Here is a 229,127-nt window from a genome sequence, read left to right as displayed (position 1 = left end):
CTGAGCGTATTTCTGTGGCTTCATCCAAATCACTGAGGCAGGCTGGGCAGGGGAAGTTAGATTTGGAGAGGCTCAGGGAGGAGGGGGCGGGGAAGAGTACTTATTGGGCTCACCTGCCAGCCCTCTCAGAGGCCAAGTTTATTTACACAGTTGTTCTCTTGCCTGCCCTGCCCCTCCTGTTTCAGGAAACTTTCCCTGGGAACCCCAGGGGCTGCCATGGTCTCACCAGCCCTGCTCCTCTGCCCACAGTTCATTGGCCCAGACACGGGCTCATGACCTGATTTTTGGCCTTGGCAAAGGGTCTAGGCAGCCTCTCACCAAAGTGAAGGATGTTAAATGTTCTTTGTTTTGATGATATTAAGCCGCATGAGCCGATTGTAAATTTTGGAGACTAATCCCTTGTCGGTCGCATCATTTGTGAATATTTTCTCCCATTCTGTGGGTTGTCTTTTCGTTTTGTTTATGGTTTCCCTTGCTGTGCAAAAGCTTTTCAGTTTCATTAGGTCCCATTTGTTTATTTTTGTTTTTATTTCCATTACTCTGGGAGATGGACTGAAAAAGATACTGCTGTGATTTATGTCAGAGAGTGTTCTGCCTATGTTTTCCTCTATGAGTTTTACAGTATCTGGCCTTACATTTAGGTCTTTAATCCATTTTGAGCTTGTTTTTGTGTATGGTGTTAAAGAATGTTCTAATTTCATTTAAATGTTCTTGATCTTGGGGAAATACTGGTTTGCAGGGAGAGAGGAATGAGGCCCACCAGCCACTGGGGCACAGACGCCCCAGTGCAGTGCCCAGCCCCGCGGGAAGGGCAAGCAGGCTGGGCTGTGATGTTGGCTGTTACGGTCTCGTGAAGCTAAGGCATGGGTCTAGCACACATCATGAGAGAGATGGGACAAACATAGAAAGATAGTACAAATAGGTGCATTCACTGATGGAATACAGTTGGGTATATCTGCACATATATTTAATAACAAAAACACTCAGAAAAAAAATCCTCTTCCCAGCCCTACACTGACTCAGCATGAAAGCGACACACCCTACCTCAGTGCCCTGAGACTGTGGCCCTGGCCTGACCACCTGCTGGCCTCCCTCCTGAGGGCCCGCACCGCTCCCTGTTCTCAGGGGCAGCTGAGGGTGCTACTAGCCAGTCCAGGACACGATCCCAGCCCTGGCTTAATAGCTCTGCGGGGAACCCAAGAGCTGTCTCTGCTGCCATCAAGCAACAGGAAGCAGCCAGCAGGTGCCAACAGGGTCCTGAAGCCCCGCGTACGCCCTTGGATTTGGCTGCATCCAAGGACCAGCGCTTCGGACAGAGGGTGTGTCCATGGCTCTCAGGTGCACTCCTGGTGCCCACTGGGCGGGGGTGGGGGTGGGGAGTGGGGGGATGGGATGCTGGTTGGCAGAGCACAGGGAGCCAGCCTCCACGCAGAGCCCCTGCTATGCCGTCCTGCGGCCGGTGGGCCCTCGGGGTCCTCCTGTGAGCAGCCCCTTCCTGGTGGTGCAAGAGAAAGCAGAGCCTCCTCTGATTTCACCAGAGCGGATGGGGTAAGAGAAGGTGAAAGCATGTTGGCAGGACCCTAAAATCCAACAGACTGGCTGCTGAGCTCATTCCTTGGCGTCTGGGCGGATGTCTTATGTGCTTCTGACACGCACAGGTCGTGGCTTTCCCGTAGCTGTGTTGGCTGAGTTACCTCCCTGGTGTTTTTCCCCTTGCGGATTTCCTGGTCCTATAACCTATTTTTACACCTGCCCCAAACCCTGCCTCATCAGGAGGCATGTCTGTCCCAACATGGCCACCTTCCTGGAATTCAGCCCAAATCAATACTTCGGGGGACTTCCTGCAGTGTTTCAAGGAAGCTTTGCCCACAGAAACGAAGGAGGATTCTCCGGCCCCCGGACCCTGCCACAAGCACCAGCAAGTAAACAAATACACCCCTCCCGTCCATCCTCCCACCTGCTAAGCCCATTGCTCCCGCTTCACCAGCCAGACTCCTGCCCAGGAAGACAGCCAAGAACGACCCCCTGGTCTGAGAGTGGTGGTCAAGTCTTTAAGAAGACGGAGCTGGCTTCCAAATCTAAAACTACTTTTATTTGAGGTTGGCTCAACATAAGGTGCCATTATCAATCAGCAGAATTATAAAACTGTACAGGAGGTACAAAAATAGGCCGTTTAACTTAGATACCCTCACATCATCAAGCTTTAAAATACACATAAAAATCGTACAATCTGGCAGTTTATAAAATATTAAGCTAAAAAGAGGATTTTAGGTTCCACAGAGGATTGTATCACACAATTAACACAGACCCATCAAACAATTAACTGTCCACAGAGAAGACACAATGGCACAGAATTCAAAAAAAAAAAAAAAAAATCACTTAAAAATTAACATTTTTACCCCAACCAAATTATTTATCCTTTAATGACAAAACTACTATAAGGCGTCCATCCTGTGGAAGGATACAGTATAACTTTTCCTTTTCCAGTTTTAAAATGGTCAGGGGTGTTGTCCAAAGCAAATCTGATGTGCTTTAAGCAAGTGCAATTGTCACTGGATACACTTCAGAGTAAAAATTAAATAAATATAAATAGGTTAAATAAATAGGCCATTGCAAAAAAGAACACTACATAAGGTTTGCATCTGCGAATGCTGCAGAGTTGACTGGTAATGCTTTCTAGGTAAAGCGGGGACTCCCCCGTCACAGCTTCTGGGACACTGAAAAGGACTACTGTACCCGCCAGACACTCAAGAGCACAGGGTGAGGCGAGCGGGGTGGGGACTTTGGCTGGAAGTGTTGGTTAAGGCTGCTCTAGGGGGGAGGCTCGTCGCAGATGCTGTCTTTGTGGTTTTCCAATGAATACAGAGAGGATTTAAGTGCCGATAAAAAAAATCGGGACCTGTTACTCGTGGAAATCACTGTTTCATAAAGAAAACCAAGTACAGGAAGAGTAGACACTTTGGTTTAAAGGATAACGGGTCCAACACTGGAAGGCGGAATTCTGGCTCATCTGTACAGGACACCTGGCGACTTTCTTCCAGGCAAGGCCAACGTGCCAGACCACAGTCAACTGAAACAACTACTCCAGGATGGTGAAGGGTGGCCAAGGAAAAGAAACACTGGAAAATACGAGGAAGAGGGATTTCAGAAGCTAAATGAGCAGAGAGAAAGCTAAAGAGAATTTAAAGAGGCTCCTTACGGGTGTACTGTGCTCTGTCTTCCCGCACAGAAGGCTGTGAAAACGGAACCAGCCCACCTTCCTGGAGGACTTCAAGGCTGCGGATCCGATGAACAGAGATGCACAGTGAGAACAGCCCTGGGAAATCCAAGCCTGGCCACAGTCCAACTTCAGAGAAGAAAGTGGCCAAGAGGACAAAGCCCTGCAACCCAAAGGCCCCCCACACCTTCGAGGTCAGATCAACCACCAGTTCATCTCTTTCACTGCGGTGATAAATGAATCGCGTTCACACAAAACTTCCCCCAAAGGATCAGGGCGAGCTCTGATAAGGACCTTTCTTCTCCAGTTGGTGGGAAGGAAACACTTTGCTGGACCCGCTAACCTGTGGCTCTTCCACTGAAATACATGTAATGGGTCGGAATAATGTCTCCCTGGGAAGAGCCTATGACGGCTCTTGCACTGAGTGAGGGGGAGATGGGAGGGGACCTTTGCATCTGGGATTTTATACATCAGCTACCAGGTGGTTTAGCGACTTATCATGTAACACCAATGATTCCCAAGAGTGCAGACGCTCTGGTGCCCAGTGACAGGTGGAGCTCTCTAAAAATTGAAGTTAAAAGGACTCAGTAAGCAACATGAGAATTCTGGCAGGTGTGCCAAAGACAGATTCAATACCAGGGTCAACACAAGATTTAAATAGATTATGGTGTCCTTGGGATCCCTAACAGACGCGAATAAATTCTGTCTTAAAGATGAAGATGGTGTACTTGTAAAAAGTCAAACAGCCTTCCAAGAATCGTACTAAAGATCAAACAGCTCAGCAGTGACAGGACACGTGGCAGGCTGCAGAACCCTCTTTTCGAGAAAGAAAGACACCTTCCCGCTGCGCTGAGCACAACAGGAAACCAGAATTCTAGAGACCAGGATGGGATAAACCAGATGGTGCCCACAAGAGACCTTTTCAAGCCACTTGGAGGACTGACGGGTGACTGGGTTCCCAAAGGTGACGGAGAGAAGGTGGACAGAAGGCAATCTGACCCTGGATCTGATGGGTGAAAACCCCAAATGCACGCCCTTCCCTACGCCCGCATCTTCTTCGCAGCACTGATATTTACTCACTGCCGTCTCCCTATCACTGGCTCGTATGAAAGCCGAGGTTTTGCCTATTTTGTTCACCTGTGTCCCTAGCAGGCGATAGCCTGTCCAGCTCATATAGTAAGTGCTCAAATAAAATACATTGAATAAATGAGTTTGAGAAAGTTGGGTGGTTAAAAACTAGTATTGCAAGCAGAAAAGGAATTTTTTAAAAAGCTGTCCTGGAGGCAAGCTGGGCCAAAACAGAGAGATGACATAAACCCTGGGCTGCTGAGAATGACCTGGCTACTCCCCAGAGAGAACATTCAGCAGCGACCACGAGGCAAGGCAGCTGCCTCGCCAACCCCCGCCCCGCCCACCACTGCCCCCAACACAGGAAGCTGACGGTCCTTTAAATCGCTCGTGGCACCTTCTCCACCTCGTACTGTCTCACCCTCAGGCCCGGCGGCAAAGCGACCTGCAGAGCCGCCATAGGAGAACAGTGCGGGAGGGGGCTGGCCCAGGAGCATCAGAGCGGGGAGAAGAAAACCGTCCGGCTGTGAAAAACGGGCAGCGTGGTACAAGACACCACGATGCTGACCAAGGATGCCGGGGCTCCCAGGTCTAAATGAGGTAACTGATGAGGTTTAAAGATGTAGGATAATATTAAAGGAGAAAAGGAAAAAAAAGTGACGTTAGGCATTAGGAAAGGAAGGGAACTGAACTCTCTGAAGGCAGAATGAGTGCTTTTGATGAGTGGCCCTCATTCAAATCCACCACCAGAAAACGTCTTACAAGGAGAAGAAACAGTGATTTCTCTGTCAGTTAGTAAAACGAGACAGTAACATTCTTCCTCCTGAGTGGAGTCTCTGGGTTCACTAGGACCGAACTGCAATGATCCACTCCCCTGGCTGGAGAAAGTACACGTAAAACGCTTCCTTACATGGTACCCTGATTGCATTTAACCTCTAAGGCTCTCGGTAGAGAAAAGACAGAGGAATTTTTGACTAAAACTAAAGTTAAAAATTATATTAATTTTAGGGGGGAAAAAACCCCACGGTATTGACATAATTTAGAGAATATTATTTTCATACATGTATACAGTGTTGCTATAACGTTTTACTCGTCAGCATTAGAGAATGTTCTACATATGAACACTGTTTCTGGAGGGGATGGGACTTTGGGTACCTTACAAAATAGAAGATGTATTCTATATCTTGCATTACTTCCTCACAAGCTTCAAGTTAAGTTTAGCTCACGCTAATGTAGCATTCTACAGTATGATCAAAATATAAAGTTATTAAAATCTGCCAAGAGAAACATAAAAGTCTGCCCACAAAGTGTGTGGTGACCCTGGCCTTGGCCCTCTAACCCCTGGCCCGTCCTGCCGGCCCCAGGGACAGAGCAGCCTCATTGCCTACCTGCTGGCCAGGGCTCTCCCCGGGGGGCCGTGAGTGTCCCACCTGGCCTGCTCCCCTCTGGTCCCAAAGGCCTGTCCCTGCCTGGGTCGGAGCTGCTTTCCTTCAAGGCCAGGGGACTTATCACCTCTTGCCCCCAAATGCTCCTACACATCCCCAAGCGCCCCAGGGCACGACTCCACCAAAGGCCACCATTCAGGCCACCCGTGCCCTGGGCCACAGCTGTCTCAGAACGCAGCAGCCTCTTTGTTTCTGAGAGACCCGCAGACACAGACTCACCTTCCAGAGTTCCAGGCTGGCCTCTCCCCACACCGTGTCCCCACCCTCAAGGCTCTCGCCACCCCCAAGGAAACACTGGTTACAGTGACCTGGGAACCTGTGGGCGCGTCTGTGATCAGTGAGGCATCTCCGATCCCTGGGGGTGACGCCCTCTGAAGGTCCTCCTCCTCCTGGGCACCCTCTCCTCCGGAGCCCTGCTTCTAGCAGAGGCTGCACTTAGTGCACCTCGGCCCGGCTGGTCCAAGAGAGAGATGCTCCCGGGCCCAGCACGTAGGCACCGCTGAGGGTTCCCTCAGCTCTCTTCCTTAAAGGCCCACAGACTGGCATCTCACAGGAAGTTTTAAAAGAAACGCGAGTCTGAAGCGAGTCCATCCAGGAGAAGGCAGAGGGTGTTCCTCTCTGCCTCTGGGAATGGCCCTCCTTCGCAGCCGTCCCCCGATGGTCAAGCTTTCACGGCCAATGTCTTCCCAGCTCCCTCGTGGGTCGGGAGGGGGGCGGGGTCACGTCGCCCACTTCCCGGGGTCAGCATCCTCCCCTGCTGGCTGCAGAGCAGGCAGCTCGAGGCACTTGGTTTTGGAGCCTGGTCTCCCTGCTCGGCAGGAGACGCCAGGCTGTGGCTTGTAGAGATCCGGCCCTCGGTCCCAGCGGGGCCACCGGCACGGAGGCCGCCTGGCTCAGAGGGCGTCTGGAGTCACTGGGGGCCGGGGCTCGGGGGGCTCGTGGTAGTAGGGCTGGAAGGGCCTCTCGTGGCGGCACAGCTCCATGGCCCGGTAGGTGTGGGAGAGGAGGTGGGGGAAGCGCGAGGTGAAGTAGCGCACGAAGCCGTCGGGGAGGGGGCCCAGCGTCTCCCGCACCTCCTCGGGCAGTTCCCGGTAGTGGTGCTTCTGTAGACGGGACGGGGCGGGGGACACAGACCCACGGTCAGCAGAGAGGAGCCCGCGGGACCCGGGCAAGACCCTCGCTCAAGGAAGACCGACCGTTAGGCGGGGTAAAGGAACCACCCTCCCGCTCCTGGTGCCGCTTCCCCGCCCTCGGGGGAGGCCTCGGAGCCCAGCGAGGCCGGCGCGGGGAGGACGGGGCCAGCCCCGGGCGGGAAGGGCCCCAGCAGAAGGAGTTTATCGGTGCAGATCCAGGCACCAAACAAGTCAGCAAAGGATGTAGCACCCGGGAGCCCGCTTCTAGCAGAGGCTGCACTGTGACCTGTGTCCCCGCCTCACCCTCCCCGGAGAGAAAGTTCATGCAGGGGAAGAAGCAGCCTCTAGTGTTTCCTGTGCAGCCAAGGCCTCCCAGCCTCTGTGAGGTCCTCATCCAGGGGGGCTGGAGGACCCCCAGAGAAGGGATATGAGCAGGGGGGCTGCGCCGCGGCCCCGCCCGGCCCCCCGTGTGCTCATAGCCCTCACCTTATTTCTCATGGCCCGGAGGAGATCTCGGACAGAGCCGCCTTTATAGGTTCTGAATTTACGCAGATCTAGGCAAAAAACAAGGAAGGCAATGTAACAGACAAACAGATTTCGAAAGAAAACAATTCCTGGGGCTCCTGGGGATCAAGCAATCAGACCAAATCATGACCTAACTCCATTCTTGTCGCTGACAGGAGCGTTTCCCCAGACTGAACCCCAGGGCGGCAGTGTTAGTCTGAATTCCACCTCCCTTTCTCACCTGCGATCAGAAATGACCGCCGAGAGCATGACACCTGTCACTAACCTGTCACTCTGAGAGACAACTGGGACACACGTCAGAGCAACGGTGCGACCTGTATCCAAACCACAGGAAGCCTCAATCCCAGAAGCGGTGTTTGGAGCCCCAAACGGCCTGGAGTTGCCGTTTCCAAGTCTGCTTCTCAGAAACAGCTGCTGCTTCTGAACCGCTTCCACCAACACTGACCCCAGGGGCGCCGCGAGGTCACCTGTCTGCAGGGGGACTGTGATATTCTCCCTCCAGTCCATCTTCACCACAGCCCGCCCGCCGCGCTCCAGCTGCTTCACGATCGGGCCGTCTAGGGACTCCTTCTCTATCCGGTCACTCACGTCCTGGGAGGGAGACAGGGCAACAGGGAAAAGTCAGTGCGCAGAGGCTCTGAGAGCCAGAGGACGGACACTCTGAGTGCCGGGACGGCCACCCCTGCCCGAGCCTCAGCCCAGAGCCGGGCAGCAAGCGTCCTGCCTTCTCCTCTGTCCATCATCTCTTCCCCGGGAGCAGCCCCGTCTGCCACTCACTGAGGAGAGGCCCACACGGACTATCTCCACCTCAGACCCGCAGTGCCTCGCCCGTGTTTCACGCATACATGCCACACAGGGCCACGTGTGCAATCCGAATTCATCAATGAACCAAAAAAAAAAAAGGTCCATTTTGATTCGCATCCTGTGACTTTTGTGTACCCACTGAAACAGGACATGCTCAGAGCCATGACTGATGCAGGGTTGTCACTCCTCATTCAAACAATTAGGAAAGACAGATGACGCCAAGACTTCTTTCAGAGGAGAAAAGCTGGTGACAAGAGTGTGGGCTCTGGAGGCCCCGGCCCTGGATCTAAATCCTGCGCGGGGTCCGAGGTATGCACCTGAGCACAGGCCTCTCTGAGCCCCCGCCAGTGAGACAGGTCCACCAAGCAGCCTCATGGGGCCCATAGTCTTTTCTTTCTTTGACGAAGATGAAGTCAGTCAGTCAGAAGATGACCGTCTAGCTTGCAGTTGCGGGAAGAAAGCCTTGTGGGGGGGATTGTCAACTCGGGTACACGGGGGGGCACACGGTGCTGAGCTGCAAAGTCGGTACAGCTAGTGACGCGGACGGAAGCCAGGGGTGTTCGCAAGACACGTGGCTTGGAGATGCTGAGAGTTTACATCCTAACCCTGGGGGGGTGAAGGTCCCTTTGTGTGAGCTTCATTCCTGCTCTACATCTTGTCATCATCAAAGTGACCTGGCTAGGGACTTCCCTGGTGGTCCAGTGGCTAAGGCTCTGCACTCCCAATGCAGGAGGCCTAGCTTCGATCCCTGGTCGGGGAACTAGATCCCACATGCATGCCACAACTAAGAGTTCACATGCCGCAACTAAAGAACCCACATGCTGAGACTAGGGAACCCGCGTGCCACAACTAAGACCTGGCGCAGCCAAATAAATAAATAAATAAATAAATAAATAAAAAGGACATTAATCAAAAAATGTTAATAATGTTTAAAAAAAAACACACACAACAAAGTGACCTGGCTAGTCTGAAGGTCCCTGGAAGACACCTGACCTCAGACGTAATGTTATCGCACACTTAGAGTACAGTATAGTGTAAACATGAACTTTTATATGTACCGGGAACCCAAAAAGTTCACGTGACTCACTTTATTGCGATATTTGCTTTATCAGGGTGGTCTGGAGCCAAACCCGGTCTGCCCGTATGAAGAAAATATATTAAAATGTCAACTGTGGTTATCTCTCGGTTATGGAATTATGGGGTCATTTGTTTTATTCTTTGGCCTTTGCTGTAGTTTCTGGGAAAAAAAACTGGAAAGGTTACATGAAGATTTTTGATAAAGAAAACAAATGTCTCCACCTGGAAGAACTGGAGCTGCTTTTCTAGGCTCCAGAAGAACGGGTGTTTCAGCACGTGCTTCGCTGACGGGCGCTTCTGAGGATCCATTGCAATCATCTTCTCTATTAACTCCCGGGCAGTAACGTCTTCTACAAAGGAGGAAAATAAACAGGCGACTCGTGATTACCAGCCTAAAGCCACAAGCAAATACCCAAAACCCTGACAGTCTGCATGCCCTGTGACTCAAGGTTCTACGGACAGGAACTCAATCCAATGACATAAGAGCTTGCACGAGACTTCAGCTAAGGAGAGCCCTCCCCGCGCGGTGAGTGAAAAAGAGTGATTGGAAATAGTCGATATCAGAGGCTCGGGTGACACCACTGTGCCTCCACGCGCTGGACTGTGGGCCACCAGGATGACGTGCTGGCTGAACGCGGACGGACGCAGAGAGAGTCAAGATGAAGTTCAAAAACGAGCGTGCTGCAAGATACTATGCACTGTTTAACCCCATTTTTATAAAAATATGCATACACGTCCAGATGGATGATCAGAATGATATATACCAAGGTATGAGCAGCTGTCATTCATCACTGTATAATGGGATTCTGGGCCTTTACGCTCATCTGTTTTGTCTCCAGGGAATAAGGAAAATTAATCCATGAGCAAAACAGCAAGACAGTTTAAATTTTTTCAAAAGGCAACAGTGGGGTGTCACAGGCCGATTATAATGCGGGAAACCCTGAAGTCAGGCAGAAAGACTTGTCACCTGCGTGCCTGGAGAGCGAGGGCCCGGCCCATCTGTCCTCAGCCCAGGCCGCACGCGCTGACCACTGGCCCACACGCGAGAGCCCAGTGTATGCAGCATGGCCTTTCCGTCTCCCCAGACGTCAGGGCAGGAAGGGACCTCAGATTATTTAACCCTCACGAGTCACAAGCTGGAAAACAGAGGTCCCCCAAGGGGGGCCTTACCCAGCTCACACAGGTCATCGTGTGACCTGAAGGAACCTGGGAGCTGCTTGGCTTTAGAAGGTGGCGCTTCGAGGACACCCTACCCAGCCCTCCACCGGCTCTGGACCCAGTCGTCAGTTCACTGAGGCCCACAGGGCGAGCAGCTGGAAAGAAGGGCCTCTGGGGAGTCAGAGCCGGTCCCACCGCCGCCCGCCTGCAGGGGCCGCTCCCGAGGGCCCCCCAGCCCTGCGGCCCGCTCACCGTGCTTCTCGGGGTGCAGACAGTCCAGGCTGCAGGCGCCCAGGAGGATGTTGGCCTGCCGCTGCAGGGACTTGCCGAAAGGGTGGCTGCCCTCAGAGATCACGTAGTAAAAGACGCAGCCCGCAGAGAAGATGTCCACCGTGCAGGTCTGGAAAGAAACGCGGGCCATCACAGGCCTTCAGGGGAGAATTCTCATCCCAACTCAGCAGCAGAGGAAGGGGGTGTTGCTGCTGATTCTTCCACCTAGAAGGTGCCTTGGGAGAACCGGCTGACGGTTCTGATGGCCTCAGAGCAGTGCTGGGCACCCTGCAGGTGCCACACGAGCGTTGGAGGTCCCAGTGGGGAACTGCGCTCTGGAGCCAGTGCCTGGGATGCCCGCTGGCTCTGCCACTGGCCCTCGGAAGCCCCTTGGTCACCCTGCGCCTCAGCATCCGTGACCGTGAAATGAGGATGACCCCGTGGGGCTGCTGTGAAGATTAGATGCACACATTAAGCGTGAAAACGGTGGCTCAAACCAGTGTTCGGCCCACAGGACGCTCTCTCCTTGCTGCTAGTTATTCTTCACGCAACCGGCACGGAACTCCTCGTGGGCAGGGATTTCTGTGCGTTCACTTCCCTGTTGTACCCCCAGGGACTTGCAAGGTGCCCACATATGACAGGTCTTAACACTGGGTTAATAAACGAAATAAAAACAGTTTTTGGTGGGAATACCCTGGTGGTCCAGTGGTTAGGACTCCGCACTTTCACTGCCGAGGGCGCGGGTTTGATCCCTGGTCAGGGAACTAAGATCCCGCAAGCCCCGTGCCATGGCCAAAAAAAAAAGAAAGAGTTTTTGGTTCCCAGAAAAAGATTATTTAACAAGTTTCCAGTGAGCTCACTTTGATGTTATCTAATAACACGTCTCAGCCATGAAACCACTGCATGCCGACAGATGAAATATGCGTGTATGATGTCTAGCTTGTCTGCATGGGGTGTAACACTGCGGTGGCTCCCGAGCACGGCTTGGGTCCCTCACGTCAGGCCCCACCACTCGGATTCTCCACCAGACAGCGAGAGAAAGCCAGGAGCTCGTCACCTTCCTCACTGGAGAAAACCCACCCTTCACAAGAGCCCTGTGAGGTGAGCAGAGCAAATGTCACCATCCCCAGATGAAGACACGGACAGAAAGGCTCAATGACAAGCCCAGGGTCACTGCTGGATAGCGACAAACCAGGACAAGATGCAGGTCTTATTCCCGAGCCCAGTCATCTTTGTTCTACTTCACCAGAATGTTCCTTAGGTGGGTGACAGATTCAGGACAGGAGGAACAAGTCCACCACCACGGAAGCGCTCACCTGGTGGCCACTTCTCACCTACTGACTGTGTCGTTAATGCTCCGCGTTTTCCGTTTTCCGCAGCCCATGCTGCCTGACTCCCCATCACCCTCACCACTCACGCTGCCCCCTGGGGGCTTGCGTCCCGCATGCTGGGCCCCTCTGCCCCCAACTCTATGGGCTCATCTCTAGGCTCAGTTATGTTCTTTCCCAAACTCATTTCTGCCACTTGTCCTTGCAGTTTAAATACTCCGTAAGCTGATAAAATACACGGGCCGCCACGTTTGAGGTAAGCTGAATCTTTGGAAAGACTCAATGCGAGGGAGTTGCTACAAAAACTGCTGTGGAATTAGATGTGGGAGACTCAACTGTAAGCGACGGGACATAAATAGCTGAAAGCTAGGATTCTGCTTTCAAATCGCTTAGGAGGTGTCTTAAATGTCTGTCTCGATCTAGAAGTCACAGAAGGCATGTGAGTGTGCTTCATGCAAGAGAGGAAACGAACAACTCCATTCAGTTGGACCCAAGTCAAAAAAAAAAATCTTGTCTTACATCAAAGACTTCCTTTAAGAGTCACATTACTTAAAGTTAAAATAAAATGTTTAAGGTGTGTATGTATTTCCTTATGATTAACTGACCAGCTGCGGTCCCCAGTGAGTAGGATAAGAGGCTCCACTGAATCTAATCTATTTTAGGATGGCTGATCCCATCCAGGTCTGATCGGGGAGCGCCAGATAATCCTCCAGTGTCTTGCTGGGCTAGAAAGCAAGGTGCTCAAACACGACTGGGTTCTCAGCAAAAGGATGCAGAAGCCAGCGTGAAGGGGCTCCTGTTGGCCAAACTGGAACAATTTGAGTACCAAAAGGAATAGGAACAAAACCAAAAACAAACAAAAATAAATAAGGACTGGGCTTCCCTGGTGGCGCGGTGGTTGAGAATCTGCCTGCCAATGCAGGGGACACGGGTTCAAGCCCTGGTCTGGGAAGATCCCACATGCCACGGAGCAACTAAGCCCGTGAGCCACAACTACTGAGCCTGCGCGTCTGGAGCCCGCGCTCCGCAACAAGAGAGGCCGCGATAGTGAGAGGCCTGCGCACTGCGATGAAGAGTGGCTCCCGCTTGCCGTAACTAGAGAAAGCCCTCGCACAGAAACGAAGACCCAACACAGCCAAAAATAAATAAATTAATTAATTAAAAAAAAAAAAGCAAAAGGATCCCCAACCTTTAAATAAATAAATAAATAAATAAATAAATAAATAAATAAGGACTATAATGGATTATACTGCTATTTTTTTAAAATCCATGAGTCCAGAGAGAGAGAGAAAAGGAATATAAATAAAGTTCTTCCTTACAGAAAAATGTCAGCTAATAAATGTAGAATTTCTACTGAATGAAGTGATTCAGGCAAGGATTGCCAATGGATGCTGAACCATCAGGTGAGTGACTGTTGATAATGGGATATTCACACTCTGCCACCACACAGTCCTAACAAAGGGGAGATGCCAGTGTCACCACCTGCACCAGCTGCTTCAACTCGGCATCACCATTAGGGATGCAGTGATGGTACAACCCGACTGGGACTGTTCTTACCAAAAACACTTAACTTGAATCTAGTCAAGCCCTTAGACCTATGTCAAGTTCACAGGAATACAAGGAACAGACAAGTTAAATACCACCAAGAGGAAATGAGTGAGTGAATCCCGAGTGAGGCATTCTACAGAGAAGTGCCCCGACTCTGCAAAGAGCCACCGTCGTGGGACAAGAAAGCTGGGAGAACTGTGTTGATGAAAGGAGACAGAATCAAGTGCAATGTAACAAACACACCTAATTGGGTCCTGGTTTACAGAAACCAGCTCTATAAGAGACATTTGGTGAACAACTGGGGAAACTTGAATATGGATTGAATACTAGGTATCAGTGGAAACAGTATTAATGGCTGAGGTGTGAGCACGGGGAGGTGGTTAGGAGGTAGAATGGACCTGTCCTTGGGAGACATGTGCTGAAGTATTTAAGGTAAAGGGCTGGGAGACCTGCCACTTATATTCGAATGGTTGCAGGAACAGACAGAAAGTGAAAAATACGGACGAATGTTGAATCTAGGTAGAGGAACAGAGGTATTCACTGCTCTCGATTTTCTGTATGTCTAAAAATTCTCAAAACAGAAAGCTGGAAAAACAAAAACAAATTTAAAAAAGAATGAAAACTGGAAGTTTGCTCACCTTACGCAAGTCCTGATTTTCCAGTTGCCCAAAATAGGGGGGGAAAGGATTGGAAGAGTAGGGGGGAAGAAAACAGACAACTGCCTACATTCACCCCTTTCATTCCTCTGGACAGGAGACAGTGTTAGAGTGCCAGCAGAGCGCTGCTGGCGGAGAAGCTCTTCGCTACAGAAACGTCCCCCTGCGGCAGTGAGCGCTCCAGCCCGCCCCCCTGGGCCTGGAGGCTCTGCCTCCCCAAGGAACAAGAGGCTGCTTCCGCAGTTTTCACAGAGCCACGCCTACACTCACGGGGTTCTCCTTGCAGTCTTCGCTCAGCATCTCCGGGGCGATCCAGCCTTCTGTGCCGGGCACCCCTGAGCGGCGGCTGAAGCTGTGCCTGCCCACTGCCAGCTTCTTACAGAGGCCGAAGTCGGAGATCATGGCCTTGATCCTGCCGTGTGCACTAGGCATGGAGAGCAGGATGTTGTGTGGCTTCAGGTCTCTGTGAACTAACACAGAACTCCAGGTTAGTCCCGCGCTTGGGCTCCTTCCGCGATGGGGACGCGCCCTCCTCAGATTCTCAGCAGACCCGCTGCTGCCTGTAAAGGTTCTGGCTCTCACATGTGTTAACGTCCTCTCTTTCTTCAACAACAGGGACCCCGTGAGGCAGCAAAGAGCTTCGACAGAGGCAAGGCCCACCTGAGCAAGCTGTCACCCCGCCTGGTAAGGGGAGGCTTCTCACCGATGTTGAGGGAGTGCAGGTGGGCCAGGCCCGAGGTGGTCTGCTGCAGCAGGGTGATGGGCTCCAGGCCGAGGTGGGCAAAGTCCTTCTGTTCAACGTACTGCAAGAGACATGAAGGCTGGGTCACGGCACAGGCAGGGCCCTCAGGACCTGGCTACTCAGCATACTTTCTCTCTCTCTTTTTTCAAGTGATTCAATTTTGTTTAGAAAAATTCGGCCCGAAGGTTTTTGCTTCAATTAACATTTGGTATTGGGTCAGCTCGTTTTCTTTGATCATATATATCTTAACAAAGAAATGGGAAGTTTTACTGACAATATTCTCCGTTCAAATCCGTATTTTCCAGCAGACTTTCTTTTCCCCTGAAAGACTGACTTAAACAAGCAAACAAACAAAGCTCCAGCTTACTAGTTCATAACGAGAGATGATGAGAGGGTAAGAAACCCAAGTTCATTGCCTCATACAGGTAAGCCTGCAATGAAGCCAAATGATACTGAAATAGTCGCACAGCCTGGAAACTGAGCAAAAGGGGTTCAACGGATGATCTTAATGACTCAAGTCATCAACTAGCATCCTCCTCGCCCACACCAGCCCTGACCGGCGATGGGAGGAAGGACCGACCAGGTTTCCTGGAGGCCAAGAGGGAGAGAGGTACCAAGTGCAACCACAGACTGCCCCAGGCAGCCGAGGGGACCACACAACGAAATCTGGGGAGAGGAAAGTGCTCTACATTTCCACTGTTGGTGGTTAAAATGGGTACTTACCCTTGTCAGCATGCATCAAACCGTACATTTAAAACGAATGCGTTGTATTGTAACCTCAATAAAGTTACTAAAAAGAAGTTTAAAAAATAAATAAACTGGCAGTCCCTAAAACTGCGCCCGAGCTGCCGGGGGAAGGGAGCCGTCGGCGGCCTGGGGCCACCCACCTCCTGCAGGGTGGCCGCGCACAGCTCGATGGCGATGTACTGGAACTGCCGGTCCCTCTCGGTGCAGAAGTAACGGATCACGTTTGGGTGCTCGTCCGACTCTCGCAGCAGCTGGACCTCACGGTCTGCGAAACTAAAACACTCGGGGAGGATCCTCTTGACGGCCACGTCGCGGTTGTCAAACATGCCACTGCGGGACGAGGAGCGAGCGGGGTTGGCTGTGGAAACGCCAGGAGAACCCTGGGCCTGCGGGACTCCTTCCACCTGACGCAGCGGCTGCCTCGAAGGCCTCACAGCCCGGGGGGCCCTGACCAACCACCCAGCGGCCCCGCGGCCGTCACTTCCCTCTGTGGGGAACTCTTCCATCTGGTCACTGCGATGACCCCACTGTGCCCCTGGAGCCGACGGGAGCTTGCACGTGAGGTGGTGAAGCCTCAGGGCTCTCCAGGCCACTCACCGGTACACAATTGTGCCCTCGGCTCCGTGGCCCAGGACGTCCTTCGGACAGAATGAGATTTTCCCAACCATCACCATGCTGGTTTCCTCATCTGGGACAGAACAGAAGAAAGGACAAGCATAACCTAAACAGCCTTGAGGCTAGAGTGGCTACAAGCTCCCTGAGCTCAGACTGACGGATGAGGACTCAGAGGTTTTACGCCCCTGGGGCCCTGGCGAGCAGGAGCTGTTGGGCCCACTCCCCAGTCCCGCCCAGGGCCGCCTCCTCGCCCGCCCCTGCCCTCTGTCCCGGCTTTTACTTTCATTACTGTGAGGACAGAAGCCTGAAGACAGGGCTTCTCTACAGATCCACCCAAAGGTCTGCACCGGAAACATGCAGGTAGTGCCGGGGGACGCGTGCAACGGAGAGACCAGTAGCAGAGGGTCCAGCCTGAGACTCAGGACTCTGGGGTCTCCTGCACTGGTTCTGCATTAATCCCCTCAGAATACCGGCCCTGACCGCCGGCCTGAGCCCACCTCCCGGATGAAAGCAGATCAACAGCTGCACCTTTACACGTGGCCACTGGCCGGCCTCAGGGATGCTCTCGAACCAGAGGGCCAGTGCACCTCTGGTCAGCAGCGACTCTCAGCCCTTTGTGCAGCAAGATGGAGGGAGGGCCACGGTGGCTCCCTCTGCGGGGGAGAGGCCTCGGGATGGGGCAGAAGCCCAGCTCCCGGAGTGGGAGGGACGGGGGGTGAGACCTCGGTGAACCCTTGGGGACAGCACTTCATAATCCCCTGGAGACCCCCAGGAAGGGCATGGGGCTTTACGGTCCTCGGGTCGTGCTCCAATGAAAGAGAAGGCGGCACCAAAACGGCAACTCGCTTTACCCTCGTCATCCTGCTCCGGGAAGGGGCTGGTGGCGGCCTTGGAGGTGGAGCCGCTGGAGTGGAGGGAGTGGTTGGAGACTCTGGGGGACGTGCTGGGGCTGCTGGTGGCCGAGCTCTCTGAGTACTGGCCGCACGAGTCCAGGAGCTCGGCGTCCTGAGCCGCCACGTCTCCAGGTGGGTGGAAGGGCAGCTGCTGCTGCTGCAGGAGCTGGATCTTCTCCAGTTCCTTCTGAAACTGCTGGTGCTGGAGCTGCCGCTGCTGACGTCTGCTCTGGGAAGAGAAACCCACACCCGGGCCAGTGCAGCTGCGCGCCCAGCGCGCAAGCGGGCAGGACGGGGCAGGCTCCTACGGCGGAGGAAGAGGGGACACTTGAGGTGACCCCACAGGGCAGGACGAGACCAGTGAGAAGGCCGCGGGGGGCGGAACGCGGTCAGCGATTGGAGCCTTTCCTGCCAGTCAGACGTCCCAGTACAGCCCATCCCCCAACTGGAGAGGCCCTGCAGGGGCAGCAGAGGAGGGATTCCACTGGAGGTGGAGGGCTGGGCCAGATGGAGGGGGTTCCAGTCAATTCTACAATTCCGGGACTTTTATGAAAGTCTGGGGGAATTCCCTGGCGGTCCAGTGGTTAGGACTCCATGCTCTCACTGCTGAGGGTGCAGGTTCAACCCCTGGTTGGGGAACTAAGACCCCGCATGTCCCATGGTGTGGCCAAAAAAAAATCCACAAAAGTCCGGGAATTGTTGCAAGAGTGAAACCAAACAGGAAGAATGGGTACCAGGTGGCTGAGAGCGTGGTGGATACAGGGAAGACCCGGGCTTGCTGTCTACCATGGCCGTGCACGTGACAGAGGCTGGTGCACAGATCACCAGCAGTGCAGAGGCGGGGACGCCACTGGGGCTCGGGGCCACCCGGCCATCTGCCCACAGCTGCACAGCCAGGATGTGGCAGAGCAGGGCTGAAACACAGGGAGCCTGGCCGAGGTCCCACTCCCGTTTCATCATGCTGCCTTCCCCACACCCCACACTCTGCTCATTTAGTCTGTACAATTCATTCCATCATAGTTTGAAGTGGCAGCGACCTGTGATTATTAATTACTACCCCATGCGTGGGAAGGTGACTGCAGGGATGGGTGTGTAGCCAACACCCCCCTGGGAGTTTTCTAGAGATCTCGCTCTCTTTCTTTCAACTTGGGTTGCAATCCTGGAAATTCCATCTACTAGCTGAGTTACCTTGGGAAAGTCATTTAACTTCCCAGAGTCAAGTTTCTTTATTTGTGGGTAGGGGATAGATAAGAACTGGGTGACGTTAAAAGAAAAAAAACAATGCAGGTGGATACATTTTGACAAATGGAAAGTGCCATAAAGGGCCTGTCATCTCATTCCTCCACGCGGATGTGAGCTTTTGGAGCACTTGTGTTCTAAGGTGGTAAGGTTTCAATGCTCCAAGCATCTTGATGAAAGAATATTTCTCCAGGGAATTCCCTGGTGGTGCAGTGGTTAGGACTCTGTGCTCTCACTGCCGAGGGCCCAGGTTCAATCCCTGGTCGGGAACTAAGATACTGTTAGCTGTGTGGTGAGGCCAAAAAAAAAAAGAAAGATATTCCTCCAGAATATTTTATCCAACTCACAACTTACTCAACTATGTAATTTTAGTCACTTATTTCCAACTAGAAAGTCAAAGGAATAACTGTGCAGCCTTTCTCACTCTATCTGATCTCTCTAACAGGCAGGTTTCTTTTTTTTTTTTAAGATTTTTTTTTTTTTAATGTGGACCATTTTTAAAGTCTTTATTGAATTTGTTACTATATTGCTTTTGTTTTATGTTTTGGTTTTTTGGCTGTGAGGCATGTGGGATTTTAGCTCCCTGACCAGGGATCAAACCCTCACCCCCTGCATTGGAAGGCAAAGTCTTAACCACTGGACCACCAGGGAAGTCCCTAAACAGACAGTTTTTAAGGGAGGAAAGTTTACCAGATTTTCATGTATTATGTGTAGTCTTAAAAAAAGAAAATACAGTTTTTAAAATGATTTGCAAGCAAGGTTTCCAAATCAGTTTTTACAGTCAAACTATAAGATGTAGGTACAAAATTGTCCTTTCCTGAGAAGTGAGTGTCTCTTTAATTACAATGTTTTTGAAGATAAGCCAATATTGACTTCTAAGTGGGAAAAGAAATGTATTTGCTTGTTTGCCGCCTTTGTCTGGACCTCACTAACATCGGGTGATGGGCAAAGGTTCAGAAGCACGTGGGAGGGGAAAGGGAAGGGGTGGAGCTTTACCAGGGGGTAGGTGATGATGAAGGCCACCCAGCCAATGAGCAGGAAGGTGCTGAGGATGATGGTGGCCATGTCCTTGAGCATGGAGTCCACGGGGGCCTCGGGCCTGGCGGGGGCATGAGCGAACTTCTCTTCCACGTCTGGAGAAACTGTGGTAGGTGCATTTTCTGAAGTCTGGTCAACTAGGTCGATGACCTTGCATGGGAGAGAGTGGCGACATCACTGCAAAATTTCTAGTCAGATATAAACGAGCCAAACAACAAAGAGAGGCAATGACTATTTACGAGGAATGACTATGCTGTGAAACGTGTTGGATTTTTTAAAAGCCCACCCAAAGACCACAAAACCAGAAAGTTGTTGCCTTTTTCAAAGCAACTGCCTTGAGAGGCTATGCACTCTTTCTTTTTTTTTTAATTAATTAATTAATTAATTTATTTATTTTTGGCTGTGTTGGGTCTTCGTTTCTGTGCGAGGGCTTTCTCTAGTTGCAGCAGCGGGGGCCACTCTTCATCGCGGTGCGCGGGCCTCTCACTCTCGCGGCCTCTCTTGTTGCGGAGCACAGGCTCCAGACGCGCAGGCTCAGTAGTCGTGGCTCACGGGCCTAGTTGCTCCACAGCATGTGGGATCTTCCCAGACCAGGGCTCGAATCTGTATCCCCTGCCCTGGCAGGCAGATTCTCAACCACTGCGCCACCAGGGAAGCCCAGGCTATGCACTCTTGCAGTGACAGTATCATTAATCAACAACAGTTTTTAGAGAAACACTTTTGAAAGTGCCTTCAGATCCTATATTCTTTTGAAAATCCTTATTAAAGGCAAAACATCCTTTCACGGTAGATTTGATGTTTGGGGGGACTCTGAAATCATAGGTAACAAGTCTGGCGGAAGGTTGGTAGTCAATTTGGTAACAGCATTTCACATTAAAAAGGAAAACCGCACACACACACACACACACACATGCGCACACACAGCTATAAAGTAATAAAGCCGCTTTCTTATGCTGCTTGTAAACTTTCAGTGCAACTCCAAACACAAAATCACGTATTCAAACAGTCCACTATTTTTCAAAGTTTTTAAAAAGCATCAGAACCCTCTGTTAGAGCCCAAAATTAACTCAGATAAAGTGGAGCTTCTGCCGAAGCGCCTCAGAATCTCTAGGATGTCAAGAAAAATGCATTGATTTGTTCTCAAACATCTACTGTCCCAGGTGTGCCATTATCATTTGCCTGGTGAAATGCACCCACAGCCTCCTTGGCATCCCACAGGCCCACAGTTCTCACCCCCCAGACTAACGCGGTGCCCTGCCTCCCCCTCCCGCAGACCCTCCCACGGTGCACGGGGGCCTGTGGCTGGTGGCAGCTGAGGAATGTTTGCTGAGCACGTCACCAGAGACAACACTCATTTAGTTATATTTGCTCACATGTGTTTGTTTTAAAAAGTTAGTCTTATTACCAGATAAACGCACCTCAGAGTATTTTCATGGACTTTTAAAGGACTCTGTTCAAAATTAAACGATTAAACAGGAAAATCTCAACTACAGCCATCTCTGGGTGTTAGGTTAAGGGTATTGTTTAATTTTCTTCTTTAAACTTTTATTTTCTAAGTGTTCAATAACAAATACGCTTGGCTTTAATCAGATCAAAATCAGATCAAGATTTTAGGGCGCCAACCTGGCTCCCTCCAGAGACGAGGGACAACTCAGAGCACTGGAATCTTAAACATCCATGTGATTTTCTTCTCCTTTCTCTCTGGATAAAATCTAAATCTCTAACGTGAGTCTGACGCCATCACAGCCCTCACATCAGCCAGCCGCTCCCCTCCTCCTCTGACCCTGCCCACGGCCCCTTCTCAGGCACGGGCCCCCCACGGCAGGGCTGCAGGAGCCGCCAAGCCCGAATGGTCGGACCCCCAGCCCGGCTCCCACTCCCACCCTCCTGCACAGCCACCCTCCAGCCTCCCCACCTGCTCCGTGCCCCAGAAGGCTGCCCACCTGGGCAAAGCGATGGGCTCCCTGCCCCCAGTTTCCGGCGAGGACACCAGCAGATGAGACAGAGCTGGAGTTCTGGGGGGCTGCCAAGCGTCTCATCTGAAGCTCCAGGCTCCCGGTCTGGGGCCCGATCCACTCCCTCCCCACCCGCTTCAGGCCCAAGTACGCTCAGAGAACCCCAGACCTGCCCACAGTGTGAACGAAAACTCCCCTCGAATCATGCTAGCCTGGCTGGCCGTCTGCCTCCAGCTGAGACCCTGACAGCAGGCTGCCTCCAGCTGAGACCTCCAGCTGAGGTCTGCCTCCAGCTGAGACCCTGACAGCAGGCTGTCTCCCCGGGCTCAGGAGGGCAGCCTGGGCCAGGGCCTCCCCGCTACTCCACACCCATTCTGTGGGTGCCCTGGGTCCCCGCCAGACCGAGCGGCCACAGCAGGCCGCTTTCAACAGGCCGTGCCTGGCTTCAGAGAACCTCAGTCTCCCCACCTGCTCTCTTTGTCAGCTCCTCGCTTGCTGCCCGGCTTGGAATACGGTTTCTCTGTAGCCGTGTGATCCCATCCCCTGCCCCCCGTTCCCCACTGGGCATCCTTGGATGCAGTCAGGCTGTCTCCTCAGCCCCAGAGCTGGACATGCAGGGTTAGCCCCCCGCCAGGCCTTTACCTCTGCACGCTCCCCTCCAGTGCCCCCTGCCTCTCCCACAGCCTCCCGGAAGCCCCCTTCCTCCCCGTCGGTCCTCAGCACTTTGTTTACTGTGGATTCCCGTGTACCACTCTCCCCTCCTGAGTGGACTGCAGGCTCTAAAGGCAGGACAGGGCTTCCCTGGTGGCGCAGTGGTTAAGAATCCGCCTGCCAATGCAGGGGACACGGGTTCAAGCCCTGGTCCGGGAAGATCCCACATGCCACGGAACAACGAAGCCCGTGCGCCACAGCTACTGAGCCTGCACTCTAGAGCCCGTGAGCCACAACTACTGAAGCCTGCGTGCCTAGAGCCCATGCTCCACAACAAGAGAAGCCACCGCAATGAGAAGCCCGCACACCGCAATGAAGAGTAGCCCCAGCTCGCCGCAGCTAGAGAAAGCCCGTGCACAGCAACGAAGACCCAAGGCAGCCAAAAATAAATAAATAAATAAATAAATTTATAAAGGCAGGATAAATGCCTTAACCCCCAGCACCTGACACGAGGGGCCACCAACTGACTGTCCACTTCCCCACTCACCTCCTCAAAGCTCTTTTTCTCTGAGTCAGCAGGAATCACATTTTCCCGGTGTTTGGGCAGATTGTTGGGGAATCGCTCCAGCATCTTGGTAGATGCAGACAGTGGGGTCTCGTGGTGTCCTGTGAGAGGAAGTACAACCTCTAATCAGAACAGTTTCTCCACACAGTGGTCGCACTCGACCCACTAAGCTTAAGCAACCGTCACTACCCAGTGAGGGGCCCACGATGCAGACGCTCACATTTGTAAAGTGAGAGAAAGCGGGAGGCAGTGACAAGAGAAATTCCATCAAGACAGAACTTTCATTCCTCGATGGCATTAGTGCAGTATTCTGAATCTCACAAGGAGCAAAGAAGTGTCCTTGTCACGAGAGGGATTGGGATGTCCAGGACACGTTCTGAGCAAGGCTCGTGTGGATAATCCCTAATCAAGGCCGTACACTGTGAGGCAATATGAAGCTTCATTAAAAGCTCAAGGAGGACTTCCCTGGTGGCACAGTGGTTAAGAATCCGCCTGCCAATGCAGGGGACACGAGTTCGAGCCCTGGTCCGGGAAGATCCCACATGCCGTGGGGAAACTAAGCCTGTGTGCCACAACTACTGAGCCCACATGCCACAACTACTGAAGCCTATGCGCCTAGAGCCCGTGCTCCACAAGAGAAGCCACCGCAGTGAGAAACCCGTGCACCGCAACGAAGAGTAGCCCCTGCTCACTGCAACTAGAGAAAGCCCGCGTGCAGCAACAAAGACCCAACACAGCCAAAAATAAATAAATGCAATAAATAAATAAATAAATAAATAAATATATCAAAAAAGATATTGTCCAAAAAAAAAAACGCTCAAGGAGTTCTCCCTTCAATGCTGACCCCTGTCACATCACTCCACTAAGGGTACCAAGTCCCCATCTTGGTTTAAATCGCACAGGTGGAGTTCTATTCCCACTACCTAAACACGAGCTTCCCTCCTGGGAAGTGGTGAATTATTCAGAAGGCAGCACGTTTGCTGGATGGATTGGGGATCCCGGGTCCCTGTTTGTTCCTTCACTGTTCCCCACACAACTATTTCAAGGCTGCCTAGCAGTCATTCATTACACGTTTATTGAGCATCTACTGTGTGCGAGGGACAGAGCTGAATAAAATAAAAGGAACGACATTTGATATGGCTGGACGATCTCTTCAGTTCTGAAGTTAAACGACTCCACACACCGCCTGGAAGAGCCAGTCACTCTCTCAAGCTGGGCTCTCAGCACCCTGACTGCTTTCTTCTCTGTTCTCTCACAGCAATCAGATCTCACCCCAATTCCAGTCTCACCCTATGATCTGTCCTCTATTCTCCCAAACCTATCAAAGATCGTATGGTATGTATTTCCAAGACAAAAACAAACAAGAACTAGTCCGAGCTACGTACATTTCTCATCTGGAGAAAGCCCCTTGAACTCTCTCTCTTTGGGTCAGTTCTCTACCTGTACCGTAAAGCTGTTCGCTAAGGGAAACCTAAGTTTGTTTTGAGCCACCACCAAGTTCCCCTTGTCTTCCAAGGAACGCTGAGACGGCGGGATATCCTGAACTGGTTGCCCGCTTCAGACCTCTGATTCGCACTTGTCGATGGGGCCCAGGGATCTGACCAGGAGTCTCTCCAGGTACCTCTGAGGCTCACTAACAGAGACCGTGTCGCTAAGAGCAATGAGGTGTCCCCTCCACACACCACCTTGTACTGCAGCGCCCGCTGCTCTAAGAGCTCCAAGTCCCGCCTCTCAGCAGGGCACCTCCCAACACACTGCGCCAGAAGGGGTTAGCCCGAATCCCCTCTTTGTCCTGCAGTCTTTGTAAACAGGCCTCCCCCATAGTGGGGCCGTTAGCAATATCTTGGAGCGCACCCTGAACCGGCTGTGCTACGAATGTAATCAGGAGCTCCTGAAACACTTCTGTACAAACAGAACCCGGTCTTAGTGATGTACCTATCACCATCCAATTATGTCCAGGCTCCAGAGCTGAAAGCACAGGCCCTGCCCTGAACCTCAGGAGCTCCAGGGGTCACGCGTGTCTATCTGACGTAGGTCGCAGGTGAAGCTGAGAGCACCCCAGGTTAGGGCCACTGCTCTGGGGCAACCCACAGACCACACCACTCAAGCCCGGAGAACTTGTCCTTGTCTCATTTTCAAGATTAAGGTGAATGTGAGGATATCCTCAATGTCGTCCACAATCACCAAATCAAAGGACATATTTGGACATAAATGAGCATATCCTTTTACCCGTGGCCCTCAATCTACACAAAATTATCACTCAGTCCCACTACCTTATTTAGAAATGACCAGCTTTGAAGTTTCTCAAAAGGGCTTTCCGAACTGTGGGGTGCATCCTTAATTACTTCTTTATACTTTGCTGGGTTTCTCAGTTTTCTTACTTGGAAAACCTTTCCATTTTAAAAGGATATCATTTCGGGACTTCCCTGGTGAACCAGTGGTTAAGACTCTGTGCTTCCACTGCAGGAGGCACAGGTTCAACTCCTGGCTGGGGAACGAAAGATCCTGCATTCCACAAGGTGCGGCCAAAAGAAATAAATAAGTAAAAATAAAAGGATATCATTTTGCAACTGAGCCGTGAAGACTTTTTCTGGATTTTTTTTGGTCTCACACATTTCCTTAGTTTCCAAAATTTTTTCACTTCTTAACCACTGGTAGACAACGTATCCCTTAACTGCTTCGTAAAACTAAGTGGCCCTGTGATTTTAATGGCCTCCGCACATCAGTTCTTTTTTCCCTCCACTTTGGGCCCATTCACCCACGCTTTCTGAACTAATGCTGTTCAAAAAAGGGTAGAATTATTTTGTTACCTCCTCTGCCCATTATTTGGTAAAAATAATAACCAGAAGAAAAACGGCTGTAAGGAGTCAGGATGAACAAAGGACAACAAGGCCTGGACGACTACAAAGCAACCGATCGGGGCTCCAGGACACCCAGTTTCCTTCCTCCCTGTGATGCCCAGTTACACACCCCCATCCAGATGCCACCGCCTGGCTGCCTCCTGGCCCTGCAGTCTCCCAGGCGGCTCCACACCCCTTTCCCAGCGCCCCCAGCCCTGACCTCTCTCTGCCCCGGTCCCAGTCGACAGGAGCGCCGAGCAACCACCGAGCACCACCACACCGGGAGAGAATGGAGAGGACAAAGCTCATTAGCGCCTGCGTGCTCCAGCACCTCCTCAGGGCTGCATCCCCACCTCTCCCCTCCTCTGGCGCTGGGAGGCAGCAGAATTGGGAAGGGGGCTGCCGCACTGGAAGGGCAAATCCGGTCAAGAAAACTCCGTCCTGCTCTAATTACTTGGGACACTTGCCAGACACACAGCTCCCGTCACCTCTGCCTGCATCGGTCACACTCGCTGCCTTCCGGTGTCATCTCAACTTCTTATCACTGATGGCGGCAGAAATGGAAGAGAAGGAAAAAGGGACCACCCCAGGGGACTTCCCTGGTGGTCCAGTGGCTAAGACTCCACACACCCAATGCAGGGGGCACAGGATCAATCCCTGGTCAGGGAACTAGATCCCACATGCATGCCGCAACTAAGAGTTCACATGCCACAACTAAGATACCACGTGCCGAAACTCAGACCCAGCACAGCCAAATGAATAAATAAATATTAAAAAAAAAAAAAGGGGGACCACCCCACACACCCGGGACTTCTGCACCCAAATCCAGCCTCCGACTCTTCACCACCCTCAATCCCTCCTGGGTCTTCAACACTTTCCTTCCCCAACCCCTCCTGCCCACGCCCACACCAACTCCCAAGTGACTTCCTCCACAGAAATTGCCTGTTTTCTTAACTCTGCGTGGATATAACGAGGGTGCTGACCTTGCATGGGGTCACTGTGAGAAATAAGGAAATATTCTAGAATGCTGACTGCCAGTGCCTGGCACATCCTAGACATTCAACATGTGTCATGTCACTGCACAAAGTTTACACTATTTAGTACTGGAGTTTTGGAACATTAGACAAATGATTTTTGAGAACTGACTTGGTAACACAGCTAGGCTGTTTATTTTCCTTGGGGGTGAAATATTCCAAGGTCTGAAAGACCAACTTGGACATGAACTGAGCACAGAGCTGAGGACTGTTAACTAGCAATGTCGGCTCCTGGCCACCAGGTGGCAGCACGGCGTCACCACGGCCACAAGGAACCAGCCCTTACCGATGAGCAGCCAGTAGTTGTGCAGGTAGTTGAGCTTGCTCTTCCCTTTGAGCCCAGGGTCGAACTTCAGGTCCGTGCTGGGCGTGATCACACACTCCCCTTTGTCCCCGATGGTGACACCGTCGGTCTGGGGTCCTTCCAGCAAAGGAAGGGTGCTGCCTCGGGGCTGGGAAGACAGACTGGAGTGAGGCTGGGGGTGCCCGTGTGGAAGCAGTGTGCCTGCAACTGTCCTCAGCACGTGGTCCTATCGTGGGGCTGGTCAGGAAGGCAGAGCGGGACTCCAAGGCCCCAGGATTGGGCGGGAGCAGCCCCTCCCTCAGGACGTGACAACGCTGCACTGAAAATTCGGGGGACGTCCCTGGTAGTCCAGTGGTTAAGACCCCGAGCTCCCAATGCAGGGGGCTTAGGTTCGATCCCTGGTCAGGGAAGTAGATCCCGCATGCTGCAACTAAGACCCGGCACAGCCAAATAAATAAATATTTTAAAAAATAAATACATAAATAAAATAAAATTCCGATGTCTTTTATTTATGTATTTATTTTGGCCACACCACGCAGCACGCAGGATCTTAGTTCCCCGACCAGGGATTGAACCCGTGCCCCTTGCAGTGGAACTGCGGAGTCCTAACCACTGGACCGCCAGGGAAATCCCTCGGACATCTTTTGAAACATGGACATCTCTTTAAATGTGGGAACTGGGAAACAGGAAGGATGTGTGTGGAATTCCAAGAGGCTACTGTGAGAAGCAGATATCAGTGAAGGAGTTACACATGATACAAGTGACCAGGGTGGGAAAGCTCCAGCCACGAGCCCGGTGCTGGCTCGGGCACCGCTGGACCCGGGCAGGCGCTGCCCTGACACGGGAGCAGAGGACTGGCTCACTGTGAAGACAGGAGATGCCAACCAAACGGTTCAAACGTCATAAGGACCAAAATGGCGGCCGGGACGGTGATGCCTCAGACACTCAGAGACTGAGCGCCTGCGGCGACCTGGCGAGGTCCGAGGAGGCTGGACCGCTCACGAAAGGATGCACAGGATTCGAGGAGGACAAAAGGAACACGGGAGAGCATCTGAGGTGCGAGGCGCAGCCTGAACAAGGGAACTCTTGGAACTCAGGGAGAAGATGGACAGTGCAGCCCCACAGAGACACTAGCCGTGTGGCAGTGGACGGGTGTCGCGGGGCTGGCCTGAGGGGAGCGTGAACCCCAGCTGGGGAGTCTAGACTTGAACCCGAAAGCCAAGGGGAGTAACCGGGGCTTCCTAGGCTTAGGAGGCTGCTTTAGTCACGTGCATCTCTTCTCATGAGGTACCGACAGAACGCAGTACACGTAGAAACCGTTTCTGAGGATGTTAAGATCTGTGTCCTGCATCCTTAACTAACAGGATGTTCATATATAATTCAGTCGTTCGTTGCTAAAATGGCACAGGAGTGTTTCGGAGGCTGCATCTATGAGCCCCCCCGCCCCGCACAGTGGACTCACCACAACGGCGACCCCCTCGTGTACCATTGAGGGGGAAGCGTAGAGGCTGGTAGAGTATTTCCCCACGTACAGGGTGGGCCTAGGAGACAAACAGATACATGCATTCCACTGTCATTTAATTTCTGGACCCCACAAAAGGGGGCTCTTTGGAGAGGAGAATCACAGCCCCGAATCCCACGCCTAGGAGGAAGCACATTAACCCCCGAGGCTCTCTGGGCCATGGGGGTGTGAAGACAGGGTGCTGCCCTGGGAACCAGGAAAGCGGGACTGCAGGCCCCGCTGTCACTGATGCCTTCGAAGTGTGCACAGGCCACCTGCCTGCCAGCCGGGGTTTCCTCATCTGCAAATGGCGGGGCTGCGCTATCTCACCCCCGCGACAGCCTGAGGAAAGGACCACGAGCAACGATCACCCGGGACAGACTGGAGGCTTGTAACCATGGCACAGACTCCACGACGGCCCGACCAGGGTGCTTTGACAACTGAGCTGCCACCAGAATCCCCACTGTAGTGTCTTGTGGTGCCTAAAGATTCTAGAGGTTTTACAGAAGCCCTGAGAGAGTCAACTGCTCTTATCCAGGGGATGCACAGGGAATCCCAAACCCGGCGAGACTTCCAGGGGGTCCCTGTTAGGGGCATCGAGGAGGGGAGGGGCTCTGGCTTTGTCCGTGGTTGTCATCAGCGTGACAACGCGAGGCTGCACATCCAGACCCTGCTGGTTACTATCAATAGCCAGTGTGGGGCGCGTCACCTGCTCAGTTCTCTAAACCTCTCTCAACAAACCACCTGACATTTGAACGGTGCCGTAAACTCAGAGAACATTTCACACTCACCCGATCTCCTCCACGGCTCGGCAAAATGGGAAACTGAGGCTCAGCAAGGCTAAGGGACCGAGTTGCAGGCTATTCACAGGTGGGGATGGAGGACACAAGCCTGCTGAGTCTTAGACACACACATCCTAACACTGTTGTCTTGATTTTTAAAGCAAATACAACTTACAATAAAATTTTAGAAAATAACAGAAAGTTAAAAAATAAATACATCTCTCGTATTCCCACCACCTGAGATAGATCCAGATTGTACTAGAGTTACACAAGGCAGTCTCTTTCCTATTCCCACCCGTAATTTTAATTTATTTAATATTTGAGAATCTGAAGCATCCCGGGGTGTCCAGTTCTTAGATTCTGAGGTTTCAGAACAAGCCGCTCTTGGCTCTTTATGTTCCTCACGGCTTCAGGGACGCCTGCCCCGAGCCCTGGTCCTCGGTTCACGGTGCAGCACCGCAACACCAGGGCCACAGCCGCCCCTTCTGCCCCGAGTCCCCGACTCACATCAGCTTGCTCTTGGCCTCCGTCTCCTTGGGGAACGGGTACTTCCACTTGGTGATGCGCCCCACCTCCCCCGACATGAAGGTCAGGTAGCGCAGGGTCTCCACAGCGACGTTGATGTGCATCACCTTCCGCAGACCCTCCCGCTGCCAGATGTAAAAAGCCACCACGGGGGAGGCATAGTTTTGGATCCACAGGACGTCCCCAGATTCACTGTCCACGGTCACCACCAGCCCATCGCCATTGGACACAAAGTGGGACATTTCTGTACAGATCAGATAAACATAGCGCGTCGAGTCTCACCCAGCTTGCGACCACATCCTCTACTCCCCTGGCAAGCTGCAGCCACTCAGCTAGAGGAAACAAGCCTTCTGGAGTGTCCTCAGATCGCCTCCAAACAGCTCCACTGGCCCTACGATAGCAAGACACTGAGAGCTGCCGGGTTTATAAATATGAGACAGGGTCACCCTCTCACTTGGTAATGTTCTTTCTTCACTTGGTAATAGCATTCAATTCAATTAGTGGGATTCAATTACTGAGAAGAAAGGAAGCAATGGAGAGCCTATGAATCTGGCATTTGACAGCAATCATTTCAAACTACCGAGCAAGCTGAAAGTCAGGGCTGACCACTGCCACTGCCCACATGTGACCGCAGAGGAGGTCTGTCAGACTTTCGGGTACCAGTGTTAAGATGGGAAAACAGGCTTTTATGTCACAAGCTGATGTTTAATTCTGCTTCTGCTTCCCATGGGCTTGTAGTTACTTCCTTCTGTGACACAGAGGGACTCAACAAAGTGTGTCCTCCCTCCTCTTGGGCTAAACTTGCCACCATTTTACCTGGGTTCCCTCCACACTTCTCGCCCAGGCCCCTGCCTTCAACACTGACTATTGAAGTATTTACTACGAGTCCATGGGAAGTCCAGAACCTGGTGACCAAGAGTGTCTTAAAAGGAAATGCAGCTTTCTGGAGCCCTCGTTTCCCCACAGGTCACAAGTACCCGCCCGACCTCACCAAGCCACCGAGGAGCGGGGGGAACTTACTATATTCCCCGTCATCCTCGGGCAGCGCAGCCGCGTAGTCGAAGTAGGTGGCGTTCCAGCGGAGCTCGCGGGTTTTGGTGTCGTACATGGTGATGGTGTACTCTGGGGAACACACACCAGCCTGTCACCTGGAGGGGCCACGGCACCTGCGGAGGTGCTGACCTCATCTAAATTATAACAGACGAATCCTCCCTAAATGGTACGTAAGAAAGCCCAGGCCATCCACGTGGAGAGAGGCCACGTGGAGGAAGACTGGAGTCCCAGACGCAGGAGCGAACCTGGCCGACAGCATGCGGAGCACAGACAGGCCGCCCATGCTGTGCCCTTGAACTCGAGACTCACAGGATCATGAGCGATGTCTCGGTGTTGTTTTAAGCCACTTAAGTTTTCGGGTGGTTTATTATACAGTATAGCAACAGATAGCTGAGATTAGAAATTGTTACCCAGATGTGGGATGGTGCCATAACAAAAACCTATAACATGTGGCATTGACTTTGGGACCGGGTGGCAGATGGAGGCTAGAAGAGCAGTAAGGAAACTGCTGCTGGAAGCTGAAAACGATGACCCAGGTTAGGTAGTGGTGACACAATGAGTAGGACTGCTTCTTGCAGTAACTTGGAAAACAGAAAGAAAGTACCTAATAAACTTGTGGATCTGCCTAAGGAGATTTCCAGGCGGAACGCAGAACATGCCAAATGGTTTCTCTTAACTGCGTATGGTATGACGCAAGGCAGATAAGCTAAAGAAGAAACCATTCAGTTTTCAAGCTGAATCTAGAGGAACTATAGAGGGTCCAGGACTGGTGCCCTAGCTGGAAAAGATTCTCAATGTAAAAAATGGCCTTAGGGCAAAGATCAGGTTCAGGTGCTACCAGTAAAAAACGGCTTCGGGGTCAAGATCAAATCAAAGATGAGGCTGTAAGACCCTCCTTTGAGGCCTCAGAAAGATTTAAGGTGGTCCTACATAGACCCTCTGCTAGGTAAGAGGGTTCTAAGAACCGTAAGAGTGCTGTCCCATACATCAAAGTAGAGAGGTTTGTGGGTATGGCTTTATATCTAATGGAGTAGACTATAATTTGACACATGGGAAGCCCACGAAGGTTTTTAAGGGAGTAATTCCAGCATGGACCACAAAAAACCGAGACAGTCAAAAATGGGGGGAAAAAAAAAGTCCTCTTTATCCCCAACTTTCAATGGACAAGGAACAGATTGAGAAAGCTACAAAACCCTGTTTCTTAAGGAAAAGAAAGGACTTCTCAGAGGGAAGGACCAGGCTGCTGAGAACAATATATTGGGGAACCAATTCCAGAGGGCAAGACTGGGCCCTAATCAAGGAATCTTCCCTGCCTTCAGAGTAGGGGGACCTGAAGACATGTGCCTGGCTGGATTCCAGAATCACTAAGGACCCGTGACTGCTGTGTGTCTATCTTTCCCTCCCTTTTTGAATGCGAGCGTCCAGTGCACCTCTCCTATCTGTGTCACCATTGTATGTTGGAGGGGAGATAATGTGTCTCCGTTAATTCACAGGTCTCCAGATCAGGAGGAGCCTCGCCCACTTCCAAACCAGATACAGATCACAAGCTGCTGGATTTTGAGTCCCATGCTGTGGCTGGACTTGGGGAGTCTTGGGAAGGGGTGAGTATATTCTGCATATAGGAGGGTTGTGAACTACTGCAGCCAGAGGGAAGACTGTGGTGGAAGGTCTGAAAAGATCACCACCATCAATGCTCCCCATCCCTGTACCTTACGTGACGGTCTTCCCACTATGAGGCTGGGTCTATTTCCCCACCCCTTGATTCCGGGCTGGCCCCGTGACTTGCTTTGACCAACAGACTGCAGTGGAAGTGAAATTCCAGGACTTCTGAGCCCAGACCTTAGAGGCATTGTAACGTCCACTTTTTTTTTTTTTTTTTTTTGGCCGTGCCTCACCGCTTATGGGATCTTAGTTCCCAGACCAGGGATTGAACCCAGGCCCTCAGCAGTGAAAGCGCGGAGTCCTAACCACTGGACTGCCAGGGAATTCCCGCAATGTCCACTTTTACTCAAGAGGAGAGCCCAGCCGCCACGTAAAGAAGTCCAGGCTATCTGCGTGGGGCTGAACCAAGGTCCCAGACATCTGAGTGAGCCCAGCCAATAGCCTGTGGAGTGGAGGCCATCCATCCCTGCTGAGCCCATGGAATTGTGAGCAGTAAAATGTTGGTGTTGGAAGCCGCTAAGTTAGGGTGGTCTGTTATGCAGAGACAGATACGGAAACAACAGATAGCGTTATACGCCCACACGCACACTCCACCGGACGCCAGAGCATAGCCCGATTCCCTCAGACACCGCAATTCTACCTGAGAACCAAACAATGTTTATTCCTGGGTGACGGTGGAACCACTGCAAGGCTTTACTTGATGGAAACAGTAAACAAACAAACAAACCCTAAGCGGTCACTACAGTTGGAATACTTGATATTTATGGGGGCTGGGGGTGGTGGAGAGTCCTGCAGTTTCACAGAGACCCTCCCCTGTGATTACAGGGGAGCTCAGCCAGCCTCTAGGGCCCAAGATTATTAGTCTCACTCATTTTTAGAAAAGCACTGTTTTCCACAGCACCTGAAGGAAGGTTCTGTCTCTCTTTTTTTTAAAGCCTTGGCTACCTGAATGCTTAGACCTAAATTTAGTGCTCAGTTGTAATGACTGCATCTTAGGTTTTGGGTATAATCTTTCCATTCTAAATGTTTTCTTGCTCGCTTCCCCTTTTAGCTCTATTTTAGCCGTCCATTCCACAGTTTTTATGGAGTAGCGGTATAGGTCAGGGGCTGCACACGTGAAACGAGTGAGGCAGATCCCTGGAGGAAAGGGCCCCCACCCATTCCCTCGCTGCAGCCTCTGAACACCTGCTACGTGTCAGCAGTGTGCCAGGTGTGGAGACCTGGCAGGCGAACAAAACCAAGTCCTAGGAAGCCGACAGTCTAGCAGGGGAAGCAGAAAATACGCACATATGATTTAGAAACACGTAGTGACGAGTGTTGAGAAGGAAGGGGCTCTAGAGGGAGGAGGTGGGAAACGGTGTGCCGAGGAGGGTGCTGCTGACGCCTGGAAGGGGCCACCGATGGGCGGTGTGGACGGCTGTGCGTGCCCAGCACGGAGAGCTGTGGTCCCCGGGCAGCGGGGGAGCTGCGAGGCGGGGGAAGGCTTCCCGGAGAGGGAGCCCCTTGAGCAGCGCTAGGAAGGAAGAACGGACGCCGGCCACACAGGCAAGAACGTGTGTACCCGGTAGAGACGGACCCACTACTCCAAGTTCAAAAAAATAGCACTGCTTATTCTGGGACCTGATTGGAAATGTTTAAGTGAGGGAAATGCAGCGGGGGAAGAGGCAAAAGAGGTAGCGGAGGCATCAAGGGGGCTTTGCGGGCTACGGTGCAGTTTAGACTGGAATCCTCAGGCACTGGAGAGCCACTGGGCTGGGGCGCGGCTCTTATAAAGGGGAACGACATGGTGAATCTGTGTGTGGACTAGACAGCTCTGGCCAGCTTCTAGAGAATGAAGCCCGGAGGCAGAGACCCACGGGGAGGCTACTTCAGGTCCTTTTTTGCAGACAGGCAGGTGGTACATGATAAAAGGTTCCTTCTTACCTGTTCGCCCAAGATACAGAAGAGAGGTTGATGGGCAGAGACTATCCGCAAAGGCCGATGACAAAGTCTGCTGTTTCTCCCCGGTCAGGAGGTCAATGACGTACCAGATGTCCTGCTTTTTACCTGCAAGGTCACAAGGACACGCTGTGGTTTACACTCGCCCAATATGGAAAAAAAACATCCCTGCCAAACTAGCAGCCCAAGATGTTCTCTGCACTGACAGACAGGCCTGAAATTCTTACGATGTCAAACACATTTCTCTGTTGCTCCAAGGGTGACAAGGTTAATGGTAATGTGGAGATAATAAAACTTCTTGGACCACTGGGTCTTATAACAACTTAATAACCTAGTCATGGTATAAAAATTTCTCCAAGCCTAATAATGTTAATAACGCACAGATTTTGTTGCTCTGATGAGTGGCTTTAAATATGAAAAATCTGGCCTGTAAAGGCAATCCTTTTCCCATAGACTAGGATCTATATAAATCCAGAAATGTACCCAGGGGTTTGTCTCCCTGGTAACCATCATTCATATATCTCAACGTCCCTACTAATGAGCCCTCATGTAAAGAGGATCTACAGTTACTGTTTATAACTCTTAATTAGCTGGTACCTGTGACCGGGCAGTAGAGTTGGTGGCAACCTGGTGCTAATGAGGCCAAAGTTACCTCGACCGTGACCCCAGCCAGTAAGTGACTGCCCAGCCACACGCTATACCCCTCCCCTCATTCAGCTGATTAAAAGGTATAAACAGGTGGAGAGCATAGCCAAACAACACGATTAGGAAAGCTCAAAGCATATGTATCAGTACCTATGGTTATATACACCAGAGCATCCTAGTAACGGCGAGTTCCTAAGAAAGCTGCTTTCTAAATACAGGATATTATTACCACTGCGATTTCAAGATAAATACAGCTCCCACCTGAAGGTCAACGCCTTCACCGTGACGCACATGTTTCTGTTTTGTAAGGCTTGCTTTGTAAGACAAGCCTTGTCTCTTGTCGCTTGTCTCTTCCTACCTTATTGGCCAAGTTTCCTATTTCAAGGGACTCTTGGAAGCACAGTACCAAGATGCCAGGAAGATCACAGGGCATTAGAATTTGCTAAAGCTACACTTAGTTCTAACAGAGGTAGCACACATCTGAAACTTGTCCGTGGATCCTGACTTTCCGTTCTCAAAGACAAATCTTAATATGAAAAAGATCTGAAGATAGAGAGAAAACATCACCAAACAGCTGTGACCAGGATCCCTTTCCATCTGGCTTGGCACCCTTCTGGTTACTTCAAGGACCATCACAGTCTGCATAACTCAGCTACCACTTTAATGGATGGATCGGCCAACTGCCACAACTTTAAATGCACCCTAAGTGATGAACTGCTGGTCAGAGCCGGAAGACCAGACAGAAAACAGTGACACAGATGGTGAGAAGATGTTCACAGGGGCCCGGGGCATGGCCCAGAAGACAGAGAAAGCCTGTGTTGATCGCTTCCGCTGAATCCCCAGGCTGGGGGCTTCCTCATTCTGAAGGTGTGCAAGGAAGCAAGAGCCCCAGTCTCCTTAGACAAAAACTTAAAATCCAGCTTGGGCCTGCGCTTGAGGCCCAGAAACACACATAAAGCTCCCGAGGCATGAATAGGCAATAAGCACTTTCAGTTCCTTAGAAAGAAAGCTGCTTTATAAATACAGGATATTATTACTACTACGCTTTCAAGACAAATACAGCTCTCATTTGTGTTACAAATGCATTTTTATTGACACTTTCGCAGCAACATGGTAAAAGAAAAGCAGCTGATCTGATGCTTTGAAGATGTGACCCCTGTAGGTATGAAGGCAGCTTATCTAAGCAAGCTGTTAAGTGCTGTTTTTATCCAATATTCTGATAGCAGGAAATACTAAGAAAGCCCTATAATTAATAGGCAGAGCCTGGCTTCCCTTTCTTGGCTCAGACGATGGTATTCACTTTAAATTTCATCCAGTTGCTTCTGGGTACGTTGCAAGTTGCAATCTGTAAATCGCAAGGGTAGGTCAACACAGCAGTTAAAAGCTTGTTAAATGAGTAACCTAATGGTGTCAAGTCTGCTCCCAAGTGGAGGGAACCCTTTCTTAATAGGTCAGCTGATCCTGGCGTGAACCAGCACAACCGAGGCAAGAAAGACCTTTCCCAGAAGGGCCAGTGGGGGAGTGACTCTACACCTCTCTCTCAGACACGCCACTTTCCCAGATTCTGGGGTTCATTTCCAAAAGGGATCAAAGTTTCAGGAACCCTTACCCATGTAGAGAATTCCATCCGAACTTCGGCACGGGGATGCCTGCACCAACTCTGGGATCGTAAAGGGAAGTTTCTTTAAAAAAAAAAAAAAAAAAAAGGGAAAAGAGAAAAAAACGTTGACCAAGCCTTGTGCAATTATTACATTTTCACTGCACAGTTTCTGTTACCCAATTCTGCTAAAAGGGGAGGAGCACTGTTGATGGTAGATGGGAGTTTTCCTAACGGGAAACCAGGGAGAAGGGGCACCCCAGGCTCCCCTATCCACTTTGGACAAGCCCTCAGCTCCCAGGTTCTGGGCATTATAAACAAGAATTCTTTTACTTGACAAGCCCCTCAAAGTCTCTTGTCCAGAGCGCTCCTGGGGATGACACAAACCTTCTCCGAAAAGACATACAAATATGGAGAGTTACACAATCTTTGAAATTCTAAGGGGGGCGGGCAGGAAGAATTGTCCTGTCTTGGAAAACTGTCCCAGAGCCGGCTTGACTGAATAGAAAATGCTCCTCAGACTGGGAGTGAGCCATGAGACTATTCTGAAGAGAAGCAGCCTCGGTGCCCAGCTGAAGCCTCAAGGGAAAGGAGAAGTCATCACCCATGGGTAACACAGGAGTTTGAGGCAGGAAAAGAAGTTTTGGTGTCTTCTCTAGCAAATAATTCTCTACTGAAAAACAGAAGAAAATTGGGTCTTTTGGTATTAAAAGGAAGTTATGGTAGGTGCCAGGAAAAGAAACTCAGAGCAATCCACATGTTTCAACTGCATTTCATCATAAAACCGATTCTTCTGAGTCTACAGCTGACATCTGACAAGCTCTTTTGGTTAATGTTTGTTTCAGAATACTTTATTTTTGGAACAATCTGTGTTCTTGAAACCGTTCCACAGATACCTGCTTCTACGACGCTGTCACCTTTCTCTCCAAGAAAGCAAACATTTCTCTTGAGCTTTAGTAAACAGAACTTTAAATAACCAATAATGTGGATTCCCCCATCATCCTGATGTTTAAACTAAGCCTTAGCAAAGGAAAAATGCCACGGAGAGGCGGTAACGACTGGGTTTCCCCCAGATGTTTCTGAGGATCAGAAAGTCGTTGCAAGGTTTCCAGTGTGGAGCCTGGCGGTGTCTGCTGAGCGCCTCCTGTGTGCTGGCTGAGCCATGAGAACCTGCTGGCCCAGATCCACGTTTCTGAACTCTGAGCTGTACATTTAAAAGCTCACTGAGGAAGCTGTGAAAAGATACTGATGCCCAGGCCCCAACCCAGACCATCTGATTCAGAATCCCCAGAAATTTTTTTTTAAGCTCTCAGGTGATCTCAACGCGAAGCTAAATTGAAGGTCAGTGGTCTAGAGCCTCCGGAGTACAAAGCAGCTAAATACACTCACCGTCAGGCCTTCATTATTCTTGCCCCCAAGCGTATACAGGCTGCCATCGTTGGGATCTGGGAGGAACGCAGGCCTAGAGGTTAAGCAATAAGTATCAGTGATAGATTATAGCCCAGGGCACACAGTAAAATACCAAAGCCATGCAAAGCCATGATTGGTGGGGTGGCGGGGAGTGGGGTGTGTGTATGTGTGTGTGTAAAACAATTCCATCCACTGCTCTTTCATTTTAGCCGCAGATAATAAAATATCCTTCTGGTGCTCTATACTAGAGTGAAAAAAAAGCAACCTACAAAGGAAAACCAGTACAAAATCACAGAAGACTAAATCATCATTCCGTCAAAGCGTCCTGGATGAAGGTAAAATAAGTGAAAAGGACCCAGCAAGTCTGCTTTTCAGTTTCCCAGTCAGTTGCATATAGAACTTCAACAATTAATATTTAATAGCATGGCATGGTATGTAAACAGGGAGAACAAATCTGCCTTTGGTGTTCCACAAACATTCATTTTTAGGAGGCAGTAAAAGCAGACTCTGAAAGCTTGACGTGAGAAAGAACCTGCCAAGGGGACGGGTCAAGGTCTCTTCAGTAGCTTCCCAGGAAGCAGGTTCGAGGTGCTCTTTTGTAAAGTTAACCTGCTAACGACTGAACTATGAGGCGTCACTCAGAAACCCCTTGTTGAATCTTTCCTCTAATGAGTTTATAGCATCATTTGAGGTGCTATCATCTTGGAGGTGCTATCCAACTTTTACTCCAAAACACACACTCTAGTAGCAGGTCACGTTCCTGTCTCCTCTCCACGGTTAAGCACAGTGAAGAGGGAGAGATCTAAAGACCCCTGGGCCCTCCTGAGGACTTGGGAAGCTTAAGTTCAAAACTCGACTTCTTAAGTTACATCTCAAATAAGCCTTTTTAATACCATTGCCTTCCCACCCTGCCCCCCAGGGAACTGACCACCCTCTCCCCAACACAGGCTTCTTTCTTTCAAAGCACCTGTAAGACTTCCTATGTCTCAGTCACTCTCATTCTACCTTAAGTTTATGCATACGTGTACTCCCACCAATTAGCTTCGTAAACACTGATTGAATAAAATAGAAAATGAATTAAAGGGAAGTGCTGCAGCAAATCAGAAAACTTACTCTTCCACGTGTGTTGGAACCTGCAGGACCGGATCTGTGCAAAAGAACGACAAGAAAGGCATCGTCAGACAGACTCTAAAATATCAAGATTCCTAGAGTTCCCAGGACTAGCTCACAAGATGGACCGATAAATTTACCTACATGAGATAACGTATGTGAAGGCACTTTAGAAAACTCACACACAGAAACACAAATGTAAGCTCTGACAACTGTCGCCGAGATTGGAGAGAGGCCTGAGAGCAGAAGGGCACTGCTGTCAGGAAACGTGCCTCTAACTTGGGGGACGGGCATAGAAGGAAACACCGGTGACAACCCGCAGTGGACAATGGGTCACAACGTCGCTATCTGACACGTCAAGGACTTCTGAAACCTAAACCATCCCTTGGTCAGATGCCTGTCCTGCTGCTAGATACTCCCATTGGGAAAAGCAAAACTGTGACTTAAGAAGCAATTTGGCTGTTGATGAGAATTTGACTGGATGGTAAGTGGTAAATACACGCCTTTGAGGCGGCAATATGACAATTTTAGAGCCCTGAGTGTTCATTCTTCTTGATTCCCTTCGATCCATTAATTCCATTTCTAGAAAATCTAGTTTAAAAACAACACAAAATGTGGAAAATGCTTTCAGTACAAAGATCCTTACAGCAGCATCACAAATGACCTAACTATTCAGTGATATGGTTAAATTATGGACTGTCCAATTGGTAGAAAATTAAGGCTTCTGAAAGGGCTTATAAAGTTTAAAAAAATGTATAAATCTTTATACTGTTATGTTCAGGAGAAAAGATAACATTGTACCTAGAGTCTTCATGCAGCTGAGGAGAAAAACCTTCAATATGCATTAAAAAAAAAACTAGATGGAAAGGCCAAAAAAAAAAAAGTGGGAACTGTACGTTATCTTTGTTGGAAATAGAAATGACTCCCCCACCTTTTCTATATTGCCCAAAATTTCTACAAAAGTAGGCATTACTTTTGAAATCAGAAAAAAAGTTTTTTCTCCAAGTCAGTTTTAATATCTGCAATAGTCTGAGTGGCAGAATTCCTCCCTAGGTTCTCCTGGGCACAAATCAAGAGGACGCGCCTGATTCCATGGGGTGGATGGAGGTGGGAGAGGCCACCGACACTGCTGTAACAGAGCTAAATCCCCAGGCACAAGACCACACAGCGATGAGGCATTTCCAGCCGTCAAGACCCCACAGGCTATAGGCCACGCTGCCCACAAAAGTTCAAAGCTGCGGGTGAGGACGGCAAATACTCTGATATGATTTTGGATACAGGCTCTGCTTATGGTGATAGACAGCTGTCTAATTCCCTGGGTCAGCCTGGATTCTCAGATGAAGGAAACTCTTTCAAGCCTTATCATCTGTTGACTTTGCTTTACACGCCCCCGGCTCCGACAAGAAGGCATATATGGGTGTTCACAACAACGCACCACATGTGGTCTGTGGGCAGCAAACAAACAATTCATTAAAACCAAAAGCATTTCAGGAAACAGGAGGAACTTTCAGTCAGAAAGCACATGTTTATTGTTCCCATTAATCACCTCTCGGTACACTCACACAAACAGACTGATGCAAGAGACAGGAAACGAGGGCACACAGCACTCACCCTACTGAAACAGTCAGGGAGCAATTATAACCCAGTTCCTCCAACGCAGCCCAGAAGCCGTGCACGCCAGGGACAGCAAGAAGGCATAGTCCAAAGAAAACACAGCAGTCAAGAGGGCGTCGGTTTTGTTCATTTCAGCCACTTAAAGGTATCGCAGATCAACACAGATGAAGAGGACATTACCAAATCCCAGCCATTCACCAGGAACAAGACGTGGAGACCAACGGGATTTCGCTTCCTGTTCCTGAGCTTATCTTTGCTGGACAGTGTTTGCTCACTCTCAGGGTCTCGTCCTCTGGAGCAGACTTTCCTGGTTTTCTAGAGCTTATTCGCTGCTCACCTGACACGGAGGCCTCAGGTCCCAAAGTGTGCCCTGCACCAGAAAGGTTCCAGTTAAGACACAGGCCACCGGCAGAAGCCAGAGAAGGATGGGTAGACACCTACGTGGGTGTTGAAGAGCCATGCTTTCTCCTAGGCTTAAGGGGACATGAACTCCAGCAGGGGTACCTTCTCATCCACGCATAATATAGGGCCCCTGGAATAAACATCTGCAGAGCCGCAGGCCATGTCACAGCACGACTGTTAACACGGCTCCGATACAGGCAAGCAAATGTGTAACTGTGACCTATTCCACACATTTTTTTCCCTTAAAGAATCATTTGAACCTGAGCTTTGCTTTAAAATACTACAGGAAAAAAAAAAAAAATCATATGGGAAGGGGGCAGATAAGACAAAAAATGGCAGCCTGTTGACAAATGTTTAAAGATAGAATTGACAACACTGGCCTGTCATTTTACTGTTCTCTCTACATATGCTTGAAATGTTCCATAACAGAAAAGGTTAAAAGATAAAAATATTTGAAAAGCCAGCAAAAGGCACCATCTGAAAACGTGCACTGAAAGCCTAACACGAAAAAGGAGTTGTTTTGGATTTAATAATGAGAACTGGTATCAGGCAAGATTCTCGCTCTTAAAAAAAAAAAAAAAAAAAAAATCACCCATGTGAAAAGAAACAGTGGCCTAACCCTAAGGCTATAAACAAACACTGGTACAAAATAAGCCTCTCTATCTATAGGGGACCGATAAGGATAAAAGCCATCTCACAAAGCTGCTTTACTTTCAGAAGGAAAAAAAAAAAAAAAAAGGGTTACTTTACAAGTATAAAAATGGGTGTTATTCAAGGTAAAGGTAAAGGTATCAGAAGACGGAAAAAAAAAAAAAGCTGAAATCAGTGTTTGGTCTCCAAGATTAAGACAGAAACAGATCTGCCCACTGCTTCCCTGGGAGCAGCCACTGTACTCGGTTCCCCTCCAGGGTCCATCCAACTCAGACCTGAAAGGGCACAACCTTTACCCTTGGAGAAACCTGGGTGAGGTCAGGTGACACTCACGGCTCCTGTTTTGTGCTGATCGAATCCTCCTTTTCAATCTGAGGCAGAAACGACTCAAAATAAATGTAAACATCTTATATCTACAAGAGAAGTGAGTTTTCGTCTCTCCAAGAATACCTTTCTCGCCTTCATCCTCGATCCCATCCTCTCTCAAACCTCACACCTTCTCCCTCTGCGCTGGACCCCAACCGCACACTTCACTCTGCTCCCTTCCTGAGCTCTCAGTCCATCAGCACCAACAGCTCTACCCTTCACCCCGCGGGCTATCCCACGTGCCTGCTGCCCCAGCCCACGGGCTTCATCCCTCCCCTCCTTGAGTCTCTCCACCTCCTGGCCTCTGTGGCCCTTGCACTGCACTGATTTCTCACTCACCTTTCCCTCTCTCTCTCCCACCCACTCCTCTCCCCTCTCCTCCCCACTCCCTACTCCAACAGGGAGGAACTTTTCCAGGTTCTCCCCTCAGTTCTCTCCGAGAGCACATCCACCTCTGTAGCTTCAACCATAACCACAGTGGGAAAATTCTAGGTCCCCATCTCTCGAGCTCTTCTTTCCAGACCGACTGGACATTTCCACTATCTCCTGCCAGCACCTCGACCGCCACTTGCCCAAATCACACCCTCCATCTTTCTCTCCAGACTTGTCTGACTACCCTATTTTGTTAACGCCATTCTCCCAGAAGGCGGGCAAGCCTCAAACCGTTCTGTTGACGCTCATTTCTCCGCCAGCACCTACCATCAGAAGCCAAACTCCGTGGTCTATTCCATCATTCTGTTTCCTACTCCCAGCATCCCTTCAACATCATTGGAACCCCTTGTCTTTCAAGCGCTCCCTTCTCTCCTAGTCTGTGTGCCCTCTGGGATCAGAAAGACCTACGCTTAAATCCTACTCTGCCAAATCTCTCTGAGCCTCAACTTCCTCATCAATGAAGAGAAAGAAAGAAATAGAGATAATAACACCAAACTCATGCAGCATCTCCATGTGGATTAAAGAAGGTTAAATATTTCTTAAGACTGTAACCAAGTGCCTTGATAGAGAAGAGTGATCCTTCTAAAGACGTAAATCAGGTTATGCTTCCCTGCCACTCACAATCCTTTGATGGGTCCCATCTCACTCAGCAGAGGCCAATGTTCACACAGTGGCCTACAAATCCCACGCAATCCCACCCTCCCACACCCACCCTGGAACTCTCCGATTATCTCCTCCTTGCTCTATTCTGGTGAGGAGGAATGCTGGAATGCTGGAATGCCATGCTGGAATACAGGGTATTCCTCGAATACTGCCAAGCCTGCCCCTGCCTCGGGGCCTCTGCATTTACTGTTCCCTGTGCCGAGGTCTTTGATCAAATGTCACCATCTCAGAGAGGTCTTCCACCACCATCTCCTACCCCCCAGGATTCCCTACCCCTCTTCCCTGCTTAATTTTTCTCCATGACACTTACCACCTCCAAAGTACCGTGTATTTTGCTTATTTTTTTAATGTCTGACTCTGGCCGCTGTAAGATCCAAGGGGGCTGGGATTTATCTTTTGCTGCCTGCTATACCCCCAACATCTAAAACAGTGCCTGGCACACAGGAGCTGCTCAATATATTTACTGAATGGGGCAATAGATAAATGTTAGTTTCCTTCCCCCTTCCACTCCTGCCCTGCGATATCCATCGCTGATCACTTCTACAATCCAGTAGTTATGCTCTATCAACCCTCAACCCAGAATCCACCTAGCAATCCCCTTTCCTCTGCCCAGGCTTCTGAGCACTGCCGAAGAAAACACTATAATCACTTGTGGAGATACCAAAATATATGTATGGCCAGCTGGGCCCCATGTCATAGGAGATATGTTTATCTACTTCCTGGTTGGCCTCTGTTCCCCGTTCCTCACAGCTGGTGTTTCAGACCTTCACTCCTTGCCTCGAGGTTCCTTCCTCTCCGCACATGACTCCCCTCTGTGGCACAGGGGAAGTGAGGGGGGCAGAGCGAGTTCTCAGAAACTTCCTACCCCTCACCCTCCCGGTTTGCCCAACCCCACCCTTCCCTTTACATCTCTATAAAAGGATGTTTTCACCTTCATGTTCACAGATATTTCACACTCACACATCTAAAGCCCCCAGACGGTATCCTGTCTCCAAGGATCTTCAAATCCTTCTGGCTAACTCCTTCCCCTCTGCCTACAAACACGTCAAACCTCTGGGGTCCCCTTGCCTCCTTTGTACATGCTCCCCGTTCTCTCCTAAATGTATCCACTTTAAGTGTACAGTTTGATGAGTCTTTTTTTTTTTTTTTTTTGGGCCATGCTGCGTGGCTTGTGGGATTTTAGTTCCCCGACCAGGAATCGAACCCGGGCCCTCGGCAGTGAGGGCACAGAGTCCTAACTACTGGACCACCAGGGAATTCCCTCGATGAGTCTTGAAAAACACGCACATCCACGTAGCTACCCTCACGATCAAGATACAGAATATTTCCATCACCCTGAAACATTTTCTCATATCCCCTTAGATTCAATACCCTAACCCCCACCCCAGACACCACTGACAGATCTGTTATGTTTGTTCTAAAATTTCACAAATGGAATTCATACAGGAGGTTCTCTTTTGTGTCTGGCTTCTTTCTCTCTGCATCATGTTTCTGAAATTCACCATAATGTTAAGTGTATCAGTTTGTTCTTTTTTGTTGCTGAATAGTACTCCACTGTATGGGCATACCACCAATTGTTTATTTATCTGTTGATGGATGTTTGGGTTATTTCCAATTTTTGGCTGGTAAAACGTGAATAAAGCTGCTAGGAACATTTGTGTCCATGTCTTTGGACCTATATTTTCATCTCTCTTGGGAAAATACCTGGGAGTAGAATGACTGAGCCATACTGTTTACATCTGACTTGACAAGAAACTGCCAAACAGTCCTCCAAAGGGGCTGTACAATTTTGCATTCCCACCAGCAATGTGTAAGTTGCCTAGAGTTTATCTTTTAAAAAAATTTTTTAACACACAAAAATCAACTGATAAACATGTTGACATCAAAATTAAAAACACAGTATCATGTACAGTTCTTAAAAAAATACTTAGGTGTAAATCAAACAAAAGAGGGACAAGACTTACATGTTGAAAACTTCAAAATGCTGATGAGAGAAATAAAAGATCTAAAATGCAGAGACATACCATGTTCATAGTATAGAAGATTCAACATAGAAAAGATACCAATTCTTCCCAAATTGATATACAAGTATAATGCAATTCCTATCAAAATTCCAGAAAGATTTTTTTTTAAACATCTTTATTGGAGTATGATTGCTTTACAATGGTGTGTTAGTTTCTGCTGTATAATAAAGTGAGTCAGCTATACATATACATATATCCCCATATCTCCTCCCTCTTGCGTCTCCCTCCCACCCTCCCTAACCCACCCCTCTAGGTGGTCACAAAGCACCGAGCTGATCTCCTTGTGCTATGCGGCTGCTTCCCACTAGCCATCTATTTTACATTTGGTAGTGTATATAAGTCCATGCCACTCTCTTCGTCCCAGCTTACCCTTCCCAGTCCCCGTGTCCTCAAGTCCATTCTCTACGTCTGCGTCTTTATTTCCGTCCTGCCCCTAGGTTCTTCAGAACCTTTTTTTTTTTTTTTGCCTATAGTTTTTTAAATGTTGATTCCTAGGTCTTTCCCCCAGGAAGTTGATTCTGTAGGTAGAGCCAGGAAATTTGAATTTTTAACAAGTGACGTAATTCTGACGCTGAGCCATACTGGGAAACCAATGCTCCGGATCCTCTGTTTCACCCTCTCACCTTCCATACCTTTCTCAAGGCACTGCTCTCTGGCCCCTACCCTCAGGATAAGGTCAAAACTGCCAGTGTCAAGCTCCAGAGTCTAATAAACACTGACAAATCCTTCTCGTTAGGTCTCCACGTGACATCTGACAACATTCTCCAGTGGAGCCCCTGACCCAGTCCCACTTCCAACTGCTTATGGAGCCTCTCAGCCCCCGAACCTGTCATCCATCCTGAACCTGCTCCGCCTTTTGCATCCCCCAGATCGGTTCGCTGACCCCACTTCCACCCGGGCACACAATCTGGAACCTCAGAGTTCTCCTGACTCCCCTCCCCTTCTCTTAATTCTAACCCTCTCCCATTCAGTTAGATACTGAGTTTTATAAGATTCGACCTACTAAACGTTTCTCAAAAATCTATGTCCTCCTTTTCCTCTCCTTCACCAAAATGTGGCAGTCACCACTTCCCACTGGCTCTAAGGCAGTCTCCTAACCAAGCTCCCTGTCTCGGATCTCTGCCCTTCAGACATGCACTCCACCCACCGCCCGAGGGCTGACAAAGGCAAATCTGCTCATCTTTCCTCCACGTAAAATCCTACAACGGCTCCCCTCTGCCGACTGAATACCTTCCATCTCTGTGGCTCAGGTCAGAGGTTCCCAAACTTTCTTGGTTCACAGCACCCTTAGGGTCTCGGTAATTTCTTCACAAGGCCCAAGGCCAAAAGAAATACCTAATGGTTCCATTTATTAATTGGTTAGGTCCAAACGATTTAAGTATTTAGGGCCTTGCAACTTAGAGGCCATGTGGAAAAAAATACTACTACACGTAAACTGAAAGAGAAATGTTTATTTCATTCTTAACCATAATTACTCACTAGCGGGATGTGTGTACCTGTTGGGCGCTGCACATATTCCAAATCTTACACTCTTGTTAGACACAGCCACTCTCATTACCATTCCATGTTGATTTTCATGTGGTATTTGAATTGTATCACAGCGACGGCCCAAAACTCAGCTGTGCAAAGACACATCCTTGAAAGGAAAGTAGCACAATCTAATGTTGAAAGTACCAACTACCTCAGGCCCACGTGGTGTTTGACACTTGTGGAGTACTGCTGAATTTCTCTTAAAAGTTTAAGACTAGCTGCAGTGCCTCGAGAGCTTGCTGTGGCTCCCAGGGCCCCCTCAGCACACAAAGGAACCACAGGCCTTAAGCATTCAAGGCTCTGTAAAACCTGGGCCCAATTCTTCATCACATCTCTTCCCCAAACTCAGCCCATGCTTTCATGTCAGCCTCTGTGCTCACCATTACCTGCCCCAACTCCATCTATCTACCTCCGCTTGTCCTTCAAATGCCCCTTTCTCCAGGAAATCAGAAACTGAACGCCTACTGCACTTGGTATGTTCTTTTTTTCTTTCGGCTGCCACGCAGCTTGTGGGATCTTAGTTCCCTGACCAGGGATCAAACCTGGGCCTCCTGCAGTGGAAGTGTGGAGTCCTAACTACTGGACCGCCAGGGAATTAATTCCCTTGGTAAGTTCTTATGATGCACTTACCACATTTCTCAGGGGACAGGCACTTAATTGCATGTGGCCTCTCTGGTTCTCAAAGATCTGGGGGCTGGATTGAATTTTAAGCACTTTGTAGGGCAGGGACTATCTATTTTGTTTCTTGTGAAATACACACAGGAAAGTGCCTGGGGCTTATGACAGTTCAATGAATAATCAGAGCGTGAACTCCTGTGTAACTGCTGCCCGGGTCTTTACTCCCCTCATACTTAGCAGGTAATGCTGTCTGCAGAATGAAAGGAAGTCGATAATTTAAGATATCCAATACTGCATGTGGGATATAATCATTCTGATAAGTTTATCCTAACGAGAAGGACTTTTCCACACGAAAACCTACATGATAAAAGCTAAAAAGAACTGCCCAGGTGTAGCTCCGTTTGTTGACTCACATTTAAAAATTACTTAAATTTATGGGAAAAAATGATATGGCATTTGCTTCAAAATGATGGAGGAGGGGGGAGGGGGACGTCACGTGTGGATCTTCACCGAAGCTGGGTGGCTGGGTGCATGTGGCTTTCTTACTATTCTCTTTACTTTTGTGTGTGTTGAAGTTTTTCTAAAATGAAAAAAAAATTTAAGAAGAGGAGCTAAAAAAAAAAAAAAAAAAAAAAAAAAAGCTATTTAAGGAATACCTTTCCAGGGGGTTAAAAAGAAAGGCCTGTTCTTCCTGCCTGCCCTCAGCTGTCATATAAATCTTGAGAGCCTGATCCTACAATATCACAGGGCTGGAAGAGAGAAGAGAAACCCAGGGGACGAGCAAGAAGGACCCTGTCAGCACTATTTCAGGCTTCCCCAAACACAGAAAAATGCCTCTGATGAAGTCAACCACAATTTAAATAATTGTCTCAAACCGCTGTTTGGGACCGACAGCCCCTCTTTGGAGGAGACTCTGGGCAGACTTACTTTCACGGAGGAAGGAATAAGATTGCTTTGATTACAGAAGCCGCCAGAACAGGCTGCCCATTTGACTGGAGCTCAAGGAGCCCTATGAGATCATTCTCTTCCCTTCCCTAGATGAGCATCGATATTTCTGGAACACACTGCTTCTCCGGAGGCATCTAGATGGGCACTGGCTTTACTGCCCTGCTCCTCCTCACCCCTTCTTTCTAAAGCACAACCGCCCAGCTGGCCCCAACACACCTGGCATTTAAAACCAGCTGCCTCTCTGACTGGGAGACCTCTCCAGGTACAGGTTAGATGTCGTCACACAGCTAGAAATTCTGCAAACCAGACCCTTCTAAGTGCACCTCCAGCAGCGACCAGAAATGTTTTGGGTTGGCCCTCCTGAAAGGTATTTAAGGACCAAAAGACCACAAATGAAGTCCCAACTGCTTTTGTGCTCCCTGTAAGCATGCCCGTACGCCAAATTTGAGAGCCTCGTTCCTTCTGCGAGCAAAACAAGAAAGGTGGTTGCACGGTAGGCGGTGAGACCTTGGAGAAGAAAAGGGTGGAAACTTTGGGAGGTGGTGTGGTGGGCACTAAGGAGGGAGCAGCTGGAGGCTTCCGAGAAGAAGAGAAACGTGGTACAAGCCTCTGAAGGAAGGTGAGACAGGCAGGCACCAGGGGACACAGTGGATGAGACAGAGGAGAAGAAGGAATCACAAAGGGTGGTGAGGAAGGCAATGCCATAACCCCAGTAAGAAGGTCTGAGCCAGTGGGGGCAGGGGAGGGTGGGCAGCGAGGGTGGTGGTCAGGAACCAAACAGGAGGGGGAGAAAAATATCAACAGGACTTTGTCCTGATCAGAAAAATGAAGTGCAGGAAAGGAATGAGTTAAAGAGGACATGGAGATTTTAATCCTAGCCGATGGTGAAACTAGATCGGTTAGTCTGAAGGCAAAAACTGCTATTTCCTCAAGAAAATGCTTAAGGGTCGAATACTGTTTTCTTATAAAACTTATTGGTAGAAACAAGTCATTCACACACACACACACACCCTTAACTCAAAACTTAAGTCTCCCCAATATGGTTCATGCACTCAAGTGAACCAATCAGGGAATCCTCATTTCCTCCCTCCAGAGGGAAGGAACTTTGGTTATCTGTGCCTTAAACTCCCCTTGAAGTTGTTAGGTCCAAGTTGTAAGGTGGCAAGTCTCAAATGTTCCTCGAAGTTCAGCTTTCTTGAGGACAGCATTTTAAAATAGACATCTAGCTCTCTGGGCTCGGACCTAGGTTATGGCGACATGGCTAAATGCACCAGGACGGTCAGAATCGTGGGTAAATATGGGACCCCTTATGGTGCCTCCCTCAGGAAAATGGTGAAGGAAATTGAAATCAGCCAGCACGCCAAGTACACTTGTTCCTTCCGTAGCAAAACCAAGATGAAGAGACGAGCTGTGGGCATTTGGCACTGTGGTTCCTGCATGAAAACGGTAGCTGGCGGTGCCTGGACCTACAATACCACCTGCGATCGCAGTAAGGTCTGTCATCAGAAGACTGAAGGAATTGAAGGACCAGTAGAAGCGCCACCCTTTGAAATGTTGCTAGCCTATGATTCATGGGTTAATTTATGTAACAAAAATAAAATAAAATAAAATAAAATGGACATCTAATCAGAAGCTCCTAAAATCCACAGTGAAATTCCAAATCTCATCAGAACTGGGGGAGGATGCCATGAGTTTTCTTGCAGGGGAATCTCTGTAAGTCACCACATGTCATGTGTGACAAAGACGACCCTGTAGAAATACCAACGTAATCGGAAAAACCACCCACACCAAAGGCTGTCGAACTCTATGGTCTTACTCATCCTCACCTCAGCAGAAGTAACTCAGACCCAAAAAAGCACACTGCATGCTATAACCAGCTGTGAAGGAGGATAAGGCAATTTAATGCGTGGAACTACGCCCCAGTGCCTCTCAGGATGTCACTAACTTCACAGAATTCATTCTTGAGCCGTGGAAGTGTTCATCCAAAGATGAGCAAGAAGACAGTAACACAAGTCACAGCCAAAACTGGCCTTTCATCGTGTGCTTCAACATTCACAACTGTATTCCGATACATTCCAAGCAATGCCGCAGAGAACACCCGCTGGAGGTGAAACCTATGCTACTGTGTGTGATGACTGCTATTTATAAGCCCCTCCGTACGGTGAGACGTATTATTCTGAAGCAAATCCCAGGTGTGTGGGAGGGACGTGAATGGGGGTACAGAGAAACGAGACTGGGTACCAGCTGGTGCTTACTGAAGCTGAGTAATGGGTACAAGAGGCTTCATTATATAATTATGTTTGTATATGTTTAGAGTCTTTCATGATAAAATATAAAACACAAAAAAGAGAAAATACTTTTTCAAGAGACTCAAAAGCAGAAACAGGCCTCTCACACAGCCCCTCTCAAAAACTTAATTTTCAGTCCTCCGAAACAATGGAGAACAAATAAACACCTTTTTCGTGCTTAAGCAATGAGGGAGAAAGGTAGTGATGCATACCTTAAGTCTAGAAAATTCCTTAAGAGGAAACAGATTAGTACTAACGAAAAGTCATCCCTTTCACAACCTCCCCTTCTCATGTTTCCCTCACACCTCTGAGGGCAAAGCTCTGACTCTTCAGGGGAACGTGCGCACTGCCTGAAGGACAGGACAGAAAACCAACTGCAGAAAGTCACAAAAAGCCATGTGCAACTCAAGATCAGAAACTGGAACTGGAAACTTCCATGACGGTACATCCTGAGGAGGCAAAGCCCAGCTTCACCTGTTTCTCCGGGTTCCCTGGGACCTGAGTCAGTGTTGGGTGTCTCAGAAGTTTACTAGAGCATCCCTCCCTGTCCAGAGACCCCACCCTCAAGGAGTTAGAAGTCCAGTAGGAAGACAAATGTAAAAAAAATTCACAGCAAGCAGGAAGCGTCACAAGAGAGGCTGCAACGAAGTGCCCCCGGAGCTCGATGAGGGAGGCTGTCACCCTGCAGGCAGAGTCCAGGAGGTGAGATGTGAAGGGGGCCTTAATGGATAAACAGGGGCCTGCCCAACATCGCAGGCTGCTGGCAGGGAAGGGACATAAGCAAAGGTCCGATGTCTCCGAGCCCTGGAGAGGATATCGTGGCGGCAGCAAGCAGCTGAGGCTGGAGAGGTGGGTGACAGCCCGACTGGGAAGGGCCTTGCACGTGTGCTAAGGAGCTTAGACTCCACCCCGGGGTCCGGTGCTTCGCAAACTAACTGTGGTGAAGGGCCGGCTGTTGAAAATTCCAACCCACCATGGATGAGGCTAACACTCCCTTTCTGTACTTCTCGCGGACAAGGAACAGGGGTGGGCAGACCGCACTTGGAGTAGCACTGCCACAGGCAACACCAAGCGCATTTCAGCAGGGAGTGCAGCACGGTCCAAGTCATCCTTCTAGAGGGTTATGTCCAGGGGCTGCGTGCTGGGTGAATGGGAGCGTGAGGCAGGCAGCAGGGATGGCGGTCGGGAAACTGATATGTGAATCCAGAGGTGGACGTCGAGAGCGGGGCTAAGACACTGGCAAGGGGTACAGGGAGGAGTAGTCAGATCTGGGAGACGCTTCACGGGTCCAGGGGACAGGACGTGGTGACCAAGGAGCAGAGCATCACTCTTTTCTAGCCTGGGTGCAGCGTGACTGTCGGCACAGGCAGGAATTATGAAAAGAGGCACATGGTCTTAGAAAGTCACGTGGGAAGATTTTCTTCAAGCTTCAAATAACTAATTTTGTTTCAATCCTTCCCTCGTAAGAAATCTCCAATATTAAGCATTCAGGGGACATCTCAGGAGTCTAGACCTGTCTGGCTGGGAGAGCAGCATATTTTTATAGTTAGTAAAGAATGGTTCTAAATTAGACCCAGTCTGGGACTTCCCTGGCCATCCAGTGGTTAAGACTCCGCGCTTCCAATGCAGGGGTCGCGGGTTTGATCCCTGGTCGGGGAACTAAGATCCCACACGCCACGGGATGCAGCCAAAAAAATAAGTAAGTAAATAACTAACTAAATAAATTAGGCCCAGTCCTCCATACCTACTATTACTGGAAAGGAGATTGAAGGGAATGGGAGTGGGGTTGCTACAGAATAAGCTGCAATTTGATGAAGATCTGAGAGTCAAACTTAGCATTAACTAGTATTCCAAGGGGAGTGTAAGAAGCCCTAAACCGGCCGAGGCAATACCGAAAAAAGTCCTTTAACTCCACCAAGCCAAGGAAGGCAAGCTTTGTAAAATGAATCTAACACAAAACATGACAGCAACATTCTCCGTTTGTATTTGGGCTGGGAGTGCGGCAATGAAACACACTCAGCCACGTTCACTGGTGACATTTCAGAGACAGCCAGTGGTGCTGCTACAGTTACAAAATCACAGCTTAGAAAGATCACACCTAAGGTAAAATGCCAGGACTCAAATTAGTTTCTGAAAACAAATAAAACTCGTTTTCTGTACTAAGTGTAGTTTGCTGCTGTGGTGTGAGAAATCTCCATTTCTGGGAACAGCGACACGTGTTTGGTTGAGGAACAAAAGCACCTGCCGAAACCACTCTGTAGAAAGAAAAAAAAAAACACTCCCAGTCTGTTGGCCCCTGAAAAAAGTAAACAGTTAGGAAACCATGAAGTGGAATAACAGGTATGTACTCTACAGAACCCCAGTTTGATGACTTAAAGGGGTCTGTTTGCATCGGCAAGTTTCTTCCATTTGAGTTTGACTCCCCACTGCCACTCAGGGCCAAGCCCACGTCCTCCTTTGCCTGGACCAGTGCAGTAGCCTCCACCTGGCCCCGTCAGTTCAGCCTCAACACAGCACCTGCTGGTCCTGTAAAGGAGAGGCCAGGTGTCTTAGCCCAGGCTGCCATAACAAAATACCATGGCCTGGGTGGCTTCAACAACAGACATTTATTTCTCACAGTTCTGGAGGCTACAAGTCCAAGATCAGGGTGTCGGCATGGCTGAGTTACGGTGAGAGCCCTCTTCCTGGCTTGCAGACAGCTGTCTTCTCACTGTGTACTCATGTGGTGGAGGGAGAGCGAGCTCTGGTCTCTTCTTCTTCTTATAAGGGCACTGATCTCATTCTGGGGGCACCACCCTCATGACCTCATCTAAACTCAATCACCTCCCAAAGGCCCCACCTCCAAATACCATCATATTGAGGGGGGTTATTCAACATATGAATCTGGGGAGGACACAAACATTCAGTCCATAACACGGGGTATATCACTCTTCTGCTCAGATTCCTCCAATGGCTTTGAAAAAAACAGCATCCTTAACACCAGCCACCAGGCCCTATACCTGTGGTCTCCTTGCGGAGGGCACTGCTCGACAGGCAGTGCTCAGGAAATCTGTGAAGGCATTTCTTGGTGGTCCCAGAGACTGGGCCCTCCTGGTGGGGGGCCAGGAATGCTAGGTAGCCCTGCAGAGCTGAAAACTGCCCTATATCTGTAGGCTGTTCTTATGTCCTGCCAGACACTCAACGTGGGCCAAAAACCTTTAATAATTATCTGGGTGTACAACCTACACTGCTTTATATAGAAGCACAAAAGCACTTTTTGCACAAGTTTACACAATGAATCTTCTCAAAATGTGACTACTGTATAAATCAAGTAAGGATGTACTTCTTTTGTTTGGAATATTATGAGAATTGTTCACCATCTTGGAAATCCGGCCACCATCCTAGTCTGCATTTTTATTAGTCGGTGTTAATAGGCACAGCATTCAATCACAGGTGGAGTGTCGGTATGTATCAGTATGTGTCTGAGCCTTTACATGTTAAATTACATACATGTAACTAAAAACTACTTTCTTATTATTTCAGATTACCAGTTGGGTAATATATTTCTTTTTAAAACTGTGTGCATATGTAGGTTACTGTCTATAAATTGTGTTCCAGGCAGTGGTGGGGACGATAAATATTCTGAGGGGACAGGAAGGCCGGGGGAGGGACAAATTAGGAGTATGGGATTAATAGATACAAACTACTATACATAAAATAGATAAGCAACAAGGAATTGCTTATACTGTATAGCACAGGGAATTATACCCAGTATCTTATAATAACCTATAGTGGAATATAATCTGCAAAAAAAACTGAATCACTATGTTGTACACCTGAAACTAACACAACACTGTAAGTCAACTGTACTTCATACACACACACACACACACATGCAGTAAGGGAGCACTGCATCCCTAACATGACTGGCCTCCCAGTTCCTCTCTTACTTCTCTCCTTCCTCCCCTCACCGTACTCCAGCCACTCCTACTTCTCTGCCCTTCTTCTCCCTGCCAAGCACACCCACCTTTGCCCCCCACCCCACCGCAACCCATGCCTTCTGCCTAAAGACTCCCCTGCCCCCTAGGGTTCTTGCTCAATGGCACCTTCTCAGTGGGGGTCCCAGTTTTAAATTGCAGCCCCGCCCACCTGACCTCAGCCCAGCTACCTGGCACTCCCTGTTCCACTTCCCTGCTTTCCTTTCCTCCACAGCTCTTATCACCACTATGTACTTTTGTTTTTAAACATCTTTATTGGAGTATGATTGCTTTACAGTGGTGTGTTAGCTTCTGCTGTGTAACAAAGTGACTCAGCTATACATATACATATATCCCCATATCTGCTCCCTCTTGCGTCTCCCTCCCACTCTCCCTATCCCACGCCTCTAGGTGGTCACAAAGCACCGAGCTGATCTCCCTGTGCTATGCGGCTGCTTCCCACTAGCTATCTGTTTTACATTTGGTAGTGTATACATGTCCATGCCACTCTCTCACTTCATCCCAGCTTACCCTTCCCCCTCCTCTTGTCCTCAAGTCCATTCTCTACGTCTGCGTCTTTATTCCTGTCCTGCCCCTAGGTTCTTCAGAACCATTTTTTTTTTTTAAGATTCCATATATATGTGTTAGTGTACAGTATTTGTTTTTCTCTTTCTGACTTACTTCGCTCTGTATGACAGACTCTAGTTCCATCCACCTTACTACAAATAACTCAATTTCGTTTCTTTTTACAGCTGAGTAATATTCCATTGTTTATATGTGCCACATCTTCTTTATCCATTCATCTGTCCATGGACACTTAGGTTGCTTCCATGTCCTGGCTATTGTAAATAGTGCTGCAATGAAAATTGTGGTACATGACTTTTTGAATTATGTTTTCTCGGGGTATATGCCGTAGTGGGATTGCTGGGTCATATGGTAGTTCTATTTTTAGTTTTTTAAGGAAACTCCATAATGTTCTCCATAGTGGCTGTATCAATTTACATTCCCATCAACAGTGCAAGAGGGTTCCCTTTTCTCCACACCCTCTCCAGCATTTATTGTTTGTAGATTTCTTGATGATGGCCATTCTGACTGGTGTGAGGTGATACCTCATTGTAGTTTTGATTTGCATTTCTCTAATGATTAGTGATGTTGAGCATCCTTTCATGTGTTTGTTGGCAATCTGTATACCTTCTTTGGAGAAATGTCTATTTAGGTCTTCTGCCCATTTTTGGATTGGGTCGTTTGTTTTTTTGATATTGAGCTGCATGAGCTACTTGTATATTTTGGAGATTAATCCTTTGTCAGTTACCACTATGTACTTTATCTCTGTATCTGTTCCCCCCATAGAATGAAGGCTCTATGAGGGCAAGTATTTTGCTGTATCCTCAGGGTCTAGAACAGTATCTGGATACCTTTATAATCTACTTACGTATTAATGGTTTAGAAATACCAATTTTGAAATCTTCAGTTATAATTGCAAGATTACAATTAAATTGAAAACTCAGGGTCTCTATATGTTACCATCTTTAATCTTTGTATAGAAATAGAGACAGAGAGGCTACCCAGGGCTGAATTTAGCTAAAATAAGCCAATTTATTCTCAGAAAAACAATGAGACTTAGAACATACTGAAATTTCATTGAATTGAATTTCATTACTTGAAATTACTAGGCCTTAATCGGCTTTCTCTAATTCTGCCTTTAAGTGTCTTTTATCTCCTCCTTGCTCTGCCTACCTAACCAGTTGTTGGATTCTCCTGATTCTATTTCTGGCACGCCTCTCATCCTTCCCACCTCTTCCCTTCCCGCTGCCCCTCTTTCTCAGGTCTGTCTCACGTCTCTAGTCATCCCATGCACTGCTGCTGGATTAATCTGGAAGCAGAGCACCTGTTGAGTCACTCACCTGCTCAACCGCGTCAATGGCTCCCAACTTCCCGTTCACTCAAGTACAAATGGCTCAGAGCTACCACAGGGCTCAATATCCCCCCTGCCTCCCTCCCTCCACCTCCATCCCTAAGCTCCTCCCGAACTGGACCAGTGCCCACACCCCAGACCTGGTGCCTCCTTTGCTCCTTTCCAGGGCTCACTCCTGACTGAAAGTCAGTGTACCCACCAAGGCTCAGCTCCAACGCGTGGAGCCTTTCCTGCCCCCGCAGCTGGACACGGGCTCACAGCAGTTCCTAGCACTCTCTTTGGCGGTTACAAGGCTGCTCCCGGTTGAAGTTCTATGTATTTGTCATTTCTCCCTCCCGACTGTGGGCTCCTTGAGGGCAGGGGCTGTCTTTTTCTTTTTTGTGCCCCATACAGTATCTTTCACAGACTAAGTTCTCTAAACATGTGTTAAATTTAAAAGGAGGCAAATTCTTTAAGCTCTAAGTTACAGGACAGAACAAATTGATTTAAAAAAAAATTTTTTTTATTTATTTGGTTGCATTGGGTCTTAGCTGCGGCAGGAGGGCTCCTTATTTGCAGCAGGCGAACTCTTAGTTGCGGCATGCATGTGGGATCTAGTTCCCAGAGCAGGGATCGAACCCGGGCTCCCTGCATTGGGAGCGAGGAGTCTTAACCACTGCGCCACCAGGGAAGTCCCCAGATTGATTCTTATGTTTGGCTAAGTAACAAACGAGGCGGGACATAGTTTTATTGGATACAGCTGAGGCTACTTGCAGAAATTAAGAAGACTTGGAGATCAATTTAAAACAATACATGTAGGGAAAAGCAAAGCAGAAGAATGAAGTGGCTTGGGGGCAAAAATGCCCTGCCTGGGAATACTGAAACTGAGGGACCAGCCCTAACACTTAACAGTGAAAATGTTTATCTCAATCCTTTTGTGACTTGTTGATTTTCATCTCTGGACAAAATCAGAAATTCTGAAATATAAAGAACTCTGCATAAACATGAGGAGGAAGAGCACAGATAATATTCTGGGAGACTGTAAGGCACTGCCAAAACCGGGCTCTCCCATCTTCCTGTGGCCCCTCACTCCTGAGAGACCTGGTCCTTTCTGTCACTTAAAGTCCTTGCTGATCCAAGCAGGCCCAGCAGGTGAGGCAGGGCAGTCTGTGGTACCCCAGCTGCCAGCATCTACGGATGGTAACTAGGTTTGCTGCTGAACTGACAAGATGATGTGTGACCTTCTGATATACGCCAATATTTTTCCATGTAAAATACTGTTTTGGAACATTTTATTAATGAAGGGAAAACACTCGTTGTGCTCAGGAGAATAATGAGTCACAGATTAGTGACGAAAGAGAACATACCGGTCAGACCCGAATTTAGGGACAAAGGAGAATTATGACAGGACTGCATAATAGAGATGACTCTGAAGCCCCCAGTCCTGGGATTTGCCTGGCTTTTATCCGGGAAGATTACTTTGGGAATTGAATACAATTTCCCAGCTGTTGGGACTCCACGCTGCCAACCATCACCAGGAAGACAAGATCATAAAATGGAAGCATGGTAGATTAAATGAGAGACAAGCTTAGTCTTCTACTTCCCTTGATGTAAAGAGCCAATAAAGTGACTAACTTGGATGAATGTCAAATCTTACAGCCCTCAGTTATTTCAGCCTCTATAAAAAGAAATCAGTAATTTGAGGTTAGAGGAGATACCTTCTTGTAATTATGATTACAAGATTCTAATCATTAGAACTCAAAAAAAATTTAAAGCAGCATGTCTTCCTAAAGACCAACCAGCCAGAACTATTAATAGAAAAGCCTAGAGCCATTTAGACATGAAATCCAGACAGAAGCAAAAAAAATAATAATAATAATAATAAAGATATAGCTTGTCTCAACTGATGCACTTAGCGGATAATCACAACTCAAGCTGTAAACATACCCTTTGAGTGCAACCCCTCTCTTATCCTTGACTCTATTATCCTTTTTAATTTTATTAAATAATGTATAACAGTTTTTCTCTTTTTCTGGAATGTTTCCTTGGAAGCAGTTGAGCAAATGGCCATGTTACCCAAGGACTAAATCCAAATTACCTTCTTTCAAAGTCCATTTGATTGAGCCTGTCCTCTTGCTGACGGCATGCAAACTTCCATCCAGGGTTGACACAAACAACAAGGTTTCAGGAAGTGTCACAGTGCTGGGACTTCCAAAAATCTGCAATGAGAGGTAGAAGAATCTACGTGGTCAATACGAGTCTTCACCTTGGGCATGTACAACCACAGACAGGCCCCTCCCTTACCCCAAAAGTTATCCTTCTAAAATCCACCACCTTACAGATGAAGAAACCGAGGCTGACGAACCTAAGTTCCCATCAAGGTTTGCTGCTGAAGTGACAAGATGGACAACATCTTGGACAACAGCTGGGTCAGGACTAGAACCAGGTTGCCTTATTCTATCTGAGCAGCAATCCTTCCTGCACACGGGCTTATGACCGAACATGTCAGGGACGGGGATTCCGAAATAATCCAAGGCCAGCCTTCACTGAAACAGAGAAAGTATGCTCAGCTTTCTAACCGACTTCCTTCTCTTGGTTATATTTTATCTTCTAAAACCTGGTTATCTTGCAAGACTCCATGATAAAGAAGAATGCCAACACACCTACACACACCCACACGCACTTACGAAACTTTAAAAGGCAGGGAATTTGGGGGAAGTATTTAAAGCAAAATAGGAAAAACAGTTCTCATAAACTCATAAAGAGTTTATATAATAATAAAACACCAAGATTTTGAGAGAGACATGTTATAAAAGAAAACGTATAAAAAACATAATCCAAATTATTCTTTACTTATAATTAAAATATAAGTTAAATCAAAATGTACTTCTTATGCTTAATGAATTAAAAAAAATATTTTACAGAAAATAGCCAAAGGTAGTGAAATTCACTTTCTCACCCATTGTTGATTGGCAATGAAAATTATAAGTTAGCGCAATCTTTCTGGAAAGCATAAAAGTACTCATATTTCTGATCCTGTAGTTCCACTTCTACATTCTAAAGAAATAACTCTGGATGTGGAAAAAGCTCTTTGCACAATGATACTCATTACAGCCCATTTACAAACACAAAAAACAGGAAAGACCTCAATTTTTTTTTTTTTAAGACCTGAACTTCTAAATGGCTGAAACAAACTATGACAAAGTCAATGGAATATTATGTAATTATTAAAATAGCACTTGAAAGAATCTACAATATAGAAAAATGCTTGTATATGTTATCATGCGAAAAATATAGAATCCAAAATTTAATGTGCACTGTGGTTATAATTATACTGGACAGATTCTTTCTTTTTTTTTTTGGCCTGCCCGTCCTCTAGCTTTGCTAGGAACTGTACACTCATCTACATGGTTTCCATGGGAGCAGCTGTGTGTGTGTGTGTGTGTGTGTGTGTGTGTGTGCGTGTACACACACATGAGCAGGTGATAGCTGGTACGGTATCCTAGGACAACACCCTTTTGAGGTCTGGGCCCACTCAGCAATGCCACCTTGTAATGAGATTTTCTCTTTCTTTGTCACTATACTGTCCCACCAGTCAGCTGGTTCCTGTAGGTCTTGAATTAAAAATAGGCCAATGCAACTTGCTTACACTGCGACAGTTTGAATTTTGGTACAAACGCTATTTTTAAAATATAGGAGTATGGCTGGCTTTTAGCAAGAAACATAGAGACTGGAGGGTTACTTGTGCATGGAAGCCTGATCCCAAAGTACCTGGTCACTCTTGGTAAAAGCCAGGATGACACTAATTAATCCTTCGAAAGGGCAAGTTCAATTAATGGCTCTCTCCAGGGCAGCCTGAGGTGGCAGGACACACACTCCAGTCCTTGCATTCCTTTTCCAAGGTGGAAACCCCCTGACAAAGGGGCGAAGCAGCTGAGAACTTCCTCTCACCTCTTGCATGTGTCTGGCCTAGAGGGGAAGAAGTTCCACCCTCCACTTTGCCCAGGGCCAGGGCTCCTCACCTGGAATGAGGGAAACAACGGCAAGCCTTACCCCTGCCCGCTGAGTCTACTCTCCATGCAAAGCCTCAAGGATGAAGAAGAAGAGTCTGCTTTTAACGCTACCTTTGCAACTAGGAAATCAGTCTCAGTACAACCTGGCTGGGAAAATGGAAGCCCCAAGGGTAGCATCTGCCCTAGGCAGAATCCAAAGGTCTTGTACACAAACTACTTCGGGGGTTTTAAAATTATTTTAGTTCACAGGGTATTGATGGTGACAAGCCTCATCTGGACCTGCTCACACCTGAACCAGAGGAACACACATCACCCGGAGCACCTGGCCTGGAGAACAGTGACCCTATGACGATCACTGAGGACTGGAGCCAAACGGGACTTGGAGGGGTGGGCGGGCTGCCTGTCACTGAGAAAGGGGAATTGAGTCTGCAGCTTGATGTGGGGTGGCTGGATTAAGTTAGGTGGGGGCAGTGGAAGACTGAATAAATGAAAAGGGAAGATGTATGCATATCTGGGGGCCAACAGGTGGAAATCCCCTCCATCTGTCAAATAGTTACCCTAGGAACAACCATTTTTAAGGTCTTGGGAATCACACCAGAATTGGGTTGAACAATCTGGGTGGCTGAAGTACTAAGCAATTAAACTTGGGAGATTTCTGTGGATATGTTTTCCGCCATGTGGAAAAAGCTGGATGAGCGGGAGGAAGGAAGGAAGGGAAAGAAAGAAAAAAAGAAAGAATGAAAGAAAGGGGGGGAGGGAGGGAAGAAAGAGAGAGAAAGAAAGAAAGAAAGGAAGAAAGAGAGAGAGAGAGAGAGAGAAGGAGGGAGGGAGGGAGGAAGGAAGGAAGAGGCCTGAGAAGAAACATGGCTGAAAGGCTGGGAGAGGGGCCCTGGCCTCCACTGCTCCTCAGGCCTGGCCAAGCTCCTGTCCTTGGGCCCATGGACACCTAATCCTTGCAATCAATTCCCCTCTTAAACTCATTGGAACTAGGTTTCTGTCCCTTGAGACTGAAACAGTCCTAAACACACACACACACAGAGCTATTTTTTAATATATCTATAGAAAAAAAAGATGAAGAAAATATTGTAAAATTAAAGCCATAGTTTTTCTCCTCTATTTTCTAAATTTTCTATAATATGATCATGGACTATGCAATGAAGTTTTCATAAAATATAAAGGAGATGGACAAGTTAGCAGGTAGAAGACAAGCTGGGATTTAAAGGAGCTTCAGCGAGCCCCTAAGTTCCAGAAGCACTTTCCACCTCAGGATATTAGGCAACCTGATCACCTTTGATCACTGATATGCACCAAACAAGGGACAAACGTTTAGAAACACAGAGGTCTCCCAGTCAGAGAGTGTGTGTCCAGAATAGAAAAGTTTTGCTGTTATTAAAGCCTACAGTACAACTATAATTAACTAAATGCCTCCAATACATCTTATCACAGTACTGATATTAATATTAATATTAAAAGGGGCCAATAGTTACTAAAACTTATCATTGCTGCTCCACTACTAGTGTGGAAACAAAAGCCACCTGCCTTGTTTGAGCATCTTGGAAACCACAGGAAGAGCAATTGTCTATGGTTGGTTGGTGACTCGAAATAAAACACTAATCACATAACTAATACAGTCTTCTAAAAATCTCAAAAAGACCAGGTTTGGCTAGGAGTTGAATTTAGCAACTGAAAGCGCTGAATTAATCACGATGTCCACAGTCACGTCACAAACCCTATCACACCTGACAGATTTTTCTCTTCTTTGAAGCTCTTGACATTTTCAAATTAGAACGAACCACTCTGAACAGCGTTATTCTCTCACAAGGCAAATTAATATTACAAAATTTCTGCCTTTTTCCCCCAGCGTTTTTTAAAGCATGAAAATGTTTGCTTTCAGATATAGTTGCTATAACTCACGTGACTTCAATAAGCTTCTAGATGCAATGTGCAATATTGAGCACAGCTGAGAACTATTTGTACCTAAACATCTAAAGACACTGCTTCACAATAATGACCTTGCATATCCCCTTCACCCTGTCGGTGCTCCCTCTTCCCTGCAATGGATGAATTAGCAGCAGGCCCTAGAGTTATGCAAACTAGTTTCCAGAGAGCCTGAAAGCAGAAAGAAAAGGCTGATCTTGCAGATCTGTTTCAAGTTGATTACCTGGAATCTGACTCATTTTTCAAACAAGTGGGTTATACACTCCCGGCTTCGACAGTGACTTCTAAAAAAGTAATTGCAGTGACATTGTAGAGGTAGTGGCAGGGAATCTAGTCCAGCCTAAAATGAGACATCCATTAGCTAATTGGTCCTCATGGAAGTCTGGCCACATACGTCCTCTCACACGAGGTGACCCTGACATAACAATTCTGGAAATGCCCCGTCTAAGGACCATGGAGCCTGGCAATTCGGACCAGATGATGCTAGGGAAGTGCGTGTCTGTAAAACCAGCTTCTTTCACTTATGTTGATTCCGTGGTAAAAACAGTCCTCACTGCCGCCCTGCTCAGCCAGAACTCCCTCCCGTGAAAACATAATTCCGGGGCTGGATCCTCATGTTCAATGTTCTGATTATGAAGCAAGATTTCCCAAAGTCCGGCAGCTACACCACTGCATAAAATGCACCACTTGCTTTGCATTTCCCACAAAGACATGAAAGCAGCTACCAGCTGCTCATACAGAGATGATTAAAAGGTAGCAGTCGCTGACGATTTCATTCTCTTAATATTCTAAACTCAGCGTCAGTTGCTCCTGCATTAATTACCTCAACTGCTTGTATTTCAGGTAAGAAAAAAAGTCTTCTAAAACAAGTTCTGAGATAACTTTGTTTAGAAAAAGTCTTCAGTAAAGAGCACTATGGACACAAGGGACAGATATGTGTTTAGGTAGCACAGGAACAAGTGAAACAAGCCTCTAACACAAACCCACCTATTTCTTGGGATGGGTCAGGCCAGAGGTAGCTCACCACCAGCAGCTGGAGGAGAAGAGTCAGCAAGGCCGGGGTTCGGCTCCAGCTGCCAGGCTATCACTGCAGTGGCTGCTCCCTTGCGCCCACCCTCTGGCACCTGAGGAGGAACAGCAGGAAGCAGGCTGCATGCTGCTCTAAGATTCACAACACAGGGCAGCTAGCTCTGTGCTCCCCATCACGGTTTTCCAAAAGGCTGCATTTTCCAAAGAAACACAATTCTTAAATTTCAGATACGTATTTCAAGAACCAGCCCACAGGTTAACGGACTACCTAATAACAAGGGTCAGAAGTAAGATTAATAAACTTGGCAGGGACCTTTCATCTCAGAGCCAGGGGGAAAAAGTGGGCCACGCACACACGTGTCTCATATCCAGCTTTCCAAAGTGATCTACACTTGATGAGTACCGCAGTATCGTTTCTATTTCCCAAACTAGTGTGTTCTACCCCCACAAAAATGTTGTGCACACACAGAGAAGACCCACAATGTGAACGAGAGAGCCATGCACTTCTCAGGTGGTGTGCAAAGTGATCGGGTCTAACCCAAGTGTCCGTCTCCAAAAGCTCAATTTATATGGCAGCACTAGCATAGTAGAAGTAAAAACAGTAAAAATGATTAGAATAAAAATCTTTCCCGGGAAACTTCTCCCCTTCTTACCTCCGCTCCAACAGACCAAAACATTTATAATAATATTAGAATACAATAATCTGGCTAATAACAAAATGACATATGTATTTTTTCTTTTAGGAGTACCACACTGATTTCCAGGATTAGCTGAGAGGCTGGGGTTTTTTGGGTTGTTGGTGTTTTGTTTTATTTTTTTTAACTAATCTTTCTTCAGTGTTCATTGGATTATGCAATGTTATATTGCATAAGCCTCACTTTACTGAAGGTTAAGAAAACCATTCCTCCAAACTATAAATACCATACTTGTGTAAGTCTAGCATGGATATTAGCATGTTTCCAATAGAATATCCTTACACAACGTAGCGTGCACCTAAATCCCTGGAACCTACAACCTGCCACCGACAACCAGTCTGCCTTGTGCAGTGTGGGGCTCCCTGCCACAGCTCAAAGCCACTGGACAGCGGGCCACAGAGGTAAAGCGAAAGTAAAGGGACTTTTGGTTGGTTGATGAATACACATGATGGTATCATAGGTTAAGACTTAAAGCAGGTACGCACGTAAGGGAAGGATTACATAAGAAAGATTTCCAAGCTATTTTGCTTTGCTACTTAGGACACGCAAAATTTTGAAAACAATTAAAATTGCATGTCACCAAATGTAGAGTAATAAATTGCAAATGGATTAGAATGTACTAGGGAATCAGAGCTTGTAATTATTAACCTTAGCAATAATGCTCAGAGGTGAGAAGGGCATTCTCTGCCGGGGGACGTACCAATGGCAAAGGACCTTAAAGGGGAGAGAAAGTAAGACTGCACGTGTGTGTGTGTGTGTGCACGTGGTGAGGGAGGTGGTTTCTGATGGACAAGAAAGCAGAGGTGAGGGCTGATGGCAAATAGACTGGATCCTTCTGCTGGCTATAATCAGCTGAAAGCCACAGGATGGGTGAGCTGATTTTGAGAGGTATGGGTAAGACACTTCCTGGCGTGCCATAACGGATACCAGTCCTAAAGGGCTTCTCTCCAAAAATAAAAAAAAGGAAACCTGTGCAATTTGGCATGAAGTTCCTCAAAATAGTATTATGTAACACAGTCCCTTGGTAGGCACGAAACGACATTCAGACAAAGGACATCTGTGTCTACAATTCTATTTGCAGCCATATTATCTATTTCAGGCTATAAACTCCAGCAGAGCCTGGCTACTGGCAATTCTGGTCGCTTCACAAAACTACCAAGCATTCTAATGCCATTTGAACACATGGTAGAAGACTGTGCTCAATGATGGCCAAAAAACTACCAAGAATTCACCAAAACAGCATAAGATTGAAATCCGTACCCAGTAAATGCCAGCACACACCCATTACATAATGGTCCCTTGTTGAAAAATAAAGCCTACATGAGTATACGCCTCATAATGACCAGGACAGCAGGCTAAACTAGCAGCTCCCAAAGGCCTTCCTTTGAAGGTATCTTAGGTAAAGGCCTGATTAGACAGATATGACAAAGATTTTTATTCTAATCAAACCTTGCTCCCCACTCCCCATCTCATTTACACACCTGATCCAAGAGTAAAGCACTCTGCTCCAAACGTGGAGACTTCTGTGTAGTCATCTGTACAGAGTGACACAGAAACCTCATTGGGTTTATCCCAATTCAGTAGACTAAAGATTAAGAACAGAATTAAAACACTGGTGATATTAAGAGACTTAATTGTGTCTATGTCTTAGCGAATTCAATCTATTACAAAATCATTCCAAATCCTGTTACGCTTTGTTTACCTGTGTGTAGGTCAGCAATAATCTATCAACCATAGAGTTCCTTCTAACCAGCCCATCGGCTGCTGTGTTTCCTGATACTAGGTCAATAAAGGTAACCATGACATTTGCTTTGGATTGGAGTCAGGTATCTGGTTGGGATGCAGTAAAGGTCAGGGCCTAACTGAACACCACTGTGTGGTTTCCAAACTAAGCAACTGAGAGAGTTAAACTTGTATTTGTGGCAATTCTTGCATGTGGTGTAATCCACCACCACCCAAGACAGTTAACAATTTTTCAGTGGTTCAGGCTACTCCTTGAATGGGTCTGATAAAAGGTTCCTCATACAGTCCACTTTATTCCTGAGAGCAAAGGTATGCTAATTTCACAACAGGTGAAGATACTTTCCCCAACTGGTTCTGGGGCCCCAGGCTAAGAGTCTAAGTTCAAGCAGCTGGCAGTTCCATTTGTCTTCACAGTGTCTCTGCCATCAACTTATACCGACACCAAGGGAGGAGGAAATACACTTGGGCATGAAAGGCGCTACAGGAGACCCTTCACCACAAGGAACCAAGTCCTTCTTCTTAGGGTGGCATCACATCCCTAAGGTCCTCAAGCATTTTATAATATTAAAACTAAAACCCAGGGACTTCCCTGGTGGCACAGTGGATAAGAATCCGCCTGCCAATGCAGGGGACACGGGTTCGAGCCCTGGTCCAGGAAGATCCCACATGCCGCGAAGCAGCTAAGCCCGTGAGCCACAACTACTGAGCCTGTGCTCTAGAACCCATGAGCCACAACTACTGAGCCTGAATGCCACAACTACCGAAGCCCACGGGTCTACAGCCCATGCTCCACAACAAGAGAAGCCACCGCAATGAGAAGCCTGTGCACAGCAACGAGAAGTAGCCCCCACTCGCCGCAACTAGAGAGAGCCTGTGTGCAGCAACGAAGATCCAACACAGCCAAAAATAAAATTAATTAATTAATTAATTAATTAATAATAAAAAAAACCCTAAAACCCAAGGTTTCACCATCATTTAGTGGTTGAGATTTTTTTTTTTTTTTGGCCATACCATGCAGCAAGTGGGATCTTAGTTCCCTGACCAGGGATCGAACCTGTGACCCCTGCAGTGGAGGCATGGAGTCTTAACCACTGGACCACCAGGGAAGTCCCGAGGTTGCGATTTAGAATGCACATCTTGCCACTATTATTTTGTTGTCTTCATTGTAGGGAAACAGCAGCAATTAAGGCCTTGTAAAAACTGAGAAAGCTATTAGGTTCACTTACCTCAGTGGAGTAACATCGTAAACAAGCTAAACTAATAAAGGTCTGACTTAGACGTAAATTCATAAAATGACTACCCGCCTTACAAAAAGCCAGAATTGATCCATTTGAGTATGTATATTCAACTACAGTTAAACCTATTATTAGGAAGTCTTCATACAAAAACCCCATGGTAAAAAAAAAAAAAAGACTCAATTAGATACCAAATTTTTCAGTCCTGAAAATAGCAACTAATCTGAAACTGTCAATTTTGCTCTTTACACTTGGTGAGAGATTTCTTTTGGGGGGAGGGGAATGGAAGGGGTTGAGTAGAAAGTGGATAAATGCTCTAGTTAAATAAAAATTATCTACAAACAACTGTATTTATGACATAATTGCCACCTATGCTTGCCAGATGTTGCCGAGCTTTATAATGAAAGTCAAACACTATGAAATATGCCTGAAGTTGAGCTACCTGGCCAGACTGACTTGCCCTAGCCAGAATCCCCATTGTCTGAAGTACATCTGAAGATTACCCACTGCCCTGCTGGCCCAGCCCACCACGCCACCTGCCCCTCTCCAATTAGCTGACGGTCACTGAAGTCCACATGTCTCCACACAACACAGATCAAACAGGAAGGGCTGTTTACAGCTTCTGGGATATGTAACTTCAGAGATGAGAATAACTGAAGATCACCTTACCCAAACCTCTCAGTTCACAGAGGAGGAAGTCAAGGTCCAGAGAGGTGAAGTGACTATCCCAAGGCACCACAGACAGCTAAACTGTAGACACAGGACTGGAGGCAAGGTCTCCGCTTCCCCTTCTGGACCTCTGCCCACTACACCACACTATAATTTCACTGCTTTAAATCATGGTTCTCTGAGAAACATAAGCTTCAATTACTTGAGGCCTGGAGCTCAACCCTGCTGAACTGTCCCGCTGGGGCAGATGGAGATCAGCACTTTCCTCTGACATGGGGGTAGGATCTTTTGCATGAGACACCAAATTGGTAATTTGTAGATTCTACATAGACACCCAATATGCCAAAAGGCACTGCGAATTATACAGGGTGGGGTCTTTAAAAAATGTTCTGGATAAAAATTCCTGAGATCTCACTGCAGATCTAAGTGGGCTGGGATAACATCACAGAAAGTCAAAGGTCACAGGCTTAGCCACCATAAAAAAAAAATTCCTGCAATACATTTATCCAGCCCAGTTCTAAAGGTTTAAAAAAAGTGTTCTTTGATGATAATGATGATACAGTGGCCACTGCCCATTCCTTTGATGAAGCGAGTCATTCTTTTCATGCCAGTGCCAAGGAAACGCACATTACTGATTAGCATGGGACAACTCCTTTGAACAGCAAGGACCATTTTAATGACATACATACACCAGTGAGCCTCACGCAGTGAGCCGTGACTGCTTCACTTAGCAGGAATAAGATGCTCGAAAAAAAAGAAGGAAATATGGGTCTGAATATTGACTTTTTCATGGGAAAGAAAATCTTATAAACAACAAGATCCTACTGTATAGCACAGGGAACTATATTCAATATCCTGTGATAAACCATAACGGAAAAGAATATGAAAAATATATATATATAACTGAATCACTCTGTTGTACAGTAGAAACTAACAGAACATCGTAAATCAACTATACTTCAATAAAACAAATTTCGAATAAATAAATAATAAAAAATAAAATCTCATGCCACGGGATTTCCATAATCCCAGCATAGGTTTCCTTATTTTTTAAAATAAATTTATTTATTTTATTTATTTATTTTTGGCTGCATTGGGTCTTCGTTGCTGCGCTCAGGCTTTCTCTAGTTGTGGCGAGCGGGGGCTACTCTTTGCTGCGGTGCGTGGTCTTCTCATTGCGGTGGCTTCTCTCGTTGTGGAACACGGGATCTAGGCACGTGGGCTTCAGCAGTTGTGACGCACGTGCTTAGTTGCTCCGCGGCAAGTGGGATCTTCCTGGACCAGGGCTCGAACCTGTGTCCCCCTCATTGGCAGGTGGATTCTTAACCACTGCACCACCAGGGAAGTCCTTCAGCATAGGTTTCTATTTTCTAGGCTCCTCTGAGAGGCAAATGTAAGCATCTCAATGCAACTTTCACACATTTGGACAGAGACAGGAAAGCGTCAGAAACTGCTTGGAAGACTGTTGGCACAACCAAACCTATGGAGTTGTGGTGTGAAAACTGAGGACTGAGAAACTGGCTGAGATGGAAGGATGCTGCCTCCTCCAGCTCATCAAGGGTAGGCGGGAAACAGGAGCAGGAAAGAATTACCAGCAAGGAGATACCACGCCTTTGGGTTCAAGGAAGAATCCCTTCCAGACACCGAGGAGGACAGAACTCCCTCCGGAGAAAGGAAAAACGGCTGTCCAGGGCCAGGAGAGGGGAGGAGACAGGCTTCAGCAGGACATGCCCTACCGCCAACAGGCTCCATTCTCTCAGGGACCTTTCTTCGTAAAGTCACCGTCCCCGTCAGTCTTCTGCCTCATCTGGAGGTCACCCAATCTCAAAGCCAACTTCTCCAGGTCAGAAGACTGGCTTCCGTGGGTATCTGAACTGTGGGGCAAGGTGGCTAAGCTTCCAAATCTTTGTTTTTTTTTGAAAATTAAGGAACAGCAATATCCCTTTGAATGCTTGGAAAGAAAAATAAATATTAAGAATGTCAAAGACAAGAGTTATGTAAATATTAGGGAAGATCATTTTATTAAAAAAATTGGTGTTGGCCAAAGATACCATCAGAAAGTAAACAAAACTCAAAACCTGATTATCCACTCTGCCCCAGACCTCAACTGTTCCCCATCTCTTACTCTGGTGGGCAGACAGCGATAGTGTAAGAGCTGGTGCTGACAATCTAGAATAATTAAGACAAGGTTAAAATAGGTTTGGCTTGTGGTGTTTAAGAAGGAAGAAAAGTATAACTGCTGAAAAGGTTTTCACCAAACGGTACTACGTTACAAGTTCTAGGACTGTATTTGAATTACCTGGAAACTCACTTATGTAGTAGCCCTCATTTTCTGAAGATGCTGAACAATTCAACATATATTTGTTAAGCTTCATTTTTAGTGCCTGGGCAATATAATGTGGCTGCTAGAAGGGCAGTCACTTACCTCCCTGTGCCTTGGTTTTCTCACCTGTAAAATGGGGGACAACAATAATACCGACTTCAAAGGAGTGTTGAGTTAATATGCGTAATGAGTTAATATATGTAAAGCTCTTAGTGTACAGTGAGCATCACATAAGTGTCAGTTCTTGTGATGCTGATTAATCAAGAGCTGTGTAAGACCCTAGGATCTAATCACAACAGTGATCTGATTCTTGCCTTCATGGAGCTTATAGTCTAATAAGGGACCACAGCAGTAAAAATATCACACAAACAGAATAGCAAATTGCAGTAAGTGCTATGAAAGAGACCATAAGAGAATAAAAGGAGAAGCCAATCTGGTCTCATGTGAGGGGGTGTGGATCACAGTATCAACGGTTTTTCTGAAGGAGTAATAACATCTGAGTTAAGATCTACAGGAACGGGGGAAGGAAGGGAAGAATTTCCTGGGCAGAGTAAACAGCCTATATGAAAGCCCTGAGACTGAAAATAATTTGCTGTGTTCGAGGACCTATCGGGCCAGTGCTGCTGGAGAGAGAAAGCAGAGCGGGGAATGGGACAAGGAGGGGCTGGGGAAGCAGACAGAAGGCCGAGTGTGTGTGGAATTCCCTGGCGTCCAGTGGTTAGGACTTTGCGCTTCCACTACAGGGGACACGGGTTCGATCCCCGGTCAGGGAACTAAGATACTGAAAGCCGCACGGTGTGGCAAAAAAAAAAGAAGAAGGCTGAGTGTGTACTTGTATGGAGTGGGCCACAAAATCCATGTTTTATTTGTTTCCTATGCAGCTCACAGAAAGAGCAGGAGGGCATGCTGTTCATTCAGGTGTAAAAGCAGATCCGGAGGGAAAAGCGCTCCTGGAAGCTTAAGCGTTAGGTATACCAGTCTGTGTTCACACCCCAGGTGAGTCTCTTCTGGTGTTTTCATTGATACTAACGTCAGACTAGTGTTGCTTAGCCGGTTTACAGCTGAACAGAAGCATAACACGCCGAAACTTCATGGGGGAGTTTAACAATGCTGGTTTTGTGGCGAAATGTGGCCTACAGAACAACCTCCAACGCGAGGTCTCTTGCTTTCGAGACCCCTCCTCTGAGGGACTTCTCTGTCCAGACCCCACGAACGGGATCACAAAGCCCCCTCGGAAGGAGTGAAGCAGGCCCCCTCCTCTCTTCTTCCTCTCCGGGGGGCTCCCTCTCTGCAGTACCCGCAGTCGCTTCCAGGGCTAGTTTTGCTACAGGCAGCAGAAATCCAGGGGGCACTAACCTCAGGGATCGACGTTTAGTCCCAGATCACGGGCTCACGTTCCTCAGGCAGGTTGGCAAGGACATGCAGTATTTATCAGTCTCTTCCAGGCACTCCCTGGTTCACACTTCTTCCTGTTGACCGACTCTTCTACGTCCAACTAACTTGCTGGTTCACCTATTTCAACCCCACCCCACACTGGACTCTTTTCTCCTACAGATACACAGAAAGAAGGGTCCTGTTTTGCACGAGGCCCTGGAGCCTCAAGGCCTATAAGACTCCTGCCTTCAAGGAGTTTACCATCTAGCAGAGAAACAGTGCAAAACCGGGGAAAAGATGGCAGGTTCCATGACTGTGCCTTCCAGAAGCTGACCTGGCAGCATGCCCAGGCCATGCCCAGAGCAGTTCCTTAAGATTCTGAGCCCACACTTCCCTGCTCAGGCCTCCTGCTCACTCCTTCGCCTGTCCTGTGTTCATGCAACCCCAAAACCTGCTAATCATCCTTTAAACTCCAAGTTAAGGGAATTCCCTGGAGGTCCAGTGGTTAGGACTCCACGCTTTCACCGTTGAGGGTGCGGGTTTGTTCCTTGGTTGGGGAACTAAGATCCCACATGCTGCGTGGCACAGCCAAAAGAAAAAAAGAAAAACTGAAAAAAAAAAAAATTAAACTCCAAGTAAAATACCCCAAGGTATCCCCACGAGCCTGGCTCATTCTCAACAGATGTTTTTTGGACCAAGGAAGCTGAAAGACAATGAGACAGGACACAGGAATATGTGTCCTGGTTTGGGCTCTGAGCAAGTCATTAAACTTCTCTGGGCATCAGTTTCTGATTCTATAAAGTAAGAAGACTGGGTTAGGGACCTCCCTGGTGGCGCAGTGGTTAAGAATCCGCCTGCCAATGCAGGGGACATGGGTTCGAGCCCTGGTTCGGGAAGATCCCATATGCCGTGGAGCACCTGTGCGCCACAACTACTGAGCCTGCGCTCTAGAACCCGTGAGCCACAACTACTGAGCCCACGTGCCACAACTACTGAAGCCCGCGTGCCTAGAAGCCCGTGCTCCACAAGAGAAGCCACCGCGATGAGAAGCCCGCGCACCATGATGAAGAGTAGCCCCCGCTCGCCGCAACTAGAGAACGCCGGCGCGTAGCAACGAAGACCCAATGCAGCCAAAAATAAATAAATAAATAAATTTATTAAAAAAAAAAAAAAAAAAGAAGACCGGGTTGGATGTGCCCTGTAGCTCAGAAGCATGACGACCCATGGCTTAGCAGGCCCTCACCTCTCCTCACGCTTTACCGTAGATTCTTCCGGCCCCCAACCAATCAAAACATGCTCAAAACCCACACGAGAATGAGGGTTTAGGAGTCTTGATGCCTTTGAACACAGTCATGCCCGATCCTGGTCTTTCAACATCCCATTGTCCCCACTTATCTTTAACTATTGCAACACTGGAAATTAGTAATGATCTGATTCACTTTAAGGTTCAGGGTGGGGAAAAAAAACACCATAGAAATCGACTGATGTTATGCAGGAGGAGGTGGGTGACTCTCAAGTACACGTACTTGCCAGAGACTCTAAAACCAACCACCTCCTGAACCGAAAGGGAGATCTCTGTGCTTCTCCAAACCACAAATCGGGTAAGTGACTGAACTCCCCCCACCCCGCCCCCCTCACCAAAAGCCCCAGAGACTTCCAAGTACTGAACCATCAGATAAGGATGACATAGGGTTGGTTTTAGAAGCGGCTGTGGTTTGGTCCCCAGTTCGAGTACCAAAACTACAGATAAACTTGTTCTTAATCTCTCTGTGTAAAGAAAACCATTTTCTTCTTTGCAAAACCAGACCAGAGCAAGTGGAAAACGAACTCTAACAGAATGACTGGATGAGGTCACTGGATTGTTCAGAGGGAGGCGGTGCCTTTGAGGTCAGATTCCCTAAACCTGGCTTTATGCCTTTCTTGCAGTATTTGAATTTATCTGGAGATCTTATAAATACTTCTACAATAGAAAAAAACTATTTAATTTTGTTTGTAAAAATTATATATATATATATATATATATATATATATATATATATATGTACTTCCCTGGTGGTCCAGTGGTTAAGAATCTGCCTTCCAATACAGGGGACGCGGGTTTGATCCCTGGTCGGGGAACTAAGGTCTCACATGCCGCGGGGCAACTAAGCCTGTGCACCACAACTACTGAGCATCCACGCGCTCTGTGCCACAACTAGAGAGCCCGCGTGCTGCAACGAAAGATCCCGCGTGCCGCAGCTAAGACCCGACGCAGCCATAAATAAATAAATAAATAAATATTAAAAAAATACACACACACACACACACACACACACAGACACACACACACATCACATGTGTATTTGGGAGCAGAACCATCAAAAAATCAAAGAATTGCTGGCTCTGTCCCGAGTCACAAGGTCTTCTGAGGTTTCCTTGACAGATTTTTAAACTTTCTCTTGTTATGTTACTGTTAAAAATTGACAACAGTTATACTCAATACCTCATTTTTGCTCAGGATTTGCAAACATACATCAGCAGTCAATTCCAGGCCGCCTGAAGATTAGATGAGAAACCAACTGGAGGACAAATGAGTATCGTGACCCCAACACTAATGATGGGACGGCACTCAGAGTGTGGGGAGGGCCCAGTGGTCAGGGAAGGCCCCACGCTTCTGCTGGGCCCTGCAGGACCAGTGAGCCATGCCTGGAGAAACCACAGCCCACTGCTGGGGCAACTTCCAGGCCCCCATCTCCCTTGCTCTGCCCTACGTTTTCTTTCTTTCCACAGGATTTTATCACCTTCCCACATTCTATATATTTAGTATTTATCATGCTATTGTTTCTTGTCTGTCTTCGCCAAGGAGATGGAAGTTTCACGAGGGCAGGAGTCTTTGTTTTGTTCGTTAATGTGTCCCAAGCCCCTCAAGCAGTGCTTGGCATATAATATGTACTCAATAAAACTGGGGGATGAACCAATGGATGAACAGCTGGCCTCCATTACATTCTGGAGCTGGGGAGCTGGGCGGCTCAAAGCAGAGCAGCCTCCCACCTTCCCCGACCCATCGAGGAGGGAGTGTGAAACAGTACAGCTGGGGGACTCGTCCCTTTAACCTAAATGGTTCCTAATTCGAAGACATTTAGAAATAGGCCCACTGAAGAGATTTTCTAGTTCCATGGCCCTGTTCTACAGATGAGGAAACAGAGGGGAAACGACGCGTTTGTCCAAAGTCTCCCAGCACCCAACCCCTCACCTCCCAACTCCCACTCACTGGAAGAATACATTTTTATCGTGCGGGTCAAAACACGTACAAAAACAGAAGACTGTGCCTATAAACGACATTTCGAAACAGCTAAAATGACAAACTATGCCAATCTACCTACTTAATGAGTGCAGAACTGGAGCTGCCGCTTGGGATTTCCTTTAGAATGGAGTTCGGTTGAGAAACACAGACCTCGGCCCGGAGTTCACCCAGGTGTTCGGTCAAATGCCGAGCTCCGTTCAGAGGCTGACCTCAGGCACTTCCCTGAAGGTCCAGTAGTTAAGACTCCGTGCTTCCACTGAGCGGGGGACCTGGGTTCGATCCCTGGTCGGGGAACTAAGATCCCACAAGCCGTGTGGGTCGGCCAAAAAAAGAGGCTGACTTCAAAGGGGGACCTTCCAGTTCTACTGACCTTTGTCCACATGGTTCCAGCAGAGTTTAGATTTGGTCCAGCCCAGTCCATGTGAGTTTTAGAAGTGAGTTTCCTCTTGTTCCTAAACCAGCTCTTAGGATTCTTTGAGTCATAACCGAGGTGCAGCGGCTGAGACGGGGACCGGCCATCTCCTGCAGGGCCTTCTGCGGTGCGGCCTTCCAACAGTGCACCTGCAGTAAAAACCCTTCAGGCTGCGAGGCCGGTGACCGTCCAGATACCCAGGTCTCACACAGAGAGCAGAAGGAGAGCATCACAAACTGGGCCCTCTGGCGATTTGCGTCCAACGTACATGTTCTCATCCTGATAAGAAATCCCCTTTTTGTTGATATGCTTCGTTCTTGTACTTTAACTGTCCAACTTACTCCTTCCGCAAATTTCTCCCATACCCGCTCCCCTTGGCTACTTCACTCTGGCTAGAGAAGGCTCCTTTCAAACTTGAAGGATGATTTTACCCACCAGGGTATGTGAAGGAACCTGGAAAACAGTATTGTTTGGATTCCTTAGGCCTCCTAATGTACGGAGAAGGCAAAAATAATAAATAAGCGTAAGTGGAACTTGAAATAATTCCAAACATCTTATAATTCAGTAACTAAGTGTATTTGAATTTAAGGTCAGTTAGCAGTTAAAGCTGATTCTTTAAAAAGCAAATTCAGTAGTTAGTACTCAAAAAAAAAAAAATATCCATCTGTCTGGAATTACTTGTTCTTTAAAAGTTGGGCAACATAGTATACTAGAAAACACATAATGCTAGGTTCTCTATTTCTAGTTCTGCCACTAACTAGAAGAATGTATCAGTCCTAACTTCTCCGTAAAAAAAGCCAAAGGCTGGCTCTGGTTTGGTCCAGGGCTCTGTGACACCACAGGGCACAGGTGGACACAATGGCTGTGTCCAGGACAAAGGAACAGGACTTACTTGATGGCCTCAACCTGGCTGCACGTTAGAATCACCTGGGGTTTAAAAAAACTTTTTTCTTTTTTAAAGAAAGGATGCCGACCTCCACCCCTGGAGATTCTGATTTCATTCATCTGAGGTGGGACCTTGGCACGGGGTATTTTAAAAGGTCCCCAGGTGACTCAGTCAGCCGGGGTAGAGAAGCACTGCCTCAAGTAACACATTCCCGGTTGCAGCTGTGGCCTCCCAGACAGGTGTTTCTCTCACTCCCGGAGGCCCCTCAGGAATCACGGGTCATTTGCTTTAAGAGGAAGGAGATCTGAGTTAGTTTGGTCAACAAAGTCCTCTGACCCAACTGGATATTAATGACAATGCCAGGTTCGAGGGATCTGACGGCACTATTTGTTCAGATAATGCATGAAAAAAATCCGGTTTCCATGACAAGCATTCCCGCAGCCTGGACAAACAAGGATTCCCTCATCTGAAACAGAGAGGGAAAATAATCCACTGAGGGAAGGGGTGGTTTTCAATGATAACTATAAATTAGTCTACGAACTAGGGAAATCATGTTTAATACAGAAGAGGACAACCCTGGATCGAGGTTCATTTTTTAAGAGTGAAACATCATGCTGAGTAAAAAATGAAACTGACTTGGAATAATCACAGACCATTTATCTCCTGGGGTTTGGCAGTGGGAAAATTAACCTCATGACTGATATGAGGGGCCTATCAAGAGAGCACCACACACTGGGGGTCACGTCCACCCAAGCAAGTATCCTGGAACCCCTCTCATTGTGTAGAAAGAAACGCTATTGATAAGATCTCACTAAAGAATACAGATTACAGCTAAAGCAACATTTTCCTTATCCCCCAGCAAATCCACAGCCCACTGTTGCCTGATGATAAAAGAGCTCCTTGTCTTATTGGTCTTCAAGAGCCTCAAAGAGAAATTCAATCAATACTTGCTGAGTGCCCACTACAGGGGGTATGGCCGACTCACCGTGCTAAATGCCAGAGAGGATGTAAAGATAAGCAAAACACAGTCCCTGCCCTCTAGGACAAACCAGCAAGAGAAGTGCACCACCCCCATGCAGGGCACTTTCCTGGCCTCCTCCTCTCTCCCTCCCTACCCTCTCCCGAGACCCACCTGAGCTAACTGAGGTCCCTCTATTGTGGCCCAAGGCTACTCTCTCTCCTGTCATTCTATACCCACTTCCTGGTGCCAGCACTTGGTGGGAGGTGGGGCCTCTGCAAAGGCGAACACCCCAGACCCGGCCTGATCGTTCAAGAGTTCTACCTTTTCAGGATCCCTTGCCGAAGGCTGTGACTGCAGGATGGAAAAGAAACTTTGGTTAAAGGCTTCGAAGACATGAACTTTCGGTTTTACTATTCCAGAAACATTTTGGGGCAAGATCTTACTGAAAAACATGCACCTGCTTGGATATTATTAGACCTCAAGCAAAGAAAAGAGCTTAAACTGAGAACTTGGTGTAAGGGCCTCTTAACCTGTATTTCTCCCCGTGATTGCAGGATTCGGTTGATATCCCTGATGGAGATGCTCAGGGTAAAGCAGTGTTTCCATCCCAAATCTGCATCTTTCTCTGACTGAAACAAAAGGTAAGAGGCTGCGACTCTCCTGGAAGGAACAAGAGCGTCGTCTGAGCACTTCCCCAAGCTTACAGGAAAGCCTACTTTCTTCTCTTCTGGTCCTTCTCTAGATCCCATCTCTCACTGCAACATGGCTTGGCCACCTCCTCAGGTGTGACTGGGGTATCTGGACTTATTTCTTCTAACAGATGTACCAGGACATAAGCACTGCAGGGGCTGCTCTTCAAAGGGAAGCAGGAGGATCAGACTCAGGGTTCAGTTCTGCCACTGGCGCCTGACCACGGACAGGTCACCGGTCTCGTCTGGCCTCAGCTTCCTCATCTGCGTGCTCTGGGAACACAGCAGAGCAGTGACTGTTCAACTTGGGAGGACAGGGCGATGCCTGAGTGAGGGTGGTACGTGCCCCAAAATACCACCCTTGAAGGTTCTAACCTGCTCGCACTGTGGTCATGCATCCCGTTCCTTACGTGGGGGTGGGGCGGGGAAAATATTAAGACTTATTGGTCTAAACCAGCAAGATCCCTTCTAGGAGTCTAACATACTCGGACGGGAAGCTAAACATTTATCCATACGTGCTACCTCTGCTCACAATACATCTGGAATTTTTTGGAAATTACCTTCAAAGAATATACTTTTGAATCCTCTAAGTGGTAGAAAGTCTCTCACTGGTTTTTAGAAACAACCAAGAATCCAAGTGTCCTCGATAAATTGTGCAATCAAGCTGGGTAATAACAGTATTGATCAAAACTTCAGTGTGGACCACGTCAAAGTTATATTCAAGCAGAGACTAGAAGGAATTGTGTAAGGATAATAGGCTTAATAATAAATATTTGCTTTTTTAGGGTTTTTTTCATTTTAAAGTTGAATTATTAAATGAAGTTTTAAAAAAAAGTTAAAAAAATAAAAAATAAAGACTAATTTGTTTGACATGAACATTGACCCTGAAGGGGTTATTACTTTGAAAGAGACAACACTCTTTTGGATGAGTAAGTCCAGGTATGTTTGTGGGAAAAACAAAACAAGACGCCAACAAATATTTCACTTTATTGTCAAGTGGTATGTTCATTTTGCTAGGAAAAACAGCTGTATGGACAAGCTATATGTTTTAAGAACTATGGCCTCCAAAAGAGACAAACAATGCATCAACTTCTGATTTACGAACAGTCTTGAGTCAAAATTTTAAATGGCCTCGTAACCAACTACCAAAAGAATCTTGGGAATTCCCTGGCAGTCCAGTGGTTAGGACTCAGTGCTTTCACTGCCGTGGTCCAGGTTCAGCCCCTGGTCAGGGAACTAAGATCCTGCAACCTGCGCGGCACGGCCAAAAAAAAATAATAATCATCATCTTTTCTGCAGGAGGTGGGCTACCCTTAAAACCAAACTCGCAGAATTATCCCGAGGTATTTCAGAGTGCTCATGGGAGCCACATCTGCTAGAAAGCTGATCTGAAACCACTGCAGACCAAAGGACCCTGCAAACAAGCTATTAACAAATCAGAATAAAACATTTTCTCAATAGCTTTTAGGTACATAGGGTGTCATAAAGAAACTGTTGTGGTTATTCAGGTCTTCAAAATATAAGCAAAATAAAACCTAAACATTCCATTTTCAGACTTAAAATCCACCCTGCTAAAAGAAAACAGCTTACTTTAAAATGGCTATCATGAAACCAATTTAAGGTTAGTTCTGTGCTTTTTAAAACATCTAATATTGCTTGGGGGCTGGAGGAGGGGACTGTAAAAGAGTACATATGACAAGCAAATTCCAGTTCTAGAAATTTATCCCAAGAAAATAATTAAGCAGTTAAGATGGGCTCAAGAGTTTAGCAGTAAGGTTTATCACAATTGTTTATAGTAATGAAAATTAAAAACAGCCTCAATATCTAAATGGTTGGACGGTCAAATTACGGTATACTCTTTCACAGAGGTATCACATAGCCAGTGAGAATAATGTTGTAGAATTAAATTTACTGACACAGAAAGATCCATGTTATATTCCAGTTTGGGGAAGAAAAACATTATCTCTGCAAATATGTGCACATAAAAATGTCTAGAAGGACATATATCAAGATATGAGGGCTTCCCTGGTGGCTCAGTGGTTAAGAATCCGCCTGCCAATCCAGGGGACACGAGATTGAGCCCTGGTCAGGGAAGATCCCACATGCCGTGGAGCAAATAAGCCCTTGTGCCACAACTACTGAGCCTGTGCTCTAGAGCCCATGCTCCGCAACAAGAGAAGCCACCGCAATGAGAAGCCCGCGCACCGCTATGAAGAGTAGCCCCCGCTTGCCGCAACTAGAGAAAGCCCGCGCACAGCAACGAAGACCCAACGCAGCCAAGAATAAAAAAAAAAAAAAAAAGATATGAGTAGACTAATCAGAGAAATGCAAACCAAAACTAAGGAGTTACAACTTCACCACCACTAGGATAACTATAATAAAAAAGACAGATAATATCAAGTGTTGGGCATCTTTATGTCAGAGCTAAGACTTACATGTTAGACTGTTACAAGACAATAAAACTAACTTGACTTTAAAAAAATATATATCAAGTGTTGGGGAGGATGTAGAGAAATTGGAACCCTCCTACACTGCAGGTGGGAATGTAAAATAGTGCAGCTGCTTTGGAAAACAGTTTGCTAGTTCCTCAGAAGGTTAGACAGAGGGTTACCGCATGACCCAGAAATCCCACTCTTGGGTAGATACCCAAGAAAAATGAAAATCCATGGCCATTCAAAAATCTGTACCCAAATGTTCACAGCAGCATTATTCATAACAGCCAAAAAGGGGAAACCCAAATGTCCATCAAATGAAGAACAGATGAACAAAATGTGGTATATCCACATAATGGAATATTTATTCATCAATAAAAAGGAACAAAGCACTGATACAGGCTACAACATGGATGAACCTTGAAAACATTACACTCAGTGAAAGAAGCCAGACACGGAAGACCACATGTAGCATGATTCCATTTATATGTAATGTCCAGAACAGGCAAATCTACAGAGACAAATGTAGATCAGTGGTTACCAGGCGCTGGGAGGTCTGTGGGAAATGGGGAGTGACAGCTAATGGGTATGGAGCTTCTTTTGGGGATGACGAAAATATCATAAAATTGGTAGTGGTGGTGGCTGCACAATTCTGTGAATATATTAAAAGTCATTGAACTGTATATGTTAAATGGGTGAATTGTATGCTATGTGAATTATAGCTCAATAAAGCTGTTAAAATGTTAATAGAGGTAATGTTTGGGTAATAGAATTATAGATATGTTGTGCTTTTTTTAAAATTTAGACTATCTATGCTTTCTTTTTTCTTTATTACCACAAATATGATAATACTTTGAGAGATTTTTTTTTCAAATCTTCCCATGTTATCATACAGAAAGCACCGAACACACAAAAGATTTCTTATAATAGTGGAAAAACTGGAAAGAACCCATATGACCCCAGTAGGGTGATCACCAGGCAGAGCATGGCTTATTACCACGTCAACCCTGCTCAGCTAGGACCCCAGTCCCTAACCTGAGGCTGGGCACAGAAGGCTCAAATGCTTTCTGAGTGGATGACGGTTTACTAAGGTGCTACTGAAAGTGACAAATACAATGGTGCACTCAGAACATTTCCAAACAGGTCACAGGAGACATTCTGTGAAAAAAAAAAAAAAAAAAAACTGAACAAAAATACAGAACACAGGGACTTCCCTTGTGGCGCAGTGGTTAAGCATCCGCCTGCCAATTCAGGGGACACGGGTTCGAGCCCTGGTCCGGGAAGATCCCACGTGCCGCGGGGCAACTAAGCCCTCATGCGCCACAACTACTGAGCCTGTGCTCTAGACCCCGCGAGCCACAGTTACTGAGCCCGCGTGCCACAACTACTGAAGCCTGCGCACCTAGAGCCCGTGCTCCGCAACAAGAGAAGCGACCGCAATGAGAAGCCCGCGTGCAGCAACGAAGAGTAGCCCCCGCTCCCCGCAACTAGAGAAAGCCCACGCGCAGCAACAAAGACCCAACACAGACAAAAAAATTTTTTAAATAAATAATTAATTAAATAAATAAAAATACAGAACACATTTTTACACTGTTTGACTTGCTGTGTCTTTGTACATGAACAAAGATCATAAGATAATCAGAAGTGATGCAGAGACTGTGTAAAAGAAACTTAAAATTTTAAAAAGTCATGTAAGCAAGGACCTTGGGATTTTTTGTTTGTTTTTGTATGGTATCTGGGGGGGGGGGGGGCGCATTTTAAGTTCTACTTTTCCCAGTCCGTATGTGGTCTGGTGCACTCACTCATTTACTCTGAGCATGTGTTGCTCTGAGGCAGCAAAGTCTGAAACCAAACATGGGGTATAGGTAAAGATAAAGATAGGAAAAAAAAAAATCCCCAGCCCCTGGGAAATACAGCCAACCAGCATGTTTATTATTCACAGACTACGATTCACTGTCCCTATTTTTTAAGCCAGCCTCATACTCTAATCATATTGCTAGGTTACAGGCCCCGAGTTATGCGTGCATAATAAAAACAGAATCCATCAAAATGATACATTAGGCTTTTCTCCCCTATATCATCTCTTTAGGGAGAACATTTGATCATTATAAAACACACACAATATTAAGCCTAAGGATTACTGTGGATTCCCCAAACCAAAGAGGTTTCCAATGAAAATGAAATAGTTATCCAATGATTCTTCAACCTGAAGAATGGAGAGGCCATCGGAGGCATGCAAATAACTATAACCCCCAGGCCCATGCACATGGCACTGTTCTGTTCAGACATGAAGAAATCTTTATATAGCTCGCTGGCTTTATATTCGGGAATATGGTCTACCGTCGAACTTTCTCAAGAATCACTCTCATACACATTTTTTCTTGTGCTCTTAGAAGCCATATGACTGCGGAGAGCCTCCTGGGCAGGCGAGTTAATGAAACAAAACAAACGCACGTGCACAACGACAGTCTAATTTCAGGGTCAGCAGTCCTGAGAACACGAGCTGCATGAAACACCCTCTTCACTCTCCTCGTGGCAGCAGTATTAATACGCGATACCTCCTATGAGGATAATTCATGCGGGTGATGACTATCAGGATAAATGATAAGCAAGGCCATTTCTAGTTAAGACTCATGTCTCCGTGTGTTTTTGTACACACGTGATCTGCAGTTCTCCATGAAGTTGTTTATCCCCCTCTAAAACCAAAACATCAGCTGAATAAAAGAAATTGCATATCCTCTAGCTGAAGAAAGTACCCTGCCTCACGTGCCACAGATCTCTTTGGTACTTGAGAGAAGTGACACCCAAACACTGTACAATGAGGACCACAGGGCAGCAATGATGCAACACAAACCAACATTAGGCACAAGATCCAGGTCTAGGAAGGAGGCGAAAAACTCACTGACTGAATAAGCACCTTCTGGATTAACAAAAGACAGCCCTGAGTGCTTAGTAACACCGATATAACTGCATTTTGGATCCGGTAGCCTGGAGTCTCAGCTTGCAGGTGAGTCAATGTCTGGCTCAGACACACACTGAAGGAAAATCACAATACTGCCTCCTCTGCACTAGTTACTTCATCAATCAAAAAGAAACAGCATCAAAAAATATTCCTTGCTCAGGCATAGTATAACACTGAAAAATGATGACTTAGAGTAAAAACACCTTTGGGGGGTGGCAAGGAGAATTTACATTATCTGTGATGTGCCAGGTCCCTTCACACCTGTTGGTGTGTTAGCTGTTCCCATTTCATAGATCAGGAAACAGAGTCTCTAAGACTCTGAGGACACAGCTACCAAGGGACCAGAAAGAACTCAGGTTTGACTGATTTTACAGCCAGTACATTCTGCACAACATCACTGCTGCCTGGTTTAACTGCAAACTCTGCAATGCGTTTCATTTAGAATTTTGAAATAATATGTCCCACTACGTTTGGGGATCGAAATTTTTACTGGTAGGTAATTCTGGGAGTGAAATTCTGACCTTTGCCCTAAAAAGCAGTTACACTAAAACATAACCTTTTGATAAGGGTTGGACTCTTTTACCATGAACTCTGAAAAGTTTGGATTTCTAAATACGATTTGGAAATATTTACATGAACCGAAACTATAGTCCCAACTAAGGCTAAATAGTTATTTTTGGTTCTTTAGCCAAAGTTGTTCAATAACTAAAACACTAGACTCCAGTGACAGAATAGCACACGAAAAGATGTGGCAAAGAAAACAACATACAGAAGGCTCTGATGATATGAAATGATTGATTTCCATGTCATACGTTTTGGTCACTCTCTTTACACTCTTATTTGTGGACAGATGCCAGGCAGCAGTTAACCAATCCAAGATGAAATGTTCAAGTTCAAAACCTGACCCCAGTTTTGAAAGTGGATTTTTAAAAAATTCAATCAGAAGGAAAACTTAACTGACACGAGTTTTACTGTGAAGCGTGTACAAATTTTCCTTTAAAAAAAACCCTGGGATTTCCCTGGTGGCACAGTGGTTAGGAATCTGCCTGCCAATGGAGGGGACACGGGTTCGAGCCCTGGTCCAGGAAAATCCCATGCCGTGGAGTAACTAAGCCCACGTGCCACAACTACTGAGCCTGCACTCTAGAGCCCACGAGCCAAAACTACTGAGCCCACGTGCCACAACTACTGAAGCCCGGGTGCCTAGAGTCCATGATCTGCAATAAAGAGAAGTCACCTCAATGAGAAGCCTGTGCACTGCAACGAGGAGTAGCCCCCGCTCGCTGCAACTAGAGAGAGCCCGGGCGCAGGAGCGAAGACCCAACGCAGTCAAAAATAAATTAATAAATTAATTTAAATAAATAAATAAATAACCCTGAATTTGAAAAAGGTGGCCTCGTATTACTTCAGCTGTTTCCAAATTCTTGTTACCCCAAGAGCACGGACTATTATTTACCTAAAATGCATAACCTCCAAAGAGTTCATGCTGTGGCACTCAGGTATACACATGTCAATTCTCCACCTGGACACCTGGTACCTGATACACCATATTAAAAAGTACACAGTGTAGGTCATTAAACAGAACCTGCTCCAATGCACCATACCCACATCCTGAACAATACGTTTTGTTTCTTTTTTTTTTTTTAAACCACTCACTAATTTAGGTTCTTCCAACCAGAAGGGGAAAAAAAGCCAAGTCTGTCCACAAAATGTCCTCCCAGCCACGATGCCCGAATCCACAGCCTGAGTGAAGGCCTGAAAGTTAAATAAATGTAAACCAGGCTCTTCTCTCCAGAAAAAGATGAAAAGACTTTTTGGACAGCCCCACGGTGCTCTCCCGTGAGGAGACAGTCTTTCGTTTAAAGTTTCGAAGCGGCTTCACTGCTGTCCCATATGGGGTCTTGAAAAAAAGAGTACCATTCCCACCGCTTAACCTGCTTAACGATGTCTTGCTGCCTGAAAGGAAGCCCGCTGCCTCCAATGCCAAGAAACCTGCAAGGCAGGTAAGCAGAATCAAGCTCTAGGGTAAGAACGCTTACCCACTTCCAGTGGCATTCGTTTCCCAAAGTTCTCGCATTTTGAAAAGTTCAAGCGAAGATTACAAACGCAAGACATTCCCTTTCCCTTGGTTACAGGGCCCTTTCTGCCCTTCCTCCGCGGCCACCGCCAGGCCGAGTTGGCGCCCACCGGCGGGAAGGGTCCGGCAGGTGGGGCGGCCTCCCAAGGGCCCGGGGCCTTCTGGAGACCCCGAGGTGCCGCTTGGATGACACAAAGTTGCGCTGGAGAGCACACGGCCCGGGAGGCGCTGCTCGTGACAGCCGCGCTGGCCCGCGAGGCCCCTGGGTGGCGGACGCCTCGGCGGGGCCGGCGTGGCCGCCACTCCGGCCGGTCAGGAGGCCGCCACTCCCCGCCCGGCGCCGTCTCCGCCCGGGCGCACGGAGCCTGGGGCCGCCGCCGCCGCCGCGCTCCCGACTCGGACCCCGGCCCGCCCTGCGCCGTTCCCCACCCCAACCTTCCCGGTCACTCACCCCGGGGCTGGGCAGTAGCAACGCCAGCAGCAGCAGCTGCAGTCGGGCAGGCATGGCGAGGACTCGGCCCTGGCTCCTGGCCGGTCCGGCCGGCTCCATGGGGGCGGTGCGGGCGGGCAGAGGACGGGGCGGGGGCGCCGCGACGACAGCGCGGCGGCAGCCGGGACTCGGCAGACGCAGAGCTAACTAGGCGGTGGTGGCACCCCCATTCCCGGCCCTATAAGTGCCGGGCGCCGGCGCTTCTTCCGGTCGGGGCGGGGAAGGAGGCGGGGCCGGCCTAGGGGCGGGCCGGGGATTGGGCGGGGCCCAGGCTTGGGGGCGGGCTGGGGCTGGCCTGGGCGGGGCTGTCGCTGGAGGGGCGGGGTTATAGGCGGGGCCAAAGGCGGCTTGGGCCTCCGGCTGGCCTTGACTGCCCCGGCCGCGGCGGCAGGAGAAGAGCACCAGGCTTCTGCGTCGGGCATCTAGGGACGCTGAGTGATCGAGGCAAAGAGCTTGCCTGAGGGCAAGGGGAGACCGGCAACCCCGCCACGCGGGCGCATTCCCTGCCCCAGGCGGTCCCAGTGATCCCGCTGAGAGATCCGCTGCGTCAGACTTGATCAGGAAAGGCCAGGAGACAGCCGGTGCCGAGTGTCCAGAGTCCCCGCTCCGTCTTCCCGCCGTGGTGGGATCGTCAGCGACCTCCGGAGTGAGGGTCGGCAGCTGGCAGGGGATTCCTGCAACCCGGCGCTTCTGCCCTGCGCGCGGCTATCGCCGAGTTCGCAGCCCTGGGGTCCTCCAGCTGCGCCTCAGTTAGTCCAAAGGACCCTTTCTTTGTCCTCAGGAATTCCCCTCAAATCATGTCCAACAGCCACCAGTTCCCTTTGGAATAACCACGGCCAAATCAAAAATTACAAGCAAAGAAGGAAACCATTTCAGCTGCTGGTGTCATGTGTGTTTATGTGGCATTTGTAGATGTGACCTCGTGAAGCTCACTGGAGGGAGTGGGTTTGTTGTGGGTTTGTCATACAAGGTCCGTTTGAAGGTTGTGGGCTATTAACCTGATGTAAAGAGCCCTGCTGTTTGGTCACTCTGTCCCATGCTGCCCTCCACTTTGATGGAAGCCTCTCTTCAGAGGACGTTTGTAACAAGACAGAATAAACTAAGGTTCAGAGCACAACATTTCCATATTCTAGGAGAAAAGGGAAAAAAGGATGGCAGCTTCTCTAATTTTTCTTTTTTGTTTTTTTAATTAATTTATTTTATTTTTGGCTGCCTTGGGTCTTTGTCGCTGCCTGCAGGCTTTCTCTAGTTGTGGCGAGCAGGGGCTACTCTTCGTTGCAGTGCGCGGGCTTCTCATTGCAGTGGCTTCTCTTGCTGCGGGAGCACGGACTCTAGGCGCGTGGGCTTCCGTAGTTGTGGCATGCAGGCTCAGTAGTTGTGGCTCGCAGGCTCTAGAACACAGGCTCAGTGGTTGTGGCCCACGGGCTTAGTTGCTCCGCAGCATGTAGGATCTTCCTGGCTCAGGGCTCCAACCCGGGTGCCCTGCATTGACAGGCGGATTCTTAACCACTGCACCACCAGGGAAGCCCTCTAATTTTTCTTGACTTGCTCGTATGACAGCCTAAGATTTTTCAGGGTTTGGGGGAAAGGAGTAAGCAATGCTAGAGAAATAAAGAAGTAGGGACTGTATTCAATATCTTGTAATCACCTATAATGGAAAAGAATCTGAAAAAGAATATATATATATATGAATCACTTTCTGTACACCTGAAACTAACACAACATTGTAAAATCAACGATACTTCAATAAAAAATAATATAATTTAAAAAAAAAAGAAGTAGTGGGGGACTGACCAGATATCTGACCTGGGTGCATGTGAATCAATCCTATCCCACTAGAGCAGACAGAAATGCTCATGGTAAACCAAAATCCCATCAACAAAGTTCCCCATTCCCAACTTCATATGCCTGAATCACAGTCAAGGGACTAAACCCTTGCTGGAGAATCCAACACACCAGTTTAAGAGTAGGACAAATCTTGGCAACTGTGAAAGCAGTAGACACATTTTGAAAAGTGTTATCTGCATGTCTAAATGCAAACGGAGAGGTTTGAGATTGGCAAGGGGTGTGCAGAAACACAAGCTCCATCACTCCTGACCAGTGTGGCCAGGTGTCCAGGGAGGAGCCCACAGAAAGTGGGAGGAGCTCTTTAATGATTATCCATCCGGCATGCAAGCTGACAACAGGATCTGTAAGACCACAGGGTTGAGTTAAAAGAGAAGCCTGATCACAAAATGCTGCTTTCACATGCCTTCTCTGGTGCTTTTTCTCCGACCGAGTGACTCTAGGAGGGGAACTTTCTGTGCTGGAACTCTGGCAGCCCTTTTACAATTCAAAATGTCACTGTGACCCTGTAAGCACAGCAGATAAAACACAGAGGGGAATGCTTACCTCAATCTGACTCATAAATCAGTATTAAAGATCCAGTAAAGAAAAAAAAATCCGTTCCAAGGAGACTGGACCAGGTAGGTATATTTATCTTGTACTCATCTGGACCAAATCTCCAGGCCATAACTGCACTGTTATAGGTTCTCAGAATTTCTTATGCACCAGTTAGGTTACTCTTATGCTTAATCATACAGGCACATGTCTTGTGCCTGTCTCCATTTGATTGGCAACTCACACTGATAAGTTCTGGTTTTATTTACGGCAGCCTTGCCCACAATCTTGTTCCATAGTCAAGTATTGTTTTAGACGGCTTTTTGCTTTTGATAAAGCAAAAGCTGGCATTGCTGATAAATACAGACAGAAATGGAAATATTTTTGCAGGGTGCCTTTGAAGTGGACCTGCCCATAGAAAAGGCCTGAAAATGACCTTTCTGGAAGTTGTTTTAAATAACATCCACTAAACAAGGCAAAGGTCATGGTTTTAGTGTAAGGATAAGCCCTCTTTTTCCACCAAGGTTAAAATATATGTTCAGCAAAGACTGGAGCAGGCAGGACCTGACTATGTCAGCAGAGGGGAGGGAGTGGTGGGAGAAAGTGAGCTAAAATCTTATTTTCACTTCTCTCTAAATCAGTGGCTCCCAAACTTGGAGAGTTTTTTAAAAAATAGATTCCCAACACCTTTTTCTGCCCTCTTCCCCCTACTGATTCCGAATCTCCTGGGGTGGAGCCCTGTGGGGTGGAGACTGTGTGTTTTCCAGTTCCTGCAGGTGATAGGGGCAGCCAAGGTCCTGGAATCCGGCTCACTCAGAATGTCCAGTGTTAATCCCTGTGGCCATTAATCCCTTTTCTTTATTTTAGCAAATGTCGCCCTCTAGTGGAAGTTATGATCCAGCCTTCAAATGTTTGTGCCTGTCTCAATTCTGTTTGAAACCCTTCAAAATTTCACTTAAAAATGATTACGAGGTTGGTTTGCAGATAGCTATTTAGTGAGATAGTAGTTCCCTTTGAAGGAGACTTGAAAGGAAAAGCTAGTAAAACCAGAAAGGGAGGTCATGGTTGAAAGCTTCAGTACCATCTCAAAGGAACCGTGTCTTTACCAGGCTAAATCCACTTTGACTATTTTGAGTGATCTCCACGCTGCCGCTGCTCCCAAACAGACTTGAACTTACAGCACATGTTGAGGGGTGGTTAAGGGATAAATAAAATGATGAAGCAAGAGTTTCTGGTAGCAAGCTAAATGTTTATCTCCTTCATGTCCTAATTTTTTAAGGGAAATTCTTTAAAAGCTGCTGTCACTGTGAGCAGTTTGGTTCTTAGGTAAATAGAACCTTGGTTCTTCCTGTTCCAGGATGACTGGATGTGAAGAGACTGTGCCACTCACTCCGGAGAACTTCTCTTTACCACAGAATCCAATCTGCTGTACACTTTTTTGCTACCGCAAAGATGATTCTTATCACAGTTAACATTGGTTGGCTGTGGGCTATTGTTTGGAAATGTGCAAACACACGTTTTATAGGACCAGCTCATGCTATCTGCATAGCAGTTCTATGAGGTAGTGTTCTTAGCCCCATTTTACAGATGATACATTGGAATCTTAAAAGATTAACGGCCAGGTGGGTAACACATAGCTAGTAAGCGGCACAACATGGATTTTTTTTTTTCTTTTTTTTTTTTGGCTGTACCGCACATCATGTGGGATCTTAGTTTCCCGACCAGGGACTGAACCTGGGTCCATGGCAGTGAAAGTGCTGAGTCCTAACCACTGGACCACCAGGGAATTCCCAGCACAACCTGGATTAGAACTCAGCTGTCAAAAAAAAAAAAAAAAGAACTCAGCTGTCTACATAACTTCGGAGTTCATTGAGGCAACCACAGATGCTGCAGCCTGTTCCACCATCGCTGGCTGTTATCCTTGCCCCTCCCCCAGCATAGTGACAAGGTACCATTCTGTGGCCTGTAAATGTGGTTAGGCAGGAGCCCAGACTGCCTTGTCCCTGGAATACTATTAACAAACAGAAGTTTGTACAAATATGTGGTGATAAGGGGCATTGCCTCAAATAACATGTAAGTCTCCTGATCTCACCTGGGGGTTGATTGTGCAAAAGCACAACTCACAAAAGGCACAGACCAGCCACCTGGGAGAGAAGAGTGAGCTTTCCCCTGGGGTTTCTGCCCTGGGAGGGAGCTCAGTCTAATCCTGATTATTTGTTCACTTCCCTCTGAGCTGTTGTATTTTACACCCATTTGTGCTGAGTCTATATGCCACCATGGTGAAGTGTCCATAGTGGTACCAGTGTATCGTATATTAAGATTCTCAAAGGGCCAGCTCAGTGCCAACGTGGAAACGGCCATCCTCTCAGAGTGCCTCTTCTTCCTCACTGGTCAGTCCCTCCTAATCCCCTGGGATCCAGCTTATTTCAACAGAACTCTCTGGAAACTTCTCTCAAGCAGCTCATATTCTTCCTCCTGCAAAATCCCAGTGGGCTTGCTTTATCTTTTTTACCCTGGGCCTCTCTTCAGTTCACGTATGTTTTTGTTTGGCTGGTTTTTGGGTTTTTTTGGCCGTGCCGCCTGACTTGTGGGATCTTAGTTCCCGGACCAGGAACTGAACCCGAGGCCTCGGCAGTGAGAGTGCAGAGTCCTAACCACTGGACTGCCAGGGAATTCCCTCAGGTATGTTAACAGTTCTTTTTTCTTGAACTTTTCCTCCTTGGATAGTACCACTTTCCGGTTTTCCTCCTGTCTCTCTGCTCTTTTTCCTCCTTGTAGACTGTGTTTCTTAAGGCTCAAGATATGTACCTTACCTCTTCTCTCTCTCTCCTTTCTCTCCAAGAGAGCTCATTCACAGACATAACCAAATTTTATTTTTTTAAATTTTTTAAAAAATATTTTTGAGTATTTTTTCTTTTTAAAAAAATTTTATTTATTTATTTTTTGGCTGTGTTGGGTCTTCGTTGCTGAGCGCCAGTTGCGGTGAGCAGGGGCTACTCTTCGTTGCGGTGCGTGGGCTTCTCATTGCGGTGGCTTCTCTTGTTGTGGAGCACAGGCTCTAGGCGTGCGCACTTCAGTAGTTGGGGCTCGCAGGCTCAGTATTTGTGGCGCACGGGCTTAGTTGCTCCACAGCATGTGGGATCTTCGCAGGGCTCGAACCCGTGTCCCATGCATTGCCAGGCAGATTCTTAACCACTGCGCCACCAGGGAAGTCCATAACCAAATTTTAGAGTAGAAAGAAACTTTAGCTATAATTTCGTCACCTTCATTTTTCAGATGACCTCATCTTTGACCTCGGATGGTTACCACTAATTCATTAATTTATTCATTCATTCTTTTAACAAATACCATCAAGGGCTTCTGAGTTCAAAGGATTGGTACCATGAAGGAATATCACAGTTCGCAAGCTGGTAAAGGTGACAGGACGTGCAGAGAGAGAACCAATGTACAAGGCCAACTGTGAAACGTGCAAGGAGGTGAGAATAAACTCAGAAACAGAACTATGGTGTTCAAGAGAGAGATGGGTCTGGTGAAAGGAAGGAGGTGGGATGGATAGAGCAGGGAGGGCTTCATGGAAGAAGTGGTATCTGGGCTAGGCCTTTTGTCAGATTTGATAGGGGAAAGGAATAGTCTAGGGGGAAAGGAGGACCAGAACAAAAGCCTGGAGAAGGGAAAGGACTGTGTGGCTTCATGGAAGCCCCAGCTGCCTCATTAGTGAGCTCGTGTGCTTACTTCGGCAGCACGTATACTAAAAACAAGTGAGCTCATTCTCGACTTCTACCCAGAGGAGCAGCAGGAAATGAGGCAGGGCAGGCAGGATGGGCCAGTGGGTGGGGGTGTTAATGTCAGGCTGGGCTTTCTTAGCAGGCAGCAGAGTGAGACGGGACTGAAGGTATGCTTCGGGGGGAGAGTTTGGGCAAAAGACAGGCATTTGAGAGACATCAGGAGCTGGTTAACAAGGGTTATTTGGGCCTTAATCTAGAGCAAGAAAAAGGAAGGGGGGACCAGGGCTGATACAAGAGACCTTACCAAAGCAGGATGGAAAATATTTGACTGGTGCAGTTAAACAAACAAGAAGATTCAGAAGAAGGAATTCAACAACAGTTATCAAGTGTTTACCATGTTCAAGGGACCGTATTACCGAACTGAACTTGGGTCCACTTGCCCGCCTCAAAGCAAAGCCAATTCACTGACACCAGGTTGTGATGAAGGAAAGCATAGTGTTTATTTGCAGCTCGCCAAACAAGGAGTATGGGAGTGGCTCATGCTCAAAACTCCCTGTTATTGGCTTTCAGGGATGGGTTTTTAAAGGCAACACTTGGGGTGAGGGCTGCAGGGTGCATGACTTTCTTGATTGGTTGGTGGTGAGGTAACAGGGTGATGTTTCAGGAATCTTAATCATCAACCTTCTGGTTTCAAGCAGTTTGGAGTCTACCTGCTTTTGCTCAGCTTATAGTCACCATCCTCCACTTGGGTGGGTGGTCTAATTTCCTGCAGAACTCAAAGATATGTGTGTCAGATCATTACGTACCTCCCCTGAGGAGGAACTAGGACTCTGTTTTATTGCTGAACTGTTGTCATTACTTTTCTTGTTTAACTGATTTTCCTTTGTTTCTGCATTCCTTCACTTCCCTAATTCCCAGGTCCTGCTCAGCTTCAGCTGTTCTCACCATGGAAGGAGCAAGTGAACAGGAATTAGGGTCCACCTTGGAAAAAGGGCAGATATGCTAGGTGGTACTGGCTCTGCCCTAGTGGGCACCTACCCTGGTGAGGCCAATCATTCTACTCTACTGTGGTAGCTAAGTTTCCAAAGACGGCCCCAAACAATACTTTCCCTCCTTATAAGCCATGCTGCTCTTCCCATCAAAAGTAAGAGCTATTTCCCTTCCCTTTGAATCTGGACTGTCCCCGTGACTGGTGTCCAGAAGTGACATTCTGAGACTTCCCAGCCCAAGTTTAAAGGGCATGGCAACTTCCATTTCCTTCCTCTTGGAATACCTGCTCTTGGATGCTCCCTCTTGGAATCTAGCTGCCATCTTGGGAGAAGCCCAAGCCACACTCAGGCCACATGGAGGAGAATGGAGTTGCTTTAATCAACAGCTCCCAGCTGCCAGCCATCTAGGTGAGCCATTTTGGATGTTTCAGCCCAATCAAGCCCCACGGTGACCACATGGAACAGAAGTCCCTCTCAGCTGAGACGGTAAGCAGAGAGGGTAGGGGGTCTCCAGAGAAAGAGAACCAGGCATGGCTTTCTTGACATAAGAGAAGCCATTATTGGCCTAAGCTATTTTGTGATCTAAGCCTGGCCACAATGCTTGCCCTTGAACAGGTCTCAGTAATTAAAGATCTTAAGGCAAGTGAGGGAATGCAGGAACAAAGGAAACACAGTCAAGAAAAAATAGCTCAGTGATAAAACAGAGTCCTAGTTCCTCCTCAATGGATATACATAATAATCTGGTACGGTCTTTTGAGTTGTTCTACAGGAATTTAGGCCCCCACCCAGGTGAAGGATGGCTAAGACCCCAGACTGGTCTGAACCTAAGGAATGATGTTAACTTATTCTGACCTTTGTGCCTTCAGTCAACTAAAGCTTGGACTCTGTCAAACTTTGCCCCAATTCTGTGCTGAATTCTCCTCTACTCAAGGCCCTTCATGAATATGCACACACTGCCCCAGCCTCTTCATGAATATGCATATACTTCCACTGCCTCTTCATGAATATGCATATACTGTACCAGCCTCTTCATGAATATGCATATACCCTTAGCTTAAAACTTCCCCAGTTTTGCTGCTTGGGGAGACACTGCTTTGCGAAATATCCCCGGCGTTCTCCTTACTTGCTGCAAGTAATAAATCCTTCCTTCTCCCAGTCTTTGGCTTGGTTGTGTCTTTTGGCTTGACACCTACCAAGAGGCAAACCCTGTTTTCAGTTAACAAGACTAGTTAACTCACAGATCTGTGAGAGATAATAAAATGGCTGTTGTTTTAAACCACTAAGTTATGTAGTGGTTTGTTGTGCAGTAATAGTTAACCAAAACAGCTACCCATCTGACCAACTTTACTCGACCCATGGGTAGGCTTGTATCCAACCTGGCCCCAACTAGAGCCACGAAAAGAGACTCGTTTCCTCTTTACCGGCAAGGCCGGGAGGTGTGAGGCCCAGGAGCTGCCTCCATCGTGTAAAGAAAGCCAACACAAAAGGAAAAAGTTGACAAGTAAAGAGAAGCACAGATGCAGTCAAGGAGCCCTGCACAAGCTTAAGTTCTGATTCTAGTTGGCTTGACATCAGCCTGCACAGCTCTTCTTCCCCTATTTAAACAAACCTTCCCCTATTTATCCCAGCTAGTTTGAGTTGGGTTTCCATCACTTACAACCAATAATCCCTGATTAAAATGCTAGCTCAACATTTCTAAGAGGACTAAATCAACAATATACGTGACTACACCTGGCCCATGACCTACACTAAAGACATCATTTTACACTCACCATACTGGCAAACATATAAAAAGTGTGATGATATCAAGAGTTGGTGAGGGTGGAGGCCAATGTGGGAGTGCAGATTAGAGCCTCCACTTTGGAAAATAATTTGCTATTATCTGGAAAGTTGGAAATGTGCTTACCTAGCAATTGTGCTTCTGTGTGCATACCCCAAAGGATCTTTTGCACACACACAAGAATATTCAGAGCAGCTTTGTTTGTCATACTAAAAACTGGAAGATATTTTAAACATCTAACCTAAAGAGGAGAGATGTATAAACTGCAGTATAATTGTGTACTGGGATGCTACACAGTAGTGAAACTGGTCGCATTACTACAAGTCCTGGTTGCATTACATACAACATGAATGTCGCCAATATCAAGCAATAAAAAGAGCAAGTCCAGAAGAATATATACAGTATACTCTATTTCTATAAAGCTCAAAGTCAGGCAAAACTAAATAATATACAAATATATGAAACGAAAATCTAAAAAAAAAGCAAAAACCAGACAAATTCAAAATTCAGGACAGTGGTTTTCTCTGAGAGTAAGGGAGGGAGAAGTAGTCAGAAGGGGCTGAAAGTGAGCTTCAAAGTTACTGATGATGTCATTTCTCTTAAACTAAGTGGTATCTGAATGTTCAATTTATTAATATCTCCAAATCACACATATACTTTTATGTACTCTCTGTATTCAGAGATACTTCAAAATCAAAATTTTAAATGAATTTTTAAAAATTGAAGTATAGTTGATTGATGATGTTGTGTTGGCTTCAGGTATACAGCATAATGATTTGGGATTTTTTTTGCAGATTATATTCCATTATGGGTTATTACAAGATACTGGGTATAATTCCTTGTGATAGGCAGTAAATTCTTTATTTTTTTTTAAGCACCCTTCTTTACATTCATGTATTCTTTTTTTTTTTTAATTTTGGATATAATTTTATAGCAGTAAACTCAGTAAAGACATTTTCATAGGTCAGTGAAAAAAGGTAAAATCTTTCGTATATGAGGCATAAAATCACGTGTTAATGTAAATTGACAGAATGTGTGGTACTGGAACAAGAATAGAGAGGACTGTGAAATAGAATAAAATTAAAAGTAGAGCCCGAATAATGTGGAACCCTAGTACATGATAAAAGTGACATCTCAAACCACTGCTTCAAAAATGGGCTTTTTAAAAAATTAATTAATTAATTAATTTTTGGATGCGCTGGGTCTTCGTTGCTGCACCCGGGCTTTCTTTAGTTGAGGCGAGCGGGTGCTGCTCTTCATTGCAGTGTGCTGGCTTCTCATTGCGGTGGCTTCTCTAGTTGCAGAGCACGGGCTGTAGGCGTGCAGGCTTCAGTATGTGGCATGCAGGCTCAGTAGTTGTGGCTCACTGGCTCTAGAGCACAGGCTCAATAGTTGTGGCGTGCAGGTTTAGTTGCTCCGCGGCATGTGGGATCTTCCCGGACCAGGGCTTGAACTCGTGTCCCTTGCATTGGCAGGCAGATTCTTAGCCACTCCAAACTCCGGAACTCCACACTCCGGAGGCCCTCCTTGCCACATGCTGCCTCTCCCCTTCCCTCATTCATTTATTTTTATTTATTTATTTATTTAATTTTTTGGTTGTGTTGGATCTTCATTGCTGCACACGGGCTCTTCTCTACTTGTGGTGAGCAGGGGCTACTCTGTTGTGGTTTGCGGGCTTCTCATTGTGGTGGCTTCTCTTGTCCCCGAGCATGGGTTCTAGGTGCACGGCCTTCAGTAGTTGCAGCACGCAGGCTCAGTAGTTGTGGCATAGGGGCTTGGTTGCTCCACAGTGTGTGGGATCTTCCCGGATCAGGGATCAAACCCGTGTCCCCTGCATTGGCAGGCGGATGCTTAACCACTGCGCCACCAGGGAAGTCCCTAGGCAGTAAATTCTTGTTGCTTTTCTATTTTATGTATACTAAGTTTGTATCTGTTAATCCCATACTCCTAATTTGTCTCTCTCCCCTTTGGTAACCATAAATTTATCTTCTGTGTCTGTGAGTCTGTTTCCGTTTGTATATACATTCATTTGTATTATTTTTTAGAGTCCACATATAAGTGATATCATATAGTCTTTGTCTTTCTCTGACATTTCACTAAGCACAATATTCTTTAGGTCCATCCACACTGCCACAAATGGCAATATTTCATTCTTTTTTATGGCTGAGTAATATTCCACTGTGTGTGTGTGTGTGTGTGTGTGTGTGTGTGTGTGTGTGTGTGTATATATATATATATATATATATATATATATATATATATGACACAGCTTCCTAAACCATTTGTCTGTTGATGGGCACTTGGGTTGTTTCCATGTCTTGGCTATTGTAAATTGTGCTGCTATGAACAATGGGGTGCATGTATCTTTAAATAAATTTTTTAAAGGCAAATACTGTCACATTGGGATAAACACTATAATCCAACCATATGCCTCATACAATGGACACAGTAAGAATAAAATAACATGGAAAGGTTAGAAATAAACGGATGGGCAAACTTGTATCAGACAAACACAAACAAAAAAAAGACATGAGTAATAATGCTAATGTGAGATAAATTAGAACTCAAGGCAAAAGACATAAATAACTTAGAGAGTTATTTTATACGCAGATATGTGTAATCCACAATGGAAATATCAGCCATAAACCATAATGAGAATAAATAGCATAGCCTCAAAATATACAAACAAATAACAATAGAAGTAATCATGGAAAATGACAGAAGCATATTTTTTAATTTTTTGTTTAAAATTTTTATACAATAAAATTAAATCTTTTGGGTGAACAGTTCTGAGTTTTGACAAATGCATAAAGTCCTGTAACCACCCACACAATCAAGATACAGAAAAAATCTATCACCCTCAAAAATGCCTTTGTGCTGCCTTTGTAGCCAAATGCTCCTCACATCCCCAATCTCTTGGGAGTTCTTTGATCTGTTCTCCATCCTTATAGTTTTGTCTTTTCTATAATGTCATATAAATGGAATTATACCATCTTTTGAGTCTGGCTCCTTTCCCACCGCATAACACCTCTGAGATTCTTCCAAGTGTGGCATGTGTTGATAGTTCATTCTATTTTTGGCAATATTTTATGGCCAAGTAGCATTTAGTTGTAAGGATGTACCTCAATTGCTTACCACTTACCCACTGAAGTGCTTTTGAGTGATTGCAGTTTTAGGGGATTATGAAAATGGTTGTACTATTTTGCATTCCCACACAGTAATGAAGGAAAGTTCTTGCTGTTTTGCATCCTTGCCTGCATTTGGTATTTGAAGCATGATCTTAACACTTCACTATTAATCAATGAGAGTACATACACTCCCAATCAAGTATAAAATACAGAGAGAGAGTACATACACTCCCAATCAAGTATAAAATACAGAGAGAGATTTGGACAACATAATTACAGCTAAGATTGAATTAATAAATTTTTTTAATTAATTAATTAATTAATTTTTGGCTGCGTTGGGTCTTTGTTGCTGTGCTTGGGCTTTCTTTTTTCTAGTTGCGGCAAGCGGGGGCTGCTCTTCCTTGCAGTGTGCAGGCCTCTCATTGTGGTGGCTTCTCTTGTTGTGGAGCACAGGCTCTAGGCGCACGGGCTTCATTAGTTGTGGCACGTGGGCTCAGTAGTTGTGGCTCACGGACTCTAGAGTGCAGGCTCAGTAGTTGTGGCGCACGGGCTTAGCTGCTCTGCGGCATGCGGGATCTTCCTGGACCAGGACTCGAACCCGTGTCCCCTACATTGGCAGGCGGATTCTTAACCACTGCGCCACCAGGGACGCCCCAAGTTAATCAATATTTCATGTCAATATCTGTACATGATAGTGAAAACATCTCCACTTCAAGAATCTGTGGAACATTTATAAAAGTAGATCATATTCTAGGCTACAAAGAAAACTTTAATTCATTTCCCAATGTAGAAACTGTATGACAGTGTAATAAATGTTGACTTAAAAACAAATGTTTGGGACTTCCCTGGTGGTCCAGTGGTTAAGAATCCACCTTCCAATGCAGGGAACACGGGTTCGATCCCTAGTCGGGGAAGTAAGATCTCACATGCCGTGGGGCAACTGAGCCCGCGTGCGCCACGACTAGAGAGAAGCCCTCGTGCCGCAACGAAGATCCAGCGTGCCGCAACTAAGACCCAACACAGCCAAATAAATAAATAAATACTTTAAGAAAATGTTTCAGCAGCAATAGAAATAATCATTGTAGGGACTTCACTAGTGGTCCAGTGGTTAAGACTCTGTGCTCCCAATGCAGGGGGCCCGGGTTCAATCCCTGGCCAGGGAACTAGATCCCACGTGCCACAACTAAAAGACCCCACAGGCTACAACTGAAAGATCCCACGTGCTGCAACTAAGACACGGCACAGCCAAATAAATAAATAAATATTTTTTAAAAAATCGTGAAGAAAAAAAATGTTGTCTGCCACTCCAGTTCTACAAGGAAATCAAGCCATTAGTCACTGAAGTCACCCACTGAGAGTGGGCCTGTGGGGATTTCAGGATGGAGAAAAACAGGAAGCATTCTGCACTTTGGATACTGCCCCTAGATAGTTAAGATACATATCTAAGGAAAAATTTCCACACCTCCTAGATTCTTGCATCTTCCCATACCTCCTAGATTCTTGCATCTTCCCATACGTAGAAAAGCACTAAAATCATTAACTTGAGATGTCTGTTCTTTGTGATTAGCAGTAATCTTTGATGTTCGACTACATGTTTTTTCCTCAGCAAAAAAATTCATATATAGCTTGGCTCCTCCCTTACCTCTTGAGAACACTTTCTCATAGCTCTCTGACTGTCTCCTGGGCTACAGTCCTCAGTAAGACACTGAATAAACTCAACTCACAGCTCTTACATTGTGTGTTTTGGTTTTTCTTAAAGTCAACATCATATAGATGTTACAAAACACTTGCCAAAATAACTACTGTTTTGGATCAAAGCGGAATTTTAAAATTTAACTAAAGACTATGTAGAAAATAATGAAAATAAGAGTCCTATTCAACTACAAACTCAGGCTGAAATGCTTTCATTATTACAAAAAAACAATAAACTTTCCTTATTAAGTTAGGAGGAAAAAAGGAAAAGAATTCCCAACGAAAACATAAATGAAGTAAAGCTAACCAGATATTGTGCCCGTGTGTCTTCTGTTCCCTCTCCCAGTAAATCAAACCCAGAGGGCAGGGACATATTATTGACCACTTGTGAATAATATGCCTGGCTCACAGTATGAGCTCAATACTTATAAGTACTTTCAGCTTTCCCAATGTTAGATCTTCTCTCCTTTGGGCTTCCAGAGTAGGCTGTTTATAGCTCTATTTTAGCATTTATTAAAGTATTGCAATCCATAAGTCTTCCACATCACACCAGTCCTTTAAAAACATATTTGTTTACCACTCAGAATGTGCCAGCTGACTGACATTAACTTATTTAAGCCTCGTACACTTTTTTTTTTTTTCCTATTTTTCAGATATTGAGGCTCAGAAAAGCTAAGTGATGAAGGTCACAGGGCGAATTCATCACAAAGTCAGGATTTGGTTGCACATCAGTCTACTTTCAAACACAAGGTCTTTCTGCCGGAACAGGTTACTTTAAATTCAGGGACAAGACTAGTTTGTCACCTCAGCTCCTAGTCTAGCTCCTGGCACAGAATATTAAACAGGTTAGGCATTACTTGCGCCCTGCCGTTTGTAACGTATCGTTTTGTGTAGTATGGAGAAACGCACTACTCACAGGCCGACGACCTACGTCGCGAAAAAAATCAGAAGAATTTAGGACATCGCGCGACTCTTAGTCTTTCCTTGACGCCCATCTTTACGGTTGGCGTGTAACCGCTCTATATTCTGGAGGACTCAGCGAGCAGGGCCAATCATTAGGCCACTTTACAGGCACGTGGCTGGAAGTTTGACTTGCTATTGGCTAATGGTGGTAAAGCCCGCCCAACCACCTCCGGTCTGCTTCTTTAAGTAGAAGCCCGGCGAGTTCCCCTTCCTTTCAGCGACTGTGAAGTGGCGAAGGTGAGGTGGAGTGTGTTCTGGGCCGGGGCAGGTCTGTCCCCTGTTTCGGGGCCTGGGAACCGGATGGAGGGTGGGCGGCTGGCGGTGATGACATCCGAATTAAAGCACGTGTTAGACTGCTGACGCGGGTGATGCGAACTGGAATCTGAGCCGGGCCGCCGAGGCGGTGGGTGGGAAACGGGCTTGCGGGTATACCACCTCCTCCTCACCCACCGCTCTCGTTCTTGCAGGTCCTGGCTGGGAGAAGGACGTCGGATCTCGTCCTCCCAGCTTTTCGACCCTTCCCCGAAGCCCCTCAATAAAATGGCTTGATCCCAGCGGTGGTGTCTCTGTTGTTTGTCGCGACGCGCTGCCTTTGAGCCCCCGCCGCGCCTGCGCGTGGCGCCGGGGGTCAGGCTGCAGCGCCAGAGCAGCACGCGCTTGCGCATAACTGGGGCCGTCTTGCCCCCGCGGCGGCGGCCCTTTTAACCGCGAGCTACATGGCATTGGGCTGCCGGGGTAGGGGGCTGGGGAAGACGTCGGGGGTCCTGCAGTCTCTGCTTATTCCTGTGCCTGTCCTGTGAGTCCGAGTGTTCTCTCCGTGGGAATCAGTGAGACGGTCAGGTTCATTTAACCGCGGCGGGGAGGGCGTCTGCAGGGAGGGGAGATGAGAATCCGGCTGTGGCCTAGAACAGCTTGAGTGAAGGCCGTAGTGCACTTGACACGAACTGGCTCCCGGTCGTGAGCTGCATGGGCTGAACTCGTCTGGCTGAGGTGTATTCGCGGACTACTTAGGAAAAACCGCCATTTAGGGTCAACTGCTTATTTGGATATGCCCCAGATAGCTTGAACAGCTCACAATGACAGGGTTTTGTGCATTGCTGGGCACAACATAGGCACCTAAATAAATGCACAATCACTCCTGCGTAATCCACATTCTAGGTGATGACGATCCCTCCTGCATTTAGGTGAAACGTGCATCATTTCTGAGCACAAGGCAGCACGTGTTGAAGGGCAGGTATGCACAAGTGCCAAGTCTAGCCGCTTTGGTACTTAATAATGGACGGGGCCCCAAGTTAGCAGGGTTAGGAGGCAGTTGGTGTAAACTAGCTCAGGAGCAGGATTTTTAAAAATACGAATCGAGGATAATAGCGCCTTCCTTATATCAGGGTGTGGTCTACTTTGGATCCTCAACAGAACCGGTCCAGTGACCACCCAAGAAGCTGAAGCTGCTACTGGCAGCTGAGGGCCCAGGTTTATTCTGTACCACAGTTTATTCTGGTCCTATTATCTAAGCAGGATCAAGTAGAAATAACTTAGATGCGTATCTAGTATTTGACATGAGATATTTATTTTGTGAAACAATGCAAGCGATTGTAAATCCCCACATACTATTTGATTAAGTGCAATAGGGTACAGTCATGTGTAATCTCTTTACACAATAGTGCATCTAGTCCTTTGCCTTTAATTATTGCACAAAAATTATAAGACCAGCGAACAAGACATGCGCACTGACAGGCAAATTGGCCTACACAATGAGAAATCAGAACAGTACACTGACTGGAATGGTCCAATAATTTAAGTCAAATGTTTTAATGGTGCAATTAAAGTAATCAAGGGTTCAAATATGTTTTTTTCAATATATTAATTTCTTTAAAGTCCCGTTCAGGCAAGGTGCTGTTGCTGTTTAAAAAACCACTATTAGCTTTGTCCACAGATGTAAGTTGTCAAAAGTTAACCCAAGGTAAGTTTGATGTTGAATGCAGCTTTAAACAATTAAAAAATTGTATTGAGTGTACTTCTCAAAGCAAATTACACAGTTTGAGAGAGCCCCGAAACCTGTAAACTAAATGTTCTGACACAAATGCACAAAATAAAGTTGGCAACGTTAAATGTCACGTTAATTTTGAGATCTGTAGTGTTTGATGCTGAACAAACAGCAAGTGTTTGATGCTGAGCAAACATCAGCATCGTCTTGACTCAAGATGATAGAGAGCAGTCTCCGGGTTTTGGCCATCAGAAAAGGAAACTGCCCACAAAACATCCCGAACCAATTAGGTTAACAAAGCATTTAAGATGCCTATTTAAAGCTTCCCAGAGCTCACAGCAAGTGCCAGGTGGAAGGACGGTGGCTCTGGCTTTCTGGCCCCACCCCAGTCCAGTCATTACGTTTGTTTGATATTTCCACATATGCTCACGTCTCAGGAAAACACTTGGGATTAGTCAGAAACCAGGTGATTGTACCTCCTTGGTAAAAGGTGTGGGATGGTTTGATCTCGTGGCTTTGCCTAATGGTCACGTAAATCCCACGGTTCCCGCCCCAGCTGGTAGTGTGTTAGAGTGTACGTTCTATGGCTACTTGCTTCCAAAACGCACAATTAAGAAGAAGAGTAAGTTGCTATGCATATCTTTTTATCACCAAAGAAATAGTTCACAAAATTCCACTCCCCACCCTCCACACGTGTAACCACACTGACATTCTCTTGGTGTGGAGGGCTGCATCACACGAACTGTAAAAGTGAGAAAACATTCCACTGCACTGGCTGCCTGAGAAAAAGCTTTGGAGGCATCGAGGAGGCAAGGGGAAGCCTTCCAGTTGTGCAGCTTCGCTCTCAATGTGCTCTTTTGCTGCCACAGAAACTGGTAGACTTAGAAAAGCCATGGTGGGAGTCACCTGTAATCTCTGGATCCACCGTGATGATCCTTCCAGTTTTCCTTTGCTGAGTCAAAGCTTTGCAGGAGGCAAGCTGGACCCCATTCACTGGACACCTCCCAGTGGGATGGGTGCCGGCAGGCAGAGGGCAGAAGCTGTGGCACGAGGAAAGGCCAGTGCTACAGCCCAGATGGCAGCCGAGAACCCCACACCTTGAGCTTCATCTCAATACTGGGAACACCAGGTCTGCACCCATCACAGCTGGTCAGCAGCCTCCAGCGGTGGGTCCTTCAGGAGGCTGGAAGTGGAGCGGGGATCCATGGCCGAGTGCATGATGGGGATATAAACGTCGTCCATGTTTGGCATGACAAAAACTTTCTGTAGAAAGAAGGAACAGGCATGTGGAAGAATGCTCTTTTCTCAGAGTTGCCCTAGTGAGTTCTGATAATAATTTTAGGCTTTAGACTAGTTTTTAAAATACATACGAAACAACTTTTCCTACACATTCCAAACTAATTCCTCTATGATATCTAGAAAGCGTTGAGGTATCACACCAGTGCACGAACACGAGAACCCAATAAGCTCTGAGGAAGAAGCAGCCTTTGATTTCATGTACATATAATAAAATTACTCATGAATTGATAAATAACATTAAGAGAATTAAGAGCGTAAGCTGCTCACAGTATTTCCAAATTACTATATCCAGAACACATATTCCAACACACATAAGCCAACTTACCCATTTAAATCCTAGCAACAAAGATGTAAGCTAATTTTTTTTTTTTCCAAACCAGAACCAGTTAAAGCTACGTATGAAAGAAATCCTACTATAGTGAACACCCAAAGGATGAGTGATTGACAGTAATGGTGCTTTGCCTATCCGTTTATAAACTAATTTTATGTAAGTGAATTTTGGCAATGTATTCAACTTCAGCAATGCTTTCTTCCAAAGCAAAAACAAAAACAGGTGGCCATGGGAGAATGCAAGCAGTTACCCTTCAACTTCCCAACTTGCCTCAAAAATACCATGCACCAAAGTTTGCCCCCTAAAAGAGATGACCTATATCCCAATACCCCTAAAAGAGATGACCCACCCAAATTCCTACTGCAGGATCTAGGGAGATAAGAAAAAGGAAACGAACTGAAGGCATGAGATTGTCTTTACCCTAATTAGGTTCAAAGTACTTTTCCTTTTGGAGATAAGATTAAGCTTTCCATAGACTGGTTTTTAGTTATATTTAACCTATAGCTTTTAAATAATAAAAAATATATAATTTTAAAGGCAATAACTCAAAATATACTACTGCAAAAATAATACCGGTCTTCTTCAAAAGCTGAAATTTACTACAAAGTAAATTGTTACTCCGTAAAACCTTAAAAGACAACTATGCCTCAAAAACCTGATAAAAATTTGATAGAAACAGCTCATTCCAGGGCCTCAGCTACACTGCTATTTCCCTTGGTGGCAGAATGCAGAAGACAGGCTTAGAGAATGAGCTCTGGCTTAGTCAACTCCAGAAGATCTCTAGACTACCCTAGAAGATCCACAGGGGAGGGACAGGCCTGATTCATCTTTGGACTTCCAGGGTAGGTGGTAGCTACACGCGGAATGTTTGTTGCAACAAACAATTTGTTTGTTGAAAACAAACCAAGCAAGGTGGGTACCACACAAGGGCAGGAACCACCACAGCCCGGGTGCTACTAGCTGGCCAATTCCAGGCCCCACCCGGGGAAAAAGTCCAAAGATAGCCCCAGCAGATGGACGGCTTAACCCTCGCCGGGCCTACTGGTACAAGACAGTCATTTTGCTCTTTGACCCCTACCTTTTGAGTTTCCTCTAAAGACTACTTCACGGGATTCTGTGGATGAGTTTCAGAGTTTTTGAAACTTTATGCCTATTTGATCATAATGTGTACTTTCCTGGGGTCCACAGCTTTCACCAGATTTTCCAAGGAGGATCCTGACCCACATGAAGGTCAGAACCTCTGTTCTACCCAGAGCTTTTAGAGCCTCAGCATGAAACACTAGATGACACTGCAGGTGTACCTGAAACTCTTGCTCCAGTTTCTTCTCTATCCAGTCTGTCACATGAACTAAAGTCACTTCTCTCTCTCCAAGTTTTGGCCGAGCTTTCAGCTCGATATGTGGTGGCTTCCGGAAACCATACCTTTTTAAAGAAGACAAGTAATAACCACATTTAGAAGCAAAGAAAAGAAGTGGACAATACCAAGAGCAAACATTCCTCATTTACACAAGGCTTTATCACTACTTAAATGTTCTCTTCTTCCGAAAATCCCTTCTAAAAAACACTTCAGTGCAGCAAGTATGAATTGTGAACTCCCTGTGTCCCTGGACCCAGGGCCGTGATGATCTGAGAACAGTTGTGACAAACTAAGAAAGCCAGGAAATGCCACTGGAAAAGTCCATGACCTGGGCATTGTTTCTGGTTTTTGTTTTTCCTAAAATGGCAAGGATCTTTTTTGTTTCTATTTTTATGAAAGTAGGATATGTCTGTTACAAAATCCAAACTATACAAGTGTATAAAGCAGAAAATAAAAGACACTCTCTCTCTGAGTCTCATAACCAAGATAGGACCACTGAGAGAAGTGGGATCAATTTTCCCCACACTCCTAATATGCATACGTAAATAGAAACGTTCTATAACCTGCTTTTTCATTCCACACTCCACACCATAATTATGGCTTCTCAATGGAGCAGACTGGCACTCAGAATTGTTGGTAAGGTATCCAGTCAAGAGACTGCGTGCTATCAAACTAAAAACTTCAACCCATCATGGACCAATGTTTTAAAAAATCCAGGCACACCTCGGAGATACCGTGGGCTCAGTTCCAGATTACCACAATAAAGCTAATTACTGCAATAAAGTGAGTCACGTGAATTTTTGGTTTCCCAGTGCATATAAAAGTTATATTTACACTATTCTGTAGTCAATTAAGTGTGCAAAACAATGTACGTATCTCAACTGAAAAACACTTTATTGCTAAAAAAATGCTAACCATCATCTGACAATGCAGGGTTGCCATGAACCTCCAATTTGTAAAAAACGCAATATCGGCAAGTACAAGAAAGCAAAGCATAGTAAGATGAGGTCTGCCTGTACAATAAAAATGGCAAATTGCTATAAATGTTTCTAAACACTCTCAGTATCTACACTTATCTTTGTGGATTAATAACAAACAGTTCAGCACCCGAGCATGCCCTGGGTGGCACTAGCCTAGAGGTCTCTAATTTGAACTCCCATTGAGCAGTGGCATTTGTAACTCCTAAGTCAAAGCTTGGAAGAGGGAGAAACGTATCAACTCTTACTATTTAAAAAAAAAATTGTTATTAGGCTTGGAAAAATGCACAGTAAGTTACTTATTAACTGGTTATTTTTGGATGGTAAGGTTACAGGCTTTTTTTTTTCTGTTTTCTTCATGTTCTTCCAGTGAAAACATTACTTGTTAAAAATAAAATCTAAAATGGTATTTTAAAGTTTTTACTGGGAAACACCAATATCATCATTAAATGATCAGCCAATTAAAAAATCTTTTTGTGATCATTCCTACAAGCCCTTCTGAACACTAAGGTTGTGTACCAGCATGCTGGTTTCACTCTATAACAGAACAGAGCTATCTTTTTCACACAACTGTAGCTTACGGTACAAAGAGGTCTTTTATGCAATCCCTGTATACCCTTATGCACATTTGAATGTCAATTTTTAAAAAAAAATATTAATTAATTAATTTATTTATTTTGGCTGTGTTGGGTCTTCGTTTCTGCGTGAGGGCTTTCTCTAGTTGCGGCAAGTGGGGGCCACTCTTCATCGCGGTGCGCGGGCCTCTCACTATCGCGGCCTCTCTTGTTGAGGAGCACAGGCTCCAGACGCGCAAGCTCAGTAATTGTGGCTCACGGGCCCAGCCGCTCCGCGGCATGTGGGATCTTCCCAGACCAGGGCTCGAACCCGCGTCCCCTGCATTAGCAGGCAGATTCTCAACCACGGCGCCACCAGGGAAGCCCTGAATGTCAATTTAAAATTGAGATTTATAGATAGTGATTTTCTTCTGCTGGGCTCATGAGAAATTTATTTCAGTGATTCTCAATCCTGGCTTAGTCCCCCAACCTCTGAATCCTGGGGGCTGGGCTGGGCATAGCTTTAACAAGTCACCCAGGTGACTGTGATATGCAGGTGGAGTTAAGACCCACTGGTTCAGTCAAATGACAAGACTTTCTACCACAGTTACCAAGCACACGTGCTCCTGCCTCAACATCCAGGTCTGACCTGGGGAAGTCTTCCCTAACCGCCCAGGACTCTGCTGGATGTGTGATCCCCATCTGTAAGGTGGGCATAATGATGGCCCTATCTCCGCAGGATGCTGTGAGGACTGGCCAGCTGAAGCAGTTACACCCCAGGCTGGCAGAGAATACGAGGTCTACAAAGGACATCTGTCCTCACTGGTGGAAAGGGTTGGCTTGAGAGAGGAGGAAGACCAAGAAGAGAAACAGCCCATCCCATAAACTTCACCAATAACCTCAACTCTCCCTAACGTGTGAAGATGAGTCTCTACATGTGAATTAACCACTCACAGTAGAAGGCAGAATCAGATTTACAACTAACGTTAAGGTTCCATGAAAAACGTTTGAAAGTGCTTCTTCCCAGGAGAAAGTACTTTCCATAATGTCAAGGATCAGCAAGCTGGGATTTTTATGGTCACGCAAGAAGGGGAATCACTGGCTGGCCCCGAGGGGCCCTCTACGCACCATATTCGGTCAGTCGGGGGAGGTGGAATGTTGACCGCCAAGGTTCCTCTGCATTCTTGTACTTCGACAGTTAGCAGCAGTGGTGTATTGGAGACTTCTTCAATCTTCTTTTTAATGAACTCTGTCTCCGTTGCTTTTTGGAAATATTTTGACTTGGTAATTTTATCAACAAACCTCATAATCTTACTTGTTCGGTGACCTCCAACATACCTTTAAATGAGGGACACAGACAGGTGTTATTATAGACTTTGTTCCTTCACAAACAACTTGGTGGCTCTGTGTTCACCTGACTTTAGACCTGAGTTTCTCAACCGCAGCACCACTGACACGGTGGACTGGGCGATTCTTTGTTGTGGATGTTGCCAGATGTTTAACAGCATCCCTGGCCTCAGCCTACTGGATGTCAATAGCACATTCCCCCACAGATATGACAATAAAAAATGTCTCTGGACATGGCTAAATGTCCCAGGGAGGGGGGGACAAAATAACCCCCAGGTGAGAACTACTACTTTATTTATTTTTTAATTTAATTTAATTTATTTATTTTTGGCTGCGCTGCACGGCATGCAGGATCTTAGTTCCCCGACCAGGGATCGAACCTGTGCCCCTGCAGTGGAAGCACGGAGTCTTAACCACTGCACCACCAGGGAAGTCCAGAGAACTACACCTTTAGACAAGGTGCAGACATCAGATAGAGCCTCAGTCTTGACAAAGGAGAGTCAGACCAAGTTCTCACAGTGCAAGCAGGGAAGGCATCTCACCTGCTCTCCTTTATAACCTTCAAATACTGAATATAAATCCAGTGTCCTCTGAGCGAAATCTCACCATCTCTACATACCAAATAAGAAATCGGGCTGCATTAACAGGGCCACAAAACACAGTAAAACACCTGCCTTTTAGATGGTGTCACACCAACTCTGAGCAGCAACTACTTGTCAAAGGGCTTAGGAGCATCTAAAGAAAAAAGCTACATCAAGCTGATATGCTAGCAGCCCAGGAAAGCAAGCTTTCCTGTATCAGGTCATATCTACCTAAGACTGCCCTAAGAAGAGAGGATATTTGCTCTTAAAATCCTCCACAGTTCCAGAGTGTCAGGAATAGTATGTGTATGTGTGTAGGCAAAAGCAATTTTTCTTAAGAAGGTCAGGTGGGGAGAGTTTACATAATGCACACAAACTTTAGTCCCAATTCCTCAAACATCTAGATTCTCTTTTCATCTTCTGTAGGATTTCAAAAGTGAATAGGTTGATATTTTCTTACAAATACTTCTGAATCACCTGGTTTCTTTATCATTTTAGTTTCTTCACTCACTTTAAATAATTAAAAGATCCTTACAGAGAGGCAGCCTAAGCACTTTGATCATTCAGCAGTCCAAGTAACAGGCAAAGGGAGCCACCAAAATGTAGTTCATGATCCAAAAGATCAGCTAAGTGATCCACGTTTTCAAAATTCACCGAAGAAATCACCTGAATGTTTCAACACTGTAGGAACTAAAAGCTCAACAGAAACAAGTGTGACCCGTCAGAAGGGAAGTAATGCTCCCTATTGGCACCAGGGGGAGCTGTTGTGTAATCTGTGCTCCTTGTGACAAACACGTCCTTCAATTCTCTGTTATTTATTCCAACGGCCCAAGAAAACCATTTTGGTCTGGACCCTCTTAATTAGGGAAAGCTATTCGGGTCTTTTGCTTTGGGGCATGAAATTTTATCCCACTGGCTTTTAGTTATTAATGCAAAAACCATTCACTCAAAGTGAAGGAGGAAGGAAGATCAGAGAGGAAAAGACCATAATAGCTCACTCCCAACTGGCAGCCCTGGCCCCTGAAGACCCCAGAAGCTGGATCCACTCACCCTTCAGCCCCTGGGAGAAGCGGTTTGTCTCCTGTGCCGGGCTCTGGTGCGTCGTCTTCGTCAGAGGAGCCAGCACTGGAGGACTCCTCGTCGCTGTCGGCCAGACAGAAGGCCCTGGGCCTGCAACTGATCAGGGCAGAGTCACCACGGCAGCTGGCCCAGCGCCAGGCTCCACCGCCACCACTGCTACCGCGTCATCACTCTCCCCCACCCAGCCCAGACAGAAGAGGCCCAATCCAAGCGTCCTCGGATTGGCCTGGTCCCCCGGGAGACCCTTCAGTGCCAAGTCCCCAGCAGGACCGCAGAGGACTTGGGCCTGACGGGCTGGATTCTGCGCATGCGTCAGAAAGACAGGTGGTGGGAGTGTGATGCAGTCCACACAAAATGCAGTGATCTCGTCGACAGTGCAGCGTAGCCAATGGGAAGGTGAGTGGAAAGAACGATGGTTGCACGGGGGAGGGGACAGCTCATGTTGGCGCCATGACCACCTCACAGATGACGGGGATGTTCAGGCAAGTCCCCTGACTCTGGCTGAGTTCAACAACTATGCTTTTTGGCTTAGTTTCCTCCTGTTAGTTTTGGCTCAAGACTCCTTCCTAGTGAAATTACGTATCCTAGCCCACACCTGCCCCAGCTCCTGAAGGTCACAGAAAAAGCCAACAACCAACAAATCTCAAGGGACTCTAGGAAGCAACGGACATGAGAACCCAGTAACTTTTCAAGAAAAGTACTAATTTAAAACCGTTTTTTAGGGCTTCCCTGGTGACGCAGTGGTTAAGAATCCGCCTGCCAATGCAGGGGACACAGGTTCGAGCCCTGGTCCGGGAAGATCCCACATGCCGCGGAGCAACTAAGCCCGTGTGCCACAACTACTGAGCCCATGTGCCACAACTACTGAAGCCCATGCGCCTAGAGCCTGTGTTCCACAAGAGAAGCCACCACAATGAGAAGCCCGCACACCACAACGAAGAGTAGCCCCTGCTCGCCACAACTAGAGAAAGCCCATGCACAGCAACAAAGACCCAATGCAGCCAAAAATAAATAAATAAATAAATTTATAAAAAAAACCCACACACAACGTTTTTTAAATGAAGTAAGAAAAAACTTCACCAGAGAGCAATGTCCCTCGTTAATCTTTCCAGGGTAGAGCCTCAGTTTCCACTGGATCACTGGCAGCAGCCAGTGATCAAGGTTCCCCTGTGAGGGCCCTGGGGGTTCCTGGCCAAGCTTGGGCCCCACAGAAGGCAGCTCCCTCCCTGGATGGTGGCTTTGCTTCAGAGAGGCAGAAAGCAGGGCCCATCTCTGAGGCTCAGAGACTTAATGGGGACAGAATGAACACAATTAAGCTACCAAATGGTCACTAAGCAGAGGGTGGGCCTTGTATTTTTTTTTTTTTTTTTTTGGTTGCATTGGGTCTTAGTTGTGGCTCACAGGCTTCTTAGTTGTGGCACGTGGGGGCCTTGTATTTTTGATAAGGACAAAAATCACCAGGACAGGGGAAGGCAGCGCAGCTTAGGTCCCATCTTCCTGCGGGCGTAACCCTTTGGGGTTTTCCTTGGGCCACCAGAAGCCCACGGGGGCAGTCATCTCCTGGCCAACAAGGGCCAAGGGCACCCAAGGGCAGAGCACACCTGCCAGTGTGGACTTGAAGGCCCAGCAGAGGCCCCAGCACTGGGAAGAGGGCACTGAAATCTCCGCCCTGAAACAGGAGCCCGGCTGTAAGAGGACCGAGCACAAATGTCCTCCCTGGCAGGACACCCGGATCCTCCTTGATCCTGGCCCTGAAACATTAGAGCCAGCGCTCTAGCCAACAGGCTTGAGTACAGCGTTAAAGGGAAACTCCCTCTGCAGACACAAAGGCCTCTTGTCCCTGGCCACGGGGACAGCACCCGACTCCTCCTCCTTCCATCAGAAGCCGGGCTAGTCCAGGAAATGCTCACGTGTGCCTGCTGGTCACAAAACCATCTCCGCACTTTCCAGGGTTAGGCAGCCCTCACAGAGCTCTTCTTCTATATAAAAAGTAAAATATGATTCCCAAGAAAGCCTACACTGGGTCTTGGGATGAAGAAAGTCAGGGAGGTAAGTCCCCAAAGATAACACAACCATCTCAGAAACCTCTCTTACTTCTCCATCAGTAAAACGACTGTGCCCCCTGGCTCAGACCTCATGCTGCCAGGTAAGGAAGGTACAGAGCACAAAAGGCTGCCTCAGTATCCTGGACCACAGTGAAACCTGCAGAACCACCGTTCCCTTCTGTCCCCACTGGTATTTGTCATCTGGCAGCCTCCAGACCTGGGGCAGAAGATGCCAAAGGCTGAGCACTGCAGTGAGCTCTCGGGTTCCTGAATTAATCCTCCACAGGACAGAGAACAGGACAAATTTTGTGGCTTGAAGTTAATCATTTAGACAATGCTCTGTCAGTTAAAACAGATCAGATGACATGAAATTCCGACTGTGACCAAATGGTACCTCTCCTCTCAGCATAGGGAGCTGTATTATGCGGCACCCAATACTTATTAATTAAAAGTGTAATTAAATATTTGGCTGATATTCAAGTTTTATGCATTTTGTGATCTCAACTTTATGATGAATTTCAGAGAAAGACACCCTGCACATTCTTATATAAGATGTGCTAGAACGCAATAAGCCTACTTTTTTAAACACACCTTAGAATCTGAGATAAGCGTAATATCCTTTCAAGAGTCACCTTAAAGGGCTTATTCCAGTTTTGCTGCCTCTGCTAAAAATCTTTTTGGAAATGCGCTTGCGGTCGGACACATAAGAAAAAGTGCGTTATTTTATCACTGATACTCTCTGTCTTGAACCAAACATTTAATTTCTTAGTCTCATAATCACCATCACCTCTGAACGACGTCTGGCAATTTCTCAAAGATCCAATCCGTCTAGAAAGTAGGAAGGTTTGCTGTCACTCAGAATACTTAAAGGAATGTCACAGACTCCGGAGGCAACTCTAAAAAGCAGCTCCAAAAAATGCTTTAAGTCAGGGCTGCATAATTAGATTAAACAGCCCAGTGAGGACTGCTTGGAGGGGGACCACGCTCACGAGAGTGCGTTCGTTTCCTTTAACAGAAGTCGGGCCCATACATCTGCCACACACACGTGCACGTACACCCACAGAGCTAGACTGAGTCACGGCGTGGGCGACAAGCACTGGGCTCCCAGAATATCAGGGCCTCGGGGCGGGGTGGTGGACCCGGGTACACCGGGGACTAGCGGCCCAATACAGAGGTCGGGGGGTGGGGTGGTGGTGGCCCATACAGGGACGTGCACACCAGCCCAGGCTGCCGTGGTAGAGCACGGACAGGCCAAGGGCCTTCCAGGAAATGCTCGCCCCGATGTGCATTTAAATAGCAGCCAACGGGCTTCCCTGGTGGCGCAGTGGTTGGGAGTCTGCCTGCCAATGCAGGGGACACGGGTTCGAGCCTTGGTCTGGGAGGATCCCGCATGCCGCGGAGCAACTAGGCCCGTGAGCCACAATTACTGAGCCTGCGCGTCTGGAGCCTGTGCTCCGCAACAAGAGAGGCCACGACAGTGAGAGGCCCGCGTACCGCGATGAAGAGTGGCCCCCACTTGCCGCAACTAGAGAAAGCCCTCGCACAGAAACGAAGACCCAACATAGCCATAAATAAATAAATAGCAGCCAACGAGCAGCACATTCCCCTTCCCGACTCGCTTGGGTCCCCTTCAGGCCCATTCCTAAAGTTCAGACTGCCCAGCTCACCACCTGAATTCCATTTTGAGTGCCTTATCACCCCAAAGTCACTGTAGCTACAGTGTGTAACAAGAAGACTGTTCGGGAAATACAAAGACTCAAGGAAAAATGTCTGAAATATAAAGGGTACCCACATTTCAAAGGGAAAGGCCTTCACTAGAGTGAAGCGACACAGACTTCAATTTCTTACCACCAGCCTCAGGGTCCTCATGAACTCTCTACAGTAAGCAGGACTTCCCACAGGCTGAGCAGCACCTCCTCAGGTACTCCCCACGGGCACAGTCATTTGCACACTTGAAGGGGGACAGACAAAAGCAGCGAGACAAAGCAGAGGCCCTGCCAGAGCGGGACGGCAGGGGACAAGCCCTTGCCCAGAAGTGAGGCCCTGGACAGGCGGCCACGGGCTGAAGGGAGGGCCTGGAGGAAAGGGCTGCTGCGGACCCACCATTCACACGTGCTGCTCTAGGAGAGGCTTCCTCAAGGAAACCAAAGATCCCACGCTCAGCAACAGCCACAGGTGCGGGGACTCTGCCTGTCCCCCGGCATTCAGCCTCAGGGCGATCCCATAGCTCCTGACTGAGGAGGAGGAGTGAGGCTAGGATCACTTCTGGGGTCAGGCTCTTAGCTATGGATGGGCTTCTGAGAGGCTCTCGAAGCTCCCAGAGATTGTGAGCCAAATGGTGCATGTGTAGGCATTCTCTGGGGGAAGGATCCAGAGCTCTCAGATTCCCAAGGGGGTCCTTTATGCAAAAATGGGTTAAGGGTTCATTTATCCAGGCGTTTTCCTCCCAAGTGCTTTTAAAATTAAATGACAGCCAATTACACATCAACATAAAATTTAACACCCTCACAGGAAGAAGCAAAACATTTTATACCAGACTCTACTGGAAAAAAAATGGTACTTTAGATATATATTATAAATTAAATATAATACCATTATATTCCTAACGCAGAGGACTTTTGTCATGCAGTCTAGAGAAGCACTGCTTGCTCAGAAACGTGTCTGTCCTCCGATCAGCTGAGTTTATGAACTTGAAATTGTGCCAAGAGAGCTGCATGAATAACAGTGAACATGGAACGCCTCAGTGGCAAGGATCTCAGGGACCTGGCTGTGGTGGGGCCCCACCTGCTCCCAAGACCCCTCTTTCCAATGGAGTCCCAGCAGCCCTGGGCCAGCACAGGGCTGTTTCCAGAAAGGGCTCCCTGCACAAATGCTCCTGACCGAAGTCTGCTCTGTCCCGCTCCCGGTTAGTTAGAGCTCATTTTCAAGACTGCTTCTGCCTAAGGTGCTTGGTTTTACTGGCAGCTGGTTCTGCAACTTTGCTGTCCCAAGGCTGGCCTGATGGCGCTCAGCTGGGCATGGCGCCGGAGTCGGGGCAGCTGGGGACAGAAGCTGAGTCTGCCTAGAGGGCTAGATCAGGACCCCGGCAATACGAATCAAGGAAGTCTGCACGACTCTCCCCCCAGGAAAGCCTCTTAAATGCTCCTGATCTCAATCCTCTCAGGTCTACAAACGGTGCCTTTATGTCGGGGAACATGATGAAAGGACAAGCTTCCTCGCAGTGTCACATGGGTCCGAACGAGACTCAGCACTGATGGGGTATGAAATGCTACATGGAGGGCTGATCAATACCACTCACCGGAAAACACAATCCACAGATTGCCGAATCCAAACACATTTTAACAAAACAGTAGAAAAGTGAAAGGAAAATAGCACAGATACAGGTTAGACTGCATACAGCAGGTGAAATTCTCCAAAAATTAAAATATGAACATTTTCATTAAGTCACCTGGATAACTCAGAATCACCTTAGTGAAAGACTGTTCTCAAATGTATGATCCAACTCCCCCATCTACTGTGCTTTCACCACAAGTATGAATACAAGCATCAGGTCAGCATCATAATGAAGCAAACATCTAAGAGCCTGTGTCTTATATTTATATTTAGATGCTGAGAAGGTGGCTCCTTGTGGCATTTTCCTATCATCGTACTGCCAATTCCATGCAAAGGGGCTAAAGATGTGAGAAGCAGACTCCAATCAGCATTTTTAGTTTGGTTAAAAACAATAATATAATTTAAATATGTAGTCTGAAGCAGTCATTTTTAAGGTGTGTGGGAATGTGAAAGTTCCGGCTTATCCTTTCCAGGCATCCAAGAAAAAAAATCAGCTTCATTAACTATCTCACAAATTGGGAATATTTACTAAATTAGACAAACTCGGCAACAGATGCAGTATCTTCTACAAAAAGAGGAATTTACTAAGAAAATAGATATTGTATTATTTAGGGGAAAGGTGTCTCAAAACACTTTAGGAGCACCATCTTGGCTACAAAATCAGTCGTCTAATTGTAAATAATTCTGACTCTGTGATTAAAGCAGGCAGCCCCCTGAAGCACCTCAGCCTGGCCCACATAGTGCTGTTTGTGGCTGCAACCTGAAGGAGGAAGCTTCTGGATGATGCTTCTCTTCACGAAGCATTTTATTGTGCAGCCTGCCCGGCTGGTCTGAGTCAGGGATGCTTTCCAGGTAATCGACACTGTATGCTCCACTGGCAGCACCGAGGCCTACGGCACTGAGCAGAGGCGGGGACTCACGGTCTGCAGGGGGTGAAACCAGGAAACTATTCCCTGAAATCCTCCGGGGCCAGGAAGCACTTACATGAAGCTCGCGCTCAACATTGGGGCTATACACATCAAAGCTGCTTCTCAAGGGCTAGAGGAAGAAAGTGGTTCCCCAGGGTTGGGTTAGTAAATTCATAGAGCCCCTTACCCTTCTTTGCCAATCTCTCCAACCTTCAGGGCTTCAACAAGAGGCTCTTTACCTAGTTTGGTCAAATTCATTTTGGTCTCAAGAGTCATCAGAAAGGACCCGTTGTAGGACATTTCCAAATCGATCCAGAGTCCTGGAGAAATGGTGAAAAAACAGAAGGTTTTTTCCCCCCCCCAGAAAAACATGACTATAAGTGACAGATTAAAATTTATATTTTAAAGTATCTAAGTAGGTATCACATTGAAAGTCTATATATATTGCCTGTACTACCAACGCATGCAAGAAGAGACTGTGAAAAGAAAAGTTTCTGGAAACAGTTCAAGCGTCTGGCAAATTGCCAGTATTTCAGCATCTGTTAAAATGGTCACAGTGAGCTCAGGGTCCTGTCCTCTGGGTTCTTCCCACTTTTGGTAAGACACACACTCCCAGCAGGAGGAGATGGCTTGCGCCAGGGCAAAGCCAGGAGGAGGTCTGCGTTGTCCCAGCTGGTTAGAGGCAGAAGAGAGGTGCAGAGACTTCACAGCAAGCTGGGCTCTTTAAAGACACAAGTGAGAACCACTGTCTTTCTTAAAATTATCTATTGTTTGGGGGTGGGGGAGGGGAGGGGCACAGAAAAATGGTTCAGGTTTAGCTTGGTATGATAAGCATGGTGACAAAACCTTTTAGAAACCTCTTCTTTCTGGAAATTGTGTAGGAATGGAATCAAAAGAATTCGTGTTCAAGCCCCAGGATTATCTAGATAAAGTTGGGTAACCACTTTGTACCTTAGTTGAAAAACCTGTTCCTTAATGACGCAGATGTAGAGAATGGACTTGAGGACACGGGGAGGGGGAAGGGTAAGCTGGGACGAAGTGAGAGAGTGGCATGGACATATATACACTACCAAATGTAAAACAGATAGCTAGTGGGAAGCAGCCGCACAGCACAGGGAGATCAGCTCGGTGCTCTGCGACCACCTAGAGGGGTGGGTTAGGGAGGGTGGGAGGGAGACGAAAGAGGGAGGAGATATGGGGATATATGTATATGTATAGCTGATTCACTTGGTTATAAAGCAGAAATTAACACACCATTGTAAAGCAATTATACTCCAATAAAGATGTTAAAAAACAAACAAAAAAAACCACCTGTTCCTTAGAAAAGACACTCATGTCAACGAGAGCATATCTTAGAGGCTTTTGGCTTTGCAGAATTTCACTGGGAAGGCCCACCAGCAGAAGTGGCCACTGCCCAGAAGTCTAAAATGCAAATGGGGTCAGTCATCTCACAACCTTTTCTACCCCAGGGTCCTATGATTCAGCAGGTGGGACAGACTATGCTGTGACTTTACAGAGTCCAAGCTCCGTAACACCTCATGGACTTCCCATCAAAACACAGTCCTCACATGCACCCCAATGTTCACTGCAGCACTATTTACAATAGCCAGGTCATGGAAGCAACCTAAATGCCCATCAACAGACGAATAGATAAAGAAGATGTGGTACATATACACAATGGAATATTACTCAGCCATAAAAAGGAACAAAATTGGGTCATTTGTTGAGACGTGGATGGATCTAGAGACTGTCATAGATTGAAGTAAGTCAGAAAGAGAAAAACAAATATCGTATATTAACGCATGTATGTGGAACCTAGAAAAATGGTAGAGATGAACCAGTTTGCAGGGCAGAAGTTGAGACACAAACGCAGAGAACAAACGTATGGACACCAAGGGGGAAAGCGCGGGGGGGTTGGGGGGGGTGATGAATTGGGAGATTGGGATTGACATGTATACACTGATGTGTATAAAACTGATGACTAATAAGAACCTGCTGTATAAAAAAAAATAAAATAAAATTCAAAAATTAAAAAAAAAAAAACCAAAACAGATCCGCTAGCTGGCTTGTGGGTACTAACAGTATATTCAACAAGTGTAACTTTTGTAAAATGCAAAAAGAATAAATCAATAATACAGTGAAAAAAAAAAAACAAACATGGTCCTTCAAGTGAGTGTTTAAATGTTAATAAAGTTTTATAGATCCTCATAAGACAAATGACAATATCTAGAAGGAAGCAGGAAATTAATCTAAAACCACTGTTCACACACAGCCGCATTTTCAAGCAATTACAGTAAATAACTTATCCCCTGTTTGGCCACCACCTCAGATAATAGCTTTCTTAACTTCAGTAAGCGCTAATGGTGTAACTCCTCACTAAAGGCAGAATAATTTCCATTTTGCTTTCACCAAATTCTTTTTATCATAATTGAAGATAATTATTTTCTGTGAATGACCTGGTTTAATTAAGTGATATGCAGATCAGTTGTGAATGTCTTCTTTGCAGCAACACACAAAACTGCTTTATTTCTTGCTTACGTTAAACATTTAAAAATCATTAATTAGCTTGCTCTTCAGAGGCAGTGTTACTGGAAATAAAGGGCACATCTGCTTTAATAAAGACATTTAGTCATTAATCACTTCCAGTAGAAAGGGAATTAGGGCAAAAAGCTTGATATTAGTAGATTTTAAAGTCAGTATAAATGGAACATCAATAAAGAAGATATTTCTTCTTGTATATCTCCAGCTTTATTTAACTTGAGAATCAATAGCCTCAAACTACCTGGTAGCGGTATGTATTCAGACATAATCATTTCCTCTGAAAGTCCCAGTCAGGTTTCCAATAAATATTACTAGTATGTAGTGCCTTCGAAGGTTGTCATATTAAAGGCACCAGAATTTTACTTGTTATAATAAAGTGGTAGGTTCTGTTTGTCTGTTTTTTAAATGAGGGGATATGGACACAGGTTTGGTAAACAGCTGGCCCACACCCCACTCATCGGGACATTCTACTCAGTGACGTGTGGTACGGCCCCGCTGCCGGGAGCTGAGGCTGGGAAGAGGGAAAAGCACATGGAGCCCAGTCACGTGGACCGGGGCTTGAGTTCCCCTGGAAGTTTCTCGATGTCTGGGCACCGGCCTCCTCGTCTGTACAGGGGAGGCTGCACGGCTTGTCCAGCCTGGCGCTTGGTGCATCCTGGCAGGGCGCTCCCCTTTCTCATCCATCACCAGCCACTTCCTTCTTCTTACCACTCTGGGCTACAGCCTAGCTTGCTGCTGTTGCCATAGCCGACGGGGACCAGACCAGAGGAGGACACAGGGCCAGAGGGAAGAGGCTGCACTGGGCAGCCAGAGAGCCCTGTCTAGGCTGGGGAGCGGGCAAGGCGAGGACATCTGACCAAGCTTCTGCATAGGGGATGAAGCCTGTTTTTTGTATCATTGTAGATGCTCCATGAGGCCCACCCACGGGGCCTTGCTCAGCCCCCATTCTCAGTGAAGATATGAAGGAGTCAAGAATGGTTTGAGAATCTTTAAATACAGATATAAACTGCAAACATTCAAACAGGTTATCTTAATATGACGTGCTTACATTCAGATGAGGGTAAGATGACAATTTTAGCATTAGGTGCAAAGAAAAACACGCTTCTGTGACAACGATTCAGTGGCAAAAAGCTCCCTGAAAATCTTGGAGTGCACGTAACCGGAGCCGAAACCACTTGGTTACATAAAGGGTGAGTCAGGAGCTCCCACCTTGCAGGACTGAAAGACGAAATCAGCAGTTACTAGAAAGGTGGTCTTTTCACTGAGGACACACGTAGCAACACTGTGAAGAGGGGACAGACACTGTGCTCTGAGTGGCACCCTAACCCTAACGAGCTGCATGCTCCTCACCTGGGTGAGTGCCGGAACAGAGCTTTTTCTTCTGGGCTCTTGACAACGGTTAAGACTTGCTTGTGAGGCATTTCATTTAAAATGTTGCTTCCTGTAACCATCTGGTCTTGGTAGTGCTCAAGGACAAAAACCAGAAGTTAAGGAGCAAGGCAATTTTTTAAATCTTTAAATAGGCGTAAGGCAGCCAGTCCTGAGAGGTTCTCTGGAAAGGGCATGAATACAGAGGGTCTTGTCTTAGTCTTCTTAGGCTGCTGTAACAAAATACCACAAACTGTGTGGCTGAAACAACGTTTATTTGGCACAGTTCTGGAGGTTGGAAGTCCAAGATCAAGGTGTTGGCTGATTCATTCTTGGTGAGGGCTCTGTTCCTGGCCTGCAGACAACCGCCTTCTCCCGTGTCCTCATGTGGCACAGCGAGCGAGCTATCTCTCTGGTCTCTCTTCTCATGAGGGCACTAATCCCACCGTGACCTCATCTAAACTTAATCACCCCAAAGGCCCCGTCTCTAAATACCATCACATTGCAGGTTAGTGTCTCAACATATGAGTTTGGGGGGAACACAGACATGCAGTCCATAACAATCTCCATCACATGAGGGGTCTTCACGTTGTGAGGCTGTCCAGTGGCGAAGGGTGGCACCTGATTACCAACAAGTCCCTATAAAACCGGCCCGTCACTGGCAACAAGGGAAACACAACTGACAATGAACATGACAAACTTCAGTCAGTCTTCACACAAGGACTTGAGGAGTTCGGAGGGCTGTTTTTCTGTTTCTCTTCAGCCTCGTGAGGGAAGGATCAGTTACCACCACCGCTACTCAGACTGTGGCAAAAGCTACTGCTCGCTCCACCTCAAAATGTTTATTTAGTTCTTAACGCAAGCTATCAGAGCTCAAGACGCTGAAGTGAATCCCTGTCCTCTGGAAGTTTATGCCTGAAGAAGAGTAACGATGGCCTGGGCCACCTGGTGCAGAGCAGACCTCGATGCCAGCAGAGACAGTACACATGCCCTGGTACGTGTCACCAGAGACAAGTAGAACAGAGGTTCTTCCGCCTTCTCCCTGGTAGTTGATTTAATAGACCCCATGGCCTCAGGAGCAGTCCTACCATGCTCGAATAAATCTAGTACTTTCACTCAGCAGTTCACTGTCGTATTTACTATTAAAATAACTAAAAGGCCTCAGTCTCACTGGAACAGGTTTAATGGGGCAGGGGTTGCTCAGGAGGAGGTAAGAGGCCCTGAAGCCTTGCTCACAGGGTCTGGCTCATGTTACCTGCTCCTCCACTTCCCTCTACCTGTAACTGATGGCTGATTTTCACTCTGAAAGCCAACATTTGGCATCCAAAAAACAAAAGCTCTTAAAATGGAAGATTTAATAATATACTGATTTTACCAAGAACAGATGTTTGAGTTATTCAGCTCTTAGACGACCACATTAGTGACCGTTTTGTTCCTGGCAAACAGACTGGTGCCATATTGCTCACTCAGATACTGCAGAAAACTAGTATTATTCCTTGTAATTGGATGTGTCCTTTAGGACAGATGTCATTTTTGGTTTTGTCTACCTGTAACTGTTCTCGGAAACAGCTCCACCTTTCAAGGTCAACACAGTCCCAAATCAGAGTCTCTCCTCCCCACCCCACCCAAGTTCCACAAATGAGTACTTTTTTCCCCTTCCCACAAAAGGTATTTTTTCCTTGTGCAACACAGATCTGGTCAGAGAGTATATGTGCCATTCTTCTCAGTGCTGAGCCCCACAGTCTGGCCCTGTCACCGTGACCGACCTCAGGCAGCTGCTCTCTTGATGAGGGTGTAGCCAGAGGAACAGGCAGTTCACAGACTGCCCCTGGTTCCACTTTTCTGCAATACTCCGCTGGCAGAGTAGCTTCAGCCCCAGCACTGAACAAAGGCACCAGGCGCCACAGATCAAGGTCTGGAAGGCAAATGTAGATGGTGGACGTGCCAGACACAACTACAGGCATCTCTGAAGACAGACCAGCTTCCTCTTCCTGGGGGACATGGTCATCTTTCCACAGAATCCAAGCCCTCTGGTGGAAACTCGGGTTGTTAATCGGGTATCTTGCAACAGGGCAAAAACGGTGCCACACGGCTCTCTGTCCACGTGGACGCTCGATGACCATCTGCAGACAAACTCCGTGTAGCAAAAGCCCTGAAGACTAAATTAATTAAACTGAACCTGAGGGGTCACGGTCCCCAGCCCTGGATCATTCTGACACTGCTGACACCCCTGCAGGCACCGCTCTGAGGTCACTGGTCCCAGGCATGGAAGAGAAAAACCTGGCTGACAGACGAGGGTCCCCACCAAACCCCTTCAGGAAGATTTTACTAATCAAGCTTTGCAGCAGCAGCAGCAGCAACGAAAACCGATGGCTTCCTGCGTGTCACGTGTGCTCTCTGAGTGCTGACATGAAGCGTTTAATCTCCTCCACAACCAACAGGCGAGAGGCTACTGCCGTCATCACGCTATGGATGAGGAGCCCAAGGTGTTGAGTGCCTAGTAACCTCCCCAAGGCCTCGCTGCTGGATGAGGAAGGAGCGGGGCCCAAACGCGGGTGGCCGGGCCCAGAGCTGGTGCGCACAGCAAGCCTCTGGCTCTGGCCTAGAAGCTGTGGAGCGGCAAGGAAAAGCGAGGCTGCTGAGTGATCTCTGGCACATCACGCCCTGTCTGGGCTTTGGCTTATGCATCTAAACACAGCAGGGTCCTGCTAGGGAACCTCTGATTGCCTTCTCAAGTCTAAACAGTCAATCTGCCCAACTCTTTAAGGGTTTGAAAAAGGAGCTATACATTTTTAATTAATTTTTATCCATAAGAAAAAAGATTAGGAGAGAATGCACCAAGAATGTACCAAATGTAGCAGAATGGTCATCCTGGCTATCTCTGAATGGTGGAACGATGGGTAATGTTTCCCTTTTCTAAATATTCCAGTTTTCCCCACAATGAGTATTTGTTGAAGGAACGAAGGAGCAAACATTACCCTAACAGAGTTAATAAAACAACTGGAAAGAGCTTGGCCTGGTGGCCTCCCGAGGACAGGCCCTGGGGACAGCAGCGTGGGGTGGGGATGAGGAGTGGTGGGGGGAGGCCTTGCTCTGTGGCCTGTAGGGAAGGAAGGAGACCACCCCCCACCCCATGGTGAGGTGTGTGTGGAGCGGGCAGGGCTCAAAGACAGGAGGTGCATGGCCAGTTTCCAAGGTTCAGATCCTCTCCACCTTCTGGCCACGGTTCCAGCCCCGTGAACGGTGGTCCTTTCCCCTTATCCGCTGCACTAGAACCTGGCTGTGTGTCTGGAACCAGGAATGGCCCTTTCCCTTCCATCTGTTCTGGGAGGACCTGCCGGCCTCAAGCTGTAGGATGGGTCAACCAAACACCTCAGCCGCTCACGTTCTAAACCCTCCAAGAGCAGCAGCAGTGAAGGCAGCGATAATGTCGGTAAAAATAACAATAGTTAACACTTAGAGCTTGTTTGGCACCTGATGTTTTCCGAGTGCCTTTCATGTATTAACTCATTTAAGCCACCAAGTAGGTGCCATCAGTCTCCCCACCTGAGAGAGGAGTTAGTTAGTGAGGAGGTTAAGGACTTGCCCAAGGACAAGGAGCTCAGAACCACCGCTCTGTGTTGCCTCAAGAAGAGCATCCTGGGGCTTCCCTGGTGGCGCAGTGGTTGAGAATCTGCCTGCCAATGCAGGGGACACGGGTTCGAGCCGTGGTCTGGGAGGATCCCACATGCCGCGGAGCAACTAAGCCCGTGAGCCACAGCTACTGAGCCTGCGCGTCTGGAGCCTGTGCTCCGCAACGGGAGAGGCCACGACAGTGAGAGGTCCGCGCACAGCGATGAAGAGTGGCCCCCGCTCGCCGCAACTGGAGAAAGCCCTCGCACAGAAACGAAGACCCAACACAGCCAAAAATGAAAGAAAGAAAAGAAAGAAAAGAAAGAAGAAAGAAAGGAAAGAAAAGAAAGAAAGAGAGAGAGAGGGAGGGAGGGAGGGAGGAAGGAAGGAAGGAAGGAAGGAAGGAAGGAAGGAAGGAAGGAAGGAAGGAAGGAAGGAAGAAGAGCATCCTGAGGATGGAGCGATCCAGCAGCTCTGGCCCCAATATCCCTCCCAAGCCATGTGCCTTCAACAAACAAGCACAAGCTAGGAAATATTACCGAAAATAAGGGTGTGGGGTGTGTAGGGGGGATTCCCTGGGAGGCGCCCCCTCCTGAGAGCGGTCGAAGCCCCCTTCACCCTGGGGGGCAGTTCCCTGAAAGCTGAACTCTGCTTTTCAGAGTCAGTTTTAACAAGTCACTCCTGATTTTCATTCCCCCCAAAGGAAAGGTTTCTCTTAGAGCAATGGAATCCAAGATGCATTGTCCCTTCATGTTCATTTCTGTTATACCATCACATGTAGCCTTTGCAGACTTGGAAAAACCTAATTTGATCAAACTTTTAAAACCCACAGGCTTCATGTCTTTATTATTCCTTTCTTTAGTAACATTTCTTCCCTTGTTACATAAAGCAGGCAGATCTCTAAAACTTGCCCTGAAAGGAGCTAAGTAAGCCTCAAATGGATTAAAAACTGGCAAAAGCTTTGATCTATATAATAAAATGTCTTGATGCAGCTCTGGCCCCAGAGGAACGGGAAAGAGACTTGAGACTTAGGCATTTAGTGAATTTCACTCAAAGCCTTACAAAGCTGCCGTGGGAGGCTGCAGAATTCACAGCCACAGGGACACTTCTTAGATGCTGCCAAGCCCAGCTATGGCCCTGCTCCCCTCTCACTGGAAATTTCTACTAGTTCAACAAAGGACAGTTCTGAGATAAGAGACTTCTAATGCATTAGAAAATAAAGCATGCACACGTATTATTTACCTTCGTTAAGCCTGACTCTCAGGAGGCTTATGTTACCTGATCATTCACCAGCTCGTTACAAGTCAGTTCCTAAAGAGGCAAAGAGCAAAGGGCAACCTAGAACCCCCCAGAGCCAGAGGGAGCCAGGCAGCCCAGCAGTGCCGTCGGGGCGAAGACCCTAGCTCTGCACCTGACACATGGATAATGCAGCTGTTTAAATTTCACATGTGGTTGAAAGAACTCTAGCTAGACCATTTGCAAAGCATCTTTTCTAGTTTTACTCTTAGTGAACCAGAAATTCACTAAACCTAGGAGCACTCAGATTCATCAAAGTGTAGACACAATTAAGTGGTCACAGGTGATTTCGACGTACTATTAGGTGGACTTCTGGATTTGCAAATAATTCTCTGGTCTATCTTTCTCTGATATCGATGGGATGCTAAAGACCTGGAAATATGGACTAAACTGTTAGCTGAAATAATGCTAGAGAGATTTGTTAGAGCTGCTAGCTGTAGTGCTAAAAAAGAACTCTCTGTATTTACATCAAATGTATACAACACAGAACTTGATTTCACTAAATATGTTCAAGAGCCACCTGATATAGCCATACAGAGACAAAAGTAGATGCTATAGTCTATCAATCTTACAAAATATTTACTTCAAGACAAATATCACTCTCTTGAAAAGTTGTAATTATTTTCTCCCTTACTTTGTTCCTGAGCCTTTTGAGGAAGAATGTAAATCCAGTTTAAGTGGAAAGAGGCTCACTTGGAGAGGGATATTCTAGAAAAAAAGTTGAATGCTTCCATGACAGGGAGATTTTTCCCTTTCTGCTCATGGACTATTCTTGCCTACCTAATTCATTCTTCTTTTCACCAGACTCCTGGGTACTAAACTTTCTGTCACGGTGCCACAAAATACACACATATCTTTACATCATAATTTTATTTAAACTCTCCACACATTTCAATCACCTTCTCACAGGCACACATACACAAGTAGGCACAAATAATGTGTCTGTAACATGTCTTAAAAACCAAATCAGAGAACTTCCCTCCAGCAGAGAGCCTTACTCTCAAAATACTGCCCAACAATATAAGTCTTCATTTTTCAAACACTTACTGAGTGCCTACTTGGAGTGGAAAGGAACAGAAAGAATAAAACATGAAGCTCAAAGAATCTGCATCCTAGAGGTTAAGGCAAGGCAAAGATGTCACTACTTATGAGGGGGGGCAGCTCCCGGTAAGAATCCAGGGCCGGGCACATGCAGACGAGAAGCCACGAGGGGTGAGTGGGCCTGAAATGCAGCCACTGCCTCTCACCCTGGCAAGGGCTGTGACCATGCGGGGCCGGGCCCCCATTAACTGGCATGTGGGCATCTTTGGGCTGGAGGAGGACCTGTAAGGATCCAGAAGACCAGAAGGGCTAGGAGCGGGAGTCCTGATCTACTCCCCACCGGTTTCAGGCTGTGACCGTTAAGAACAGAAGGCACGCAACATGAAATATGGTTAAAAACGCCCCCAACTCCCTCCAAACACAAAGCCTTGGTATTCAATCTGCAGCGACGGCAACATTCTAATGCTCATATAAATGCTCCACTCCTCTCTGGAGTCAGTTAAGAGTTACCTTGGTGATCAACGTAAGGCTTGAAGGCCTGAAGGATTTTTGGCACAGCTACTCCCATGTCGAGCTCCGTCAGAGTTAGCTCATTCATGAAGTAGGGGAGCTGGAGGACAGAAGGAAACAACCAAGGAGACTCGTTAGGAAACTGGTAAATGCTAGAAGTCAACATACTCTCAGAGGGAACAATGGTCAAGGTTTTGGGGACACATTTATTCAACCAAAATTTATTGAGCGCACACCAAGTACTAGGCAGCGTACTACAGACAGAGCTGCGGACGAGAGAGGCAAGGTCCTCGCTCTCGTGGGGCTTATGATGAAGAGGCAGGAACAGACAGATAAGCAGACAAATACCCTATAACTGCAGAGCGTGACCGGTGCTATAGAGCAGATAAGGTGGGAAACGGGGCAGAGGGAGGCTGGGCCGTCTTGGATAAGCAGGTCAGCGAAGGCTTCCCTGAGGGTGGCATGTGGCCGGAGACCAGACTGTGGAGAAGGAATGAGCCATGCTGGTCAGGTTAATAATGCCCAGAGTTGGCTGAAGGCTGGGAAAATGGACCTCTCTTAGACTACTAGTGGGGAGTTAGGAAATCACTACAACATTTTCTGTAGGCCAACTCACAACATGTATTAAAATCCTTGGGAAAAAAAAAAAATCACATCCCTTGACCCTGTGCTGGATATTTTCCCTTTGCCCCCCTGGGATCGAGTTCCTCACTACATCCCGAGAGGCTGGTCTGCGGGAACCGCATCGATGGACTCTTGCCCTCTGGTTTCTGGTCGGGCTTGGCCAGTGGGACACAGCCGTGGGCAGGGGGCGGGGAGGTACACGGAGAGGAGAACTGTCAGGCATCTGTCCCCTCCCTCTACTGAAGACCACAGCTCCTATCAGACGGGCAGCCCCCTCCACCTAGCCACTCTGCCCGAGGCTGGGTTAATCGCTCCCCACCGCTCCAGCCCTGGGGGGCTGCACGATGCCTTTCGGTTCCTCTGCATCGGCCCCCACCTTCATAAATCCTCCCCCAGCGTGCTGCACTGAATGTGCCATCTGTTTTCCGCTGGGACCCCAACTAACACAGCTGTCAGTAGGAATTTACTCTAAATGAACTAACGTGAGAGTGCTGGTATCATGCTTAGAAATTCCTACTTCACCTCAAGAGCAGAGAATTAATTGACCTATGTTTCCTTGACCCGGATTTATGTATATGTATGTACATTAAAAAAAATCTTTAGTTCAGTCCAAATTTTAATGTAAGATGTAAACTAGGAATCCACCTTAATTTTTTTTCCCAGTGGCTGGTCAGGTGTCTTAACCTATTTGTTTTGAACAACCAAATCTTTCCCTACTGACCTGCAAAGCCACCTTTCATTATGGGATTCCCATTGCACTGGAGTCTGTACTGAGCACTGTTTCCTACTGGTAGCAAAGTGGTTTTGTTACTGTAGCTTTAAAATACATTTTTAAATCTGGCAAGTCCCTCTCTTTTCTTTTCCCCCAGAATTTTCTTATTCTCATAAGGACTGCTCCAGTTGAACATTAGAATAATTTTGTAAAATTTAGAATATAAGTAAGAGTTAAAAAAAATTGAACATACGCTGAACATTTCCCATAAAATGAGGAGCATCTAGCCAGACATGAATTTAGTGCCTATTTTGGCTGGACCTCTTCAGCTGTCTCTCTGCAGAGAAACTTAAGACACTTATAGGATTCACCAGTCAGGGAATTTCATCTCTGATTTTCTGTGGGGATGGAGGTGTTAGTTTAAAGAGGTTATGATGTCTGAGATGGACAAAATGTGACTAGAGACAGTATTCAAATGTGCCTTTTGAAGTGGTGGTTGCTTTATTTGGAAAACCTTTTTCCAAAGCATTAATGTTATGTGGTGGCTGGCCTCCCAATCAGCCTACAGAATGACACTTGGCCAAAAATGTAGCCAAAATCTTGCACCCTTGCCCCAGTCCTTTTTGTCTATTATTGTCATCCCAATGCCCAGTGTTTCTGAGGCACGCCAGGTTTCTATGGGGACAGGAGTGGACACTGAGCCAGGGAAGTGCATGCAGAGAACATGGTGCCCCTCCTTGCGCCCCGTCCAGCCTCCCTCCCCACGCCATCCTGCTCCCTGGAGTCCCCGAGAGGGCAGAGGAAGGGCCTGAGGCAGGGCCTAAGATGGAGGAGGGAACTGAAGGAAGCGGGGACTGAGAAAGACTTGGCAGGGGTGGGATGGGCACTAATCACCAGTAAGCAGGATGGGGAGGGGAGGTCAGCAGGGCGTTTCCTACTTATTCACCTGAGCGCCCAACTCCAAGATTCTGCAACATTTCTAACCAACCCCCTCACTCCCTCTTTGCTCAGATCTCTGATCTGAATCAAAACTCAGGACCAGGCCCTAGAGCTGCTTCCTTCCTGCCCTGTCAGCAGCGGGGGTGGGGGAGGCAAGGAAAGGTCACTCCCCCTCCTGCTCTTTTCAACCAGAGACTCTCTTCTTTCCACCCTAAGGGCACCACAGTGAGACGGGAACCCACTGTGTGTTCTTTACCCTCCTGGGTAAAGCCAGCTGGGGACCGGGCGTTCTCCAGGGTGGTGGGGGGTGAGTTAGAAGCTGTTGCAATAAGAGCAGCATTTGCTGACATGGGCACAGAGGCCATAACTCCTGAGGGCTCCAAGGTGGTGCCAGAGAAGCCGGCCAAGGCCCAGGGCGTACTTGCCGTGGAGGCAGAAACTCAGCTTATTTTAAACCCATCACCGGGCACCAGATACACACACGGGGCTGCTCTTCCACAACGTGAGTTATTTATCACGGGTGAGGGTGACAATCACTGCAGCCAGCAAAGCGCCCTCCATACGTCAGGCCCTCAAGGAGACCAGGAGACAGGGGGGATCTTTGTCACAGGGGGCAGCTCAGGCTTCTCCAGCCACTCTGGTTCTTGACTGCCCATTAACCAATACTCACTACTGTATTTAAGGAACAGCCCTTCCCAGGGATACCTGGATATCTGGTGATAGTAAGAGTTCTCTTGGCAGGGGTGATGGCAGGTTCAGAATGGGGGTAATCTCCCGCTGCCTTCCCGTTTATTCCATCACCAGGGTCCCCTCTGGTCTGCAGGGCACTTCCCGGGACAGCAGCTCAGGTCGAGGTGGAGGGTGGGAGGCGCTGAGGCTGCCAGTGGGGGGAGTACGGCCCCCGCCTCTGAACTGCCGGCGCTGCTGGATCGGGACCACTTTCTCCACCCTAACCCCCTAGCACTTCTGACCTCAACACACAGACGAGAGTTTATCTCTGTACCCTGCAGAAGCCCACAGGGTCAGCAAAGGGAGAAGATGAAAATGAAAGCCCTTCGTCAACCTCCTCTGGCTTGAGGGAGCCCACGGTTCTCAATCTGGGGTGGAGGTTGGCCCCGAGGACTCCCAGCGCCAGAGAGAAGCCCTCCGACACCCGCTCCGAGTCTGTACTGGAACGTGTGTAGCGGCGAGAGCGGTGTCCCTCTGCAGCTCAGGCGTGCCCTGTTTTGTCGCCAGGACCCAGAGCCCTCCTGCTCAGGGAAGCACCCGTGACAGTCTCTGGGAAAAGAGCAGCACCAGCCCCGCCCGTGCGCCTCAACCAGGGAACTCAATCAAGCCCGCCGTCATTTCCCAAAAAGAGGAGGAGGCTGAGTGAGCTCCAGGGCGGCTGCTGGCCTCTCCTCTCCAAACTGCTTCCCGCTCCCCCTACGGACCTGGCTAGCGGAGCGCTCGACCCTCACTCGCCCGAAGAACATAAACGGGCTGAGCCTTGTCAACAGAGCCCTCCCAAACACCTGCCCCGAATGCTGCCTTGAAATCCGCTCTTCCAGCTGAGGAGGCCCCTCCTCTTCATCAGGGCCTGGGGAAGGGGTGACAGCGGCCGGAGTGGCAGAGAGCCTGACTGTGCCAGGAAAGGCTCTGTTCCTGACCCAAAGGCACGACAGGAATCAAATCGAAGCTCCTCCGTGCCCACATTTTCTTCCAACATAATTTTACCGTGACTCACAGTCTCCTAACCTGGAGTCCTTGAACTCTCGGAAATCATGGGCAAAATCATGGGCAAAATGTCACAGGGCATTTTTCTGGGGAAAGGTTCCATATGTTTCTGCTTCTCAAAGGTATCTATGACCCAAAGGATCCACTGACTTAAGCTGCTGACTGTGTAAGCTCTCCGTGAAGATCTGGGTACCGAAGTGACTCTTCCTTGGTTGGGTCTTCAATGGATCAAAAACTTACTTCTAAGTAACCTAAATAAGGTTTCTCAGTTGGCAAAGGTGGTACTAAATGAGTCATTTAGTGGCAATTGTGAAGAATACTTATGCAAGTTTAAACTCACTTCCAAGTGGGCCTACATCAGCACTGGGACTGTTTCTTCAGCAAAGAGAGAGCCCAAAATAAAATACCATCTGGCCAGAAGTAAAGGTCAAATGCAGACACATTTAGAGTGCAATGGTAGCTTTCCCAGCTTTGAGAGGGAGTTGGGAAAGAGGTCTTAAGTAGTCTGGCATTTTCCTCAGAGCACATGCTGTGTGGCCAAGATTGTGAGGCTGGGTGGGCTGTCCGGCCATATGATTTCAGTTCATTACTAACTTAAAGATAACACAATTCTATATAACAAACCAGCTGCAACAGCTCCCATTTTCCCAAACCAAATTCTGGATTCTCACCCAGAGTGAATAACAATGAGGGCAATAGAAGGGGAAAAAATAAACAGGAACATTCACTACATCCCCAGAGGCAGTTAGTCGTATGGTCAAGGTCACAGCCCAGATGTGTTATTTGATAAGAACTTACTACTCCCATTTGTTATACGTTTAAAACCAAATGATTTTTCACTTAGGATATAATGTACAAAACTTCTAGAAATTAAGACGTGATGACTCGGAAGCCTCTTGGGTGGAAAACAGTACCTTTATTTTGCTGAGTTTCATTTGGATTTTCTTAGACACCAGATCAGACCAGTACTTCTCTCCTAAGAAGTCCCAAAACATTCTTCCAAGCAAGGCATTCACCCAGGCTTCCTGTTCTTCCTCCTCAGAGGGTGGAGCCTCTGGCAACTGGTAAAAGAAAAAAAGGACCAGAATTAACTAGAAAGCAAATGGAGAGCAAGCCAGGGGCTTATTTTTATAAAGTCACCGAAGGTCCCTCCCTCTAGAGAAGGGGGACCGGCCACGTGAGTCGTATTTCTTCCCTATAAATTAAAAGTCCCACGTTGTATCAGTGAATAGAAAAAGAGAAACAAAAGCCACCATCACAGATAAAAACTCCTCTTTGTGTATTTTCTTCTTCTACCAGTCTTCTTGTGAACCAGCTAATATTTCATACAATTAGCTCAGCCATATTACCCTACCCTTCCCCTCCCGCCAAATTAGCTTGGTACCAACATTCTGAGTCAATGACACATCTGGTCAAACGTCTGCCTCTCTTTCTTCCAGCTAAGGCTCCCAGGACATGTAACTGTCGAGCTGGTCTCACCAGGCAGCCCCAGAGTTTCTCAATGCCCAGGACTCTCACATTCAGCCTGACTCTTGGGAGGTCATGATTCTCCTGGGAGAGGGGCAGAGAGTGCTTAGAAATACTGGTGTCTGGGTCTTGTATCCAGCGATACTGATTTAAGTGGGTGCGAGGATTTTTAGAAACTCTCTCACTGATGTAATGAACAGGTGAGGTTGAGACCCACAGCCCTGGATTAGAGAGAGGAGTTCTGTGACACTCCTACAGCTGTTCTCACCCATCTCGGCCCTGTGAAACACCCTGGGCTTCAGCTCCACTTGATACAATCCATCTGAAACATCTGTTGTGGCCAATGTGCAAGGTGGGAAAAGAGCAAACCCTGTTAGCCTCCAATTTCCAAGGCTAAGAATTAGACCATGGATTCTTGCCTGCAGACAGCCAGGGTCGGGGTGAAGCAGAAGGGAGAAGCGGCCGTGACACCCACGGACGGTGTGGTAGTGCAGGCAATGCTTGGTGGTGTCCAATGACCCCACGCCAGACCCTACGGTAAGATTCCTTCTCAGGTTCCCTCGGTTACATCTCACAATACCCCGGAAAGACAGCACTTTTACTTCTATTTTAGGCAGGAGCAAACAGACTCGGAAGTGTTCAGCACCCTGCCCGAGGCCCTGATTCATCAGCACAGCCTGACTCACGGCTTCCCGCCCCCCCCACCCCGTTCCTCCACCTGCTGTGTCCGGTGGGAGGAAGGGGGTGTGACCGGCCCGGGTGTGACAGACAGACATGTCCTTGTGCCCAGGTCTCTAATTAGGTGATAGCCTTATAGAAACAATTCGCCTGGGAAAGCAAAGACTAAAAGAACTAGAAATGCAGGAATCTGTGGATTGCTCACCCTTTCTCTTCCCTCTACGGTTTATACAAATGCATCTGCCCAGCCCTCACGGCTGCCTGCAGCCATCACCTATACCAGACGCCTCACGGTCTCTGTGCTCCACGCGTGTGGGCTCACACCGGTGACGTCTGTCCTGTGCAGCTGTGACCACGCGCCCGCACAGCTGTGTCCTAAGCCCCCGGGTGGCCTGGCGCTTGTGGATTTGACACTTAGAGATCTGATGACCTGTGAGTGTCCTAAAGGTCTATGGCAGGGACCTATGTGTGATTTTTCTGAAGCCTGGAGTCCTTAGGGTCTGACCCAGTTGAACTGGTCACTGAGCTTGTGCAGGGCCTGGCGGACTGCCCAGGACCCACCTGTCCTCCACTCTCATCAGGGCTTGTGCCGTCTCTCGCTTTGGGGGCCTGGGGGTTCACCTGCATTTCTCAGTCTAACGTTACTGCATATAAGCAGGGATATCCTATGTTCTAGGAGTCCTTCAAACTGGGGTATTTTCGAAGTTCTCCCTTATAAATGTCGGCGAGTCTCATTAAAAAAAAAAAAAATTAAACTCTGGTTTAAAAAATAATACATGTTGGTCACTGCATTTCAGAAGACATGGCTCTAGCTGCCTCGTGTGAATGGCTGTAGGGTACTCTCTCTGTGCTCTTCTGGAAAGGCTTCTTATATTAACCGAGGCATCTCTACCACCAGGTTCTGGATGGTCGAGTGGAAGCCTGTGCCCAGCGAGCACTTAGTCATGCCTCAAGCTGTACGTGGTGTTTGGAATCGCTTTTCTCTCTGCCGGAACATCTGCACCCCACCCCAAGGGGATCTGGTTTAGCTTTTCTGAGGTTACTGTCTTTGAGTCACATCAGATTATCTATGCAGACTTCTGAGTAAACACTCACCCAGGGACAATACCCTCTTCCCCCCAGGGATCCGGGCAGTGCCAAGAGGCTGCCCACGCAGGGCAGTGCACGTCTCACTCAGATTTGTAGGCTGCACTAGAGAAGAGGTTACTTTTTCCCTTCTCATGTGGGAGAGCTGACTCTTTACTAACCTTTCCTTACAACCCTAGTTATTCACAGGAAACAGGTTTAACACAAAATAGCATGAAACAAAGGCTATTTCACAACTTTTGTCCAAGCCAAAGGCATATGATGTGGAAACAAATTTCTGAAATAACTGACAAGGAGGTTGTTTTTTCTTTTCAACTGTTCCTTTTTCTAATGCAGGCTTCTCTCCACAGACTCACTGGGAACAAAGAAATATCCATGAGCGGCAGAACATTGACAATGCATCAAGGCAGCTTTATGAACAAAATCTGGATTCAACAGGCTGCCAGGAAGAACTCACTTCCAATGGAAGTCATACAAATTTAAGACCAAAAACAATAAATGTGCACACATTTCCTAATGCTGCTGTTTGGCTACAGGAAGGAATGTGAGAAGCAGATTCACTTTACCATTTCAACTAAAGATGTACATTTAGAAAGGGTACGTTTCTAAAATGGCTTCCAAAATAAAGTTTAGAGAGTTCAATGGCCCGAAGCTAAAGCAAGACTATTGTAACTGTCTGAGTAGCTCTTGGGAGATATTTTATTAAAAACCAACCTGTAAAGAGAAAATAGTACAGATTTACTTTTTGTGGTGTAACTTTTCGTATTACAAATAGCCAGGCGATCAGCCCAGCTTTTCAGGGGCAAAGACAGCTTGGTGGCTTTGCTGCTAAGGTCTGGTCACACACCATCTGATGTCATGAGGGCTTCACAAAGGGCTGCCTGGCCCAGGAGAAGGCACAGCGGAAGACCCTCCCCGTTAGCTGTTTCCCCAATTACAAAAACAAGTATATTTACTAGAGAAAACACTCATAATCCCATTATCCAGATATACTTATTTAAAACATTTTAACTATATTTCCTTTCAGTCTGTTTTCAATGTGTATATATATATATATATATATTTTAAGAATACATAACTTTAAAAAATAAGCATAACTAACATGGTTTTGTATCCTTTTTAAAAAACAGATTTATTGAGATATAATTCACATACCATACAATTCACCCATTTAAAAAGCATAATCAGTGGTATTGGTATATTCAGAGTGTGAAGGCATAACCACAATCAATTTTAGAATATCTTCATCACCCCCAAAGAAACCCTGTATCCACTAGTGGTCACTCCCCATGCCTCCCACCTCCATCTCCACCAGCCCAAGGCAACTAACCACATATCTGTCGCAGTGAATCTGCCTATTCTGGACATTTCATATAAATGGAATCACACAATATATGTTCCTTTGTGGCTGACTTCTTGCACAAAGCATAATGTTTTCAGGGTCATCCATGCTGTAGCATGTAACAGTACATCATTCCTTTTTACTATGGAATAATATTCTATTATGTGCATATACCACACTTTGTCCATTCTTCAACTGAGGGATATTTGAGTTGTTTTCCACTTCTTGCTATTGTGAATAACACTGCTACGAACAGTTGTGTCCAAGTTTTTGTGTGGACCTAGATTTTCATTCATTTCTCTTGGATATACACATAGGAGTGGAACTGCTGGATCATAGACCTCTATGTTTAACGTTCTGAGGAACCACCAACTGCTTTCCACAGCTGCTGCGTCATTTTACATTCCCACTGTACAAGGGTTCCAGTTTCTCCACATCCTCATGAATCATTGTTATTATCTGTCTTTTTTATTCTAGCCATCCTAGTGGTTTGGATGTAGCATTGCATTATGGTTTTGATTTGCATTTCCCTGACAGCTAATGACTCTGAATATCTTTTCATACACTTACTGGCCAGTTGTATATCTTCTTTGCAGAAATATCTATCCAGATCCTTTGCCCATTTCTTAATTGGGTTATTTACCTTTTATTATTGAGTTATAGGAGTCCTTTATATATTCTGGGTAAAAAACCCTTAGACATAAGATTTGCAAACTCTGTGGGTTGTCTTTCACGTTCTTGATAGTACTGTTTGCACACAAAAGTTTGTAATTTTGATGAAGTCCAATTTACCTATTTTTTCTTTGGTTGAGTGTACTTTTGGTATCTTATCTAAGAAGTCTTTACACCTAGCCCCAATTCACAGAGATTTACTCCTATATTTTATTTGAAGAGTTTCATAGTTTTAGCTCTTGCCTTAAGGTCCATGATCTACTTTGAGTTAATTTTTGTACACGGTGTGAGGGAGGGGTCTGACCTCATTCTTTTTCATGTGGATGTCCAGTTGCTCCAGCACTATTTGTTGAAAAGACTATTCTTTCCCCCACTGAACTGTCTTGGCACTCTTGTCTGTATCCTTCCTAAAATTTATTTTTAAATTGGATATATGGCTTTATATTTTTTACTTATTGTGTGATAAACACTTTGCAATTCCACTTTTAAATGTTTAAAAATCTGACTCTGAGCAGGGAAGGGGGAAGCCTTGGGAAACCATTCTGCCAATTAAGATTTCCTGGTTTCTGTTTGATTCCTATTTGCTTTGTAGAGTTCTTATCTCCTGATAACACCAAACAGGATGTAGTATCTTATGATCCAGTTTGTAGGTAACAAGATAATTAGTGGAACTAGCAATAATGAAGACAGGACTCTCCAAACCTGGGGCAGCCTGCATGACCTCTAAGTATTTCTGAAAACCTTGCATTGAAAAGGAGCGTGGCAGTGCCTGATGTGATCTGAACACCAGAGCCTCACACTTGGTGAACAAGCACAGCACTGCCTCACCAATGGTCCTCCCTCCCAGACAGGCTGCTTCAGGGCATGAAGAACTAGTAGCCTCCCTGGCCTCACACCTTTGAGCAAATCCACAGGCTGCCCGTGAGGTCTCCCTTCCTGAGGTACCAACACTAGGGGTAATACTATCCCACCTTTAGACATTTCTTAAAAGAGTTTCCTCGTTTTCTTAATTGCTGTTTATATCTTCTCCTCAAACCAAGCAGACTACCTCAACAAGATGATCAAGCTCTGGGTCTCCTCAGCCAGCCTCACGGTCTCACTATTCTAGAGGTTAAGCTGCCTGAGAAGAGAGAAAATGGCGCCAAGATCACAGGGGTTTGGAGACTTCAGAGGCTGGTACAGTCTGTGTTTGTGAGATAAAGCGGAGTCACAAGGGCAAGTCAGGGCTCAGCGATCACTAACTGCTAAACATCTGGAGAACCAGGCCCTTCCTCCAAAACAGCAGTATTTTATAATTCAAATTTTGAGCTCCAAAGTGATTTCAGAATCCCCCGAACTTGTTTTTAATTATTATGGGTAAGAATAACTACCAAAAGTGTTCTAGCATTGTTTAATACAAATCTAGTCTATATTTACTAATTATCACTGGCTGTTTTTAACATTGGTTTGGCTTCTGAGCACCAGTGGCCCTACTCACCTCCTGACCCAGTTTAGCACTGGGCCATGTGTGAGAAAGGAGGCTGAGTGTGTGGAAGGTGCCGTTAGACCTGGAGCCCTCAGGGTGAGAGATGCTTTGAACATGGCCTGTAAGAAGCAGCAGCAGGGTGGGGCAAAGGCCGGTGCTGTGTCCCAGGCTCCTTGTATAGAAGAGGAGGGGGCATGCTACCCGGGGTAAGCGTCTGGGTGGTGCTGACACTGATGAAGTGACAGTGTAACTTGAAGAGGTGTCAAAGGTTCCTTTGTGTCTCTGAGCCCTTTCAGTTCCTCTTGGACTCATGACAGCAGAGGCAATATGAACCCAAAGAAATAACCTGGCCGTCTTTGGCAGGAAGGATGAGCACTAATGACCATGTCCAAAAGGTCCACATTTGGCAAAATTGTGAGGAAACAGGCATTCTTATTACCAGTGGGAATGAACATTGGTACAACCCTTATGGAGAGGCATTTGGCAATATCTAACAAAACTACGTGTGAGTTTACATTCTGACATTCTCGTAAGATATCACCTTGAAGATATACTCCCCAACAACACAAAAATACACATATACAAGGTTGTTCATTGCAGCATTGTTTGTAGTTGCAAAATATTACAAACCACCCATACGCCCATATAAAAGAATGAATATACTATGGAACATTCACACAATGGAGTCAGTCTTTGCAGTTGTTGAAAAACAAGAGGAAGGGGAGATATCTAAGAACCGATGTGGAATGATTTCCAGAATGTACTGGTAAGCAAAAAAAGCGTGCAAAAGAGTATCCATGGCATGCCACCCTTTGAGTAAGACAGGAGGGGAAATGAACCCAGAGAGGATGAGCCAGAGACTAATGAGACTGGTTCACTACTGGGGTGGGGGTGGGGGGATGGCATGGATGAATAGAAGGAATAGGGCGGGGGAGACAGCACTTTTCTGAATATGTCTTTGTACAGTTTTGGTTTTTGGAACCATGTTAATGCTTCACAGGCACAGAAAAGAAAATTAAAGAGGAGGTGGGGGAAGATCCTCATTTGCTCAAATTACAGAATTAAAGAGAAATAAAACTAGTAAAGAACTATCTCCACTGAAAAGGAAAGCATGAAAAGTAATAAAAAGAGTATAGGAATAAATACTGTAGCAGACCTTATTTCTCAAAAATGGTGCAATGATACTTCCCATCCCAGATGCTCTTCTAAGAATTTGCTACTCCCTCAGCAAGAGGTGGAATCTATGCCCCTCTCCTTGAAGCTGGGAGGGCTTTTTGACTACTTTGACTAATGGAGCAGGAAGGAAATGACATTATTTTACTTCTGAGATTAGGTCATAAAAAGCCCACCTGGCTCTTTCTCTAGGGACGCTTGTGCTTGAAACCCAGTCACCACACTGAAGGAAGCCCAGGCCACATGGGGAAGAACCGAGGCCCGCAGCCCCCAGCCCTAGCTGAGCTCCCAGCCACCACCCAGCAACTACTTGCCAGCCATGCAAATGCCATCTTGGAAGCAGGTCATCCAGCCCCCCTAGCTGACACTGCGTGGAGCAGAGAGAAGGTTTCACTGCTAGGCCCGGTCCAATTACAAATTTGTGAGCAAAATAAATCATTGTTATTGTTTTAAGCCACCCCATTTGGGGCTATTTGTTACACAGCAATAGATAACTAAAACATACACCTATACCTTATTCATGACTGTCTCTACTACCAGACCACTCCTGAGAGCCAGGACGTGGTCCACACATGCTTCAGGCAGGCCAAGTGGACGTGGGAGCCCAGCACTAAAGCTCACACACTTGCTTCAAAAGCCCCTCTTTCAAAGACAGTTATCTGTGTTCACACAATTCTGGCTCTCTGGTTGCCAAGCCCATGCAGGTTAGAACCATTAAATTAGGGGTAGGGGTGGGAGATGAGGATAAGCACTCAAGAAAAGGCAACTAGAAGGACACACACTAACACCAGCCAACTGACAACTGAGAAAATGCTGCAGAGTCTGTGGTCTGGGATGGTTCAGACGGGGGTGAAAGGCCTGACCTCGGTAGCCCTGCAGGACAACAGGCCTGAATTTCCATGTGTTGTATTGAGTCTTTAAATCACCAGGAAAAGATTAAATCATCCCTGCCTGCTCTGCCTAAGGGGGGCAGGAAGTGCAATGTGGTTTTTAAAGACTTTCATCAGACTTAACTTAGAAGATGAAAAGAAGGTTCTGGTGTTTAAAGGGGTTAAGTGCTAAGTACCTGGAAAAAAGGTTTGTACCAGAGACACCCCCACCCCACCCCAGCAACGGCAGCGCAAGGTTGAGGGGCCAGGCTGTGTGCCAGTAGGACCTCCCAGGCCCTCCTGGGGCTTCCACAGACCCCAGTGATTACACGATACAACAGGCACATGTGACACATACTGAGGAAGCGATGTTCTAAAACTTTTGTTTTTTTAATTTACAGAACTCTTTTTTAAAAAGCAAGCATTTATTTATTAGATCCTTTTCTTACATCACACAATTCTCCTGATTTTCCTGAGTCTAATGAGAATCCAGACAGCTGACAGCCCAGGCAGAAAGGGAATTAGGGGGAGTGGGACTCACTGGTGGTAAACAGGACATTTCCAGAGCAGTTTTCTATTACCCCGCTCTAGCTTAGAGGGAAGTCTACTGCCCACTCTAGCTGGTAACTTAGGTCAGAGGGGGAGGCGGTGGGTCAGAGGCCAGCAAAGGCATATGGTCTTTTTTGGCCCTGACAAAGTAGGCTGGGTGAAGGTTCTGGGACCTCTTCCACACTGAAGAGGGTCAACAGAATGACTAAAGCCTGAAAGCACAAAGAGGAAGGCACCCAATGCTTCCCGTGAACAGAAATACAGTCACTATAAGAGGTCAAACACTTTAGTAACTGAACATGGAAGAAACAGGCTTCGTGCTCCACGGGCGGGAGGCTGTGCCTCAGAACCTGAGGGGGCGTAGCGGCTGGAGGCCTCAGGTCAAGCACAGTCTGAGAATGACCCGCCAAGACGGCAGTCCTGGCAGCCAAAGGGCCTCGGAGTCTCAGATCAGGTTTTGTGCACCTCATCACTTAGCAACTGTGACATTAAGCTACTTAACTTCTGCGAACTTTGGTTTTTCCATCTGTAAAATGGAGAGAATACCACCTGGTTTGCAAGACTGTTCAAGGGATCAGAGTAATTCTATTACAGTGTCTAACAGAGTCTGACATATGGCAGCTTATATTAGTTATCTTCTCACAAATGACCTTGAGTCAATGTCCAGCTTGTTACATTTTGCAAATAATGCATATGGTAAAGCTTCAAAAGTCCTGGACACAGCTGAGGAGTCTGAGAATTTGAGAATACAATGGTTATTAAGGAATTAGACCTCTATTGCTAATGATTCTGTGAATTTCCCTACTGATGGCCCAGTTGCTCAGGTCAAAAGCTAGGGGTAATCTCTGACTCCTTTGGTTCTCCCCATCCCACATGGAATTCATCTGCAAATCCAGCCAGCTCCCCTCCAACAGTATCCCCAAGGCCGCCACTTCTCACCACCTGCTATGACCACCTCAGTCTCAGCCCCATGCTCTGCTGCCACGATCACCTCCCACCGCCCCTTCCTCCTACTGCCCCTTCTCCAGTCTCCATGGAGAGCCACATGACTTTTTAAACTCAAGTCAGATCAACATTAGCCCCTGCTCAAAACCCTCCCAGGGCCTCCCATGATCTGATCGGACGAGGAATTGATCTGACGAGGCCCTGCCTCTGTCCCTTGCTCACTGTCACCCACGCTGACCTCACCACAGCTCCTTGAATACTCCAACCACAGGCCTGCTTCACGGCCTTTGTACTTTCTGGTCCCCGCACCTGGAATGCTCCTCTCACACAGATCGCCAGGGCTCACTTCCTCACTTCGGTCAGGTCTCTGCCCAAATGTCACGTCCTCAAAGAGGCTGTCCTCGACCACAGTCTAAAACAGCAGTTCTGGCCACTTTCCATCCTCCCTTATCTGTCTTTATTTTAGTGCTTATTGGCACCTGATGTTTGCTGCTTGCTGTCTCCCTGACTAGAGTCCAAGCTCCCTAAGGGCACAGCCCTCATCTGTCTGGTTCAGCACTGTGTCCCCAGTGCCTAGAACAGGGCCTGGTACAAAAGAGGCGCTCAAAGGGCTTATGTATGAGGAAATGAATCTAAGAGCAAAAAAGCTACCCCCAGGCAGCCAGCTTTACCTTCTTCCCAGCTGTGGGGCTGCTCTCCGCACTCTGCGCTGGGCTCCTTTGGGGGCTTCGGTTCTCTTGGGGGACACACCTGGCCATGTACACACTGTAGTCCAGAAGCATCTTCTGCCGTACACTGCCCGCTAGCTCCTTCTGCTTCGGCTGGGGCATGATCTCCTCCACGCTGCCTTTGCTGCTGCTGCGGCTGTGGGTCAGGTGCCCCGAGGGACTGTTGTGTCTGCTGTGTGAGGGCAAAACCCCTGGAGCAAAGAAGTGATGGCTGTTAACACAGATGAAGAAAACGAGGGCAAAGGAAATGGAACACAGAGCAAACTCCACTGGGTTCAGTTGAAAAGCAGCTAAAATGCTATAAATGACTATTTAAAAAAATACATATTTATAAGGTTATTTCCCACCCTGAAAGACACCTTCCATTGTAATGATAGATAACTTTTTAGAACAGTTTTTATTTTTCTTCAAGACAATTCAGAGGAATGGGAGCCATGATACATATCTGGTAGATACCTTTTTCTTTTTTTCTGGCGCTCTCTTGGGGTCAGATGAAGGACTGACACGCCCCAAGGGGCACACAGAAAGTGGGCAGAAGGCTAACTGGAACTGCCGTAAGCTGTGGAGGGACAAACACCTTTCATTCATCTTTCATTCATTCATTCAACACATTGTTCATCGAGCACTTTCTCTGGGCCAACTCCACATTAAAAAGAGTAATAAGACATACATAGTCCCTGCCCCTGAACTCGGGCACCTAGGCAAATAAATCACAATTTTCTGTAATAAGCACTGTAACTGAAGCACGACTAAAGGACTTTCAGGGCAGAAAGAACAGGGTGAGTCCCTCTGCCCAAGAGCCGAGAGGCGCTTCCTCCAGCAGCGACTTTCACAGGTAGTGACCTCTGGACTGCCCCTTGAAGAAATAGTTGGCATTTTCCCGGCCTAGGTGGGGGAAGAGCATTCCAGGTAGAGGGAACAGCGTATGCAAAAAGCAATGACAGGGCACAGTGTGTCTGGAGGACGGTGAGAGATTCAGTGCTGTTCCAAGCAAAGTACATGGGACAGAGGGATAGGAAATGAGCAGAGGCGCGGGGTAATCGATGCAAATGCAGTGAGTCAGGAGGCCAAGCATTCTGTGCTTCGATGGCGATCTCGGGCGTGGAGGCCATGTTGAAGGCCAGGAGCTTGAGAGCATAGGCTGCCTTCTCACTGGCCTTCTTACTATAACTAGGGTTCTCCTGCTGCTGCTTCTCTCAGAGGAGCCACAGTACATAAACATAAATATTGATATAATCCTTAAGGAACCAGCAAAGGCAAAAAAACATACATCTGCAAATGGTTCCATCACTGGTTAAATGATTCAGTACAAAGCATTGCAGTGAGCAGCCTAGAAGGCAAATAACCCATGAAGACACCTTAGGTGGCAGACAGTCATCAATTCAGGGTGGTCTTCCTCTCTTCCTACCTGGGACTCTCTCTTGATTCTCCCACAGGCCCTTTAAAAATACATAAGCACTTAGCACACATGTCATTACCTGGTTTACTTCCAGAGACACCAGGTGGCTTCTTGGTTTCCGACTTCAGCTTAGATGCCAGAATAAATCTCCTAAACCACTCCTCTTTTTCTCGGCCAGTTCTGCCAAAGAGATAGAGTATCTGATCTCGCGGGCCAGATCGTGTTCCCTCCCGAGGGGGGGGTGGCTTCTTAGGGTCCTCGCCTCCCAACTCCCTCTCAGCTGGTGGCTTTTCTTCAGAAGTCTCTTTATCGGTCTGGGCCTTAGACATAAAGTCATCTTGTCGACCAAGCTCGATACAAATGGGGTACTTTTTATTCCAGATTCGTTTTCGAGCCAAACTTTTAGGCACAAGATAAATCTACAGAGAAAGGGAAAGGATTTACACACTAAATTAAGAATTGGCTACGTTGTGCATTACTACTGTGCAGAGCACAAATGCAAACTTCATAGTATTTTTGACTAAAATGGTGAACGTGAATTACCACCTGTCCATAACATGACTACAGAAACTAGAATTTTTAGAAATGACTTATTCTTCAAAATAATTCCAGAAAGTAGATATTCAAGAATTTTGCAAGAGTTACAAATATCTACGACTTTCAGGTAACAGTATCAGAATAATTATTTAATGGATTATCATCAACTAAGTTTGGATATCAACTGAGTTTAATGACCCTGGGCCAAACCTAAGCTGGGGGGAAAAAAAAGAATTTATCAAATTTGATCTTGATGGGAAGCTCAAGTTTATCAACCACAAGTTAAGAATGAATTTGTCAAAAAACTATTTTAAATACTTCTGCCATTTTGGAGAAACTCAAAGATCACTCACAAGATTTATAAGAAAAGAGAACCTATAGCTTTTTGGAATAACAAATAATTTACATTTCTCAAAAGCAGAAGTATACTTTTATCAAAATGTGGTTATTTTGCATAATTTTCATATTTACAGAGCTTGCATTAGTTATTAGCCTAGCACCACCACACGTGGCTTTTGTTTGACCAAAAAAATTAACTCTCAAAGTCAGAAGAGTGTATGATGCCTTTGCTTCTCAGAGTGTGGTCTGTGGACCAGCAGCATGGATATCACCTAGGAGCTCATAAAAATGCAGACTCTCAGGCCCTACTCATGGTTGCTGAATCAGATTCTGTACTTTGAAAGATGCTCAGGTGATTCATATGCACATTAACGTTTGAGAGGCACTGCTCTTTAAACACGCAACCTTTTAAGGGGAAAAAATACAGTAAAGCGTCCAAGATTCCAAATGCTTTTCATTCATCTAAGCTTCCAAATTAGTTGAGCTCACCTTGCTGTCGGACAGGTCGTAGATTTTCTGGCTGATGTAGGTCACCTCTGGCTTTGTTTCATTGTAGCTTGCCCTCCTGGATATATTTTTATTGGGCTTTGAAAGCCTTAAGGTCCCACCCTCAAGTCGAACAAAGACTGAATGTGTCAAAGTCGCATGGTAAGTTTCTGGATCATAGTTGTAAATCTCATTCATCCATCCCTGATGGAGAAAAACTTCTTTTAGTAAAATCAGAATAAACAGACATCTGATTCAATATGAAAATGATGACCACTCTGGTATTCAGGGCACTGAAACCAAACTTGACTACGATGCAAGTATTAACTTACTGATGACAAGAGGTTGCTGAGACAAGTCGCTTAGCCTGAAGGATAATTGGTGCTGAGGAGTGATTTGGTATGTTTTTGATAACTAAAAACCTGGATTTACGGGGAGAATGATGATGTCTATTTTCCTAAATAATTAAAGGTTCTTTTCTTTCTTTTCTTTAAAGCTGACAAGCAAATCAGGAAACTCAAAAGTTTAGTTCATATAAACAGAAGAAGTCTCTCCGCCTGACCTCCTCTGGGGACAAGTAATCCCACCCAGTCTGGCCTTCTTAATTAAGCAGACACAGCCTCTTCTCAGCCCATCTGCAAACAATTTTTGAAATTTCACAGACCATATTAACTCATGTTACCATACTCCCCATTTCTATCTCAGTGAAATCACATAGTAAAGCAGATGATCGAGACTTAGGCATTAAATAAATCACAGATATGATCAATGGTATGTCAAATTCAAAGATATATAGTAACTTAAATGAATAAAGTCGTGTTCCAGGTTCCCCTCCACCCATTAACATAAGTTTAAAAATCAACATATGAGTACAGAGAGCAAACACGTTGCAGGTATGAACAACACACAAAACCCTTACACACAACAAAATTGTGCTAAAGCTAGTCTCATAGCTGTAATCAGTATTCATCATTTAACACTCTGCCAGCCCCACAGTACTTTTTCAGATGATACGGGTGGCCCAGATCTCTTTAAAAGAAATTCTCTAAGGAATTTTAATTACTATGTTCCCACTCCCCTCATTTTATGTCGTTGAAATGAGCAGAGAAGTGCTGAAGATCACTACAGTAGAGTTGGGATTGTCATTCTTTTCAAGGAATAGCCATTTCCATGGTGAGTATTTGAGTCTCACACTAAAATCTTGAATTGAGAACCTCGGCAAGTGAGGGATTCTCAAAATTCTCTTTTATTCATTCATCCATTCATCCAAACATGCAGCTAATCTCTCTATGTGCCAAGTAGTGTGTCAGAAGTTGATACAAAGATTTAAAAAAGAACGGCATTTTCTCCACACCCTCTCCAGCATTTATTGTTTGTAGATTTTTTGATGATGGCCATTCTGACCGGTGTGAGGTGATACCTCATTGTAGTTTTGATTTGCATTTCTCTAATGATTACTGATGTTGAGCATGGAGGTTCCTTAAAAAACTAAAAATAGAACTACCATATGACCCAGCAATCCCACTACTGGGCATATACCCTGAGAAAACCATAATTCAAAAAGAGTCATGTACCACAATGTTCACTGCAGCTCTATTTACAATAGCCAGGACATGGAAGCAACCTAAGTGTCCATTGACAGATGAATGGATAAGGAAGATGTGGCACATATATACAATGGAATATTACTCAGCCATAAAAAGAAACGAAATTGAGTTATTTGTAGTGAGGTGGATGGGCCTAGAGTCTGTCATACAGAGTGAAGTAAGTCAGAAAGAGAAAAACAAATACCGTATGCTAATACATATATATGGAATCTAAAAAAAAAAAAGGTTCTGATGAACCTAGGGGCAGGACAGGAATAAAGACGCAGACGTAGAGGATGGACTTGAGGACACTGGGAGGGGGAAGGGTAAGCTGGGACGAAGTGAGAGACTAGCACTGACATATAATAAACTACCAAATGTAAAATAGATAGCTAGTGGGAAGCAGCTGCATAGAACAGGGAGATCAGCTCGGTGCTCTGCGACCACCTAGAGGGGTGGGATAGGGACGGTGGGAGGAAGACGCAAGAGGGAGGGGATATGTATACATATAGCTGATGCACTTTGTTATGTAGCAGAAACTAACACAACATTGTAAAGCAATTATACTCCAGTAAAGATGTTTAAAAACAACAACAACATTCTTGACCCAAGGGCACTCCCAAAACAATAGAGAACTGGTCTTCATTTCACCATCCTATGACCCCACTAGAGTAAATTAAAAAAAAGTCCTCACAAAGAATATCCTGAGTGTGTTATTGGAAATAAAAATGGACAAACATACTTCTTTATCACTGGGGGTATGTGTGGGTGTGTGAAATTTATGAGCCAATTATATGGATTTATACACCTCAGTAGATCTTTTGCATGAGCTAGGAATATCTCACCCTCCTCCCAATGAGTCATTGCATCTATTAAAAAATGTTGGATGAGTAAGCAGTGGCCATGGGAAGAGGGTGTAATCTAGGTGTTTGTAAAGAAACAGCAATGATCAAAGCAATGAAGCAAAAAAGGGGACAAGCAATACAGAGCACAGTGAGGCCTGAAGTGGACTGAACTGTCGGAGCAGCATCAGTTTGGGTGGGCTTATTTTGCTAAGTATAGAACTAAGCACGATTTTTGGTTCACAGTTTTTTGTCTTTTTCTTTAGTCTGTTATTATGGTGAAGTACATTCATTGAGTTTTGAATGTTGAACAGTTCGCATTCTTGGGAAGATTATGCATGGGTCATGATGTGCTGAAGCTGGACTATACCAGCTCATAAGAGCTGATTCTACACATCTTTTCCCAACTCCACATTCAGTGACCTTGTGTTGGTAACTTGCAACTGGCGATGGTGGGAGATTTACACCATGGAAATCAGTACAAAGAGGGCTCCCCCTACCAACCGGAGAGCCAGTTTACCAGCACAACACTATTATTATCTTTTTTATACATTGCTGAATTTGGTTTGCTAGTGCTTTGTGCATTTGTCCAAGTGCAGGAGGGAAGTTGGTCTATAGTCTTTTTGCAATATCTTTTGGTATTATCTAGCCTCATAAAATGAGTTGGGAAGCGTTCCTTCTATTTTCTGGAGGAGTTTGTGTAGAATTAATATTTCTTCCTTAAAGGTTTGGTAAATTTGCCATGGAAGCCATGTGGGTCTGGAGTTTTCTTTGTAGAAAGGTTTTAAACTATGAATTCAATTTCTTTAGTTACTATTGGACTATTCAGGTTATCTATTTCTTCTTGAGTGGGCTTTGATAGTTTATCTTATAAGGAAATTTGTCTGTTTCATCTAAGTTATCCAGCTTCTGGGCATAATGTTGTTTGTAATATTTCCCTATTATTTTTTGAATGTCTGTAGAGTCTGTAGTGATGTCCTCTCTCTCAGTCCTGATATTGGTAACATTTCTTCTTTTCTAATATAATCATTTATTGCTATTAATTTCTCTCTAAGCACTGCATCAGCTGCAATTTTTGATTTGCTGTATTTTCAATTTCATTCAGTTGAAAATATTTTCTACTTTCCCTTGTGACTATCTTTGGACCCATGGCTAATCAGAAGTGTGTTTAATTTCCAAATATTTGCGAATTTTCCAGACATCTTCGGTTATTGTTTCCTAGTTTACTTCCATTATAGTCAGAGAACTTGCTTTGTATAATTTCAGTTCTTTTCAACTTGTTAAGGTATGTTTTATGGCCCAGAATATCGTCTATCCGGGGAATGTTCCACGTACACTAAAAAAAATATGCATTCTGCTGTTGTTGGGTAGAGTTTTCTATAAATGTATTTATTTGTCTTTTTAAACACAAACATTTTTCGCTAAAGATCTCCTGACATATAATCCACAGTTCTCTTTTTATCCAGTTTTGTTGCAGATAATACTTTCCTACGTATAACAGGTTTACTAGGCTTAAAGTTCTGAAGGCAACTAGATTAATAGAGAACTTGAAGCAGATCTGATTTTTCTGGGCTGCTTCAGAGCCATGCTCAAGGCCAGGCTGAGTTTACATGCAGTGCTACTAAAACCAAGAAGAATCCATGGAGGGAGGGAAGGAGGGACTGGTGCTTAAGAAGTTCTAACGGTCAAGGAACAACTATGAAATTAAAATAGCAACTTTCTATCAGTGTCCTTTATAAGCCATTTGGCCATATGGTCCCCACCTGGGATTGCTCTTTTGCGTCACTTCACTCTGAATGTACACTCCTGGCTAAAGTAGAGGCTACTTGAGGATACGGAATATGTGTGATACATTTGTGGGTCCATCACAACAGTAGCTGAGATGCTCAACCTTTATTCAATGACTTTTGAATTATGATAATTGTAATTTTATATGACAAACATTTCTGCAATAATATCTCCATATAAAATATTTTTCATTAGTTCCCAGCTATGTGAGAGTATAGTAGACATATAAAAAAGGCAATAGAACATGGTTCTGGAATTTTGGACAAAATTCCCAGCATTACAGTTATCATCCAGTCACCACCAGCCTAGAAAGGCTGAAGGGAAAAAAAGACAAGCATTATACTATGAAGTTACTCTTAAATAATAAGACAGCCTCGGACTTCCCTGGTGGCGCAGTGGTTAAGAATCCGCCTGCCAATGCAGGGGACACGGGGTTCGATCCCTGGCCCGGGAAGATCCCACATGCCTCGGAGCAACTAAGCCCGTGCGCCACAACTACTGAGCCTGCGTTCTAGAGCCCGGAAGCCACAACTACTGAGCCCGCGTGCCACAACTACTGAAGCCTGCGTGCCTAGAGCCTGTGCTCCACAACAAGAGAAGCCACTGCAGTGAGAAGCCCACGCACAGCAAGGAAGACTAGCCCCGGCTCGCCACAACTAGAGAAAACCTATGCGCAGCAACGAAGACCCAATGCAGCCAAAAATAAAAATAAATTTATTAAAAAAAAAAAAAAAAGACAGCCTCTGAGAAACAGAGTAATTTTTAGAGAATTTCCCCTTTTCGAAACTCCTGAGACTGGACAGATTAATTATTTGATTTATGAATAAGAGAAATTTAGGAATAAAAGATTGTTTCTCTCCAATTGCTTTCATTTTTTCTTTCCTAAGTCAGAAAATGCAGAATTATTCAGGGAAGCACTCACTATCCAATGGAAATACAACATGAGCCATAAATGTGCATCATGAAAATATGTAATTTTTAATTGTCTAGTAGCCACACTAAAAAAGAAAAAAGCAGGTGAAATTAATTTTAACAATGTATTTTATTTAACCCAATATATCCAAATTATCATTTCAACATGTAATAAATATTAAAAATTATTAATAAGATTTTATATTCTTTGTTTTGTACTGTCTTCAAAATCCAGTATGTATTTTACACTTAGAGCACATCTCAGTTCAAACTAGCTATACTTCACTGTTCAATGGCCAAATGTGGCTGGTGTCTACTCTACTAGACAGCCCACGCCCGATTCTTGGGTTCCAGCTTTTCAGACCTAGACATTGGGCTCAACCAGAACGGTCAAAACCCTCCTCTTTCCTCTTACTGACACTTCCATACATGCAGGTTTATGCAGTGTTAGTAGGTGCTTTACCTAATTAAATGAGAAGATAATCTAAACCTGTCTCCAGGTGAAACATTCTATTTTAGAAATTCAAAACCCCTTTAAAAAGCTAACATCAAACATTAAAAACTCAGGAATAAGAACAAAAGTAATCTAGGTAAAAGGCTAAAGTTTTTAAAACTCTTATAGTTTCTCTAAGACCATTAAAAGACACTCAACTTGTGAACAAACTTACATAACACTTTTAGCTTATTGCTCTGGTTTTTAGTAGAAAAGAGACAAGGCACAGGCACGCGTGTTGGGACACAAGCCCTGCATCAGCTCGTCCGTTTACAGGCTCGCTCAGGTCAACAGCCATCACTCCGCACTAGTCTAACAAACAGCTGCTCAGTTTTTGTTCCTCATCAAATTCTTACATCTGGTTAACAAGAGCAACTGTTTCCAAGTGCTTCAGGGACTGGTTTTGAGCCACAAAGCCAGGCTCTTGACCCAGCAGCCTGAGCTACCACCTGAGCCCTCTACGGAGTTCTCAGTGGGCCACAGCCTGTGTCCGCCCACGTGGCCACAGTTCCGAGATGAGATGGGGCTGTCCTTTGCTGACGGCTCTGACAGGGACAGGTCACCCTCCACCACGGGCCAAGCTGCAAGAACACTGGAACAGCCTGATTCCCAGGAATACGGAGGAGAGTTTCAAGTCCTCCACAGCTCAAAACCACAGGACCCTGCCTGCCCCACTAGAGGAGACAGTGGTGAGAGGCAGGGGTAGGCCTAGGAAGAGAATCCAGGAGCTGCTTTTCCTTGGGAGAGCCCGAGGGGCGGCAAACTCCCTTCTTCCAGTTGGGATTGGAGCTGGCTTGACCCTCCTCCTCCCAACCCCCATCCTTTCACAATCACCTGTGGCAGAGCTCCAAACACAAAGGCACCTGTGGGTTCTCCTTCCCTTTTATCTTCACATTTCCTCCTTCCTGCGGTACCATTTTCTTCGTGTTAAAAATCTATCAGAGGCTGGGCTTCCCTGGTGGCGCAGTGGTTGGGAATCCGCCTGCCAATGCAGGGGACGCGGGTTCGAGCCCTGGTCTGGGGGGATCCCACATGCCACAGAGCAACTAAGCCCGTGTGCCACAACTACTGAGGCCCATGCGCCTAGAGCCCAAGCTCCGCAACAAGAGGAGCCACTGCAATGAGAAGCCCCATCTCCACAACTAGAGAAAGACCGCGCGCAGCAACGAAGACCCAATGCAGCCAAAAATAAATAAATAAATAAATAATTAAAAAAAAAAAAAATCTATCAGAGGCTAAAGTCCACAGCTGCCAAAACCAAGTAAATACAACTCACAAATCAGGATTTGAACTGCACATCTATTGTGAACAGTCATTTGTTAGCTTCGGTGAGTCTGGATCCTTGATCTTACTTGATTACATGAAAGGCTGCTGGTCCAAACACAGGTACTGAAACCAACCCACATCCATTAGCAGAACTGCAAAGAGTCTGACACAATTGGGTTCCAATCCTGGCTTGACCACTCACCGCCTAGTTGGATGATGCTTAGCCTCAGACCCTTGGTTTTCTCACCTGTAAACGGGTCCTGCACACCTTACTTCCCAGCTTCATGCCTCCCTGGTCCCCACCTCCCACTCTGCTCAAGCCATAATGACTTTCTCCACACTAACAGTACTTTATTGAGGTACAGTCTGCATATAGAAAAGGAACAAATCTTATGCATATGATTTTTAAGATACTGACACTAATATTCATTATAATAGCTGGCATTTAAGCTCACATTATGATCCTGGCCCTCACATGCATTATCTCCTTCACTTCTGCCAATTCCTTAAGGATTTGCAGGTGAGGAAAGCGGTGAGCGAGGTTAAGAGATTTGCTTAGACAAGGGTTAAAAAAAAAAAAAAAAGTGGCCTGTGGAGCGGCAAATCTGGGACTTAAACCAAGTCTGCCTGACTACGAGGTCCAGTCTCCTACCCCACTTCCACAGCACAGCCCCACCTTTAGTCTGGCTAACTCCTGGTCATCCCTCAGGTCATGGCAAAGATGACGCTTCTCCTAGGAAGCTTCCCTGATTACCTAGGCTCAGTTCTCTGTTACCTTCCTCCTATCATTGTATTCATTAACTGCCTGGTTTACTTAACTACAAACTCCACAAGACAATCACAGTTGTAACAAATGTTTGTCAACTGAATACATAAATGTAGCCTAATTCAGAGGGTGGTTGTGAGGATTAAATAAAATCTGTAAAGCACAAGTACGTAGGACAGACTGGTGTGCTCATCACAGCCTGTAGGTATAGTTGTGGCTGCGCAGGTGGAGAGAAGCAAAGGAATGAGCTGAGATCCTACTAAGCGCAGGGAGCTGTACGGCTTATTTGAAATAGAAGACTTGGTCCCTGTTTCCGAAGAGAAAAAACAAATTATTATTGCACCAAAGAGCACAGAACAGGGACTGCCCTGGTGGTGCAGTGGTTAAGAATCTGCCTGCCAACGCAGGGGACACGGGTTCGAGCCCTGGTCCTGGAAGATCCCACATGCCACGGAGCAACTAAGCCCACGCGCCACAACTACTGAGTCTGCGCTCTAGAGCCCCCAAGCCACAACTACTGAGCCCGCGTGCTACAACTACTGAGCCCGTGCACCACAACTACTGAAGCCCGCACGCCTAGAGCCCGTGCTCTGCAACAAAGAGAAGCCACAGCAATGAGAAGCCCGCGCACCGCAATGAAGAGTAGCCCCCGCTCGCCGCAACTAGAGAAAGCCCCAACGCAGCCGAAAATAAATAAAATTTAAAAAAAAAAAAAAAAAGCACAGAACAAGAAAAGAAGTAACCTCAGAAAGACAATGAAGAGTAAAAATTGTTAAAGCTTTTCAGGACAGAAACTGAATTAGCCACTTCTTATCTACAGAGGAGAGGGCAGTGTTGTGACTAGAGCCCAGGTGTCCTGACTCCCACGTAGGGTTCTTTCTGGAACATTACAAGCTTTGATAGGAAACCCGGAGAGAATCACAAGAGCTGCTACTTAACCCACATTGTCAGGCATCCAGGATGCAGACTGGCCACTGGGAGACTCAGGCCAACAGGTGGCCAGGCACAACTGCTCTCCGAGTTCCCTGTTTTGCCCCCTAATGCACCCCTACTGACCCAAATCCAGGTTGCCCGTGCAGGAAGCAATTACCCAGTGCAAACCCTGACTGCTTTTTTTTTTTTTTTTTTTTTTTTGTGGCCGCGCCATGCAGCATGTGGGATCTTAGTCCCCCGACCAGGGATACAACCTGCAGCCCCTGCAGTGGAAGCATGGCGTCTTAACCACTGGACCACTAGGGAAGTCCCCTGACTGCCTCTGGGTACTACCAATCAGCTAAATTTTACCTGGGGCTTGACCTACTCCCTGGGTTAAGCTGCACATGGAATTTCCACACCTAAGCAGCCAAATATCCAATCTTATGAGCAGTGCAGCAACTCCAAGGCCTTCATCGTGTTCCCCAAATAGTGACCAACTGTCCACTGCGCAGCTGTTCTAAAAGTCTTCACCCTGAATTCCTTACCAAGTAAGATCTTTCTCCAACTTTGCTTTGTTATGTGGGTGGGTCTAAAGAGGTACAGATACAGTTAGCAACTCATTCCATTTCAACAACTCAACTAAAGAACTCAGAGATGCTCTCAACCCACACTAGAGCATCTCAGACAAGCCCTGTTTCTTTCTGACGCTGGAACTGTCAAAACAGAGACAGTGCCCGCCGCTGGGGGACAGTGACCTCAGTCAGCTGGGCTGCAGCTGTCTGGCCCACAGACTGGCCCTGTGATCCCAGCTGTAAAAGGTCAGGGGTTTCTCTTCAATTCTCTGCTGGATTTAGAAGCCATGTCTGGCTGAAAGTACAAACCACAATCTATAAAGGGACTCGTTTAATACTTGGAAAGATTAAAAGCTACAATTAACCTTTTGCAAAATAATAAAGTCTGGAAGAACTATTATTGTGCTCACTTTCAGTTACAGTGCCAATCAGGAGGTCAAGGCCAATGCTCTCTTCGTCAGCTTGATGCTGAGCTGACCAGAGAAACGCGCCAGCCCTCTGGCCTGAGGACGCAATGGGGATTTCTCTATCTTCAGTGCGTGGGGTGCCTGGGCTGACACCCTCCTGTCACGTGGCTGTGCTGGCCTCAAGACCCCTGCCACTCAGATCCCCTGCATCATTCCTTCATCTAGTCTATCAGGGAAGGAGCAAATCCTAAACGTAAGAACAGAGCCAGGACCCAAGGTCCCTTGCTGCTGAAAAACATCTCTGAAAAATCACACAAAAATGTGATTATTTTTCTTTTGTCTCCCAAACTAAAACATAAGCAGGGCTTTCTCTTTGCCAGGCTCAAACCCTTTTTGATGTGTTAATGGTTTAGAACCGGAGTCATCAGTCAAAACATAATATCACAGATCATGGACTTAGAGAATACGGCAGGAACAGTCTACTAAACTTTACAGAACTTTAGGTGCTAATTTGATTTTACCCATGAAAGATAGATAGACCTACAGACAGAACTCACACTATGAATGACAGCCTCAAGCAAAGAGTCAACATTCAAAATAAATGCTGCTTGAAGACAGTATCTTAAAAAAAAAAAAAGTCCATTAAAGGAGGGAAGCGCCAGCATCAATACTATCCACATCCTCCAACTGCCTGCTTGAAGGTCAACCCTTCACAGTAGTGTCACCAGACACACTGGAGTCAGGGCTTAAGCCATAGTCTCTGCCTGGGAAAATGGCCTTTATCCTAGTTTTTCCTATCCTTCAGGACAGCACCTTGTAAATTCAGGTATGTGCCTTGGCAGACAGTGGTAGAGGTAGGAGATAACAAGCATGTAATTAGACAGAAAAACAACATCATATCAGATGAACCAATAAAATAATCGAGGTCTGAGTTATGTGAATACACGATAAACATTAAATCACATTAACAAGTGTTGAAATTATAAAATAGATTAGCAAGCAAATAAATTAGTAGATCAGCTTTAGATCACATATCCTGTCAGTTAAATTTTTTTGAGTACTCAAAAAAATTCTACTCAGAATGTAGACATTTACTTATAAATTATATACATGTTCTAATATAATACAGCTTTTATAAAAATTAAAAAATAGAAATAAAGAGCAAAAAATGAAATAATTAGCCTTTTCACTAACTTTTAGTTATGGCTTTCTGACAGCTTTGTACTATCTTCAGCTGACACATCAAGGCTCAATATATATACTTAGGGCGAGGCTCACTGTTAATGATAATGGATGTAAAACCATATTTCAAATAGTCTTCTTGATAATTTCCAAGGATTTTGACCAAAGGTCAACATATGGTCATCTGTATGTTAAATATTAGCAAGGCTTATTTACGTTCTTATAAAAAGAGTAAAAATATATACAAAAAGAAACTTTAATATTTTCTTCTTGGATCGTGCCTTCAGCAACCCATTTTGGAGACCACTGAAAGGAGAAACAGAATGAATCAGAGAGTTCACAAGAGCCGCTGGGGCATCAACACGACAACATGCTCATGTCCTGGGGCCATCTTGCTTACAATCTCCTTGTCTTTGGGGGGATGGCAAACTAAAGGCTAATTATTGCACAATAAGAAAATCTTCGATGGATTTTGTATCCTCTTTATACGTTACATATAAAATTTAGAAGTGAAAAGGTATATAGCATTGGTATTTTTTCATGATTAATACCTTACTTTTCAAAAAAAACATGATTTGAGAAATCTCAGACCCACAATGCTCACAGCCTCTCTCTTCACTCCATAGATGACACCTGGAACAAAACCAGAAAGGATGGTCCTCCAATAGCTAGCTGGAATTCAGGGTGCATTTTCTCAAGGAAATGATGCTACAAACTGTAGTTACCTAGAGGTGGACCAGAATTACGGTTCAGCCATGCCATGAGTTAATAGGTTAAGAGGAAAACTGGCAAAATGTTGATAATTGTTGAAGCTGGGTATTGGATACATGGGGATTCATTATACTTTTCTCTCTACTTTTGTGTATACTTGAAATCTCCTACAATAAAACATTAAAAAATAAAAGATGAAAAAAATCATGCTGGGGCCGCCTGACATCCTTACCATTGTTCCTGTGTAATTCAGGAAGCATTTTCCCCACAGTTGCTTCTCCAACCAACTCAAAACACGGGGTACCTGCTTGCAAGTGAGAGTGTCTGCCCTGAAACACCTCACCCGACAAACTCCCCTAAGCAACAAGGGGCACTGGGAAATAGCCATGATTATAAATGCCAAACATAGAAACCTAAGTGACCCATTAGAGGGGCAGGATATTTTCAGTTAAGCACAACGTGGAAAGAAATATTTTTTTTTATTTCTTGTACTCATTGTATTAAAGATTATAAGAGACCAAAACAGAGCAACCTTTTTTGGCTGTATGCAGTGAGTCTCTCTTGGCTGTATGTAATGAGGCTGTTTTTGCCTTAAAATTTGCTCACTCTAATTTCTGAAAAGAAAGAATTGCATGAAATTGAGATTAAATTTACAAGTTAGAATTTCTTCTCAAAATTGATAATGTTCTCCCTAAAAAGTATTCTTTTATATGTCAAAACCACAGTCTGTATTTAGGGAATGCAATTATTATAAAAACCTATCCCTCTTATTAAATATCTAAATATGACATGACCTAAGGAAAAAAGGTTCTCCAAAATTAATGTTAGTTTCGCAATGGTGTAAATGTAATATTAGTCAACCTTCTAGGCCATATCTTTCAAAAAGAGACACATCATCACTTCTGAAACCAACACCCTACTGCTGTGTTCTGCAGGTGGTTTATAAGTCTGAGATAAAGAATTTACTCATGAATATAATTCACAATTACATGTCATACACTCAGACATAAACCCAAGAACCTTTTGAAATCTTCAGGAAGCTTCTCATTATACACATGTGGAAACTTAGTGTGCAAGAATGGCACTGAATTAAATACAATCGTGCCTCAGCATCCAAGGGGGCCTGGTTCCAAGACCCCCGCAGATACCAAAATCCACGGATGCTCAAGTCCCTCATATAAAATAGTGTAGTATTTGCATATAACCTATGCACACCCCTCCCCCATATACTTTATTATTTTTTAAATATTTATTTATTTATTTATTTATTTATTTTGGCTGCGCCGGGCCTTAGTTGTGGCACGTGGGATCTTCGTTGCAGCATGTGGGCTCTTAGTTGCAGCATGCACGCGGGATCTAGTTCCCCAACCAGGGAGCAAACCCGGGCCCCCTGCATTGAGAGCATGCAGTCTACCCACTGGACCAGCGAAGTGCCCCCACCCCATATACTTTAAATCATCTCTAGATTACTTATAACACCTAAGACAGTGTAAATGCTATGTAAATGGTTGTAAATACAATGTAAACGCTATGCAAATAGTTGCCAGCATGCAGCAAATTCAAGTTTTGCTTTTTGAAACTTTCTGGAATTTTTTTCCAAATATTTTTGATCCGCAGTTGGTTGAGTACGGGGACGGGGAACCTGAGGATATGCAGACTGACTGTATACTCCTGGTCATGTGACAAGTACATTCTTGGAAAAGAAAGAGCATCCAACTTGCTTAAGAACACTCAGCAAGGCAAACATCCCAAGTGCAATATGCTGACTCTAAATGCCTCATTCTCCCATTCTTTCCCAGGGCCCCTAGTTCAGGGTATCTAGCTAGTCGCCCAAAGTAAAACCCCCGGAAGGTTACCACCTAGGGGTGTTGCTCACAGTGCCGCCCTTGGACTCAGTGGCACACACAAGGCCCTGCCAGGAGCTCACTTACCCAGACCCCCATGCTGTAAGTCCAATTAGCTTCTCCTAACATTTTGGTCTTCCCCCGGCTTTCATGCGTTCACATGTCACTTTATTATGAATGCAGGTGGCAACATCTTTCTCCTAATTGCTGCTTCGTATTAGCTATGAATTCCCATCATTAAGAACAAGCAGGCTTTGGAGAAGGTTCTGAGAGTTATTCTGTGGACTTTGGGACAGCTCTTTGGCCTCACAGAGGCTTCGACAGCTTCTCTTCCAGACAGTAGAGCTGCTGATTGGTGGGGTTAGGGGGGAGGTGGTAGGGTACCATGAGGCCTAACCAACCCCACAGCCTAACCAACCCCACAGCAGTCTTTGAGAAGAGTTCCTACTTGGCTGCAAAGTAGTCTTTTTGGCTCACCAGCCCACACACTCATCACTGCTGCAGTGTCATTTGTAAACACAAATGTCTGCAGTATGGATGGAATAATAAAATCACCTTGATAAAGTACAGAAAAGCTTTACTTTTCTCCCCCCTTTCCTTGTCATGTGAAGGCACATCAAAAAAAAAAAAACAACTGCAACGCTCCTTGAATTGTTTATGAAGCCAATAAAGGAACCAGACTCTCAGTCTAGGCTGCAAGGACTGCCTGGGCCCATCGATGAGAACTTCTATGGTTCAGAGGTTTAAAACCACATGGTCTCCTAAAACAGTCCCGAGCACCAAGCTCCCCGCCTGACTGGTTCATGGGCTTCCAGATGTAGTCTACTTAGGGTAGGAAGTGTGCAGGATCAAGGGGCTAGGCCTCTGTACTAGAGAGTTTTATCACAGAGTGAGGTTTTATAGCCTCCTGTATCAGTGAATGTTTAAAATTTTTTTCCATACCTGCCCTCAAGAATTGCATCATATCCTTTATAAAAAACCAACTAAACCGCATCAGATGCACAGAAAATAACTCAAACCAGCTGACAAATCCCCAGAATCAAGCCATATTCAAAAAGTGACTCTTTCAACTCCCCCCAGAAACAGGTTCACAGAACCGTTTTATAAAGAAACCAAGGCCCGGGACTTCCCTGGTGGTGCAGTGGTTAAGAATCCGCCTGCCAATGCAGGAGACATGGGTTCGAGCCCTGGTCCGGGAAGATCCCACATGCCGTGGAGCAACTAAGCCCGTGTGCCACAACTACTGAACCTGCGCTCTAGAGCCCGTGAGCCACAACTACTGAGCCCGCATGCCACAACTACTGAAGCCCATGCACCTAGACCCCATGCTCCACAACAAGGGAAGCCACCGCAGTGAGAAGCCTGAGTACCATAATGAAGAGCAGTCCCCCACTCGCCGCGACTAGAGAAAAGCCCACGTGCAGCAACGAAGACCCAATGCAGCCAAAAATAAATAAATTTATTAAAAAAAGAAACAAAAAAAAATACATTTATCCCAGGCATCAAGGGCGAAACACTTTCCTTTAAAAAAAAAAAAAGAAAGGAAAAAGAGTCAGTCCTGCATGGCTCCCCTACTCACTAGCTACGTGACCTTGGGCAAGTAACTTACCCTCTCTGTGCCATCGTGTCCTCATGAGCACACAACTTAACTGAAAAGGGTTGTGATGAGGATTAAATGAGATAATATACCCAACACTCAGCCCTCTGTCGGTGTTCAGCATCGTAGTGCTGCCTTTACTGTTTCAATGATCAGATCAAAACAACCACACTGTGCTATATTATAACTTTGGCATCCTCTGTGTAGGCAGTAAGTTCCTGATTAATCAGTAGACTACTTAGTAAATTGGACTCAGCATTAAAGATTGACTGGATTAAAAGTAAAATCTTCCCAAGACAATTAAGAGCTCAAACCAGTTTAAACTGAATACTGCAGTCAGTCATTGGGCACTGGAGTTAACGTAAGTACCATTTTTCTTTGCTAAAGTTAGCACTAACTTCCTTAGAGGGCATGTAATTCAGATAGTCACGGCACCACCCTATCAAAAAAGCTTAGCAACCATGCATAATGAGTCACTTTTGCTCCACTTCTTATATTAATGCTAAGCTTAAGTGTGTCATAGCCTCAAGATTCAGCACCAGCTTCTCTTAAAAAAGAAACAGTCTCATAACATATTGCTATGTGAAAGGGGGGAAAAAAAAAAAAAGACTGAACTGTAAAACACAGGCATACCTCATTTTATTGTGTTTCGCTTTACTAGGCTTCACTGATGTTGTATTTCTTGCAAATTGAAGGTTTGTGGCAACCCGGCATTGTCAGGTGATGGTTAACATTTTTTAGCAATAACTTTTTAAAAAAATTTATTTTACTGAAGTATAGTTTACTTACAATATTGTGTAGCAATGAAGTATTTTTAAATTAAGATATATACATTGTTTTTTTAGACAGAATGCTATTGCACACTTAACAGAGGACAGTATAGTGTAAACAAAACTTTCATATGCACTGGGAAACCAAAAATTCGTGTGACTCCCTTACTGCAATATTTTGCTTTATTGTGGTGCTCTGGAACCAAACCTGCAATATCACTGAGATACGCCTGTGTATGATCCCATTAAATCAAAACAAAAAGAGTGCATGAGTGTGAATGTGTGTGACACATGTACTCATACATGCAGAAATGTAGGAAAAAACAAGGATATATACCAAATATATATGTACATATATGTATATATTATATATTAACTATAATTCCTTCCCACTAGTGTGATAAAGAATATCTTTTTCCTTTGGGTTTTCTGTGGTTTTTTAAACATTGATCGTGCATTTTTTTTAAATAAGGAAAAAAGGTTATGAAATTAAAAAACAAAACAAGACAAATAGTATTTTGGACCCTGAGAGTTCTTCCCCTTGTTTTGTTGTGGGGTTTTTGTTTTCGTTTTTGTGTTGTAATAAATAGAGATCATGGTGCCATTTTTTGAGCACTCATTTAAACAGAGAGGAGGACAAACCTATTAACAGAGAAACCAAACAAGCTTTGAATTATAAAAAAATTATCAGGGCTTCCCTGGTGGCGCAGTGGTTGAGAATCTGCCTGCCAATGCAGGGCACACGGGTTCGAGCCCTGGTCTGGGAAGATCCCACATGCCGCGGAGCAACTAGGCCCGTGAGCCACAGCTACTGAGCCTGCGCGTCTGGAGCCTTGCTCCGCAACAAGAGAGGCCGCGATAATGAGAGGCCTGCGCACCGCGGTGAAGAGTGGCCCCCGCTTGCCGCAGCTAGAGAAAGCCCTCGCACAGAAACGAAGGCCCAACACAGCCATAAATAAATAAATAAATAAAAATTAAACTTTAAAAAGAATATCACCAAACATTCCGAGAAGCAACAACAACAACAAAAAAATTATCAAAAAAAACAGAAAATAACAAATGTTGGCAAGGATGTGGAGAAACTGGAATCCTTGTGCACTATTGGTGGGAATGTAAAATGGTACAGCCACTGTGGAAAACAGTTATGGCAGTTCCTCAAAATATCAAAACTAGAATTACCATATGATCCAGCAATTTCACTTCTGGGTACATACCCCAAAGAATTGAAAGCAGGGTCTTGAAGACCTGTTTATACACCCACGTTCATAGCAGCATTACTCACAATAGCAAAAATGTGGAAACAACCCAGTGTCCACCAACAGATGAATGGATAAGTAAAATGTAGTAAGTATAGACATACAATGGAATATTATTCAGCCTTAAAAAGGAACAAAATTCTGCAATATGCTACAACAGGTAAGAACCTTGTGGACATTATTCCAAGTGAAACAGGCCAGTCAAAAAAATACAAATACTGTGTGATTCCACTAATATGACATACTTAGAGTATTCAAAATAAAAAAAAACAGAAAGTAAAACGGTGGTTACCAGGAGCCAAGCAGAGCGGAAAGTAGGGAGTTATTGTTTAATGGGTTTAGAGTTTCAGTTTTACAAGCTGGATGGTAGTGATGGTTGTACAACAATGTGAGTGAATATTAAATATAATACCGCTGAACTGTACACTTAAAAAAGGTTAAGATGGTAAATTCTGGTATGGGTATTTTACCAAAATTTAAAAATATATATACAAAGAAGTGTGTATGTGCCTATGACTTATGACCTATACAAGCTACAGCTGTACTTCTATATTGTGTATACTGTGAAACATACAACAAACAAAAACTTTTTAAATATGCAGAAATAAACACAAATGGAAGTTCTAGTAGTTTCTTCCTGCACCCTAGTGGTTTGCCTTGGGCGCCCCTCAGGAGGCCCAAATCCTGAGATCTGACACGCATGGGAAGGTGATGCCTCCTTCTCGAGCCCAGACCCCACTGTGCACAGAGCAAAGAGTACTGCCAGCAGTGGCCCACCCCTGATGTCAGTCTGCCTTCTCTTCCTCCGTCCTTTCTCTTGCATTCCAGGAGTATTTAACCCTGCTCCGAGGTCTCAAGAATATTTAATCCTAACAGACTCAGCTATAACGAATCCTCAGCAAGTAGCAAATCCCTGGCAAATTTAGAGAGAGACCGGAATGGAAACTGGATGGAAATGCTACTCTCCAGAGCCATGGAGAGCCTTGAAAAACCACATGGTGAACTGGCAAAACTTGAACTAGAATGAGGTTTACCAAACAAGTCTCTTGGGTGCCTGGAGAATGAACAGATCCCAAAGTCTTAAAAACACTGCTTGGGCAAAAACCTGTGACAATGAACTAAAAGAATAAAGTCAGATCTAAAATGAGGCTGGATGCCAGCCAGCTACTGCGGAGAGGCTTACCTTCAGTGTCTCAGGTTCTTTGATATCCAGAGACCTTGGGTTCCAGTGTTGTAGATTTTTATGTAATCTGTGATATTTATGAGCACTTGGTGGTGTAAAAAACCAAATCACGCAAACTGCAGTCATGAATCCAAGGCCAATGCCCAGAAAGAGTCCACTCACGTAATGGGGGAGGGGGAGGATGAGGTACGCATAGACACACACGACAAAGAAGCCCAGCGTCTTCACGGGCAACTCGGGGTGCTGCACGGCCGAGTCCGTCTCGTCACTGTCCAGAGCCGTGCCATCGTCCGCCAGCACCTCTGGCTTGAGAGGGACTTCTGGGAGCTTCTCAACTTTACTCTCTCCCTCCGTTTCCAAATCAAAGTCCTCAGTGTACAGCTCGCAAAACTCTTCATCCTCTTTGCTCACCAAGGCAGACAGAGAGCATCTCTCAAGAACCAGAGAGCCGGTCTTCAGGCCTGCCTCCTTCAGACTGCTCCCCTGAGAACCCTTCGGTTCTGCCTCCCTCGCAGGGTCCTCGGAGGACTGTGGGGGGTCCCTCCCGGGGACGCCAGGGTCGCTCCCCAAGCCCTCCCCCTCGGAGTCACACTCTTCCTCCTTGATGCTGTAGTTGTTATTGCTTTCCAAGTGACCGTTCAGGCTGGACAGATTGGAGAGCTCTGAAGCACTTGAAGATAAGGCTTTGGGCCTATGGCTGCCACTTTCTTCCCCTATAATTTTACTAAAAAGCTGAAAAGGGTCATATATGACTTCGGAAAGGCGTCGCTTAGTGTCTTCAATTTTCGCCTCCATTTCGGGCACTTTAAAAAAGGAGCGTGTATCGGAAGGCGACGTCAGAGGGGAAGAGGGTGCAGTTTTGGAATCTCCACCTGTGTTTCGTGGCTGCGTGAACTGCTTGAACAGGTGTAAATTCAGCTTGGAGTCGGGTGGCTTGTGCGACACGTTATCTGACTCCTGCCTGGAGGTGTCGGTGGACAGAGACTTGACTAACGTCTTCATCAAGTGCCGGTGCCGTGGGGCGTGGGGGGATTCTTTTGGCTCCACCTCGGTCGACAGGGACTTCACGAGGCTCATGAAGGGCTTTGCGCTGGAAAGGGTGGAGGACGAGGCACTGGATGGGAGGATGGGAGACCTGGAAGGCGAGGACAGCGGGGAGGAAGAACTGGTTTTCTGCTCAGAAAGGGACGACACGCTGGGAGAGCTAGCTAAGGGCCCCGACGAAGACGAGCCCGGGGACAGAGCCAATGGCACCGTACTTAATACTTGTGCTGCGGGAGGAGGGGGCTCCAGCAGCTTTGCAGTGTTCTCGGAGACGGGCAAGATGGCCGGGGACACGGACAGTCCGTCTGCCAGGATGAGCTGGGCGCCAGGGCCAGCGGGGTCATGGCCACCCTGGGGTTCAAGATAGAGGTCTTCCTTGGCTTCGAGCCCCGTTACAATGCTTTGGTCGTCCAGCCCCTCCTCCAGGTACTCCCTGAACTCCTCCTCCTCTTCCTCCTCCTCCTCCCCGGATGCCGAGAAGTGGATGGCGATAGTGTCTCGGGACACGGACCTCTGCACGTGCACTCTGGGGGCTGACGGTTTTGGCATGTCAATGGTTTTTCCGGCATGGCGACCATTCAGACTTGTCATCGCCGGCTTCACAAGGGCTCAGGCTCTGTGAAAACAGCGAGAAAACCAGAAGTCAGAAAGCGGTTTCTCCACGGGAGACGCTGTCGTGCGTGGACAGGAATGCAGATGAAGCCCACTTCTAAATGGTGATTATGCTTCTACTTGGCAGGTGGCCACTGTTTTTACTTGAGCAGGTTTAATGGCTTACTTTTCATCAGATAAATTCCAGTTAGGCATTCTCTTTTATGAGCAAACTACAAACTAGTGTTATAAACGCCATACAATCTGTTTTCCTTCACAAAATCTAACTCATCGTTTCCTCCCTCTTAACTGGCTCATTTCTATCAGTAATTCTATATTGCAAGGCCTGAAAGACCTGCACAACAGTTGCTACCAGTATTACTTCAGAAGCCCAACAGGATAAAATGCAGCATCCTGGCGATTTTGAGGATCTTGGAATAAAAATTTCACCAGTGGTTTTCCAGCTATAAAAAGCTAATCCTGGAGGGTTACTGCTTTCATTGCAATTTTCACAGCAATCCTAACAATTCTTTTGTGTGTCCCACCAACGCTCATATATCTTGCCACTACATATAAGGAGCAAAGTATCCAAGGGTGGTAAAGGAAATCTATCTGTCGGCTTCTTTATTCCCCAAGTGGTAGGTACCCTCAGGCCAGAGTATTTAGGCAGCCATGAAGACATGGCCATTTTCTGAGGCTTCAAGATAAAGCAAACTTGTATTTTAAACTGAATCCAAGAAACAAAGGGCAGGAAAATGAAGTCTCAATGCTGCAACCCACCATCAACTGAGAACTCTGCTAAGAGCTAGGGTGAGAGACATGGAGGCTATGCTTTCTGCCCTTCAGGAGCTTAGTTGCTGGAGAGAAAACAGACACCTGAAAAGCTGGGCAGAAAAACAGAAGAAGCCAAGCGCACCCTGTGACACCCAGTGCATTACATCTCCCCCCATTCACTTACGGCCCATTTATTGGGAACAAGGCATCATGACAGGTCCTACAAGAGGGAAATGAACACAATCTGGAAAGAAACCCTGTCAAAGGAGCTAAAACGCACTTGAGGACTGACCTTCAGGCGTTCTGAGGAAGGTGAGAGCAGCGTGGACGGTAGGACACCCGCTCGCTCTTTTAAACTGAGGGGTAGGTTGTGGCTAAATGGGTGTGATTAGAAAGAAGGGACAAAGGCATGAAGATGAGCACAGGCATGGTGTGTCCTGACACATGGGTCTATTCTCCATGTCCAGGATGGAGGGTGGGTGTTGGGGAGCCGGGGGAGACCACCAGTACGAGAGAAGCATCATGCGAGAGAGGAAAGAGCAGCCTTGGGACCAGGAAAGAGGGCTTCTGATACTTGCTCCTTTTCCAGCTGATTCTGTGGGACCTTGAACAAGCCAAGATCTCTATGGGCCTCAGAATCTTCATCTGATAAATGAGGCACCAAGAGTCCTTTCCAAATCTAAAACCCTACGTTTATATTTACAGGTGATAGTACACAACCCAATCTGATATACTCACACAAGTAATCTGCCATAGACAATCAACATGATGTTGCTTGCTTGTTTCTTTTTCTTTCTTTTTAAAAATACTTATTTGTTTATTTATTTATTTGGCTGTGCCGGGTCTTAGTTGCGGCACACAGGATCTTCGTAGCAGCATGCGGGATCTTTAGTTGAAGCATGTGGGACCTAGTTCCCTGACCAGGGCTCGAACCCAGGCCCCCTGCACTGGGAGTGAAGAGTCTTAGCCACTGGACCACCAGGGAAGTCCCTTGGTTATTTCTTTAATTTGAAAAACTCCTATAGGTAAGTCTTCCACCAAATACTCATGTTCAAAATGCTAGGAACTGATACTACCAACAAGAGAAAAGGTAAACCTGTGTGTGTGTTGAGGGGATGAGGTGGCGGGAACCTGGGGCGGGTGGGCAAGAAAAACGATTTCCTAGAAACAGGAAATAACCCAGCGATGACAAGAATTACAGTTCAAGGGCCCAGTCACAACAAGGACACATCTGAAACAACACATTTTCAGTATCAACACTTGAGAGAAATTACTTTCATAACAATTTTTCAACAGAGTTTTGCCCAAGCTCATTCATGACCCTCAGGCTCTCCTATCCCCATTGGATCCAAGAAAAGGGAATGATCTCTATCAATCAGACAAAGCAATTTAAATCCAGGAGCTGGCGGCAAGCTAGAAAGACACAGCCTCGGGTCCAGGACAATCCTTCCCTGTTATCTAAAAGCCAACAGGTTTGTTGGCTTAGTGAGAAGAAAAATACCAAGCGCAACACACATTTTTCATTTAACTGTCACCTCCTTTTATAAGGGTAATTTTAAAAGAAAATTACAGAGCTAATTTAAAAAGTTTGGTACTTGATAATTCTCAATAGGCTGAAAAATCAGCTTTATTTAAATTGCTTTAATAACATAAAGGATGATCTGAAAGGCTCTGCTGCTCTGAGGCTGCTTCACTGGTAGTAAAAGTGACTGTGGGCACAGGTGCACATACAGAGAGCATGACTGGGGGGCTGAACAGTGTCAGTCGGTCCTCTGAGGAGCAAGGCAAGAGTGGAGAGGCTCTTTTGCAGTTGAGGGTGGGATGGCCTGGGAATCCACAGGCAAAGTCAGGCCCAGTCCAGGGTCACAGGGCCAAACAGCAGTGTGTCCAGGAGCCTGCAGTCTCAGCAGCCAGGGTCCTGGAGAACAGTGAGCTGGCACCTGCCCAGGAAGGGCCATCAGGGGCCGATCTGCCCAAACCTCCAACACATAGTCAGGCCCCCTGACTTGCCGGTTAAAGGGACCTCTGCTGATCTCTGACTAGACTGTCTTAAGGTCTTGTTGGGCTGCATCCTGCAGGCCTACAGCCCTGTGCTCGCCCAGCTTCAAGACAGAAGAAAGACCCTGGAGGCAGCTACGGAGACATCAACGGTTTAACGGATGGGGAAGCTTAAACATCTGAAGCAAGGTTCTGGAGCGACACCCCACCTGGGTGGTGGACGGTGGGCAGGACATGGCAGCAGTCTTCACTCGCAGGGGGGAACGGGAGACGGCCAGTTAGAGGGGGAACTTACGTCAGGTTTGCTCATTGGTTACCAGGGAAACTAGCAGTGGGGCGTGCCCCTCACCGCCCTTTTCATAAGTACAATCACTAACTGGGGCCTGGGGCAAGCATGCAGGAAGGTCAGTCATGTGAGTAGAGTGTGGGTGAAGCAGGCGCAGGTCGGGCTGGGGATGTACAGAGAGCAAGAGAACAGCCATCTTGAGTGGCCTGACCGCAGAGGTCTGTGTCAGCCAACTGGGCCTGAGCTGGGCCCCATAGAGAGCTAGGTGCCAGGCAGCCAGCCGGAGTAGGTAGTCTGGCTCACCATGGCTAATGTCTTTCACCAGGGCTCAGGCAGTGGCTTCAGAGGTTTACAGTAACCTCCCCCAAATCCACGCTGAACAAAGTCTAGCTCCACCTCACTAGTTTTGTACTAAAACATGCCACGTGAGGCTAGAGCAGCACTACTACTTTTTAAATATACGAAAATCTTAGGGCCCTGTTTGCTTATCCGCAAATGAGGGGGTTAGACCAGATAAACAAAGACTGCTTCTAGGACTCAAACTGCTGGATAACTGTGTGTCCTGGAACTCGGGTCCCTGGTTTGGGTTCTAGACAAACCATCAAGTGGCCACTCCTTCCTCCTCCTGGGGAGTCCTCCAAGCCTGCTCCTCTCCATCCTTCAATGGCTGGCGGCTGGGGCCAGTAAAACCGACCCTCCCACAGTCACAGCACTGCAGGACAGCCAAGGTCAAGAGGAAGAGCACCTGACTGTTGTCCAGGAACTTTACGTGGTTGGTCCAAGGACACAGCACTGAATGAGGAGGGAACGGGGAGATGGTTAGACACGTGCTTTTGACACTCATGTCCTGATGCCTTTGCCACCACAGCAATCTGCCTCCTCAAGCATGTCATGGACACTCATTATGATTGCTTGTCCTGGCCTTGGTACCCGCCCTCCGTGCTCTGGCATGAACAGCTCTACCAGGAACTAAGAGCTCAGTTCTCAACAGCTAGCATGTGATTAGCAGGATTGGGAAATAAGAATTCGTTATCCATCTGTCAAGCTAGCATCATAAAAAAGTAGCCTCCTGTCCTCTACTATCTCAATTCAATTATAACCAGTCTCAAAAAAAAAAAAGGGACAACCTTATCTCAAGCCCTCAGGAACTGAAATGTCAAAAAAGGTCATTTCTCACCCAACAGGTCTCCTTCTTCCAAAGCCACCAGCACAAGACCGTGGGTTTTAACACTGATTTTGAGTCTTGTGAGGGGAGGGCCTATAGCTCACATTGTCATATAGGATGATTTTCTGTCAGAGATATGTTTAAACAAAAGTCTGATTTGGTCATGAGCAAAGTGGTGCTAAAGATTAACCCCGTCCAGCCCCAGAATGGATGGGGGTGGCAGAGGCAACGTTGACAAACTGAAGCCAGAGGTCTGGTGTCTGGGAAAACAGTCTCCATCATCAGGTCCACCACTCTGCTGAAAACAACTAACAATGAAATCCATATTTTTTTAAAAATCTGAAAAGCACTGAAGCTTCAACAACTGAGTAAGGAACCACCAGGCCAAAAGGAAGTAAGAACCCCAGAGGGATGAGCCCTACAGAAGCCGCTCTTGCCCTCAAAACATTGGATGATTCTGGCACATTGGAACCTTCATTTTATTGATCTCCTGAGCAGAAATCAAAGCTCAGGGTTGGCTGAGGGGGAGCCATAACTGGAGACTGTTCCACAATGAGCTGGAATGCCAAAGGGCTACATCTATCTACCTGGTAGTAGATGAACCAGAAGCAAAACAGCCCTCACTTAGTTCTGAGAGCTTCGAGGACATTAAGCTAAGTGAAGTAAGCCAGTCACAAAAAAAAATGAATACTGTATGATTCCACTTATGTGAGCTAGCTAAAGTAGTCAAATTCAAATAAACAGAAAGTAGGATGGCAGTTACCAGGGGCTGGGGGTAGTAGGAAATAGGGAGTTGTTTTTTAACAGAGATAGAGTTTTGTATGATGAAAAAGGTCTGTAGATCGGTTGCAGAACAATGTGAATATACTTAACACTACTGAGTTGCACACTTAAAAACAGGATAGTAAATTTTATGTTATGTACACTTTACCTTAATTAAAAATAAAATTTAAAAAAAATGTCACCATTCAGAACTTTAGAATGAAATAATGTAATATTTTGAACTACTTATCATGCTGACTAAAACAATTCTATTCAAAAAGCTCACACTGTTCTTTAGTGTTTATAGCACCATGTGGTTATGTTCTAAGGCAATACTGTAAATGCAAATGTACTCATTTATGCTCCCATACTTTTGGGGGGTGCGGGGAAGCTATTTAGAGCCAAACGCTCTCCAAACCTTAGCCTTAGTCAGGTATGTTTCAAGGAAGCAGCATATCTCAAACAGTTCTGGAGATGAGTCTTGATGAAAGTCTTCACTATAACTCTCCATTAAAGTTACTATGCCTTATAAAGATGTTCATAGCTCTCATTAAGTTTGAGAAAGCCTCTAATAAGGAAGAGGAAATCAAAAAATAGCTAGAAACAAATGACAATGAAAACACAACAACCCAAAACCTATGGGATGCAGCAAAAGCAGCTCTAAGAGGGAAGTTTATAGCAATTCAATCTCACCTCAAGAAACAAGAAAAATCTCAAATAAACAATCTAACCTTACACCTAAAGCAACCAGAGAAAGAAGAACAAAGAAAACCCAAAGTCAGTAGAAGGGAAAAAAATCATAAAGATCAGAGCAGAAATAAATGAAATAGAAATGAAGAAAACAGTAGCAAAGATCGATAAAATTAAAAGTTGGTTCTTTGAGAAGATAAACAAAATTGATAAACTTTTAGCCAGACTCATCAAGAAAAAAAGGGAGAGGATGCAAATCAATAAAATTAGAAATGAAAAAGGAGGAATCACAACTGACACCACGGAAATACAAAGGATTATAAGAGATTACTACAAATAACAATATGCCAATAAAATGGACAACCACGAAGAAATGGACAAATTCTTGGAAAGGTACAATTTTCCAAGACTCAACCAGGAAGAATTAGAAAATATAAACAGACCTATCACAAGTAATGAAATTGAAACTGTAATTAAAAATCTTCCAGCAAACAAAAGTCCGAGACCAGATGGCTTCACAGGTGAATTCTATCAAACATTTAGAAAAGAGTTAACACCTATCCTTCTCAAACTCTTCCAAAAAAATTGCAGAGGGAGGAACACTCCCAAATTCGTTCTACGAGGCCACCACCATCACTCTGATACCAAAACCAGACAAAGATATCACAAAAAAAGAAAATTACAGACCAACATCACTGATGAACATAGATGCAAAAATCCTCAACAAAATACTAGCAAACAGAATCCAACAACACATTAAAAACATCATACACGATGATCAAGTGGGATTTATCCCAGGAATGCAAGGATTCTTCAATATACACAAATCAATCAACGTGATACACCATATTAACAAATTGAGGAATGAAAACCATATGATCATCTCAGTAGACGCAGAAAAAGCTTTTGACAAAACTCAACACCCATTTATGATAAAAACTCTCCAGTAAATGGGTATAGAGTGAACCTACCTCAACATAATAAAGGCCATATATGACAAACCCACAGCAAACATCACTCTCAATGGTGAAAAACTGAAAGCACTTCCACTAAGATCAGGAACAAGACACGGATGTCCACTCTCACCACTATTGTTCAACATAGTTTTGGAAGTCCTAGCCACGGCAGTCAGAGAAGAAAAAGAAACAAAAGGAATACAAATTGGAAAAGAAGAAGTAAAACTGTCACTGTTTGCAGAAAATCCTAAAGATGCCACCAGAAAACTACTAGAACTAATCAATGAATTTGGTAAGGTTGCAGGATACAAAATTAATGCACAGAAATCTCTGGCATTTCTATGCACTAACAACGAAAAATCAGAAAGAGAAATTAAGGAAACAATCAGATTTACCGTCACAACAAAAAGAATAAAATATCTAGGAATAAACCTACCTAAGGAGGCAAAAGACTTGTACTTGGAAAACTATAAAACACCGATGAAAGAAATCAAAGATGACATAAACAGATGGAGAAATATACCATGTTCTTGGATTAGAAGAATCAATATTGTGAAAATGACTATACTACCCAAAGCAATCTACAGATTCAATGCAATCCCTATCAAACTACCAATGGCGTTCTTCACAGAATTAGAACAAAAAATTTTACAATTTGTATGGAAACACAAAAGACCCCGAATAGCCAAAGAAATCTTGAGAAAGAAAAATGGAGCTGGAGGAATCAGGTTCCCCAACCTCAAACTATACTACAAAGCTACAGTAATCAAGACAGTATGGTACTGGCACAAAAACAGAAATATAGATCAATGGTACAGGATAGAAAGCCCAGAGATAAACCCACACACATATGGTCACCTAATTTATGACAAAGGAGGCAAGGATATACAATGGAGAAAGACAGCCTCTTCAATAAGTTGCCTGCTGGGAAAACTGGACAGCTACACGTAAAAGAATGAAATTAGAACACTCCCTAACACCATACACAAAAATAAACTCCAAATGGATTAAAGACCTAAATGTAAGACCAGACACTATAAAACTCTTAGAGGAAAACATAGGAAAAACACTCTTTGACATAAACCACAGCAAGATCTTTTTTGACCCACCTCCTAGAGTAATGAAAATAAAAACAAAAATAAACAACTGGGACCTAATTAAACTTAAAAGCTTTTGCACAGCAAAGGAAACCATAAAGACGAAAAGACAACCCTCAGAATGGGAGAAAATATTTGTAAACAAAGCAACAGACAAAGGATTAATCTCCAAAATATATGAACAGCTCATGGAGCTCAACATCAAAAAAACAAACAACCCAATTAAAAAATAGGCAGAAGACCTAAACAGACATTTCACCAACGAAGACATACAGATGGCCAAGAGGCACATGAAAAGATGCTCAACATCACTAACTATTACAGAAATGCAAATCAAAACTACAGTGAGGTATCACCTCACACCAGTCAGAATGGCCATCATCAATAATAATAAATGCGGGCTTCCCTGGTGGCGCAGTGGTTGAGAATCTGCCTCCTAGTGCAGGGGACACGGGTTCGAGCCCTGGTCTGGGAAGATCCCACATGCCGCGGAGCAACTGGGCCCGTGAGCCACAACTACTGAGCCTGCACGTCTGGAGCCTGTGCTCTGCAACAAGAGAGGCCGCGATAGTGAGAGGCCCGCGCACCGCGATGAAGAGTGGCCCCCACCTGCCGCAGCTAGAGGAAGCCCTCGCACAGAAACGAAGACCCAACGCAGCCAAAAAATATATATAAATAAATAAATAATAATTAAAGGTGCTAATAATTTTTTAAAAAATAATAATAATAATAAATGCTGGAGAGGGTGTGGAGAAAAGGGAACCCTCTTGCACTGTTGGTAGGAATATAAACTGATACAGACACTATGGAGAACAGTATGGAGGTTCCTTAAAAAATTAAAAATAGAGCTACCATACAACCCAGCAATCCCACTACTGGGCATATATCCTGAGAAAACCATAATTCAAAAAGAGTCATGTACCACAATGTTCATTGCAGCACTATTTACAACAGCCAGGACATGGACTAAGTATCCATCGACAGATGAATGGATAAAGAAGATGTGGCACATATATACAATGGAATATTACTCAGCCATAAAAAGAAATGAAACTGAGTTATTTGTAGTGAGGTGGATGGACCTAGAGTCTGTCATACAGAGTGAAGTAAGTCAGAAAGAGAAAAACAAATATTGTATATTAACGCATATATGTATAATCTAGAAAAATGGTACAGAAGAACCTATTTGCAGTGCAGGAATAGAGACACAGACATAGAGAACGGACATGTGGACACAGGAGGGGAAGGTGGGACGAACTGGGAGATTAGGTTTGAGATAAATACACTACCATGTGTAAAACAGATAGCTAGTGGGAACCTGCTGTATAGCACAGGGAGCTCAGCTCGGTGCTCTGTGATGACCTAGATGGGTGGGATGGGGGGGGTCCAAGAGGGAGGGGATATATGTATACATATAGCTGATTCACTTCATTGTACAGCAGAAACTAACACAACATTAAAGCAATGCAATTATACTGCATTAAAGTAAAGCAATTATACTCCAATTAAAAAAAATTTTAAGTAAGAAAATAAATAAACAAAACTCAGTCACAGAATATTCCAATGGAAAGGGAAGCTCAGATATCGCCTAGTCCTAAGTGAATAAATCCAATAATTTGAAAGTGGGAAAAAAAAAAAAAGAGAGAGAAAGCCTCTAATAAGGGTTTCTCTCCCCAGCATTGATGCAGGATTCTATTCTATCCAGTCTAAAAATAAGGAACAAATCAATGGCTCCCATCTAATCTGAACTCATAAAAAACAAAAGGCCTCAACAGGAAGCCAGTAGCCAACTTCCCTCCCTATCATGAACTCCACGAACCTATCAACCTCAGTGGAGTCAGGGTTAGAATACCAAACATCCATGAAATTTATTTTATTTCTAGTCACTCAAAAAGGTTATCATTAATTAGTCCATGAAAAACCAATCAACAATAAATCAGACTGTACAGTGAAAAATGAAGAGCTATCCATACTCGTGCTTCTCTTCATAATCGAATGAATATTTTGCCTTTTACTAAAGATTCATGTGGGGAGGGAAAAAAAAATGAAGAGCTATTTCAAGACTCAATGTTGGCATTTATTAGCTCAGATATAATAACCTCTCTGAATCTGATAGGTTTGTTTTTTGTGAGTTTTTTGGACTAATTTTCTAATAATAACTGCCCTTCCTACCTCTAGCTGTATCTGAAACAATTCAATCTCGGGGTCCTACAGAGACATAAAAAGAGAAAACAGCTCCTTTCAGGCCACTCACTTATCAGCAACTCCTCCTCTTGGTCCTCCCACATTAGAACAAATAGTAATGTGGCCATTATCATTATTATTATCAACATTATTATTATTAATTTCTAACTCATATACTAGATTAGAGGAAGTGCTGAAGGAAGGAAAAAGAGGAGGGAAGCAAGCAACTTTGACTGAAAATTAAACGTGTCTCCAGATGTAGAAAGCACAGTAATACTGCGTCTTAAGAGGCAAGCCTGGTTTGGAACATGCCTCATTTCTCAGCAGCATCCCTACTCCTTCAAAATCACTGTTAAAATTCTTCATCTTTGTAAAATTTGGCCCGTTAGATATTTGCTGTCTCTGAACAAGCTTGCACTTGGACATATGATGTATGGGCACCATCTGCTAGCATGGGCTGTGTCGGTCAATAGTCTTAATTCAAAAACATCTCTTGGCGTCGGAAAAGATTCAAGCTGCATTGTATTGCAGAGGATGTCTTAACATCTCTTATCTGTGCAGTTTTTAACAGCATTTGGTTTTACAAAAAGTAGAGAAGAGCCTCAAGGCTCATTTTTTTCCACTTTGATGCTGCAGAGGAAACGGTGAATCTGGTCGAAAACAAGCATAGTAGGAAGTTCTGATTTAGCCTAAAAATCTCAAGTGCATCTTAATAGCCATCCCTTGATTCATCTAAAGTCAATGAAGCATATGAGAATTGCCAGCAGCCATTCTAATCTGTTAATACTCCACCTCACAAACAAAAATCAATATTGACATTGTAGATAATGAGCTAGTGCTAGGCTTAGTTTCATTTAAAAAGAGAAAAGAAAAAGAAAAGAAAGTACTCTACTACCAGCACAGGCAAGCCTCCCAAGGCACTTAGACCTTGACTGGTAGAAACTCGGAACTCCTTTCCCATTAGTTATTAGGTTCCCAGACCCCCAACTCAAAGTCTCTTCCAGCTCAGCAAAACAACACAAGGTTTATACTGCTAGTACACAACAGCTTCACCCTCTGCAGCCACTGCATGGACTTTTACCTGCCATGAGGAAGGCCCACCTGGGAAGAGGGCCACACCCCTGAAGGAAAAAGGTGTTCAAAAGCATCAACATGATTAGAATTTTGCTTTATAGATTGCTATAATAATAGATGGTTCCAGTAATGAATCCAAATACAGTTCACAGTAACTCATTCAAAACCAGGTCATACCTTCAGCACAACCACACGAGGCCTATGGAGGTTTATAAAAGATAATGCTGATGCCATTCACGGGGGAGGGGGGGCCAGGGTGGGGGGTCTCAAGGAGACAACAGATGGATGTCGTATGATGACATCTATATGAAAGTTCAAAACAAAACAAAACAACCCTAAAGTAATGAAAACTCAGGATAGGTATGCCCAAATCAGATGGTGCTAATAGAGTAAAGAAGTCTGGGAAATTGTTTTTTTAAGCAGAAAAGTCATGTATGTGACTTAGGAGGAAGAAACGTGAACAAAATAATATGGCGGACATGAAATACCAGCGCGAGGAAAGGCACCGAGATGGGAACAAGTCAATCAAGACAGAACAAGAGTCGCTAAAGATTAGGTTAGCTACAGCTGAAGGGCTGTACTGGGGGGGCACGGGAGGAAGATTAATATTGGAGTTTAGAGGCAGGGAATCAATTGTTCAAAGACTCTGAAGGCTAAGTGTCTGGATTTATATTTAAATCTTAGGAAACAGAACCACTGTAGGTTCTTGAGAAGTTTGAAACCTGGGTGTAAACAGTTTTGTTCAGGTGAGTGAGTACCTGGAACCTGGGAGACTGTCGTGCTGAAAATCCGGAAGGAGGATGAGCAGAGGGTAGTGGCTGGGGTCACAAAATAGCACATTTCAAAAGCTCGTGTGGTCAAAGTTAACAAGGGGTGAATCTGAGAAAGAGTAAATGGTGTTCCTTTTCATTTTTGCAACCATTGATTGATTGATTGATTGATTGATGGCCATGCTGCTCGGCTTGCGGGATTTTACTTCCCTAACCAGGCACTGAACTGAAGCCCTTGCTAGTGAAAGCGTGGAGTCCTAACCACTGGACTGCCAGGGAATTCCCACAACCATTTTAAAGTTTGAGATTATTTCCAAATTAAAAACAACATCAACAACAAAGCAGTTTCCTAACCACTGTTTGGCTTTGGGTCTGTTGTCATATATTGCCCTCTCCCACCTCCCACCAGCCCTTCCAAGTCAGAGTTGTCAAACTCAGTTACAGGAGGAAGCCACAGTTTTACTACTCCTTGAATTTTTTAAACTTTAGTTTGAAATAATTATAGACTCTCAGGAAGTTGCATAAGAGAGGTCCTGTGTACATTTCACCAATCACTCCTTAAATTTTAAAGTCAAACTGCCTTTTTTTTTTTTTTTTTCATGTTTTTTTGGCCATGCCGTGAGGCATTCAGGATGTTAGCTCTCCGACTAGGGATCGAACCCAAGCCCCTTGCAGTGGAAGTGCGGAGTCTTAACCACTGGACTGCCAGGAAAGTCCCTTAAAGTCAAACTTTAAAGTCACATTCCAAATGGTTAGGAAGTCAAGTTTTAATCACAGACCACCAATTCATCCCTGTAAGAAAAACATATTCCAATAGGCAGAGTGAAACTTCCACTTATAAGGGCTTTCTAATAGTCTTGCTTAAGGTCTTCAATGGTCAACTTTAGGAAGACATCTTCCATAGATACTTCCCAAGTACATGAACAGGCAATTCACCCAAAAGTTCAAATGGCCAATAACAAACGAAAGAGCTCAACTGACTAAATACAACAAAGAATTAGGAAACAAATCAATGAGACAATATTGGTCATCAAATTCCATCTTTAAAATATAACATGTGATGCTGTCAAGGGCATATGGAGACAAACCCTCTATTGCAGACAAACCCTCTATTATGTTGGCACATAATTAGCAAAAACTTTTCTGAAACCCATTCTGCAGTAACTATTAAGCACCTCAATAATGTTCATACCTATACACACACCAGGCAAAAAGGGCTGGGGGGCATGAATGCTAGTTTTTCTCCATATAACAGGCTTATCAGTCATTTTTATTTTCTACTTTTTAGGTATTTCCAAATTCTACTAATTAGGTATTTCCAAATACTTCTGTAATCTGGGGGAAATAATTACATGTAAATGTATGTCAATTTAAAAAATAAAATAATTATCTTCAGAATATCAAATTGTACCCACACCTTACCCATGAGAAAACTAAGACGAAGAAAGATTCGTTTTTATAAAATGAGTCACACTGTATGTATGTATGTAATCTGTTTTTACACTCAAGATAACACAGTGAAGTAATCCAGCATCTGAGTATCAGCAAGGCCTTTGGCTTCAGTTCTACCAACTTGGTAGAAGTCTGACCCTCAGGCAAATTATTTACCCTAACCAAGCCTCCCTTTCTCCATCTGTCAAATGGGAATGGCAAAAGACGGTTCAGAAGATTAAATAAAACAATTTAGGTAAAGCACTGAGCATGGTCCCTGGTACAGAGCAAGCATTTCCTAAATGTTAACTGTACTTTTAAGTATTTCCTCAAGCCAGTAAAGATTCTTTCATACATGACTTTAAATAGCTTTATAAAATGAATATTCTATAATGTAACCATTTCAACACAGGATACTAGGAATTTTTTGCTATTACAAACAATGCTGCAATATATTATGATGCTATACATAACTTTTGACTGCCTCTCTGATTATTTCCTTAGTAATTATTTTTAGAAGTGGAATTACAGGGTTGAATAAGCATATATAAATTTTCACTTCAATTAAAAAAACACACACAATTTCAAGCTCATTGTAAAAAACTTCAAAAATAGATGTATGGAGAGGAAAAGTGAAAATTTCTCCTGCTCTGCCCAAAATCAACTGTTTAGGATGTGTCCTCTGTCCTTCTGTATGCATTTATAAATCCACACAAACACGCAAAACTGTTTTTGTTTTTAGTCTTAAATGTAATCATACTATGCATATTGCTTTGCTGTTTGTTTTTCACTTATTGTTTCCTGGACCCCTTCCTATGTCAATACATACAAATCTACAGGCATACACACTTTTCCTACCTAGTACAGATATACCATCATCCACTTAATCATTCTTTTATTGATAGACATTTGAGTTTTTTCCAGTTTTCACACTAGAAAAACTGCTGCCTTGAAAAGCTTTCTATATAGATCTTGTGTACAGAGCAAGTCTTTCATAAAGTGCCCACCCTGAACCCTTGTCAAGAATGAACATTATTTTTAATTATTGTCCATCTGATGGATGGGGAAAAGGCATCTCAATGCTTTGATATCATTTCATGTTTTTTCCCCCATCTGTTTCTCTTCTATTAACTGGCCATTCATGTTTCTTGCCCAAGGGTTTTTCTTATTCACTTTATGTATCATGGATAATGAACACTCTGTCTATCGTATGTGCTGAAAATATTTTTCCCCATCTCTGACTTTTTACCATTTTGGGGTTTTTTTTTTTAAACATACAAAGTTTTATATTTTTAGGTATTGAATCTCTCAATCTTTTTCTTTATAGTTGCTGTGTTTTTACTTCCTGAGGAAGCCTTCCTCATTCTATCAACCTAAAAGCATTACTCTCTGGAATCATTTTAGAAAACACTGACAATAACATATGTAACACACATAATGTTCTCTGTCCCCTATACAAGAATCAAACTTTTAACTTTGGAAAAACTGACTTGATATGGACAATCATATTTTCTAGCTATAATAAACGGTAAAGTATTTGAACTTTTCCCCCTCCAAATCATACTAGTAAACTAGAAAACCTAGTTTACATTATCTGAATCCATTCGTATCTATTAACCATTCAGCTTCTCCATGTGCAAAAAGTATTTTGGATTAATTCTTCATAAATTGAAAAAAGTCTCTGAGAACTTAAAGAAAAAATTAGCCTTTCTTTTTCAGTGAGAAACAATACTTTTCATACATGCATCAGTAGACTTAACCTTGATATAGGGCAGTAAGATCTGATTAAATGTATACTTAATGTCAGAATTTTATTTACAGGTAAGGAATCTGAGGCCCGAAGAAGACAATTTTTAAAAAATCAAGTTTGAGAAGTTTATGTGTGTAAGTGTGTGTAGGGCAGAACAGTGGGAGTGAGAGAAAGGAAGTGACGGGGAGGAGGTGAGAGAAGGGGCATGAAGGAGGGCTTCCCAGAGGCGGTGTGTGCGCTGGCCCTTGAGATTTGACAAGCTGACTGCAGAGACCCAGGGTGGAGAGTACATTCCAAGTGAAGGACAGAGCATGAGTAAAGGGAAGGAGGCAAGAAACCCAAGGCCACGTTCAACACCTGCAAGAAGGCCTAGAGATACCGAGTTCCTGGCAGAGGTCCCAGATGGCCATCTGTCCACACTGTGGTTCCCTCTGAAGAGAACCACTTGCCCACAGGTCCCATGGGTGAGATTTCCCCCATCCCACTCTACCACCACTGAGGATTGTGACAGGGGAGGACCTGGAGAGCAGCCCCGTGATATGACCCGGCCCCAAAGTCCCACCCAAGTGTAGGATTTTGACAACTCTTCAGTTGGTAGTGGAATCAGTCACTGAAAACACAAACCGAGGGAAGCCATGAGGCAGCAGGGGCAGCAGCTCCGAGGAGGACCAAGACCCTCAAATGACAGTGACAGGGCTCACCCCCTTCACCTCTCCTAACCTTGGGTTCTTTCATTGTAAAGGGGGAGGGGGTCCTCCATTGTCTTCAAGGAATTTTCCAGAAAGCTCTAAATTCTATAATTCTGTGAGTCCTACTTAGAGTCCTACTTTTCCATTCTGCACCAGAGATATTCTTGGCAAGTGCTCAAGTCAAGCAAAGGAAACAGAGTACACTTGAACTAATGTGCCTAAGGCAATTAAGTCAAAATATTTTTCTAATAATATTGTAACAGTTCATCCCACATTAACAAACACTTCTAGACCTTCTGGACTTGTCTTGCTTAGCCCAGCTGTAGAAACATCCTTTACCTCTGGTTAAAGGTGGAGAGTGGGCTGAGTCAGCTAAGAATGAGATGCAAATTATCAGCACTTGCAGGTGCCATGGCAACAGATGACATTCGTCCATCTTCCGCCAGACTCTACAAGAGGGCTGCCTCTGCCCTGGCTGTGATAAGGACAGGCTCTCTACCCCAACGCTTCCTTCGTTCTTATTCTGCACAAACATCCCTCCAAGCACAACCTCTTGGCTTCACCCTCTAGTGGATTCACACCACACCAGCTCCACATTCCCACCGCCCTCACTTCTACAGCGCCCTGCAGAGCCCCCCAGGGACACAACTCCCTGCCCTCTCACAAAAAACCATCTGCCTCCTACTCTGCCTGGGTTTTTTTTTTTAATGGAGAGGAGATCATGGTAAGAGAAGGGCTGGCCTCGTTTTCAAGACCAAACCATCATCTGTACCACCCTCTCTAAGTCATTAGCACTGCTATCTACTGCCTGCGAGACGTGTATGCGGGCCTGAGCCACTCCCACTGCCAGGGATCTTCATCCCAGCCAGGGAGGGTATGGGGGGAGAGGGTTGGGTGCAGGTTGCTGCAGACCCCAGCCAGGAGGTGGCTGTAGCATGCGGACCTGGTCCATGTCCTTGCTGTTTCCAGGAAATTCCTGAATTAGCATACTGACTTCCTAGTCAGATCCCCCACTGGTGTGATTCTAGGCCTTGTCTCTCATCTAGGCCTCCAATTTTGTCTCCCTCCTTTCTCCCTCTAAGCACATGACCTTGCCTCTATTCACCAGGAAGGTGGTAAGAGTTGCTATCTTGCCTCCCATATCCATCTATATACACCAATCACTATTCCCATTCTTTGGCTAGAAATTCTTCTGCCCATTCCTCTCTATTCTCCACCCACACACAGACTCTATCCAGGTCCGAAGAGGTCTACTTCTAAACCCAATAGACTCATCTCATTCCTGTCCACCCCATCCTGACCCCACTCACTCCCTCTCATCCATCAAGGGACCTCTGCTCTTCCAACCACCAAGGCCCCAACCAAAAGAGTCTTCTGACACTCTCTTCTTGATCCTCCAAACCTCTTTAGCTCTCCAAGCCCTGTTGACTCACACCTCACACCTCAGCATTTCTTTCTGACTTTACCCCTTGCCCTCGTCTCCAGCCCACATGGCATTCTGCTGCCAGACTAGCCTTCTTTAAATACTACTCTCATCATGTCACCATTTTGCTCAAAAACCTATCATGTTCTTGTGTCTCATCTAATCTCCTTGGCCTTCAGGGCCCAATACAACCCAGCCCCTCTATCTACTCACCCTCATTTTCAATTACGCTAAAGTGTTCCCAATATTCTGGCTGGGTGTGATGAGCGCCTGGCTCATGTGAAAACCATCCTCCTTCCCACCTCCCTGTACTGAAAATGCTTTCCCCGCTCTCCTCTGTCTTGTCAAATCCTAGCGTCCTCCATGAAGGCAGTGACGCTTGAACTGAACCCCAGGCCTTCCTTCTAGACAACTCCAGCCCCTCGGGTGACCTACAATATTTACACCACACAAATAACCAAAGGAAGTAAATCCTCAACCAGGAGTAGACTGAGTTCCCAAAGTTCATCAGTAAGTCAACTGTCTGAAATTCAAACTCCATTTATCCTGAAGGAAAATAAATGGGAAATAGGTTCCTAGGCTCACAAAACTTATGCAATCCACAATGTAACAGCTATGGTACAAGTGTACTTTTCCAACTACACAGACCACTCTTTATAACACACTCAAAAGAAAAACACACTCTGATTTCAGATAACGTCAGGACCCTAGAATGAGGGCCACACTCCAGAAAAAGACAATTCTAGAGACTAGGAAGCCAAAGGCCCAGGGGGTAAATCCAGACACTTTTCACCCATCTGCCCCAACCAGACTTCTAGAGTCTGAACTCCAGTTTCCAATCCAGCCCATGGACGTGAGTCTGCTTTAATTCACGTGTAAAATTTTCTCATTCAACAGAAGCAAGCCCCTGGAAAAGTGCAGAGGAATTGGGTCTGCCTGCTCCCAGACACACACGAGCCCAGGTAGCAGTCACAGGAAACACCCCTTCCCGGGACGGTTCCAGGCTGCAGAGAGACTGCTGCAATGACTTCCAAGCATTGCCACAGAGAAAGGCATCAGGGAGAACATGGGAAATTCTTTATTGTGTCCAGAGAATGGAGCAGGGCACACAGGTCTAATTTTAGCACACATAGGAATTTGGTGCCCACTCTCCCGTGGGGACTAGGCTCTAGGGTCAGGGAAAAAGCTATCTATAGCCAAAATCACCCTTGAGAATCTCCTGAGTCTCCCACAAAGTACTGTACACGTGCTTCAGGCGACCTCATGTAGTCATTATTGTACCCATTCAAGTTTCAGAAACTTCAAGGCTGACTAAAGGACGGAACTAAAGGAAAGGCTGAACGTGGGCTGGCCTTTCACATCACTCTGCCCCTAGGAAGACTAGCAAATCCCTAATGTGGATGGGAGCTTCTCCGGGGCTCCTGCCTGCTTGCAGCATTTGCTTTATCTTGTTTTAATATTAAGCCTCTGTGACTCTAGTACACATTAACAAATGTATTTGTTGTGAGGATTAAGGTAGAAGGTGGTTAGTTTTCTGAAGTGAGCTGAGAACTGGACGGGCCCCATGGTGCACAGAAAAACCTGGTTGAGAACTCTGGCACTGAAGAGATCCAGCTTCAGATCACAGGTCCACTGCTTACCGGCGTGTGACTGTGGACAAGTCACTGCAAAAAGCCTCTTTTTTCCTCATATATAAGTAAAATGGAGATAATAGTGCCTACACCTCACAGGGGCTGCTGGGAAAATTAAGAAAGAACATTCAGCATATGTAAGCTATTATTCTCAGCATCCACAGCAGGCATGAGCACATCTTTTGTACCCATGCAAACTTGGCCAGAGTCGACCCCACCAGCCATGTTACCAAGGATGAAACAGATAGCTTGTCTCTACCTTCTCGAATCGCTTGAACTAGACTGTCCCATTTGATCTCAGGTTTAGTTTAGGCAGCTGTGACCATTAAGAATGACAAACACAGGGGCAAAGTAGAAAAATGGGAAGGTCTATACGTTATAATACAAAATGAGAAAGCAGACTTTGGGATTATGTGCATACATCAAACACAACTACGCAAAAAGTACATACAATCAACAGGATCCCAGGAGGCTACAGAGACTAATAGTTGGTGCTTCACTGTAAATTATCTTCACTTTTAGTGCAAAGCTTTTAAAAGGATCATTTTTAAAATGAGGGCACTGAATGAGATCTGCAGTTTTACTAACCTTTTTTTCTTTCTCTTCCCCAGGCTGGCAAGAGTCTAACAAACGATGTTTAACAGTAATTGATTGATTCTGTGTACTATTTTTCCATTTCAATGCTAATCCAAATTTTAGCCAACAATCCACATTTACAAAGGGTTCATAATAACATTATGAAAACAAATCACTGCCACAGGTGTGATAATGATAAGCACAGCTAAGTAAACAAGAAACAATTAGTTGCTCTATCAAAACTATGAGGCACTCATATTCAAGGTCAATCTCATTCTAAAGGAATTAGCATGCTCAGCTTGGGGAGTGAGACCTGATACCAGCTCTAGTAACAATGTCTAGAGTTAGACCAATCCTGTCTCAGAAATTCCTATTATGTCATCCACAGCCAATCAGAACTTGGAATCCGCACGAAACCATACAGACTTGCGATTCCCAACGAAAGCAAGGAAACTTGATGTTTTGGGTAGCTTTGGTGTCCTTATCCTGGGTTAAGGTATAATTTCTGTTAAGCCTTTTGAAACGCCGGAAACAGTCCCCTGGCTCCCGTGGGTTCCTTTGCAGATGCGGTTGGAACCATCAGGCTCAGTCAGCTCCACGCAGCAGACCGTGGTGGGACAACTGATCGGCCGCCCTAAGCGCCTGCTTAATCCTAGCTCTCAAAGGGCAGATGCACCTTGGGATTGGGCAGAGGGGAGCTGTGCCAGAAAACCCTAAGAAACATCTGCACACGGATGACTCAGCCACCCCTTCCCATCTCATGACTGAGGAGGAGGGACTGGAAGACATATACTGATAATTTGAAAACACTGCCCTATGTATGTGCACGCACACGCCCCACCCCCCCAATGCCTACCACAGAATTGAGACTCACGGGTCTAAATCAACTTGCAATATCAGGAATGCATTACACTTACTTAAATACACACACACACTCACACACACACACACACAGAAAAAGGTGATGGATTCACCAGGAGCTCAGTTGGAGACACAGTACCAGCTATTCCCGGGCACCAGTAACTAGTTAATCCAGCCTACACAGAAGGCATCACCTGAGAGGCAAATTGCTTTGTAAGAGGCTACTGCTCTGTACCTACAGGGAAAAAAAGGCCTATCTCCATCAAGGCTAATCAATCAACGACTTCAGATATTTTAAATGAGGAATCAGAGGTGGGCCACTGCTGCCACAGGCACAGGACACAGTCGGACTGAGTCCTGCTCCTGATCTTTGATACGCCTGCCTCACTGTTTGCCCCTTGAGTTGTGGCCTCACCTCCTGCGGCTGGTCCTAACCACCCCACTCCCACCGCTCTGCCAGCCCAGACCCTGCAGCCAGGGCCTCCAGAGCTGCCCATTCCCGAAAGTCTGTTTCATTGCTGTCTCAAGGCCCAAAACAGAACAGAAGGCAGAAATGAAAGGCAAATAGAATAAAAAAGAAACTTGGATGCACAAAGTAACAAGAGAAAAGGCTGTTTCTCGGACAATCAAGGAAAATAAGCACAAGTAGCATTTCATAACCGGAAATACGTACAATTGCACAGCATGAAACCAAACTGTCTAATCTAATTCTGGAGGCACTATAAACTTGATGGCCGTACGGGGGCTCCATTTGACGTTTCAAAGAATCAAAAGTTGTAAAGTTGTGATCCTGATATTTTTCTATTCACAGGTCCAGTAATTGCCTAACAGCAGTGCCCTGCCCTTTCGCAGATGATTAGTGCTGAGTTTGTTGTTGGCTTTTCTTCTTCCAGCTTATGTGGGTCCTCAGAGAGTACCCTCTGCTAAAGCAAAATGCCAAAACAGGAGCAGAACTTTCTGGCCATCCGCGTGCAATTAGGATCCCATAAAAATCCCACTCAGATAACTCAGCACCTAAAAGTGCACTGCCTGGGCCAGCTGAGGCTCACCGGAAAGAGCGCCAGTTCAGGAGAAGCCTCGCTGGGTCTGGATTTTCTGATCTGTCAAATGAGGGTCATGATGGTGAAACCCCAGCCCTCAGATTGTTAGGAGAAAGAATAAATAGCATAGCACTTCATAAACTGTAAAGTTTGGGCACCTGACAGCATAGCAGTGTTGTTATAATTAACCACATTGCTCTCTCCCCCTGGATACAGTGGAGTAAAGTATAACAAGGTACTATCACTACTTGTTCTCAAAAGAACCTATCTGTTTGGCCGATATTCTATGTAAATAAAGATGTATCATGGTTATTCTTTTCTTGAGAAAATATACGGTTTTTTTTTCCTCCAAAAACTTTATGACAGCCATTTAAATTTCCATGGCAAAGAACACCATTTATGTACTGAACAGTATGTGTGCCCCAGTCAACTAAAAAGCAGCAGTAGTTATTTCTGGGACGGAGGAGGGCCAAGGGTCATGGAGATCCAGGAGATACACGGACCTGAATCAATAACAACAGTTAAATTTTACGTGGCTTTAAGTGCTGTACCAACAATATCTCATTTAAGCCTGACAACCCTCTGAGATAGGTACTATTATTATTTCCACATTTTACAGGTGAAGAAAAAGACCGAAAGTGGTTTAGGCAACTTACCAAGGTAACAAAGCTACTCACTAGCAGAGCTAGGACTCCAAGGCCATGCTCTTCACCACTGCACTACACTGCCTCGTTCAGCTATTTCCACAGACAAATCAATCTCGAGTCAACAGAAGCTTTCTACAGGTGCTCTGTGCTTCAAGAAAGAGTTCCATCCTTTCGACATTTACTGAGCACTAGCTACAGGCCAAGCCAAAGACCTTCACCCTATCTGTCCAGGGGTGCATCAATTCCAGGGTGGACCTTGTGTCTAAAGACAACTCAGGAAAGCACTGAAAAGTGCTTAAAAAAAACACTGTAGTAATGCACAGAATGGGCTATAAAATACTTTATTCTATTGTTATAGGTTCCTCAAAACCTGCTTGGGATAACAATCAATTCATTAAGGACATATGCTCCATGGTGGGAAGACTTTCCTATGGTATAATAAACTACAGTTTACAGCAGAAAGCAATCCTGAAGGCCTACATCAGCCCCCAGCCCTACCTATCCTATCCCACCCCTCTAATTCATTGCTCTGTATAAGTAAATGTTCTATTACATACATGCAATAGATCATAAAACCCCCAAATACTGCATACCCACTTTTGTGTGCTATGGGAACATATTTCCACCTTTAGGGAAGTTGGTTACAATTAGCTGGGACTTCACTGAGACACTAGGAGAGGCTACAGCAGGTGAGGCTCCCTACGAGGCTCCACCTGCAGCAAATGTTCCATCCACACCACTGAGCATCTGGTGACTTCACTGATGTCTCTGTCTTCCCTTTTATACTGGCTGTCTCAGGCAGCTGCTAACCACAGATTTTCCCAATGTAAACTACTCCACGAAATGTTCATCTTAAGTGTCTCAAGGTACTACCATACAGAAATTAACTTCAAAAATAACGCCTAGTTAAAAACAAACTCTTATTTTCCTCTCAATTTATTAGGTATATAAAACAAGCATTTGGAGTTGATTATAGATCTCTTAATTTCACAATTTATGTACTGTTACAGCTCTGTTTGCACAAACATTTTAATTTAAGCCAAACTTTTCTAGTTGGACACATGGAATTTAAGCCCTGAGAGCAGAGACCATGATTTAGCATTCAGCACTCGTCCTTTGTAACCTGCCTTACAATTCACAAAGCAGCACAGTACTTGAGCAGACCTCAGGGAGCTTACAGAGCTGGCAGGGAGAGACAATCAAATAATCAATGCAAGAATGAAAGAGCTATGAAGGAACAGATCACAGCTAGCAGGGAGATCTGATCAGTCTGAGCATCAGTCATGGAAGGGTCCCTAGAGCAGGTGGGATCAGGCTGACATCTCAAGGATGAGTCAGAGTTGGCTAAGGGGTGGTAGTGTGGGGCAATCCAGAGGAGACAATGGCATGAGCATGAACCTGAGGCAGAAGCATGGCCTAATGGAGGAGCCCTAGGAAGCCCCTTGGATGTGGGTATAGTGTGCATAGCATGAGACTGCAGAGGTGGGCAGGGACCAGGTTATGCAGGGCTTTGAAGGCCACATTGAGGAACTGGTCTTTATCCCAAGAGTGGTGAGGAACAACTGAACAGTTATTGTATGTGGTCTGGAGGCGGGTATGGAGGTCATCAGATGTATATTCTGAAAAGCTCACTCTGGCTAAAGTGTGAAAGCAGACTTAAAAGAGGCAAGAAGGGGTTCAGGGAGGTCACTTAGACTCTTACAACATTTTAGGTGAGAGACAACGTTAGCCCAGACAAGAGAGGTGGCTTTGAAGATGCAAGGAGGGACTTGAGAGAGTTAGAAGATGAAATGCATGGGACTCAGTGGGTGGGAAACAGAGTGAGGAAGAAGATGCTCTTAAGGACGAGCCTTAGGCTTTGGGCTCACAAGAAGGATAGTGGTCAGTGGTCCCATTCACCAAGTATGGGAATAAGAGGAGGACTGGGTTTAGGAGGAATGCAGTAGGTTCAATTTGGGACATCTTAAAGTCACACACTTGCTGACCTCCAAGGGTTGATGTCAAAAAGGTGTTGAAAGTTCTGGTTCAGTAACTGATACTATTACGTATCTACCCAGATGGGAGACTAACGGTTCCTTATAAATAACCTAAAACCAGTAGAAAGAGAGCTTGGATAATGAAGTATTTTCTTAAAGTCATGAACTTCTAACAATACTGTGCAAGCAACATATGAAACAAAACCATCTCAGAAATGTCGGCATAAGTTCCGCTTTTGGGAATATGCCTTTCAAGAGAAATTTAATTCCATTTACTATTCTACACAAAAAATTCTTCAAATTTTGGCATCCTAATTTAAACTAGGCAGCAAACAAGAAACTTCAAAATGGAGAAGGAAAAGTAACTATTCCCTAAAATGAACATTGAGGGGTCTTTGCATTACCCAAACAGCTCATTTAGTGTGCACTAATTCACTCAAAGTTTTGAGTTAAGAGTAAGAAAAGAGAATTAACTTTTACTGAAGATTTATATCTCAGACACATCAAGACACTCTTCATTTAATCTTCATGGCCCTATGAGGCAGGAATTGTGTTCCCATTTTCCAAATGAGTAAACTGAGATGGAGAAGTTGAGAAACTTACCTAAGGTCTCGTAACTAGTAAGGGCAGAAATGCCAATCAAGGGCTTCCCTGGTGGCACAGTGGTTGAGAATCTGCCTGCTAATGCAGGGGACACGGGTTTGAGCCCTGGTCTGGGAAGATCCCACATGCCGCGGAGCAACTAGGCCCATAAGCCACAACTACTGAGCCTGCGCGTCTGGAGCCCATGCTCCACAACAAGAGGGGCCGCGACAGTGACAGGCCCACGCACCGCGATGAAGAGTGGCCCACGCTCACCACAACTAGAGAAAGCCCTCACACAGAAACGAAGACCCAACACAGCCAAAAATAAATAAATTAAAAAAAAAAAAAAGAAACGCCAATCAAACAAGTCTAGGCAAGTCCCTTTACCAAGGTCCAAGACCAGGAAAGGCAAGAAGCAGCTATTTCCTTGGTGCCAATCCTCTGCTGTGGAGGTCAAATGTTGGGATGTTTAGTTTGAAAAGTTATTGTTTTTTTTTAAATCATCACCTGCAATTCAGTAACTACATTCTTAGCCTTAAGATAACTTTAATTTTTTTAAAAATAAATTTATTTATTTTATTTTTGGCTGTGTTGGGTCTTCATTGCGCTCTGGTTGTGGCGAGCAGAGGCTACTCTTCGTTGCGGTGCGTGGGCTTCTCATTGCGGTGGCTTCTCTTGTTGGGGAGCACGGGCTCTAGGCGCGAGGGCTTCAGTAGTTGTGGCCCACGGGCTCAGTAGTTGTGGTGCACAGGCTTAGTTGCTCCACAGCATGTGGGATCTCCTCAGACCAGGGCTCGAACCCGTGTCCCCTGCACTGGCAGGCAGATTCTTAACCACTGCGCCACCAGGGAAGCCCGATAACCTTAATTTTTAAAGGGTTGTCTTTGTCAATTCAATCCTCTCTGCTTCAGCTTCTTAAAAAGAGTTTTTACTTGGTAAGACATATAAATCACACCCAAAAAGGCTTTATAAGGTTTAGTTATAGCTGCTTATAAAATTCGGATCAAAATGTAAACTCAAATCTCAAAAAACCAAATGTTTGTTTTCCATCAAATGTCTACTTCAGGGCTTCCCTGGTGGTGCAGTGGTTGAGAGTCCGCCTGCCAGTGCAGGGGACACGGGTTCGAGCCCTGGTCTGGGAAGATCCCACATGCCGCGGAGCAACTAGGCCCGTGAGCCACAACTGCTGAGCCTGCGCGTCTGGAGCCTGTGCTCCGCAACAAGAAAGGCCGCGATGGTGAGAGGCCCGCGCACCGCGATGAAGAGTGGCCCCCACTTGCCAGAACTAGAGAAAGCCCTCGCACAGAAACGAAGACCCAACACAGCCAGAAATGAATAAATAAATAAATAAATTTAAAAAAAAAAAATGTCTACTTCATGTTTCCAGCCAAAATCCATTGAAACTATGGTGAATAAGCTACCCTTAACTTATAAAACAATTTTGCAAAAACCACTTATTCTTAAGCCAAACTCAGAACTTATCTTCCTAAAGAAATAATGCTATGAGGTAAGTTCCTTGCCAGGCCACCAGAGCTTAACAACTCAAATGGTCAACCAAGGATTCTATGTGTGCTAACAGGAAATATTACATAGTCCTTACAAAGAGCAAGTAGGTACACCATATAGAAATGGGCAATATGCAAATAGAATCATGATAAATGAGGGGAAAAATAAAAACTAGTAAGTACACTGATTACACAATGTTTAAAAATGTAAATGTATGTTTGATATGCTAGAGTGGGACAGAGTTTAATTTTCTTTTATGAAGATGTAGATACACACACATACACACACACACATATACACACACACATTATGTATGCATGTGTGCATATGGAAGTATAGGTATGTACGTGTATGTGTGTATGTATCTGTGTGTATAAAGCTCTTCGTCACCAAATGTTTTAAAGTCTATTAACCCTCCAGGCACCTGAGACAGCAGCTCTTCTCAACTTGGCACTGCCCGCCCACGGCCCGGCTCACGACACCCTGGCTGGCACAGACTCAGGTGGGCCACTGCCTCAGATGCTGGGCAAAGCAACTGAGACAACACTGAGGGCGGAGCTGGAGTTACAAAAGGAAGAAGGGAGCAAGGGGCAGGTGGCCTCAGGCAGGTGAGGCAGGCACCAGGTAGGGCGGAAAGAGCATGAGTTTCTGACTCAGCAAGACCGGGTGCAAACCCTAGCTCGGCCCCTCACCAACTGTGTGACCTCAAGCAAGTTACATGATCTTTCTGAGCTTCAGTTTTTCTTCTACAAAATGGGAAAAATAAAGTCTACCTCATTGCATCTGTGTGAGGGACAAAGGAATTCTACACTAGCTCCTGTACAGGCTTCTCCTCACATGGCTAGAACCCTTCCTTTCTTGACCAGTTTAGAGTCAGTTTCCTCATCTGCCAAGTGGCGACAGTAACAATAGGATATCTGAGGACTAAAGCAAGGCGTATGGCAATGGATCTGTCGATTGCAGCCCTATACAAACACCAGTTATCAATGTATCCTGGGACTATGGGGTAACGGGAATAACCGCAGGGTTCGTTGACATGTCACGTGTGAAAAAATGTTTTGAATGGAGGCAGCAGCACTGGCAGAAATATACTGCTTCCTAAAAGATTGTTTTATAATTTTGTGATTCAATGCTTAAAAGTGATATTCAGAAAAAAATAGCCTTAGGCCAACAGCTGCAATACTCCACCCTGTACCCAGGCCCCCTGTGTCTGAGACTCAGGGCCACGCTCAGGTCAGATGGCCTCTGGATGTGGTGAGCACCGCAAGGAAAGCATTCAGGTTGTTAGACCCCGTGGAGTGACCGGTGAAGGGTTGGTTCATGCATTTTACTCTTACTTTTTATTTACTTTGAAAATTTCCTAATTTTTCTTTTTTTTTAAATTTAGTATGGTCGACATACAATATTATGTTAGTTTCAGGTGTACAACAGTGACTTGACGTTTAAACACATTACGAGATGATCACCATGATAAGTCCAGTAACCTGTCACCATAAAAAATTATTCCAGTATTATTGACTATATTCCTTATGTTGTATATTACATTCCCATGACTTATTTATTTTATAACTGAAGTTTGTACCACTTAATCCTCTTCACCTATTTTGCCCAACCCACAACCCTCTTCCCCTCTGGCAACCACTAGTTTGTTCTCTGTATCTATTTCTGTTTTGTTTTGATTTTTTTAGATTCCACATAAAAGTGAGATCATACGGTATTTGTCTTTCTCTGACTTATTTCACCCAGCATAATACCCTCTAGGTACGTCTGTGTTGTTGCAAATGGCAAGATTTCATTCTCTTTTATGGCTGAGTAATATTCCATTGTATAATATAACACATCTTTATCCATTCATCTATCTACGGACACTTAGGTTGTTTGCATACCTTGGCTATTGTAATAATGCTGCAGTGAACATAGGGATGCACGTTATCTTTTTGAATTATGGTTTTTGGTTTTCTTAAGGTAAATACCCAGAAGTGAAATTGCTGTATCATATGTAGTTCTATTTGTAATTTTTTGAGGAACCTCCCATACTGTTTGCCACAGTGGCTGCACCAATTTACATTCCCAACAACAGGGCACAAGGGTTTCCTTTTCTCCACATCCTTGCCAACACTTGTTATTTGTTGTCTTTATGATGATAAGTCATTCTGACAGGTGTGAGGTGATACTTCATTGTGGTTTTGATTTGCATTTCCCTGATTAGTTTTATTGAGCATCTTTTCATGTGTCTGTTGGCCATTTGTATGTCTTCATGGGAGAAATGTCTATTTACGTCCTCTGCCCATTTTTTAATCAGATTGTTTTTTAATATTAAGTTAATTATAATTTGGATATTAACCCCTTATCAGATATATCACTCACAAATATCTTCTCCCATTCAGTAGGCTGCCTCTTCACTTTGTTGATGGTTTCCCTCACTGTGCAAAATCTATAGATTCCATGCAACCACTCTCAAAATACCAATGGCATTTTTCACTGAACTAGAACAAAAAGTCCTAAAATTTGTATGGAACCACAAAAGACCCCGAATAGCCAAAGCAATCTTGAGAAAGAAGAACAAAGCTGGAGGTATCACATTCCCTGATGTCAAACTATACTACAAAACTATAATAATCAATACAGTATGGTACTGGCACAAAAACGGACATATAGATCAATGGAACAGAATAGAAAGCTCAGAAATAAACTCACACTTATATGGTCAATTAATCTACGACAGAGAAGGCAAGAGTATACAATTGGGAAAAGATAGCTTCTTCGATAAATGGCGTTGCGAAATCTGGACAACTACATGCAGAAGACTGAAACTGGACCATTTTCTTACACCATCTACAAAAATAAGCTCAAAATGGATTAAAGACTTAAATGTAAGACCTGAAACCATAAAACTCCTAGAAGAAAACATAGGCAACACACTCTTTGACATCAATCTTTTAGATCTGTCTCCCTAGGTGAGGGCAACAAAAACAAAAATAAACAAATGGGCTCATGCATTTTAAAGACCACTGGGCATGCATAACATCAGAAATCTAGATTCAGTGGCAGAGCTTGAAGCCAACTGGAGAGCAAGCAGGGAGATGCTCAGTCTGCTTTGAACCTCAGCCAAGAGGCAACTTCATCTCTCCTCCTGTTCTTGCCACAGGAAAACTGACAGTAAGAAAAAGAGGGCACTAAACCAGATAAGGCCAGATCATTCTCTCCAAAGGTCACTGACACCGAAGTCCTGACTCTTCAAAAGGTCCTTCAAATTAATCAGTCAAAATCTCTGCAAAGAAGTCTCACTGAATTCCATGGCCTCAAAGACAACTGTTATTCCCCCAAATTTGTTGCAGTAAAAATAATGGCAGGACTCAGCTCAAACGCTTCCTCCTCAGAAAGACCTTCTTGGCCACCTTCTCCTAAAAGAACAGTCTCCCCATCCCCTTATTCTCTTTATTTTTCAGAACGTTGTGTTATATGGCTACTTACTTGTTTGCCCCACAGAATATATCTCTAGGTGGGCAGAAACATAGTTTATTCGCTGCTGTGTCCCCAGTTTTGTACAGAGTCGGCATTTAAAATATTTACTGGTTGAATGAATGAGTAAACACTGCATATAACACCTAAGTAGCCTGTTTATGTCCTTTTCAGAAAATTCCATACAGTACAGAAGATAAATCAATTATATCATTTACAATTGAGTATCTTTTTAGAAATTGGGCATCAGGTTTTAGCTCCTGAACGTAACATATTACAACACTGTTGCCATGAGCAAGTGAGATCTAACTTAAAACCCAGATCATCTCTACTCAGTAATACCCTTCCCAGGAATACAGGCCTTCCTAGCTGAGGACTGCAGGCATGGTCCCTCTCCTGTCACAGGACCACTCTGTACAATGCTGTTTCTGCTCGGAAAACGCATTTCTTTTAGGAAACTGAAATTCTAATCTGGATGCTGTGTCAAAGATAAGGATCCTTCAGGAAAAGGGGGACTACTGAGTGGTGGTGAGTTCTTAGACCTTGATGGCATAAATAAAGGCTCCTCTCCAAGTCACCATCCACCAGGGGTTCAGAAGTGGAAATCAAAGAGCTGTTGCCACCAGCAGGACTGCAGACCTGTGGCTTCAGGGCCTGCCCTTGTGTCAGAATCACCCCACTCCCAGCTTGTCTCATACGGGAGGGCTGTTGGGAAGTGCAGCAGAGGATTTGAAAGCAGGACACAAATCCAATATAGGCAGTTTTCTCAAGGTACTTTCTTAAAAACGTATTCTCAAATGGGAGAATTCTGAAATCATGTTATACCATAATAAATCAGGCAATGCCTCCTTTAAAACTAATCTAACAAGTGATTTACTTAACAGATTAACTTCAGGTTCTACAAACCCACTGGGTCAAAGGCTGTATCAGTCTTTTCACTCTAAGGGAAAACACATATAAATAACCAGGGAAATAAATGCAGATTTGGCTGCTTTTCCACATAACAAAACTGCCCTTAGACAAAAAGAACCTTCTCCCCAAAGCCCCTAATGGAAAATACTGGGCCCCAGCTCTGGAGGGGAGTAGGGAGCTGCACCTTCCAGAAGCACTACTCTCAGATCGTACGACTTTCTCAGAATGAGGCCTGGCTGCAGGTTCCAGCCCTGCTCAAACTTACTGTCCAACAACCCACAAGGTACATTTTCAAGCAAGAGCCTGAACCCTCCAATGAAAAACTGTGTAACAGCAGCAAACTCCCTTCTAATATTCTCTCCAAAAACTTGCATCGTATTATAAATCAAGGGTTCTTATGTCTACATGCAATATTGATCCGTGTGTACATGTGTGGTTTTCTAGAGAGACCTCAGAGTGTTCAGAGGCTCCAAAGGGGTGTATGTCAAAAGAAGTTAAAACACCACTCTTTTAAAGGGTGGCGAAACTTTTTCCTTTGGATTATTTTGGGAAACCGAAGTTTCTCAGACCCGCCTCTGGTTTCTATCAAGCTGGGAACTGTCTGGGGTCAAACACTTTTTCCCAGAAAGAATACTAGGAATCCGGAGGACCAGCTGCCACACTCCTTTTGTGGGTGCAGATCCCTCACATTCCCGGGGTACCCAACGGCAGCCTGCCGGACCTCACTGTTCATGCAGCCTCTGAGATCAAGACAGCAAGTCAGCGAGGTCTCCACTTAGGATGCTGATTCTTGAATTTGCGTTGGACTCTTGGATGTTGGCATATTTCACTGCAAGGCTGTGACACTTCATAATAACTGTTTTTTTCTCAGAAACACATTATTTTATCCAGCTTCCTAAGAAAGATCAAAATTAATGTTGAGTCTTCAATGCTTCAGGACATCACTCAAGATGCAGGGCACATCTCCATAGAAACTTTCCTCCTGGGCAAGTTTTTTCTTCAACTGAGCGTTTCTACATCAAAAAGTAACCCTGAAGTCACTGTTCCCACTGATCTCTGGCTCCCTCAACACACTGTGTCCCAGACATTTAAAATTTTTCAACATCCTGTAAGAATTAATACTTGTACATTCCCCCTTCTATTTATAAAAATTATTTTTTATTTTTGTTTTAACAAACTTGCTATGAGCTTTTTCTAACATGGAAATTTAAATATCGTATAAATTTAAATATCCTACGGATTACATGAACTCTCCACTCCCACCAACCCTGGCTGCTGGACCTGCTGTGATCACACATTCTTTGTTCCTATAAGCCAGGGAAGAAAGAGACCTTGTTACTCTCAAATATCACTCTCATTTCAAGTCCACCCGGTTACCACTGTTCTCTCACATATATGGCAATTTTTGGTCTTTCTTCCAAGATGTGGCCAAAGGTACAATAAAAGGCTGAAAATGACTATTTTCTGCTTGCTCTCCTGGACTACAATCTCCCTCTACCATTTTTTCTAAACCAAAAGGTACCATTGTATTTGGAAAATAATAAATTTTAGAAAAAGGTACCTTTACGCTCTTATTTCCAGAATGACTACATGCACAGAATGAGAAATTAGAATCTGCTGAGAAAACTGCAAAATAATTTCTAATTCTGTTTGCTATAATTTGACAATTCTATCTTAAGAGTCTAGAAAAGATACCATTGTGAGATGTCTCGAAGACATTATCCTAATTGAAATCTATATAAATGGAATACTCAGTTCCTTTTCAAGTCACATAAAAGCACATGCAGACCAGAGATCCTTCCTATTAAATCAAGGGGGGTGGGATGCCTGTAAAGTACATGTCACCAAAGTAGTAAATATTTTAGCCTCAAAATACCTCAGCCATCTATCATGGTATATGTAAGCGCTGGTCTAGAGACCTTCACATGCTGACATACAAACGAAATATTGAACAGTGCTCCTTTTTAAAAAATCGAAGTCAGGAAAAGCAGACGTGTTCTATTCCTCTAGCTGGTTTTCACTCCCAAGTTTTTGTTTTCCACACGTTTTATTGTTTTCTTTAAATACACTAGACCTTTCACTTCTCTGTGTTCATGGAAAAGAAAAGTGGAATGGATAATCCCAAACAACTGATTTGGGAATGCACTGCATTTTTTGGTAGCTCTCCATTAACATGGGTCTGTGTCAGAGGAGGAGGGATGTAAACCGACTAGAGTCACAGGCACAATGGGGAGAAGGAAAGCCAGCTGAAGGCTTAGAGACTGGCAAGAAATAATCCACCCTCGGGAAACTGAAAGCCAAGGCCATAATTTCCTCTGTATTTAAAATCCACAGTGCTGACTCTTCATTAATTTTAGATGAATTTCACAGTAGGTTTTTTGTAATTCCCAACAGCTTGCACTGCTAGCTCATGAGGTGGCTCTATCAATTAAGAGATCTGGTTTCCTGGGCAGAGCCTCCGGATCACATGCCCACCTTCACGTGAAGGTGTTGTGCTGCCAAGGGGCTCATGAATCCTCAGAAGTAGCAGAAGCCCCTCCTCCAAAACCCCGTTCAGGGCCAGATCCCTGAGCCCCCAGGACACTGTGAGAGAAATTCCGAGAGGGGAAGAAACAAACTACCAAAGGTAGAAGATGACCATCTTTGACTGTAATTTAAATTTGACAGGGTTCTGTTATAATAATGCACATCTGTCACCAGTGTTGTCTTATATATTGGCCAGCCCCTGGAAGAATGGTCTTTCTGAAAGCAACACCTTCTGTCTTTTCTGCCTCTGGCAAAATTGGAATAAGGAATATAAAACAGAATCTTACTTTCATGAGCAGAGCTCACATCATAGGATACACATGAGGTCCACAAGGAAAGAAGCGAGCCAGTGACGGTGATGCCAGATGTGGGTTCCTGACCAGTCAGAGGCTGCAAGAGCAGATCGCTGGACTTCCAGGCTAGAAACGGTGAGCTGAGACCCCGAGGCATTCCAGGGAGGGGCAGCGTCGCCCCAGGGCGGGGGTGGGGGGCGGTGTGCGGGGGTGGGGACTGGGTCATTGATCAAAAGAAACTGACTAAGGAAACCAAGGAGAAAATATCATGGTGCAAGATACCTGGCTCAGAGGACAAGTTTATCCAGTGCTCTCCCACAGGGATATCTTAAGGATTTGAGGAGGGGCAAGAGGCCAGTAGTGAGGAAAGAGAATCTCAGGGGTCCAGGGACAGAGAGCCTGGCATGATGACTGGTGAGGAGAAGCCAAGCTTGCACGCATGGACTCCCACCAGCTAGGACCCTGCAGCCCTTGTTCTAGGTTCTCCCCCTACTGTGAATCGGTCCCTCCATTCTAAAAAGCTGGCTTCAGAGCTTTTTAGACGAGATATAAAGAAACTCTAGAGCTGGAGTTCTTCCGTAACTTAGCCTGATGAACATCAAAGACCCCACCCCACTGCCACCACTGTCACTGCCACTGCAGCCAAATGCACATACACAAATACCCACAAGATTTCGCATTCAACTTGCGGGAAGACAAAGACTTCTCCCTTCCCCTGCCCAAAGTTAAAAACCCTGACTGAAAGAACTCATTGCATTATTTTGAGTAAGAGGGTGGTGTTTTGATCCACACCCCTTTGGCTGGTGGGTGTGTGGGCTGTAGGCAGTCCGGGCAGGGCAGGAGACACAGAGCAGGGTCAGGTCCTGCTCTAGGAAGATGACAGTTATCTACGGCCTCCCAAAGCTTCGCCAGGATTTTTACTCCTGGAACCAAGACGTTAATGAGAAGATAGCTGGTTACTTTCTAGACACTCCACAAAATAACCAAAAAATTGAAAAACAAACAAAAATTCCAAAACATAAAAGTGCTTACCTAAGTTAAAAAAGAAAGAAAAACTGGCATGTTGACTTATAAACTATTAACCCGGGAGAAAGGAATCTAACTAACCACTTTATAATTAAGAATGTATCATTGCTCCTCAATCAGGAAACCAGATCTCTTAATTGATAGAGCCACCTCATGAGCTAGCAGTGCAAGCTGTTGGGAATTACAAAAAACCTACTGTGAAATTCATCTAAAATTAATGAAGAGTCATGTTTAATGTTATTCAAATACCTGCTTTAAGATTCTTCAAAGGCCTTCCTCAAAGGGAATGGCAAAGTGGGTAAGGACTTCCTTTAAGAGATTCACAGAAGACTGACTCTCACTGCAAGAGTCTGACCTGCTCACTGACAGTCCCCAAGCACAGCCACTGTCTTCTGAGCAGTGTCATCTGCTGAATGCTCAAGGGATCACTGGAGAGCCAGCCCATATTAACTCACTATGGGGATAACCTACTTGACAAGCCCTTTCTCAAGCCTCAAAGAATCTGGTTGGAAATCATCACGGTGGTTGGATGAGGGGTTCCAAAGCCAGTTTCCAGGCTTCCCGCTTGTCTGGCAGGGCCACTCAGTCCCTTAGCAACAGCATCACACCACTGAGAGAGACTGATGTAAGCCTTACAACCACAGGCAGGAAAGGAACCGACAGGGCTGAACCACGTACCTGCCCCTGCCTCATCGCTGCAAAAACAAGAAACCAAAACCTCTCATTCCCATTTTAAATACCAATTTGGTCACTTGTATAAAAGAACTCCTAAGGGAAAAATGTGGCCAAAAAACACTCCTTTCTTCCTTAGCACTAACCAGTCAACAACGGTGCCCCCTGCTCTGTGCTCACTCAGCACTAACCAGTCAACAACGGTGCCCCCTGCTCTGTGCTCACTCAGCACGGAGGTGGGTAAGAGGCCGGGGGACCCCGCTGCAGTGCGTGGGAGGAGCCCGGGAGGAGCAGGACAGCATTTCTAGGAAGGGAAATGGAAGTTACCAGGTCCACTCTGACAGATAACACAAAACGTCAACAATTCTTATCAGGCCCACTAGAGCAAGGTTTCAGAAGACAATTAAGTCTGCAATTTCTGGAAGATTTCTTCTAAGCTGCGGGTCAAAATGTATATACTTTAAACATGTATTACATTTTAATTTCTGAGATTAACACTCTGGCATTATAAATTCAAATAGCTGGGAGGACCTCTTGACCATCTGCCCCAGAAAACCCTGGGCCCTGTACTTGTTACCTGTGCTGTCAAAACAACTCACCACCCAATCCAGAAACTCAAATTGTGTTTTTTCCTTCCATGAGATTTTCGTACCACAGATCAGACCTCATGAAATAAAATTCACCGCAGGCCATTAAGCCTCTGCCTACACCCCTGTTGGTCACAGTCAAGCCTGAAGACAAAAGCTCGGCTGACCAAATGAGTTTGGTCTCTGGCTCGGAGCATGATCAATAGTCATTTCTATTGGGAGTTTTAGCCTTAAAAAAAAAAAATTAATGCTCCTGTTTTACTATCAGGATCGAATATCACTCATCACCTCCCCACAGACATTAGCCTACCTTGGGAAATTAAAACGAAAGCAACTCCTTTCCCCTGGGTTTTCTACTACTCTTGACTTATTTTCCGCTTCGATCTTGCCTGTGAGCTTAGCCAGAGCCGGCAGCTCCGCCTTCCCCAAGGACAGCTCCCTTCAGCCTTCCTAGCACAGGTACTGGAGTTTCTGCTCCTAACTCTGTGGGGTGGGGCTGGACCGTAGGATGGGAAACCAAGCAGGGGCCACATCAAAGTAGTCACTGCCGTGGGCTAATGTTCCAGGGGTCATTTCTAACAGGCATCTGGATATTAAGGACACAACAATGGCTCCAGTTCCAGCTCAGGTGAGAAGCATTTTTATCAAAGGAAGCAACAAAATAAGGTAGGAGATGCTCACCCCAGTGACCACAGGGTGAAGAGCAGGCGCTGTGGAGCCCACCTCCCCGGAACCCAGCTCTCTGCCTGTTGCTGGCTGCAGCCCCAGGCCCCTTGTCCTCTGCATGGCTTTACCCCATCCTCAACGTCAACCGGCATTTCCTTATTTGTCATCGTTAGGTCCAAGCAGGAGCAGCCCCCAAACACACACACACACACACACACACACACACACACACACACACACACTTCCTTCTACCTGCTCTCAGAGGTAAAATTATCAGCAAGGTAGGGTTAGAACCTACCACGTGGTCCACTTTGCATGGAAGTCACCTTAACAAACATCTGCTTGGTCTACTACACCTGCCAGGGGCGGGGGGGCTCCTGTTTTAAAATCTGTCTATGAAGAAAAATCATTGCCCCTCAATCTGGCAGGCAGAGTCCTAAGGTGAAATAACCTGCCCTCTGCTCCTTCCATCATAACTGAAACACTTCCCGTCAGCCTTCCATGATCAGGGCACACACACTGAATCTCTCATAGCGTTTTCTTTTGGAGCCAGGTATACCCACACTACTTTGCTCTATTCTCACCCTCCCTCCGCCAGGTCATATTTACCTGGCTGTGCTGTTAAGGTTTCCAGGGCACGGAGCCATCACCTGCACACCCTCCGACAGGGGCATTCTCAACCGGCTCTGACGCTAGCTCCCATTTGGAGCTCCTAGGCGCCACTTCAGTGTCGACACTGCTGCTAAGTCACACAGGTGTCTGAGGTCTCTGGTTCTGCAATTTTCCTGGATGCTTTTCTGTCCCCTTAATAGTCAGCTTAAAGCCTTCTTAACCAGGCTTGCAAGTCTCCCAGAAAACATCACTCTGGCCTTCATGAAATACTTCCTCTCTGGTTATCAGAGGCTCTGGTCTAGGGAACCAGCCCCTTCCTTCCAAAAATAAAAACAAAAACAAAAAGACGCATTACCTAGGAAACCAGCTAGAGACATCCCATATCAGTTTTCTCTTTCAGAATCACAAGTTGTAGAAGAAATTTAACCACCGTCTCTGCCAAGTCCTTCCACTTCCTATTCAGAAATTCAGAGTTTCTGGTGAAGACCCAGCTTTCTCCTACGAGTCCCTCCCACATGACAGGAGGATCTGATGAGCACCAGCAGGGTCCTCGCCTCAGCCAGAAGGCGGCTCAGGAAGAGGGCAAGTGTCCTCACCTGCTGCAGGGTCAGGTCTGAACACAGCTGCCTCCATTCTTCCCAGTAGCTGGAAGTCTCTCCCCCGACAAGGCACAACTAGAATTCCCTCCCACTGCAAATACGAACAGGGCAGAATCCTGACTCTCCAGAAAGAGAGGAAGACTACTACATCCCTGAGACTTCCCTGGTGGCGCAGTGGGTAAGAATCCGCCTGCCAGTGCAGGGCACATGGGTTCGATCCCTGGTCCGGGAAGATCCCACATGCTGAGGAGCAACTAAGCCCGTGCACCACAACTACTGAGCCTGCGCGCCACAACTAGTGGACCCGTATGCTGCAACTACTGAGCCCACACGCTCTAGGGCCCGTGCTCCGCAACAAGAGAAGCCACCACAAGAGAAGCCCGCGCACCGCAATGAAGAGTAGCCCCTGCTCGCCACAACTAGAGAAAGCCCACGCGGAGTAGCGAAGATCCAACACTGCCAAAAATAAATAAAATTTTAAAAAAAAAGACTACTACATTGCTGACTGTGGGCTGCATATGGAAGACTCCAACCCTAAGGTCTCAAATTGGAGACCCGTGCTACTAAGGACACACACTCAGTGAGAGTGATGCCTCCTGAGGGCTGGGATAGGAAGCCAGACAGGAGGGCCACCCTTGCAACTCCACAGGCAAATGCCTTTCAAGTCTGTGACAAGGGCACAGACATACTTCTCTTGTAAGACAGTGCTAAACCCACTGGACAGCTCCAACAATAGATTCCCAAGGACTCTCCCCCGACCCCCACCCTGGCCATTTCCCTTCCCAGGTTATTCTACTCTAAAAACTATTCAATCCTTCCAATAAATCCAAGTTTTAAAGAGCATTCTTCAAGTTCCTCCTTGCTCCCAATGTGCTTGCATTCATTCATTCATTCATTCACCCAGAAAACATTTAAGAAGCTTGTGCAATGGGTCAGATACTGAGCTAGGCACTGGGTATATAAAAATGAGCAAAATCGACAAGGTCCCTGCCCTCACGGAGGAAGGGGAAAAGAAGATGTCTCCTAAAGAATATGCCACAACAACAGTGAGAAGTGCTGTAAAGGACAAGAGAGAAAAGGGGAGCGAGGTGAGGGGGCGGAGCTGTTTCCTGAAGAGGGAGCAGCAAGGTGGTTCAGTTCCTGAAAGACAGAGCTCCCTTCCAGCTGGGAATGGAAGGGTGCCTGCACTATAATAAACCAGGAGGAGAGAGGCACGGGCCCAGGCTGAAGCAGGAGGCAGGAGTGGCTGGATCAAGCAGCACTTTTCAGACCAGGTTCAGAATGTGGCTCTTATCCTGGGAGCAACTGGAAGCCTTCCTAAGGTTTTGAGCAAGGACATGGCATGATTATATTGGGAATTTTTAAGACACCACTCTGGCTGCAGAGGGGTGAAGAGATTAGAAAGGAGAGGAAGCAGCTGTGGGGAGAGGAGGGCGGCAGCTGCTGCAGTCTTCGAAGCCAAAAGATGGTAGTTTGGACTAGAGTGGTGGCAGTGAAGTTGGCGAGAAAGAGAACCATTCAAGAGACGTTTAAAAGATGAAAATAACAGCACTTGGTAACGGACGAGATAAAAGCCAGCTTGCATTTGCAGTGAAGAGAAATGTCAATTACCTCCGGGAGAAAATACTGGCTGTATATACTCTGCTGCTCACTGGTATTACACATACTTCCCTTGGCAACTATTTTTCAGAATTTCTAGACAAATTTAAAGCTCTTCTTATTTGCTCTTAAACCTATTCTTAAAAACTGTCATCCATTTTTGAAACACATTTATTGAGCATCTACTATGTGCTGGGGATAGAAAGGTGATCAAGATAGCCAGGCCCTTGGCATGTCTCCTCTGAGCCGCTAAACCCCCCTGGCAATGAATGCAACTCCCAAGGCTGAGGTCACCCTACCTCCAGAAACCTTCACATGAGTCACTCAACAGCCTCCCGTCTACCTCTCAGAGACCTTCCACAGTGCAACAGCAGCACAAGCAGGGAGATTCACTCCTTATTTCATAAGATCTGAGCCCTGGGAGACATCCCGCATCAAATCTAACTTCTCCAGGTGTATGAGCTGCCAAAACCTGCTCTTACAGGAAGACAATGAACCCCAAGAAGCAGTTCTTCCTTCTACATAATCAAACTCCTTTTCTCTAAAATGTACTGAGTTTGGGACCTACATGTGAACTGTGCTGTTGCATTTGTTGCCCAAATTAGGTTGTGCTGGATTTTATCCTACCATAGAGATTGAACAGTGTAGCTCCAGGGTTTACAAAACCATCAATGTGGCCACATAGAGCTATTTAACTGAAAATTAACTAAAATGAAAACTTCAGTTTCTCAGTTGCACTAGCCACCTTTCAAGTATTTGATAGTCACATGCGGCTAGTGGCCACCATATTGACGGCACAGATGTACAGGTGCTGCTACAGGGTTCTTTGCTGTTTGATTTGAATTTCCCCTTCAAAAAAAAAATACACAAAAGTTTAACATATGGAGACTTTCAACATATTAACTGTGTTCCCCTCGATTTTATAAGTGAATGCTATAATCTGAATTTAAATTAACATGCACCACAAAAATAGTGCTTTTTAGTTAGTTTCATAGTTTGGGCTTTGTGTATATTTTATTTGCCAGGAATGTTGAAGATAACCTTGTGATTCCTTGTGAGGAAGAAAGGGACCATGATTTTACAAGCCAATGTGGCCAGAGACTGTCTTACTCTTTTTACATACACCCTACACATTGCCCAATATAGTTGATATTCTCAGTAAATACACAGATTAATTGGTAATCTAATTTTGTGCCTACTTTTCATAATCAAGTCTATAAGGGGCTTGCAAGAAATGTTCATTTCAGATTTAGAATTTCAACTACTAACACCAGTCCTGTAATGATGCAGCATGCAGGAATTTTTTCTCTCGGACCATATCTACCATGTGATTTTTATATCCCAAAGATACATTTATATTGTAACAGAAAATCCACCAACAATGCTTCATATGTGAAACTATCTTGGAACAAGATTAGCAAAATGTTGGTAATTACTGAGTGACAGAAACACGAGGCTCGTTATGTTATTTTTTACTTTCGTGTATTCAAAATTTTTTTCCAGAATAATAGATCTTTTTTTAAAAAAGGGCTAATGCAATTATATACAAATTCAATCAGTTCTAACAAATATTCTGTAGGGTAATTATGAACTTTGATATGGCTGGGTTCATAGTATTTTACCAAACCTCCCAAGCCAGGTCAAGAACTAACAAAGCCGGTGACTTGTTTTATGAAATTCTCCTCCTGTGTGATCCCGAGGTGGGGTGGTTGTGAGAAAGCACCACACCGTGTCTCATCAGGTGGGTTCTTCTTTCAGCAACTCGGAGCTGTCATGCTTGATCACCTGATAATAAGGCCACTGGCCTCTGCCTCCTCTTATCAGAAAAAAAGGCTAAAAATCCACTTCCCACAGCCCGACACTAAAGCGGACACCTGCAGACAGAGGAACGATGCTTCCGGTCCAGGTGAGCCCTGCACCCCCTGCAGAGGCTCCAGCGCAAGCACTGCCCAGGTGCCCGCTGATGGTTAGCACGTTACAGGCTGTCCCACACCGAGCCACAGCAGGATGCCTCCAGTGGACTCCAGTGGACGTGCACAGGAGCCATTTCAGTCCTACCTACCACCCTGTGGTTACTTTGCACACAGAATGATGGGAAATGTGGACCCAGAACAGAAGCTCATCCCCTCCAGGCCAAGTTTCCCACTGCCTGTGAGTCAGCAAACCCTTGTAAGAAATTCCCAAGGTGCCTCAAGCAGTGTCCAGCTCTGAGCCCCAGCCCCTCCCCTCTGCTCTGTGATGCACCTGCCTCTCCCATCTTCAGCCCCTCCTCTCAGGCCCTCCTCGCCGCCCCCTCCTCCCCTGAAGCCACACTTGCCACACGCTGCTCCCTCCCTTGAGGTGCTCTTCCCAACACTCCCAGTTGCTGGCTCCCTCCCTTTATTCTTTCTCAGGGCCTGTTCTTTTTCCTCAGAGGAAGGAGACTTCGCACTTATCACAATTTAATATATACAATGCACACGTCTGTTGACTTGTTAATTGTCTAGACTATGAAATGTGCTATGTGCCGGCAGGGAACACATCTGTTTTGCTCCCCATTGGATTTCCAATGCCAAGCACAATGCTTGGCTCCAGCAGACGCTCAGATACTTGTTTAATGAGTGATAATCACTGTTTAGTCAGTCCTTTCAGCAGAAAGACTTTTAAATTTTATATTTCAAGCCCCAAATGATAAACAGAACCATCTTGAGGAACACTGCCTAAAAGACAACATTAGGTGTAAGAAAGGACTTAAAATTGAGTAAGAGAACAGGCCAGCTTATGTCAGCTTTAAGTAACAAACGTGAAATGGAACCCTTATGAAATGCATACTGTGATTCTGAAAGGTTATTTGCGGGAGCAATCCAAGGGGTGGGTTTAAATCTCAAATCCTAAATAAGGTGGTGACTGAAGAGGGCTCCTCTTGCCCAGTTCCATTCTCAACTGTTAGGATAAGCCGGGGAGGGGCTCAGTGGGTTAGTTCCAATCATCTTCTTGGGGTAAAGCCCTTAGAACCAATCTTCCAAGCAAACCCAACAGACAAAGGTTACCTGGTTGTTTCAAAGCCCACCCTGTTCCCCACCCCACCAGCTTCCTCACAGAAAGGTCAGATTCTTCTCTCAACAGTCCCACCTATGCTCACAGTGACCTGGCCTGTGGTTTTGTTCACCAAAGAAAAACCAAAGAGGACTTAAGTCTTCTGCAACTCCCATAGAGTTCGTCCTTAGCTTTAACAAAGTTCTCCCAATACGCAGCAGATGTTCTGAATGAGAACTCAGAATTTAAACAGGGGTCAGTACACAATAAAAGACTAGGAATGCATGACCCCAAAGCAGAGGGAAATCTCACTTTTTAAACTGGGAAAACTTCCAGGGCACATGGCTTGAGAAGATTCCAAAATGAGGCAGGGTGCATCTGAAACAACCACAGAACTCATATTGGGGAGCAACATAAGCTTGAGTTCTAGTCCCAGCTATAAGCCCTTGTCCTTGCTGTGTGATCTTGGACAAGTTACTTAACTTCTCTGAACCTCAGTTACCTCATCTTAAAATAAGATTGAGACTAGTCTCTACTACTCATAGGATGATGTGAGGTTTAAAAGTAGGAACAGTGCACACAGTAATTCTCCATAAATGATGGTTACTCATATTGTTATCAACTACCCATTCTTTTCTCTTTACAAAAGCACGAGCACAAACATCCACCTGAGACTTCAGGAGTCATTTCCTTTCAACCATTTAATTTCTCAGATCCTTAGATTCATAAACTCACATAATCTATGACACTGTATTGGAGGGAGTTGGGGGAGGAGACTAAGAAATCAAGTCCTCATTTTGGAAGAGACCCTCAAGATCCAGAGTGGGGAAATGATGTGCCCAAGACACACATAATAACAGGATAAACCCCCAGGACTGGAAACAGGTCTCTTAATACCAACTGCAGTGCTCTCTCTACCTCACTCAGAAACCCAGGGTTTCTGTGCTTTCATGACCTCCTAGCATCCCTCTGATGAATGGTACCTCACAGACACTTCACACAATGCAATTAAGCATTACAAGGAGTTTGGCAAGAGGCAACACGGAATCTTGCATAGAACCTTGAGGTGCTTTAAAATTCACGTATAAGAGTATTCACGTCAGCCTACGTTTCCAAACTTCTTATAACGATAGTTATTTTTAACTTGGGATTTAAAGTTGACAAAGAACTTAATGAACAGGCAGGACAAAGGGAGCTGTCTGTCCATGGCTGGTTAGCTCCTGAAGTTAATGCTTCACATGCGGACAAGAGTCAGCCAAAGGACAGAGCTTCACGCAAACTGAAAAACGTTCCTCCAGCCCACAGATCATGGATTACTGCCTGGGCTCCAAGTGGCAAATCTTACGAGATGCTCCCTAGCTTTTCCCCAGAGCCACCTACCAGTTAACCATACGTTCTGTCATCCGACAGGAGCAACTGTTACTGGGTGCTCACGCTGTGCCAGGCACACGAGTGACTTCATGTAATCCTCACAACTACCGATAAAGAATGTACTTCGGTGGTTCACATGACCTAGAACCCCACTGACTATGACACCACTATTTTACGTACAAAAAAGGAAGTTGCTGCCAACTACAACTTAAGACCTCATAGATTATAAGATACTTTTCAGAAATGTTAAGATGAGACAAACTGTACTGTCTTAGCGTTGTTGAAATGTGAATATTGTCCCATTTACAGATAAAGAAACTGAGGTACACAGAGAGAGAAAATAATTGCCCAAGGTCACGGAGCTGATAAGTGGAAGCATTGGGATACAGACCTGGTAAGTCTGGTCAACTTTTCATGGCAGTAAACTCAAATTTCCTGAGAGCCACATGAATTACCCAAAAACACACCTGGCAGAGAGGAAGGACACAATGGTGCTAACTCTTGTTCCACCACGAGCACATTAACTGCGGCAATTCTCTGAACATCTCTGAACCTGACCTTTCATGTGTCCAAGAAGGCACTGTGCTAGCCTATAATAAACCGCCGTCCTTCTTCTGGGAAAAGCAATGTGGTACGATGGGAAAAGCACATTTGGAATCAGAAAGTCCTAGACTGAAATTCTTGTTCCAGAGAATTCCCTGGCGGTCCAGTGGTTAGGACTCTGTGCTTTCACTGCCGGGGGCCTGGGTTTAATCCCTGGTGGGGGAACTAAGATCCCACAAGCCGTGTGGTGTGGCCCAAAAAAAAAAAAAAAAAAAAAAAATCTTGTTCCACTATCTAACCAGCTTATTGCCCTGGGCAAGTTACTGAACTGCTCTGAGCCTCTGTTTCCTCTCCTGTAAATTGAGGCTACCAGCATCTATCTCACTTAGAGGGCTGCTCACGGAGGGGAAAGGATATATACATACAAATAGAGAAAGCAGCACATGGCAGAGCTGGAATTCAACAAATGCTTTTTTCTACACTAGCCACCTTCTGCTTTGGGACAGAATCAAGGAACAAACAATTCCCTGTGACCTCAGCAATTCCCAAGTGGGACACTCAGGAGAGAATAAGGACCGGACAGGAGAAAGCAGACCCTGAGGGACACTCAGGCAAAGAAAATGAACTGGAAGCACCTGGAGGTCAGGGACAGTTGATGAACTTCCGAACTTCTCAATAAACTGACTGACAGCGGAAAGGGAAAAAAAGAGAGAACTGAACACTATCAAAAGACACTGGTCAACAGATATGAGGATGAAGAGATACCAAACCGGACACAGAAAACCAGTCTTGGAAGATTCAGTTTGATACCCAAAGTGATCTACAGCAGGAAGAATTTCCCCATTGTTCTGTTTTGTTCTTACTTAAGTAATATTCTGTGCATTTCTTCCCCTTCTTTCTTCAAGAGCTTCAGAAAATCCTCAGAAGAGCTTTGACTTGGAGGGAAGGTGAATCATATGGATGTAGAAACAAATTCTTGACCTGTTTTTTTCTCCATCATACCCATAATGCCTCAAAGTGTCTGGCACACAGCCAACTCTCAACAAAAATTAGTTGAGTGAATATTTTTTGACTACATGCCTTTTCACTTTGACCAAAACTGCAAAACATCCTATATATTTATTCTACCTAAAAGCCTAATAATCTTTCCTACTTCTTTTCCAGAAGCATTCTAAAACCATAATCTCTAATACACAAACGATACACTTGGCGAAAGCTATTTCTCCAGTCCTCTCACACGAAGACATTCTACCCTCTCTTCAAACCTCCAACAAGGTCCAGCCCCCTCAGCCCCACCAAACCCCTGCACTTTCTCTTCCCCCTCCTCTGTCCAGCCCTCGGGTGCCTTGGCAGTTGTCTCAATTACCACCATCATCTGAACTGAATCAGTTTGTTAATCTCCTTCCTCTCAGGCACAGCACCTTTCCTGGAGATAAATGTGCAGGCAGTTCACCCACAGTCCTCCATACACCCCCTACACATCCCCATCCCAGCCTTCCCTGACACTCCCAGAGAGGCCCAGTGGAAAAAAAAAAAAACAACATATGGCAAAAATCCCACCCTACCCCCATTGCCTCAGGAGGCTGCTTGTTTTCCATAAGTTTAGACCAATCACCAACTTTTAGAAGAATCTGAAAGAATCCCGAAATGATTTAAGGGTTGGGTAAGAGCTGATAGAAATGGCACTTTTGCTCTTTCAATACCTCCTAGAAGGTAAGCTTCACTGTGTCACTGAGCTCTAAACCCACAAACCTAGACTCCTGGGAATTCCCTGGCAGTCCAGTGGTTAGGACTCTGTGCATTCACTGCCCACGGCCCCGGTTCCAACCCTGGTCTGGGAACTAAGATCTCACAAGCTGTGCATCGAAAAAGAAAAACCCACAAAAACCTAGATTTTGCAAACACTCCCTATCCCAGAGTTCAAGGATCATTTGCCTATCCGTTTTTCCTTGTTGGTTTCCATATAAAAGTCACTCATTGTTTCCCTTCCAGCTTACATCAGGCTCCTGAAAGGACTCCTTTAAATCCTTTGATGAAAACCATCAAAACATGCGAAAGGCTGGTTCTTTTCAATTCCTGTGCAGAGCAGCCCTGGTGTCAAGACCTAGAACTTCAAACATGAATATGGCACCACCCCTGTCTTCATGGAGCCCACGCTTTTCCTCCAACTCTGAAAAAGTATGCCCTCCCTGAGAAGCGTCTATTAAGACGTAGTGACAAAGTACTTCATAGCTTTGGAGGAAGAGCGAGGGTGGAAACAGACTTTGCCCTTACATTGGCTGCCCTGTAACCATAACAACCGATGGTTTAAGTAACCATCAACCCACCTAGGGGCTAAGTTTTTCAAAAACCATTTTCAAAAGGGGAAAACTCCCCTGCACCGACTCCCGCGTCAGCCGTGCATTCTGGGCAGCGTGCGAGGCGCAGCTGAAGCCGACGGTTCAGTCCATCCCCGGTCCCACCGTTTCATTCGTGTGCTCGCCGGCAGCACAGCCTCCGCCGTCACACCCGAGCTCTGGGGCAGGGCACCTGGCATTAGGCCTCAGCCCAATGTCACTTGTTAACCTTCCAAACCCCCGGCTTTCGGGACGCCGCCGCCTCAGGTCTAAGGGACGCAAACCACCCACTGCCACCCACGATTTCCAGGAGCTAGAGAAAAACAACCCGAGGCGCAGAGAGCCTCTAAAAGATCCGCGTAAAAGTAACTGCGATTCTCGACTTCCAGGCATTTCGCAACGTGAGCGCTGGGGGCGGCAGGAACCCGGGGCCCCATTCACAAAATTACAAGCTGTTTTCCCTTAGTTTGCTTGTGGACGGTTCTCCCCGGACGGGGCCGAGCCCGGAGCCCGTGGACCGCAGGCTGCGGGGACCGGCCGGAGGGCACCTCCGGCAGGGTCAAGCCCAGACCGCCCCACACCGCCCCAAAGGAAAGAAGGGTGCGCCCGGGGGCGTCGCGGGTAGGCGTCCCTGTCAACTTAACCTAGACCGTGGTGACAGCGGGGCGGGGCCCTGGGTGGGCCGGACCCCCGCGCCCCGCCGTGCCAACGGCCGCCGGCCCCCGACCGTACCCCGGACCCTGAGGAGCCGGAGCCTTCTCGGCGGGCGCTCCCTCCACCGCCCCACCCGGCCCCGGGAGCGCTCACCCCGGATCCACTGGCAGCCTCATTGTACTGCGCCGGCGCCCGTGCTCCACGGCCGCCGCAGCTCCCGCTACGGCTCGGGATCCGGCCACCTTCCTGCCGCCAGCCCGCCCCCGGGCCACCGGCCGCCCCGCCCCGCCGGCGGACCCGCCCCGCACCCGCGGCCGCCGCCGCCAACCAGAGGGCGGCGGGGGCGGAGCAGGCCGCGCGCCAGGCCCGGCCAATCCAGCCCTCTTCAAGTGCGCCGAGGAGCGGCCGCGGAAATGGCCGGGCGATTGGTCAGGTCTGTTAAAGGGGCCGCCGCCCATGGGGCTGTGGAGAGGGGCGGCTGCGGGGTTACCAGGGAGAGCCTGGTGTGGGAGAGGTAAGAGCTTCTCTTCTCTCCCAGCCTGGCAGCAGCGCTCTCCCCAGCACTTTGCATTTATTAATTTCCTCTTCCTGCAGCCTAGCAACAAGTGGAGACAGAACCTGCCTCTGTCAGAAGGAGAAACTGAGTCTCCTAGAACCAAGGGTCTCCCCGCTCGACAAATTAACTCAGATTTGGGTTTAGAGGGCAGTCAGGCAAATCTGTTCCCGTCCAGTCCCAGAAATTGGCTTACAAAGACACATTCTCAGCCTCACCCTGGAGGATCTTTTTAAACATTTTTAATAGACATTCCGTGTGTCTGGTATGGGACTGGGGAAAGTATGCGTTTTTCAACGCCCCTCCCCTGAGGCGATTCTGCTGGAGGTGGTACAAGAGCCACACTCAGGCACGTATTTCAAGTCGATCATTGTAATGAAATCCAAATTCAACTGCCAAAAATAAAGAGAAACATTTTTTTTTAAATCCTCAAAATCAGTAATACGGTTGGGAGACTTGCTAGTTGGGCTGGACGTCGCCTACTGAGAAACTCAGAACAGTTCCCTGAGTGGGTCATGCTGAGATCTGAGTTTGAAGGGCCCTGGGCTAGGATGAAGCAACAAGCCAGTCTTGTTTTCTGACTGGTGAGACAATGCTTAAATACTTCAATGGCAAACACACCCTTCCTCGTTGCCATCACCAGGCCCAGTCATAACCCCAGGAGGGTGCCTTGCCCTTCTGGAGCTTGGTTCCAAAGACATCAAGCCCTGCCACCCTCCCAGACACATTCCTGTCCCCATCCCTGTGTCCCAGACACACATCTGACCCAGAAGTCACTGCCTCGGCTTGAAAGTCAGCCCCTTCCACCTAGACCCCTCCTACGAGGAACAAACTGACTCCAAAGAACAACCGTTTTTGTCGTTGTTGTTGTTTTGCTGTGATATCTGATAGGTGCTGTGTTTGCCAGGAGCAGCTCGACACACACATTCATCAGCCTCGTCAGGATTAAGCCTCTGGGTTGCAGATATCACTGCCTGGGATCACCATTTGCTTCACTTGGCCTTCCCAAAGGAAAAAGAATTCTTGTCTTAAATGGAGAGGGTTCCTTCCGGTCGTGGATATCTGGAAATGTGCAACAAAGGCAGTTAGCACTAGAGAAACAGCCCAAAGCTTGTCTCAGCCACCTCTTTTATTTTTTTTTTATTTTTATTTTCATTTATTTTTATTTTTTTTATTTTTTTTAATCAGTCATCAATTTTATACACATCACTTTATACATGTCAATCCCAATCGCCCAATTCAGCACACCACCATCCCCACCCCACCGCAGTTTTCCCCCCTTGGTGTCCATACGTTTGTTCTCTACATCTGTGTCTCAACTTCTGCCCTGCAACCCGGTTCATCTGTACCATTTTTCTAGGTTCCACATATATTCAGCCACCTCTTAAAACCTCCACCTGGGCTGGGGGTGGGATGGGGAGTGAAGGGGGGTGCCTGGAGCTGCACCACCGCAAGGGTCCCCGGAAGCTGGCAGTGTGCATCTCAGAGTGCCCCCCAACCCTCCTTGCCCAGGCCAAGCCCTACATAAATATTAGATTAATTAATACAGTGTCAATCTTACCTGGAGGCCAATAAGATCTAGCACGAACTCTTAGATGAAGACTTTCTTTCTGAAAAGTGAGGAATTTGGATGCTTTGAAAAATAAATATACAATAACATAATAATATTAACACGTCCTACCTTTAAGAGGTTACTCTGGGCGAGACACTTTGTCAAGATCTTTGCACATATTAATTCATTGAAACCTTACAAGAACCCTGTGTGGTAGGTATGGTTGTTATTTTCTCCATTTTACGGATGCAGAAGCTGCAGCTCACGGAGGATTGGTAATGTGTCCAAGATCACAAGACTAGCTCAAGAGAGAGCCAGCATTCATGACCTCCTAACTGCCTGCTCCAGTGCCTGCCAAAATGCCCTTCCTTGCTGCCAGAAACAGGATGGCTAACTTCAAAAGGCAAAAGAAGCAAATATCACTGATCTTCACCAAAAGACAGTGCAATATAGCAGCACTGCCTTGGAGTTTAAGTTCCATTGCTCTAACCTACCACCTGCTTGATCTTGAACAAGACATATCATTAAATCCCTTTGAGCCTCTGAGTGCTTGTCTATAAAATGGGATAATAACAAATTCTGCCTCCTTGGGCTGGCATGAAAACCAAATCAAATAAAGAATATCCATAAATACATATGTACTTTGAACTTACAAATGACAAGAGTGATTTTAGAGCTTGGCATCTGTGACTCAGTATAGTGACCAATGACAAAGGCCTGGATTGTGATGCTAAATTTAGATATCAAACAAGATTCCTTACTTTGTCCCCCAAATAGCTGATCTCTAGGTACAATATGTACAAAGTGAACTAAATCTTTTCTACCTACAGAAGAGATAGAAGTCATAGAAATTCAAACCCAAGTTATTACTCTGGCATCTGCCTCCCTCCCCGCCAACCATCACCCAAGTCTTTCTATCAACCCAGGCTCCAGCTTAAGCCTACAGGTTCCAGTATACTTGAATTATTCCCAATTATGGCGTTTCAAGATAATTCTTATTTTCTCATGAAACTTAAACTGAAAAAAAAAAAAAAAAAAGGCTGTACGATTTTTTACTTCAATTTTTTCTTTTTTTTGGCCGTACCACCCAGCATGTGGGATCTTAGTTCCCCGACCAGGGATCAAACTTGCCCCCACTGCGCTGGGAACATGGAGTCTTTACCACTGGACCACCAGGGAAGTCCCTACTTCAATTTTTTGACATTGCATTTCACTCTTGGCAGGAGAAATGGTTATGAAGTACACAAAAACAAAAAGCTGATCCACTTATACATCTGAAAAAAAGGGTTAGGTGTCCATTGCGCCACAAGCTGCACCTTTTTTATTTTTTTTTTTCAAGCTGGACCTTTAATGAGCAATCACTGAGAGCTCAGTAAGTACCAGGTGTTGTGCTGAGTACTGGGGATGAAAATGAAGACAGTATTTGTAAAAAAAAAAAAAAAAGTGCATAAAGATGGCCTTTTAGCATTAGATCTAGCAGAGAAAGACTGACAAATTGGTAGACCATTATAGGCTTCCACAAAGTTAAGCACAGGAGCTATGGCACACAGAATAGGCATTTATAATTGCTGAGGAACCCCATGGTGTTTTAGGGGTGACCAGATGAAGGCTATTAAGAAGAGAAACCAGGGCTTCCCTTGTGGCGCAGTGGTTAAGAATCTGTCTGCCATCTCAGGGGACACAGGTTTGAGCCCTGGTCCCGGAAGATTCCACATGCTGTGGAGCAACTGAGCCCGTGTGCCACAACTACTGAGCCTGTGCTCTAGAGCTCACGTGCCACAACTACTGGGCCCATGAGCCACAACTACTGAGCCCGCATGCCACAACGACTGAAACCACGTGCCTGGAGCCTGTGCTTTGCAACAAGAGAAGCCACCGCAATGAGAAGCCCACGCACTGCAACGAAGACCCAACACAGCCAATAAGTAAATAAATAAATTAAATTAAATATATCTATTTAAAAAAAAAAAAAAAAAAGAGGAGAAACCAGAGAGGTGATTTAAGAAAAAACAAAAACAAACAAAAAATAACAAGTATGTTGTCGCCAAAGGAGAAGAGATTGGAGAAGGAGGGAGCAAGATATGCCTCAGAAGGGTCAAGTTGGAAGAGATCTGAACAGCGCACCTTGGGATTTGGAAATTAGAAGGTTACTGAGGCCATTGACAAAAGCAGTGTAGGTGGGGCTGGAAATGCAGAGTCTCCCTAGAGCTGGGCTGAGGAGAAGAGCTAAGAAACCAGAATGAAGAGGCCAGGCAGGAGAGGACAGGTTCGCCAGGAAGCGCACGGGGACAGGGGAGCTGCCCCTGCGGAGGAAGAGGGTTTGCTCTTCCACTTAAGCTGGTTGCGGACAAGAATGGGTGTGGGTGCAGATTCATTCATAGATGGAGGGCAGGAAGTTAAGGAAATTCCTGCTTGCTGGCTTCTATTATTTTAGCTCCAAAGTGAGAGGCGAAGTCATCTCTTGAGAGTGGGTGGGAGGTAGTAACAGGGGCTTTGAGGAAAACAGTGAAGAACTGGAAAAGCCACCGAGAGGAATGAAGGAGGGAGCTGCCAGATGGAGAGGGAGAATTCTGGGCAGCCCTGAGGGCCCCTGCATTTGAGGCATTCCCAGGATCGGAGTTGGATAGATGGTTATGTGGGGCTCGGCAGCCGGGCCCAGGTGTGGAGAATCCAGAGTCAAGAATTTACAGGGTCAGGAACAGGAGAAATACAAAACAGTGCAGATTACTGACAACGGGGGGGGGGGGGGGGTTGTAATGATGGATCATGTGTTCTAAGTTGGATGGAGATAGAAGGAAATCCAAGGGGATGGAGAGCTGCATCAGAGGAAATCTGTGGGGCAGGAGAGATGGGAAGAACCAGACTTTGTGTCGATTTGGAGTGGGATGGGTTAGGCGAGGTTTTCACAGACGAGCTATTCTGAGTGATGACAAGGTCAGGTGCGGCCATACAGTTGGAGTTTCTAAAGACACTCGACTCCTGGATTTTCCCTCCTCTGGTTCCTTATGGAGAATGATCTGAGGCTGTGTGGCCTCCATTGCTTTCTGTTCACTCTGCACCACCACTGGGCTGACCCTCTGAGATGATGGGGCTGGGAAGAGTATCCTTCTCTCTTGTTTGGTTTTCCTTCTAAAATAAAAACCTGGGAATTCCCTGGCGGTCCAGTGGTTAGGACTCCGTGCTTTCACTACCGGGGCCTGGGTTTAATCCCTGGTCAAGGAACTAAGATCCCACAAGCCACACAGCATGGCCAAAAAAAAAAAAAAAAAAAACCTGTTAATGAACAGAGGGACTCCCACCATCGTCATGGAGACATGAGCATTTGCGGGAAGAGATACTGGAGGGACGTCTTCCGGGGCTTTAGAAATGCCTCACCCAGTGGGTTGATACACCTGTGAATGATTCCCGGCCATCAGGGAGCAGCAAACAGCCAGCTGATGTCGATTATTTACTTTGCTAATTAGCATGTGAGACCCGAGGTTATTCAATATAAATGTCTCAAAGCTCTGTCATTCCGAGGAAGGGCCACTGGCGGAATGGTGGCTTCTAACCGATTTGGAGCAGAGCCAGAGTGAAGTTCTAGGAAGAAAGACTGACATTTCCCTCCCTTTCCCTGCTGACTCTCTGCCTTGCCTCTCAGGGCCCTCCCAGTGCTCCACGCAGAGAATGAATCCATTGTACAGCGGTCACTCCCTCACTTTCCCTCTAACCTTGACATCACCCGCCATCCTTGCTGCCTTCCAACCCCCGGGCCCTCTACTCCACTTCGGCACAGGAGATTCAATCTCTGGCTTGCCCAGAATCACCCTGGAGCACAATTTTAACTCCAGGGATAGAGGGTCAGCAGTGCAGCCAACAGGTTCTGGCCCCAGCCCTGCACCATCTCTCCTGTCCCCTTAAGTAGCAGAAGTGGGAGGGCTCAGCTGGCCTTTTTTTTTTTTTTTTTTTGCCCACTCCGCTTGTGGAATCTCAGCTCCCCAACCAGGGATTGAACCCAGGCCACAGCAGCGAAAGCCTGGAATCCTAACCACTAGACCACCCGGGAACTCCCTCAGCTGGCCTTTTAATGACGTATACATCCACCTAAACATACGGGAAGGTTGTTTGTTTGTTTTAATCTTGAAAACATGATTTACATACCCTGATATAGAGTAGCTAGACATCAGTGGGAAATGTCCACTCCCAGTCTGGTGGTTAAACAGAATTAGAAATGGAAAGCGTGAAATTGCTCGCCTTTGCCAGGTCCACGTGGTTACTGTACTCAGCACCTACGCGATTCAGAAGACAAAGATGGTCTATATTTGGGTGAGAGCTTAGGCAAAGAAAATGTTTGAATCTGTTTTGGCCAGGGTTCCCCCAAACGCAGAACTTGAGACAAAACTCACATGTGAATACATTGCTGGGGAATGTGAGCGCAGGGAGCATACCTGAGGCTCAGGAACCAAAGCAAGGATAGAGGCAGAGGCGTTTGATAATGTGTTATTGGGGTGGCCACGTTCCAGGCTGCTCGATTTGGAGAGACTGAGAAGCCCTAAGAAAAACATCTCAGGACCCACCTTCTAGGATGGAGGAGAGAGGGGGAGACATTTACCCAATGGTTTCTGCCCCCATTGGTGAAAAGCTCTGCACAGGGGCCTGTACCCTGCTTCCAGGATGCACTGGCCTGGCACTGAGTGGGCATCAACCGAGATGCCCTGGGTGGGGTCTGAGGTACCGGCTGTGAGCCAGAGGCAAGACACTGTCAGACTGTACCTGCTGGAAGCTGGTAGGAGCAGTCACAGAACTGACCACTCCAGCAGTGGCTGAAGATCTCCAGTGGGACACAGAGGTTTCTGATACAAAGTCCATTTTCAAAAAGAGGAACATTGCACTGTCCAAAAAAACCTGCCATCTTAAGTTAGGCTTTAGGGATATAAAATTTCAAATGTCTTTTAATGTTGTTATAATGTTCTCTTTAGGGAAGCAGCATTAGTCTAGTGACTTTGGGGTCATTTGGACATGGGTTCAGGTTTTGCCTGTGTCATTTCTGAGCCATGTGACTTTGGATAAGATACTGAACTTCCTTGAACTCCTGTTTCCTCATCTGTAAATTGGAGATATCCACATCATATGCTGTTGTAAAGATTAAGTGTATGCATAAATGCTTAGTGTAGCATCTTTACATAATAGGTGCCCAATTAATGGAAGCTGTTGTTTTTGTTTTTGTTTTAAAGATAGTAGTCATCTTTTCTTTCTTTTTTTTAAAATTAATTTATTTATTTATTTATTTTTGGCTGCGTTGGGTCTTCGTTTCTGTGCGAGGGCTTTCTCCAGTTGCAGCGAGCGGGGGCCATTCCTCATCGCGGTGCGCGGGCCTCTCACTATCGCGGCCTCTCTTGTTGCGGAGCACGGGCTCCAGACACGCAGGCTCAGTAGTTGTGGCTCACGGGCCCAGTCGCTCCGCGGCATGTGGGATCCTCCCAGACCAGGGCTCGAACCCGTGTCCCCTGCATTAGCAGGCGGACTCTCAACCACTGCACCACCAGGGAAGCCCTAAACTGTTGTTTTTTTTATTCTAGGGAAAATTCCTGGCCATGGAGTGTAGTGCATACAGGAAGACAATCGGGTGATATGCTTAAGCCTCAAAAATAGAAGTGAAAGAAGCTATCACATGGTTGCAGGCAACCAAAAATGTCTAATACTTTAAAACAACTGAACAGCTTTTATCTACAGTGACTACATATCTTGGAGTTTCCAGGAAAGCATCAATTTCAAATGTTCTCTCATGTTGTCCCAGTACAAAAACTCCTATTTGAGAGGCAGTCACCTTGAGCTTGGACCAGAAAACAGCATTAAAGGTATATCCCATCAGGAAGGGGGAACATCAGTCCTCTAGTTTCCTTTGCTCCCCACTCTCCTGGAATGCAAGCAACACAGCTTTTTTTTTCCAAGAAGGTTCTTCTTCCCACACCTCAGCTGAGGGGCCACAGCTCTGTTTGCACAGGTGAGCTAATTAACAGCCACTGCCTTTCAGAAGAACCGGAAGCACAATGACTGCCGCACAGCAGAGGAGGAACCAAAATCCACAGGTGGAGGGCTCCTTCCCCACCCGCCAACCCCCCAGCACCCCTCTCTCCCACTGTGCCTGTGTGATCCACCACAGCAGGAAATGGTTTGGGTTTTTCCATTATGAAAGTGATAGAAGCTCGATGTAGGGTATGAAAAAAACACAGAAACCTAGGAGAAGGAAGAAAAAAAACACCACATATTTTCTTATCACCTATTAACAATTGTCAACACTTTGTTTGTACTTCCTCCTGTTCTTTTTTAAAGCATAGTTTGTTTTACATAGCTGTTATTTTACACTAGATACAATTTTGTATCCTTTATTTAAAAGTTAACATGGTAACATAACGAGTAGCAGTACAGGATAAGGGAAAGAAGGGTTTGGCTTGGGGTCAGAAGAGTCTGAGTATTAATCTCAGCTCTGCCACTTATTCACTATATGACTTTGGGTGTATGATTGGTCTTTTCTGAGCCTCAGGTTTGTCATCTGTATAAGGAAGATGACAGACACATCCAGTCTCTGCCACTAGTTTTCTGTGTGGTCCTAGACTATAGGACCTAAACCATGGTCTAGATTGTAAGTTCTATGAGCACAAAGCCCTTCTGACTAAACCCATAGAGCCTGGATCTGGTGGACTAAAGATGGCCACAAACTCTTCTTGGTCATTCCCGCCATCCAGAGGTAGAGTTTATTCCTCCACTTCTTGGAATCTTGGGCTGGCCTTGTATGGTAGCCAGCCTCCAAGATGGTCCCAGTGATCCTCACTTCCTGGTCGTTCATGCCCTTTCATAGTCTCCTCCCACTGTGAACCAGGGCTTGTCTGTGTGATAAAAAGAGTGTGGCAGAAGTGATGAAGTCTGACATCTGAGGATACTCAGATCCTCATCAGTATAATGAGGATACTCAAGCAGCCTGTGGAGAGGCCTGTGTACAGAAGAACTGAGTCCTCCTGCCAACAGCAAGCCCCAGTTTGCCAACCATATGACTGAGCCACCTTGGAGCTGAGCCCTCCGGTCCCAATCAAGCCTTCAGATGAGTACAGCTCTGGATGACATTTTGACTGCAATCTCATGTGATGACCCAAGCCAGAACCTCCCAGCAAAGCTTCTGCATGATTCCTGACTAATCCAGAAGCTGTGAGAGAGGAATATTTATCATCATTTTAAACCACTAAGTTTTGGGATTATTTGTTAGGCAGCGTAGATAACTAATACACTCTAGGACTGACTTTGACCCACAGAATGCAGCAGAAATGGGATTCTGAGACTTCTGAGCTCAGGCCTTAAGAAGACTGAGAGGACTGACAGCTTCCACTTCCTGGCTCTTGGAAATCAGTCACCTGCTTTGAGAAGACCAAGCCACTTGGAGAAGCCAGAAAGAAGAGAACGGAAAAAAAGAAGAAGGAGGTGGGGGGAGGGGAAGGGGGAGGGGGAGGAGAAGGAGAAGAAAAGAACTGAGGGACGCCGGATGAAAGGCCCAGCTACTCTCCAAGCACCAACTGCTATCACTGTGAATAAGCCTCTCGGAGGGTCCAGCTGAGTCTCACCCCAGATGACCACAGCCTCAGCCATCATCATACGGGGCAAAGAACCACACAGCTGAGCCCAGTCAACCCACAGAAATGGGAGAATAAAATGGCTGTTGTTCTAAGCCTCTGAGTTTTGGGGTGATGTCCTGTGCGGCAATATGTAACCAAAACACTGGCCCAGCCCCTGGCATGTAACTGGCTCTTGAGAAATGTCTGGGGAAGAAACGGACAACCCTTGTTGGGCTTCCATTGCCTCTTCTATAAAATCACAGAGGTCAGGCCGTTCCACACCTTACCCATTGCGAGTCGCTACCTCTCTATTGTGTTGTGGCTGCTCACCTGGCTGCCTGCCTGCCCCACGGCCTCACTTTACTCTCGTGGGAAGACTCCAGTGTCTGTGGCATCGCCGGCCCTCACCCCCACGCTGGCTCCTCCTTCTTTCCTTCTGTGGCACACATACCCCGGGCCCTCACGATGCTCTCCTGGTGATTTCAATCATGGGGCAGTATAACTTGCCAAGAAGAGATTAGCACAGGCCCTTCACCTTACAGGCAGCACCGGCTCAATTCAGCCAGAGGAAACTGGAAACTCTCCTATCAGATCCCTGGGGCACACTGGCAAAGAAGGGAGCAAACACACGGACATCACTTTCCATTGACCCTTCCTCAAGGCCAAGTCCTACCGTTGTCTTTGGGCTAGAAAATGATTGACCTCTTTCACGGTATCCAGGGCCCCACTAAGCCTCCTCAAATAGACACCAAGTCTCTGCTTCTGAGAACTAGCACTCAACTTCTGGTTTACTAGGTTCCCTGGTTTGCCATAGAGGCTCCGTGATTTTATTAGCAGTGCCTACAGCTATTTGGGGTAGTAGATCTCTATCACTGCCATAAAAAAAATAAAAAATTAAAAGGGCTGGAGAAATCAAGAAGTTAGCCTGAGGTCCAAAACAAACCCTGCTTACTGGTGGAATTGGCATTGCCTCCTTCCCATTTTCCAATCACCTATCCCACCCTCCTACTCCTACCTTGACTCTCATAGCCCTCTGAGCAATCACAGTGTGATCCATTTAAATGATTATTCAGAAGAGCAATTGCCCCTTCCTGACTATAAGTCATCCCTCAATCATCGGCATCATCGTTATAATTAGTAAGGCCTCTCTCATTAAGCTGTGAAGGCATCTGTCCCGGGCTTTAGAAAGTCACCCAGTTTCTGGAGACTGGGAGGGACCATGATGTTTCATCCATCCAGATGGAAAATACTGATTGAACATCTACTGTCTCCTGGTGCTCGGCAAGGTGCTAGAGACACAGCGGTGAACAAAACCCAGGAGCTTGCTGTCCAGTGCCGAACGTGTTCCTCTGCTTTGTGCAAGTTATGGTGAATGTCACATCCCCAGGCCCAGCTCACGCTATAGTTTTCATACATTTCAGAGAAGAGTAGAAAACACAGGGCTCCCGCTATTCTCCAGCCTTACCCAACTGCCTGCTTGGTCTCTCGTGGATGCCTGAAAATCATCCCATGTTAAAAGTCCTCAAAAGGAGCTCTTGGTCTCTGCCCACCCCCATCATAGTCAATGGCACCATGGCCCACCCACTCACTTGCTGGAGTCAAGAACATCCAGAACAATGAGTTGGGACAGGGGGAGGGATAAACTGGGAGATTGGGATTAACATATACACACTACTACATATAAAATAGATAACTAATAAGGACCTACTGTATAGTACAGGGAAATCAATAATCTGTACTGACCTATATAGAAAAAGAATCTAAAAAAGAGTGGAGGGGGCTTCCCTGGTGGCGCAGTGGTTAAGAATCGCCTGCCAATGCAGGGGACATGGGTTCGAACCCTGGTCTGGGAAGATCCCACATGCCGTGGAGCAACTAAGCCTGTGCGCCACAACTACTGAGCCTGCGCTCTAGAGCCCGTGCTCCGCAACAAGAGAAGCCACCGCAATGAGAAGCCCACGCACCACAACGAAGAGTAGCCCCCACTCGCCGCAACTAGAGAAAGCCCGCGTGCAGTAACGAAGACCCACCGCAGCCAAAAATAAAATAGATAAATTAATTATTAAAAAAGAGTGGATATATGTATATGTATAACTGATTCACTTTGTGAATAACACTGTGTTAGTTTCTGCATGTTATAAGTCAACTATACTCCAATAAAAATAATAATAAAAGAAAAAGAACAATGAGTTATCTGGGATTTCATCCTTTCCAGCTCACATCCAATCCATCAACATACAAACATGCTCTAGCATCTCTTTTCTGAAAAACCCCCTCCCTCTTGCCCAGACTCCCTGCTGCTGTCCTATTTTCTGCTATCCTTTACAGCACAACTTCTCAAGAGTTCTCCTCTTCCTCTCCCACCATCCTCTTTAAGCTGCTCCCCCAGCGTCTTCCACCTCCACTGCTCCCCTGAAACTGCTCTTGTCAAATCATTGATGACCTCCACTCTGCCAAGCCCAGGAGTCATTCCTCTGACCTACTTGACCCTTACTTAACCCTTTTCAAAGCATCCATTGACCACCTCCCTACTCATCCAATCCTCGTTCCCATAGTCTGGTCTCTCATATTCCCTCCAAGCCGTGGTGGGATGGAGACAGCAAGCTTTGACAACCAGGTCACATGTTTCTTTTTTTTTTAATTAATTAATTAATTTATTTATTTATTTTTGGCTGCATTGGGTCTTTATTGTTGGGTCTTCGTTGCTGCGTCCGGGCATTCTCTAGTTGCGGTGTGTGGGGGCTACTCTTCATTGTGGTGCGTGGGCTTCTCGTTGCGGTGGCTTCTCTTGTTGCAGAGCTTGAGCTCTAGGCGCGTGGGCTTCAGTAGTTGTGGCACGCAGGCTCAGTAGTTGTGTCGTGGGCTTAGCTGCTCCACGGCATGTGGGATCTTCCCAGACCAGGGCTCGAACCCATGTCCCCTGCATTTGCAGGCAGATTTTCAACCACTGCGCCACCAGGGAAGTCCCAGGTCACATGTTTCTGATGGCCTGTTTCTTGTCCAACAGATCAGACTTCAGGCAGGACCTCGATGTGTCCGTGGGTGCCGGGAAATGTCATAGTGGGGAGCTGGCCAGGGCAGGCCGTGGGATGTCACCAATGTCTCCACAAGCCTGTTCTCTTCGTCTTTTACATGGAGCTGGAAATGGAAAACCTAACATGTTTTTTTTCTTTTTTAATTAATTTATTTATTTTTGGCTGTGTTGGGTCTTCATTGCTGTGCACAGGCTTTCTCTAGTTGCGGCGAGTGGGGGTTACTTTTCATTGCGGTGCACGGGCTTCTCATTGTGGTGGCTTCTCTTGTTGCAGAGCTTGAGCTCTAGGCGCGTGGGCTTCAGTAGTTGCGGCACGCGGGCTCAGTAGTTGTGGCGCATGGGCTTAGTTGCTCCGTGGCATGTGGGATCTTCCTGGACCAGGGCTTGAACCCAGGTCCCCTGCACTGGCAGGCAGATTCTTAACCACTGTGCCATGAGGGATATCCCAAACTTAATGTTGATATGGGAGAGTGATAGGATTGCTGTGTTCCCCCCCTCCCAACCCCCGTCTCAATTTCCATTACTGCTGTTACAATGTTGTTTGGGCAACAGAGGAAAGTTGAGTAACCCAAAATAAAATGCCTGATAAGAAGATTTGGCCCTCACGTGTGGATGGAGAGTTCCGGGGGGGTGGTGCCAACGGTGGGCAGCAATCTGTGGATGTGACAGCCGGGGGTCTGGCTGGTATCACTCAAGGCTCCCCTGCAGCTGTGATGGTATCGCAGTGACCTTCTCAAGAGCTTGGCTATAGCATTCATGTATCTGCTATGATTCTGGTTAATGTTTATGCTGACAGAGCGCCCAGGGAACAACATGGAACCTCCTTGCCTTTTCTCCCTTTCTGGAGAACAATCCATCTTGAATCCCAACCTTTTTCATCAACATCCACCTCCTTCTTCTCAAACCTCTTCACTTTTACCAGATTCTTCCTTTTCTTTCTTTCTTTTTTTTTTTTTAATTTGGCTGCACCATACAGGCTTGCAAGATCTTAGTTCTCTGACCAGGGATCGAACCCTCACCCTCGGCAGTGAAAGCTCGAAGTCCTAACCACTGGACTGCCAGTCTGGAATTCCCCAGACTCTTCCTTCTCTAAAGATGAAATCGAGTCCTGTCACCTTGGAAACCCATTTCCTTTGGCCTTGGGTTGTAAATCAGAGTGGCCTAGATCCCTCTGGTCCTGAGTATCTCCTTTGCGACACTTATCCAAAGGGGGATTCAAGTAATTATTAGCACCTCTGTCCCTGGACGGTGAGCTCCAGGAGGGCTGGGTTGGGATCTTGTCTCTCCCTCCTTCTGCAAGACCAGGCCCATCATAGGCCCTCGGTAAACACTCGTTGCTGAAGGAGTGACGTCCAGTAAGAGACAGTGAAGGGTCCTCCCTGGACCTGTTGGACCCGGGGAAACACCTCTCAGCTCTTCTCTGCACTTGGCTCTTACAGACACGTGCTCTGTTCAGCAGAATTCAGAAAGAATTCTGCCTCCAGCCTTGTCTACCAGAAGGAAAGAAGGAAGAAAGTTCCTGCCTGCCAAGTTGGGATATTTTTAGACTAGAAGCCACCGGGATGAGCTGGAGTTCCTGTCTCGCTCCATGGTGGTGTGGCGACCTCATTTCCTTCTCTGTCTCAGAAGTTTCTAAGTGACAAGTCCCATCGCAAGAACAGAGCAGCACCAGGAAAAAAAAAAAAAAGAGGCAGAAACCCTCTAGTCTGGATCCTTAGGATGGAGTTTCCAAAGCCTGGAGAAAAGTACAAAAATCCTTCCTATATATGGTGGCGGGCAGGGTGGTGGCTTCAACGACTACATCTAACATCCACTGAACTTAATGAAACCCTGCAGTCATGCTATTTGTTTAACGGCGTGCACTCTCTCTGCCTTAAAAGATTTTATTTCCTAAATCACGTGCAATATATAAGGATAGCCAGAAGTTCCTGTTTCTATGGCCAAGTCAGTGGGGAAAAAAGGGGAGAGGGCGTGCTAAATTTTGCTTTTTCTTAAAGACTTAAAAAAAAAGAATATCCAGGGTTTTTAATAAAATTTATATTTCTAATTACTCATATAGTAAAAGCCGAAGACATCTGACATTTACTAAACACCTACTTCATTCTTTTTTTTCTTGCCTTTTTTTCCTTTTGTCTGTGCCTTGCAGCTTGTGGGATCTTAGTTTCCCAAGCAGGGATTGAACCTGGGCCCTCAGCAGTGGAGTGCAGAGTCCTAACCACTGGACTGCCAGGGAGTTCCCATCTTGCTTTATTTAAAATCTAGATATAGGGGCTTCCCTGGTGGTACAGTGGTTGAGAATCTGCCTGCCAATGCAGGGGACACGGGTTCGAGCCCTGGTCTGGGAGGATCCCACATGCCGCGGAGCGGCTGGGCCCGTGAGCCACAACTACTGAGCCTGCGCGTCTGGAGCCTGTGCTCCGCAACAAGAGAGGCCGCGATAGTGAGAGGCCCGCGCACCACGATGAAGAGTGGCCCCCACTCGCCACAACTGGAGAAAGCCCTCGCACAGAAACGAAGACCCAACACAGCCAAAAATAAATAATAAATAAATAAATAAATTTTTAAAAAAAATTTAAAAATAAATAAATAAATAAAATAAAACCTAGATATAATTGACATATAACATATTAGTTTCAGGTGTACAACATAACGATTCTGTATTTGTATATATTGCAAAACGATCACCACAATAAGTCTAGTTAACATCCATCACCACACATTATTAGAAAATTTTTTCTTCTTGTGATGAGAACTTTTAAGATCTATTCTCTTAGTAACTTTCAAATGTACAATACAGTATCATGAACTACAGTCACCGTGTTGTACATTACATCCCTGGGACTTAGGTATTTTACAACTGGAAGTTTGTGTCTTCTGACCCCTTCACCCATTTCACCCACCCCTACTTTTACCTCTGGCAACCACCAATCTGTTCTCTGTATCTCTGAGTTTGGCTTTTGTTTTTTGATTTTTTTGATTCCATATATTAAGGACTCTTGAAGACTGAAAAACCAAGACCTATGGCTGGGGCACCATGCTGTTCCCAGTCTTTCCTCAACCTCCTCGTTTGAGTTTACCTGCATGGGGACCAGCTGCCCAAAGCGAGTGCTGTGTGACAAGCCCAAACCTGGCTTCTGGGAGCATTGGCCGGGTGAGTCCTGCGTGTCCTGGAGAAAGAACACAGGAGGGTGGATAGAAGGTGCCACCCCACAGGGGGGAGAGCGGGGAGGGCAGGAGGGCGGAGCATCCATCAGTCTGAAGGAGGACTGGTGTTCCTTGGCACACCGTCTGGGAACCACTGGCCTTCCAGCTCAGGTCCCACAAGCGCCTGGGCTGGGCCCGCCTGCCTCTCCAGTTTCTCCTCTTCGCCTTGTGTCAACTTTCTGCTCCAGCCACACCTCGCTGCTCACATTTCCTCAAACGAGCCAGGGTGTTCATGCCTCTGTGCCTTTGCACAAGCTGTCCCCTCCCTGAGCCTGCAATGCTGTTTCCCTCCTTCCCTCCCTCCATGTGCCTCAAGGACTGGCCGAAATGTCTCCTGTTCTGGAAGTGGTTTCCTAAGGCTTCTAACCAGAGCTAATTACTCCCTGGGTTGCACCAGCCCTAGCACTTACCTCTACTACAACACGTCTCTCCAGGTAATATTTGTCTTCCCATGGTTCTCTCCTGCGGAGGGCTGTGAGCTTCTCGAAGGGCAGACTGCACTTGCTTTATTTCAGAATTAACACCATGCACAAGGCCTGGTACACAATAGGTGTTTGTCAGTTGAACTTCCTTAGCTGTCCTCTAGTCTATTTTCTTAATATATTTTTCTGATTATAAAAGTAATTCATGCCCACTGTGAGATTTGAAAAAAGACACATGTATATATGATATATATTTAAAGAAGAAATACCCATAATCCTAGAGGGATCAGGGTGAATGAGTCTCAAATTTACATTAGCATAAGAATGTCCTGTGTGAGCTAGTTAAAAACAGAGGCACTCAAACCACAGCTGGGCCAGCCAGCTTCTGCCCCAGTGTGTGTGTGCACATGCGTGTGTGCATGCACACGCGTTTAATAAACTTCCAGTTGATTCTAAAACGCATCTCTCGGACATTCCCTGGTGGTTCAGTGGTTAGGACTACACGTTTTCACTGCCGAGAACCTGGGTTCAATCCCTGGTCGGGGAACTATGATCCCTCAAGCCGTGAGGCGTGGCCAAACAAAAAAATTAATTAATTTAAAAAAATAAAACGCATCCCTCATTAAGGGCCACTGCTTAGGTGAATTCCAATATTTTGTACTATGAACAAGGCTGCGATGAACATCTTTGTATGTAAATCTTTGTCTATGGGTCTACTGATTGCCTTAGGAGAAATTCCTAGAAACAGAATGATTGAGCCAAAGGGCAGGAAGGTGTTTCAGGCTCTCGGAGGAGTTATTCTTCAGAAAGATTTTGCTGCTCCCTTCTCCCACCAGCAGCTTGTGAGGGTGTTGTCTCACCACGCCCCCATTATTATGGCCACTTTGGACAAGAAAGAATACAAGAATAGTTGCTATTAAATGTGAAAGAAAAATCGCCTAGCTTGGTGTTTTTTTAAGAGGGACATTTAACGAGCTTTTGAAGTATAATTACTGTTTAATCAAGCCTGGGAATGCACAGTCATTATTTTCTTTTTGTGCACCCTTGGTAATTTTGCCAACGAATGCTGTGAACACCCATCACTTCATCTGTTTTCATGGGCTTATGCGGCTTGTTTTCCTAGAAGAGCTTCAGTCTCTCGCTCTGTGCGTGTCTCTACCTCTGTCTCTTTCTTTTGCTGAGGCATGTAGACTTTGAGTTTAGTTTCTTCCTCCCCAGAGTCTCAGCTAATGAGCAGGTCCCCTCACCTGAGATGCTCATACCCACCGTGCGGGTAGCCGTGCCCCTGGCTAGCTGCCCACCACCTAGAATGGCGCTCGCATTTTCTCCCTATCTGCCTCCATCCAACTCTGACAAGTGAGGGCCGAGTTTCTCAGTGTCTGGACCCACCTGCACCAGAGGAAGAAGCCTGCTGGGCCAGCTCCTTCCTGCCTGAGAATGGAAAAGGCCACAGCTCCCTTGGCTATGCTCAAGGAGGGTCTCTGCCATCTACAGTGTAGTAGGCAACGAGAAGCTTCCAGGAGGAGGGAACTGCCCATGACCAAGGCCAAAGGAGGACAATAGCCATTCAAACATTAAATATCCTCTAATCTGCAGTTCTCAGGCTAGAAATCTTACTTAGAGAATGCTCCCACATGTGCGTGATGCTATTTGCAAGGGCTTTCCCAGCTGTTTACAATGGAGAAAAAAAAGCCCACTAAAGGGCAACTGATTAAATAAGTGAAGACCCCTGCATATCACGGGATACCAGGCTGGTGCACCAGGCAACATTTAACAGTTAAAAATAATGAGGCAAAAAAGACAAACCTGTATAGACGGCGGGAACATATCTACTGTTAAATGAGAATAGCAGGCAGAAGAAAAATATGTTCAGAATGATCCCGTTTCTGTGAAAGGCAACAATTTATTCAACCAACATTTAGTAAAGACCTATTATATGCCAGGCACCATGGATAAATAGGCAAAACCACACAAACCTTGTCCCCCATGGAACGTGCATAAACAGGGATTATCACTAAACAGAAAGGAGCCTGGAAGGAACTGTTCACCCTGGTTATTTCTAGGCAGGGTGCATGGGAGCAGGGAAATGGTT

The 229,127-nt window shown here is 46.0% G+C and overlaps 2 protein-coding genes, 5 long non-coding RNA genes and 1 pseudogene across 15 annotated transcripts in view; 5 read left to right on the top strand and 3 right to left on the bottom strand.

Annotated features, from left to right (window-relative positions):
* Positions 1-2,070: 2,070 nt before the first annotated feature.
* Positions 2,071-100,402, bottom strand: ERN1 (endoplasmic reticulum to nucleus signaling 1). Of its 7 annotated transcripts, none has more exons than XM_082441996.1 (25): positions 100,282-100,402; positions 85,634-87,337; positions 75,444-75,628; positions 75,134-75,324; positions 58,560-58,680; positions 39,079-39,112; positions 37,945-38,017; positions 36,568-36,640; positions 34,299-34,421; positions 30,681-30,782; positions 29,643-29,904; positions 28,315-28,393; positions 26,835-27,000; positions 22,657-22,775; positions 19,462-19,653; positions 17,185-17,530; positions 16,316-16,406; positions 15,859-16,048; positions 14,933-15,032; positions 14,500-14,699; positions 10,680-10,827; positions 9,492-9,619; positions 7,856-7,979; positions 7,350-7,417; positions 2,071-6,833 (listed from the first exon to the last, which is right to left on the bottom strand). In XM_082441996.1, exons 3-25 carry the CDS (start codon positions 75,451-75,453, stop codon positions 6,624-6,626), a joined length of 3,150 nt encoding a protein of 1,049 aa, XP_082298122.1. In that variant the 5' UTR covers positions 75,454-75,628; positions 85,634-87,337; positions 100,282-100,402; the 3' UTR covers positions 2,071-6,623. The 7 variants fall into 7 exon arrangements, with proteins under 7 accessions (XP_082298122.1, XP_082298124.1, XP_082298123.1 ...); XM_082441998.1 differs by having other exon boundaries at positions 17,185-17,455; XM_082441997.1 differs by lacking the exon at positions 100,282-100,402 and having other exon boundaries at positions 75,444-75,663; positions 85,634-85,744.
* On the top strand, positions 19,661-22,107 carry LOC309650615. Its single transcript, XR_014257643.1, has 3 exons — positions 19,661-19,845; positions 20,165-21,680; positions 21,740-22,107. It is a non-coding gene; the product is annotated as an uncharacterized lncRNA (long non-coding RNA).
* LOC309650596 (large ribosomal subunit protein eL43 pseudogene) lies at positions 49,093-51,600 on the top strand (annotated as a pseudogene). The gene has a single exon. The product of its transcript is annotated as a large ribosomal subunit protein eL43 pseudogene (transcript).
* A 57-nt stretch (positions 100,403-100,459) lies between the features above and the next one.
* LOC309650603 lies at positions 100,460-100,882 on the top strand. Its single transcript, XR_014257630.1, has 2 exons — positions 100,460-100,565; positions 100,796-100,882. It is a non-coding gene; the product is annotated as an uncharacterized lncRNA (long non-coding RNA).
* A 991-nt stretch (positions 100,883-101,873) lies between these two features.
* Positions 101,874-210,995, bottom strand: TEX2 (testis expressed 2). Of its 2 annotated transcripts, XM_082441994.1 has the most exons (12): positions 210,841-210,995; positions 162,309-163,968; positions 144,222-144,422; positions 142,936-143,275; positions 141,401-141,648; positions 131,398-131,544; positions 126,493-126,592; positions 116,312-116,444; positions 109,809-109,934; positions 107,959-108,168; positions 105,244-105,364; positions 101,874-103,575 (listed from the first exon to the last, which is right to left on the bottom strand). In XM_082441994.1, exons 2-12 carry the CDS (start codon positions 163,941-163,943, stop codon positions 103,453-103,455), a joined length of 3,384 nt encoding a protein of 1,127 aa, XP_082298120.1. In that variant the 5' UTR covers positions 163,944-163,968; positions 210,841-210,995; the 3' UTR covers positions 101,874-103,452. The 2 variants fall into 2 exon arrangements, with proteins under 2 accessions (XP_082298120.1, XP_082298121.1); XM_082441995.1 differs by lacking the exons at positions 101,874-103,575; positions 105,244-105,364; positions 116,312-116,444 and having other exon boundaries at positions 107,997-108,168.
* Positions 150,695-159,051, top strand: LOC309650613. Its single transcript, XR_014257641.1, has 2 exons — positions 150,695-150,783; positions 151,074-159,051. It is a non-coding gene; the product is annotated as an uncharacterized lncRNA (long non-coding RNA).
* On the top strand, positions 173,116-179,568 carry LOC309650743. Its single transcript, XR_014257699.1, has 2 exons — positions 173,116-173,744; positions 173,788-179,568. It is a non-coding gene; the product is annotated as an uncharacterized lncRNA (long non-coding RNA).
* An 11,208-nt stretch (positions 210,996-222,203) lies between the features above and the next one.
* The window catches only part of LOC309650610, an 11,108-nt gene continuing 4,184 nt past the window's right edge, over positions 222,204-229,127 (bottom strand). The window contains exons 1-3 of the long non-coding RNA XR_014257638.1: positions 227,024-229,127; positions 226,487-226,576; positions 222,204-223,513 (exon numbers count right to left, since the gene is read on the bottom strand). The exon at positions 227,024-229,127 is cut by the window's right edge and continues 4,184 nt beyond it. This is a non-coding gene — a long non-coding RNA (uncharacterized lncRNA). The remainder of the gene's footprint in view (positions 223,514-226,486; positions 226,577-227,023) is intronic.

The sequence above is a fragment of the Balaenoptera physalus genome (genome assembly GCF_965194825.1).
Source record: "Balaenoptera physalus genome assembly, chromosome: 20".
NCBI classification, from domain to species: Eukaryota; Metazoa; Chordata; class Mammalia; order Artiodactyla; family Balaenopteridae; genus Balaenoptera; species Balaenoptera physalus.
The sequence above is the reverse complement of the archived record's forward strand: the minus strand, read 5'-3'. Positions and strand labels throughout refer to the sequence as shown.

What these genes read in the sequence shown, in the direction of transcription:
- TEX2 (XM_082441994.1), bottom strand. Translation starts at nt 163,943, where the DNA reads ATGACAAGTCTGAATGGTCGCCATGCCGGAAAAACCATTGACATGCCA. An exon ending in GCCTTACGTTGATCACCAAG is followed by an intron (nt 116,445 to 126,492) that starts GTAACTCTTAAC and finishes CCATTTCTCCAG; the next exon opens with GACTCTGGATCGATTTGGAA. An exon ending in AACTGGAGCAAGAGTTTCAG is followed by an intron (nt 103,576 to 105,243) that starts GTACACCTGCAG and finishes TTCTTTCTACAG; the next exon opens with AAAGTTTTTGTCATGCCAAA.
- ERN1 (XM_082441996.1), bottom strand. An exon ending in CAACTACTGGCTGCTCATCG is followed by an intron (nt 22,776 to 26,834) that starts GTAAGGGCTGGT and finishes TTCCTCTCACAG; the next exon opens with GACACCACGAGACCCCACTG. An exon ending in AAGACTGCAAGGAGAACCCC is followed by an intron (nt 10,828 to 14,499) that starts GTGAGTGTAGGC and finishes GTTTCTTTCCAG; the next exon opens with ACCTGCACGGTGGACATCTT.